The sequence below is a fragment of the Anas acuta genome, chromosome 2 (genome assembly GCF_963932015.1).
Source record: "Anas acuta chromosome 2, bAnaAcu1.1, whole genome shotgun sequence".
Taxonomy (NCBI): domain Eukaryota; kingdom Metazoa; phylum Chordata; class Aves; order Anseriformes; family Anatidae; genus Anas; species Anas acuta.
The window spans coordinates 60,632,386-60,920,743 of record NC_088980.1 but is presented as its reverse complement, the minus strand read 5'-3'; the positions used below and the strand labels follow the sequence as shown (position 1 = coordinate 60,920,743).

At 40.4% G+C, this 288,358-nt stretch overlaps 1 protein-coding gene across 4 annotated transcripts; it reads right to left on the bottom strand.

Moving 5' to 3' along the window:
* Nucleotides 1-50,129: 50,129 nt before the first annotated feature.
* ITGA9 (integrin subunit alpha 9) lies at nt 50,130-273,512 on the bottom strand. Of its 4 annotated transcripts, XM_068675024.1 has the most exons (28): nt 273,209-273,511; nt 265,592-265,719; nt 264,464-264,570; nt 257,694-257,817; nt 250,426-250,493; nt 247,226-247,355; nt 245,491-245,576; nt 242,821-242,889; nt 239,469-239,606; nt 236,824-236,929; nt 235,356-235,450; nt 231,660-231,750; nt 231,090-231,135; nt 228,046-228,200; nt 221,447-221,607; nt 161,922-162,077; nt 149,330-149,406; nt 130,213-130,363; nt 107,248-107,334; nt 105,714-105,793; nt 102,367-102,456; nt 99,869-99,977; nt 97,031-97,138; nt 82,052-82,177; nt 81,354-81,473; nt 79,622-79,723; nt 71,448-71,567; nt 50,130-53,219 (listed from the first exon to the last, which is right to left on the bottom strand). In XM_068675024.1, the coding sequence occupies exons 1-28, from the start codon at nt 273,361-273,363 to the stop codon at nt 53,121-53,123; spliced, it is 3,084 nt and encodes a 1,027-aa protein (XP_068531125.1). In that variant the 5' UTR covers nt 273,364-273,511; the 3' UTR covers nt 50,130-53,120. The 4 variants fall into 4 exon arrangements, with proteins under 4 accessions (XP_068531125.1, XP_068531126.1, XP_068531127.1 ...); XM_068675025.1 differs by lacking the exon at nt 71,448-71,567 and having other exon boundaries at nt 273,209-273,512; XM_068675026.1 differs by lacking the exons at nt 50,130-53,219; nt 71,448-71,567 and adding an exon at nt 71,575-76,623 and having other exon boundaries at nt 273,209-273,512.
* Nucleotides 273,513-288,358: the final 14,846 nt, after the last annotated feature.

Sequence of the window (288,358 nt, the reverse complement as noted above, 5' to 3'; positions counted from 1 at the left end):
AAAACTGAAATACAAAGGGAAGTTGAGGCGGAGGAAAAACTTACTGCATTTTTATGTCTTAACTTCTCAATATTCGTGCTACCAGTAAGGAGATAGAGAAATAATGTGAGAGTTGCTTATGCATCAAAAACCTTACTCTGTGTGGAGGTGGAAAAAGCAGAAAATGCAAAAGACATATAGCAGCAAAGATATCTTTAATTTCCCTGATTTTAGGAATCCAAAATATCAAAAGAATTTCTGCTTCCTTTATGAAGTAATTACATTGCCCTTTTCCCTGAGCTATTTTGGAGTTGCTAAGAGCTCCCTGGGGTTAAAATAATGGTCTGCATTGAGAGTCAGATGCATTCCTATTCCAGTACCAAGCCAGAAAGTAACCTGCATTTGCACCAAGCAGCAGTTGCAAGGATGAGTAATTTTGCACCACTTCCCTACAACAATGACAAAGCATCTGTGAGATGAAAAAAGCACTGAATTTTCACTTCTTTACCTTGATTCCCCTCATGCCATAGGCCTGGCCCTAGCACTGAAGCACTACCAATTTATTGCTTCTTAATCTTCTCATAAGGGTAGCCAGAACGTAGTTGAGTTTTGAGATGGGAACAGTGCGCACGCGCGCGCGCGCACACACACACACACACACAAAGAAAAAAAAAGCTTGTCTCCAAGACTTGTTTGGAGAGTCCTTGAATGCCTTGGATGCCAATAAACTTCAGAGAACGCCAAAAGAAGCATTTGCCTGTAGGCTGGGAGAGTGGAACACACAGAGCAAGGGCTGGACACTGGGAGCCGAAACGATGCACAGCTCTGCCATCTGCTACAGGCTGATGGGAGAAGCCAGACTAAAAGAGTCCTTATGGCAGGCTCCTGGGATGTCCTGAAACAGATATCATTAATTTAGAAAAAAGTTTAAAATGTCTAGGTAGGATTTACCTTTTCAAGTTGTTACTGTGAAGGAACTGCCTTTTTGTTGCAGATTTTTTTTCTTACTCAGCATATAATTTCTGCTAATTAACTTTTTTTTTTTTTTTTTAGATGATTTATGCTAGATAACGAACTTTCAATGCTTGTTTTTAACTGGAATATTGGAATAGGAGTCCAGTACTGAGCTGCTATATTCCAAGGATCAAACATAACCTCTTCTGCAATGTCCAAAAGACTTGATAGCCGCCCTAAAACAGCTGAGAGGTTTCAGAAGGAAAGCAGCATTCACTGCAATCCATGAAGCTTTTCGGGATTTCACTGGGCTTCTTGGGATTTCATTGGGCAAGGTGAGAAAGAAATGTCTTCCACAGCTTTAGGGGAAAGCAAATCACCAAGGAAATTGGAGTGTTACCATAAAGGAATTAAGGAGTTGTTTTTTCTTCCCATGGAGAAAAGAAGGAAAAAATAAAAAAAAAAAAAAGATCTCTCCTTAGACACGACATGAGATACTTTAATGAGAAAAATCAAAGTCATAGACATTATATGGAAAAATGGATGAAAAGGTCTGTCATGAGCTAGATCTAAACCATTTACTAAATAAATAAATAAATAAAATTGGCAAAGTATACAGCTGAAAGGATTCTGTCTGCCTCTCAGCAGCCATGTGGCACCAAAGGTGAAGTTAGAGCTGCGCAAACTCATCTGTTTCTGAGAAAAAATCTGTAACCTAAAATTAGCAGTAGACAGAACAATCCAGTGCTGTGACATGCATATGTGATCCATGATGTCCATAACACAGTCACTCAAATACCTGATGGAAGAATTTGTGTTGCTTTCACAGTTGCTGACTGTTGCAGAGGAGGCAGCTGAAAGGAGAGCCCACGTAGCTAGTGCTGCAGGGAGCAGCATGGGAGACAGGATGGAGAGGGTGTCAAGGGAAAGACCCAGACAGCAGCTGGACAAAAGGTGCATGATAAGTGTGGGAATAGAAAAAAAGCATATGCACTGAAGCACGTTTATAAGCATTTCAGCCTCTGCACTTGTTGAATATGGGGAAGTTGCACAATGCTTGCATGGTTCAGAAATGACTCACAGCCGAGCAGCTCATTACAAGCTGCACCTGAGCTGCAGGGCAAAATGTGATCCTGGGTGCAATGCAGCCACTGGGCTCAACTCCTGTGGCAAAATCTCGCAAGGGAAAGTTCCCCACACCTTTCTCCTTGTCAAACTTGTGAATAACACTGATTAATCAATATGAACACAATTAACAACTGCAGATGCTTATAAGCAACCTGCTGATTAGAGTGGAAATGTTCCGTTGCAGTGACATGTGGACCTCCACGTCCACATATGACAGCAGCATCACATCCTGGGAGGCAGCAACAAGATGTATTCCATGTGTCCCCTGCCCCACAGCTCAGATCTCACAGCTTCAGCTCCTCTGCTTCAGCTTAGTCCCAGGGTATCTTGATAGAAGCAACTGATGCAGTGCCCACCTGCCCTCTGGTGTTTTGAGGGGCTGCCACTTGTTTTTCCACAGGAAAACCCCAGTTTGCATGAGTGGAAGCTTCATGCAGCTAGAGGGTTACCTTGTGTGCCAACCCCATCTTCTGCAGCTGCAGCCTCCTCGTGTACACACACACTTTGCTCCTTGGAAAAATGGCAATATCCAGGTGGTCAAATCATTCAGAGTGTCTGTTTTTCTTTGATCTTTATTCTTTCTGTATCTCTGCGTCTCCACTGAGCCTGACATCAGTGTCTAACCATGCAGACATTGTGCTCTGCAGCCGTCAGTTGAACAAAATGTCAGCAGGTGCCGACTCATGCTTCATTGTTGCTGATATATAATTTAACAGCAGTATATACAAATCAGGTCTGCCTCCATATTTTTTTTCTTTTAAATGTATTTATTTAAGAAAGGTGATACTATTTTGATGCTGTTTTCCAGCAACCTTCTTGCTAAGTGGTAAGGGAGAGCAGCAGCTCCTGTTTGAAATCAGTACTTGGAATGAAGAAATTGTGCTAACTTGGGATCATTCTTTTGTGGGAGTTACCAAGCAAAATATAAAATGTATAAGGAATAGATTCAATATGAACAAATACTGAGCTATGGAATCTTCTAGTAAGAACATTTCAAGAAATGAGAAAGAGAACATCAGATTAGGAGAAATATCTAATTTTCCCTTACTAGCTTACATAAATGTAAGACTACTTTGTTCCATGCAGATGTATATCTACTTTGTTTTTTTTGTTTGTTTGTTGTTTTTGTTTTGTTTTTACACTAGGTTCAGCATTTCTTAAATTAGGCTATATTTCTGGCCTCATCAGCAACTCCCAATAGCATTATTTGTTAGGTTAAAACAAAAGAAATTTTATAACACTTATACACAATTATTATATATATTAATATTTATATACATTATATAACACATTTGTCAATTTCTGAATGATCTTCATTATGCTAGTTAAGAAATGGGTACATTCAAGGAAAACTCCATTTTGTACTGAGACATTTTTTGAAACTACTATGAGAAGAATGGAACATGCTGTTATGCCCAGTATGTTTTAATAATGTTACTTGTTTTTTCTGGGTCTGCTCCCAACACTGGCAATTGCAATCCTTGTAGCAACCAAGATCAGAGTTTCACAAAAGAGTGTTTAAATAGTGTCTCTTGGGACTTTGCTTCATTGCACTCTTTTCAAATGTTGAATATGACATGCTCATGACCACTATGCATCTCCCAGATTTGTAGCATACATACCATTATAGCAGGGCAGGGCAGGGCAGGGAAGGGAAGGGTCGTGGACCAATGCAGGGAGACAGAAAAATAGGAGAAAAAATGCCAAGCTAGGGACAAGTGATTTTTTAGAGTCAGTCTCAGTAAATGCAGATTCTTCATAAATGCTGAGATGGATTTTTTGCACATTGTTACCTCTGGAGTACTGGCATTCACTGACAATGACACAAAGTTTTTACATCCATATGCTAAAACCCAAACCTCTTCTTCTGCTTAAGCAGACTTGTAATCAATCCACCTTGCCAGTCCCAAGGAGAAGCCATGACTCTCCAGTTTAGATCACAGCACTGTGAGAGAAGAGTAAAAATAGCCCAAGAAGCAATAATAATAAATTTAATTTCTAAAATACTTTGTCAGAAAATGTAAACTTTTGTTAATTGCTTTAGCCACTCAAGTGCTTGATTTAATATTACTTACCATACCTGGTTTTAAATACCTTATTCAAAGTTCTTGGATAAGGTAGCTAAGGAAGATGTTTAATTCCTCCATCACAGTTGGTGTGTATCTCAGTCTCGATATTTGTCATTATTTACTTAAGAGTTCATGCAAGTCTAGAAAATACTAATAAATCTATCATTTTAGGACTACTCTCCAGATACAGAAGACAGTATTTTTTAAATTAAAAAATAAACAAACAAAAAAACACATAAAGCTAAAGTAAACATGTTCCTATGGACTAACAAAACCCCCAGTGTCTTTGGAAATGCTACTCTGCCTCCCTTAGCTTGTTACCAAAGAGCAGCTTTTGAATGATTAGCCCCAGTGAGTGAATTGCCTGCTTGGGTTTTTAACACTAAAACACGTTTCATTTATAAATGAAATATTTTTTCAGCTTCTGTCTTAAAGCAATCCCCATGCTCTGCTGTCTTATGATATATCAAGCTTTAACATGTTGCTGATGTTTTATACATACTGACAGTCTTGTTTACTAAATACACGTATTGTCAATTGTGTTATCCCTAACCACATTATAATCTCTATTTACACCAATCTAATTGGTACTTCTGCTAAGCATTATTAGTATTAATAACAGCAACTAAAGCATGGAAAATACAGCAAATGTTTCCTCGACTGAAGGTCACATTTTCTGTTGACCTATTCCCCCCCTTACATCATTGAATTTATGGCAGTATAAACGGAGAAGTGCAAAAACACACTGAATTTGTCTCTGATTTTGTGCTGTGCCACTTTTCCAAGTCCAACACTATTTCAGTCATGGGCAGCTTTACACACAAAGGATTTTGAGCAACTCAATTACAGGCAAAAATCTACTTGCATTTGACCCAAAGCTCATTGAAGTCAGAGAAGGTCCGCCCTGACAATCTGTATCAGGCCCTTATTGTCCATAGCAGATTTATAATTATTAACTGGCAGCAGCATCAGCTAAAGATATTTGAGAAGAAAACCCCTAAAATTCCATACGCGTTATTTTTATAAAAAGCAAATAAATAAGGTTCCCCACTCTACTTTGAAGGACGTTTAAAAGAAATTACAGAAATGTTAATATTATTAAATTATTTTTAAAGAGTAATGGGGGCATGGAGGTGGGGGGCATTTAATTTCTAAGCAGTCCCACTGGGTTTCATCTCTTCTGAATTCCAAGGGGAAAAAAAGACTTAAATTGCAATAATAATAATAAAAATAATCATAATAATAATAAAATAAATCTGACAAGAGGAGAAAACATCTTGCCAGCTCTGCACCCACCCCAGAAAAAAAAAAAAAAAAAAAGTATTATAAAGGATGATTTAAACAAAAATTAAGGACAACTCACATTTGAATATTATATCTTTGGGCACAGAGCCAAATGCAGATGCATCTAGCCATGTTTTGGACCGAGGCCAAATTCTCTCAGTCCCAGTTGTTCAATTTTATAGCAAGTGAACAAAAGGGGGGGGTGATATAATATGGTCGTTTGGTAACCAATGTTTGGGGGCTTGTTAAGGTGCAAGTGAGGGTGTTTATGTGAAAGGAGAGCATAAAATTAACACTGTGTTCTTCAAACCAAAGTATGATGTGTGTCATGTAGTACTGTATTTTGTGTTTATTTCCAATAGCAGCAGGGCAGCTCTATGCAATGATTTGCAAGCTAAGGCATTGTGTCGATCTGCTGGGTTTCTCTTCACAACCATCTTGAGAAAAATCAAACCTGGACACGATATGCAGTGACATATCCAAATATACTGTGACAATTGTGTTTCTGTCTAAAGACAAACATCTATAACAATGTTTCTCATTTTTTCTCTCAGAGTACTGTTAAAACAAGCCAAACTGGCAGATCTCAGTACCTTTAATAAACGCCATGATGTCTGGGAATATTAACACTCTCCCGTTTTAGGCGTTTGCTCCAAATTAAAATGCATTCACTGGGCTCCACTGACCCAACACGTGGAAGGGGAACCTGATGGCTCTGGATTGGGATGCAGCAGAAGAGATTGCCAGCAACACAAGGGACAACCTCCCTCTCTCCTCCAACTGCACAAATGTGTTTCACGGTATGGAGGATCACTGAGTGAGCAAGCGACAGCTACAGAGGCAGCACCAGCCACCACAGACCCACGGGATGTTAGCAGGTACGTTAAGGCTGATCCTGTCGGCGTTCATTTCCTGGCTGTCCTCTCTGAAATGTGAAACTCTCTCTGAAAGGGCTCTGGGGCAGCCCAGGGAAAGCTGTGTGTTCTGGTGGGTACCCAAAGTGACTGGGACCAATCGAGGTGACAGAGTGCCACTAGCTTGGACCTCTGCGGCTTTGACAGTTTGGGCTGGCTGCTCCACCAAGGGTGGAAAAGAGACTCTCTCTTTCAGTGCCTACTGGGAAACCAGTGAGAAGCTCAGTTAAGTGAGTAATAGTAATGATTAATAATCCTGGGGATTTGTAGCTGCAGGAAGTTAGAATAGCTGGCCAGAGGGAGAATTGAAAAATCCTTTTGATGTTTGAGATATTTACAGTGACCCACAAAACCCTACACAATGGGAAACACGGAGTCCCGAGTTACACTGTTAATCTTGTGTCAACTGGAGAAGTGACGTGACAGCCAAATGGTAAGCGGGCACCAAACCGTGACAGCAAGCAAGACCACCCCACTACCTAGGGCGAGGTCCAACACCAAATTATCTTCCTGCAGAAGAGGGCAAGGCCAGCCCACCACTGCTGTTAACTGGCCCTGTTGGCTCAATGACACTTGTGATGCATACACACTCACAGGTGAAGGCAGCAGCAGGTCTTGGAGGACCATTTTGTGTGGTCTCCAGGCTGTTCTTGGGCACAATTCTTTGAGCCTAAATTCAGCTCAAGTGCAGGCGGCTGCCTCACAGTTGAAGTCAATGAAGTTGCACCCACCTACACCGGATCTGAATTGACTCTATGAATAGATATGTACTAGGGTAGGATATTCAAATTCTGTGGTTGCCAAAACTAGACATCTGTGTCAAAGCATTTGACAAGTGCACTGATATATGTCAGCAAATTGCCTGAGGTACTTGCTAAAAAACTACAGTAACTTTCTCATCCTGAAATACTTCATCTGCACAATGATTAGAAAATGGCTACAAAGGCAAAATGCTAATAACTCCTGCCTGACAATTTAAGTGTATGCTTGTACTCAAGAACTGAGACTGCAACTTAAATTTTGTGTTCTGTTCAAAAGGAAAAACAAACTGAATAATACAAGGCTCAAATACAGGGCCTTCAAACAGCTTCCCATGCCAAGGATTTCACCAGGATCTGATGGTAAAAATCCCCTTCTGCAACTTGCCAACTCAGCCTTTAACCACAACAGGAAACTTAAGACTGTCACGAGCATCAGTTCCAGGGAGCAACCTCTGTGCAAACATTGATGGGTCAAGTGCCCCGTCCTGTTCTCTAGCTTAATAACCAAGTTGTGTTCCAGATTGGTGCTTGAGGAATCCATATGCTGACATTCTGCCTCCCTTGACTAAGCCCAGACTGCACTGCTAGTCGCTGGCATTTCTGGACAACACATATGAGTGAGAAAAAAGCCAAATTGAAAAAGAAAAACCCCATTCTGTCTCCTTTTATTATCAAGGGAGCTCAGAGCTTCTACAGCTTGGAAAGGGCCATAAGCAAATTCTTTGGAAAGGAATAGCTGAAGCAGAGCAACGTCACTTCTGTTTTTCAGGGGAGGAAGGGTATAGTTGGGATTCCAGCAAGACACTGCATATACTTTCCGTTTTTTTTTTGTTTTTTTTTTTTTAAAAAGTGACAGAGAGACAGAGAAAGAATATGAATTTACTCAGAAGTATGTGTCAATAAGTTACATAAGCTCTTAGAGAATACCGAAACAGCTTATTTAGATCTTTCATCATTGGGATTGGTATTACATTTTTTTCCCTCTGGAAAAAAATAAAAACAAACAAACAAAAAAGAAAAGCATTGCTGCAAACTGCATTTTTTTTTTACCTTATGCATTCACTGATTAAACATTCAAGAAAAAACAGCAGATATTTTGAACCCAGCCTGAATAATTAAACAAATTATGTAGAAATAAAAATAAAAAGATAGTCACAGGGAATAATTAAGAAGAGAAACATATTTTATAAAACAACTGAGATAAGGTAGTGCTCCAAAAACAGCAGGAACAAAAGGCAGTTTTCCTGAGAATATGAACCCAGCTGGAAAAATTGAGTTAGAAAGTCTTTAACAACCCTGCGGAGCAGAGCAAATTACCCTGGTGCACTGCAGTCATGACATGGCTGTATCAGTACCCGAATAGCAGGTAGCATCTCTTCACAGCACTGACAGTATTTGACATCAGTTTATTTAGATCTACAAATGCCCAGGATAGCCACATTTCAAAATTTGCTGTAGCTTAAGCAATGTTACTCTGATGGCTGCAAGATTTTGTTAAGTAATTTTATGCAATTGGCAAATAGGCAGATCTAGTATAATTTAACATTTATGAATTGCCAATCTTCTCATATAAATACTGTAAGGAATGGTGCAATTATCAAATTATCTAAAGAAAGTAAATTGCAATTTGGGATGCTGCTTATTTGTTAAAGTGATTTATAAACAAACAGAAGCACATTGACTTAAAGAGGCTAATCCAGTGACTCAACAGAAAAGTTACTCTGCCTAGCACAGGTGTTTTTGTAATTGTGACACATTAGGAAATTTCACTGTGTTTAATGGACCTCAGAGTCACTCTTCCTCTTGAAAGTGAACTATTGAGATCTTTGATGGAGAAGTGCCAAGGAGCCATCCCTGGAGTCACAGGTAAAATGCAATCATCAGCCATGTACATATACATCAGCTATAAGTTATTTGGCTGTCTCATGTTCACAGTTCCACTGAAGTCCATGGTCTAAATTTAGTATAGCCAAAATTCAGCACCCTATCATTTGTAATTTGGCTCACTCCTATCAACTAGGTTACATTGACTGCAAGGTAAAGAAAGCTTTCAATTCTCATCCTTTCTCTTATAGTGAAGAGCACAAGAGCACCTCCTCTTTCTCCATCTCATTGCCATGGCTGCTCAGAAGCACTTGAGAAGACAGCAAAGCTACAACACCAGAAGTGCGGGGAAAAAAAAATGGAAAAAGAAGGGAAAAAAAAGCCCTAGTTAACTTATAGGGAGGGAAGTGTTTGCATATAAAAGGAATGGTGTGGGGAGAAACCACTTGTTCCTGAAAACTTTGACATTAGTTACTTAAATATTGTATCAATCCCACAGTTTGGAATGAATGGACAAGCAAGAAAGCTTGAAATTTGTTTGAGCCGAAGACAGACTGGCAAAACAGTCCAGGGTAAATAGCATGTAGTACAGAAGTGTATATAAATGCCAGATATATAAAGTAAGGTGGAATGTATTTAATGACATAAAGAATGCATATAAACATCCATAAATAGTTGTACTTCCAATAAATGCTTTGTCTACTACATCAAGCTATGAATTGGGGTAGAATGCACTTGCACCTTGTCACCTATTGTTTAGTTATATAAAAGCTTTTCTTAGAGAACTGTATGTGGGGTGTATATATTGCATTCTGATGTGATCTCAGGGAAAAAAAAAAAAAAAAAGCACAAAAATTTGATAACTTAGCAAAAGTACTTCTATTCAATCTCTTGCATTGCATTCATCACTGTAGTATCAGAGTGCCTTCCAGTAGGGCAGTAAGCAACATGACTAACATCTGTCACATGTTTGTTCTCTCTTCCTCTCCCTAGGGGGGCAATTGTGTGCAGTGGAGTGTTTTTCATTTGCTTTTTCTTTTTATAATGCAAGTACACAAACGTACACTTGCACACACAGACTCTATTGGTACTTCATATCTGTGCAAAAAGCATTACAAGCCCATGCAGAGATTAACTTTGTCCTTTGTGTAAAAACACACTTTGGTCTCATAAACAGAGTCATTCTCTCTCGTTGACCCACCTTAAGTACCTACTGGGTGGAGCACCTGGTGAAGGCTGAGTCACCAGCATTACAGAAAAGACAGAGGATTCAGTGAAAACACACTGACCCAACCACTAGAAAAGTCGGAGTTGAACTCTTTTCAATTAGTACACATAAAAAATTATGTAACAAAATGTTGAAACTACTTAGACATCAAGAACTAGTTAACATTTTCCCAGCAACAGTTCCAACAGAAATGTGGCTTTCTGGCTAAAGTTAAGTCTTAAGAAAGTGTCCGCTTTCTAAGAAAATTTTGCCTGCTTGTTGAAAAAAATAAAAACATGAGAACTTTTTGAAGCCCATTCTCTGAAAAGTTCCAGTCAGAGGCATAAACTTAGCTTCATTTCACACTTCTTGACAATGTTTAGATCTGTTGACAGTGTTGTTATCAAGAAATGCCGAGGGGACACGGACAGAAATCTGTTTCATGTAGCTCATTTAAGTTAATACCTTCCCCTACCGTTTGCTATCCCAGCACAGCCAGTATGTCCAGAAATAGATGGAAACAACCGTGTGCAAAGGGTGGCTGGTGATAAATCCATCAAAATTAAAATTCAAGGTTCGAAAACCTTGACAGCAGGAGGGATCCAGATTTGAATCTGACAGCTAAATGAAAAGAGCAAAACTCTCATTATAAGTACTTTCATGGCTATCTGGAGGTTTAATCCTAGAAAGCTGCATCACAACTGGGTAGCAGGTTGCCACTTCTCTCCTGGAGAATGAGAGGTTCACTGTCACCTTTAGGGATTTGTTCCCATGACACCCTGCTGCTGCAGCTTGGGGCTGGGAGAAACATTAGGAGAAAACCTGTGTATAAGAGGTTCTAGCACCAATGATGAAGCCTGAAAATTGATTTTGGCCTTTTGCATTCAGGGTCTAAACAGTCTCTAAATGTCTTCACTGAGATCTTAAATTCAACATAAGACCATCTTTCACTGAGTCAGCTTGCCCAATTTATTCTAACATTATAGTCCCCTCAGGAGCCCAATTTAATTCCTTAATTTAAATTTGTCCATTACCTACTATAATAATTTTCAGATACTTCTTTAAAATCAATAAATAAATCTTGTTCTATGTCTTCTGTGCAAGATGGCTCTTCTGAGACTCTTCTGGAGAATTTAGGCAAATGCCCCTTGATAATCCAAAGCCCAGGAGCTTGGAGAGGTAGCAAGACTTGCTTGTCCATGGAGATGGGCATATTACTGGAGCCAGGGCTCTGGCCACAAAACAAAACCACATGAGGGCAGGACCTGGAATCTTATCCCCTTCTCGCCAGCCTCTTATCAACTCTCCTCCCAGCTCTTGCTCTATAGGCATGTCAATAATTCAATCACATTCTCAGCTTCTTGTTAACCTAGGCTGTTCAAATATGTTTCAGTTTTGTGCCTACTGGTGGTTTCTTAAATACCAGACTGCATTGTATATATGCATTGTGTGCTGCAGTCCTATCAAAATGACAAAAAAAAAAAAGTGTTTAAGGAAAGGACTGGCCATCACATACAGACACCAAACAGAAAAAAAAAAAAAAAAAAGTAAAAGTCAATAGTCAAAAATTAAGCTATGTGAAACACTTCTAGGAAAAGTCCCCAAATATTCCTAAGTCATGCAGCCTTTCAAACATTGTTTCAGCCAACATTATAGCTGTGAGTCACCAGAGAAGAAATTTCACGGTCACCTATAATACAAGGCATTTGAGGGCTTTAATTGATACCCATATGTACATAGTGGTTGAATTTTTTTTTGCCTTACATTTTGCTAATACCCATATATGGAGATACTGCAGGGAGAAAACTCATTCTCATGGGACAAAAGTGCAACCTTCACTATTCTTGAAATGAACCCTGCAGGGAGAACCCAGATCTGGGAGTGATATACCCAGAAAGAGTTTCTTCAGTGTGGGTTGCATTTTCCCATGTGTCAAAGGAGGACGGAAAGCTCCCTTTCCTGAAAAAGGCATCACTTGTTTTGGCCGTGAGCAGCACCAGTTGTTCACAACCTTCTTTCTCATCAGCCAGGGAGGAGCAGACTCATGTATTTGATATTTTCAGTTCAGTTTCTTTAGGCAGCCCTGAAATGGCTTGCGAGTAAGTGTATTGAGCCTCAGGAATGCAGACTGGGAAGTGAAGACATCAGCTCTGTGATTTTTTATATCTGTGCTCCTGTCAGCGTGAATGCTGAAATCTCCAGAGGTATAAATCTGGAGTATTTCACCATCATTGCCAACAAGGTATCAGTAAACTCCATTATGAACCCTTTGGGGGCATGGTAAATGAACAAAAATGTGTGTTAGCCTTGGCTCTGTTTTCTGTTGTTAGATGAATGAATTAAATCAAACGTGTCTGATCTGAGGGACCGCTTGGGTTTTAAAGTTTGAAGGGATGATAAATGAAGTGCAGCCTTCCTTCCTCTGTTCTCTGAGTTTGTCATGAGCCCAGTGTCCTGCTGAGAGAAGGGAAGCAAAGAGAGAGAGAGACAAGGAACAGACTAACGCTGGTTTTGCAGCATCTTCTGCCTGGGTGCCTGTGATAAAAGCTTTGTCGTTTGCTGTGTCTCTGAGAAATCTGCATGTTGTTTGGTGGCAAGTAATCTTGCATCCATACTAATGTTGTTAGTGGGGTTAAGTAACATAATATTCTTCAACCAACTGTATCAATAATTTAAAATCCTCAGCATCCATGCTAATAAATACATATACATATAGACCAGTCTGACCCAGGCACCTGAATTATGTTCCTTCACTAAATACCCTTATGAAAGAGCCTCCCTCTCAGGGAACACCTACAGAGACCATCCTCCTAGCTTTGTTGGTAAACTAAGGTCCCTAGCAGCAATTTCGCACACATTTTCTTCAGTCACACACATTTCTTGAACGTAGTTGAGTTTATCAATGACAAGTTTAGAAAGACAAACTCCTGCAACAACTTTTGAAAAGGAGCCTGCCCCATATGCCAGCACCCAGGAACAGCTGCTATGCTCCCCGGTTCTCCAGGGAGACAAGTAACAGTGATAGCTGAAGAAAGCAAGGTCTAGTGAGTCTGAAACTGGTTAGGAATGCAGGAAGCCTGGATTTTATTCCAAATCTGTCACTTAGTGTTGTCTGACTGACCTTAGGCAAGTCTTTTTTACCTCTCATTAGCTCCTTTTCTCTCCCACTCATTTTCTATCTTATCTCTTCATGCTATAAATTCTTATAGATAAGAGCTGCCACTCTATATACAGAGAACCAGGAAACCTAAGATGGCTGTTAAACAATTAAATCGGCACTTCATTTCTTTGGTATGTGCATGCAATTTCAAAACACTGTACAAGCAATTAATGAAGTCTGCTTTTGCAGAGTTGTAAATAGACACCAGACAATCAAGTGACTAGCCTTTACATCTAAGAAACAGTGGCAAACTATGAACTACAGCCTTAAAATCTTGACTGCTAACCACTTGATACAGTCCTTGCTCTCTTTGTATGAAGTCTGTTAAATTGGAATTGTTCTATCCTTTCCAGTGACATACATCCACAGCTCTTGATAAAAAATCCACTAAACTTATATAACAAATGCACAAATGTATTTTAGCTCAAAAGTATTATGGATCCAGAGTTGTCTTTACATGTCACAATCACATTTTCTTACCCATGCTTTTACCATGTGTTGTAAGCATATGGCATGTTGGCAAGACATGACAAGAATGCACAAAGTATGGTGTCAAAAAGAAAAAAAAAATACCAAGAAGTTTGAGAAGCTTCCTACTACTCTATTTGCTCTTGGGTAAGTCAGGCATTTTCTAAAGTATCTATTTTCTTGTAACCTGAAGTTTCTCTCTAGTCTTGTAAGATTTAATTTTTGCACTCAATAGAAACATGCAACTCTGGAAAGGGCTTTGTATCCTGGCCGATGATAGACAAAGGTTAAATCTTCAGTTGGTTTACACAAGGAAAAAGTGTATGCTATGTAATCTATCAGACTCCCAGATGTTTTCCTAATGGGCACAAGAGTCCTGATTTTGGCTGCCTGTGTGTGGCATCAAAGCTCTGCCTCTAGTATTCAGTCACTGACTAGCACCTGTAATCTTCTTTATTCAGTGGATGAAACAGACAAGTAAGGTGCTACTTAGCCTATACTACTAAATTAAATAGTGCCAAGGAATATTCCTGACCACTAGAAGCCAAATGTGAAATTCCCAGAACAGTCTGCAGCTCACCTTTGTCCCAGGCCTACTAACACCTCCCCAAGACATTCTTCAGCATGGTTCAAGTATTAATAATGCAGATGTAGGCTTCACTGTGTGAGATGGCATTGGGGCAGAGAATAGTCCTAGGCATGTTTAGTTTACTACTATAAACATAGTCAATATGAAAACACTGTTGGCATTTGATCTGAAATCTTAATAAAAGTTTCTCAACAGAGAATGAGGTTGTATACCTACCTCTTGGTTAGGATTTGAAAGCAACAGGTATGCAAATGATTGAGTCACTACTTTAAAGAAAGCTAGGGGTATTCTCACTTTGAAAGACTACAATAATATCTAAGATTGATTCTCTCCTCTTCTGAAGATCCCACCCCACCTCAACCCCTACTCCAAATCCCCTTGCTCTTTTCTGTAGCAAAAAGCCACACTCCTCAAGTTGACCCTGTAGTGCCCTGCTAGGTGAGCCAGTTCTGCCGCCAAATTTTTGACGGCAGTAGGAAGACAACTGCAGTAAGAAGCAGCAGCAAGAAGCAGACAGGATGGTGCCACCTCACGCTCACAATTCCCAGCCAAATCCTGGTTAAATACTATTTAAAGCAATTGAGAAATGGGCCTTGAGCTGCAGAATATGAAGGAAGGCTGGAGTGATTACATTTAAAAATTGCTTTCTAATGATGTCAAAGTGGCTATTTGTTATGCACTAAAAAACATGTGATTATCACAAAGGACACTTGAAAAGTATTTAGGCAGACCAAGGAATGTTTTGCTCCTATTCCAGATCAGGTGAGTGATTTTGGTAATGAATACCCAAATTCACTCTCAAGTAGGGGATGGTAAAAGGAGTAAAATTCTTCTTTTAGCCATCAAAATACTTGTCATCATGCAGGCAGGTATTAAGCAGACTAGATATGTCCAGCTAAAAATATTGAAACACAACATGAAAAGCAAATTAAATGATTAATTACAATTACGACTAACTACATATAGTGGTAATCCAACAGTTCAGAGAGAGAAAAGGAATCACAGTTCATGGAACAAACTATTCACAGCTGCAAAGCAGATAAGTTGTTGTCAGGATTATTCTGGTAAAAGTCAGATAAATAACAAGGCTTCCTGGCATTTTCAAGTCTATATCCTCATCATAAAATGGGCAATACTACAAAATCTTCATAACAGTCATGCTGAATACCCACAGCCCTTCTCATCATTAAGGTGCATTACAGTATTTGTTACAACATCCCACAAATATAAGGACAAGTAATATAGATGTGATCATTGTGACCTCTGATCCACTCATGAAAACAGAATATTCTCTATTTGACAGCACCTCAGGCTAAGATCAAATGGGCAGTCACCAAAATTTCCTCATTATTATAAGCTACACATTAGTTTTTAAGTAATTCCTCTGGCAGAAAGGAAAATCCAGATAATCATGTGCATGCAAAATAATGTATCAACTGACACCATTTACAGGATGCAAAATCACCACCTTTTCTTCTCTCACACAAAATTAGCAGATATGATCTCTACTTATCACTCTTGATTCCTAATAAGCTTTTGCTAGACACTTTAGAAAAATTCAAATTCAATTTTTTTTTTAAGCAAACATGATGTCTTGGACAAAAGAAACCCTTAAAAAGTTAATTTCATTAAGTGAATAGGAAGATTAAGCCATTAGTAGAGAGGAAGTGAATTTTTTAGTTAGACAAAACAAAACAAAAGGAAAAGCCTTTGGTAAACATAGAGGAATCAATGAATAAACACTGAAAGAAATTATGGGCAAAACACTTCTTTCAGATCCACATCGTAGCCTGTACTCCAATATTTTCATTTTGCTGGCCCCCACTCCCCCCGCTGATATCAGTGTGTGGAGGGAGAAGAACATCAAAGGCATGCAAAGACTCCACTCTGCTTGGGGCATCTCTTGGCAACTCTTCCTTTTGGCCTCTCTTCTCACCCTCACTTATCTGTTACACCTCCCTTACTTAAGAGAAGTAGGGAGGCAATGCTGCCTAACTCAGTCCCATAATCAATACTAATTTGCATCTTAAACTTTGGTAGATATTGGTGGATTTTATCCCATAGAGTAGAAAACGAGCAGATCATTTTTTCTTGAGCAAGTAAAGGAGAACAAAAGCTAGAGTCATGGGTTTGTAGTGTGCTGTTGAGACAAAGTAGAAAAATGCTGAGCTCCAGCTCAGTTCCCAGGCTTGCTTCCACTTTCATGTTGGGCAGGTCTGTCAGCTTCAGCTTTGAAGCTGGGAATTTTGTTTCTCTGAATAGAAAATACATTAAAAATGCAGCTTGGGAACCATAAAAAGATATAGAACCCACTCCACTGTCTTGTTGAAGCTAGTGAACAGTCTTAGCTGACTTTTTTTTTCCTGAAAAGTTGAAATGCCTTCTTTAAATTTTCAGTATGAAATGTTCTAATTTTTCTTTTTACTGAGATTTTAATTTCAAAGTAACTTTTTTTTTCTTTTTCTTTTTTTTTTTTTAATGTTTTGAGAAGTGTTACAGTATCCCAAAATAACAAATGTAGGTTCTGTATCAAAATAAATATTTGGCCACTTTTTTTTTTTTTTTTTTATTTCTGTCTAGTAATCAAGAGTTCAAAGAAGATAAAATTCCTATTAAGTAAAATACTAAAAAGTGTTCCCCTGATCTTCAAATGACACACCACATATCTGCTATAAATGGGTTCATTTATCAAAATTAGAATTGCAGTTAGGGAACTAAAAAAAAAAAAAAACAAACAAAAAAAACCATTGCCTCACAATGACTTTTTTTTAATCTTCTTCTTGTAATTCAGATTAGATTAATTGGATCTTCAGGTAAAAAGATTGAAGTTTTTCCCTTCACAACCACAGCACTGATTTAGGGTTGTTTCAATGACTTAACCGCCCAAAGCAGTATGTATATCTAGGGATCTCTGTCCTTTAGGGTTTCTCTCTCTTCTGTTTAGAGAGAAATGATCCTTCCTAAGATTTCTCTAGTGCTACTTTCTTAATCTGCAGAAATGCAAAAGCAGAAGTATTGAGAGAGCCTTTAATTCACTGATCTTTGTGTGGCAATGTAATATTAAAGGCCAGTGACAAATTGACCAAGAAATCCTCTCTTGACGTGCACTTTCCTCGAAACTACCAAAACCAGTAGAACTGTTGCAAGCAAATTAACATCAGTGGAAATACACTTCTCAACAGAATTAGCCATATTATATAGACTCTACTTAAGAGTTATAAAAACTCTTTACCAATGCCTATCTACAAGAATCTACAGTAATCATAATGATTCAGAACAGTTATTAACAGTGTTAATAACTTTGCTTATGACTGACAGAGATGACATTTTTTGTAAATTACCTAGTATTTAACTAATTTTAACTGGAAAACTAATTAATGGCTTTCTATGGATTTTTTTTTTTAATCCATCCAATAATTGTAAGCAAGGAACTCAAAGTTTGGTAAGGATATGCTGCATCATTCGGAGTAAAAAAGGAGCTGATACACTTCTCTGTAAGCCAAATGACCAAGTTGTAACTTTTGGCTGATGTCTTCCCTCTGCTAAGTTTTGTAAGTATTTTATGGACTTGAATCATCCATAAATATCCTAGCAAATTAAAACATCTTTGAAGAACTAGCCTACCAGAATTCATAGAAGAAGCTTAATGGAAAACAAATGATATCAACATTGTGAAGTAAAAGCAATGCAATTGAAAACATCTTGCAGAGGAAAACATATTTTCTAACTCATATTTGAATGATGGAATTCACCTGCATCCACTGAGTCAGTGCACCTTATGTTATTGAAATAACTCTATTACTCTATATAGATATACTGTTTATATTTAGGTAGTGCCTAGAGATGACAACAAAACTCCAACAGGAGAGGTGCAGAGATGTCCTCTCCTGCCAAAACTTTCTATAACTAGTTGGCTAGTGCAGTTGCTTGAGTATCGATGGGTTTGAATCCCATCAGGCTGATGAGGGAATTACGTTTTGGTTGCCACAGGTTGAGGACTCTGATTTGCTGCAAAAAAACTCAGCAGCAGTATAATTTTAGAAGGAAATGGCAACAACAGCATTTCCTGAAAGGCTCAATCATGTTAATATTTGTGAGGCACATTCATAACATACCTTCTGGCTGAAGTCAATGAAGAGACTGAGATAGTTAAACATTGAGGTTTCTGGATTCTCATTAGGCTTAAATAAGCTAGAAACTGGTATTGACATGTTCAGATGTGTGGTGCAGGGTGCAAGTGCACTTCTAAACACTAAGAAGTGATGGAGAAGCACAGAGATGTTAACACGTTTAAGAATTTTTCATTGCCACTCAGGACTGCCACGTTTACCTTCTATAACAATCCTGCTTCAACCTTTTAACCTTTAAGACCTTTTAACAACCAGTCATGGAACATGTTAGACTGTAGGTTCTGTGAAAAATAGCTTGTAAGTACTGTCACACAGCCTAATACACTCATATCACAGTGAGACATATACTGTAACTTGGTACAAAACATTCAGACACCACTATTTACAGATCTACTCAGTTATAACATCGCTTGCGTTTGCACCTAACATTGTTGTAAGCATTGTAGGAACTTATAATGTATGGTTGATTTAAAACAAGGCAACAAAAAAGTTGGTATATAGCATAGTTTCATTTTAAAATGCCCATCTATGTGCAAAAAGAAAATCATGTTAAAATAATCCTGCAGTCTAATATTAAGCAATAAGTTTCTGGATTCTGCAAATGGTTCTAAAATTGGGGTAAAAAGTGTAAATGGAGCTGAAATGCCACACAATTAACCAACTATGTTCTAGAGGCCTCCCTTCATTTACTTTTTTGTAATCTAAGGGGAAAAAAAAGGAGATTGCTGCTGGTACATTATTTCTGCTTAACACACAAGATCAGTAATTAAATATATTTCTGCTGGTCTTGTGGCCATATGTCTGCAATATGTAAAAATATATTTGCTTCTTTTTTTCTTTTTCTTTTTTTTTTTTTTTCTTTTCTCTCTCTCTCTCTTTTTTTTTTTCTCTTTTTTTTTTTTTTAATTCCTTTTGTTCCCAGCACTGACTGCCTGTCAGAGTGAACCCTCCAGATTCCTGTGTGCTGGTATCCATGGACTCTTTCTTGCCAAGCTGCCAGTCTGGAGCGTCACACCTTACTGCCTTTAAAGATTGCCCTGCAGAGATAGAGGAAAATGGCAATTTTTACATGATGCAGTCTGGCGGCCCAGGAGATTTGAAGTCAGAACTGGTGCCAAGATTTACCCAGGAGAGCAAGCAGAGGCAAAACAGAGAACCTGGGCCAAAGGAAAAAAAATAAAGCAAAGGAAGAGGGAGTGAAAAGGAGGAAAACATGGCAGAGTGGGAGCGGGTTTTCTCATAAAGGGTGGAAGGCAGGGCTAAGCAATGGACACTACATGTTGTTTGCATGTGTTTATTAGGAGGGTCAGGGTCCTAAAGAAAGTCAAAGGGAAGAGGTCGGCTTTTTTTGCATGCCCCAAATTGTAGTAGATTGCAGAATGTAAATGAGACAATTATTACACCAATGCTCATCAAGCTGTGCTGGAAAGACTTCAATAGCCTGATGAATATGCATGCAAATTTGTTAATTAAGTTAATTATTCTGCTGAAAATTCATTTGTCTTCCAAGGACATTTTCCCAATGATTTTAACATGCTTGTGCCATTAGTCATGCTCCATGCTATTTAACATTACTTTTTGTCCACTTTTTCTTTTTTCCTTCCTTCCTTCTTGCTTTTCTGTTCTATTCTATTCAGCTTTTTATTAAAGCTTTAAAACCAGATGATTGGTTCTCTTAATTGACCCCTGCAATGCTGGAAGATGCTAACAGCCAGCTCCATAGGAATCCCCTAAACCAGATTTCGTTCAAACACTTGCTTCCTATATAAAAAGTCCCTAAAATATCACCTAGGAAAAAGGGGGGTGCTGGGGGGAGAGCAAACCTATCTGGAATCATTACAGCCGGAGTCTGAATGAATCCATGCAGGGATGGAGAGGGAGTAATCTGTCCCTGTGGCAGGCTATTTCTTCAGTTGCAGCCGTTCTTTGGCACGAGCAGCTACCTTGCTCAGGAAGGTGTGATCTTCTCACACCTCCCTTCCCTCTGCCTGTACCGCTATACACAGAAACATATGCGTTCAAAGAGGAACAAGAACTGAGATACTTTTCTGTCACCATGAGGGCCAAAACCTGTTACCATGGCAACAAAGGGAATAGTGAGTTTTAAAATCATGTCGAAATGGCAAAATGAGATACTTTAAAGAAACAGAAGGATTTTTCCCCTCCCTACCCCGTGGAAGAAAAGCACGGCATTGTTACAACTTCGCATGATTACATGCTCAAAAAACGGGACCTTTCTCTATCTGTTCTCAAATCCCCATCATCTGAAAATGTGTCAGAGTGCACAATGACTGTTTTACATTTCTGATATGTGTTATGCTTTTGCTACAACTCCGCAGTGTCTAGCTATTGGTTCCTCTGAAGTTCGCTTATTCTATTCACTTATTCTATTCTATTGCACATGGAGAAAATAAATTGTGGTGGTTTTCTGTTTGTTTGTTTGTTTGTTTTTTCACCAAGCCCAAGAAGAAAAGTCCCAACATGATTGTGGGATTGTTCTTCCCATAGCAAGAAAGGTACCAGGAAAAGCTTAGCAGAAAAGGGATTATAAGGAAGGGAAAATTACAGATAATGGAGTTTAAGAAAATTAATTGGCAAGACTTCTCTTTTGTGCAGTCCTTATACATTACACAGTCTGAATGGCACTGTAGTGTCACATAGATCGTAAACCAATTAGGATGATATTTTAAACCCTGTAATTTCTGTAATTCCATCTGCTTTAGATGGTTTAATTAGTGAAAGTTACAAAAGCCAAATATATTTGAATATTTTGAAATCAAGCCCAAAGGCAAGAAATAAGAGTTACCAAAAACACTTGGTGTGCAAGTGGGCATATTGCAGGAGTATATGAAAGAGGGGAGGGGAAGGCTTTTTCTTTTTTTTTTTTTTTTTTCCTTTTTTCTTTTTTTTTTTTAAATTATATTTTTTTTAATAGAAGGGGAATTAAACAATATTAGCGGTGAAATCCCAATTGTATTGAAGACAGTGTCAAAATTGACATGGACTTCAAAAGCGTTTGAAGTTCAGCCCCAAAGAAGAAAATATTATGTTCCAAGCTATTTTTCTAGTGGAGGTACATCTGTTTTCTTCATTATCTAGACCCAATGCCTCTTCTTCTCAAATCAAATGCCTACTTTTCACTGGGGACTGAGCCATTTATCTGCAGTGTATAGTGTTGGGGTACTCTACCATATTTCTAATTTTAAGAGAGTCAAGGGAAAGACAGGCCAACTGTACTAGCCCTTTTATATCCAGAAGATCTGTCCCAAAGCAATTGACCCTACTGTTTTATATCTATAACCTTTGTCCAGGAAACTGCTGAATACTTTGAATAAAAACAAATTCTCACTTAGCTGCTCCCTGCTCTTATTTATTTATTTATTATTATTTTTTAAATAGTTTACAGTGAACCTGATAATGAGAAACTAAAAGCCATGATTTTCTGGTGTGTTTCCAAATTACTAACAGTACATCATAACATGGAAAGTCTCAGTTCTGGTATGTTTGCTCATGCAAACAGTCCCAGAGAAGTCGACAAGAAGGACGATTTGCTTGGAAGAGGGTTACACAACCCATGAAATCACTTTAAATTACTGGAAAGAAAAATAATCTCTGTTTTTTGAAATGAATTTATCAGAACCTTAAGAATGTCAAAGCCAAATTAAATGATTAGCACTGCACCGTGTTTGTTTAGCTATGGTATTTCTCCTGCACAGCAGCTGTGCATTATTATGGACCACGAATAGCTTCAGTCACCAGTGACTGACAGCAGCATACTGAAGACAGGGTGTATGCTATTGCAATGTCTGTCACCCTCTGATTGAGACACTGTAGGTGTCCAGGGCTGTCCTTGCTCACTCTGACAGGTTTCTGAAATGTTCCAAGGTAAAACTGTTACCCAGAAAAAAAGAAAAAAAAAAAAAAAAAGATCACTTGTCTTCCCACAGGAACACAGTAACAAAAGTTAGCTATTAATTTATCATGCCTCCTACAGTTTAAACAAATCACTTTTGTTATAGCTATTGTGAGAAATGTCAAGTCAATGAAAATATCTAACATAACAACAATTGTCAACCAGTAATGATGAAACAGAAAAATTGAGGGGAAAAATAGTTATGTAGCAATGTTGAAAAAACAAGGCTTTTAAAATATCTGTATCATTATAAAGAAAAACATCCTTTTTCCATAGTAGTCATGAAAGGTCTTACTAATAAAATTAGGCACATACCACTTTTTGCGTATTTGATTCTGTAGCCATTTGCAATGGGGTACTTCTGGTTAAAAAAAAGGGGAGGGGGGCTAGGTGGGAGGGAAAGGGAACAGGAAGATAAGAGAAATAAAGCTTTTTCCCATCCCAAACTTACACCCTTGGCTCCAATCTAAGTTATATCAGAAGCAGCTGTAAAGATGAAGGACACCTCCTGCTCCTGGGATTACCCAGCTGTTTGACTCTTGTTCTGTATAATGCAGGCAACCAGCTTGCTTTCCTTTCCACAGCCTAAAAATTGCATCTAAATGTCCTTGTGACAGCTGGTAATTGTCACTGTAGGTGTGTCATGAACATACACCTTTCCTCCCAGTTCACAACCCACTGATAAGGGGTGGGCTGAGCTTGCTCTCAACGTTGCTGAATCTTTCACTAGTGGCTCCATTATGCATGAAGTGTAAAGCTGGCAGACCGTGGATAACAATTTGTACAAACACCACTCAAGTCCAAGAGCGTCAGTAGTTTAGTAGTTTGGGCACTCTCTGTAAGGAAAGGTAGTTGTGTTTGTACACTATGAAATGAGTAAATTTGAGTGAACCACAGATGCATCACTGTTACCAATTTAAAAAATAAAAATAAAAATAAGAGGCACTATTGCTTCCACTTGACAACAACAGTTCCTCTGTCCCCACTTTATATTTGTCTCTCCTCTGGATCTCACCGGAACATTTCAGGATTAGCTGTGTCTGCTCTTTGCTCTCCGTGACTTCACTGCAAAAGTACTGAGGATTTAGCCATAGTGACAGTTTTAGGTAATTCAGGAGCAACAGAAAAACAAGATAAACATTTATTTCAGGACAAAGCAAAGGTAAAATATAGAAGATTAGAAAATCCAGAACTAGGCACAAAACTGAAATAACTAAAGATAAATACTTATTCAACACTATTACAGCAGAACACTACTCTCCCATAAGGGCTAATATTCCCTGCACAAGTATGCAGCACAGAAAAATCCAGCCCACATCTCTCCACAGGCACAGCCAGTGGAATTAGAGGTCAACGAGATGCCTAATGCTCAGTGTTAGGAAGCCAATCTGTCATCTTCTAGGGTCACAGGGTTCTCTGCACTGGCAGCCTCCCTGCTGTCCTGTGGCACCAAGGCTCGGCTGCCAGTCAGATCCCACAGGCAAAGGGGAAAGGACAGCTTGCCTTCTCCAGTGGTGAAGAGAGGCAAAAAGGCTTCTCCCCATCTGCTACAATGAGCAGCTCCAGTACTGCTTTGCTTCCCAATGTGGAAACCAGCTCTCCACAAACTTTTGATTCCTCTTCTGACAGCAGCAGCACCCACATGTAGGTAATTATGGCCCACAAACCCATCACAGGGGGACTGTTAGCAACCCGCTTTCTCCTGCAAGTATCTTGCCAGGTCTGACCCACCCCACGGAGCAAGAGAGTTCTGCAGCATCTCTTTGGGTTCTGGATCAGCCTCTGGAGGATGTTTGTGCCTTCTGGGCATAGCCAGCAGAACCAGTTTCACCATGCGATGGAGATGACATTGATTGCTGGCATTCTTTACAAGCCACCAGAGCAGCAAGAATATTCCTGTTTGTTTCTTGCACTATCTAAAAATCACAAATTGGGAGTCCTGAGTGAAGGTACTATTAACCTCCAGCAGTATCATTAAGCAGAAGGTGGCTTATTAAAACTTATTACTGTCTTGTCCCAATTCTTTTTTTCCTCCAAAAGCACCACTAAAGTTGTACTTGACTTCTACTGACTCAGAGCTGCACTGTGATTGCTTGCACTCCACTGACTCTCAGAGAAGTACTCCATGCATCCTGATGGACTATTTTCATCAGGGTATTTCCCCTCAGGGATGCACACAGGCCTTGTGTTCTTGCCCCCTCTGCTGCCTTTTCTGTTGTTGTCTCCACATCTAAACGTGACTATGACATGGAAGTAGCACGAATAGTGATAAAACCTTCAGAAGTAATATGTTGTTAAGTCTGAGCCTTCAATTACAAAAGAAACTTTAAGGAGAGTTGACTCAGCACACTACTGCAGCAATTCATTTTCATTTTTCTTTAATCCAACTCAGTCTAAAAAAAAAAAAAAAAAAAAGGAGGGGAAATGAAATGGCAACAGTGACTTAGTCATGGCAGATTTTGGCTCTTGTAAAACTGGCAAAGTGACAGATCTATACCTAATCCTGTTACAGTCTAAAAATTAATATCATAGCCTACTCTCATTTTGAGCACTAGAGCATTAATTGTTATCTTCCTTCTGCGGGAAATACTGTATTAAACTCATAAACTGCATGAGCTAAGGGGCACGCATTCTGTAGGAGCACCCTTTGGGATTATGGTCTGAAATGCCCAGGTGGCTGAGAGGATGAAGCATTCTCGTGACAGACCTCCAAAACAGGAGCAGAACTTTGTTAGTGGGACATCGGCTGCCAACGCCACAGTCATGATCAGGCAAGAGCTCAGCATTTCTGCCTACATTTGCTACCTCTTTCTTCATTCATTTCCCATATGAAGGCCAACTCTATCCTGTTCTGACAGCACAGCTGTGTTGGTCAGAGGTGTGATGAGATGTGTTCTCTGACAGCGTAAGCTGCGACCACACTCTGGCACGTTATTTTTTCTCCACTTATCATTAACACTTACAGTGAATAAACCTCTTAATGCAGATTGCAGCAAATCCCCATTTGTCTTCTGTTCTTTTAGGCAAAGAAACACAATATGTGTCTATGCTGCAGTCACAACAAAGACTGCAAGTTCTGCCCACAGTCCAAGCCAGTTTTAAACCGGCAGCAGTGTGGAGGCAGAGCTACCCTGCAGACAGTCAGGCAGATGAGCTCCTGCTGAGCTCCCTGCTGCCACGAATCCCCCAGATAGTGTGAATAAAGCCAGCCCAGGTACATCGCAAGCACAACAGCAACTGTCAGGTAGAGACACTCAAGTGTGTCACAAGCCTCATGGTAAAAATCACAAATGTCTTGAGCTGAAGACACTCCTGTGATTTTCCTGCCAGAGATGAAATCTTTGGGATTTCTCTTGAAATCCCAGTCCTTTTGAATCACACAATTATGTCAGCATTTTCAGCCTCCAGTTTATGAAAAGGAAAGTAAAAAGTGAATATTTAGCCAGGAAAAAGTCAGCAAGTGACTTCTTAAAAAAAAAAAAAAGGCAAATAAAAAGACAAGCACCTCTAGAGATTTGATTGAGGGCTGGACACACAAGGTGTTGCTCATCATGTTTTGATTGATTTTGTGCTTCTTACAAGACTTCATCTGCTGGTCTCTGCAGTAAATGCCAGTGGAAGTTTTGTCATGCTCTGTGCTTGCACTAATGTTTGTTTTCCAATACACTAGAAATTTTAAGAAATACATGTCTTTGAGAGTCTGAAAAACAGCTACACTGGCAATTGAGACTGCAGGGTTTTTTATGTTTACTTCAATGACAGAACATTTTAAACTAACACATGCTGAGCTAACATCAGGTAGTTATCCCATGACTCCCCGTCATGATATGACTCCATTACCAAATCCAAAGAAACAGGGACACAAGATACTTGAGCTTACGTGACAAAGAAGTAACAGACATATGCAGGCAGAAGGCTTCCTGCTCATCCCATGATGGACTGGTGTGTCCTCAGAGTAAAATTGTCATTCGGAGGCACTGCATGGAGGTTGAGAAAGAAAAAAAGGAAAAAAGAAAGAGACCCAAGAGAAGACAGGCAGCCAACTGCTAAATGGACTTTCTCTTGGTTGGCCACTACAAAACAGAACAGGGAGGGGTGCAACAAGCATTTGCAAATGAGCACATGAGCACATTTGCAAATGAGCACATTACCAGAAAAACTTAGGGGCAAAAATTAACCACACACATGCACTGGGCCTACTACAAACTGAATTAATACCTTCCAGTACATACATCAGTCTAAATCTCCTTGACCAGAACATCAGGGTTAACTTCCAATGGATGTTACAACTTTGCTTTCAGTGAGGAAAAGGGAAAATGGGAGCTGCTGAGGCTGTACAGTCTGCATGCACAAATAAGGTAATGCCAAATAAAAACAATGCACCGGTAGGAATTTATTCTAATTGTTGCATCTTCTATTGCATAATGTGAATTATCCCTTTTAAGCTTTTTTGCAATGACTCAGACAAACACAGAATTCCTTGCAACAGAAAGCAGGGCACCATAATTTCAGCTTTTCCTCTCCTCCCTCCCTTCTTTTCTTCCTGATTCCTCACCATCACCACCCATTCCCTGTTTACAATTTCAGCTGTATTTACTGATCATCAGCAAATGTGTAAACGATATAGTTGGGATGGTTAACATTCTGTTTAGCCAAGATCTTCAACCTTGAGCTTGCAAATGTTGCTGTGAGCACTGGTGGCTAAAGACAGAGGTTTTCAATTAGAGCCAAGCAAGTGCTTAATGTGTGCATCTGTTCTGCAGAAAGGCTAAACATCTTTAAAATTTTAACACAAGCGCACATTGTAAAACACATTGTAAAAGGAAAATCAAATGTCATTGAAAAGCGAATGGTTAAAAAGGTTGCTGAGGATCTTATTTGCATTTTTTGGATGGCTAATTAGGTCACAAGGGTTAATATGTTAAAGAATGGTCTGTCTATTGTTATGTTGGCTGTCAGAGCCTGTCTCAATCAAGCATAACTACAGATTACGGGGCAGCTGTCTTTGATCAAAAATCTGAGTCCTTGTTTAGTTTCAATTCAAAATGAAGAGCCTAATAGTTAATAATTTAAAATATTTTGTAGCCTAAGCATCATTGTCAGTAAAAGTCCCACTAAGGAAAACAAAAGCTTTGTCATGAAAAAACACTGAACTTCTCACAAATTTAGTCAGTCTGATGCTTTATCCCACAATAATAGATGGTGGTGTTGGCATCATTTCTCCCTCCAAAACAAAAACTAGCCCAGTATAATCCGGTTTCAGGAACTTTCAAAATCTGTGCAACATTTGCTGAGGACTTGTGTCCTTTCCACATATTTTACTGGAACAAAAACAATGGGCATATTCCCCTGTTATAGTGAACAATTACTCGGCAGTATAGGTTATTTTAATGGACACATCACTTTAAACTAAGCTTTCGCATCTGTTCTGCCCTCTAATTACAAATGCAAAAAGAACATAATTCACAATTGAATCATAAAAAAAGAAGCTGTAAGTGATTTAAATGCATGTGTATGTTCTTTAGTAAACACAACATGCAATCTGCTATGTTTTTCACATGTACTGGGAACAAATCAGATGGAAAAGCTGATGTACCACACAGAGATTCTCTTTCTCTCTACTTTTATTCCCCCAATAGAAGAAAGATTTTACTGTATGAATGAATCTGTTGAAGAAGTAAACCTGGTAGAAGAATCAAGTACATTCTCCTGCTGCTTTCTTATACAGTAGAGGATTGAATAAAGCTGAGCAAGTAATTCACGGTTCCTAATTTATTTAACAAATTTTGATGTCTTCTGTCTGCACTCTGGCCCTGAGGAACCTTTTTTTTTTTTTTTTGTAATTCTTCATAAAAAGTTAGGAAAACAGGCCATACTTTTTTCCCTTTTTGGTAAATACCACATTTAAAAAAATCATTTTCTACCCACTTTTGATATTTTTTTTCTGCTGCAGTTGCTGCAAGTACTGATGGAATTTTGCTACCATTTTGTTCCCAGCTGACCATGGTTCATAAGCAATTTTGAACAGCCATGTCAGTTTGAGCAGATTCAACTAGTTACTGGAACACAAGTTATTTGTTCCAGATCTCCTTGCTCAGACCACAGTGGTTCTCAAAATAATGATGTTAATAAATAATTGTATTTTTAATTTCTTTTTTTCCCTCTGAATATTCACTTCAAATTCACAATTACTATAAATATGCCCAATAAAAAACTCACATATGAAATCTGTGTATGAATATGTAAATAACCAATATAATCTTTCTGATGTTTACTCATTTCTCCCTCTAACACTATATACGGAGTAACAAAGGTACAGCTCCAGCCTATCAGCTGTATTGCTTGCTTTTTAAGTTTTTGAAACAAACACAGCAAACACAATATTTGCTGTGTTTTCCTCACATTCTTCTATCATCCTGATTATACTTGTGAAGAGCAGACCACAGGACTTCACCCTACAAACTCAGTGCTGTAATCTAGCACTGAACCTTACAGAATAGCTGCTGTAGGGGCTGGCATTATGGGGGAGTTTGTTTTTGGTTTTGTTTTCCAACTATCTACACTGCCCACCACAGCAGAAGAGAAGACATGAGGAGAAAGGCTGACGTGTCTGAAAGTTTTTACAAATTTTTTTTCCGCCTATGTCTTACATAAGCTATCCCCTCAGTCAGATATCTGTTCTCTCATTTAGTTTGTCCCATATGTTTATGGAAGACATGGTATAACAGAGAACTGAGCTTTTGATCTTAATCTTTAGATCCTTGACATGATGAGGCCTCCAAAGGTTTTTTTGGAAGGAGACCTTCACTCATCAGTGATTTGCAATAGTTAGCGGAACATTATCTGCACATTTCAATACTTTTGCCGGTCACCTAACCAGAAGTTATTTTTTCTCAATTACTCCCATCCAATATAGCATTGTTTCTGGGATTTTTATTATTTTTTATTTTTTTAATCCTTTTCCTGTTGAGGCAATGGAAACTGGACAATGTTATGAGCAGAATGGGCCATCACCCACTTTTTATACTTCTTTGAGAAATTTACCCATTAACGCTTGTTGTAAGGACCAAACCCCCAGATATTTCCTTTTCCCTTTCAGGGGTGTATTACTGTCATGGTTGATAGTATACTACTCACTAAGGTTGTGGTCATATCTTATGAGAATTTGGTGGTGTCCGAAGATGCTCAAAGCTCCCTATCAATGCTCCTTCCCTTACACCACCTGATTATGGTGTCTGAAGAGTCCAGCAATGGTGGTGCCCACAGGCTCCTGTTACTATGCCACTTTAAGGACAAATCTAGTTAGCAAATCTTGAGCAAGGTTTGAAGGTTAATGATGTAAAGCTCTTAGGAAAAAACTAGGTATGGAGATTTCACTGATGTCTGTTGAAATCAGAACTTGCACGGCAGTTTGGCATGCTCTGTGTGAACTGTGCACTCCATGGTACATGTTCCTCGCACTTGAAGGCACTGCCCAACAGAGATACAACTTGCACTAAAGTATCAAAATGAATGAATGGGATTTCTTTGGCCAGTCTAAGAATTCCATTTAGAGAGACAGAGAACAAGGATTCAGATTCATACACAAAAACCCACAGCAGAGGCAAAGACCTTTGAAGAGTCACCAACCAATCATCCAGCCAGAGCTATGACCTAGGAAATGTCAGCCTTACTTTTGGTCTGACAGGCCCAAAACAACTCCCTCGAAGAACATGAAGTCCATAGTGGTGCAAAATGTAGACAGGATTAGTCCTCCATTTTTGATTCCACAGCACACTCAGGAAAAAGAAGCTCATGGCTCAGCTGGTGTGTTCCTCAGAAAATGTTGTATTTAGGGCCAGGTTTTCCCCCAGAAGTGATACAGGAGGAAGCATGTTTAAGCCAGGCTTATCAGCAGCAGGAAAATAACACCCATGCCCAGGAAGAGAAAGAAAGGCACTGAGTGATAGCATATGAAGACAAAATGGATGTACAGGACAATACAAATTTGGCACCAGCTTCCAAGCTCTTCCCTGGGACATTTCAAGTCTGGAATAAACAAAAGTGGTATCAGCCCAGTCTTCATGGGGTACAAACAAAAGAAGGCAATGACATTCACTGCTTTTCCTTTCCTTGCTTTTATCCCCTTCTTTTGCCACTGAAATGTGGCAGAAAAGGTGAGCAGCACCAGCCCACAGCGGGGCAGAATGCTGGACAGCAGTGCTGAGGCACCTTGACCCACGTTTGCTCCCTCTGCTCTCTACCATCCCTCTACTGTTACTGGCTGCAGCTGGCACAACAAATGGCCACTTTCTCACCGCAGCAGTTGGTTTCTATTGTTGCAGGGCATCAATAGGCCTCCTCTGCCGCATTTATATCCCGCTAACAGCAAGTGCCCCAGCAAGCTGCCACACTGTTTGTTTCCACCAGTCCCCAGGGACCATCAGGGAAGACAGCATTTTCTCAAGAAATGGCAGGTGCTTGCTCTTTGACAAGGTGAATTTAAGTCTAGCGTGGCAGACGTAATGGGAAGAAAACAATCCTTGCCATGATTATGCCTCTAGCATGAAATGAAGGTATTTTCACTTGGTAGTTTCCGTCTATTCTGGGCAGTTCTGTGCTCTCATGCCCAGTGATAAGGGGAGGTACAACATCAACAGGAAACTATGCAGGGAGCCCAGTCCAGCCAGTCAGGCCCTGCTACTGTGTCCTCTCCTCTGGCAGGCCTCCTTCTCCATGGCCACAACCAGCTGCAGATGACCACTGAGGCTCCAACTTTTGTTTTGTTTTGGTTTTGTTTACTTGTTTGTTTGTTATTTAGCTAAAGCTCTCCACTTTGCTTCTTCCTGCCTGGCCTACATCAGGAAAATTCTCCTTTTAAACAGGTCCCCAGCTGATGGCGTAGTAGAAGCAGGGTCTTGCTTGCAGGAGGATCCCCACTGGTCCCAAATGAGACATGAGAAAATGCAGCTAGGAGCAAAAGAACACAGGAGCCTGTGCTGCTGTCCTTTTGGTGCGGAGCTAGCTGAGGACTGATGAAATCCTCCCGTTTGATGTTTTTTCCCTCCTTTAACGTCCCTACTTCTTTTGGAGCACTGTGAGTCTGCCAGGAAGTAGGCCGACCTAGAGAGAGGAATGTATCTACATTTCTGGTGATGAGAAGGGAGCAAGAAATGGGAGGTAAGAAATATCCTTCACAGAACTGCATAAAATTTGGCAGCGTTGGGAAATCTCTCTGGATCTCCTTGCCCCATCATGTGTCATGGCTAAATGATAAAACACACAGTTCTCTCACTAAACAGCTGTGGAAAAATACAGACAGTAGGACATGGCATTCTCCTGAGTGGTACCATCTCTCAGCCAAAGGTGAGGTGGCCTGTAGGAGGACATTTGCCACCATATCTTAAAAAAAAAAAAAAAAAAATGATATGGTATTCACCTCCTTCAACAGCTGTGAGCAAAAATAGTTGCAAGGTAATGCAGACAGATGATAAATCAACACTGTGCAAAGAGCATGGGCCTGTCAGGCAGTGAAAACCCAGCTCCCAAAAAGTAAAGCCTTCCACACTGAATAATGAAAGGAAGAAGCAGGTATGGTAGAGGTCCAACAGCCTTTCAGTAACTTTCTAGCAATTTCATATTTCCACATGATAGTAGTGATCTTTTGGAGGGCCATAGTTACCAAGCATTTAAACAGCAATAACTGCTTTTTTTGTTTGTTTGTTTTTCTTTTAATTGAAATATTTTTTTAAAAAAAAGGCAAAAAATAAAGATTTAAAAAGTGTTTTTTTGTTTGTTTTTGTTTTTGTTTTGTTTTGTTTTTTGGGGGGGTTGGGTGAGGAGGGGAAATAAATTCTCATATTAGCAAACTACACATATAGGTTCCCATATACTATGTGCTAATACACACATTTTTAATTTTTCCACTTGCTCCTGTGCAGGTCATCTGGTCATCTCATGTGGCAGAGGGGGCTCGCAGTTGTGGTTCAGAAGGACATTGAAACACATGCAGCCTTTACACAGTGAGTACTTCCACTGCAGCCACCTGACCTCATCACACTCTGTGCTAGAGCTGCCTGCAAAACCTTTACTGGAGGAGGCCCCATCTTCTGTTTGACTCAACTGACCTGTAAAAATCATATTTTTTCCCATCATTCCCTTCCTTGCAAGAAATATAAAGTCATCAGTACTGTATATTATTACCACCTCTTTTATCCCCCAACTAAATTCTTGCATGCCATTAAGTGTTATATATACACCCTACATACCCCTAACTTATACAACTCATTTCATGAACCTAGAAAAGGTCAATTTCTTTCTTTCTTTATATATGTGTGTATGTATATATATATATATGTATATATAAAATTGTGTGTGTGTGAAATATGGCAGTGGCATTTATTCTGCTTTTCCATGTAACTATGCAATGCTTCAAAATATGCCTTCTTTACACCACTGTGATATTTTATCACAGCTATTTGGTCAGATAGTTACTGGATATTTTTGTAACCGAATGGTTGAGATTTCTGTAATTTCTATACTGTCCAAACAGGATCTTTAAATAATTAATTAATTAGTTAATAATTGGTCATATCTCCCTATATAAAATGCTTACTAGTGTAGTTATATTGAATCCTGTGCAATTAGGAAATTAAGAGAGTTTAAAGTGGGTCACTAGAGAACTTAACAAGAAGCAGTTGCAAAGCAAGGCACAACAAATGCACCATATCCTTTCTGTATTTATGCTTCCTCCTCCACGCGCAAGGCCAGTTCAAAACAAATGAGCATAGGGTTATCACCAGAATGTATGGCATTAGATAACCGATGCTGTATTAAAAGTCATTTGAGATGAGGAAAAATATAACAGCTATGTTTTACAAATATGGCAGGTTCCCAAGAGAGGGTTGTGGCTGCTGATGCCACAACAGTTCATCAGCTGGATAAGCATATACTTCTGTCTCTGCTAACAAGTCATAGAGCAGAATCAAGGCTGACATGTTTAACTACTTTTAATCTCTTTTCTAATAGGATTAAATCCATTATTCATAGAAATTTGCATATTTTGCAATATCATGCAAAGGTGGGATTCTGTGCTATTCAGTTATAACTGATATCATATAGAAGAGACCACAGCCTATCTAGCTCCACCAACGCACATTTCCAGCCATGGTTACTTTTCCATGTTTAAAATTTTCTGTGGAGGAAGTTTTGGCCAACTGTTTTTTCACTTATTATGACTACATGTACTTGCATTACAGTAGAATTTGTTTTGGCAAAATTCAGTGAGCAGGCTATGATCACAATATTGTGAAAAGAGGGAATCGGAAAAAAACAATAGCATTTTTTTCATATTGTGAAATAAATCTATTTTTCTAGCATTGAGACAAAGAAGCTCACATTTCACGGCTGTTTCAAAATCTATAGCAGACCTGAAAAACCCTGAAAAAGACTGACTGCAATTGGGACATTTTGATATTCCCTACACCTCCCCTTCAAAACTGAAATGCTAGATGTTGCTCACCAAGTATCATGATGCTTTTGAACTAGTCTGCTTCCAATGCATACCTACTACTGAGTCTCAGAGTTACCTGAAATTTGCATTGAAACTGAAGATTTAACTAAAACAAAACAAAACAAATCAAACAAACAAAAAACCCACCACCACCAAAAAACAATGAGATACTGGTAATTCACGCCACTAAATCAAATGAAGCCTAAATTGAGCAGCACAGTAGCATTCACTCCTATTAAGCATTTGAAGTAAAGAAACACAAAGTTGTCTTCACCTTCTGAAGGTGAATTCTGTCTTGAATTGAAAATAATTACAACAAATTAGCCATATTTATCCTTTTTTTTTTTTTTTTCCCAAGTGCAAAGGAGGAAGTCAAAATTTTTTTTTTTTAAAAAAGGGGGGGAGGGAGGGACAGCGAAGATCATTTCATCTGGAAAAAAAAAAAAAAAAAAAAAAAAGAAAACGACACAAACCCTGACTCTACCGTCTGGTTCCTGGTGGTAAGCTTCACAACTCAAAAAGTGAAAGAGAGAGCAATGGAAAGAGGAAAAAGAGAGGGAGGAAAGGCTTTTCATGAGAGTTATGAAACGCCTGCAGACTTTCCAGACAGCCCAAGCCAGCAGGAAGCCACATTGTCCTTCTGCATGAGCCAGGCACAAACTTCACTTAGTGCCATGGAACACTCAGTAAAATCCCTGGATCGCAGTGACCCCTAGGGGTAAACTTTACTTCTGCAGGATTTCCCTGGTTGTCGTTGAAACGCATTTTCCTTCTCTACAAAAGGCGTCTAATGAAGATTTAATTGAGGGTCATCCTGAAATCCTCCATGAGGAGCTCTCCAGTGTATACAGATATTTTAAATTGTGAATAAGTCTTTCCAAATACGAACTTGATAAAAAAAAAAAAAAAAAATTGATTCTCAGAAAACAGATTAATGTCATAAACTGGCTGAGAACATGATCTCAGCAATGAAAAAAAAAAAAAAAAGAAATTGACTGTGTCTGTCTTGAAAGCAATGGCAAAACTCAAACTCACCTTAGTGCATGAAGTGCAATGTTTCACTGCCATCTATTTATTGCTACACAAAGTAACTTCTGCCACAGCCCTGAAAATAAATAAATAAATAAAATAAATCCAACATTCATAGCCTTGGCACCTATCACTTGTGAGTGTTGTTCTTTGAGTGTTGTGAAAGCCTGTTTCATCTCTTTAAAACATTGAGAATCTGATGCCCATTTACTTGGAGAGACCTTTCTCTTAACCAGCAAAGCGTTAAGTCTTTAAGGCAGAATAATATGACAGGTTACATTTTAGAGTGATTTCCTCTGCATGAGGAATTAAAAGCTCAGTCCCCGATATTTGTAAAAATTGCATAATTGATTTGTAGCATGCATTATAAAACTCCTGGGAACTAGAGTGGATTAAATTAGTGATTTTCCTACTGTTCAACCAAGCTACACCTCAATTCTTAGAGAAAGGACTAGGAACTATAAATGGGAGTTTATAACTTTGAAATCCCACTCCCAGTCTTACTTCAGCTGCCACTAAGGTCCAAACTGCAACTTTGCAGTTATTTGCAGGCTTCTCCCCAGAGCCTGTCTGTCCTATACTGGTGTTTCAGCAGTGAACATTCACAGGGAGAGGGGTAATACACAGGGAAACAATTTTCTGGTCTTTTCAGTGGCTACTGCAGATCCTGTAATGCTAGCACAGGGAGTATGGTTGTCTGCCTTCAAACCGTGTTAGAACTGGCTTTGAGGTGTCTCACTGCAGGGTTGTCCACAGTGAATGCCTGTAGACATAACTTGCAAAGACTTATGAAGTCTGGACATTAGAGGATTGGATCTGAAGCGTGAGATGAGAGGAGGAGGATGTGTGTAGCAGGCCCTCGGAGAAGACAGAAAGTGCAGCTCCTTGTCCACATTACTGCTGAGGAGAGGTCTTCTGCCTCCTCCACCATGAACAATCCTTGTACATTCAAAGGTATTTAGGCAACTGATCTGCTTGTTTCACCAGTGTAATTTTACTGCTATTAATGATTCAAATAATATGAACCCCTCTGGAAAAAATATAAAAAAATAAAAAAATAAATAAATAAAAATAAAAAATCATGAACAACACAACAGCTAGTTAGGAGAAGAATATGATTGGATTTATTGGGCACAAGACTGCAGACAGGGGAAATATTGTTTAGAATAATAAAACTATGGCCCAATGCTTCTTTAAGCAAGGGAGAATCAGAGCAAAACAGCCTTGCAAATCAATCATCCATTACAAACCAGAACATATTGGCATTTCAGTCTGCAGTCACTCAGGATGGGGGCGAAGTCTCCTGATGCCAGCATTGCTCCAGGCTTTCTGAGACATCTGGTCACTTCACTGAAAGGTGAAGACTCTGAACAGAAGTGAATATACATGAAAATTAATTTAAAAGAGGAGGGAAGTCCTCTCGCTAGTGCTGTTGGGATGATTTCAGGAAAAAGAAGAGTCAGTGCACTGCAGCACGTTGAGTAACAAGCAAGAGGGGGGATTGGAACTGAGCTTGTTGCACAGAGCAAAACCAGCATCCAAACCATTTCCACGATATTTCCTTATTAATTGTAAACTGGGTGAAAGAAGCAAATACGAACAGAAATTAACAGAAATAACACGAGAGGTCGCTCTAGAATAGGATTACCCGCACTGACAGCTCCCGCTAATCCTGCGTGGTGATAAAATCCTAGCAAACACAGCTACCCTGTAGTGCAAGGAAGTCACACCAGAACTCAAATCTGGTTTTATTTGCTTGTTTGTTTTGCCAGTATGGAGCTTTTTCAAACTTGCACGAAGTTTACACATATCTATGTGCAAAACTGCTAGTACATTTTTTCTCTTCTCCCACTGATACTCTCCCACTGATACTGAAAAATCAGATGGACCCAAAATCAAGGTAACAGCAACATACCAGAGTAGAAATACATCCTGTAAAGGAAGAAAAGGGAGATATCTTCATCAGTTATGCTCATTTTCTGTGAGAAAGAGTATTGCCCATAATAAATAGTGCAGCTTTACTTTACTTAGTATGTCAATTATAGGGCTCACCATATAACCAAAAATTGCAGTCAATGGAAAATAAGCAAATCTATGTTTGGCATCTGACAGCAATGTCTACTGATGTCCCCCAAGTGTCTTCACACAGACTTGATTAGCTTTAAATCTGCCCTTTCAAACAAAATCTCTTTTGCCATGTTTACTTTTCTATTACTTGATTCCCATGCATACCAGCAGTCGAGTTACTGTCTGTTGTCTAGTCCATGGAGCTATGCTGCCTTCATTCATCATTGGCTCTCAGCTCTCTCCTAAAATTTATGACTCTTCCTGCAGCATACGACTCTCTTCATTGAAAGAAAGCTTGTCATTTTGTTAATAAAATTCACATTTTCAAAGAAAGAAACAGAAACCTCTCTTCTAATTGCCTACACTCATATAAACTAATGATGCTAGGTTGGTAATGAATATGAAAAATTCCTGTGGTAATTTGCACTTCACGCTGGCTCTGTGTGGGCTTGCAATAACATTTGCTACACTAAAAACATGAGGTGAAATCTTGGCCTCATTTGAATCAATGATTTTTTTTTTCTTTCAGCCTCCGCAGGGCTGTGCCGTGATGGTGCCTGCTGAATTCAGTGGCGTTATCTGTTTGATTGCTGTGAACACAGCCATATGGACATATCCTTTGCCACATGGCATCACAAATGAATATCTGATTTTTCCCCCAAGAATTACAAGATGTTATAGTAAGTGATGGTACCATAAAATATTTAGGTTAAGTCCCTGCTCCCGCCAAAGTTAACAGCAAAGAATCTCTCATCTCAAGGGAACAGGACTTCACCCTAAAACATGCACCTAACTCCACGTGCAGCTCTGGGAGTATCAGGGTCCCTTAAAAGGGTGCACAGGGGAATTATTTACACTCAAGTCCTGGAAGCGGTTTTGGTACGGTAGTACTGAGTTTTCATTCATGCAGCTATGTAAAGATAGTGCATTGTCCGTCCTTTCACTGCTCTTTCCCAGCTTTTCACTGCAAGCATTTTTTTTCCTTTTACTACGCATAAGATTGGCTCCCCCCCAACCCACATCCCTCGCCATAAAGTAATGGGCATCCATCAGTATAGTGAAAACAAGGAAAGCTGAGCAGCTTATGACAGACATGGGATCAGGCAAGACTCCATCCCACCTCCATTTTGAGAATCAGTTAGGGCTTTCAGCAAAATTTCTCAAGAAAGGGGCTGAGCACTCCTTTTATTTTCTGTTTTCCATGACTGTATTCAGGATTTTGTTGTTAAAGCCCCCTTTCCAATCTTTCTGTTGCATTCACCTCCCCGGTCAACTCAAGCAGCTCTCATAAGGCTGGGTTCTCCTTAAGAATCAGTGTCTCCTGGCTCCCTGACCAAGCCTTATATACCCAAACCTTTGAGCTTATTTTCCAGGCAAATCTTCAGGAGGGGCAAACTGCAAAATAAGTGAGGCTGATTCAGATTTCACCCTGTAACCCTGAGTTTTGCATGTGTGCACATGGAGCTCAGGAGCACGACCACTGCTCGTTGGGCTACAGAGGTGGGGAATTGCCTTAGGAAGCACCCCGGACAAACTACAGAAAGAAGAGCAGTGGGTCCCTCCTAGCTGCATAGACTACTGTCCTGGTTTCAGTTAGAATTAATTTTCTTCCTAGTAGCTGGTGGAATGCTGTGTTTTGGCTTAGGATGAGAAGAGTGCTGATAACACCCCGATGCTTTAATTGTTGCAGAGCAGTGCTTATACTAAGCCAAGGACATCTCAGCCTTTTGCTCTGTCCTGCCAACGGGCAGGCTGGGGGTGCAGTAAGAGCTGGGAGGGGACAGACCCAGGACAGGTGACCCAAACTAGCCAAAGGGGTATTCCATACCATCTGACGTCATGCTAAACAATATATAGGGGTGGCTATCCGGGGGGAGGGGGCCGGACTGCTCGGGGTTAGGCTGGGCATCATCGGTCAGCGGGTGGTGAGCAATTGCATTGTGCATCACTTGTTTGTACATATTATTATTACTTTCCTATTATCACCATTGTATCATTATTATTATTATTGTTATTATTATTTTTATTATTATTAATTTCCTGTCTTATTAAACTGTCTTTATCTCAACTCACAGGCTTCACTTTCCATTTCTCTCCCCCGTCCCAGAGAGGGAGGGGGGAGGGTGAGCGAACGGCTGTGTGGTGTTTAGCTGCCAGCCGGGTTAAACCACGACAACTACTTTTGCAGAAATGGTATGGGGAAGATGCAAAATATTCTGTGGTAGTACATAACCACATAAAAATCTGGCACAAATAAAAGAAAATTCTGTTTTAAGACTTCAGAAAATTCAGTAAGAGGACAGTTTTTCAACAACCTTGGGTTTCTCTTAACGTGCCTTTTGAAGTCTATACAAAGAATAAATGCTTGAAATGTGTAACCAATCCAAAATCACAGTGGCTGCCAGTGAAGAAGTCCTTTCCAGGCTTTTGCATGTAACTTCCAGTGCTTAGGCCAAGCTCCATTTATATAACGGAGCCTGTTACAAATTAACATGATGAAGTAGTGTATAAAAGAACTAAAAAGGGCAGGACTAATCCTGAGGGTAGCTGCAGGCAGCTAATAGCATAAAAGGAGTTTAGTCAGAATAATGATTGCAGCATAGCCAAAAAAAAAGTGAAATATGTTGTCATTCCAGTGTCACTTCCACACCAAAAAATTAATCAGAGGAGTAACTTTCATGATGTGATGCTAAATCTAATAGGGAAACTGGACCACTACTTACACTTTAAGGTATCTTTCAAGTCACTTCTTCTTATAACCATTATTCAGATGTTACTTGACCACTAAAGATCATAAAAATTGTAACAACTTCTTTTTCAATTAAGAGGTTAATACAGCTTTTTAACAATACAGCAGTCAAAGCAACAAAGTTATGTTTGTTTTGTTTTTTCCTACTTATTGTTCAAGATCTGCTTACTAGCACTGAGTAGCTCTCTGTACACAGAAACTTGGCTTTTTTGGAGTTTATATGGTGTCAGTTTTACCTCCAATGTTTCATTTGGCATGTAGTGCTTGACAGCACTAGCACTGGACTGTGAAGTAGACAAATAAAGTTTTGTGGGGAGAAAATGTTCACTCAGAGATTCCACTGCTGAATATTGTAAAAACCTAGGAAAGGAATATTTAAGACAAGCCACTGGGCAATTTTCATTCCTTTCCACTTCCAGTATCCTTTCCAACTTCTTTCTTTCTTCAGCCACTTTAACTCCCAGTAAAAAATAAATCAATACATTAAATTAGAAAACAAACAAACAAACAACAAAAAAAATCACTTCACTCCCTAATGTACTTTATCCAAAAATGTCACCAGGGTCTCTTTCAGCACAGTTGGCTAAAGCTTTGAGGCTAATGTTCATGTCCATTAGTGAACATTAGTGTTGGTCTGATCTCTAATTTTACAGTCATCTTGCCTTCAGTAGCCTGTAGGTTTTCTTTGGCAGGCTGCTTGTAATGATAATGAATTGATCACTGCTGGATTGCTTGAAAGCTACACGGGTTTTATAGACAGTGGGCTTAATTCTGCTCAAAGTTACAATCACTTGTCTGCTCCAATTACCTCCGTTGTGGCTGTGCTGGAAGTGCCTGTCATAAAGAAAGGAAAGCATGTAAACTAATCAATGTGCTGGCTGTTGTTTGGTTGCTTGTTTGTTTGTTTCATGTTTTGTTTTTTAACAACCAAAGGTTTTAGCATCTCTGTGTGTATGTATGTGTCTAGGATTCAAGGTCTATCCAGGCTTCAAGCAGTCTGAGGTTTTTTGAATCCATAATTCAGCGTTTGAAGCCACAGACTGATCTGAGGACATGCCAAATAGAGGAGAAAGAATCCCTGCCCCTCCAGTTCTGCAGTTCTGTAGTCCCAGGCATCAGGTCGATAAAATAAATGGAGACAGGAAAACAGAAGGGGATGAAACAGTAAAACACAGGGAACTGCAGTAAGTGACACAGCAGGATACAACTGTGGTATTATTGTAGGCATCATAAGAGACAAGTAATTTAAGGAGATTATCCTAATTATCCAGGGTGGCTTTGAATACACTAGTGATTCAAATTCAGGACAAATGAGGAGAGCATTATATTAGAGGATATGACCCATATTTTCTTAAACCAGCTTTTAGTTTTAAGACTATTATAACATACCAGGGCATAGACTCACTGTTTCAGAGTTAGGTGACAGATTTTTTAGCAATTTAGGTCAGTCTCATAAATATGAATTACAATGAAAACTTGTTTGGTATCAAAATCTATTCTACTTTAAGGGTGCAGCTGTCATTCGAAGTGTGTTCAGAAGTGAATGACAAAGAGAATGCTGTATCATATTGGAATAATTTGCTCTTAAATCATAGGACCAATGTAACTTTTGTTAAAGCCAAATTTTGTGTTTCATTCTGCTTTCATGCTCTTTGGCTAACCTTTTTCATGACAGACATTTTTTTAACATCGAGATAAATCTGTAAGATAAAGACCAAAATCCTGTAGGATCTTCTAATACTACAGAAGCTTTGGATTGTTTATTTTATTTCACATAATAGGGTCTAGATATTGGAACATCTGGGCCATAGAGTAACATTAATATACAGACAACAGCTCAGGAGACAGGTAGCTGAGTCTGCTGTTATTCAGCTTTAAAAGTACAGATGTAAATTTACCCAGTATCAGTCACATGTATTAGTGGCTTACATGAAATGAGTTAATGATTTCTGCTGGTTCCTAGGAAAAGTTGCCAACACTAAATTTATTATTACTGTAGTCATGACTTCTCCTCTTAGACACATCTGCTGCAATGGTCTCAAGGACTGTGACTGATTCTGCTAAACAGTACGTGCATACTGACATTGATGTTGACAGTCCTGCTGAAGGATTCACATGTAAAAATTAGGATCTGGCTTTATTTTCTGGCTTTACATTCCCACAGCATCTCAAATATTATTCAAATGCTTGCTATGGCAACACCCATCAAGACACTGCAGTGCTTTTAGGGTTGCCTGCTTCCCAGTGAGAGGACAGTCCTTCAGAGCTTTCATTCTTCCACCTCTCAAAGCACTACATCTCCACTGAATTAAAAACAGAGTGGGAAAACAAAGCATAAACATTATTAGCACTTCACATCTTGTGATTTCTGCAAGACATGGAAGAAGCAGCCATCACCTGTTATTTTGAGATTCAAATTAAGATTTCAAATTACAGTTCTTTGATGGTGGACAGTTCTTTAGGTGGACAGCTTTAACTTTTATTCATATTCCTGACTAGCCTTTAAAACTACTTTAGCTTTTAGGATGAGCTAAGCCAGGCAGAATTTGTTTTGTTGTTGTTATTAATATTGTTGATTGTTGTCTGAAGGACGATTTTCCTCTGGGAACAACCTGAAATGTTTTGTAGCAGGAGCATATGTTCAGAGTGGCAGGGGGAAGGCATTTGCTTTCTGCTATGTGATGGGAGGATGCTAGACAATAAAAGAAATTATAAATATCTATGCTGGAAGGAGCAAAAACTTTCAATGATGAAAATAAACAGAATGTTTAGTTATCATTTGGGTGAATTTTGAGATGATACAAAATGATATTGGGAAACTGGATATTGGGAGTATTTGATACGTGATACTTGGGATATTTGATATTGGGAGCCTCTCATATGTTTAGTATTAAATACTGATTTTCTTGGGAGGTATTTGTGGGGTGACAGAAGAACTGTTACAGTAATTCACTCTCCAACTACAACAGGAAAGACACAAATGTCAAGTAATAAAAAAAAAAAAAAAAAAAAAAAAAAGATGAAGCACAAAAAAATGTTTTTCTCAGTCTTTCTTATTCTCTATTGTCTTTTATTATTGTGACTACAATGACATTTAACTTACGTAGAATATTAGGAGATTTTTTTTAACTTACATGGAAATAGGTATTATTATTATTACTATTACTACTACCACCAAAACAAAGCAAAACCTCTCCTTCAGGAAGCCAAAGCTGTTCTCTGGTGCCATAGCTCATCTGGACAATTTCCTGTGCCTGCTCTGCTGATGGAGGCTCCTTAAAAGCCATGAGGATGTAGAAATGCCTACTCTGCACCAACCTAAGGTCTGTTTTGCCCAGCATCCTGTCTCCAACAGTCTGGGGCCATACAACAAGAACAAAGGTCAGACTATATGGGGAGTGACATTTCCCCAGAATATTTGTCCTGTTTCAAGTGTAGAAATCACTGGGATTTCCTGAGCAAGAGGTGATATATTTTATTTTTAATAACTGTTAGTGGATTTTTTTTTTTTACATGGCAGTCAGTTTCCCATTGAAAGCAAAATCAGTGAGGTGAAGTCTGAGTATTTGCCTATGCATTGGCTACACCCCAGTTGTCCCAATTCACATAAACATACACTAACCAGTGAAGGCAGACAAATTCTGCCAACATAAAGGTGGATGCATTTCTAATTAATGAGAAAGGTAGCATACTGTATCATTATAAAAACCCTCTAATCCATCTGGAATTCACTATGCCAGGCACTACAAAACTATCTATAAAGATTTACAGCTATAAATACAATAAATATACAAATGGAAAGCTGAATTAAATCAGAATCTTAATTAATTGAAACTTCATGGAGCAGAGTATGTGAACCATTTCCGTAAGTTTTAGCTTAAACCCAGTGCTAGTCTACCAAAGAATAACAACATAAAGAGTTAACTGTTATAAGAAGTTAATATGCAAAAAGATAACTCCAGATTCTTCTGTGGCACTTAGCCTGCATCACTTTTTCCGTATGTGGAAAAATATATGTGGGTTTTAAGACCCATTTACATTTCGGCCATTTTAATTTTTCAGTTTATTGAAGACAAGATTATTCCAAACAGAAATGTTTGATAACTAACACTGTCCCTTTCATAGTATATGTCAGCTTTTGTTAGCTGTCATCAAAATAAGCCATTTTTACTACACAAAAACAGAACCATCTTAAATGAATGCCTACTGAAGGTGATTTTGGCTTATCAGATAACAAATAGCTGTGTGGTTATGAACTTACAGATACTCAACATCTGGGGAAATATTTATCTTGTTAAATAAAACATGTACCTGGCCCTCTAATTGTCAGCTATAATTGAGAACAACAACACTTCAGAGCGCTCTTTTCTACCTGTACCACCTTGCTGTAATTAACTAGACAATAATTAATGATGCCTTGAATACATGACAACTTCAGAAAAACTCCAAGCATAAGTAAGGTCCCTTGGTCACCTTAAATATGGTCAGCACTAGTTGGCAGGCCTTTGATGAAAATACTAACTTTTTGAAATCAAAATGCTTTGTGCTTTTATCTATACCTATATCTACACACACACCGGTTTCGATTAACTTCTGCCAAAATACAGCCAAAGCCTCATATGAAGAACCTCCCCAGTTCCTCTCCAGTTTACCTAGCAGGAAGCATTATGCTCCAAGGAACTGCAGTTCCAGGTACAGCCATGGAATGGATCACTTCTTTTCATAACAACCTCCTCCACAGGGCACATATGATGCTTAGGTTCCAGACTCTTCAGACCTCTAGATGAAAAACCCTTGAGAAAGGTCCCTTGTGCTTGAGTTTTCAATGTCTCTCATTGTTCAAGACATCTCAGAGAGAGCTGGCAACTCCCAAGCCAGACTTATGTACCTGTGATGTACAAAACAATAGACAAGGCATTCAATAATCTGTGTACAAAACAGTGTCTTCTTATGGCCACCCATATTCAAAAAAGATCAATTCATAACAGGAAGGAAGGAAGGGAACTATTTAAGTTAAAAAGACTGTGTTGGCATGAGAACAAATAGGGATGAAAATTACCATTAACAGCAGCATCAAAATGAGGTGCTAGAATAGTCTTTTAGCAAGAATAATAAGGAAAAGAAATTTAAGTGGTTTGACTGGATCTTGTTCAGTTAGTTCAAGAAAGGAAATATATGGAGTAGTCGCCAAAGAAAATAGGAGACTGGACTTGAGGACCTTCCAATCCCATGCTCCTAAATTGCATTTCAGAATTTCCAAACAAAATGTTTACATTATTCTGACGGGCTGAGGCTTTGGCAGGCTTGGCCTTTTTGTATGATTTGTCTGCTTTCAAAAAAAAAAAAAAAAAGCTTCAGTCACATGCACAGGTCTCTGTATCTATCTACTTCAGATTTCATGTTAATTGGGGATTTGATAGTGTATATTTCAACTTAGATGAAAAGCAAGCCAAGGAAAGGACCACAGTGCCCAAGAGAACTTCCTGCAGTCCTTAAAACTATGGATGTAGTTGGGGAAACTGCCAAGTTTTCAGAAGGACAAACCTTTCTTCAGACCTGAAACAAAAATGGCATATTTCAAACTAAGTGCAAGTTAGAGGGGAAAAAAAAAAAAAAAAAAACTTAAATTTAAGGTAGCTCTCCTATTTAGACAAAAAGAGAGAAAGGGGTAATCAACACTTACAAAGCAGAGGAAGAAATTAAGAAGAGATCAGGTGAAAAAGTCAGTAGTTTCTGTATGACTAATGAGTGTGGGACGAGCACAGCTGTGCAGGCAGTGGAGTATGAGACAAGGTTATTGTACAGGGACACATGCCAACTGGCCAGGGTAAAGCATGGGCCTCTCCATTGATGAAGTCACATCATGGACACAGTCTTGAGCTAAGAAACTAAGAAACAGAGTCACAGAGTCACAGAATGGCTGGGATTGGAAGGGACCTCTGAAGATCAACTACTCCAACCCCCTTGTCGAGCAGGATCTCATAGAGCACATTGTGCAGGATGGCAGGGCAACAACACCCTATCTTCATGTTGGCATTTGGCAATTTTACAAACAACTTTTATTTTCTTACACTGTTGGATGCAATCTCTCATCCTCCACTCAGAAAACAAAACAGGAAAAGTATTTTACCCATATTTCTGCCACCTTCCATCAAAGACTCAGCATCATGAATTTAACGTTGAAGAGGTATTCTGATCTCTTACTAGGTGAACAATTTATTGCCAGCTTCCTGTTCTGTGCCATTCTCTTAAAATCAACAGAGCAAAATCCGTCTTAATAAATAGTAGGAATTTTAGCCACCAGCCTGAGTTCTCAAGTTCAATAAAGGTAAGGGGGCATATTGTATCCACTTCTCAACGGCCCCATCTCCATTGAGAATCTGGTGTAGGACAGATTATATCCTATCTATGAAGTGCTCTTTCTGCTGAAGTGATCACTTCCTTTACTGTTCCTTTTCTCTTTCTGAATATAGCATGGAGCAACATCATTAGGATTGAATTACACAGCTCTCAGATAGCAAACCCAGAGGAATACTATTTCAATGACAGAAATTACTGTACATTGCCACTTATGCAGATTAGTGCAAAGCTTGTCTCATGATGTGTGTCCTTCAGCTTCAAGGGAGTCTGTCTAAGTCCCTTTTCACTTGTGTTAGTATAAACCTAGAATAATTTCATAGTCAATACATCGTATCTCAATACATGGCTGCAGCAGAGAACTTTCTGCTCACAGTTACTACTTCATTAATTTCTGATTCTTTACAGGTGTTGAACTGCTGGTTAACTTACCAAAACATTGCACATCTAGAGGTTCAGGCATTAAAATGACACTAACTACATCAAAAGCAAAGAAGAAATGTACTGGAAATTCAGAATTGATATTTCTAAACAGTCACAGGAAATTAAAACGTGGCTAAATTAAAAACTAATTTCCATTGGCCCTGTGTTAAGATAACTCATTTCCCCACTATTCCACTCTATCTCTGTCAAAAACGCTTTCAAATAAAAATCTCCTTTTGCAGCTATTTACACAGAATCTTGGATGTGGTTTCTCTGGTCTCTCTTCAGATTGTATTGTGCATCTTAATCTTTTTTTTTTTTTTTTTTCAAGTGCTTTTGTCATATATTAATTCTGCTGGCAAGCCAACCAAGGCCAGAGGACCATAGGATCTACTTTGCACCTGTTGTGACTCCCACAACACTTAGCCATACTGGCAGTCAAAATTTTAATCAAAACCAAAACACATTACCTAGGACTACTCAATCTGCAAATAAATCTCCAAAAGGCTTCAGGCTTGAGACATCTCTGTTTTCTAAAGCAAAGCCGCGTTGTCATAGGGCTCCTAAGAAGTTCTTAAAAACCACTTAAGTCGACGGGAGAACACAAAATCTGCTTTTCTCTGCTCATAAAAAAGAAAAAAGGCAAGCAAGCCCCACAGGGGGCAGTATTAGCTCATCAATCCTCCTTCCCCAGGAGGGAAAGCCACAGCCTGCTTCCACAAATATACATGCTCGCACCGTAACAACGTATCAGTACCTCTCAAAGCTTCTGGTTTTTATTTTTGCTGCTGCTGCACTGAAGCTTCCACTAATCTTCAAAAGCAAACCGTGCCGTGCATTCCTTTCTGCAGCAGCATCCTCCTACTCCATTTACCCAGCAATGCTTGCTTTGCCCCGAAGAAAGCTTTCCGGACTGAGAACATTTGTTTTACTTTGAAGGCTGCTACCTACATGCCAGGACCCACATCTACTTGGAGCACTCCTAATGCCATTGTGATACATGGAGCCATGGTCTTCCACCAGTAAAAACATGCTCTGAGTCACAGGGTAGGTCCTAACCCTGCCCAGTCTGTTCTTAGATCTTTAGCTGACCACATGAAGCAGAGGAAAAAGAAGGTTTCTGTATGTTTGGAGAACATGTAGGCACTTACACAGAGGGTCTCCAAAAAAAAAAGCAGAGAACAGTCTAGAAAATAAGGAAAGGGATAGCCTGAAATTGCACGTTCAGTTTTTCAGTCTTATTTTCAAATGAAGGTTCAGGTCAGTTCATGTTTTACCACTGAAGTTTCATCCATCCTCAAAATGAGAAGAAAACACTGATGGAACCTCTTAATAGGTATTAGAAATACAAAAAGAGACATTATAGCTATAGAAATAAATCAGCTTTTTTACGGCTTCTCATCAGCTTCTTACCCTTGATAGAGTAAGCATGGGGATGGATGGAGTTGAAGAAAATATATCAAATATATTATTTAACTACTTATGAAATACAAATCCTTGCAGGAAAAAAAAAAAATACATATATAATATATATATGTGAAAATAAGTGAAAGTAACTTCACTTTCATCCAGATTCATACAGTTTTGAACAGAATTCAAAGTTGCACAGGTTAACACTCTTAACATAGGGCAATGTCACCACCACGGGTTTTATTTCGTGTTGAAGGAGCAATACTGTTGGAATATAAACAATTCTCACTGCTGTTATTTTATTTCCATGGGCTAACAATATTGTAGTCAAGCTAGTTATATTTTTAGTTGCCAAACACCTAGGTTTTATACAAGGTTTTGAATGACAGTAAAAGACATCTACTATCCACAAGCAGATAAACACATGCACATACCATTTAATCCAAACATACATGTGAAAATGTCTCACCTAATTAATAGAAAAATACTTGAGCTGGACAAGGACAAGAAGTGACAAAATGATATTATTAGCATAATTTTGCAGCCACTTTTTATTCAAAAAAAAAGTTGTATTTTTGTAAACCTGACATTTCCAAAACAGTGCAAGTGAATTAGAATACAGGTGAACATGAGCTTCTAAATACAGGTGACATCAATAAGAGTGAACACATTCTTCCAACCACAAGTTCACAAAAAGACATACAATTTTACAATACATAAGGAGTGACATTCTAAGAAAAAGATGATGATGCCGGTACCCTACTGCATACGCAAACCATGCTCCAAAAGCCATTATAGTCTTTACGCCAGTTTAATGAATGTACGGTAAAGGAACCAAGTCCTACTTTCATTTTTATCCAAGAACACTTAGCATCTGTTTGGACTTGGACAAACATAGAAATTAGTTCTATGACTCCCTTAATACTTAAAGCAATATTATATATTCCCACATCACATGGATACTATGCTTGAAACTTGTGCAAGACTCCAAAATGTGCCCATAAACAGAGGACATTCAAGAAAGTGAATACTAAATATTGCCAAACACAATCTTTGTGTAACCGTTGCTTTCAGCAAGCCAAATTACTCGCACATGACTGACTTGTAGGTAGGGCCCTTCCTTTTCATGTATCAAGGTAGAGAGGGCTGTCCTCACTTGGTATGCTAGGCATTGAGAAAAACCTTTCCCACTTTGAGACAAAAGGATTGTTCAAGTGGTCCAAGGGCTTGAGGTTCACATCAAGCAGTTTCTCTCTCAGATAATGCAAGTTTTATTCAGTAAAACAAACAAACAAACAAACAAACAAAAACAAACCCTTATTGTAGGTTTATTCAGTAGAACATACCTAGTATTTTTATTAACAATAATGGCCAAATACCAGGGCATTCCCAAAACAGTCTCAGAACACAGTAGCCCTGCTGCTGCTTGCAGTGAACTGACAGAAATTCACTACCAAGAGCAGAACTTTGGTTTGCAAATGAAATGCATGCAAAGATGCTGTGAGAAGTGGCAAATGCTCTCAGCTCTTGGGAAGTAAAATTCGCCCCTGTATTAAACTATGAAAGAACTGTGATCCCCTTCTTGAAATCCATCTTGAAGATAGAGAGTAAATGGGGTGGCAACAGTATGGGTTCTGCATTAAGTGAATTTTCCCTTGACATTTTTTTTCCTTTCATATTTTCTGAGATTGTTTTCTTCCTGCCCTAAAAGCAACTGTAAGGGAAAGTTGTTTCCAACTGTATTGGAAAGAAGACTCTCAGGTGCTAGATGACACATTTGAAAATGTTAATGCCCCACTTCTAAGCTTCCACCTGCATAGCTTACAGCCAGTGCAAAGTGAGCCTTTTACAGGGAAAAGAAAAAATAATAAAGCAATGCCAATTCAACAAACTTTTCGATGAAGTTGTCCAAGACAAACAATGACTTAGTTCTGAAATGGATTAACTGGGAGAACCCATACAATGACTTCCACCAGCCCTACTGCGTGGGCGGTACAGCACAAAGGAACTAACAAGCAGATGACAGATGGTAACTTCCAGAGCCCTAGAAGCAATTTCCAAAGTAACCATGCCTCTGCATTTTAATACAATTACATTATATATTTTTTAATTGAAATAAAAAACAGCTGAACACAGCACAGTGATTTTCTATACATTCTTGAAGTACACTACATTTTCATAAGATTTTGAAACTGATTGCAAACAATTGATATTAGTGGGTACTTTATTTGGCTTCCCTTTCTTTTCGTTCCTTTCCTTTCCTTTTTTTTTTTTTTTTTTTTTTTTTTTTTCCCTCTGCTTCTATAAAGAGCACCTATAGGATTGTAATACTAAGTACTGGTACACTTCATTGTCAAATCTGACTCTCACTCATAACTGGAACTAAGCAAGAGCAATTCTGCAATTTGAAAAAAAAAAAGGCACGTGTATACATAAAAAAAACAAAAGCATGTGTGAGAATGGAACTACTTAGTACATAACAGTGATGATACTAAGAATTTATGGATTATTTTCACTAATCTGTCCAGTGCCTTGATTTTCTTTAAGTGAAGACTTGTGCAGGATGAATAATAGATATTTCACCTTTTTTAACTCTCTTCTTCAAACACTTTTAAAAGATGTTTCAAAGAAAGAGCTATCCTTAAAATATTGAAATGAAACATTTCTGAAAGTCATTTTTGTTTAAAAAGTGGAAATTCCATGGAGGCATTTCAATTTTTCCAATTAAATTTCCTCATTTTTTTTGATGGAAACTTTTCAAAATCAGTTTAAATTCACAACTTGTTTCTCTTGTCCCCTGAATTATTTTTTTTCAGGGAATTCACTTTCAAATCTTTTTTTCTTTCTTTCTTTTTTTTTTTTTAAACTCAATTTTAAAGAACTCAGATGTTGAAAAATATTGCAGCTAAATAAATGGACTCAGTACTTGCTTTTCAGAAAATATTTTAAGCAATTTCTTACTCAATTCATACTTATGAATCAATTTCATGCCTAACTTTCATCTGACATTCTTAGGTATTTTACAACAACAGAAAAAATAGATACATGAGGTCTAAATACTCCTAGCAAAAAAAAAAAACACTAAGTGATATCAGAAGAATCATACTGTGAAAAATTCTATAGTCTCTAATATAATAGTGCAGTCAAAGGCTATGAGCCTTCTGGTTTTGCACTCTGATGCAAAATGTGCAGTCCACTACATGTGGTTATAGCAGGATTTGTTCTCAGCAGTTTTTTTTTCAGATTCTAGCTTAAATGATCACTTAACTATACCAGATCTGTCAAATCAACAATAATTTATTTTAAGAAAGATAATCAAATAGACTAATAGCTTTTTTTTTTTTTTTTTTGGTCATACAAATCGATATGCTTCATTCATTTAAGAACCATCTTCTGCCTAATGGGTGCAGATAGTTAAGTTAATAACTATTGATCAATACTGTAGTAATAGGAGGCAATTAATGTTGGGGGTTGGGGGGGACAAACAGGAAGCAGGTTATTTTTTCAAAATTTAAAGCTGTAAATGAATTTGCAAGGAAGAGCAAGAATTAGGCATGTTTTCAGACAGATTTCTTGCATGTGCCCTATATTCAGGTTTCCAAATGTCCAGCAGTTCTTTTACTTTACCCTTATGTGAGGAAACATTTCCTGCCACCATTCATTCCCATTCATCCTTCATCTTCTATCATAGAACTTGATCCTCCTTTCCCTTAGATGAATTTTATACTAACACAATTACTTCTTATTTACACAAGGTGCAAAGTACAAATAGAACCTAAACCCAAGTTTTCACAGAATTCGACTGTTTCTAGTCAAAAATCCAAGAGCTTTTTGAAGACATATGGCAAAAAAAGTGTCTTTCAATTTAATAAAAAAAAAAAAAAGTTTTCTAAGGAATTACCAACGAACAAAGTGGCAATCTGAGATTCAATAACATCTACACCTTGACTAACTTCCTTCTTAACGTTTGATGAATGAACGACATTCTGTACTAGGAACACCCACATAGGGAATCTCAAGATCCAAAGAACATTTTAATGCTTGCATCTACTTATCTCTCCTAAAATTATCATATAAACAAACTCATGACTGGTGTATAAAACTCACAAGGCAGGTATAATGGTCATAACTTGCATTAAGTCATCACTTGCTTTCTTGCTTTGACAGCAACAGGTCGCAATCATTGACAGTAGCTTAAAAACCATCCTTCTTAACATTAATAAGTCATTAATAAGTCTCCATCTTTTTTTTTTTTATTTTTTTTTTCCTTTCCTTTTTTTTCTTCTTTTATTTCTTTTTTTTAATTCCAAGGACTTTATCAATGCTACAGTACTTGGCCCAATTACATCCTTTTGGTATCTCAACTGTCCAGTCCTAGACCACAATACTAGAGACTGCAAGAGAAAACTTCCAAAAGGAAAACATTATTTTATGCTTTCTTTAGTGATACAAGGTGAGCTACAAGTCTTGCTACATGTCACCAAGGAAACATTTTCATCCTCTCCCATTTAGGTCGGTGAAGCATAGACTCAAATACAGAACACCACATACGTATAATGCTTAAGGTTGTTTAGTTTATAAATCAAACACCAAATTCAACTCAAAAAGAGACAGAGAAAAGATTTTGGCTTATTGCCATTAAATGGTCTATATACAATATTACCAAGCCTTGTGAATTAAGCATATGGCATTTCCATCTACTTTTATCTGAAAATCTTTCTTGTCTCTTGTATTGAAGTTTAGAAGTACAACAGGATTTATATGGACGTATATGTAATTCCAAGGATTTAGCCAGATATCAGTGCTTGAGTGAACTATATAGCTATTCAATAGAAATTATAAAACATTGATACAAATATAAAGACATAATCAATATAAAAAGCTTATATTTATAAAAAATATTTTTAGGTCTTCCCCTGAGGGTATACCACAGAGTTGGATTCATAAATATTGCTCTGCACTGCAGCTTGGTTACCAAAGTTCAAAGTTCAGCTCTTATATGACGTGTAAATTGCTCCAGTCACCCGACATTGCCACAGTGGTTGCCTCAGGATACGTTCCCTAGCTTGTTAGAGTGATAAGGACACAGCATCAATGGGGCCTCCGAAAAATCTGGAGAAGATTCCTTCTTCCACATATGGAAGATATGAGAGCAGGACCTATAGGCTAGCAAGGGTGTGTCACATGACTGGGCTTTTCATTTCTGTGGGCAGTTCACTGATTTTTCTGAACCCAGTCCCAACTATCTTCATTTTCCTTTCTGTTCTTTTCAGCCTCAATAATTTCTTTGTACCTCCGGCGGAAGAAGCCCATCTGTAAATCAAAAAGAGATTACAGTGGTAAGTAACAGCATCATTAAATTGGAACTTACACTGTCAGAAAATTAAAAAAAAAAAAAAAAGAAAAAAAAAAAGAAAATAGCACAGGTATCAATATATAATTTTTAAGCATAGAATCATAGCTCCTTGTTTACATCAGTATGAGATCAGACTGAGTCCCAAATCTTCACAAGTACTCTGCTCCCTATAGCTGAACTACTCTGACTCCTCTTATATAAAGTGAAATTTAAAAAAAAAAAAAAAAAAAAGAAGCACATAACATATCTCTAACAAGCACAGACCAGAGAAAGCAGATACAGGTTTATTGGTTTCAAATGAAGACTAATGCAAATTTTAGATATGAACCTAAAAACCAGGCTAGCTCTTGGGTTCCACATAAAGGCTGCCAGAGTTTTATGAACTGTGCTCTCAGTGTCCACAAATGCATGAAACAAAAGATGTCAGAAAAATTCAATATAGCCATCCCCAAACTCCAACTATCTGCTTTTTTCATAAACCCCTCTTCAAGAAAAACCAGTATGCTCTATTGCTGATGCTCCAACACAGCTCTGGAGAGGTCCACTGGCATTTTGGCTCCCCTGTTTCTAGAAGTAAAAGCCCATTTCTGTGTAACTACAGGTATTCTCCTCTTCCTGACAGCAACGTCAACTCAGATCTCAAATTTTCTATTTAATGATCATTTACGTGAGGATCCTTTGGAGGAAACAGCTTCAGATTTTTCTTTTTGCTAAATGAAATCAATCCTTGTGCCATTGCTACCTGTTGTGTAAGGTCAGAAAGCAAAATACAAGCCTGATCCTACAAAATGCAGAGCATCAACAATAGCTCTTCCCCAAGCTTTCAGGCTGATAATCATTCTGCATATCTTCTTGTTTCTTAAACCCCTGTACTTAGTTAAGAGAAAAAAAAAAAAAATAAATAAAGCAGTTTTCATTTCAGTTTGGATAAAGACATCTCATATCTCTGTGGTTGTGGATTTTTTGTTTGCCTTTTTTTTTTTTTTTAATAAGTCTTTCAAATAAACAAAAGTTGTTTTAATAACAGACTTTGGTAGGCATTCAAAAAAAACTCCAAGTTTAGTAGTGCACCATCGAGACCACTGAATCAATATTTTGTTCATCTTAATTAAACATTTATGTAACTCCTACCACTCCAAACCTGTTTTCTTACTCCTGCTGGGTAAAACACGATGCTTTAGTCTTCCTCTATCATCTAGTTATTGCCATCTTTTATTCCCAAATTGGTTGTATGTAGGAATATTTTGTGCTGTTTTGTCACTACTAAGTTTCTGCTAAGTTGGACTTTTTAGCTTCAGTTCTTTAGCAATTTTAATTTTCTTTAAGTATATTTTAACTTGCAGGGGTTTGGAAGGCGGCTTGTTCAAGCTGATGAAAGCACTTTTCCAGCAGAGCTTCCTATAAAGCCCAGGTCCTTGCAAGTGAGCCCCAACTACATCCCGGATTCATGGCAACTTAAGACCAGACACACACCACCTTTTCAACACCTGTTACCTCCACCATTTAGCTTCTGTGCAAATACACAGAATCACAGAACTGTAGGGGTTGGAAGGGAAGCTGAAACACAGTTTAACAAGTTTCTTTTCTTGCGTAATCACGGACCACAGCCCTGATGCACGCTACTAATCCAGCGATAGGTGTTACCCTCCTGAGTGCATGGATGTGCTTTATGCACATAGCTAAAATCACTTCACAAATACACAAGAGACAGACACATATATAAATGCCTAAAATCTCAATTTTACAGGGTTTGATCAAGTGACCTTCCAGAGGCTACCAGGGATAACTGAAATCAGACCTGAGAAGTGATTCGTTTATAGTCTTGTACACAGACTATGAACATAGTCTGCTCCCCAACCACCACAAGCAGAGATTTATCAGCTGCTCAGTACATACAAACACACTGATAATGTTTTTTCTCTTTCAAATAATGTCCTCACAAAAGGTTATTGTTGAATTTTGAACATCCATGTCTTCCTCACTTCCCATTCAGAACAGTGGATTCAGGAATATAGAAAAAAATAATAATAAAAAGAAGTCTCTAGTTCTCTGTTCTTCAGTCTTGCTTCAAAAAAGCCAAATCAAGTTCCTTCTTCTGTAGAAGAAAAATATCATTGCTAGTGATTTTTTGACTTGTACATACAGCTATATCAGTGCAAAGGATGCATTTTGGGAATAAATCCTCAAGATAAGAACGTCAGAAAACCCCAGTGAAATCTCACTGTTGATGCCAGTGTAATTTGTATCAACAAAGACTTAAAGCCAAGAACAAAAGTTTCCTTAGATTTTCATGCTCCAACGTGGAGACTCCAATGAATAGTTTTATTGGCAATGAACAAAAAAACAAGTTCCAACTTACTCCACCTCTGCTGTCCCAATATTTGTCCCAGTAGGATTAATCATAGGTACTTATTTTAGTCAGTGGAACCTGCAGATACACCTTACATATGCTCAGGTAGCAGATGTGTTGAAGAAGTGTGTGACATTTTTGTATCATCATTTTTTTATAGTAGACCTACAAGTTCTGCACATAGACAAGAAAATTGCCAGGGGACTTGAATTCCTAAGATTAACAAGAGAAGTTCAATTTGTAGCTTTTAAAAACAGGTTTTAAACCCTTAAGGTTTCCATCCTTCATGAAACCACATCCTTGGTACAATAAAATCCTCACTTGAAGTTATAATCAAAATTATAGAAAGGCTTTTTAATTTCCTCGAGGGCCAAACAAACAAAAGCAAACTCTATCCCACTGTTATTTTAATAAAAATGGTCTGTTTGTGAACATCTGCTTCAGGAATTATCTTTAAAAGTCGGTTATGATAGTTTTGGTATTCTACTATTTTGTTACTGGATACGGAATGCTTTTGTATAGCTATCCAGCAGAGCAAAAAGGTGAGCTGAAGACCTTAATAAATATTAATGAAGCATGAAATCCTGCACCCACAGGTGCCACTGTGAAGCTATGTATGGTCACTTGCTGTAAGTGCTGCAGGTAATCCAAAATTATGTAGAGGGCTTAATTTAAACATAATAGAAATGATAAGCCAAACCTTAAGGTGTTTTTTTTTTTTGTTTTGTTTTTTTTTTGTTTTGTTTTTTTTTAAATTGGACACTTCGTAAAATAATGGTCAGGGATCAGATATATTTGCCATACCCAGAAGATGGCAAGGGCATGCTTTGTTATGGGATACTGTTCCTTAGCAGTAACACAGCATATTTCCACTTAATGAGATAAAGGCCCTCTGATCACCAGAAAGATTTTTTGGGAATGGCAGTGAAGGAATCACAACATAATCATTGCCTCACGAGAGACCACACAGCCCACATATCTATCTCCTTACAATAAACTGGTTTCATTAAAAATGACAGCAATATTAACCCATATGGTGATGGCGGAGAAGTGCCTGTGGCAAGGTGGAGAGAACAAGCTAGTTTAACATGTAGTGAGGAGACAAGGGGATAAAAAGGAGGAGGACACATGGACCCAAGCAACAGAAATGGTGCAACGGGATGATTATATACTGTCTCTTGTCACTGGAGCAGAAATGACACCAGAGACCTATAGTCTCTAATATTTTTTGTGCTAATGCAAAGCTCTTAAGAGAACTTAAAAAACCCAGTGAAGACAGCTAGGACTCAGTGCTGGATGTCAAGCAGGGCAAAGGGGAGAAATTGTCAGCTATTGCTGTAATCTCATTTGTGGAAATTGAGTTTTCAGTGGACCAGTGGTCTCCAGCCTGTTTCATGGGCCGTGATTCTCTAATATTGTTTCTTTTCCATAAATATGTGTGTACATGTATATATATGGCAAAGGAACGCCCAAGTCCAGATTCATGACCACATCATACAGTGTGTGAATGCACACCACCACAGCCAAGAAAAGCACTGATGATGAATCTGTGCCTGGGGAAGGTACTCATCAGAGGAAGAGCAGTAGATCCCTTAGGCAGGACCTACCCTTCACATGGGTTTGTGAAGGGTAGGTCCTGCCTAACTAACCTGATTTTCTTTTATGATAAGATCACCCGTATGGTGGACCAAGGGAAACCAGCTGATGTGATTTTTTTGGACTTCAGCAAGGCTTTTGACACGGTTTCCCATAGGATCCTACTGGACAAAATGTCCACCATACAGCTAAATAAAAACATCATACGATGGGTGAGCAATTGGCTAACGGGCAGGGCCCAAAGGGTTATGGTAAATGGGGCTGCGTCAGGCTGGCGGGTGGTCACCAGTGGGGTCCCTCAAGGCTCCATTTTAGGGCCGGTACTTTTCAATATTTTTATAAATGATCTGGATGTAGGAATAGAAGGTATTTTGAGCAAGTTTGCTGATGACACCAAACTTGGAGGAGTTGTGGACTCTGTTGAGGGTGGAAAGGCCTTGCAGAGGGATCTGGATAGGTTGGAGAGCTGGGCGATCACCAACCGCATGAAGTTCAATAAGAGCAAGTGCCGGGTCCTGCACCTGGGACGGGGAAACCCCGGCTGCACGTACAGACTGGGCGATGAGACGCTGGAGAGCAGCCTAGAAGAGAGGGATCTGGGGGTCGTGGTAGACAGCAAGCTGAATATGAGCCAGCAGTGTGCCCTGGCAGCCAGGAGGGCCAACCGTGTCCTGGGGTGCATCAAGCACGGCATCGCTAGTAGGTCAAGGGAGGTGATTGTCCCGCTCTACTCTGCGCTGGTGCGGCCCCACCTCGAGTACTGTGTGCAGTTCTGGGCACCACGGTATAAAAAGGACATGAAACTGTTGGAGAGTGTCCAGAGGAGGGCTACGAAGATGGTGAAAGGCCTGGAGGGGAAGACGTACGAGGAACGGCTGAGGGCACTGGGCCTGTTCAGCCTGGAGAAGAGGAGGCTGAGGGGAGACCTCATCGCAGTCTACAACTTCCTCGTAAGGGGGTGTCGAGAGGCAGGAGACCTTTTCTCCATTAACACCAGCGACAGGACCCGCGGGAACGGGGTTGAGCTGAGGCAGGGGAAATTTAGGCTTGACATAAGGAGGGGGTTCTTCACAGAGAGGGTGGTTGCACACTGGAACGGGCTCCCCAGGGAAGTGGTCACTGCACCGAGCCTGTCTGAATTTAAGAAGAGATTGGACTGTGCACTTAGTCACATGGTCTGAACTTCTGGGTAGACCTGTGCGGTGTCAAGAGTTGGACTTGATGATCCTTAAGGGTCCCTTCCAACTCAGGATATTCTATGATTCTATGATCCTATTTGTAGGAGGCGAGAAGAGAGTACCATGGGAAGATAAAGGGTTATAATGGAAGAGGAAAGACCAGCCAGCAAGGGTAACGTAGGAAAGAAGAAAAGCAAACCCTAGACAACACTTCAACCTTGAGTGAAAATGATTTGGGAAGGCTGAAGAGGCCCTTAGTTCTGGGCATTTTGAGTCAGTGTGGATGAAAGAAAGCTCTCAGGAGGGGGACACTACTCAGCCTGCACCATGCTTTTACTCTTAAACCTGAAAGACCTCAGCAGAGGGGAACTGCCATGCCAAGGGCACCATGTCCCAGATTCTTTCCTGTGTGGAGATGAGAGAGGAGAAAGAGGGACATTTAAACCATGGGAAACATAGGGCCAAAATCTTGAGGTTACAGTGGCACTCAAAATGGATTCACACCCTACACCTGGAAAAGGAGAGAGACACTGAAATATTTGCAAACCCACACTGTCATGCTTCACATCTGCCATGATAAACTGCAAAGGGATGTCTTCTTGCTTTTAAACAAATTCAAACAAATTCAGGCAGAACCAAACAAAAAGGAAATAGCAAGGTGATTTACCAGAATAGACAAAAACTGACCAGTCCCTTCTGGAGGTGCTGCAAGTAAGGATTAAAGCTGCTGTAAATAGGGGAGGGAGGGGGAGGGGAGGCTTAGATTTAAAACCTAAACCCATCCATAGATTTTTACACATAGACTTTAATTCAGTTATTTCAGTATGTGTACCTTTTTCTAGCATAACCTTACTGCCATCTACTGTATATGCTGAGCAGAAAGCATGTTCCTGGCAAAACAGAACAACAAAGCAATAGAAAATCTGTGTTACTTGTAGTCTGGGGAATTACACCTGGTAGTGTGAAGTTATTTCTTGCCATGAAACAGCACTGTCAAGTCATCTATTCAATCTCAAGTATTCAAAGTTTCTTTCACTAGCATACACAACTCCCTTCTGCTGCTATGGCAGATTTAAATCCCTTAAAAATCACCGATAAGTCCCATCTACCAACACGCGCATTAAGATGCATTCTTCAAGCACTGACACAAACTGAAAACCCCAGTCAAAGTCATTCCAAAATGTTAACGTCACAACAAATTATTGTCTTTTTTTTTCCTGCTGCTGCTTTCTGCATTCCCATCTGCATGTCCACAGGCTGGTCACTGAATTACTGGGCTTTGTATTTTGCTAAATTCTAAAAGTATAAACACTTAGCTGACATTTCCTGCATTACTATCCTGTGGCACCCTCTCTAGGGTGCCAACAATAAATACATTTGAAGAATGAGGATATTACAAAATAAAATTTAATCCACAGTTGGGAAAAAACAAAGCTGATAAGAGTGCAAGTAATACCACTGCCTTTGTTATATTTACTGTTGGGTAAATGCCTAAAGCATTTTTATCTTACCCACTGAGACTCATTCTGCCAAACAAATAAAAAGAGAAATATTTTGAAATGTGGATTGTAGAAGAACGGTTATGCTATATATTTCTTTTAAAAAGTATTTTTCCCATTAACATCTTCCATTAAGAAACAAGTAAAAAAAAAAAGATAGGAACAGCTACATACTGCTGTAAAATATCATTATGACTTGACTTACAGTAGTGTTTGCAGACTATAAACTGAGCTAGGAATATAGGTTTGTGAACAATGTTCATACAGAATCCATTATTGTATGAGAGACTTTTGCCACTAATGTCAATCAGCAAGATGCAATATTTCATTAAATTTCTACTGCATAATGATGCACTTAGCTGCACACACACACACAAAAAAAAAAAGTATTGACTTTTATCAGTATGCCTCCGCTGACAAACATCTTCTAATGGAGATTAGTGCAAACCAGCAAGTAAAGAAAGCAAACGAAGTGCTGACACATGTAGCTAAGAAACAAAAATTTAAGAATCACCCCCATCGAACTAGGCTTTGACAAGGTACTTTGGGTTTGGTACCTTAATTGCAAACCACGTTTTCTCTATTATACAGTTACTTCATCTACTATAAGAACTATCCAGACATACCTGCTTAAGATCTACTGTCTGGATTTATATAGAATCATAACCCCTACTACTAGTGTCACCCACTAAACCATGTCCCTAAGCACCATGTCCAACCTTTCCTTGAACACCCCCAGGGATGGTAATGCCACCACCTCCCTGGGCAACCTGTTCCAATGCCTGACTGCTCTTTCTGAGAAGAAATGTCTCCTCATTTCCAACCTGAACTTCCCCTGGCACAACTGGAGGCCATTCCCTCTTGTCCTATCACTAGTTACCTGTGAGAAGAGGCTGACCCCCAGCTCCCCGCATGGTCCTTTCAGGCAGTTGTAGAGAGCAATAAGGTCTCCCCTGAGCCTCCTTTTCTCCAGACTGAACAAACCCAGTTCACTCAGCTGCTCCTCATAGAACTTGTGTTCCAGGCCCTTCACCAGCTTTGTGGCATCTCTCTGGACATGCTCCAGAATCATGAGTTTTTACTACCCAATCTCTTTAATTGAGGCTGAGGTCCCTAGCCATCTACCTTGCAACCCTTTAGAAAGAATTAACCTAGCCTTTTATCACCTTTTTGAGGTGCATGCCTCACGAACTCTTCTCCCTTCTCTCAAATGATACCACAGTTAAAAAAGAGTATGCAGCTAATCACAGTTAAAGGGAGATCAAGAACCCCATCCCCACCAAGATGTCACCAGCCAGCAGAGCGGTGATACCCTGAATCTCTGCAAAGCAGGCTGGTGCTGCTAGGACTGGAAGTTTCCCTTTGCAGACATAGATCACTGCTTCTTAAGTGCATTTCATTTTATTGTTGCCAAGATGGTAGGAGAAAAAACGCTTTGCACGTGGGTTCGCGTGGCCCTGGATAATTCTGGCAGGTCGCCAGCTCCAAGAGGATGCACCACTTCCTTCCTCCCAATTAAAGCACCCCTGCCACAGTACAGAGGGGTCATGAACAGATATTGTGTATCAGCTTTTCCATAGAGGACTGGCAAACTGCCACTGCCCGGGCACCCCTGTGAGGAAAAGGCATGTTTGGAAAGCAGCCATAGGCTTTGGCTGTAGTTAAAGGAGAAGCCATGTATTTGGGAGACATCACAGAATCACAGAATTTTTAGGTTGGAAGAGACCTCAAGATCATCAAGTCCAACCTCTGACCTAGCACTAACAGTCCCCACTAAACCATATCCCTAAGCTCTACGTCTAAACGTCTTTTAAAGACTTCCAGGGATGGTGATTCCACCACCTCCCTGGGCAGCCTGTTCCAATGCCTAACAACCCTTTCGGTAAAGAAGTTCTTCCCAACATCCAGCCTAAAACTCCCCTGGCGCAACTTAAGCCCATTCCCCCTCGTCCTGTCACCAGGCACGTGGGAGAACAGACCAACCCCCACCTCGCTACAGTCTCCTTTAAGGTATCTGTAAAGAGCAATAAGGTCACCCCTGAGCCTCCTTTTCTCCAGGCTGAACAAGCCCAGCTCCTTCAGCCGCTCCTCGTAGGACTTGTTCTCCAGGCCCCTCACCAGCTTTGTCGCCCTTCTCTGGACCCGCTCAAGCACCTCGATGTCCTTCTTGTAGCAAGGGGCCCAAAACTGAACACAGTACTCGAGGTGCGGCCTCACCAGAGCCGAGTACAGGGGGACGATCAGCCGAGTACAGGGGGACAACCACCTCCCTAGCCCTGCTGGTCACACTGTTTCTTACGCAAGCCAGGTTATTGCACACCAGGTACATCGTGGTTAGGGTAAGCTTGTGAGTACTCCAGTGATCTGGCTTTGATTATTCAGTCTTTCGTTGACTTTTTTGGGAGGCAAATCCCTTAGCTTTTCTGTAATGCAGATCATCATTTGCTCAATGAGACATGTGCAAGCAAATAAACACATGCTTCGAACATCACTTTTCCCTAAGTGGCTGGTATGTGTGCATTTATACACACAATATACATTGTGTGTATAAATGCACATATTTATATTGTGTTCCCTTCTGCAGCCAGGGAACTGAGGCAAAGAGAAGTTGAGCAACCTTCTTAAAGGTAAGTTCACCTCTACAAACACTTTACTTACCTACTTGGGAAGAATTTGACACCTAGCAACTGTACTTAATTCTGATTTACTGGGAGAGGTTCGTTGCTATTCAGAAAAGAAGTAGTAGTGTAGACAATATTGCAACATACCACCTAACTTTTAAGTTACTTTCATCCAGCCTAGCAAACTGACTCAAGATATTAGTATTAGTACCTAGAGTGAAGACTTGTAATCCTCTGTAGATTTTAAAAGGAAATCCATTTTACGCGATTTTGTAATAAAATAAGCACAGTTTTAAAACACACTTTTTAGTAAGCATTTACTTTGAGAGGCTAAAATAATAACAAAAAAAAAAAATTAAGTGCTCTTTTCTTGCTAAGAACAGCCAGTCAATTAATAAACAAAGCTCATGCAGTCGTTAAATAAACTACTAATTTTACCAAATGCTTTATGTCTGTCTCAAAGGCCAAGTTTTCAAAAAACATCAGTAAGGCTAAGTACTCAAAATGGACACACAAATTCAGACTAGCCTCATGCATGCAAAAGGCATCTTTAGGAGACGCAAAAAAGAGAAAACTGCACATGGAGATGGACACCAGTGGACAATCTAATTTAGTATTTTGGTATTTTTTGAATATGTGTTTGGCTCTTGTCACTGATGTACTTGACATGGAATTCACTGTGTGACAAGTCATATCAAGATCTGTATGGTACGTCCACACTGCAAGGCTACATCGCACCCCACTCTAAATGCAAAGCCCAGTCATTAGTCATGTTCCTCCCATGCAACTTTTCTCCCAGGAGTCGTTCATTGGATTCAATGGACCTGATTGCTAATGAGGTGAAGAATAATGCTGGTGGTTCTGGTGTCTGCCCTTGGAATATCTTCACCACATAGGTAAGATCTAGTTTGCCTCTAACATGACTGATACTCACCTGGCAATTGCTTCATTTGTGCATATATTTTGCTAAGGAAGTTCTATACTACAGAAACAAAGAGAACTCCTGTGACTGAACTCTCAAAGATCTTTCAGTGATGAGTTCTGGCAACTTGAGTCTAATGAAAGCAGGAACTTCTTGCAGGATAGTAACTTAGTACAGTAACTTGCATGACAGATGTTGCAAGCATATTTTTAAGTGTAATCGAAGAGCAAATTAGCCAACATTAAAACCCATAAACACTTCCAAATAGTTTAAAAATCTTTTCCTATTGCAAAATTTTACTAAGTAGTTTATTTTAAAAAAAAAGTCGTAGAATGAACACAGCCATCATCCAAAGTTCATCTCTGATTATCAGTCTCAAAAACTGGAGAGAACAAAATGTCTGTTGCAGATATGTCTGGACAAATTTCTATAGATTGATTTCTTAAATTTCAGCAGGGAAGGGGACAGCAATTAGATATATCATTCCTGAAAGTGCAATTAATATAAGATATATCTCAATCCGTATTTTCCATTTCCTCTCCAAAGGAAAAAAAAAAAAAAAGAAAAACTGATGAAGTATTTCTGGCTTTGTTTGAAAACCAGAGACTAACTGTTAAAGACTATTTCTGGAATCAATAAAAAATAGCTTTACAGTTGTATTTTGATATATTTGACCTGCCAAAAATATTTGAATGAAAGTTGTACTATGCCCATAATTATCAGAACAAACAACTTCCATGGGTTTAGCTGAACCAGGAAGAAATGGCTATGGTTGGTGTAAGTCATAACACAGCATTTCCCACTGTGACACCAAGCTTGAAGAGAGAATTCAGACTATGTAAGTCACATTTTCTCTGTTCTTGGCATTTGGGTATGAGGGATGCTAACGGCTTCCAGTAAACACACATGTTGTGTTCCAGCAGTGGGGAACCTTAGGTTCTTATTTGCAATTTTTCATTCTACACACATATTCTTTTTTCTGGTTTGGGCTCCTGAAAATGATGGCTATCATTTTCTTTTTAGAAAGACGTTCTGAACCACAGCCTGACCTCTCTCTTGCTAGTGGATTCAATTTGTTCTTGCAGTGCCAGGATGAGAGCTACATTAGCTTCAATGGCTGTGATGTTCCCAAAGTGTCCTGGCAAGCACTGCTCCCATTTGGAGGATGCTGGGACTAGAGTGAATGTTCGGCCACAATATTATTATTGTTGTACATTTACATAGACCATTTTATCCAGAAAGATAACAAAGGCATTTCACAAGTACTGGACACACACCACCACTGAAATATGGCCAGCCTTGCTCTTGAGGGTGTTGAACAAATATTACATGGTAGCCAGCAAACCCACTGGGAAGGCAATGTTTTGGCTACAACAGCAGCATTAACCATTTACTTGGCTAAGAAAAAATAAAAAGTAAAGTTGTCCAAACCCAATTTTTCCTGTGACATATATTCAAAGTTCAAAAATCACTGCAAATCATCCAAGCAATCTACTGAAAAGCAAACAGACAATAACAACTACCCCCCCCACCCAAACAAAAACAAACAACACCCACAAATAAAAACAAACAAACAAACAAAAACCCCACAGCAAACATATGAGTCACTGCTGCCTGAATACAACCCCTTTTGGTCTTAAGCGGGTAGGGGGTGTCTAAAAATATTTAATAATACTCAGTGTGGTCCAGGAAAAGGAAGCAAAATAAAACACACTTTAGACTGTTCTCTGAGAACATAAATCTCAAACAATCCACCTAATTTCTGTGTGGTGAAATTGTTGTTATTTCTACATATAACCAAGCATTTTCACTGCTCAACTCCCTCAAGGTTTCTTAGCTGCTATAAATAATGAAGATCCATCCATGTTTGGGAGATAATATGGGTTTGATTTTGAATCACAGAACCTAATTATCACCTGACTTCCTTACCGTTATTACTATTGTAATAGGATAATACTGAAAAAGCCTAATTCTAGACCTAGTGAGCTTAAAATATCAAAAAAGTCAAGTAGTTCACCTGATAAGACTATGCATCCTATAACAAATTAACAATTTCCATGAAGGAACTACATAAATGGGTAAGATGTGGGACATAGCAACAAAATGAAATGTTTATCAAAAACACTTCATAGAAAGCAGCAATTTGAGACGTATAGAAATAGGAATTTCAGAAAACATGAATGAATTACAGGTTTTGCATTTTTGATGGATGGTTGAGACAGGTATACAGTATGTAGCTCATACAGGTAAGATTCATACTTTTCTAAGTGAGACGATCTGAGAAATGAGAGAGGATAAAGCAGGATGGAAACTTGGAAGAAAGTGTGAGAAAGAAAAATAAAAAGGAGAAATATAGACCTCCCTTAATGAGTTCTTAGGCAGCTGGAGCATGCATCTATATCTCTACAGGGAAGACTTTTCTGCACTTTGAAATCCACCCTTCCCGTCATCAGACCTGGTAAGTGCTCTCACAGCAAGTTGAGCCAACTGCCTTATTTATCTGAATGATTACGATTCTTAAAATTAAAGCATCATCACAGTAAATACTGGTTTGTTCTTGGAACTGCATGTACAGACAAGAAGAAGCACACAAGTTATGAACTGGTGCCACAACTTTCATCAAAGATACAGAACACCACTCAGTTTCAACAGGTTTCTCTGATCCCAGCTCTGCCACCTACATTTGATGCTATACAGCATGGTTGGGCTGCACCTAGCTGGGAAGTGCTTTTTCAGAAAAAAAAAAGAAAGAAAAAAAAAACAAAAACGTTTTTTCATGGAAAGATTATATGGGAGTATGGGAGGATATGTGTACGCATTTCCTCAGGTAGAAGAAAGCCAAGCTTCTCCTCTACACTAAAATCTGAAAAGGTTTAGAGCCTATGCTTCTCTGTGGGGAAAAAAAAAAAAAAAAAAAAAAAAAAAAAAAAAAAAGTTTTATTTCATTATAGATCTTTCATTATAGAGCTACTATTCCAAAACCTGGCCACCAGGAAAGGGGGTTTGTACAAACTGGCTAGGAAAAGGCAATTAGCCTTTGCTACCTGAGCTGTAGCTAAAAGGGAAAGAAAATGCCTTTGGGTTTGTAAGACAGGATACAGAGCAACCACTGGCAAAGAATAAGTGGAGGGTTTGGGGATTGTTTTTTGTTTTTTCTTTCTTTTTTTGCACCCCCCCTCCCCCCCCACACACACCTCTGCTGGAAAATCATTAAATGTATGTTTTGGCCCACTATTTAAAGCCTTAAATGTTTGAGGCCCTAAGTAAGGAAAAGTGTCTCCTTCTAAAAAGGGGAAATCAGTGGTTTACACTATATAGGTGAATTTCAGTTAGCCTTGGTTTGCTTCAGATATTTTCTAAGCACTCAAACAATATGTGAGGCAATGACAAATACTACATGTAGGGGAATACAAATGTTCCTTCAAAGACACTTGTACAGTCACAGGAAAAAGTCAAAAGGCTTCTCCAAGCAGTATGTCCAAATGCACCGTAAAAATACTTGGGTTCGTCTGTTTGTTTGATTGTTTTAATTATAAATGAAATATGAAGTTAAACAAACAAAAAACTAACAACTTTGTATTTCAAAGCTTCTGCCCCTGAACCAGTGTTAGGGAACAGCACCATCCATGCAGACAGCCTCTGCTTAAGTGAAGATTTTTCAAGTCTAGCACTTAGCAGGATTCAGAAAAAGACAGTTCAAAGCCTGGACAAACTGTAACCTCAATAACTGAAGAACTGTCTTCACAATATTTCTCCTGAAAGCTAAAGACAGTTTTCAAACCCTTGTTTTTTAGACAAAGAGCAAATAGACATTATGTGCAGCAAATACTGAAAGGCAGGAACCCTCTGGGTAAGCAAAAACCAACATATGTGTGTGCTATTCTGCTTGGTCTTCTCCTGTCTGCAATACTGTCAAAAATCCAAGGTTTGGAGAAAAGTGTCTTGCCGTGTAAGGGACATCCATAGCATTCATAACATCAGTTCTTTGCCACAGGAGTGCAAAAGCTGTAGAATAGTGCTACAAACCGCATTTTATACAAATCAGAGCTTGAATACCATAGGGACAGGCTCAGCTCAGAAATAAACTTAATGTCTAGTTAAATAACTTTAGATACAAGTCCATCTCCTGTATTAAACATGTCACAGAGAAATATGAATGCAAAATCTCTGCTTTGCGAACCATTTCCACAATTAGCTCCACTTAGCTGCCCCAACATCCATTCTGACACCCCCTGACACATCCCCTTCTTGACATCCTCTGAGCACAATCCACTTTTTTCTTTCTGTGCACTTAGTCTAAAACAATACGGATCAAAGTTAGTTCAAATGTAGTACTACTATAATTAATCGAATATTTATTGTGGTATAATAAATGTAGAGCTTAGGGATATGGTTTAGTGGAGGACTGTTAGTGTTAGGTTAGAGGTTGGACTCGATGATCTTGAGATCTCTTCCAACCTAGAAATTCTGTGATTCTGTGATAATATAATATTTATTGTGCTATATTACACTTCAGTTTTTCATTCACAGTGTATGTCAATTTTCCCCTGGTTTATGTATGCATAAATCCACCACACCTGAACAGGACCTTGCACCCATGCATGGTTGCAGCCTGGCAGCTGAAGGGACTGTGCATGGGAGAGCACTCCCCAGAACAATCCAGCCATGACCACCTTTTTCCTTCCTGAACTGCTGCCAGTGCTTATGAAACCATGAGCTCAACCAGCACAGGCGTAGTTGGGCTGAAGCAAAGCAGCCTCCTCCCCTGCTACACTCTCCACAAGCAACTGGAGGCCACCAAAAAGGTGCAAGCCAATCTCAGTGGGTAAAAAGCTAAATTTATTACTGTACACATTAGCATGAGAGCCCCTCCATCTCCTCCTGTGTATGGGAGACCATGGGCAAGGCACAAGCATGGAGTGTGAGCTGTGCAGTGGACAAACCAGCAAGAGCAGGCACATGTCCCCACAGACACCTGTGCAAAGGCATCCAGAGCAGATAGATGAACAACATATGAACAATCAAAAATGTTGGGGGTAAAATAAAATAAAATAAAATAAAATAAAATAAAATAAAAAAGGGAACTCCTGACAGTCTGCATTATGCATGGCACCTCGTGGAAGTCAGGGAAATGCTGCTTCACCCCCTCTGAATCTGTTTGCATTTAAACCTGAGGAAACGTGGTGTCTACATGAAGTACTAAAATAAATGAGCAGAGAAGCAAAGCCAGTCAAAAACTAATCAAGCTCATGCTAAAAAGCTTGTTATGTGTGTATAAACATGGCTGTTGTCTTGCATGTAAATAAATAAGCTTTCACTGAAGTGAAATAACCAGGCCTTTAATATCACTTCCATTGACTTGGGCCCCTAAGCTGGGCAATTTTAGATCTACAAATAATGAAACAATTACCATCCTCATCTTACGGTATGCACAATAACTTTATTTTGATTCAAAGTAGGATTTAGGGCTGGAATTTCCCTGAGAGCTCATTCCTGCTAACACCATTAATTCAAGCAGTACGTAACATGAAATGTTTACATGTACTACAGTATTTTTTGCAATTGCAAGTAGCTCCTCACTCCATCTGTGAAATGCTGTTGTGTTGAAGGACTTGCCTGTTGTGTTGCAACACTCAAGGCAGAATCGACCACACAACAAGAAGGTACCTTCCACGCCAAGCTGAGACACGGGCACTGCTGCCAGCACTCAGTTCCCCGATGATGTGTTTGCTACAGTTCCTACTTTGTTTTTTGTGACCTGTTACCTTCCAGGACCACAGCCAAGCTCTAGTTAGTTTCTTAATAAATATGAAATTTAATTTGTACTCGTCCTAAAAATGCCCCAAACTCCACCTAATTCACCGCTGTTCTTTCACCACACAATTAAAGAAAAAAAAAAAAAACAAAAAACAAAAAAAAAAACTTTCCATTGCAACTTCTTGGCCTTTTTCAAACATGAAATATAGGCATGACTGTTGGATATACTTCGCCAATTTTGTCTAACAAATATTTACAATCAGACAATTAAGATTCTTCTGTAGGCTTGCAACTTTCCCATGTCAGTTTTATCTCAGACAACTTTAATATTGCCAGTAACATCAATAAATATAGAAACCAGTGAGTGCTATGTATTACTTCTATATTTTTATGACCCAAAATAAGATTTAAATGAAAACACTGGCTGATACTAGCAGCTACACATATTTAATCACTTTTCTTTAAAAGAAAACTGTAAGTTATTGGCTATTTAAGCAATCATGCAACTCAGTGGAGTGCAACTGATGAAGCCTGGCTTTCACTGCCACCTCTGCCATAGGACTCTGGGTATGTCATCTCACCTTGTTATGCTACACCATTTTAACATCTGCATCCAGAAAGGGCTGTATAAGCCTAGAATTAATTGTAGTTATTTATTCCTTTCACTCAGAACTTTCACGAAAAAAAGCTTTCATGAAGCAAAATGTCAGCATCTTCATGAGTATTTGAACAATCCTGATAACATTCAAAAGGGCTCAAGTTTCAAGATGATGCCAAAGAACAGAGAAGTGCATAAATTCTAGTACAGACCAACAAGCCAACTTGTGTTAGATTCTTATGAAGACTCATGGTGAAAGGTGCTATTCTTCTCACCTTGCACATTTTCAAACAGTTCACCAAGTGCCTTTATACCTTGAGGAAATGCACCTTTTTCCATTCTCATGATTGTTCTGCCATCATAACTGCACAATTTTGTGGTTTTCTTTTTTTTTTTCTTTTTTTTTTTTCCTGCTTTCTGCCATAGAAAGCAAAAGCATTTCCCATGTTCCAGAAAAATAGAAACTACAAGATATTCTGGAGCCTAGAGCCTATTGTAAATCATGCTCTATTTTGACCTGGCCAGTATATGTTTAAAAAATCTTCAAAATTGACTACATAATGTTTAAAATTTATAATCCATGTAAAATCTAAATAATCTATGAAGTCGATGTATAAACAAAAACAGCTATACAAATATTTTTATAATCTACAGCTAGAATCTCATGCCCAGTTTTTGGCCCAGGTCTGTAAATCTGTTTTACAGCCTTGCCACCTGCAGTGACATATCCTTTTCAGCCCACTGTGGCTGCAACCTACAGTCTCGACACAGCCGGTGAGCAAAGCCTGCAGCACACATGCTGCACAACAGTGTGAACTGGGCTCCTGGACCTCCGCCACGGGAAGCAAACTAGGGTTGGACTTGTTCCCATGTGTGCATTCAAGATTTACTTCTCTCAAAGACAGTCCCTGACCTTGACCATGACCTTTTAAATTTATGGTTTGGTAAGACGGAACTGAGGAATGAAAACACTCGAAACTCCTTAGCCTTTATACTTTCCACACCAGATGGCTGTTGCTGAGCGTCAGCATCGGCCCAGCTTTGCCATGTAACCGTGTCTGGGTACAAGAATTATATCTTATCAGAGATTGTGTGAAGGTTGGCTTTAACAGGTCCTGGCACTTTTTGCTCTGGTAATGCATTTTACTCATCTGGAACTCTTTCTCTGAGAAATCTAAAAGAATTATTCTTAGATGCTGCTCTCCCCCAGGCCTTTACCTCTTGAAAGCAGTAGCTACAAAGTGGTTCTCGCTAGGCATGCACCCAATGTTTTAGCTGGTAAAGCAAAACTGACCTGATTTTCAGGAAACCCTGTTGAAATCAGTGTGCCTCAGTCATCAGAAAACCATGGAGATGTACCATATATCTGAGTGTGAGATAACAGCAGGTTTCTAGAGGAATCCTCCTCCATTTTGAATCTGTAGTGGAGGTTTTAAGTTTTAATATTCAAGCCCCAAAGAATCCACTTTTCCACTTCTCTACACGAGTTTATCCCTGTCCCTCACAAAAGCCTCAATATGAAAGTATTTTTGCTGGCAGACAACTTCGGTAATGGAGTGGACAATTATTCAGTTCCAAAAGCAAATGGATATTAAATGCATGGACAAATTCGAGCTTTTTTCCTAGGACTAGCCTCAGTGTTTATGCTGCATCTGTTACCTTACCTTCCATAACAGCACAGCCAGCAACAGGAAGATGAGAATTCCCACCAGCAAACTGATGGCAATGATCCATCCGACAACATACCCACGAGGCTCCAGATTGTGTAGAGCCTCAAAGACCACCTACAAAGCAATTAGAAAAAGATATTTTTATGATTGGAACTTGCATTGTTTTCTCTTGTACTCATCTTATTAAATATATTGGATGGTGGCCTCACCGATCATATTTTGTCTGTCAAACAAATATGGAACGTGCCCTTAATTTCATGCTTTCTGTCTATTTTTTGCAGGGATTTAAAGCTTTCAAGTGGAATTTGAGTAGCCATGTGCTCAATTCAAAGGGTATCAGAGCCTTCTCCAAAACAACCCTTATTCTTCCAGCTCTTCTATCCCATTCCAGGCACTGAGTTTTTTCTGGTGCTGGGCCACCATAAGTGCACAAAGTTTTGCATGAAAAACAGCAAGCCCTGGAGTGGCAGGGATTGACTTGACACCTTGCAGGGTCTGCCTTAATTATCATAATTTTGGGGTTCCCAGCCCCACAAAATGCCCCAATGCTTCACATGAAACACTCATGTATGCTAAGCGTGTTAACTTTTTTCACAGAAAAATTAGGACAACTTGCATATATCCCTATTGAATATGTATAGTCCCTGCTGTGCTTCACAAGATGCATTGTAGGAAAGATAGAAGGGCACGTGTAATCATGAGTTCTTCTGCGAATGCAAAGAGCAGTCCCCTGCTGTTCTCTTCTCTCTTTTTGTACAGCATGTATGACAGGGAAACACATCCTACAAAGTGCTCTCCTTAACTGCCTGCTCTAAGAAGAAAATGGGAGCAGATTATACCAAATGTATACACTGTGTGAATTTCCAGTCTCTTGTTTCAATCAAAATCAGCTCCTCAGTGGAAAACTCAAAAAGAGTTCTCTTCAGTGTTGGCTATTTCTTTGTTAAATTTTGCAATTTAATATCCAACAAATGCAGAGAGGCAATCTTTTTTAAAGGTAGTACATGTTTGCTTTATCTGGCTTTGGTTTGATTTGCTTTGGAAGGTAACGTAGTGAGTTTTCCTCCCTCCTTCACAAACCTCATCTTTGCTAAATAACATCCAAACCCTTTCACAGATAGGAATCATTAAATCAATCTTTTAAACAAAACAAAACAAAAAAAAAATAGTTAAAAGCACATGAAAATCCAGGAGTTAGAGTCAGACACGGTTACGCAACCCCAAGTTGGAAGAGGCCGCAACAAGGCTCTGGGTTCTCCATCCTTGTAGGTTTCGAAGGTTCAGGCAAAGCCATGGGGATCCTGAGCTGCTGTGGGCAACAGTCCTGGTTTGAAGGGGAAATGGGAGAAGATGGCCCCTCAGAGGTCCTTCTAACAGACATTTCTCTGTTTCCATAAGCATACCCAGCTTCAGCAAACACCCACAAAAATTAAAGGCACAGGTGTGACAGAAACAAATGGATTGGGCTACATTTTGTCATGGTGCTCCCATAAAGAAGTACTCATAAAGATACTTCATCTCAGTTTCACAGACTAACATGGATTAAGACCACAACTTTCCTGGTGGAGGAATTTCAATATAGCTGATTCACATTCACTGTTTTTTCTGTCAATGTGATATTGTCAGATATATGATGACAACAAGAAATGAAAACAACAAATAGACAGGATTGCTACTATACATAGATAGCATTTTCCAAACATGTTGCTATAACCAGTACTGCAATGCTCAAAATAGCTCTCAAACATGGACCAGCTCTCTGAGAAAAAGAATCATTTTAGCATTTCATACATCAGCACAAAGCCTTTGTCAAGCTTTTTAAGATATCTTACTGAACAGAGAAAGTTTCCTAGGCAGCAGAGTCTCCATCAGAGCCAAGACATGTAAGGGAAATACCAGACAGAGAGACCAAAGACAAGTCTTGTGCCTTCTCCCTATTTCTGAGCCAGCTTGTAAAGATGATCTGATGTGGTAGTCCATTTGTCACGGAGGCTATGGTTAGCATCCATCTTGCAGAGACAAGTCAGATGACTATTTCTTAGATAATAAGGCAATAATGTTATTTTCCTTTAGGACACTAAAAGAAAAAACAAAAACAAAAACAAAACAAAACAAAAAAACAATAAACTTCTAACACATTAGGCACTGTCATCTTCAGTGAAAGGAGACCTTTTAAACAGTCACTGGATGCAAGATGAGGTGGTGTCTTCTCTCCACTACTTGGAGACTAAATGTTAACATAACACAACCTGTAGCACAGTAGACCTGTACCTTGTGCTGCCAAAAGAGACAGTAAGAGCTGGAATGAGCAAATCATACATCATCTCTATATCAAAAGCCCCACATCTGGGGTTTGAAGTGCACTGGCTAGAATAGCTTGGCTCTGTCTTATGCAGTCACAGATCAAGCTATCGTAACTGAGAGAGTAGAGAGTAACAACAGCTTCTTATCAGTTTGCCTTCTTGCAGTCTGGAACCAACTGACAGGCATGAAAAATACCTTGTTCATGGCTTTGTGGTTTGGAAAGGAGCAAAGATGTCATGCATTTTAATGTCCTTATCCCTCTCAAGCCATCAAAAACTGCCTGCATTAATATGCAGTCACAGCAATGACCTTTGCTGAAGAAGCAAACAAAACAAAGCAGCCAAAAAACACCCCAAAACCAAAAATGAACAAAACCAACCAACCAACCAAGCCCCAAACAAACCAGACTGGGAGCATCTGGTTTGTGTTCATCACACGTTGGAAGTGTCAGGGAAGAATCAGTACGAAAAGTGGTGGAAGGGAGGGAAGCAAGTCATCCTGGAGAGGAGGAGGTTGAAGGCAGAGAGGGTGATGTCACCAAAAAGAAATGCACAAGCCACTGCCTGGCATTGGATCTGTGGACCGTTGCACAGCCTCTGAAAGCAAGCCTTGGGCAAACTTGGCCTCCTCATCCCAGCCACTCCAGCAGCACAGCCCCTGTGGGGCAGACGACAGGGCAGGGAGCACAAGGCAGTGCCCAGCCCAGTGCACATCCCACAGCCATGACTTGTGGAGAAGATGGGAGTGATAACAGGGACTGATGCAGAAGATAAGGGGTTGTGTGTGAGAAAGCATCTGAGAGAGGGCAGTAGGGGCAGTAGCTGCCTGGTTTGGAGAAAGTACATGCAACAGCCATAAAATATGGAGTGGATTGTAGGCTTGTTTTCAGCCTCTGACCAAACATGAGGGAAAGGCCACAAAAAAACACAGTTGTCTTGACAATGTATGAGGAGTTTTAGTTTCATATTTATCATTTGCATTTCACGCTGTATTAGTGGGATCTGAAAGCAGGAAAGCCTGGGAGGCAGCTTAGACTGCCTTTTAGCTGTACATAGCTCAAGTGTTAATCAAGTTTTACACAATATAATTGCCCCGCTGTAAATTAATGGAGAACTGTACCCTACCAGCGACTTCTGAAAGGTTGAATGTGTATGGACAAGGGCATCTTCTACTGGTGCCAATCACTTGTTATATTCTGATAGTGAATAAATCAAAAAGGATCAGATATGTTTTTAGTGTCTTATTTCAGTAAAGTATGTAGGCAAGAGCTTTACAACCTAACTGATCAGGAAATCCACAAATACCTGAAGCTCATACTACGCTTAAGCCCTTAGCAGAATAGGAGCATGTTGTTGCACTGGGAGTCAGGAAGACAAGAAACATAACTCAGCAAAATTTGGTTAGAAATGAGTAATTGTAAAATGTTCCTTTCTCCCTCCTAAAAAGCATTTATTTTTTGCTTATCCACACTACTTGAATTTTATGTGTTTGTGTCATGAAGCCCAGCACCAGGAAAGGCCTGAGTTTATCAAAAACACTATTTTATTTCTGTGTTATCACCCAAAATATTTCTGGTGTTTCAAACCACGCTGCACTGCTGCCAGACTAGTCTATTCAAGTGCCATTATACTTGAGGGGACTTCCAGTAAAGATATAATTCTCACACACATCCATCCATATGTGTATATGCACATCATATCTATAGTATGTGTTATCTATAAATATTTACATTTACTAACAAAAAAGTTGGAAGCTCTTGAGGAATACAGACCTGAAGTATCCTTTCTACCTGTTTGTGTCTAACACCATGAAATTTTCTGTATGTTGTTTTTCTGTATAGTTCTGTTCCTTTACTCAACTCTGTGTTTCAACCTGCTAGACTGCACAGTTAAGACAAAACAATCTCTAAAGGGATTGTTACAGTAGCAGATGGAAAGGTAAAACAAGAAAACAAAAACCAAGCCCAGTGAAAACAAAAAGGCTACAAATAACCTGCTAGAAAGGGGGCTTCGCAGCTTCTGGAAAAGGCTCACATCTGGCTTCAGCCAGGCTAGGTAGGAGGAAGCTCTATCCATCTCAAAGGTAAGCTGGAGAGAACAGGTGCCTAAAATGCTCAGTACGTCTAAAAGGCAAGGGGGTGAGGGTAGTGGATTGGGATTGCTGAGAAGAAGAGGTATTTCCACGTGCTTTAAAAAAGGCTAGGATATCCCATCCAGGTTCAGGCAGAGTACCACAGCCTGCTCCTTCTGACCCCAACATGGGTAACAGGCCAATGGTAGGAGTCTTCCAAGTTCAGTCACAGGTAGACAGCTAAAGCTGCCTACCAGCTAATGCTTGGAAATATGCCTTTAAATCACTCTGCATATATATTTATGCATATAAAGACCTCTCAGAACACCCTGTAGTTCTTCATGCAATAAACTTTGATTTTATCGTTTTTTGTTTTTGCTGTTTTCTGTCAAATATATTTGCACATTGTCGCAAACATAAATCCTGAACAAAAAAATGCTTGCATGTGTTGCATTAATCATGGGGTGACTGGTCAGAAAATGAGAGAACAGTGAACATTACCCAGGAGGAGAGAACAGTTCAAAGGCTTAATGAAATGTACATGTGCTGAGCTTAAAACTAGACAGCTTAAATCAGCAGCAGGGAACCTGCAGCTTTTTAAAGGGCATTTTGCCGCAGGAACTGCGTGCATTTTAGTTGGGGCTCTCCCTTCATTTACTCAGCTTTGCATCCCTCACTTTGACATCAGACACTTGGAGGTATTTGCCAGGTTTGGACATAGCGAAGTCCAGTCTCTTCATCATCCCTTCACACCAGCATTCATAGAAGGCAGTCATTCTGCTTCAGAAGAGCACTCCTGCACAAATGCAGAGCACACAGGACGTGAACCCTTGGATCTGGTATTTGACCACTGTGGTCTCATGGAACTTATCATTGGTTTTGCCTCACATGCACAGAAGAAGAAAGCCAAACCTTCATGGAAACCCAAATGCTTAAGAAAAGAAAGCGTGTCTCCTGAACGTGTCATGCATCAGTTTCAGCCAATATACATGTACATGTATACTTGTGTTAATACAACTGTCATCACAAAGAGATATCTGTACTCTGTTCACCTTCATGTGACTTATCCAGTATGAGTTTAAGTAGTCTAATGTAAACAGAGAGAGAAAATAAATTATCCCAAATCACATCAAACCATATCCAAATCCACAGAAATTATTTCTGAATGTTTCATTTCAAAGACTGCCTGGTACCCAACTTACAGATATTTACATAAGCTTTTGCATCTCCCTTAAAAATAGGGTACTGGAGTTCATGACAATGCTGATATTTATATGGGTGGTCCTGCCACCACTGATACTTCTTAAACTAGCATTTCCTTCTATCATCCTTCTCATTTTGTCTTCTATATAGATATTTTGCACTCTGGTATTATACACTAAATTGTAAAAGTGCCCAGTGAAGTAAGGGCAGCTTGTTCTAAAGGACAGATTAAATAGGTTTAATAAGTCTATGTTTAGTTGTAGACAGCAGAGAGACCTTTTCAAATTTACCGTGATAAAGTGTTTCACTGTTACGGAACACTTTCATGAACAGACTCAAAGTAAATCTATGCACAATTGTTCAGAAGGAGCTACTATCCAAATGGATATGGTACAGCAGTCTGTGGTCAATGAAAAGAAAACATAACGGGATTTTAAAAAGGAAGGGAGGAATATGAACAAAGACATTTTCTCTCTCCTGTTTCTACTTCCAGTGGAATAGCTGTGGCTTGCAACAAGTATTGCTCCCTTCTGCATTCCACAAGAAAAAAGAGCAGGGAAAAAAATGAATACCTTGAGCCAAACCACATGTGTAAATTTTTTCCCTTAACATAACTGTATGCAAAACACACAGCAATAGAGAAGCCAATAGACGTATGGAAATAGCATAAAGGAGAAAGCAAATAGCACTCACATTAGAAAAGACTTTAAATTACAAATTGATGTTACATGGCTACAAGATCTCAAGCATGCTACTTTACAGCTTGGGCTTCCCAGGAACTAGGAGCAAGCTCTTGTGTGAAAATTCATCTAGCTTCCCAGCACATACAGCATACTTCATAATCATTGCAACTCAAGGCTTGATGAAAGGCTTTCCAGGAACAGGAAAAGGACAATGTTGTGGTTTTTATTTTTTTTCTTCCAAGCGTTAGATAACAACAACATACAGCAGAGCTTGCATACCTGGATAAAAGCATTTCTAAATATTGAACATTAAATAGCAATCCCACACATTTGACACTGCAGTTATCATTTTGACATTCCAAAATCATTTACAAATCAAAATATCTGGCAGAGACATCTTGGTTTCTCCTACTTCAACAGGTGTATGGGTATCACAGTCAAGTGTTAACTCAGTCATTAATGAAGTTTTGCCATAAATTTTCAAGATTGTGCTAGCTGCAGAACTAAAGAGATATCTAGCAATGCATTAGCAGCCAAGGCTGCAGGTCATTTATAAGGCACATTCCCAGGGAAGGCTAGATATATTTTTCAGGTCAGCTGCCAAGCCTATTTTTTTCAGTGTTCTTTAGAATGATCCAGAAACCTGACAAAAAAATAAATAAAACATAAAGGGAAAATGGGGTCCTGTCATATAAAAGACTTTTATTCCTCCCTGACAGTTCTAATAAAATCAAAGGTTAAAAAAAGAAATGTGAAAAAATCTAGGGTTGCAGACATGATGATGGTGAAAGTGGTCACTGTAGCAGTGTCTCTGATTTCAGACTGAACGTAGTAATATGCAGGCTCAATTCTTTCTTTGCCTTTGGTGTTTAAAATCCAGGGTCTCCTAGATGAGTGCTCTAATACTGCATGTTGGTTTCTTTCAAAAGTGGTTTGAACTCAGTATTCTCATACTAAAACCTCAACAGGACTCACTGAAATGAAGCCTATGAGAGAATGGTTGTATGAGTTGGTGGTGATGACAGTCACAGAGAGTAAGAGGATAACTGAGAGGTGGGACCTAGATTATGTTTCAAGAATACACAGTAAGAGGAAAAATTGAATTTGATCCTCGTGTGAGATAGAAATAGGAAATTGAACTTTAAAATTTCACCAGGCAAAGAGAAAGAGAAATTTGAGTATGGCCCTCTGTCTAATTTTCATGCATAAGCATTAGGCAACTTGGTAGTAGGAAACCAAACTCATCACTTTATTCTTCTTCACCATAAGAATCAATATGGCCCTGTAGAGCTTTACTTGCAGCCAAAACTACAAAGTGAATTCACCTTGAACTTCAATATTTCCCCTTCGATTTTCAATTGAGCTTCATGCAGATTAACACAAAATGCAGTATCAGGTTGTACATGAATTCCACCAGCTCAGCACAAAGGAACAGTTAAATGAATCTCTGCAAATTTAGCCCTCCTTGCCCATTTTCACAGCTCCCAAAATATCATTAACACTTCTAAATATTTTCTGTTGGCACATCTGAAAAAGCTTTGCTGGGGTTTTAAGACTCTAGTAGTTTTTCAGTAAAAATCTGAACTAGATTAAAGCAGATGTCAACCTCAGAGCAGGAAGTTAAACCTAATTTTGGCACAAATTCCTCACAGGCTATTACAATTTTGGCTAGTACAACACAGATTCTCTTACCCCATGTAACATCATTCACAATATCATGGTTATCACAGTGAACAAAACCACAGAGGTAAGGTTAGCTGCACTGTTAGTCTATCCAGACAAAATCTGGGCTCTCTCACTGGCTAGCCAAGCCCATGCCCAGATGCAAATTCCAGTTTGCATAGTGCTGTTAATGATACCCAGCCCACTGGAATCAGAAAACCTTTCTCTTCTGGCTCATTTACTTACTGGCTTTTCTTCTGGACTCCCATTGGGCACCTCTACAACCCTGAGGTCAGGGTCCACCTGCACCCTTGCCCTTGTGACAAACTGAATGACTGATGAACTGTCCTGAAAAGAAAGAACAAAAAGAACTGCATTTGGGGTGGGGTGGAGGGGACCATCAAGAGACCTCAAAAGAAAAACATCAAACATTTTCCAGTGTGATAAATACATAGAGATAACATGCAGCATAGGTGGAGTTGAGAGTTAAGTACAGTTATAGACAGCAAAGCACATTATGTGAGGTTGGAATAAAATGAGGTATATTGGACTTTAAACATAAAATTCATATTTGAACTTTAAACACATCATACATATTTGGCTGTTGTTTTTTTGTTTGTTTGTTTCCCATTTTTACCACAAAAGCAAAAGACAGAACATTGCCAATTACTACAGACAAGTTCAATATTAACCACCAAACAAAAGTTCTATTTGTTTTTCAAATGAACAGGAAAAACATACATGAAAGCTGGGATAGACTCAAATATAACCCAAGATGAAAACTACTTAATTATTTGAATTTCTGCACTGCAAATACCTTAAATATTCAATGTATATCTCCCCATATTAATATATGTTTCGCTTATATTTTACTCATTGAATTTTAGCAGACACATTCAAAAAATATTTTAATTCATAGGTTAGTCATTCAAATGCTGTTCACCCTGGGGAGGGTAAATGATAGGTAGCAAATGGCATGTGTTGGTGATACTGATCCAAAAAACATGGGTAAGCTTTGTATGTCTTTTAAAGGTGGAATGAATTCTTGCTATTCCTAGGACTGAACTCCCCAGAAGCACATTTTCCACGCTACATGCTAACAAATACCTGAAACTTCTCGCCTTTCTTCTATCTTCTGCTTTCAAATATGAACAAAAATCAGAAGACATGGTTGGTTTCAGCTGGAAAAACTCAGAGCTATGTATTGCTTTAGAAATTGCTCTCTAATAAGGAGTCCCTCCAATGCTTTTAATCTAGCTGCTATCAAAGACAGGTTTACTTTCGTAGGTTCATATTATCAGCTTTCTCCTCTGATTCTCTTGTATGCTAATAATCTCACAACATCTTGCCATAACTACATATTCAGCATTTTTCTAAGTATAGGAAAACAGGGCCAATGTAGTACATCACTAGAAATTTTAAAGATTTGCTATTTCATTCAGTGGCTTCACAGAAGACAGGAATCAACTTGCAACCATTTGTTTCTTGTCACAAACATCAAGCTCAGCATTAATATGGTTATGATGCATCTTCTTTGAATAATAATCATTTGAAGTAAAAAAATTACAAAAAAAATGCCACATCGCTGTTTACACAGAGGGAATGATAGATAGTTTGTCACAGTTTACATGCACTTAGTCTACTTCTCGTTTTTCAGAATGATAACTTTCAGAAATCAATTCAACTTTCAGAATTCCCTAGCCTTAACACCATGCATACAATTAAGGACCTCATTTGTTGTTTCTCAATGTATAAATTTCTGAACTTAATTTATTTCTGTATAATGGGTAATGGCTAAGAACTAGGATTAACACCTCCATGCACACTGTTGATAAATAGATCTGTATTCTTTGACACTGTGATATTTTTTTTTATAACACACTAGTAAACAGAAAGAAGAATACACATCTCGAGTCTGCTGATGCACATAAGCATACTTGAGTTGGTATTTAAGACAAACAATGAAGGAAGCACATACCTTCTTCAGTATTTCTGTGTTCAGCAGCGTGTAAATACTTATATCACAAGACTCTGCTTTTGCTAGTGAACTTAAGTTGCAGTGTATAATCAAGCAGGACCTCCCTGGTCTTTCACAGTCCTACAGAAAATATGGAAAAAGCTGTTAGGCAAAGGAGAAAATCACTGAAAACTGTGTGACTGCAAACACTCCGGCTGACTGGACTCAATGGTCCTTGTGGGTCCCTTCACACTCGGAATATTCTATGATTCTATGACTAAAAGAGGCATGGTAAGCTGCTAAAACCTAGGTCTCCTGCATTGAAATTGCAGCAGCTTTCAAGATTGAAGACAGCTAGGTATCAAAACCTGCATGAAAGCAAGGCAGATTAATTGCAGCATCTAAGATCCAAGGCAGGCTCTGAGCATGGCACAGGGCCCTGCAGTCCCACCTGCCTTCAGCAAAGTATGGGTAACCAGAGCCCTTGTTCCAGTTGCACTCTGCCACTTCAGATACCTCCCCTTCCTTCTATCTATTTAAAAATCAGATAATTAAAATCACTAGATATCCCAAACATAACTAGGTATCCCCCCACATCAGTATTAGCTTACACACAGCAGCTGCTCTAGTCAACTTAATGCTAGAGTTCTTCATGCTGATCTTTGCAAAACCTTTTGTAATATGCACTGTATGTTTAAATTTGTCATGGGTGGACTTACCAATACTTTTCTGCCAGACTTTGTGAAAAAAGCAAATATTGTGTGGAAAATATTTTCATTCTCTTGAGGAACAACACAAGGACTGCGGTTTCTGTGAAAAGAGCAGTTTCCTTTGTCCTGACCAACCTGCAAGCACAATTATACTCTCAATTATTATTCTGAATTACAATAAAAGACACAAGAAGATAGGATTAACCTGTACAAAGAAGGCACCTACATCTGAGTTGGATGTCTGCACTCATATTAAGAGGCAAAAAAAGACAAGCTACATACCAATTTTAAGTCAGTTGTGTTACCCTGTGTGCTAATTTTCTTTTAACTGTATTATTTCATGCTTTGGCCATCTTGACATTTTCATAGTTATTATCAGAACACGTGAGCAAAATGAAATCTTTGTGTAAATGCACAATCCTGGACACCACATCTGTTCTCCTACCTTCAGCATAAATAGTACAGAAATAATGAAAAAAATATGCATCTTTAGCTTATTTACTTGTCTAAAAAAACAGATGAAGCTAACAAAGTGTACCAAGGTTTGATAAAATGATCTTCAATCAAGATAACCTTGCACTAGAAAATCCTTCTTACATTTTTCTGCTTATTAATATTCACTGAAGAAAATCTATTGGAATTTAATACAATTTATGACAACAAAGTATCAGCAGATTTCCCCTGTCCCCTATCCTTCAAAGCTGTGAGGAAGAGTTTTTCTCAGAAACCACCAAGTAATATTCTTGCGTATCTTGCTGTTAATGTCCCTACATCCTCTACTCTGAGGATGAAAACTTCTGTCTTACTTAAATCATAAATGTTTGAAAGAGGGGAAAAAAAAGTTGCTACAGTTATGAAATTACTGCGTGCTCTGCATCCAATTGCACATTAGCAGTTTTTAGCTGAGTTAGCCAAGGTGTTGCCAAAAAATAAACACAGATTTATCTAGATTTTAAATGCGATCTTCCAGACAAGTGATGGCTATGTCTCTCGGTAGGATGTAGCTTTTCTGCTTCACTGGTCCCCAGACTCTTCAGAATTTGTTCTTTGAAGTACGTATTAACAACCTGTCTTTACACAATCTGTTCTTACATTCCCATTAGATACAGACACAAGTAGCTACCCAACATTTACAGTCTTCTTGGGATCAACTGAAAATTAAGACTATGATGTTCTCTACTTGTTCAGATCATCTGGAATGAGTTTTCTTTATTTATTGTATCTAAGAGATACGCAAAGCACACTGACATTTATTTTCTTTGAACTTTCACATGGGAATTAGATCCAGATCTACCAGAAGGTTTATGTTAAATCAAGAACAGCAAAGAGTCAAGATCTATTCAGTACCTGCTCTTTCTTCCTGAAAGTTTGAATTACCAGACAGTTGGACAGATGTCATAAGATTCATGCAAGAGATATAGAGAGAACAGTATGAGCTTCTGCACTATCCCAGCTTTTGGCGTGCTTTCTAAATAGTCTTTCTGTACATTCTGTATAAACACAGTGTAAGAACAAGCTAAAGTAGAAATATCTCAGAAGACTGAAAGGAAATATCTGGCATGAAGCAACGTAAATCTGTTCCCCTCTCCTCTAAATGATTAGATTTTCTAAAACTGAACCTTGGACACACCTCATCCTTTTCAAAACTCTTTAGCTGTAACAGAGAAAGCCACCCCCAGGGGACTAAAACTGAATATAGAAATGCCCTTCCCTCTTTGCCGACTATGCAGAAATCCTGTGCAAGGCAGCTATTAAATTCAGCATCTTGGTCTGTGTCAGGAGGGGCACATGCAGGATCAAGTACCTCCTATCACCTGTGCTGTTCTGCAGCAGAGCAGTGGCTTGCTGACAGCCTGTTTTAGCAGCCAAAGGTAGAGACCGCTTCTTATATGAAGAAGGTAGACACTACTATCTGGTTAGCAGAATTTGGGTGAATTCCGCCAGGCAGCAATTTCATATTCAGGTGCAATCTGTTTATCTGCAACCAATCAGGATATGTTGACAGCCAGTGGGCAGGAAAAGATGTAATGCAGCTGAGAAGCTCTCAGGTTCTTTAGGCACTCTTAGAAATGCCAGGGCCACAGAGCTAGGAAAAAGATAACAAAAGCCTTAGAAATGTGTGGATCATGCTGAAGTAGGATGAAATCTAGCCTTCCCAAAGGACTGGCCACTGTTGTTTGATTGTTTTTGTTAGGATGGCTGTCAGTCATTTAAATTTCATTTCTCTTATTTTCATCAATTTTCATTTGCATAAAGGAAAGGTTCAGTCAACCAGTCAGACAAAACTAAGTATAGTAATTTTTCATTAAACTCTGTCATCAACGAGGGATTCAGATGGAGAAAACCAGCGTGTTAGACAAAAGCTTTATGCAAACCTTTAAGCTGAGACTGAACTGCATCTCTGAAACACAAATCAAGACATGACCTCATATTTGAGTCTCTCTCTGTCCAAACACAGTACTACCCCAAGCACCTGTTTTTCTTCTTGCAACCAGCTTCATAATCTTGTACACACAGAGAATTTCTGGAAATTTTTTAAGGGCTTTGCATAAGCAAATGCTTGCCATTTACAGAAGCAAGAACTGTGCAAGTAGATAACAAGCCTCTGACAACGTCTGGGAGTTGCTAGGTACATGACAAAATAGGGCTTGTTGGAATTTTCCATGTAGTCTCAGGAGCCTATTAGCAGGAAAAGGACTACTGACAAAACGATCTTTCCTGGACCTGGGATGTAATATTTCACAGAAGTAGCAGATGGGGGAGTTCAGAGCAGTGCGGGGGATGTGGAAAGAGATGTTTATTCCCTTTGCACCTTGTACACAGTAGTCTCAGGGAAAAATCAACATCCAACTCCTAACACAAACAAACAGCAACAAAAATGGGGTCGGGGAACAGGGATAGAAGAGAGATTGCCCTAAATCCTGCACTGAGACTGCAGCTTGGGGAATAAAAACCCGAGCAGGGCACCAAGCAAACTGCTGCCTCCCAAGGAGGGACTTCCAAGGAGCCGTGTTGGAGCAGCCTCTGCTGGAGGTTATTTCATTCCTTTTTCCAGAAAGCACTCACCCATTTTAAAACCTGTATAAAATTATTTGCAGCCCAGAACACTGGCAATACAGTCCAATCTCCAACATCAAGAACAAAAGCAAAATCTTCCCACACAAGATTTTACTGACAATTGTTTCTTTTTACCAGATTCTCTTTGTGAAAAGTCATTCTAATTCTCTAGGAATAATTTGCCATATGCTGAAAAAAAAACACCTAATGTCAGTGCATCCTCTGTATTATTTTTTTTTCTAGATTTACTTCAAGCCCCAAAGTACTTTTGTTACACTGCGCAGCCCAAGGTAAAGGGAAACATGAGAGAACAGCAGAGGGATAAAATGTACACCCATCATTGAGAGCTCACTTGCATTCTTGAACATCCATGGATGCCAGAATATTCATCTGCATTTTTCAAAGAGGAAGAAGTTATTTTGGGTGCCACGTCCTTTCAACACCTAATCAGGCCTGATTCCAGCTGTGGTGATTTTTAAGAAGAGATTTATCTACATACTCATCCAAAATCTAAGGAATTGAACACCACTATTTAATCACAGACATACATATGCATGTATTCTCCTGTTCTATTCAACGTGTGCATATACATGCAACATGCATAAACACGAAGAGATAAAAGTCTGAGGATTGCCATTGGTGCGTTGCACAACAGGTCTCTAAAGATTACCATAACTCTGCAATAGCTAGCATTATTTCTAATCTGTCATCGTGTAGAAAAGTAGACAATCACTTACGCTTCCTATCCTACCCATCAACAACCACACATTCAGACAAGTCAGTCTCCAGCTTTATTAATTTACTGGAACTCACTGTCCCATTACAGGGCCCATTAACATGACTGAGAGACAAAATTTAAATATTACAGCCTACACAGTGGGTTACTCTGCCAATTTTGTGTCCTCAGCACAAACCACTAAGCTTCTCAGAGACAAGACGTAACCACTAGAGAAAGCATGTGGATTACTTCATGCTTTAAGAATGCTGTATCTGCCAAAAGGAATTAATTCCCATAGGGCTTCTTCAGTGGATGCTGAATATTTGAGAAGTCTTGCAGAGCAGGGGCAAACCTGTAACATAGCAATGATTTTAACCATATCAGCTTACACTATCCTTAAAAGAAAGTGGTGGGAGGACATGTCAGAGTGAAGGTTGTATGTAAAACATGTCAAGTATTTGACATGTTTTATGCAATGACAATTTGACATTTTTTATGATGCAACACGTGCATCACATCCTTAAAAAAAAAAAAAGCATAGGATATTTAATAGGGCTGGACAAATGTTGGATTTGTTACATAAGACAAGTATCATCCTCTGACTTTTCCTGCATGTGCATGGATTTATGGGTTGAGCTTGGTGCTCTAGCAAGGTAGTACCAGTGCAAGGAGGACAATCACCATTTCTCTCCTAGAGAACACAGAGGGTAACCTAGCATCAATGCAATACTGCCTGTATTCCAGGTCAGATATAAGTTCATTTGGTTTGGGATTTCTAGGAGAAATAATATATTTGCAGCCTCAGTACATTCACTTTCTCCTGTCAGCTCTGTCTCCCACATTAAGGGGACACATAACACCCTTTCTTCTTATCTGTAGCTACTCTCTAGACTTTATCTCGAACTGTTGAACATGCATCAAAGATGAGACCCTTTTTTTTTTTTTTCCTAAAGCCCTGTATCCTGCACAAGATGGCAATCTAGGAGAGGGGAATGAAATACAGTTTCCAAACATTAGACTGGAAAGGTCAGCTGAGGACCAGGTACAGAAAACTGGAAATTGGCAGTTGGTATGAGGTTAAGTATGTGCATACGATACAAGTCCCTTGGAGGAATGAGACTGAAAAATGAGAGGAAAGTAGCTGTCGCTCCCAACAAAGCATTAAGTACAATCTCCCTGCTGTGTTGCTGCATATAAGAAGCTGAGCACTAATTCCATGTTTAATGTTTGGCATTTTACAAGATAAACAGGCAAGCAAATGTCTTCAGTCTGTTCCTTATAGACAGCGTTAGATTTCCACTAATGCAAAGGAATTCATTATAGTATTAGAACTTAAAATTTCCAGGCTTTTCCAGTAAGTCTGATTCCCCTCTTGAGCTGAATCATCATCAGTTATTAGTGAGAGTCTGGAAGCCAAGAAAACTAAGCTAATACAAAACAAGTAAGAAGGTAAAATCCAGTGGTGAGGGCATGTGATGAGACCAAACCCACCTTTGAACAAGGAAAAAGCATGGGGCCAAGTTCAGGGAAAACATCATGAGACACAAGATACTTGGAACAGCAGACTCAGCTGCAGAAAATATGACCAAGGGCTGAACGCAGGTCAGTTGTTTCACAAAATTGTTAGCATTGTTCAACTCTGAAACAGATGCCTTTCTCATCAGCCTTGGAGTACGCTGGCTCCAAAGGACAGTTTGGCTGTAGTCTTATTGAAATTGCTGCCAGATAGTTTATACATATTTCTGCTTTTTTTTTTTTAAAGCTTTTTTACTTTTTTTTTTTTTTTTTAATGTATGTATGCCTAATCAGTGGTTCAAGTTTGCAAATTGGATAATAAATAACAGATCCTCTTTTATTTGTCTTTCTTGCTAACCATAGTGCATTTACCCTAATATCAGGGAGAAAATGTGTATCTGTGTCCTGATTCAAAGGCACTGATTCACCTGATAGCAGGTGAATGCAACAGAGATGAAATGATAGGCATGGCAATCTCACATGTCACGCACACTAAGGAAAAAAAAGGGCTCGACAAGAAATTCCAGACAAGGTCAGACTTTCAACAGTAGACAAATAAGTTATGTAAATATGTTATTTGAGTACTTGCTCCATATGCCAAAAATGTTTAATATTCACAGATAATGAAATATGTTTGAGTCAGAGCAGTTCTGTTGATTCTAGCAATAAATTTAAGAGCCACTGAAACAACAGAGAAGATTTTTTTTTTATTAACCCATTTTACACAACACTTGAAAGATTTTGACTGAAAATAGCAACGCTGATAAGGAAAAGCAGTACTCCACAGACTCATCCAATAGGGAAGCACGCACGGCCATGAGGAAATGCAAAATTTAAACAACAAAGTAGAGATGTTAAAGCATTAAATTATGATAGAAAAGTACCCCACCATAGCTCTGATTCCTGCTCCTTCAGCTGGAAGGGGAACACCAGAAGCACATTTGGCCAAAATCTGTGCTAACCTGTCAGAAATGCTTGCAAGATGTACTTTTGACGTGCTTAACTGTGTAGCTTAATTAAAGAGCTGGGTTAGATCAGCATAATCCTGAAGCACTTACCATCACCAGACAGGCACTGGCCCTGCAACCACATTGTGCATATTTAGTGGAACTGCACAGAAGCACTACTGTTAAGGGCTAGTGAGATTTACACGGTTTAGTAAGAAGAGCATGATTTTCTGATTTAAAGTACCTGACTTGCAAGACAGTGGTTTCTCTCCAGGACAGAGGGCATCACCACATGAATGTAGTGGGAAGAAAAACTGAGCGCTCACATCTGTGCTTTCCACAGAGAGTTCAGGCATAAGAATGAATACCTTACATGGAAACTAAAGTGACAATTTACGTTTAACATGTGCTTCTTATGATATATAAGCCTTTAACAGCTGAAACACAGGAGTCTTTGACATGCACAATCCCTCTCCCTGTTATGAACTACTTAATCAACACGAGGTATCAAAATACATCTCAAGGTACATCTCATTTTAAAAAGCCTCTGAGATCACCTGGAATTCAGTGCTCTTTTAGTTAGGTTTCAGCTATATTCATTTCTAAAGCCTTTCCTATGATGCAGAACACATCTTTAAATGCACGAGATTTCTTTACCTACTTGTTGGACTTTCCTCATGGGCTGTGTTAATATTAGGATGAAAAGCTCTGAATAGGAAGCAGATAAATACATTCCCTGCAGGGCTTGAACAATTTGGATGGACATTTCACCACAGCAGATATTTGAATGCATTAGAAAGATATATAAAATCAGTCACCCCAGGTCACTTCAGAGGCAGTGGAGAGAAGGTGGAACCTCCAGTGAAGAGTCTCGTTCATCTATGATAGACACCTGAAGGTTAAATGAGTCATCCTCATTAAAAGAGTAAGTATTTTAAGTTACGTAAATGTCCTTTGTTTCCAGGACATCCTCAGAGTTCCCATTTGTCCAAGGAATGGTTTATTAATACTTTTGATGTTATTTGGTACCTTGTCCAAGATGGGAAGGCAGCAGAGACATCCAACACAACATGCTTATTCACACTCAGGCACATGATCCGTGAGGGAAACTCTCCTTTCATCTTTCTCCATTGGGAGATTTTATACACACAAACAACATTGCTTTCAACTCTTCCTTAGTTTCCAAATTATCATTTTAACCAAGTATCTTGTATGTTATTTATAAAAGAAAAAGGGTAGCTTATGATTCAGCATTTAAGGCAGGCATGTATGTTAAAACAATTAATCAGTCAACTCTTTCCTGAGTTTCCTCCTTCATTGTTTTTTGGCAGGAACAACTTCAACCATTGGAAAATGATGAAAGAATGCAACTCTCATATTCATTCAATAACTAAAATACAATTAATTTACATTAAATGTTAAAAATGTTGACTCATCTTCCCTCATTCAGTAGGTCCTTCACAAGGGAATTCTCTGTCTAGGAAGCTTAAAAAAAGCCTACTGTATATTTTTTCTATACCTCAGCAAAACTTCTGATTACTGTGCTATCTACCAAACCTCCTGCTTCCTTTGTGAATCCTCTTATGAGCTGGTTTATATATCCAGTTCACTTGGTAAGGCTTCTTTCTTTACCTGAAATTCAGTTGTATAAAAAGACAAACCAGGCATCTTTTTCAAAACTGGAATCTCACACAGAATTTTCAAGACTGGAATTTCAAACTGGAATTTCATGAAAATAGGAACTATGGACATGACTTCTGTATAGCAATCAAATGGTTCCAATAAAGCAAAATGTCATTTTTTTTTTTCCACTTTGGATTTATTTTAAGATCCTAGCTCAGGAAACAATTTTATGGCCAGGCACCCTTTCCTGTATAACAAAATCTTAAATGAGAAATGAGTTCCTCTTCACTGAAGGAGCTTCAGTTTATCACGCTGACATTGGGAAGGTGCTTATGAGAGCTCTTTCTGAGCCGCTTTGGGCTCCCATTTCCCATGCCTAGAGGTGACCGTGCTGTGCTGGAACATGGTGTACGTTCTTGCCTCTCCTTGCAGTCATGCCAGGGCACAACAGATGCACCAGTTTCTCCTGCAAGTGACAGGGCTCCCAGGAAAAGTCTGATTCGATTGCTATCATGGAGATGCTCTAAATGGGTGGTGGTGGGGAACCACCTTCAACTCCTATGCAAAATGTTTTGGAACAGTCATTTAAAGAAGCAATTAAAGTGAAGGAGGCAGGAAGGTCACCAAGTTTTGTACAATACACTCCCTGGAATGAATAATTTCCTGCAGCAATCTAGCTATGTCTTTTAAATACAGTGCCAAAATATGTGTATGTGACTGTGAGTATAGCATTCACTGAAATGAAGAGACCACAGGGGGGATGACTAATACAAAGGGCTAAAATAATTCTTGGTGTAAACCCAAAACATTCCTACACAAACATGGTATCAATGGTGGCAACCAGCAGCAGCATAAATAACTGCTGGAACCACATTTTATTACGTAAAGTACTATCACCAAATATTTGCATCTTCACATGCTGGAACTGTGTATATATGCTTTCAGAGCCAAGACCTGCAACTTCAAAAGACACAAACTAAACGATTTTAAACTAGCTGCCAACAAACAAGGGGTTTTCTACATCAAGATAAATACAAAGGTTTGCCTTAGTAAGTGGAGCATGTACTAGTGAGCCTGAGAATCTCATGAGGTACTTCAAAGAGCACTCACACACAGCTACCATTTCAGAGAGCTCTGGCAGTCTCCCTTTGTATACAGTTTTAAACATCAGCAGTGCAGTTGCCAAAGCATCATATTCTTATGCTGGAGTATAGCAAACTATATATAATAAGCAGGCAGAAATTACATTTATGTTTTTAAAAGTGCAAAGATCTCTCAAAGATGCAACTGAAGAAAAAATACACACAGCCTGGGACCTTTCACAAGACGGTAAGCTCTAACTCTTCTCTTGCACGTTTTCCTGCTCCTCATAGATGTTACTGTGCAAATGGCAGGAAGAAGAATGACATGGGTGCTACACAAAACTGGCCTTAAAAATGTAACCTGTCATCAGCCACGAAGGACTTGAGACTCTGGAACTCACTCCATTTTACTTTTTCAACATTCACATGAATAAAATCATGTTTATTTCAAGAGCTTTCCTTATTGAACATGACAGGCTACTCTACAGTCCCATGCTCAGGCAGCCATTAACTTCAAAGGCAACTTGCAAAGTGAATTTTTTTCAATTCCTCCATGCTTCTGAATTTCCAGCCCAGCTTTTACTGATATCCAGTTTTCATACAGGCACAATCCAGGTCTCACCTGCTCAGACAGAAGGAATGGAAAAGTATGAAATAAATATGCCAAGCATAATAGGACAACTGGAGGAGATTTGTTTGTCCTTCCAAGAGAAGGATTCTTTCCTTTGGTCTCAAACCAAAGAGTGAGGGGAAAACTGGGCCAGGAGCGAGAGACTTGAGATAACTAGCACTCTCAAGGTGAGCAGAAGCAGGACTCACAAGACCAAAGTTTAACCCATTTCTTTCTGGAGATAAATATCAAAGACTTAGTGGAAACTCAAGAAGAATAGATTTATTTATTTTTTATATTGTCAGCGGAGACAGGCAGATGCTTTTACAAAGTTACTTCTATGCCTACTTCTCTCCATTAATTACTAGTAATACAACATTGTAATTAAAAATATTCTATTACTAGCAATTACTACAACAGTCATTATTACACTTAGGTATCAAAATTTACATGCTGGGAGTAACTTTCTCATCAGAAAACTGAAGACTGTACTTCTTTTCTTCTCCCTTTTTTTCTCAGAATTTCCCTTTATTTCATCATCCAGACTTCAAACTCTTTGAAGAGAATGAGCTTCAATGCGTGCACCTCAGTTTCTAACAGGATTCCTATTTCAGTAATGTTAACTTTTTTTTTTTCATCCTCGGTGTTGATTCATCTAAACATGCTCACAGAATCATTGCTTGCTGGCCTGCATGATGCTTAGAACATAGAAGAGTTCAGTTCAAGGGACCTACAAAGATCTCGTCCAACTGCCTGATCTCTTTAGGGCTAACCAAATGTTAAAGCGTGTTATTGGTGGCATTGTCCAGACACCTCTTGAACAATGACAGGCACAGAGCATCAACCACCCCTCTAGAAAGCCTGTTCCAGTGTTTACCATGCTCATGGTAAAGAATTCTTTCCTTATATCCAGTCTGAACCTACCCAGCGCAGCTTTGTGCCATTTCCTCATGTCCTGTAATCAGCGACCAGGAAATAGAGACCAGCGCCTCCTTCTGCACTTCACCTCCTCGGGACATTGTAGGAGGACGCTGCAAGGAGGTCTCCTCTAAGCCTTCTCCTCTCCAGACTAGACATGTTTCATGTCCTCATAGGACATGCCTTCCAGCCCTCTTACCAGCTTTGTTGCCCTCCTCTGGACACTTTCAAGGACCTTAACATCCTTGTTTATATTGTGCCCAGCGTTACACACAGTATACAAGGTGAGGCTACACCAATGCCAAATATAGCAGCAGAATGCTTGCAGTAGCAGCTAGCTTATTCCAAAAATACATGAGTGCATGGGGCCCTTGTTACCAGAATTAAAGCTGCACGGTGTGAACCAGGACAATTATCTGAACGACTTGTCAGCCCTGCAGAGCCTGGTTCCTCCAGAGGAGGGGTGAGGATCATCTGCTTGCATTGCAACTGGCTTCTGGTTTAAACAAATTATGTCTCCAGTTGTTGGTCCCTTGTTCCTCATAATTGTGTTCACCTTTGCTGGAAATAAAATAAGTGGGAATGCAACAATCCTATCCAGTTTCATAAAGCCAGCATTGGGGCAATCCTGGATTTATTGCTAATTTATCAACAGCTTCAGGAAATACTCTGCTTAATTTGGTAGGAACTCCCATAGTGAAAATTTTTCTGGATGCCCTGGAAAGCAGCTTCTTGGCTGGCAAGTCAAGTAGTGCTTCCCTTGCTCTCCAAATTATCTGGATACCCAAAGGAAATTATTAATCTTTCAGTTCAAAACCAAAACACAGACAAGTATAATGAGCCTTGTTTTCCTTTGTGAAAAAAACAGATAATCAGTGGCTTAAAGAGCAGAGAATCTTCATTTCTGTTAACACTATCTCTCCTGTACTCTAGGTGAAGCTTTCAGTGTCATCACCTGTACTGTGACAATCCTAACACTTTTACCAACAAGCTCAGGTATTTCATTAATTATGTTTTTAACCTGCCTTAAAACTTCTCCAAGAGAGCAAATACAAAAATACATAAAAGCAGTTTGTCTTACTGGCTTCCAAAACATCATCTACCACTGCAGACTGACAAATACTATGCAAAATCAATGTCAGTGGTGAAATTTACTAGTTAAATTCACTTGCAAAATTTCTAACATTTCCATGTTGTTTAAAATTTCTGAAAGGGGTATATTCAATTGTTAAGTCTCTAATTTTCTTTCAATTATCAATTCTCTTCTATTTCTGGATTTTACTGTTTACTTATTTCCTTTCCTTTATGGGGGTTTTGTTGGGGATTTGTGCTGCATAAACTCCCTAGACTCCCTTGAAAAGAGTCTGAACATCTCTAAAGTGGAGCTCCGGATGTCAAAATATCTTTGTGACCTGAATTCCTCTGAAAGAAAATCTTAAAGTAGTTTCTGCAATAAAGCAAAAGCTTAGAGCAACAGGAACAGAGGAAGCATGAGGGCTGTCATTTCCTGCAGGAGCAGCAAGGTAATAATTCATATTAACACCTCCCAGAGATGTAGACCATTCCAGCAGGCCACATGTGACTTTTTTCCTTTTATTATTTTTTGTGATGGAATGAAAGGCTAGATCAGTCAACACAATATGAAGGAATTAGCTCCTGGCATTATCCTGTGAGGTTTATGTATATCTGAGACACAAACTCATACTTACTATGCTTTTTTACCCATAAGTTTCCCTACCATACTACACACTAGAGAAGTGCCGAAAGCCTCATTAGCTTTAAAAAAGAAAAAAAAAAAAAAAAAGAGAGAGGAAATAAAGAAAAAAAAAAAAAGCAAAAGCATAATGTCACCAAATCTCAAATGCTGTATCAACAGTTTAAGTTACAGATAAGTGACAATTCCTGATCTGCTGTTTTACTGACAGTCACTCTGAAAGGTCCAGTAACACTGACACCTAGGCCAGCTGGAGAAATGTGTAATTACAGAACCCTTTGTGCTGTCTGAAAGGACTCTATAACCTTTGCTACAGCCTGGTTTCTCATAAGTTCAAAGTAAACAAAAGCTTGAAAACATTAATAAATAGGCATACAAAAATGCTTTTGAAAAATATCTGTTCAAACTCATTTTCCAAAGGTCATTCAAATCTGCAGATTTTAGTTTTGATTTTTTGTTGTTGTTGTATAGTTGGTATGAGAAAGCATGAAAAAGTGCACGATTTTAGTTTTCTTTTCAGTCAATAAAAACTCAGTGGGAGACAGGCAAGAGAGAAGAGCAGGATGCTTTTCTTGTTACAATACTAGGACACAGGAGACGTGGGTTCAGTGCCCATCTCTGACATAAATTTCCTCTGTGGCCTAAGGCAAACTATTTTTTTTTTCAATTATTTATCTGTAAAGCAGGGATAGCCACTAACCCAGACAGGATTTGCTTGGATAACATTTATGGACATGTCAGAGGTGCTCAGGAAATCATGTATTAGACTCCTACTGACCATATATTCCAAAGCATTGGTTGAAATAATACAGGGTACACCAGCATTTCATGAAGATACATAAAGCCACACGTGCCTACTACTACCCTTCAGCCTACAAGGCAAATAAGTCTCACAACAGTAGTTGGAAATTTCTACAAATATAATTCAAAAAGTAGAAGAAAAATGTCAGATAATGCTGGTAAAAACACAACAGTTGTTGCAGAAAAAGGATGCAAACCCTACAAGCATTTACTAGCATGGTACCTGATGCCACACTGACCAGCTGGACCTCCTCTAGATAAGCCATAGCATGCATAGCATGCAACAACAGCAATAAAAAACATGAAGCTCTTTTACAAGTTAAATGCATGATTTAAGGCTCTTGCCTCTTTTTTTTTTCTTCTAATAGCTATTCAAAACTATATAGGCCATCCTAACCTTGTCAGTGCAACTTGGGGTCTTGAGTAGAAACAATGAAAATTGTTTGGAAATTACTCCTTGTATACCTTGTGGGTAGCATACAGCTAATTTAAGCATGCAAAACAGGTGTCTTGTCTAAGACAATTTGCTCTGATTTCTAGAAGAGTCAGCATCAAAAAGCAATCAATGCCTGGAAGGAATTCAACACACCCTCAATTAGACAGGCTGAATTTGCTATCCCTCTCTCTTGGCTGCCCAGGAGAACATAGGATGGGTGACTCAAGAGGAGACAGAGTCCAGGCAGAGAAAATCTGTTACGGAGACTCCCACCTCTCTGGTGGGGTTGTAAGCACATGACATGTGACCACAGATATGCGTTCAGGCAGCATACAGAGATGGGACAAAACAAGGACATGGGTCAGGATCCTCTGATAGGCAATGTGGCAAAGGGAATGTGGATTTCCACATACATGGCTGGACTAAATGAAACACTGAAATGCAATGTCAAGGAAAAAAGAGACATAGGATGGAGTATTATTTCAGTCTAGCTGGAGAATCAACTCAGTTTATACAATGCTGGTGCCTCATCCAATATCCTAAATCTGTTTCTGTCTTGAGCCCCATCTGTGATCCATATATATACCATACCTATCAATAGCACAGATCTTAGAAACCTGCTCAGAAAGGTCTTACTAGATCTGTATTCATATTAATTCAGTAACACAGTTACCTGTGTATGAGGGCAGATTATACCTTTCAGCCTAAAAGGCTAGAAAAGTAGCTAGCCACAAAGAAAGTATAATATTTCTATTCAAGTAAACAATGAGCTGAAGGAAAGAGATGGTTTTGTCTCATAAAAACAGATTACTCTGAAATTCAACAATAAATTTACCTCAGGAGTGAGGTTTCCCTCTGTTGGCCACCACAGTATAAATGACGGTATTTTAGTGGTTTAACAAAAGCTTTGGAAGTAATAAATATTAAAAATGAAATCTAAGAATGTGTCTTTACCACAAATTATTTTGGTTTTCTTTGTAGTTGACACAAAATCATCTTCTGAAAAACATTATGTTGAAAGAATAAATTTCTCTTAATAAATTCTTACATTGGTTAAAAGAACAGTCAGAAAGAGTAAACTATAATACAGAATATAGGAAAATATACACTGATAATGCATGCAGATCTAGCCAGTGTTTTTGAAGATGATCCTAGAAAAAACAGGGAACATAAGTAGGCTTGGTAACACATCCTGCTGATATATCACATGCACCACTTAACCAGAGTGGACTCTGAAAGTAAGACTCGATCCTCTTTAGAGGCATGACTCTGGGAAGTGTTCTCCACATTTCCTTCAGAATTAGCCTGATCCAGTTTTACACATGATAGGAAACCACGAACACAACCAGCTGCTTGCCCTAGGTGAGAAGGAGCAGTCAACAGCTCGGAAGAGATCAGCTGCTTTTGAAGATCTGTCCTCAGCTACGAAGAACCTTTTTTTGTCTCAAAATAAATAAATAAATAACCCAATTAGTCAACTCATCTAGTTCTGCTGGACATTTTTTGTTTCAGACATTAATAGGTCTCAGCATCTCTCTGGGCTCAACGCACATTGTAATATACTCACCATCATCTGCTGAACATGAAATATTTCAGCTCCAGTAGCAGAAAGGCGGTTTGGAAATGAAATGTCAAGAAAAGCGCCAGGAAGAGTGCTTGGTCCAGCATTGTAAACCTATAAAAAATATGCATATAAGTGTATAAAAAACTAAAACATATATGACTGCTCATAAATGGGAAAAAATGTACAACCAGAGCTGGGAGAATAGGTAAATTTGAAAAAATCTAATCTTATGCCTGCTTTTCAATCTTTTCAGACAAAATCTTCTTTTGTAAGTACCAAGATAAAATCAAAGGTTTAATTTATCTAAAAGTCTTTAACCACAGCTCATGTATCAAGTGAGAAACAGTTTTGCAGGATAATTACCAGTCACCAATACAAATAGCATATGACATTATCTTATGTACAGATACTTGTATATTGCAAGTACTCTTTGAGAGTCTAAAAGACTGTAAAAAACACTGCTGTCTCTACCAACATTTTCATTTCCATCTGGTAACCACTGCATTATATTCTGCATGTGTTTTATTATGGAGCAGAACCCAAAGTAATGTTGACTTTAACTAGGGTTTGCTGAACTGAGTTGTCAGGAAATGCATGTGAACAACTTCCATTCAAGATCTGGGGTTTCCAATTAAATTAAACTCTTAGTGGAAAACTTTGGCTTTCTATCAAATCCCCCACAACTTTTCAACAAAAGAATTTCTAGTCCACCACTAAAAAGTATCCAGTGAAAATTCCAAAATTTGTGGATTTTTGCTAAAGAGAAAAAAAAAATCCATGGAAATCTGTCTACAAAAATAAGTTTTTATGTCTATCTACATTTTTTTTTTAATCAGGAAAAATATTTCCTGGTGGTTTCTAACAACACATGCATAAGTGCATCCATTAAAAGCATTAAGCCTGTTAGAATATTTACCTACACTGAGATAGTACTGTCAAAAAATGTAGCAATCAGTGCTTCAATTGTGTAAAGTACTGATATTAAAAACAACAACTTTTCGTTCTTCAAACTCTGTTTATATTTGAAGAAATGCCTGACTGATAAAGAGAATCAGTTCACAATGCCAAATCCTTACAAAAACCCTGAGGCTCCAGGCAGGGGGAGCAATCCCACTACAATAGAGCATGGTAAAAGCTTCATGAAATACAAACATAATGTTTCATGTAAAACATTTAAAAAATCTTGATTATTTCACTGAGATCAGTTATCAGACTTAAGGAAGAAAAGACATTTTCAGTGAACATCGTGTTACCAAAAAAAATGATGCATACATCTCTTCCCGTATTAAAATTTGACATGGTATAGATTTTCACATATAAAAAAACCCTATAAAGTATTTTTGCACTTTTGTAAATCATCTTTCTATTTTTTTGGGGGGTTAAGAAACTATTACTTTTCTCCATCTGGAAGAGATTAATAAGTGACAGGCAAACCATTAAAAACAATTAAGCAGTAATACAAACCATGCTTTGCCCATTATGAAACTTTACCCTTTCTGACACAGCTATGAGGTTTATCACGTTACTAGAGAGCAGATCTGTGACTTGTTACAGCATAATTTTCTACTTCTATATGGAAAATAACTTTTTAATATTGCAGTTTACAAGTGTGTGCATGATACACAAGAGGATGGGGGAGGACAAATGGTGGGTCTGCCAATATATAGGTTTTCTCTTCCTTACCTGTTATCACTTTGTTTTATTGAAAATAATAATCTAGTTAAAGCATCAGTACATCTGTTCTTTATCTGCTTCTAACCACTAACTGGCTGGGGAAGACCTATAAAACCTCAAGAATTAAATCAGAATCACAAGAATTAATAGCCTGGTTCACAAAAAGCTTTAATGTCCTGAAATCCTGTTTTCACTCCTTTTCAGTAAATAGCTAAGGGCACTGCTTGACAGTGGGGGCTTAATTGCTCTGGAACACAGTCTGTCCGTGGAGGCAGACATGTGTTATTCATTATAAGCCGAGTGGCATTCATGCCTAGGAGAACAGAAAGGGGAAAAAAGGCGAAAGACTATTTTTCACTATAAATAATTCCCACACCTCTGCCTTATTTATCATTCCCTAGTTCCATCTAGTGGTCAAAGAGGATGTGAAGTGGTTGTAATAGAGACAGCCATGGCAGTGAGACAAGTTCATTTTGGTCCCACTGCAAGAGCTTGTTACAATAAATGCTCCATATGTTTTACAACTTCAGGAACCCAACAAAATGTCAAGTGAAATTTAATCTGTAGATAATACTTGAATAACGCTGATATGCTGAGACATATAATGAAACCTTCTCACACCATATTTTTAGTGTTACATTCTCTTCCCTGTGCTATGCTCCCATTAGTAATGCTATAAACATTTTCATACCAGGGGCATTTGGCAAAGTTGGAATCCCTTGCATAGTATGTGCTCATTCTCATGGATGTAGGCTGCCCAATCCTCTGCTCCATGACCAAGCTGCTAAAAAGAATTATTCCTCCTTTCTGAACCTGGGACTGCATCTAAGATGTGGCACTTCAGTAACTAGAGTTCTTTACTCAGCATGTGATGAAAGGTAAAATAGAAACAAACAGTAGCAGCTTCATTCCTATGTAAGTGAGATGCCCTATTTGTAATCCTTGTAATAATATACTCAGATAAGGAAATGCACCATCCCTGCACACTGTAAATATGGCATCCACTCAAGAATGCATTGCAGAGCATACTGCGATATGGAAACATGCACTAAAGCCCATACCACACTCAGAATAAAAGAGATATAAAATTAGAATGTGCTGTCAAGCAGGAAAGCAGTACAAAAAAAAAAAAAAAAGAAAAAAAAAGGATCAATTGATCAGTTTTACCTGCAGTGTGAAGTTGAGAGACTGGAAAAGGCATTCGTGGTTTTCTAGCTGAACAAAGTTGGATGCTTCCACAGAATCACCATAGAAAAAGGAAGTAGGAAAGACTTCTCTGAAAGATCAAGAAACGTATTTATTAAGTTGTGCTTGTCACCAAAATTAAATATATTTGTTGGCTCTGAATCTCACCTCTTGCTTTCTGGCCATGGGAAATTCTATGGAACCATTTTACATTAATCTATTATTTGTGATTTGATTTCCTCTTGACAATACTAGACTACATAAACAGCATCTCAGCTGACCAGGCTTAATATCCCAGCACCAACTGAAATGTATTTCTTTTGATAACATCTCTCTTTTTATCTTTTCCTATCACAAAACCTCTTCTCAGGGCCCATGGGCTCTGCCAATAATAATTTATGCAAGTTCTTTAGCTTGTGTAACACAGGAAGTCATTGCACTACCAAGTTAGTCTGAAGAAGTTACTAACAGGATTACTTTCAGTAACATATTCATTAAACTAACATTTCATTTTTATTTACTGTTAAAAGAGCATTTCATGAATAAACCCCTCATTAGCTATCCCTACCTTTATGAGTTACAGATGGTTAAAGGGAAGAACAGAGGGGATATGACTTGCTTAGAGCTGCAGTGGCAAAGGCCAAGTTCTCTCAACTACTCTTACCACCTTATTACAACGTAAAACACAGTAGGGTTTTATCAGAAAAAACTTGGAAGCACCACAGAGTACTGTGAAATCCTAGAGAGGAGGACCAGGAGTGCTTTAAGCATTCTTTGTGCCTCCTCCTACTCTTAGGCTGCTCCACTGGCTGGAAAGGGTCCTGGTGTAATTTCAGACAGACCTCAGCCAGGGTTTGCCTAAACTCTGCTTTGTTCCTTGGCTGTCCTTTTGATCAGACTATTTTGAGATAGGATTTTAAGCCTGTTTAGCTACATTTCCTTTTTTTTTTTCCTGGTTTCCTGACCTGCCTCCTGTGCCAGGGATTGCTAGGGCAAGCAGCAGGAGACAAATTTTACTCCTCCCATCTATAGTGTTGTGCCAGAAGGCTTCTCCCAAATGTGGGACAAGCCCTTCAGGGCTATTTATGACCAGGGATGAAGGTTGCTCTTGCAGCCTCAAATGCAGGATAGCTAATAAAATTAAGCTTTAAAAACATACTGTCTGAAAAAGAGTATTACTAGTATTACCTAGTATTGCCTGGGAATGCTGTACCCTCCAACAAACCAAACTTTTCCCCAGTAGTTGGACATTTCCATGAACTTGAATCAACTAAGCTTTGTATATGGGAAAGGAGAAAATAATCCACATAGCCACTTGGGTGGGGCTGACAACTTCAGAGACCCTGTGGTTTTAAGAGGTATATTCTGAAGAGAAAGAAAGAAGCCCAATCTGTATCAGTGTTTTCCACCTGCAGTATTCTGTAAGTGCGGAGCAGAGATCTAGACACATTATTTCTTTCATATCTGTAAACCTGTATAAAATCCGTGTCAAAGCATCAAGAAGCAAAGGATACAGAGTTAAATTTCTACACAATCCGTAAGTGTGAAAGCATTCAAAAGCTTTCAGAGCATGCTACTAGGACTGTGTTCTCAGTATATAGAAGATTTTCGTCCTTGCTAATCATCTTGTGACATCTGACAGTACTCTTCATTTCTCTGAGCAAGCTCAGACATATCTTCCACACATTCTGACTTCTGCGGCAATAAATAAAGGATTTTATTGCTATGCAATATGAGGGGAAATCATCTTTATATGGTAAAATCTAGACCTGGCCATGAATTTGAGTACACCCAGCCTTTCAGTCAAATCACATGCCAGTGCAGGTAACCTTCTTTCCTCTGTTTCTGTTAACCACTGTCCTCTCCCAGGGACTGGGCATGTGCTATATAAGTATTACAGTCAAAGGGTGAGTGATGTTCCTCGGCTGGTATTCAGACGCTTTGCAGAATAGGAAGCAGAGAGAGTGGGAAAGGAGACAGAAGCAGAAGCAAATTCTGATTGTGAAATTAAACAGAAAGGCAAACAGCTAGACTCCACCAAGATCCTTACAATCCCAGAACATTTGACCCTAACCTTTGGCCTGGTGATTCTCAACCATATCTTTAAAGGCATGCCCTAAAGAACAAGAGGCAATTTGCTTTTTCTATTTTTGTTTTATTTTAAGGTCCATCATATCCACAAAACCACGTGAATTCAAATATAGTCACTAAAATACCTATTATAAATGAGATGACAACTAATCAGTGCTAGCTAGAACGGAGTGAGAAAGAGGTACAGTGCTGGAATGAAAGGAATGACAAATAAAATTCCCAGATAATGAATGAGGTTGTCCTTATTTCCAGACTCTGGGAAACAAGGAAAAAGCAACATTCTTACTACATGTAAACAAAGAGAAAAATTCAGTTCTTCACTCAGAGAGACTGAGATGTTATTGTTAGGACTGTTATTATTTTGTTTTCATTTGATGACTAGTACTTACCCATTGATAGATGAGTCCACTTCATGCATCAGGGGCACTGACAAGGTTAGAGTATTATCATGCAGAAACTCTGTGTGTTCTAGGTTACCACTGTGCCACAAAGGAAAAATAAACACACTGTAAAACCACAGCCTTTACAACATACCACAGTTACACAGCTACCATCTCTCTGCTTTGTACTCTGAGCCTCTCCCAGTGATGTTGCCTCTCATTAAGAAGCCTCTTAAAGATTGTTACTTCTGTTCATCCCTCTTTGGAGGGGGCACACACACGAAGCGTGCTTTGCAGCTCTTCCTCTGTGGGTGGGGCATAAGCAGACTTACGCTGATAAATCTATCTTTGAGCAAAGTTCTCAGTTCAAAAGTGCAGAACTACAGCAGTGATCATGCATAGTGGAGAGAAACAAGGATGTTTCAAAAGCAACTCAAATGGTTGATTTTTATCCCAGCCTGACTGCACATCAGTTTGGGAGGGATACATACACTTCACAGAGGTTCTTGACAGTAAATGAAGCTGCCATTTTACTGTAGCTGCATTATTTCACAGCATTGTCTCGGTACTGCTATGAGCATCTTTGCATGTAGACCCTCATACTGAACTGGCTGCGAACTCTCAGCTGTTCTGCTCCCTCTGTGTGTTTTAATTGTCAAAATGAAAGAAGTTCTACTTTGTGTCTTCAAAGCCAGTTGCCACCACTGGTCAAAAGCAGAAGGGAAGAGAAAAGTGAGCAGTCATCTCTCATTTAAGTTGGTTTATTTCAGTGTGAATACTTGTGTATTAAGTCCAGAAAAGGTTCCTGAATCGCATGACCAACAGGCAAACTTGTAAATATTCTAATTCTGGTGGTGAGTCTGCTTGGTGGGTGACAGCTTAAAAGAAGAATATATTGCATATATTTCCTGTTCCTTCAGCAGTGACTCTGATTGCTTTTGCCTTGCTGCTTAGTAGATTTACTCACAAGTCCACCTGTTAAAAGATATGATCCTCTTTACTTCAGAACATTACCACTGAGGCAACAGCAGGTAGTAACATCCCAAATGATACCACACATATGATGAGTTTCTCAATCAGGTTATGAAAACAGAGCCTGTTGGCTACATATATGTAGATACAGCTCAGCCTTCTGAGACTGACACATTGGCTATACTGGCTAAACAAAGCTATGGCTCAACAAAAGCTTTTCTTCTGAATAGGCCAAAATGGAGACATTTCTCATCTCAAATACCAAGATATTACGCTGAGAAGCAGAATAAGCAAGTAGAATTTAGTATAGGGTTCATATGTATGTGTTTATCTGTTTAAAAAGAAGCAGTTACTGTAAAAAAAATGAAAACATAGCTTGGTGAATTTAGCTCCAGCAAAATAATTTACTCCAGGAAGCAACAGAAGAGTTATGTTTAAAATAAACAAACAAACAAAAATAAAAATGAAGACCTAGTGTAGTGCTGAGTCTTTGATCTCTCTCCCCCACTACAGAACCAGTCTCTCTTGCTACAGATGCTACTGCCAAATTTACAGCTACAAGGGACAGGTTAAGTGGCCACTTGAAGGGTAATACTTAGTTTCCAGTGACAGTGTGGTATAGCTAACAGCTTTTCCATGCCAGACATTTCTGCAGGACTAGCTCCAGTTTTGTGTGGGAACAATGTCCCCACTCGTTGCAGTCTAACCACAGTACAACACGGACATTTCCCTGTCCATTTCCTTATCACTGACTTTACCCCAGGGCTCCCTGTTAAAGCCCAACAACTTTTGTGGTAGAAACATTTTATTACTCTTATTTGACAGCAAGGGAATTGAGCAATTTGCCAAAGTCATGGAGAAAACGAGGGTTTCCCATTCAGCAATGGGAACTGCACTGTTGCTGGAAGTTCAGCTGAATCCTGAACAACACAACTGTCCTCCAGCCCATCCTTCTGAAAGGAAAAATAGTCTTTTAATCCCTCTGATCATTTGCACTATGTGTACAAACTACTATATATTTATTTGTTCCATCTAAAGGCAGCAACTAACCCTCTTCACTGGTAGTGCACAGAAATCTTGAGGAGTGAGGTTACTGAGGAAAGCCCTGTGCTATCCAAGGCAGGGAAAGGAGAGGTACAGCCTGGAAAATGCTGGTTGGGCAAATGTAAAGCACTCCTGACCTATCCTTGCAACCTCTGGCATTTACATGGCAGATCCCAATACATCTCCCTGACCTAGAGGTATTACGGGGTCATCTGAACACACGATCAACTTCTCTTCGTGGAGAATAAAACTGGTCTAAACGTGCAAGACGTGGTCTTGCCCATCTGATGTCAGGTCTCACTGTCAGCATTTCCTGCTGGCACCACATGCTGCAAGATCTTTTTCCCTGCCTGCAGCTGTTACAGGAGGGGGAGGATGCCGCCCTACAAGAGCACTCTCTCAGCAACTGCTACATCTCCTCTCTCATCTCCATCTGGCCTCTGAAGCATCATCAAAGTGGGGAGGAGAGTTCACACTGGAGATACTGACTTTGATGTGGCAGGATATGAAGCTGGCCTGTTCACACAGTAAGTGGAAGCAGCAACCAGTCCCACACTCAGCACCTCAGAGTGGCAGTTTATGGCCCAGGTTAATGAAGCTATGCTACAGTTGGTTTCCATAAACACCCAGACACTGCCTGAGACAGAACCATCCCTGGTGTCTGCTTCTTTGTGGCACAGAGCACTTGTCACATCTTTTATTTTGCCCAAGATGAAGTTCCTATGCATATATCTTAAGGTTACTGGCTACTATTTGGCACCACACTACCGTAATGCCTGCTGCAAATACCTCCGGCACAGTACCCCATTCAGCTGTTTCATGCAGTCCGGCATACCTTCCTAAAGATCCAGAGAGGGGAAAAAATAGACATCAACTTTGGAAACTGTCAGTAAGATCCCTGACCATCTGATGAAAGCATTTTTCTTTTCTGGTTTGCATCCAAGCATGCTTATTTCATTCAAATGCTGGAACAAGTGGATCTGCCTGGTTCTGATCGTCAAGCACAGCTGAACTGAGCTTGATATACAAGCAAAGGGATGGGCACAGAAAAACAAGGGCCTTCCAACTGAGAGAACACAAAATGCTCCTTCAGAATCACAGCTCCCTGGCAAGCAAACTCTACACACAATCCCACCTCATTTTTCAGGAAGGTAAGTCACATGGTTCCTCTGTATTATCAAAATACACACATTTAGCTTCAGCCATCTAACCTCGTTTACTGTCCATAAATGTGCTATCATATCATGTCACCGCTATCAGACGATTGCCAAACAAATGCAATGCACACATCATGCAAGGAAGAATATACAAGTCATCAGGACGTACAAAGGTTCTCTTACCTTTGGGCAGTGACAAGGAAGGTAAGTGTTTCTTCTTGCCCAGACAAGTGACTTGTGTCAAAGATCACACTGAACTCGTACTGCACAAAGACAAAATGGTATTTAGAAACACTGTACTTTTTTCAAAACATACTTATTCCAAAACTTCAAATATATTTTACTGGTCTAGCTGTGCAGATGTAGCACACTTTCATACATTTAATAGAGCCTCCTCTACCGTAGAGTAGCTTTTAAATCTAAGGAATTGCTCATCTGTTCAAATACTACAGAATCCAATTTTTCTTTCATTGTGAAAAGGCCTTTATTAGAACTGCCATTCAATGATACTTTTGGAGTAGATTATCTGCCAGTGGAAGTGTCTTCTAGTTTAAAGGGATCATTATCCAATCCTACCTCAGCACCGATGTGTACAGTAGTTGCTGGTGAAGTGATATTTTCAGGGAATAAAGATCATGTCATAGGCATGCACTGACACCCAGAACAACCAGCACGAGTCAAAGCACCATTCAGGCCAATAATCAAACTGGGTAAAATCAGGTGCCAATTTTGAATAGAGAACCTACCTTGATGATCACTGTAGCACTACATTAAAAAAGCTGTTGCATCAAATATTTATGTACCCAAAAAAAACCCAAGTGAAAATTTCTGAATTCATGCTAACTTCAATGGCTTACTGAAAAAAATGGAGGTAACCCAACTATGTTATTCTGAAACAAAACACTGAAATCCTTACATTTCAGGTAATATTTTGCTGCTGTATTTTTTCCACTGTATTTTAAATCTTTTTAAATGTTTCAAAAGACTACGTTCTAAGAAATAAATGATCAGTAACAGAAAATTCCATATAAAGTCAAATGCTATGTCAATTCAAATAGAAAGGAGTAATTTTTGAAATTTAAATTTTATGAAAAATTTTACATTGATTTTGTTTGGTCATTCTGAAGTTATTCCTCTTCTCACCTTCCTGAGTTAGTCAGGTGTACAGCTTTTTTTAGGGACAGAAAGAACGTAGCTGGATTTGTAAATACTACGAAATAGTTCATCCTCTATTATCTTCTACTAGTTCATTTTCTACTAATCTTCCAAGAAAACAAAACAAACAAACAAAAAAAGCTACCAGGAAAACATAATGTGAAAAAGTTATTGCAGCATTTTCAATGTTATTCATATGAATGCAGTTGCACAAAGTGAAAGTAGGCAAACATAAAAACTGAGTAAGGCAATATAAGTAAGTCAGAATCCTTCCCTATTTTTCTGCAGAGGAAAATTTTAAGCTTTTGGTAGCTACAGCTCTTGCATCATTTCTGAAGAGCATTCAATTGCAATGCACAGGGTATTACACCATTGGATGTATCTGGTGGGAAAGAGTACATCTGCCTTCCCACAACAATGAAAGGCTTCAGTATCTGGGTTAGAACACTACAGAAAGTATCAGCCACACACGTTTAACAAAGAAATTGTCCTTCCCACTACTCCTTGGAGACAAACAGAGGAAGAAACCATCACTCAGCAGATGAAAATATCACAACATTACCCTAGATTTCGATCTCATGAAAGGAAATCCCACACTGCACTTGAGGAAGTCTGATTCCAACAACTCACAGGCAATGCCCAGCTCCTCCTGTAAGAAAATAAAAAAGACCTTGAGATGATGGATTTGAGGTGAATAAGAGAAGGATTACCAATAAATATCATTGAGATTAAATGATCTTATAAAACAAAACATTTCCCATCGTAGCACTGTTATTCCCAGAAATCTAATACTCCTTGAATAAGGAAAGGCACAATGAGGCACTTCCTGACTCCACCTCAGTAAGATCAGCACTGAGACGTGGACAACCATCTGAATGTTGCTCTGAGAGCCAGACCACGGGGAAATATGGCACGACTAAACACAATGGAGCCAGGAGACCAGCCCAAAGTTCTTGGATAACTCAGACCATCAGTTATTCCCATTGTTTTTTAAAAGAGCTTTCAAATATTCTAGAATACAGGTTCTCCACATCAGTTTTCCCAGTATTATGAAGACAGAATTGTATTGGGTGACAGTGACTAAATCAGGACAGGCACAGATGCTGGAGAAAACTTCATCTGGTCCTAGTGTTATTCACCGCCCTGATCTCTCTGGTTCACAGGATGAGCTGCAATGATATGGGTACCAACCTTCTTTAACGATACAACGGTGGCATAAATAAATTAGGGAGATGGGCCTCTCCTCAAGATAAGCAATGAAAGACTACGAACACTGTCCATAATGCAAAGGAAAATGTTAGAGAAGCCTTATCCTGCTTGATTGGTGACTCCATTAAACCAAGGGAAGTGCTTCTATTGAATAGAAAGTGTTTCACTGTTCCATAAAAAAAATGTCTGGCTCCAGGTTAGCATGGTCTCATCTCCAGGTTATCACAGAACAGTTGTGTGTTCTGTCACTCTGAATAAGTTCATCACATAAAACTTTAGGGGTAGGATTCAGTTCCACAGTCTGATGTGCACTTTTAGGTGCCTGCTATGTAACTTAGATGCTCCCTTCATAGTCGATGGAGCCAGAAAACTGTTTGCCAGGCCAAATGTAGGTGCTTATTCCAGACTAAACTGAATAGTTATCAAGGCCCTGGTATTGTCTAGATCACCACTGTAGTACTGAAATATGCAGCTACAATACAAATGCCCGAATTTAGCTATTTGAATCTAGAAATTACCTATATTCTAGACATGTTGCTGGGAATCTCAGAGGTACAGAAGATATGGTTTATTTGACCTATTTTAAGTACCCAGAGTAGTTTGCAAAGCCCATGGTCTGCCTCCTTATGCACATCTCCCAAATCGTTTATGAGTTCTGCTTTAAACATACTTCAACTTAGGTATTTGCATGAGTACCATTCACATCTAGAACAAGTATGTGCTAAAGTGGCTTCATGAACCATGTACTCTGACTAAGCATCTCCAGGAAATGCTTCTCTGGCTTTCACATTCTGATAGGAGTACGGCTTTAGTGTTCTACAGATGTTACTTCTTTCCTAACTGCAGTCTTGATCTTTCAACTGCTTTCTGCAATATCTGAAGGACAAAATCTCCTTTAACATCACGGTTCAAATCATGGCACACATTTATAGAAAATTATGTCCCTCATGCTTTCTTCTCTTAGTATTTCACTGGTCTCACATGTAAAGAAAGTAATATAAGGAGAAAACCCATGTATGCTTTGAGATGCCTGATGGCATGAAATTACTCCAGCACTACTCAACAGCCAGAGTAGTGTCCTCCATGTCCATTCTTTATGGATTTGTTTTGTTGCAATCTTTAGTAGACTTTATTTGCAAAATAACAAAAGTTGGCACTGCCCAGATTATCTAGATTCAGTTGTATAAAGCTGCCATCCTCATATTCTGTGTCAGATTTTCTCCTCCATTTAACACATAAGAGCAAAGAAAGCACTTCATGGGCACAGCATCTCCTTCACTTGCCTCTTCCTCTGAGCTACACAGGAGGTTCTCCAGCTTTATTCAAGTGATCAAGTGAACACAAACTGAGCAGCTGCATAACCAAATGAAAAATTTCACAGCTGTTTCCTCTGGGAACATTCTCATTTCTGTGTTGTTCCGATGTCCCTTGCTGTCTAACTGTGGCAACCTATGAACTCTCTTTCATCATCTCCCTGTCTCTGCTCATTCAAGAAGGGTTTCTATTTACATAGCTGTCTGGTGGTGACAGTGACCAGACAGACCCAAGAGGTTGTCTCCCCTCCCCAAGCCCGTATCACTTCAGAGATGTCAAAAACACAGTAACAGAAAGAACACTCATCTTGATAATGGAAGAAGTGCAATTCTTCTTCATTTTGCAAATTGGTGGCTGCCTGTCTTTGCAGTTCAGACAACAGGCAGGCAGATGCCAGTTGTTTATAGAGGCCTGCTAAGGAAGCATCAGGGAACACTGCATTGTTTTGCTGTTACTGCTCGCAACAGCTTGACAGATGTATTGAGATTGACCTGAAAGACCTTCTCACTTCATAAGCATACCAACCAGTTTAATGATTAACATTAATAGGACATTATTAATGCTGCAAATTCAAACTGTTCAATGCTAGGAAATAACAGAAGTAAGTTTGCTTGTACCACACTGGTTCAGCCTTCTGCACGTTTCTAAATCCCAGAGTACCTACAAACCTTTCTATGGACTCATTGCTCTGCGATTAGTATTAAGAAGCTCTGATAATGGGTGAACTATTTGCTTTTCCTTCATCACTTACTGTCTGGCTTCAGGCTTATTTGCTACATACTGTTCTGGAGAGGGAAAAAATTGTTTTTATGGGATTTCCTATGGTGTTCAGCTCTGTAATGTGTGGACACACAGCAAGTATTAAGTTCAGTTTTCAGAAAGCTGATAGATTTTTGGTGCCTTAATAAAAAATAGGGAACAGCGGCAGGGGATTTCTGGGCTTCCAGAAATTTTGGTGCCACTTCTCAATGATGTGAGGTAACGCTTTAAGTGCACAGTGCTTCTCTATGACAATACAGCCCAGCTGAGAACGCAGTTTATTGCGTGAGTTTCCCTAGCAGAATTTCTAGCTTGCTTAGAAAACATAGCCAAAGGGAAGCTTCCCTTCCAATTACAGAGTGTGAAGTTTTATCTAGACAACTTTGTTTTCTTTCTGAAACATTTCACAGTTTTTCATATTTTAAGGAGACTATCAGGTAAAGAGTGAGCTAATTAGCCAAATAGCTGTACTATTACTGCATAACAAATAAAGACCTGGGTGTGAGAAACATGAAGCTCAGGCTGGCTCACAGTCTGTTTCTCCAAGTCTTTTATCGCAGAAAGAAAAGTTCCTGATAATTATGGCAAGAGCAATGAAATAGTCAAGTTTTAACTCCATCATAAGGGGCACATGGGGAAAAATAATTCAACCTAAATTTTAAAGCATAATCCTCTCAAATACATTCCTTGAGGTATGTAACCAGGGTATGATTAGAGATGTAACAAAATGGCCTTACTTGTGGGGTGTTTGTTTTAAAGCGTAAATATGATATGTAGTTTTCAAAAAAGTAGTGCAGGAAGCTGGTAATGATCATATTAACATTATATGGGAGAAACAGCAGCCTGGAAATGTTGCTATTTGTTAAATTTAAGACTTAAAGGAGAAGAAATTTCAGTAACTGTTGTGTTCTTCCTGAGTCAGATCCACCTCATGTTGCTTCAAATATTCATCTGGCGTACCATGCAGCCTGCACTGGGAGACAGCAGCTTTCTTCTCCAGTGGCATCTCTGGCCAGTACCTGTCTCCACAGAAGCAGTCTGTTGTTGAACATGGAGGCTCAGAGTACATGTGACTACTGGCTGACAAGTGCTCAGGTGTGCTTAGGAGCAATGTCTCCTCATGCTTTGTCCCTAACTCACACGCTAAGTGCAGTAGAGTCCTTACTGCCCCGAATAGCTCAGCTATATAACCAAAAGAAAGTAAGAGGCTCACAGAATAATCTGCTTAAAAAAAAAAAAAAACAGGCAAACAAAACATTCAGCTTGGCCTAGAAAGCATTTCAACATGAATAAAGCACTTTAACCACACAGATGGGATGCTAGGATCATTATCCTACAATATAATAACTCAAGAGCAATACCCTTTTTGCTGGCTTCACCTTGCTGATTATCTAAGGATATAACACATGGAACAACCCAAAATTTTGCTCTTTCCCTATCACAGAGATCATAAGTGGACTGCAAGAGAACCTTTCATTTTCCAGGCCGCATAAGGTAGATCATCACTAAGAAAATAGCTTGTCAGTACTAGAACAGGTTGTACCAAGCAAGTCTTTGACTGCATGCATCTTAGCATTTAGAAAGATTGTCTTCCCTTGATGTTTGATAGGCGTAATATTCTCAGGATATAAAGATGGGACCAGTGCCAGCTGGAGCACAAGACCAGAGTATTTTAGGTATGATCCTGAAGAAGACCACTTATGAGACCCAAACACTGTTCAAAGACAGCTGCTCTTTGTCCCCAGTCCTCCTGAAAGAGACTTATTTTTTTTTTAAAGTAAGATTTCTTAAATATTGTTTACTTTGACCTCAAAGGGTCATTTTCAACTTGGTTAACTGCCAAATCTAAGACTTAAGGAAAAGAAAAAGAGAATGTCTTATGAAAACAATAAAAGGAAGCAAAATAGGCTGCCTGGCTCTGGATAAAACACAGTGACAGGTTAGAGGCTTGCCTCTGGGAAGAGTCTTCATGCTGACATACCAACACAGGACATTGCTCCTTGTTGTGCTCCCCATTCCTGAATGCTAATGACCAGAAACAAACACCATACATGAAGTGGCACAAGGAAGGACACTGAAACTTCCTCAGCTTCAACTCAACTAGCAGTTTTAAGATCAAATCACAAATGTATTTTTCCCATATGAATCTCGCATAGCTGGTATGTGGTGACTTAGTCATCAGCTGATACAACCTGAACCTCCTCTGCCTCATTCATGTCCAAACAAAAAGCTTCAACCTCAGAGGAAAAAATTTTCTGCTTCCCTCAGCCTGACCTGGCAATTCCTATAATCACATTATTCTGGTTTTATTTTTCCCATCCTTAGGGTTATTCTTTTCTTCCCCAAAGTCAGAACCACCCTCCTCTGAACTGAGGTCACCCCCCACCTGGAGTCATCAGCACGCTGCTTTGACCTGCTCCCACTGCTCATCCCCACCCATGACTGGTTGCAAGCCTGATATCTCAAGCAAGCCCTCAAGTAATCTTCCTCAGCCCATTAGTTTCCCTTCAACACCATCTGCTACCATCTATTTGACAACTCTTCTACCAAATTATGACTATCAGCAAAAGCAAACAAATGTAAAAGTATAGGCCACTTGTGCTGTAATTTGCACTCACTAGTGCTCTCACAGGGAAGGTGTGAATTCAACCATCCTAACACCCATTTATTCTCTGCCAGATCTCTGGTTTTTAAGCATATGAGCTACTACTAGATAGTGCATCCTCAGTGTCAGCATGAAGCTGCACTAGAACAGTACTCAACTTGTAGAATTTAGCAAAATGATGTCATGGATACAACTTTTTTATTAAAAAAAAAATAAAAAATCATACCAGACAGTCAAGATAAAGTTATATTAATTCCTGCACTGATGGTGAGTTGGGTACTGCTCTGAATACTGTTGGTTATCCGTGCCAGAGATGACCTAATCCTGTTAAACAGTCTTCTGATTCACGGTTGTTTTTGAATGGATTAAAATCACTAATAAAAGGCACTGAAAATATTTTTGTTGCAGAATTGTTAGGATAAACTGTGTATTTTTTAGCAGAAAAACAAAACAGAACAAAACATCAGACTTACTAGATATTACATCTAAGAACAGATTACTTCTCTCTTTCCTTGGTTATATTCAAATTAAGGCTTTTGTTGTTGTTTAGATGATAAAATGTCTCTCCCCTGCAAATCCTGGCTGCTAGCACATACGCTCTGGAACAGAGAAGAAAATGTCCTGGAAGCCTTGATAACATGTTGGCAGAACACCCCTGTTTTGAAGATGTTGAGAATTTCTTTTACTTGTTAGTTTTTTTCATCCTGCTGCAGGTTTTCCAATGGGTAAAAAAGAAAAATGCCAAGAGCAAATACTGAGAAACCCTGCACTTGTTGCCAGAGAACATGCTCTTGGTTCTTACTGCTTTTCCTGCTCTGTAACACCTGTCTGTCTGAGAAACACCAAACTGGACACCACAGGGCACCACCTACCCTCACCTGAGAGGTCCTAAAAGTGCACTAAGGAGGGCTATTTGCACCGTCTACTTCCTGCTGTGTTAAATCTCCATAGATACTTTAAGTCTACACAGTACAGACTCTCCAATATATAGACTTCACAATTAACTCTCCCCACTAGTTATTTGGAGATTTAGTGCATCTGACCTGCACACCAAAGGTAGAGGCTTTTATCAGACACTAGGAAAAATAGAGTTCAGTTAAATAATTTAGCTAAATTTCTACATTTTTTTTTCTATATTCATCATGGCCTCTGTCTTAAAGCACATATTTGTATCTCAGCAATTTCAATTTACAAATTGGAATTTTTGGTGAACAAGGACACTTTCCCAAATGAGAGATTAGACAAACATCTGGATGCTTTGTTCCCAAAAGGACAATTATATAAACATGAACTGCATTTTGAGAGCTTCTCACTTTGGGGAGATATCACTGAACATGTGTATGTTCACAGCTGGTACCTGCTTCTGTGCACTAAGCTAGCAAACTTGGGTAGCACCAACAGCTTTCAGGTCAGGAACCTAAAATAAACGACCACTTCTTTGATGATGTTTGGGATGGCTTCTTCAAATTACTGTTCATGAACTTGGTGTAAGCCCTTCAGCTGTACTTCAGTAATTTCCCCCCACTGCAGGTTTTCCTAGGGTTTTGAGAATAATTTTTATTTTGATCCTACCCTTCGCTCTCCCTGCCTTACAATCCTCTTAAAAACTTTACTGAGGCTTCAAGGACATGAAGATTAGTAAATTCATTCAATAGCCACCTGAGTATACCGATTTACTTTCCTTCCGCAGCAACAAAGGTCACCAAAGAATGTGGGTCACAGTTACCTGCACGTACAGAGCAATTAGGAAAGCCTCAGCTCCTGAAAGCTTGGGGATTTTTTCAATACAAATACTGGCCCAGGTTGAGTTTCCCTATGACTGTAAGCAAGTGCAGCTCAAGTAATTTCATCTTGCAGGTCCTTTCTTGTGCAAATAACAGGATGGATTTTCTAATACAATTCCATAGATACCGTGCTTTCCTCCAAAATGGTGCTTTGCTGGGTATTTTAAAACTGCAGGAACACAAAGAGGATCAGTGGTATTGTAAATAGAGAACTCTTCCCGGCGCTACACAATAATTCAAGTAGAAGACACCTGTCATGACTGGAACGGTGACATTTAGAAATCTCAGGACCTCACAGACTGAGGCTAGTGTTTTGAGAGTTTGGTTCTCTCTTTTCCAGCTGGGAAGGCCACAGGACTTTTTGTGAGCTCCAAGCATGTCTGTGACCTGGAAAGACCCTATTGCTGACAGCAGCTTTGAAGGTGGACTGCAGTGGTTCAGCACAGGTGAACATCGCTTTAAAAGCCATTGAAGATCTAGGAAAAATCCTCATGTACGTTTCAGTGAGTTTTGCTCTCAGAACAAAAGTCTCATGAGTTTTATTCAATTTCTTGACATGTGGTAAATGTAGCAACTTCAAACTTCTGAATCTCATGATCAGAAACTCTTGGGTACATTTCTCCACTTGCCAACGCAAATTGGGTGACAAGGAAACACAGAAAATAATTTATTTCCATCAAGAATTTTGTTTTAAGATGTGTTTTATTCCTGCATCGTAACAGCTCTGTAGCCCCAGCTTCACAGGTTTCTCCTGCTGTGTTTTCCAAACACTGGTGGAATGCAAGCAACAATGTGAATATTGTGAAGGGCAATTCAGTGATAAATCAGCAGCAATGGCAACTATTATGTGAAAGATATTCTAGAGTCAGTACCTACTAGGAAAAGTATTATAGAGAAGGAATTAGATTCAGTAGGGACTTGCTCACCTAGATGTTAGCCTTATGACAACGTTTATTTAGTCTCCTGAATATAATGATTGAAAAATATTGGATATCCAATCAAATCACATGATGGAATAAAAATACCACGTGTTCTGCAAGGGTCTGTTTCAAAAGGCATCACAGGGACTAATACTTTTCCTTCACTTTTGAGCGTTGGGATATTATCCCAACAAACTAAGCTGGCAAACGTGAGGTATCATACATAAATTCTGCAGCTCCACATGTTGCTGTTTCATTGGCAAAGAGCATTGTCCATGCCAGCACTCACATGAACAAGCAAAACTGCATACCCCAAGTACACTGACACACACGCAACCAAACACACACACAAAGATTTGGGGAACCAGGGTGGCTGGTCTTGTAATTTTGATAATGAATCAATCCTTTAATTCATTATCAAAATAAGCTTGAAAGGTGATAGGGAACCTCTTTTTTTCCTAGTTCTCTTCATGAAACAACAAAATTATTTGGCATCAGAGAGAGATTTCCCGTCCTATTCCATGATCTCATTAGTAAATGCTGTAGGCACACCCCACCCCCAAGCCCAGCAAGCCTGGCTTCAAACATCTTGGATTTGATGCTTATTTTGTGAAAACAACTATTTCTATGTAATTAATTAGAGCCTCCCTCCTCTTCCCTCTCCACCCTTGACAGAACCTATTTATAGAGCATGAGATCACCAATCCCAACCGACGCAGCAAATCTTTGAGAAAGGAGGGAGAAAAAAACAAAAGGTTTTCTATTTGCTGGATATTTTCAGCATTCTTATTTTTCTCTTTCTCTCATAACATTTATCTTAACTGGAAAAAGCTAGCACAGCAGATTTTTAAAGCACATCACCTCAGAAACCTAAGTAGCACCAGAAATTGGTCACTCGGCTTATGTAGGTCATTAAGTCCCCAAACACATTTTTGAACAGGTCAATAAAAACAGTTGAAGTTTTGCAACTCCTACCTTTTAAGGGACCTACAGGGCAGCTGGTGAAGTTGTAAGGAGGAAGGGAGTTTTGGCGCTACTCCAAGAAGTTTCATCTCCTTTGCCAGCACACAAATTCCCATTGTCAACAGACCAACTGGACTTGCATCAGTGTACTACACAAGCTAAACCCCTCTCTTTTTCTTTTTTTTTTTTTTTTAAAAAAAAAAAAAAAAAAAAAAAAACAAGTTTGGATGAGTGCTGTTGATCTTAGTTAATCAACATAAAGAAAAAAACAAGCCAGGGAACATCACCAAGAGCCACTGCCCCCCTACAGCTAGTAGGTCAGTTGTCCCTCATTCATTGAGGGACTGACTACATTTCAGCCATGCTGCTCCTGACCTCTGTTTTTATGTGTTAATGTACAGCTATACTTACTCCACTAGCAGAGTGGGAACAGCTTAAAGGTCAGGCTTCCACCTGCCCACACAACCATGCTCATCCTGTGGGGCATCCTTGGGCATGAGCTGGATGTTATTAGTAATATAAAGAATGCCATTTAAATTTGGGTACAATGGGACATATGTCTAAGTCATGTAGAGATTGTTATCTAGGATAAACTGATAAAAATGCCCCCAATGTACAGGATATCATGCCCCAACTACTTAAAGCAGTGGGTGACCAGTGCCAACAGTGGAATCATCTAGGTGAGCTGGAGACACTGGACTTTCCCTGGGATCTCTTTACTATATCTCAAAAAAGCTTGGAATAGAGATAAGTGCCTTATTCTTGCTTTTATACTCTTTCACAGACAGTGGTATGAAAGCAGTCATGGCAGAAAACACTTGTCACCAGAGCAAATTTGTATTTTTTGGAATATAGCTGTTAATGAAAAGTTTGCACTTCTGAGGCCACCCTTCCCCCTTCCCTCCCCTCCCCCCCACCCTTCCCAACAGAAATTATCATCTTAGAAGTGACATCATTGCTGACATCATCAATTCAAGAACACGTGCTGGGGTTCTGGCCTGTGTAGCTACATCCATGCTCTGGGGAACATGCGTTACCTCAGACTTGGCACTCGCACCTCTTTTCTCAGCACAGGGTCTGCCAGTCCAGTCGGGATAATCTCAGGCTCCTGAAAACCTCTCTCACTCCTGAACATAACCCAAAACAAATGTTTTCCCGGGGCCAGAAAGTTCAAGCTGCCTTTCCTCCACATCTCCACGTGGCTCTAACACTTCCTAGTTCCTGCTGGGAGGGCAACCACCTGACCTGAAAAGGTGCAAAGGAGATAGACTTGCAGGGGCCAGCAGCTACCTTGACTGGAGGCACTAGAAATGTCGAGAGGAAACCTCCTGTCATGCAATTTCCCAGGCATTTTGCTGATTTGAGGCTTTGGAGGACCATGCATGGGTTTAAGAACTTCCCCCAGCCACTTCCTGCAAAAGCTCCTTGCTTTTAATGCTCAGCTCAGGGGGACTTTGGGTGCAATGTGCCTGCTCTGCAGAAGAATGATCCTGGAAATGTTGGAGTAAGATCAGTATCAGTCCCAGTGGCAGCTCATTCATTTTTGACCAAAAAGGAAGAGTGTTTTTTTCACATGAAGGATTTAGATAAAATCCTGTCCTTCATAGTATATAAAAAAACAAACAAACAAGCAAAAAAACACATCTTAAGCAAGTCCTGGCATTGAGAGCACAACTTGCACTTGGACCCCCTTTTATTTTCTCCATCTTGCAAATCAATCTTTTCTTTTGTTCTTCCTGCCTTTAAAGGATGCGAAACAATGACAAGGTACTTCTATCAAGACAACTTAATTTAATGCTGTATTACCATTAGCTGTTCCTCAAAAGCAGCCTTTTTGGTTCATTGTGTCACTTCCTCCCTTTAGAGAAAAAAAGAAAGCAGAGATAACAGGGCTGCCTGCCTGTAGGAAGGGACAGCTAATGACACTCCACAATTAAAAGCTGCTAAAAATGCAAATTGGTGAAGCATTGAGCCTGGAATACAAGACAGTTCTGAGATCTTAATTTACGTACTAAATAATGTAATTCATGTCCATCGTGACCAAGAAATTAATATCTAAGCCTATGTGAATTCAAGTTTAATAAAAACAAACAAAACTCATTCTGGCGATCCAGTTTTCACCTGTCCTTTGTAACACGCACTAAAGAATCAGGCTTGCAACTTCTATTAAGACACAAATGCCTTTCACATAATGAGTGCTTTTTATAGTGGAACATGTAATTATTGTTTCTCTTTCTATTCCAAGCAATTCATTGCTTGGAACTTGCTAGCTAAAACAATAAACAGGCCCCTCTGCTAGCGCTCTTCTTTGCATGCAGCACTGCAGAAGTATGTACAGGCAGTGGGGGAAAAAGACTGAAAGAGAAAAAGCTAACATCAAACCTTATTTGAGGCTTTCTGTTAATGGCTTTGCTCCTGCTATTTTCCAGCTGAGGGAGACAGGCATACACATAGTGGTTTCAAACTGGGATTAACTCATTGGATCCGCTCATATGACCATGAACTGATTTTTTTTATTTCCTCCGACATATGCGGTTAGAATGAGAAATGGCAGAAAGGCATGTCATAATTGTATCAAAGTTAGGAATACCTCCACATGTAAAATGATCAGATCCTACACGTATTCCCAAAACATTTGCTGCTCCTATAGCTATACTCCTTGTCCTATAAATATATAGGAACAGATTTATGGCTGCATTAAGAAAAAAAGTCTTAAGGGTAATTTCAGAAGGGTAATAATAAAGCTAAGTGTTCTTTTACTTCCTGGATCAAAGAACTGACACAACTGGCAACAACAATCGTTCAACCTGAAGAAGTTGTCTACAGAAACCGTCCTGAGCTCTTCCCAACCAAAACATCCTCTGCGCACCTGAAATCCCACGAACGCCACCCAATGAACACATTCAAAGAGATAAGGGGACAGGAGGTGGCAAGGGGGACCTCTTCTCTTTGTGTAAGAACTGCTAGACTATTCTGCCTTAGCTTGCAGAAGGACTGTCCCTAGAAGGATTATGTCCCGTTATGTCCCTAGAAGGATTAGGGACATAAAGGATGCCTTTGTTGACCCACTGTTGTTAGAAGTATTTATACTTTAACGTATTCATATTGTACCATTTCTTGAACAAATTCAACCATCTTTCACACACACACGCACATCACTCCATTCATTAACAAGGCACAAAGTGAAATAAAAAGTTAACTGTGTCTTTGCAGCCAAGCAAAAGAAACTATTTCCTAGAGCCAAAACCAGTAACACACGCATACACACCGCAAATGACCCTAACACAGCCACTTTACCGCAGGTATTTTGTGCCCCATAGGTTATTACCATTAGCAGATATTGCTGAGGAGCCAAATATGTGCAATGTGCAAGTTATACATACATTTGCAGGGACTTCTCAGTAGATTTTTCTAAATGTCATTTACTTTTGTGTGAGCTTTCCAGCTCAGTATTGGAAAGACGAGCAACTACCACTTCTAATGTGAATTCTAATCACACAGGTCATTTAATGTTCTTATCTTTCAGGGATATTAAGATAAGTTTCGTAACAGCAGTGCATTCTCATGCATATGAGTGCATGCTCTTCAATAGCTCAGGCAAAAGTCAGAGACAGGGAAGCGGTTAGGAGGAGAATAGGGTCTGGGGAGAGCTGTCCTTCATCCTGACTACACATGCAGATGTACATACATATATGTGCACACACCTCACTACTAAATCATGGTTGCACGGCAACATTAAGAGGGGAGTTGTTTTTTGATTATTACAGATAACCCATGGGCTGTAACATTCTATAGGAATGAACAAAAGTTCAAAACATGTTTCTCAGAATTAAAAGCAGAAAAAAATCAGATGGCAGAAACCAAAGAATCAACATTCATTTCCTAGTGATATTTCTGAAAGCACAGACAATTTATACCCACATGTAAGACAACCTCCTATATGTAAGCTGTGAATTATACTGAATATTAGCATATTCCTCTGCAATATTCCTCATACTGTTATTAATGAAAGCTTAAATTCAGAACAAGGTCAAGAGATAAATTCAAATGTCAACAAGTTAAAACAGACTAAGAAGAAGCAATAAAAAAAAATATCAAGCTTTTTTTCCCTTCTTCCCCAGTGGTAATTCTCAAGGGTAAACAATACTATTAATGTAATAACAATAATAACGAGTTTGGCACTGGATATTTTCCTGGAATTAATAAACCTCAGCTCAGCCTACAGTCACCAACAGCCAAAGGCAAACCAGAAAACCCAGGAAATGCCTTTGGAAGCACACATAGGGCTTTTGGACATTCAGAAACACCAACACAAGACACATCAGGACTTTTTCCACAGAAGAAAATCATGACATGATAAACGCTAATCTAGGGACACTGATGAAATGCAAAGGTAAAATTCATTACCTCCTGCACTGGGATATTGAAAAAGTTGCGGCTTGTGTATTTTTTTTTTTTGTTGTTGTTGGTTGGTTGGTTTGTTGCTGGTGGGGTGTTTTCTCCCTTTTTTTTTTTAAAAAAAAAAAAGTCTTAGTTCCCTTGTAAGGTTTTACTTGAAGAGATGCTGCTCTACTATGCAGAGCAGCTGGTCAGCACACTCCTCCTCTTGCCGAGTGGAAATCCCTGCCCTGCTCTCCTGCAAATGGTTACAGCCAAGAGTCGAGCGCAGGTTTTCTGGACTCTTCCCAAAGGCAAGCTGCAAAAACACTGTGGCCCGGGAACACGCCTGGCTCTGTTCCCCCCCCCACAGCCTTGCTGGGACAGCCCAGAGAGGGGTTCCCCTGCTCACCCCAGACCGCCAGCACCTCACAGACCTTACAGTGAAGCCAGCTGGGATGCTTCTCCCTCCTCTCCTCTTCCTCACTCGATACCTTTGGCTTTGATGAAAGGCCATAGAAAGCTCAAGCTCTTAAAATACATGTATATATATATAATAAAAAAAAAAAAGGGGGGCACCCCAAACCACCAGATTTTGGGCCCTAAGGCCTCTTCCAGAGGGGAGGGGAACACGTCTGCATCTGCTAATAGGAATTTAGACTGATCCCAGCTGAACCCAAGGCAGAGCCCGCAGCAGTCAGCTGCTCAGGGTGGGACATGGTGAGAGGAGGGAGCCTGCCTTGCCCAATTCTCCAGAAGAAAGCAAGGCCCTCCTGAGGGCTTTCTTGCCATGTGTTTCGGGCAAAGAGGAAAGAATGAGCAGGAAATTCAAGGGAGGAAGGAAGAGAGGGAGGGGAAGCAGAAAGAAGGGAAGAAAGAAAGAAAAAAGTCAGGACTTTCCTTTCACACCAGAAGCAACCAAGGAGTTTACAGGAGAGTCAGAAAATCCCATGGCCCTGGTACCAAGCCAAAGGAAAGCTCCTGTTTACTCACACCACCCCTCCTTGGATTTTCAGCTTAAAACTCTTCTCACCTTTACTAATCTTTCTGACTGTGGGTAAAATACTGTGAAGCTGTCTGGTTTTGTCTGTTTGTCTGATTTGTTTGTTTTCAAGTATTTCTACAAATAAAACTGCAGTTAACTTCAGAAGGCTATTCCCCAAGTATGACTGCAGAATCATGCCTTGTGCTTAATGAGAATAATTAGAGGGTTTCATTTTTATCTATAGATCCTATTGGGATCAGGGGAGAAAACAGAACAAGATGAAAGAGAGCAATTACCACTGCTTCCTGCCACAGGACTCGGCAACTTAAACATACAGATATTTACACAGTTCTGGTGGGTTTTTGGCTTGGGGTATCGGTTATCTCCAGGCACCATCTTGATCCGCCTGTCTTAGAAGCGATGAAAGGAAACTCCTACAAGAACAGAACTGACCTCCCATACCGGAAAGTCAATCAACTCGAAACTTCAAGTTACAAGAAAAACAACAACCCCCAAACCCTCATGCTGTAATTACTGCCACTAAAACCTGTGGAAATCAATTCTTACATAAATCTTTTGCAGAGGTCTTCTAAGTTTGGACAATTGTAAGCCCCATCCTTAAGAACACAGGAGACAAATTCTGCTCCATAGATTTATTACCACAAATGTCTGCACGGCCCTCTGCACTGAATTTAACACCAAATGATGAGAAAGAAGAGACACTGCGACACAAGAAATACAGTGATGATCTTTCCTGTAGGGAAAGAGTAGCCTGTAAATAAACAAAACCAAGATTGAGTGTGTGGAGCTTACTGTATATAGGGCTCTACCCTTTGCAAAGAGTTCTTCCCTTTCTCCCAGCAATGCAATTTATTAAGATAATCATCTAAACTGCAGTAGCCAGCAAGTGCATCTCAGCAACTGAGGCAGACAAAGTCCTTTTTTGAAGACCTCTCTAATGGCCAGCACAGATTCGACCACAGCAGTGGCTCCTGTCTGTGCAGAGTTCCCAAAGATGCATGTGGTGAAGCAGCTCATCCCGTGAAGAATGGGCCACATGGGGCCAAAACAGAGAGGTGGCGACCACCTGCAGCTCAGGGAGCCCTTCTCCACACCTTTGAGAAAGTCTCATCAATTCATTGCTTCAGATTTCCTTTTCCCTCTCTCATCTGGAGGGAAACCAGGACTTCCACTCATGCCTGGCCATGGTGAAGCCCCACCTTGGGTGGTACAGCAGCTGGTGGGCACTCATTCACCATCAACAGGCGTTGCTACAGCACAGGCTGCCTTACAGCTTCTACAAAAAGATTGCATCTCAAATAAGTGTACTCATCCACACAGCTGTTCTTCCTTTAGAAACTCATTCCTCTTGCAGGCCCAAGGGAAGAACAGGGCTAGGCAGTCAAACAAAACCTCCCTTAATAATCTGAGCCTCACGGAGCATCCCAGGCTACTCCCTAAAACTATTATTTGTATATATACAAATATATACGTAATATATATACGTAATATATATGTAATATATACACAATATATACGTAAACAGTCAATCTAAGAGGCATGACAAGCTACTTCCAGGACAAACACTTTCCTCATCACTTAACACAGAGCACAGCCCAAGCAGATCAGCATAAAGCTTCTCAATGTATCTGGTCCTTCTGTATGTTATTCCAGCACCATCAAGTCCTTCAAAACAAACGTTTGTTAACAGCTTACTAATCACAGGCTGCTGTAAAGCCACACAAAAATTAACACCACATTTTTGTACTCTAAAATAAGTTTTTACTTCAACATCACCCTAAAGAAACAAGTACATCATCAAAAGCTTCGTCTGTTTGAATCTGAAGTTTCTACTGCTTCCCATAGAAATGCTTCGGATGATCTTCCACTGCAAGTCATTGTTTCCCTACAAATAGCTTAAGACTGCAAAAAACTCAGATTTCTAAAGCTAGCTGAAGTTGGCTGTATCCAGTTTTGCAAGGTCTGAGTCACATCGTCGTTTTACACATTACCACCCTTCAGTCAGATTTCTAAGTGTTAAGCTGCTCCTGAAAATGAGATTTAACAAGCTTGCATAGGCTCTTCTACCTCTAAGCGAGAAAAGATCTAAATTCCTGAAAAATCATGGATTCTGAATCATTTATTCCAATAGGGGTTTTTCCAACAGACCTTGGGGATTCTGCATTCTATTTGTTGATTTAATTTGTTGGTGGGGGAAAAAAATAACAAAGACTTCATTCAGACATAGACAGTAAGAGGAAAATTTACAAGACTTCTATCAGTATTAATTATACAACTAAATCCAGTCTACAATTCTCATTCCCTGTCAGTCGGAATGATATCTGAATCCCAAAAAGAAAATCTGGATCAAATGTTTAGCCTTCAATTCCTACCTGCTAAGAGTAGGTGGATATTAAGTGGCTGTAACAACTTCTGGCCTGAAAAAAAATGTTGCTCCTTACTTATCCCTTGGGAAGTATAAAACTTAAGGCTTTCATTGAGCATTCACAGAAAAAGACTAAAGTAAAAAATGAAGTCAGATAGCTTGAACTACATGTATTTTTTCTTCCCAATCAAGAAATTAGATAATTTAACTCCAAGGTTGCAAAACAGTTTTGTGCACTTTGGAACACCAGTTAAGCATTAGATTCAAAAGAAAGGAGAAGCAGCAGGTGGCGGTGACTGCCACACTACTTATTCCTGAATCCTGGCTATAAAAGCTCTCCTGGCAGAAGGGTTCAAATCCCCTCACCTAAGTGATATATTGCTTGGGAGGTCTTCCAGATGTGCTCGTGTCAGTGTAGGGGTCACAGCTTCCATGCTACTTGGCACTCTGACACTCTGGCAGAGCAGATGACAGGAGCAACTCCAACCTACTCCACGCAATGTCAGCTGGATTAACTCAAGCCTCTAGTTTAAAAGGTTTCTGCTAACCAGCTGGAGGTGAACTGAGAGCAATCACAGTAAGTTCTCTACCAATGGCTCCAAAGGGGTAAAGACTACTAGAAAAAAAAGATGTCGGGAATACCCATGGCCTACAGTTTCTTCCACTGGCACAGATGGATCCAAAAGGAGGTATGTGTCCTAGGCTTTTGTGCTCTATCAGTATCCTGTCCCTGCCAGCCCTAAGACTCTTAGAAAGCATGAGCAGCATGGGAAACCAGAGTAAGAGAATTTCCAAATTGGAAAAAATTAAACTCAGTGTGTGCAGCTCTTCTGGGCTCTCTTAGTCAGGAGACGTCAGCAAGCTCTCAGGGAGCAAGAGGGGGGGAGGTGTTGTAACCAAAGTGCACGACCTGACCTGCCTGTTAACCTAGAGAAGGCACCGCATTACTTATCTGAAGAAAAATCCCAGGGTCCATAAACAGTGTGACTCAAGATATCAGCATATTCATAACAAGCACCAAGGGTTCATATAGTATTTCCTTCATGTGTAAGTCCTAGGAAACAAAAATCTTGCTGCTCACTCTGTCCTGGCCCAGCCCTTCACTCAGCTGTTGCTTGCAAAAGCTGCTGCGAAAAGCAGGACGAATGCTATACACAGCTGGCTCTGGATGCTGGGAGCTTGCCTGAAATAAAGAAATAATCCACATCTGGAAATGACAGTCAGCAGTGGGATTTCCTGACCTCCACTCTCCATAACCCATGCTGAAATGGGCTTAGCCATTAGATTCCCTCCAGTCCTTGCAGAGCACTTCAAGAGTAGCCAGAGATTAATGCTACAGATATGAGGTTATTGTTGTTTTTTATTATTACTACATTACATATGATATTTTTATACCATTAGTATAAAATCTCCTGAGCTGATTTAATAAAGATATGGCCCTACCTACAACCACCCCCCAACATCAGCTCCTTGATCACATACTTCCAGCGCTCTTCATGCATTTACCTGGTGATCATCTGACCCCTTACAAGCTGGCTCGCCTCGGTGAACCCACAAAAAACTAAGCCAACCAAAAGGAGTGAGAAAGGCTGGATGGTATGGCCAGGCACAGACAATGAATAGGATTTTCCCCATCAGTGGTGGCTGTTGTAGCAGCCTACTTGCGAAGTCTCTGAAAAATGTTAACAGCCACTTCCTGCAAGCTTATAGTGCTTTTTCTGTAACTGTACTAACAATACCCTTCTGCTCTAAACAGCAGCTAATAAATGGTTAGCAAAGTGCCTATTTCTGACAAGCATTTTCAGCAAAACTTCACAAGTCAGCAGGCAATTCCAATAGATGCAAAATGATGTAGAAATTAGCAGTCAGAGCCTTTTATTCCCTTTTCCAGACTCCTTAGCACACAGGCAGCACCCTGTGTTCTATAGGAAAGTGATATTGACACCTCTTTTAAGTGGATTTTTCAGGCTCTGAAATAGTGTTCTTGAAATTGAATTAAGATTATGGGACAATACATTTTAATATATTAAAAAAATAGAAGATCTACTAATTAGAGAAGAGGTGACCAATCTCTGTCAACACAGTAAAAGTGAAATCTAAGTGACCATGTGAGGTTTAAATGATTAAATCTTTTCGTATTTCAAAAGGAACATTTTTCCTAGTGGACAACTTTTGAAATTCATTACAGTGCAATGCTCCCATGCACCTGTAAAACCACCAGTTCTCACTGAATCATAACTTGAAACTTTTCACAGGCTTTACATCAATGGCCACGCGTTGTCAACCTCCTGAGAAGAAATCCAGCCTTTGCCCAGCCTCGAATGGACTTTGGTATTCTGGCTTTTTTGTTTGCTTCTTTTTCTAGCTATACAACGTGAGTTATAATTGGGTTCTAGAAATCTCAGTTTAATTCTACCAAAGTAAGGAAGAATTGAAAAATAAGGTTTATAATCCAAGTGTTGCCACTCTATATGAAACCACATGGTTATCGAAACTGTAATGAAAGGAAAATATGCACAGTAAGCTACTGGAGATGAAACCCACAACTGTATCTTAAGTTTTCAAGAATATCACCAGTTAAGAAATGTACTGTTTTGTAGCTATACGTTTACTTCCACAGAAGAGTCTCCCTGTATGTAAAAAGGGTGAAGGGATGATTTGAGTACAAAAGGACAGTGACACTTCTGTGAAAACAGTCCCTTGGAAGGACAGCAGTGATGACAGAGTTAAAAACACTGCAGGGAGGGTAGGCAGAGATGAGAAGTCTATTGCCTGAAGCCCATGCAACATATTGTGCCTCTCAAGAAAGAAGAGGGCTGTCTGTCAGAAGTTGTGGAAAGAAAACACTGGGCTTCGTCCTCAAAGCCAGGGAGGACTGGCAGCAGCACAACAGGAAAATCAGACAGTGGAATAAATGGAGTCGTTTAAACATAAGTCTGTGAATGCTTTTTTACCTCATGGAGAAGCGGCAAAGCCCTGCCAGGTGCTCTATTCACCACAGCTCATGAAATCTCAGTCTCTGCAAAAGGAAGAGCTATCTCCATAATGCACTTTAGAGAATGCTACTGGTAATCCCTACTGAGTGTGGCCATGCCGTTCTTTTCAAACACAAACTGGCATTTTGTCACGGTAACTCTGTTGAGAAAACATTACATTTTTTGCAGTGTCAGCTCTCAGTGTCACCAAAGTACAGCAAGAAATAACGAGACTGATTCTGCCAGGAAATCCACTGGAGACATAGGGAAAACAAACCAGAGATTTCATAGCATACTGAAAGGACTATAGAGATCGATTTAAAAGCTCACCATGCAGCCACTGTTCTGAGGTCCACCTTGCAGAAAAAGTGTCAAGCAACCACATGGAAGAGACCCTTCTCTTCCACTTTACTGTCATTCATTAAAAGGCAGTTGCAGCAAGAAGTTTCCCATAAGCAGCAGCTCTTTTGATTCCAAAATTGCTCCACTATGGGAAATCTTATGAGTTGTCATTTTTACTCCAGCTTTATGTTCTGGATTTTTGCCTGGGCAATGTTCAAACAGGAATAAAATCTATTTAAAGTACATGCACAGTACATATTTTGCATAGATGTCAAGGGATGGGAGTAGGTTATGAAACAGAGAGTCCATGATATTTTATTTAAAAAAGCATTGTTCAAGGAGCTTAGGGAAAATATAACACTAATTGAAGCTATGAGGTTGTAATCCAGTTTCCCATCTGGATACACGGTGAGGCCAACAATCCATTAGCTTGTCCTGTAGCAAAAGTTGATTGAGAGGAAGCAAAGTTGCCCAACACAACGCCGTTTCTCAGTTTTTCAAACCTGTTATTAAATTATCAGAGAAAAAAAAAAAAAAAAAAGCAGCTATCAACCGTGTCCTGGGGTGCATCAAGCACGGCATCGCTAGTAGGTCAAGGGAGGTGATTGTCCCGCTCTACTCTGCGCTGGTGCGGCCTCACCTTGAGTACTGTGTGCAGTTCTGGGCACCACGGTGTAAAAAGGACATGAAACTGTTGGAGAGTGTCCAGAGGGGGGCTACGAAGATGGTGAAAGGCCTGGAGGGGAAGACGTACGAGGAACAGCTGAGGGCACTGGGCCTGCTCAGCCTGGAGAAGAGGAGGCTGAGGGGAGACCTCATCGCAGTCTACAACTTCCTCGTAAGGGGGTGTCGAGAGGCAGGAGACCTTTTCTCCATTAACACCAGTGACAGGACCCGCGGGAACGGGGTTAAGCTGAGGCAGGGGAAATTTAGGCTTGACATAAGGAGGGGGTTCTTCACAGAGAGGGTGGTTGCACACTGGAACGGGCTCCCCAGGGAAGTGGTCACTGCACCGAGCCTGTCTGAATTTAAGAAGAGATTGGACTGTGCACTTAGTCACATGGTCTGAACTTCTGGGTAGACCTGTGCGGTGTCAAGAGTTGGACTTGATGATCCTTAAGGGTCCCTTTCAACTCAGGATATTCTATGATTCTATGATCAAATCTAACACACAAACACTGGAGTGACAGGAATAACATACCCTGTTACAGCTCTCAAAACCCTCTAGTTTTGAGAAGGAAGCCTACACATCTCCTTGATGTATGCTGTTTTTTGTTTATTTGTTTTTAAAGAAATGATAGCTTCTATTAGCTGAAGACACATTGAGTAGTGAGATAACCCTACAACAATGTCATCTGCTTCCAGAAACCATTCCTTCTAGGGAGCATTTCACACAGCTGTTTCAAGTCTGCTTTAGACCCAGGCTCAAGGTACAATACCAAGGGAAACAGCACATCTTCAGCTTGTTCCCTGACAGCATTGGCCAAGAAGAACAACGAAGGCAATTGGTGTTCCAGTTAATCCATGTGTGTACAATATTCAACAACTAAGTACAGAAGACAAAAAAAAACTTTTAAAAGAACATACATCAATCTCTGTTTTCCAGTGCAGAGCAATGGAAACCCTCCCACTGACATCAATGGGAGCCAGGCCAGACCTTAGAAGCCTTCACGTAAACTTCCATTAAGGAAAAGTTGTATATTGGCGTAAGGTATTTCTGCCCTTTTTTTAAAAAAAAAAAAAAACAAAAAACAAAAAACAAAAAACAAAAAAACAAAACCTCGTGATAACCTGCACACTTGCAGCACATACTGAAAAAGAATATTATAATAGAAGAAGAATTTTCTGAGGTTGGTGACTGTATGCAATGTCGAAGTCTAATGTGAAAATCAACAGAATTAACTTCTATCAGAATTTATCGTACTTTGTTATGTAATGAGGCAATCTAGGAGGTTTGTAATAGCTAAAATCTCTTATAATCTTTCTCTATAAAATATGAAAAATAATGACAAAATATCATTGTTTCAATGGGCCATGTTAATACCATACTTTGAAACGTGTGCTAGTGTTTTTAATATTGCTCTTTTGGCTTCAAAAGCATAGAAAAGCCTCAGCAGAGACACACATAACAGCAAAAAGCAGGAGCAAACAGTCAGAATGTTATTATGATTGAATTTCTATTTTGTGCAATTTATTTTCATGTTACTCACACTCAGCTTTCATAGACATCAGTTTGCAAAAAGCTCAATTCAGTGTTTACTTTTCACCTCCAAATAAACTCAAGCTAATGAAAACATCTGTGCATTTCAACCTAAAATGTGAAGAGGCTAAAGCTCGAAAACTTCACCTGAGTTGATACAGGTGAAATGAAAAGCACTTTTGAGCTCTTAGTTCTAATGAAATGCCCTGGCCACAATCCAAACTTGCACCCAGATGTGAGCAGAGAACAGCCCTGCATCTTGGTTTCTGCAAGGAAAACAAACAAAACAAAACAAAAAGCTAGGAACCTAGGTCAGAAGATGATCAGGACTGATGAGCGCAATGTGGCACCACTCAAACTAGAGGCAGCCGTTGTATTTCAGTGCTATTCGGTATTCTACAGATTTCCAAACCAGTTTCCTCCTGTCTCTTAATACCTTAGTATCTCAACCGATGATTCTGGTTCATTAGCTGACCCCAAATAACAGTGCTGTGTCTTCTATTGAAATACAAACTGTATCATTTTCTCAGCTTAAACCCACGAAAGAGAAAACCTCAGTAAAAAGCCTGGAAGAAATTCAAGCCCAGCATAACCAGAAACAACTTCCAAATCTCTCAGCACTGTGGACCAGGCCACCCCCTGTTCCTACTCCTTGCAAGTAAACTTAACATTAGGAGACTTCTTCACAGCAAGATTGGCATTTCTTACCTTTTGCCACATTTTGATGAAGAAGAGCTCCCCAGAAAAGTTGAAGAAAACGTTGGTGTCGTAGGCATCGTCCCCAGTGTTAGAGATGGAAATGTTAAGTGAGATGTTCCTCACTGCTCCCAGGGCCAGGTAGGCAGTCCTGTCATCAACACTGTAGGCAGAAACAATTACACTAGATTAAACTCTTGGCAACTTTCACACTCTCATCCTTTTTTTTTTTTTCCCCCCACTGCAGAAGTGTCACAACTCAACTGCTTAAAAGCTCTGTGGTTAGTAACTCATCAGTGTGCTGTACGGCCAATGAGCGGTGCAGGCAGCTGTAAGGAAAGTGAGCAGCTTGTGATTCCTGGTTCTGACACTGCCTCCTGTGAAAGGAAATCCTGTGATCCTCACTTGAAACCACTTCATGAGATATTGTTAATATGGCTTTATTGGAAATAAAACATTTGAAGACTGGAAAGTTATTGGATGAGGAAAATGCAACAAGTACAAAACATTATGCTCACATTCAAACAAATTCTATTTAATTTTATTTCTCAATAATTCAATCTTGCTGAAATATTCTAGTAACTTTCTGAAAAGCTTAGAATTATGCCATGGATAGAAAAAAAAAAGGAAAAGAGGGTCAAATAAAATCCAGAAACAGGTATGAGTGAAAAAATGCATGAAAATTATAACAACCATCTATTGAACATGACTAACCTTTCCTTGTGTATTTATGCTGGACCTAACACAATGAAGTCATGTTCTATAAGTGGAATACCAATAGAATGGTTAATTAAGATAATAGTCATACATCATGAATCAATATACTACTGTATCAAGGCATCACACATCACAAATCCACACACAATTATTATTTGGTATATATTTAATCATGCTAGTCTCTCCAGAAGATGAGCTAACAAGTAAGAATGTAGGCTTAAGATCACAGAAAAATATATAGTAACAATGCACAGGTTTTCAGATCTAGGAATAAAAACACAGTAAAAGATATTATGAAATATACCAGGTATAAATTAAAAAATAGCCAAAATATCTAACTGGTTGTGGTTACCATGAGTATAATGTAAAACCATTCATATACCCTGGAGAAATGGAGGGAGCTTCACAGGGAGAACACTAAGCAGCTGGTCAAAAAAGGGCAGAGTCCTGGAGGCACATAGCAGAGAGATGCTCTGTCATTTCCTCAGAGGGACAATGAGCCCAGAAGTATAAAGGGGGATCTTCTGAGAAAAGGCATCATCACACCACCACCCTGCCAGATGCTGTTGCACAGCACACAAGCACAGTGCAGCAAGCATCAGCACAGAGAAACCCAAAGCACAGAGAAACCCAAAGCTGACCACGCAGCCCACCACCATTCACCCTATTGCCACGAGGGAATGGCTGCATCAGGGAGAGGCACATTGGCACATGCTGATTCTTTGCATAGCAGCGACTGTCTGAAAGTGACTGGGGTGCCGGACGCGAGTTGTGTTTAAGGCAGCCCTCCTCATGGTGCTGCAGCCACAGCATCTGCTTAAATACGGGGGTTCCAAGGATGTGGCACTTATAAACCCTTCAGCATCCTCTGCCAGCTGTGGCCCTACCAAACCTCCAAAGGCAGATCTCACTGGTTTCTGTCTCTCTGCATTTGCCAAGGAGTTTTCCAGTTTTCCAGACATGGATTTCCAAAGGGATGTAATGAAACAATCAGAAGCTCTGGTGTGTGGGAAGTGCAGAGCAATATGGTCTAGACTCAGGCTTTAAAGCTGATGCTTGTGGATTGTGAGCACAACTTTTCCACATAATGCACATAATATTTATAGCATATTTGTTTCCTGAACTTATTTAATTTATGATGATCTTAATATATTGCCCAAAATTATGGATTACAGTTCAGTGACAGGTTCTTATGAGGCAGATATAAATCTCCAGGAAACATTTCTGATTTCTCCTACTTACACTCAACTGCAGACACCACCAATCCTACCTATAACTGGACACTTTGCTTTCTAAATGTTATGGTGTATTCTTGCCATCAGCTATCAGTGCAAATAAATATTGGCAAATGTGTACACTGTACAGAATCCACTGAAAAACTAGCTTGAGAGGTCAAAATATTTGGAGTGGATGTTTCTTATGCACCAAATTAATGGGAAAACTATGTAAGAGTACGTGGAAGCATTTAACCTTTTGGCCCCAACATCAACATTCACTGTAGAAAAGCTGACAAATTATGAAGATATACAAAAACTATCTGCTGGGATTTGCTAATAATCAAAAGTACATAATTGGAAGACAAGAAATAAAAACAACCACTTACAACTACAAATTATTTGTCATTAACTTTATAATCTCATTTCGCGTTATCACTTCAAAGAGTAAATCAGCATCTTTCAAACCCATTAGCAAAATCTGGAAGTATCACTTCTGTAAGCAAAGAGGTGTTACAAGATATTTATCTTATGCCAGGTTGATACCATATGCAACGCACACTACACATTTGTGTCCAGCTATTACTATTTAACATGGACATTGCCACTACTTCTTTCCCTTCTACAGTAACTTATTTATAATTAAAAGAACAATATGCAAAGGAGGAAAGAATCCACTCTGAATTGGTGGCAGCAGTACTTTAAGATTTAATTTAAAGATGATCATGATTACTGTCTTTCCTACTGAACAATAAAACAAATATTCAGAATGAAATCCTACTTAAAAGTAATCCCACAAAAATAACATTAAAATAAACACCATTAGGTTGTGTTACTCCTTTACAAGCCTATCACTCATCTGTTAGAAGTGCATCGCACCTAAGCGACGATGTTTATAACAATGTTTTCCTCAGCAGAAAAAGGAAAACCCATTTTCTGAGAGCGTACTAGTTGCTCCCTGATTAAAGCTTCTACACAAAATCACACCCTGTTAAACTCTGAAAAACCTCACTGATTTTAGGCTGGCAAAGGAGTTCAGATCTTCCTCTAAAAGGCTATAGGAGATTGTGCTGTAAGTCCCATTTTAAGAGTAGCTTTCCAAGTCATTAAATCCATGTACATCTGGAATGAATCAGGCTCACTTGCTGTAAGAAAAGGATTAGGAATCTCCCTGCTTGCAGGGGAGCTCCCGGGCCCCCTTTGCTGCTTGAGGGCACAACGTCATGGATGCAGACAGCCTGCTGCAGCGTGGGAGCAGCTCTGCTGCCAGCCTGGTGCCAGCCTGTGCCGGCAGCTGCTGCACCTACAGCAGACTCACTGACAACTCCAATTTGTCACTGAAAAGCTGTTGTCACCCGCCAGAAAGAAGAAAACAAACTAGAGCCACTTGTGGTCTTGACAAGGTATGTCAAATAATTTAAGGAACGGAATCAAGCAATGGCTTCTGGTTTACATTTATCATAGAATAACCTGAGCTGGAAGGGACCCTTAAGGATCATCAAGTCCAACTCTTGACACCGCACAGGTCTACCCAGAAGTTCAGACCATGTGACTAAGTGCACAGTCCAATCTCTTCTTAAATTCAGACAGGCTCGGTGCAGTGACCACTTCCCTGGGGAGCCCGTTCCAGTGTGCAACCACCCTCTCTGTGAAGAACCCCCTCCTTATGTCAAGCCTAAATTTCCCCTGCCTCAGCTTAACCCCGTTCCCGCGGGTCCTGTCACTGGTGTTAATGGAGAAAAGGTCTCCTGCCTCTCGACACCCCCTTACGAGGAAGTTGTAGACTGCGATGAGGTCTCCCCTCAGCCTCCTCTTCTCCAGGCTGAGCAGGCCCAGTGCCCTCAGCTGTTCCTCGTACGTCTTCCCCTCCAGGCCTTTCACCATCTTCGTAGCCCCCCTCTGGACACTCTCCAACAGTTTCATGTCCTTTTTACACCGTGGTGCCCAGAACTGCACACAGTACTCAAGGTGAGGCCGCACCAGCGCAGAGTAGAGCGGGACAATCACCTCCCTTGACCTACTAGCGATGCCGTGCTTGATGCACCCCAGGACACGGTTGGCCCTCCTGGCTGCCAGGGCACACTGCTGGCTCATATTCAACTTGCTGTCTACCACGACCCCCAGATCCCTCTCTTCTAGGCTTCTATCCAGCGTCTCATCGCCCAGTCTGTACGTGCAGCCAGGGTTTCCCCGTCCCAGGTGCAGGACCCGGCACTTGCTCTTATTGAACTTCATGCGGTTGGTGATCGCCCAGCTCTCCAACCTATCCAGATCCCTCTGCAAGGCCTTTCTGCCCTCAACAGAGTCCACAACTCCTCCAAGTTTGGTGTCATCAGCAAACTTGCTCAAAATACCTTCTATTCCTACATCCAGATCGTTTATAAAAATATTGAAAAGTACCGGCCCTAAAATGGAGCCTTGAGGGACCCCACTGGTGACCGCCCGCCAGCCTGACGCAGCCCCATTTACCATAACCCTTTGGGCCCTGCCCGTTAGCCAATTGCTCACCCATCGTATGATGTTTTTATTTAGCTGTATGGTGGACATTTTGTCCAGTAGGATCCTATGGGAAACCGTGTCAAAAGCCTTGCTGAAGTCCAAAAAAATCACATCAGCTGGTTTCCCTTGGTCCACCATACGGGTGATCTTATCATAAAAGGAAATCAGGTTAGTTAGGCAGGACCTACCCTTCACAAACCCATGCTGGCTGGGACCAATGACTGCTTTGTCCCCCAGGTGCGCCTCAATACGTTCGAGAACCATCTTCTCCATGATTTTACGAGGCACTGACGTGAGACTGACAGGCCTGTAATTGTTAGGGTCTTCTTTCTGACCCTTTTTGAAAATCGGCACAACATTTGCCAGCTTCCAGTCTACTGGGACCTCTCCAGATTCCCAGGATCGTTGAAAAATAATTGAGAGAGGTTCCGCGATGACGTCCGCCAGCTCTTTCAGCACCCGGGGATGAATCCCATCCGGACCCATGGACTTGTAGGGATCCAGGTGGAGTAGCAAATCCCGCACACGTTCAGGGTCGGTTGGCAGTTTGGCATCCCCACCGTCCCGGTCCTCCAGCTCAGGGCACCCTGGGTCCCGAAGCCCATCATCGGCATTGAAGACAGAGGCAAAGAAGGCGTTAAGCGTCTCTGCTTTGCCTATGTCATTGTCTGTGAGGAGACCTTCCCTATCAAGGAGCGGCCCTATGTATTCTTTAGTTCTCCTTTTTCCATTCACATATCTAAAAAAAAACTTTTTATTTTCTCTCACAGACACAGCCAGCTTCAACTCTAGGTGTGCTTTAGCCACACGAATTTTCTCCCTACAAGCACGAACAGCATCCCTGTATTCTTTCCATGACACCTGGCCCTCCTTCCAGTAGCGAAACACTCTCTGTTTCTGCCTAATCTCCATAAGAATGTTCCTGGTCAGCCACGCCGGCCTCCTGCCCCGCCTGCCTGACTTGCGATATTTAGGAATCGCCTGATCTTGTGCTTCTAGGAGGCATCGCTTAAAGAATGACCAGCACTGGTGGACATCGAGGCCTTCAAGAGCAGCTTCCCAGGGGACCTTGCTGACTAGTTCCCTGATCAGCCTGAAGTCCGCTTTCCCCATATCTAGGGATGAGGTTTTGGTGGCACTTTTCCTTCTGTCACCATAAATTTTGAACTCAACCACTTCATGGTCGCTATGACTGAGGCGGCCACCAATCACCACATTTCCCACCAGACCCTCTCTGTTTTCTAGCAACAGGTCTAGGAGGGCACCTTACGATACAGCAGCCAGTATCCTCACCACAGCACTCATCACCCTCCTCACAGGAAGGAAGGCAGGTTAAAAATAAAAACATGCTCTAAAAACAGAAGTGATAGAATAGATGGAAAATAATCAAGACAATCACTAAATTGGAAAGAATAACACCACCCATTGCATCGGGTAATATGCATTAATAATAAAATAGGTAAAAGCTCTGGTTAGACTGTAGAGATATTAAATTTAGGCAACCATATTTGTATGCACATGCATACAAGCACACAAAATACGTCAGACTATCAATTTTTGCATGGAAAGGGAAATAAATTTGACATTCAGAAGTACTAAATGCAACTTTCATTCACATGAGCTAGACTTGCAGGTAAAAAAACAGTTCTGAAAATCAGGCTCCAAGTTTATGCTACGCAGAAGATAAACTCTGCTATAGTTTTAAAGTTCACTTGCCATGGTACTATGAATTAAACATAAAAAGAAATCTTCAACATTATCTTTTTTAGTAAAAAAAAGATGAGGAAACAATTTTAAAGTTCCAGCATAAATCAAATAGCTTTTTAACACACGTTAACATTCTTTGTTAATTCCTGTGCCACTTCCTTGTGTTATGGTCAGCGAGTGAATAAAGACCAGCTGGGAAACGCTAACAGAAGAGATCTGCAATTTTCATTTCTCCGCCCCCCAAGATGCTGGTGTTTTTATTAATGTGGGTCAAGGGAGACATAATCTGCATTCCAAAAGGCACACAGGGACATATTTCTCTATTTCCTGTACTTGAGAGACTTATTTATATATATAATATATATATTATATATATATATATAACATATATATATATAAAAGCATTATTTAGCACTTCCCCTTAGCGGAATGCAACAGGGTTGCACTTAGCCTGTTAGCCTGGATCATCAACTTTCCCTTTAATCTTAGGAGCCTTTCCTTACAGAAGATCTGCATCTGCACGGGTAAATCCCTGCTATTGCCCAATGGCCAGTGGAAGCTACAGCTGGGGACAGTTAGACTTCATCAGGGTAAAAAGGCTCCAGACAACTGAAGTCTAACCTGTCCTCCATCTCCATCAGATAACGGTACACTGCTGAAGAAAGAAGTCCCGTCTCTTTCCTTTAAACCAGTAAAAGGTGCGAGTGAACAGCATCAGTCTGTGACAGATCCAAATAGACTGATTTCTACCATCAGCAACCAGCATTGCAGCTGGTCTTCACAGTTACTGTGATACTGAATGTGTATTTTGCCCTCACAAACTCCTAATATTAACCCTGAAAACCTTTCCTTCTGGGGTTTTATCATAGGCCGCAGGATCAGTTGAGCTTTGCAAACACTTAAGCCCCAAAAGCCAATGAAAAGCTGAAACCCTCAGCTCATCTTCTGGGAATTCATTTGAAGACCCAGAGCAAAACAAAGAGGTAGAAGCCCCATAAATAATCCCAAACTACGCAAAACTTTTAAGCAATCCCACAGGGAGCAGAGCTATTGGATTTTATACTGCCTGTGCATTACACTGTCACAGTCTCACATGTGTATTCAAGGTCAATTCTCTCTGCAAAGCTTGAAGGCAATCTAGGTTAAGGACTTAGGCAAACACTTGGGATACCAGGGTTTATCCTGTGTTAGTTGAACTGCTGCCTTCCCCTCCTTGCATTGAAGCCTAAGCCACCACATGCACTAAGAGACCTCGTACAGCCAATGACTGCGGCCTAGCTAAGATGCACTAAGCCCACCATGGCAAGCTAGCTCTGGGCCCACCAGATCGTTTCATTAATGACCTGTTCTACTTCCCAAGCTGAAAACCTGGCTTTCTAGTCTGCTTTGAGTAGTATGAAGTACCATGAGGAGATGGGACAAACTCAAGGGAGAATTTGAGAAGCAGCCCAGAGCTCGTGTCAATGGAGTACAGTTTGGGAGTAACACTGCACCAAAGATTGTACCCTATGAGGGCAGAATAACAACATTCCAATGTTTCCCCACAGGAGGGGACTGAATGGCCAGAATAAAATAAAAAAAAAAAAAAAAACAAAAAAAAAACCCTACTGCAGTGAGCCCAGAGCCAAGGAGGTAGAACTGCTTGTGCCTGTTCCCTTGTGGGGCAGAGCTGCCCCTCTAGCTGTTGAGGTCCTATACACATCACAACTGTGGGATACAGCACAGAGTGTTAACTTTTCAACCTTTCCTATACATTACTTTCATATATATATATATAAAGAATGTATTTGAGTAGTAAACAACAGAAAAAAAACTCTAGGAAACCCCTTTTCCTCTCATTCTGGAATTGAAACAGTGATTTCAATTTACAGCCAGTTACTGTATTTTGAAAGCTTCTCTGGGAATTGTCCTTTCTTCCTCAAACATCATTTCTTCACACAAATTCCCCATAATTACACAATAGACATAACTGCCAGCTCTATAGTCTTCAAAGTAGAAAGTACAGAGCAGGGCACAACATCCACGTAAAAATACCCCTTATCTTACCATGATGCAGAAATCTGTTGCCTTTCTTCTACTATTATCAGTAATTTCAATTGTACCCAGCTGTTCAAAGCCCTTTATAAACAGAACTGAAGAGTCAACTTTGAAGGTATCAAGTCCTTTTTCACAGTGTTTACTCTGGGGAGCAGCTTTTGGATTGAATGCAGCTACCCTGGTTTGTGAAACTGTCACATGAAAGCAAGATCAGGCACAACATCCACAGAACCTCTAATCTAATCTTTCACCCTTGCAGACATACATACAAACTAACATCTTTTATAGCCACAAGCCGTGTCCTTTAAACAAATGATACTGTGCTCCTGAGACAGTTATCCTCACATGCGTGAGTGTATGTGCCTAAGATTAGAACACAAACAAAAGTTAGTTACTAGTGGCAGAAACAAATTTAGAAGATAAATGGTACGACACATAGCTGGAGTTGCATACACTAGCCTGATGTGGAAAAAATATATCTATTTCCCCTGTTTTTTTAAAATACTGGAACAGCAATGCTAAAATAGAAGATTGATGTCCAAAGATCTTGGAGAGGAAGTGAAATTTGAGAATGAAACAAATAGCATTTTGTAACAAGAAACTTTGTTGTTTCCAGGAACTAGAAAATTAAATTCATCAAGCAAACCACATATTTACAATAAAAATTATGCCCTCAGCAGTAGACCTATTAAAAGCTGATGAGGCAGGTCTGATTGTTTGCCTTTACTCAGGGGATGGTGGGGTGCAATATGTAATTTAAAAAACATACTCAGCTGAGCCTTGATGAGGAAGAAAGATCAGTTCCCCCATCTACCAGTTACCTTCAGAGATCAATAAAAGGCAGCTAATTAGATATGACAAGTTAGAAGCAGCACCAGCTTGTTATTTTAGGAAATTTGTTTTGTAGTAGCAGGTCTAATATGCCAAAAATAAGTTATATATAAATGTCAAACACTATAAGCAGCATCAACCTACATCAGCATATTTCCTCTATTTCAACCCAATAGTTCATGCAGAACCAGCAAAGTGATTACCTGGTAACCTGCAATGAAACTCAGCCTTATCAGATTTTGTACTTGAAGGATATACTACGAAAAACTTCATATAGCTATGCAACAGAAGTATGTGCGTATGCATGTATTTATCAGTCAAGAAATATTCTTCAAATCCAAAACAATGAAACAATGGTGCATCTGCTTTTCATTGTGGTCTGTACCGTATCAAGGACTTCCACCTCTGGCGGCCAATCACGTATGACAACTCTGCTAGAGGTTAAGCTGTTGTTTTGTTAGCTTTATACTTTGGTTGCTAGAGTAGGAAAAAATACGACAACTTGAACTATCTTAGGTCCATAAAATACTGATGTTGGGCTGTTCACAAGAAAGGCCAGGTTACACATTAGTTCAATGATCATTTTATGTAATGCAAAAAAAATCATCTCTTTAGGATCTGGTTTAACAAACAGCAAAATCCTGTTCCAGGGGATACAGTCAAGTGATTCTTAACAAAAAAAAAAAAAAAAAAAACAAACAAACAAACAAAAAACCTGCACAGAATAGCATTTAAGAAGTTATAAGACTGGCTTGTGCAGTACCCCTGACTGTCAATCAGTACCCTGTTCTTAAAAAAACAATAGACTGGAAATCTGTATTCTTGTATTAGATGCAGACTATTGATGTTTGTTACAGCTTGTCACTTGATGGCTCTATTACCATCCACATGGGTTTAATCACCACATGTTCAAAAGGAAAAGGACTGCCCACTGCTATCAAACTGGACTTATTTATTCTGGGAGAGATTTATGAAGCTCTGAGTGCAAATAACCAGATGGAAACCAAAAATCCATTCCTTTATCCCCGTTCACCTTCAACAGGGGAAACACTCACTTGTTCCTGAGATGATGCTCCCACTGCAACTTGTACTACATCCTGATTAATTGCTGGCTCTACTGGGTAGTCCTTTCAGGAAACTACAAATCAGACCCTGGATATGCTACAACAAAATTTTCCATGTGCCTTGCAAATGCAACATTCAATTCACTAGCAACTGTCTGTAGGCAAAAGATAAATGAAAGTTAAAGTAAATTAGAAATCAAATATCTTCTTCCTGGATTCATCAAATAGACTTACTTCCAAATAGAATTACAAATGTCCTAATATACACAAAATGCTATAAATATTTTCATTGCTTCCTTCACAATGCACCAAATTACTTTGAAATAGCATTAAACTACCCTATAATTTGCAAAATTACTTAAATCACAGTTAGAAACAGCATAATTTTGAGAAAACTGACAGCAACCTACTCATAACCCCCTTTTCAATGTTTTCCTCTTCTGTCTGAACTCTTTTGATACTTTAAAAGACCTGGAGTTGGGGCAGTACTTGGGTATAACCTAGTAACCTATGGGCTGCACACGACTGCAATGGGATTGGTCATGGCTCCATATTTGCATTCCAGAAGTCAGGAATATTGACACCAGTGTACACAGCTTTATATACATGTGGTCCAGACTGAAAGCTCATGGCACTTTACTAGCACTAGGCATGCTAAACCAGAGCATTTGCTCATTTTTCTTTTGTTCTTTGTAAGGCAGCAAATTAGCTCCATCTGATTAGCTATGTTATTTAGGGTAGCCTGTCTAGGGTAAACAGAATGTCAAAAATATTTTTAAAGAAGTGTTCGTTCAATGAAAGATAAAGTAAGTGAAAACAAATTCTTCATCTGCTATGAATGAAGAGGAAGGGAAAAATAGATATTATCAGAGCATGTAATTAAGCTCCAAATGAAAGGATATTGTTTTTCCTCATCACAACTGTTTTGTTAAGATGCACTTCAGGGGCATAAAACCGCAAGGAGCAGGCCATGAAATGTGAGGCCTCTATGGAAACAAATTCCTGTTGTGTGATCAAAGGAAGATAAGTGCTGAGGCGTGAGCCTGGTCAAATTTATGAAACAGCTTTGCTTCCCACGTTAAACCACAAGCTTGCAGCTTTGCTCTATGGGTTTACAAAGTCTATGATCAGTGAAAGCCTTTATTTATTTATTTATTTGAAACCCTACCATATTCATGAGATACACTCAAAACACCTTTGATCTTTCTGATCAACATTTGATGTTAGTGCTCGTTCCTTCAGAAAGCATTGACTATCTGCATTGTTACTGCACTCTACTATGGTCTCTGCTGTTACATCTTGTGCTGGTGAAAAGTAAATTGGACAAAGCTGTCATAACACATGTTTTTATCTATGACTTCTGGATTCCTTCAGTCAGGGTTCTGCAATATTTTGGCAAGCCAATATGAAACTGCTGAAAAAACTTCATTTTTCAAATCCAGGTGCTTAATGTCTGATCATGTACTTAGTGAACCACAGGGAGTCTTTCCACACATTTTAGTAGGTCCATGAACAGACTCTTTATTGTGTCTATTTGCAAAACAACCACATGACTAGCTATGGGTTGCATAGCTAAATGAAATTTATTTTTATTCACTAATAATCATATGCTTATAAACTCATTATAGTGTAGTTTAATGCTATTTCAAAGTAATTTATTGCATTGTAAAGGAAGCAATGAAAATGAGTTTAAAGCTCAGAGGGTGCAGGACCATGGGGTGGTGATGCAGGTGTTTTCAGTGAAGTGTGGGTTAGGTATTTTGAGGTTACATGCCAAAAAGATCACACTGAATTGTTAACCTGCCTATCAAGCAGACACATGCATAGGACAAAACAGATCATAGAAACAAAAGTACTGGCAGAAAATATGTTAATCTTTTAGCAGGTCACAAAAAGAATTTATTTGAAGGGAAAAAACGCTTCTGTAGAGCTGACCAGAAGATAACTGGAAAATACCTTTTTTTTTTTTTCCATAAATCGCCATTTTATTAAAATGGAAACATTTCAAACCTGAAGAAGTTTGACAGACTGCTTTTTTGTCCATCTTCTGGCTAATTCCAGAAGGACTGGCAGAAGATGGCCCAAGTCACAAGCCTGACCTTTCAACTGGAAGAGGATGTTTCTCAACAATTCCATTGCACAAGAAAACTTATGAAAGCTTTGACTCCAATGCAAAATATAAAAAATTTGTAAAACCTTGCAAATCTCTGCAAATGCACCTGTTGCCCCTTTGGCTTTCAACAACTTTTGCTTCCAATTTGCCTTCTCCAAAACAAACAATTTGCAGAAGTACAGACAGGAACCCCAACCAATCTCTAGGGAAAGAAAGTAAATTTGAATCTAATAACCAGCTAGAACACCTAAGGGTGCTCTAAAACCTATACATAAAAGAAAGCTGCATATTACAACCACCCAAACAGATGAGCAAAAGCATTCCAACGAGTGAGTAATGCGGTTTCGAATGACAGATGAAGGATAACCTCATGTCACATAAATATATGGAAGACAGACTTCCTCCTGGAACCTTCTCAGAAATAGCAATATTTATTACAGTGTATTCTATCCAAGGGAGCTCACAGCCCTTATCCTTACAACTTGATTTACATAACATGTGCACAGCTCACACTGGAACATTGCAGCTACCTGTCATGCCGCAACATCATCTTTCTTCTGCTGCTGTTTGTTTTCAGTACAGCTGCACCACTCATTGCAGCACATGGGTTGTCAGTGTATTTACACAGTCATACAGGATTTCCTTCCTACCTGCATCTCACAGGGAAGCCACCACCCATTCTGCTCTGGTCTTTTAGCTGGTTCATTTATTATAGCTGGAAGAAAGTCTGTTTTTTCAGACACCCTTACCGTCACTCAGATGTATTCTCTGTGGTTTTCACTTGGCTCCCCTTGAAGCCTGATCAGATTTTGGTCGCTACTGTTGGCTTTGTTTCAGTTACCTGAATACCAGTCTGAGGCATTAGGCCAGGACCAGATTTGTGTTCCCGTGGACTCTGTTCTCTCAGCACATTTTGGTTCTTTCCTAAAAGACCAGAGTACTTTCCGCCCATACAGAGTACCATAGGAATAGATTAGGCTTCTCTAGCCTTGAAAATCTTCCACAAAACGCATGCTTCAGAGTTTCCCCCTGCACATCTTGAGGAAACAGATGCAGTTCAGCCTCTAAACAAGTAGCTACAGAGAGGCTCAATAAAAGTGTGGTATATCCAGCCAGTTAGAAACTGGCTGGATAGCCGGGCCCAAAGAGTTGTGGTAAATGGAGTCAAGTCCAGTTGGAGGCCAGTCACTAGTGGCGTCCCCCAGGGCTCGGTACTGGGGCCGGTCCTCTTTAACATCTTCATCAATGATCTGGATGAGGGCATTGAGTGCACCCTCAGTAAGTTTGCAGATGACACCAAGTTAGGTGCGTGTGTCAATCTGCTCGAGGGTAGGAAGGCTCTGCAGGAGGATCTGGATAGGCTGCACCGATGGGCTGAGGTCAACTGCATGAAGTTCAACAAGGCCAAGTGCCGGGTCCTGCACCTGGGGCGCAATAACCCCAAGCAGAGCTACAGGCTGGGAGATGAGTGGTTGGAGAGCTGCCAGGCAGAGAAGGACCTGGGAGTGACGGTGGACAGTCGGCTGAATATGAGCCAGCAGTGTGCTCAGGTGGCCAAGAAGGCCAACGGCATCCTGGCTTGTATCAGAAACAGCGTGGCCAGCAGGGCTAGGGAGGTGATCGTCCCCCTGTACTCTGCTCTGGTGAGGCCGCACCTCGAGTACTGTGTTCAGTTTTGGGCCCCTCGCTACAAGAAGGACATCGAGGTGCTCGAGCGGGTCCAGAGAAGGGCGACGAAGCTGGTGAGGGGCCTGGAGAACAAGTCCTACGAGGAGCGGCTGAAGGAGCTGGGCTTGTTTAGCCTGGAGAAGAGGAGGCTGAGGGGCGACCTTATCGCTCTCTACAGATACCTTAAAGGAGGCTGTAGTGAGGTGGGGGTTGACCTGTTCTCCCACGTGCCTGGTGACAGGACGAGGGGGAATGGGCTAAAGTTGCGCCAGGGGAGTTTTATGTTAGATGTTAGGAAGAACTTCTTTACTGAAAGGGTTGTGAGGCATTGGAACAGGCTGCCCAGGGAGGTGGTGGAGTCACCATCCCTGGAAGTCTTTAAAGGACGTTTAGATGTAGAGCTTAGGGATAATGGTTTAGTGGGGACTGTTAGTGTTAGGTTAGAGGTTGGACTCGATGATCTTGAGGTCTCTTCCAACCTAGAAATTCTGTGATTCGCTACAGAAACCTGATGGAAAAGACATTTGCTGGGCTGAGAACACGAAGTGGGGCATTCAAGTCAAGCATGGTATGTTATAAACGCATTTGTAATATTAAACAATGTATTTGAAAATAATAGCTAACAGAGCACTCTTTAATTGCATTTTGCTTTTCAGTAATGGATTACTGGCAAGGAAAACCAGTTTTCTACTACTGTCCCAAAAGACTGTTACCATAAAAATATAACTTATTGCAAAATATCCTATTCCTATTTCTCTTAAGGTTTCAGATTGTCTTGATAGATTTACCCACATGCAACACATAAATGCTATAAATATTTTCTTCACACTAAAATACTTCTAAATCCCTTCCTTTTTAAATCCCCTCTGCCCCTCATCCTCCCCACTAAGATGGGGTAGTACTGCATGGATAGGGCCAAATTTTGGTATCTGCTATTACAGCTGCAAGATTTAACACTGGAGTTTCGTTGATGGGGAGGCAATGAGGTAGTCTTCTCTACTCTGTGGTGCCAAAACCTCATGCTTATTCTTCAAGAAGAATGGATTTGAAAAGTTATGACTGGAAAGACAAAACACTTTACTTCTGATCCTTCAGTTTCTCCCAAAACTGCCTTCACCAAATCCCCAGCACATCCCATGGCTCTTTTTTCCCTACCCTTAAATTGCATCTGTAGTTTTAAGCTAACAACACCCATAGTCCTGAGAATAAATGCAGGCCCAGCACTAAAAAGACCATTTGTGGTAACACTAGCATGCACCACTGTGGCTGTTTCACATGCTACCTCATTATGTCTGCACTAGAAAGTTTAATCCCTGCAGTTTTTGTCAGGTCCAGCATTTGATATCACCATCCCCTCTTGTGATGCTGTTCTTGCTGGCAGAGGCAGCATCAGTGAGAGGCAAGGAGCCCCACAGGCAGGTTTCAGCCATGACACTGGACGACAACCATCTTAGGCAGCTGTTTCCACCTTGGTTAAGGGAGGCTCCTTGTTGAGGCAGCATTGCTCAAGTTGCAGAGAGGATTTTATCTTGACATGAGTCAGAGAACTGCAGCAAACTTGGTTGGAAGTCATCTCTAGAGACTATAGCATCCATCATCCTGCTCATCACAGAACAATTGCCAACCACAGTCAGCTGGGACCTTGGACCTCACCCTGCTGAGTCCTGAAACCCAGAACAGCAGACCCCATGATCTCTGCCCTCCTTCCAGTGCAGCACAAACTGCCCACACAAGACAGTTTTTCCTGGTGTCCAGCCTGAAGCTGCCGAGACACAGTCTGTGACTGCTGTCCCTGGTGCTATCTGACACAAGCAGTAAGAGTTTGGCTCCATCATTTCACAATCCTTACAAGTTGGAGTGGGCTTACATACAAACACATGCTCATGAAAGTAGACAAGCCTTAAAGAGGTCCATCTCTTAACTGAAATCAAGCCTTAAAGAAATATGTCTGTTAACTGAGAATGTGTATTTTTCTATTCAAAATAAATGCCTTCTAGCTTGTCTTTATTCCAGTACAGCATGTTACCCTGGTCTTTAGCCCACGTCTGCAAGGACACCTTCCACTATAACAGAACCGTTTGAAAAAACAAAAACAAAAACAGAGCATGGGAATCACTACCACATCCCATTCTCACCCTCTGAAATCTTCACTAATTCTTTCTGAAAGGGTTAGAAATCTTTGAGGTTTTTATCATTATCCACTTTCAAGGCCTTTCCCCTTCTCCTCCCCACTACCAACATCACAGTGAAGGATTTCAGCTTGCCCAGCAGCACAGTTTCCACTTGCAGCAGCACTAACAAGAAATAATGAGGCAAACATAACTCTATCTGGTCAGAATGGCAGCGTTCAATTTACAAACACAGATTTGCTTGGTTTGAGCACTTTGGATAAGTCACCATATATTAGATTTTTAGGTGGATGTGCTGGTTTGTCTGTTTGTTATGTATCAAAGTGCAGTGATCCCCATTTGTGGGGGCACGAGTAAGTTTTGGGAAGAGAAGGATGATCCCATGAAATGCCAAATTAGACCAGGATTATTTTCCTATTAGTCATTTGGTACACTGGTTTGACATATTCGAATGCAGGTGTGATCTTAACTAACTGGGTAAGTCTAGTGATTCAAATGCATCTCAGGTGAACTCTATATCGGAGTAGCTTGCATGGTTCCTGAACTCACAAGTGTGACCTCAGCAAGCAATTCTCATGATGATAATGTAATCTGAGCTAACTTCCTATACACACAAGTGCTCTGACCAGCACACATGTGAAAGCCTATTATAGTGATGGACAAAACTATACTTCACAATATTATCATGCTCTGTATAGCTTTTGGCTCTAACATGCTACAAATCAATGAAAAAATGTGTAAGAATAGCCAGAATAAATCAGTCCATCCAGCAGAGAGCCCTACTTCTAACTATGTCTAAAGCAGAGGCCTATGGAAGAACAAGGCAATCATGTAGTGTTATTTTCCTGATCAATTTCTGCAGTTTCCAGCATTCAAGTTTGGCATCTCTACTATTTCAGTTTTCAGTGTTTACAACATCCCCAACAGTAAATTCCACTGATTAACCATATGCTGCTTGAAAATATAGCTCCTTATTTGTTCTTTTCATTACTCTAAATAGCTTAGTATGATTAGCAAACTAACACCTTGCTGTTTATTTTTAGCAGATTTCCCTGATTGTTTATGAGTATGATGAGTACCACTGGCCCCGGCACATGCACACCAGAAAAACAGACTAGTTACTCCTTCTGTTGACTGCATTTTAATTATGTAGAAATGCTCAGGCACCATTCCTCTTAGGCCTGGACAACTTACTTTCTTTATGACCTTTTGGTGAGAAATCCTAATAAAAGTTTTGGAAGCCCAGGTAGATGACCTCAACCAGATCACTCTACCCATATGTCCAGCAATACCTTCAAAGAGCTGCTGAGTATCTAAGACACTGTATTTACTGCTGCCTTCCCATAAACACCCTGTTTATTTCAATCTATCATGTTATATTATATATATTTCTTACGTATATTGCTTTTATTAATAAATCCACCAATTTTAGTCAGATGTGATTATTTAGACAAAGACACTGCCATAATCTTCCTAAAAATGAAGTCACTCATTTAGTTCCTAGGTGCATATAATAATAAAAGATTCACGTTCTATGCTCTTCCTACAAAGCAAATGCTTTTTACACAGAATTATCATAAACAGCTAGTATGTGAAAACAGGCTCACAGAGTTCTGTAGCATAAGACATGAAGGGGCTAGAAAGATGAGCATATTCTTCAAGGTGGACATTTTTATTTTTTTTTATAATCAGAATCCATAGCATGCTTTTGTATTTTTACAGACCAAAAACGTGTTTTCTTCAGAGATGTTTACTGTGCTATGATTCTTACTAGCTGAAGTCTACAATACCCTTTACCTTAAGGAAACCTATTATGTGAGGACTTGATAGATTTGATGACATCCTGTTTATTTCAGACAGGACTTCAGAATGTCACTGAACAAAAAAGACTTGAGAGCACTTGTCCAACATTTTGTTATGTGACTGTGGAAACTCTATTTGAATATCCTCTTTTTTTTTTTTTTTGACAGTTGTGGCTTTTAAATTGTTGTGATAGTGTAAATAACAGTCATAAAAGTAAACAGTCTAATACTGTAACCACAAATACAACTCTTACTGCTATGATTACCACACACTGACAAGTTTGTAGAAGCAGTTTTTAATTGATTATTCCTCAAATGTACAATAAACCCCCTTACTTGCTTCCTCAGTCCACACAGACAAGTCTCCAGCTCTACTCTCAATATGTTCTTCTCACCACTAAAATCTAGTGAAAGGTCAAAAATCCAGACTAATCACAGTCAAAGTGTGGACTCTGCAACCTGAGACCTAACTCTGCTCCCAGCCAATCCCCAAAAACATTCCTGTGGACTTCAGTCGTGTCTGGAGAAGTCCAGTCCGTAACTACTCAGATTTGACTCTTGTTCAGTTTTGTCTCCAACTATGGCTACAGCATGCCGTAGACTTACATAAAATGTGTATATCTCCTACCCATTTTTCTTTTTTTTTCAGTTTTCATAAGCAGCAAATTCTCTTCCCCTCTTTCCCGACCTAAAAGCAAAGCATTTCACAGAGAGCATCTGCAAGCAGCAAAACATCTGGCACACAATTAAATAACTCACATCAGCACTTCCATTTCTAAAATTGTGCTAAAATGCTGAAGAAAAAAAAAAAAAAAGGAAACAGAAGTGATGCATGAAGTTCACCTTTAGCCTGATTTATCCAGAAATTGAATAACTGCATCCTGACAAAACAATAGGTGCTTTCCTAGGATCACCAGTCTCAAAGGACAGAACATAAACTTCACCTCTGGTCTATTTGACAAGGTTTATTATCCCAGAATAAAGTGAAATCAGACACCCCCGAGTTACTAACAAAAAGACAAAGGAGAGCAGTATTTCAAGAGTTAGTAAAGTATACAATTTCAGAAATTAAAGGTTGGGGGGGGGGGGGAATCACAACCATAGAAGACACATTTTTCTAAAACCTGTGACATGTTTTCAGAACAAAAATGCTTTTCTGTGTGCAGTTTACACCTACACCTTTGTGTACATCTTGAGACCTTACTGCACTAGACATGCCATCATTATCAATGTCCTAGTCTGGATATAAGATGACTGTATTTGCATTTTGATTTTTGACTACATCTTACATAAAATGAATGGCGTACTAGCATATAAGAATGAAAAAGAAAAAACTTCAGTTACTCACCTAGATAGCAGTAATTTACCCTGAAGTTTCAAATCAGCAGCACAGTCATCAGATTGACAGTTCCTCTCAAAAACAGTCTGTGAAAAGCAAAGAAAAGAACTGTTATAGCATAAAACGCATAAGATTAAAGCTCCCCCAAAGAGGCAATGTTTGGATGAAATAAAAAAAGAAATCACCAAAATTTGTGATACAGAATATGCAGTGTGAACACTAAAGAAACTCAAGGGAAGCCAAATCTCATCTTTACAAAAAAGTCTTTATTCTCTTTTAACTGAACAAGAAGGTTCAACAAAAACAGACTCCCTCAGAGATTTTCCTCAATCCATTCCCACTTCTCATCTTATAAGAATTACTTCTCTCACACAATATTTCTGGCACCTCTTTCCAACACATGTGCAAGAAAATGAAACAGAAAATATAGACTACCAACGAAACTATTTTCAGCCCTGCAAATTGGAAGAAAGGAAATCATGCAAACATTCAGTGGCCTACATTAAAGATAAGGATTTTATTTTTATTTTTTTTTGTGAACAGTGGCAAACTTTTCTGCTATCTTGCGAGCAACAGAAAATTACAGACTTATTTACACAGTGTATCCTAGGATAAGAGAACCACTGTCAGTCTTGTGATAAAGACTATCATTTATGATCTTTAACAGATTGATAAAAACAGGGGTTGTGAAAGAACAACATAAAACTAGGCATTAGCACACTAAGCAGCAAAAAAAAAAAACAGCATGTTGACAGACAGGGAATACATAAGAAGTCTCCATTAGCCTATGTGAATCTCTGTGGCAATTTGTTGTAGTTAAATGGGGCAGCCAACAGAGAGCAAAAGGAAAAGATAGGAACACATTCCTGGTGTCCAAGAAACTCAGAAGCTGTCAGGATTGTGGTTATTTTCCCCTGCTGTTAAGAACAAAGACTGATACCTTTCTGAACAGTTGAGCAGACCGTTTCCTGTCCTTTTTCTGTGTTTTTAGACCTCTCCAAAGAGGAGTGCACCTTTATGATATCAATTAGTTTTGGACTAGCAGTACAACCTACAGCATAGTTTGGTATCTAAGCTGCAAATAGGACAAAGATAAATGGGAGGTGGCAAGTACATTTGGGGTGATTTACGTTATGCTTTCATTTTACTATCCCACATTTTGCTTTCTCAGAATCTCAGATGTAGAAATTGGTGAGTGTTTAAACACAAGGTCTGCGACTACTTTTTCTCCTTAATAGAGGCTCCCACACCAAAAGACGAGAATCATGATAGCCCTGGGACAGGAACTCGCACAAGGAATCCCTCTCAAAACATGGTACATTTCAAAGGCATAGCTTCAAAAATTCTCAGCACTAATCCTCAACCAGCATAGTACCTATATATAGGAAAGACTGTTTGACCTTCAGAGGAGAAAGAAAAATAAACTGCAAAAACAGTCTTGCCTGACAGTATCCCTATTTGCATTACAGAAATCTTGGCAAAGTGAACAGAGTGATCAAAGATATGACCTGCACTTTTAAAAGAATCAAGTACTGTAAATACATTTAAATAACTACCTAACAATCTTGGAATTTTGTTACTAAATCCATAGATGTGGTTCTTCACAAGGAACGAATACCTCATTTTCTAAAACTACTGAGCACGTACCTCTTCCAACACACCATGCAGTGAACAGCAAGCTACTCTGAAAAACATCAAGAATATTTTATGTGATAAAACTCAAGTTCCTACATAGCACTACCACAGGAGAAATAAATAAGGATGATGAGTCCTCAGATCTGTAAATGTGTAGGAGTAAACTCCTTACTTTTGTGGATAATCTTGAACCCAGTCAGGTTTGAGGGTGCAAGGAGAAGATTTCCAGTCCAGACAGCTGCTAGGACCTATACAGGCAGCCATCATTGGTTCAGTCTGTCATAGGCTAATGATATCTCTGGATTACTTTGCTATTCTCCAATATTTCCCTTGTTTGAATAGATTTCACCATGCTTCTATTCTACCTCCTGTTTTTGTTTGCCTGCTACAGCCTCAATCCAGTAACTTCTCACTTCTGCTTCCTCCACTTTCTTCTCTGCTGTCTTGAGCCTTCCCTTGCCCACCCTGTTGCTTCTTCTGCCTTTCCAGTTGACTAATTCCTGCCTTTTCAAATCCCTCCTAAAGAATTAAAAGTGGTAAACGCACTGTAAGTCATCATAACATTTGTGAGCACTGCTTATACATTCTATTACTGTGCCTTTAATTGGTCTACTTGGACTGTGATTCCTTCAGGCCAGAAACCATACTTAATTCAGCACTTCACGTTGGTAGAGAAAGCATCTATTGTTGGGATATGTATAAGCACTACTAGAATATAATCAATTTTAGCTCTAAGCAATCTTTAAAGTGGCTTTGGCTTTAAAATAAGTTTTAGGGATTTACAGAGCTTTTACATATTCAAAGTGTTCAACAAGGTAACCAACCTTCACACCGTTAGGCTGTACATAATATTCAGGATGGGAAAGAGGGAAGTAGGAGGAAATAAATTCCTTGTGTGTAGGAAACACTTCACAATTTTTGCAGTTGCTGCTGCTCAAGGTGAGGAGAAGCAATTCTGAACAGTGGTTTTACAGTAGAAGTTCAAATTCTTACTGGATTCTTCCTGGATTCCACTTCAATTGTACCATCTACCTCACAGTTTTGAACATGTTCATCAGAGATGGTCAGGAAGCTTCTTTACATAAGAAATACATTCAAGGGAATTTTTAAGCTTGTGGGAAGGGGTGAACAAAAATTGTCCTGAAAGAGAAACACAGCTACATCTCTTAAGGTCACCGCACTTCTGTCTGGCATTTCCAAGAGCAAAAAAGGTATGTGTGCACGCAGCAGCGCAGACTGAACAACGTCAATGTTTCTAGGACACATCTTCACTGTAAAGCACAGAGCTAATGTAGTATGCATGTGCATAGGGAGTCTGCTAGCCTTCCTGCAATCCCCAGATCTACAGCACAGCAGAGTGCAAATCTAGTGATTTCAGGGTCCATGATTCCTCCCTGCATTCCCCCCTGCTGCACAGGACCCAGCAGCTACACGAAACTGCTCCATAGAGGTTCCCACCAGGTCACCAAACATCCAGGACAAACATGGTTTTCTGATATTCTGCCTGGCAACTTTTTTGGGTAGAAAAGAAGATGCTTCTTGGGAGGTCAAGGAATGTGGCAAATACATCCTGAAAGATTAGCAGAGGCGGATGTTGCCCAAGTCCTCCAGAGAGTAAGCCAAAAAGCTTACATTAAGACATACTTGCTATAGAGCGAATGAAGACATCTGTATCTGATAAGTGTACTGTAAGAAGAGACCTAGAGCCAGCTGACAGGGAACATGTGTCTACACAGGCACTCAGGGCTTTCTAGCAAGCACCTTTGTGTCCAATTTACCTCTTGAATAGAGGTAAAGGATTAAATTCCACTTTTTACATAAATATATGATCCTTTGCCTTCTGAAGTAATAGGATAAATCCATAGTCCTGCAACCTAAAGCATCCTTAAGCACAAAGCTGCTGGTTAGTGTGGTTAAAGGTATCCCCATTTTTCTTGTTGCTGATCTTGGACTGCTAAGAAATGACACCAAGAGAAAACCAAGCAAGAAGGAGCCTGACTTGAGCCTAATGGTCGGAGCTCTCTGCTCAGAGGAAGGCAATCCGGGGTTTCAAACCTGATTCACTAAATTGCTTCAGTGTCTTTAAATGGCTATCTAAAATTAAACATCTATGTTTCTGGGAGTAGGGAAGAGAACAGGAAACGGGGAAAAGTGAAAAAACCTGTGTTTATGGCACTCCTGCCCACAGAAAGTCTTGGAAATCATCCAATAAACAAAGAAAAAAGTATTCCAAGACATTCAAACCCCCAGAATTCAGGGAAGCAGTAGAAATTTCAGGTCTTAGCCAAAATGTGCAATCAAGACTTTGAGAGGTTGCCAATATTGTGTTCTGTAAGAGTTGTGCCCATCTTCTCAGAGATAAAGGAAAGTGACAGCTGAAGGTCAACACTTGAAGAGAAGGGGGAGAACTGGGATTTTCAACACTGAAAACACGTTGTTTTATGGTTTGGATATGAGATTTCACTCTAGATCAGGTCTTTAACTACTTCTTCACACATCAGTCCACAGAAAGTTCAAACTGTCTCTCTTACAAAGTGGCAGCACTGGCCTTCGGAAACTCGAGGATCCATCCATTTAAATTCACAAACTGTGCCACATTCTTCAACAGAACACAGATTATGCACAATAATCTGAATTAAGCATTCCAGTCTCTACACTGATTTCCTGTAAATTGTCACCATACCCTACAGTATGTGCAGAGATTCCTTAGAAACTACACCACAGTAGCAAAACAACAGCACTGCTAAGAATAAAGGGGAGCTTTCTTTTTAAAAAAAAAAAAAAACCAAACTTTTCAGATCCTGATGCTATGCCATGTTACATGGTGAAGTTAGGTTCCTAGCTCTATATTTAAGGACCCGGATATGTGATCTGATTTTCAAAAGTACTGAGCAGTAAGCAAATCTCACTGCCTTATCCAGGACCTATTTTCTATTTTATAGCTTTACAAATCAATCATGTGGATATTAATATGCTTAACCAGATATAGGAGCTTGATTTTAGACCTACATTTTGTATTTAAGTTTTCCAGCTGCCTGCAAAATAAAGCTGTTACCTGCAGATCTATTGACCACAGATAAATAGTTACTGGCTCCCCCCAGACATCCAATACTTCACTACTCACGGAAGTGATCCATTCAAATATCCTGCTAAACCAAGTGCAAAAAAGCAGATTCACATTCCTGCTAGAAATGCAATTAATACTCTGAAAAGCTCTCCAGGATGTCATCAGATGTGCTGGCTAAACTAAGAACATATGACTTCCACAACACCTCCAACGACTGGCAGAGCAAACACAGGTAGAAGGCAGAAATACCAGGGGAGCTGAGCTGTAAGAGTTGAAAAGAATCAGAGCCAAAATCTGAACCACAAAACCATGAGCAGCCACCTTGGTGCAGGAGACTCAGGCTACCCAGGAAGCTCCCTCAGCTCCACGTAGACTTCATCAGCGCACGCTTTCCCGCATAGAAAACAGGTACTCACTTACAGTGAATTAGTATAAGAAAACGGGAACTGAATGGTAGTAATTATTTTATTACACTAATAAGGGTTCACAACACGTGGAACTTCTCCAGCTGGGGAAGGCTACAGGGAAATTCATCCACTCTGAAGAGTGGAAGACTCTGGGCCTAAGGCTCACAACTACTGCACTGACACTTGTCAAGCCATCTAAGGCCAAATGCATTAATTTCTTCCCTATTTCAGCTCTATCCTGCTATTTATACCTTTCAGTATGTGTTGAAAATTGGGCTGGAGCACCAAGATAAAAAGGGGAGAAAACGCTCAAGTGTTTTTCGAGAGGAACAGGAACTCCCAAATGGAATCAGCCATTTAGAAAAGATCAGGCATAAAACCTGTTAGCAATTGAATGCAAACACAAATTAATAAGCATATGTATGAGTTATTCCTCACAGCAGTAAGTGGATTTAACAATGCAATTTTGTCCTTGTATTCTCCTGGGGTGAAGAATTACAATTGGTGGCAATAGAAATACACCCCCCCAAAGCCTTTCAGAGCTTTATTAGATTTCTAGTCTGACTCACTCATTTTTCAGGCTGAGGCATTTTTTTTCTTTTTGAAATCATTAACAGTTAAATCATCCAAGAAGTGTTCTCATTATACAAGATTTCAGACCTTATAAATCCATAGAACAAAGATGAGAAAGACATACCAGGTTAATTGTTCTATCTCCCAATACCATTATAGGATGGATTTCTGTAGCACATTTCTCACTATATTTTCCTGTCTCATCTTAAATGGTCTTCCATTTATTTTGAATGATAACAGAATAATTCAATTATTTCATCTCAGGAGAGTTTTTAGCGATATTTGAGAACATTTTCTACCCTAAACGTCCTTATTTCTATCATCCAAACTGAAACTGTGTGAGATGAATCTTTCACACAGGATGCTTCCATACTTAAACATTTTAACATAGGAGTCAAAACCATTGCTGCTCATCATACAATAGCGTGATTTGAAATATAAGAGCATAATAAAAATGATAAATACATATATATGGCAACTGTTTTGATGGCTAAAAACACAAAGCTTTAGAATAATCAGATAAGCAATTTATGTCTACCTGTAGCTCATTTAGACCCACAAAGATGTGTGAAAGTGCTCTCTTAAAAATTCACCTGCACTTCAGTGGTTTTGTTTTTATGACTGCTACACTGAACTGACAAGGATTTTGTGGCACTGAGGTACTCTGAACTGAATGAGCTGATACTATCGTATTATCTGCTTCCAGACGTTAGGTATCCCAATTAAATTCTACTGACCCTTCATATAACTGCTGAAACACTATCAAGAAGACTAATGAAGTCTGTCATCTGTCTGTGTGGCTTTTAAAGAATATTAGGATTTTCTTTAACAGCTCAACACATATGTAGAAACTGTCCCCTCTTACACTTACAATTCTCCATCCACAGGGTAACTTGGAAATGAAGTTCATGCTGTTACATGGAACTGCAGAAATTACCCAACAGGAATTCAAGTTAGGGTTCAGCTTGCAAATGTTCATGTGATCATCTCTCACTTCTCTACATATTTATTTGAAGAACTTATAAACTAAATCAGATATCTCATGTCCTACAACCTCAGACAAGATCGCCTTACAGTCTGACTCTCCCCAGCACACATGCACAGCTTACACATGCAGGTGGACATATCTGTATGCACACACGCATGTGCATGTTATATTGTCTGTTTTTCTTCAGGAAGCCCACGAGATCTACACCATGTCTTATGCATTCCCAGCTCTGATGTTTTGCCTCTGCCTCTAAGCAGGAATATAAACAAGTTGGACAATTACTGGCCAAGCCTTTCATTGCTTAAGAACAAGCATATAGAAACATGCATACCATCAGAGGCACTGATTTCCACTAATTCTTACTTCAGCAAGTTTGCTAATTACAAACATTTCAGAGGTACAATGCATCTGGACACCTGCTGTTCTCACTCAGCACTGAATCTGTTCCAGACTTGTAAATCTTTCCTCATTATTGCCATTCAACAACAACAAAAAAAAAGCAGGCAAATGCAATACTCAGCCTAATCCAGTGTATGCTCAGGGTGGGTCCTTTCCAGATTTCCTGGCACGAACAGCACCCGGTCCCTGCCAGTTCAGTACTGACTCTGACCAAACTTGTCTAGAGCAAAAGACTGACACTACCAAAAGGATGGCAAAGGGAGGAGTGGAAAGCATCATTTTCAGCAATCACACCCTGCCTGATGGAAAAAGAACAGCGATGAAGCAGGAAGGGTGGCACATGGCAGATCTCTGCAAGAATAAAGGCAGAAGGGAATGTGGGAGCTTGCCCTGCTCAGGGAGGAAAGGGAGCTTAGTGGCAAAGAACACAGCAATTTAGCTGAATCCTGCAGTCATCTCCTATATGCCTGGGTATAAAAATATTTGATCGTCACCCTTCCCACAGATCCAGCTCCAGACAAGTACCTGAAGCTACTGAGGCTTCAGCTGTACCAGGAAAAGACACTTGGAGCACTCTAGCAGCTGACCCGTGCCTGGGAATGGTTTGCAGTAGCTGGCACAGGTTGAAACCATGGCAAGAGCCACTCCAGCAGCCTACCAGGATAGAGATGTCACTCCAATGCCTAGAAACACACCAGGCACAGTTCAGTTTGCTGGTGGAGACCTGATCTGACTTAAGCAGGCATGTTGGCATCTCTGTGCTTTGGAAGAGGTGCCACTGGCAAACCTGGATCATGCCGTGTGGATGAACACTACATTTCAGCGTGTGTAGATCTGTCACTGCCTTGTGCTCAGTATGAGATATTGATTGGGGGGATGTTTTAAAAAACAGGGTGCCATTATTAATGCAGCAAGCCAAAATTACTACAGGTGTTCATAATTCAGCTTCATAAAAATATTCCTATGCTTTCTCATACCTGTCAAGTAAGCTAATTTATGTCCAAATACTTTTCAAACACACATTTCCAAAAATAGTGCTTTGATTTTAAAATGTGAAGCCTGACCTAGAGACGTGCAGCCTCAGACACCCAGAGATGCAGCACCGTACCCAGACTCTCACTGCAAGTCTGACATAGCTGAGAACAGAACGTCCTAAACATTTTCTGTCTCTCATAAGCAGTTTTATGACAGACCATTCCCAAAATCCTGAAGATGCTGACGCAATTAAATCTACTGAGAATATTTTCCTATAACAAAATGGTGTCTCCATCCACATAACAGCAGGTGATTTTATTACAGTATTCAAAACAGACAGAATTCTAGCATACCACATTTTAGACTCTAAGATACATTACTGGATACTGCTAGAACAAATCCCCGCTGTATTTGGCAGGAGATCTTTGTCTTTCCTGGTTGACATGTATTTATACAGTGGGTATGCAAAAATAAATGTTATAGTACAAACCACTTACAATGAGCGAAGCCAAACCATGTTCTAAATACACATTAATTTCCCTGAAGTAAGAAAATTTATTAGTTTTTTCCAGTGGATGGAGGTAGCAACTGGATTTGGAAGGCAATGAGGAAGCTCATTGCCTCAAAGCCATCCTCAGGGTGGGAAGTTTATAATACACACTCAAAAAGTAAAATCTTTGTTTCTCCACCCAACCTTGATCCATCAGAGATTTTCTGTTTGAACAAAACTGAGCTGGCTAGCCACTGACAACTTGGAAGGCTGTAATCATCTCCACATAACCAGTCTCCACCCAACAATTGTACAAAAGTTGCCAAGGCATCTATCAATAAACATGTACACATAGCCCATAAGTATTTGCTTTTGCTACCACAAATGATTACACCAAGCTATAGCAACCATAGTTTCTGGTAAGCATATACAAGAACCCTAGAAAATGACTAAGTTAGTGAGAAATCAACTGTTGCTGTATCCTGGGCCAGTTTAGTTATGTTATTTTGAACTAGGAGAGCCTCTTTGCTTAGAAAAAAGCCAATGCATGAAGTCCCACAGTAGCATCATGCTCATCAGGAAATTTCTATGAAGATCCTTTTCCTCAAATTACTCAGAAGTTCAAAATATTTATCATATTCTGATTGCCTTAAGGCCAGATCATTTAGGAAAAGGAGGCTCCCCTTCCTGAACAGTCATGGGTATATTTGTTTTTAAATACAAGCATCTTTTTGCACTGCCTTACATTGGAAGTTGCATTATTTTAAAATAAACATGATAACAAATAAGTTAAATAAGTTAAGGCATTCTGAATGAAAACCACATCAATGCACTCCTTTACTACTCTAGCTCTGTTCCAGTCTAATCAATTAGGACAAGACAGTTTTCTCACATACAAAGTAATGATTTAAAGAACTGATTTAAAGAATGAATACCCAACATAATCCTCTTTAGTGGCTATGCCATCAGCAAGGGATACATCTTCCCACTGGCGGGTGCCTATGAACTGTTTCCAAGCTGACTCATCAACACATTGGTGCAAAGTGCCACAAAGAACTTTGTATGCTCAATATAACCTTTAATACTTACATCAAGAGGTTACTTGATACTTTCTCCTACCTGCTTGTTTGTGAACCATAGTGCTGTAATTCTCCTTGAGGGAAGTCATACACACGTGCAGGGAACATCTGGGTCATGAAAAACAAACTAAAATCCTCTAAAAGCAATCACTTCAGCTTTGACATAACTTTAGCTTAAATAAAAACATATCTAAGTGACTATACAGCCCGCATGTTTGCAAGATGTGTGGCTTTTCAAGTGGGTCTAACAGACCTGAAGTAGGATATTAACAGATGGAAGTCTCCCCCTCTCCTGCCCAGTTACAGCTCCCTCCTATTTCATCAGCTGTTTATTTCCATCATCTTCTGCCACCTTCATTCACAGAAGTTAGCCACCTGAGCTTACCAGCAAAGCATTAACCTGTAACAACAGGTACCTTGAAGCAACAGATGCAACCTTTCCAACTTCAAAATGCCAATTCTCACTGGATCAACAGGATCTAGGACTTCTGAAATCACACACCACATTTAAAAACTTCAGTACTGGCATTAATACTATATTGTCCATCTGCCTCTACCCTTTTGAAATCTTGCTGATTTCACAAGCTAAATGTGGTACCTATGTTTCTCCTGCTAAGTACTTATCTCAATGTTATCTGGAGCTAATATTCAGAGGGAGTTGGATCTTCTGAAAACAGAACCTACTAGACCTTTTCTGAGTTGGATTTCCAAAACATAAGGTCTCTCCAGAATTGTTATATTCTTTGAAAATGCAAGTCCTTTGTTACGTAAACTGTTTCCTACTATTCCTCTTGGCCTTTAAAAACAATTCTGCTTGCAAGATGACAAGAATCTTAACAGAACACTAAGCCCCGCTGTTTCCATGAAATTGGTCTTTGAGGATCCTGTCAGTGCCTCAAGGCTACTCAGCCAGGGCTTTGTCACCATGACTGCTACGCTGAAAGCGAAGCTCTGCACACTTCCTTAGTGGAAAGCACACTTGCAGGCACACCCCATGTCAAAATCCTTTTCTTACTAAGCTAAGTGAACATCTGGGAAGCAAATGGAAAGGGATTGTTAAACTGGCTCCCTCTCATCCAAATTACACAAGAAAACAAGTCAGGGAAATTCCCAACATATCTGCTTTATAATCTCAGTATTTAGGTATTTTAATATTGATCTGAGAGTATGCCTGCAGGGCAAAATGTGACCTTTGGAATTTAAAGCCAGTAGTTAAAGTGTCCAACCAGTTTAGTTCATGTAACATTCAGTTTCCATCACAGTGCACAGGTTTCAAAGTTCTCTACAAATTCCTATTGTATGTTTGCAACAATGCAACATTCAGGTACTTAAGAGACACACCATCCCTCTTCATAAAATAATTATTAGATTCTCTTGTCATCCATTTGCTTAAACATAAATTAAATACTCAGTTCTCTAAGTACAAGAATTACAGCAAGATGCAATTCCAAACACGTATATGTATATAAGTATATATGTACATGGGTATATGACAAAGCTTTTTTTTTTTCCTTGAGTAGTATTTAGGGACCTGTAGGTTTATAGGACCTGTAGAATATCCGTACGAGCAGCATCAGAAAGCAATGCTACAGATGATGATGCAAGCATCTCTTTATATATCAAACTTCCCAAGGTTAAAAAACAGATTTAACAATCCAGTTAAAAGCCTAAAATTCCAGACAAACTTTTCAGAGCTTAAAGGAAAAAAAAAAGGTTTCCTATTCAGAAGCTATACCAGATTGTAACTCTGTAAGCATGCTTTGGAAATCAAACTTGATTGGATACAACCCCAAGCAACTTGATCTAGCTTTTATGTTGGCTCTGCTTTGAGCAAGGAACTGGATCTCCAAAGGTCTTTTCTAGTCTAAATTACCCTGTGATGCTGCAAATGAAGAAGTTTTGCAAGCCACAGTAGTCTGATTTTCCCACAGAGCCTCAAGCCTCACGGTTGGATGCTCCAGTCCCAGCACAGCAGGAGGTGGAATTGTCCCGCAGGCTCCTTCCTTGGCAGGCTGTCCTGCACCTACAAGGACCACACACAAACTGGAGCCTTTTGAAAGGTCACAAATGGGGTCTCTCTCCTTGACCTGCTTTCATGAACCTTGAATATGCTTAATACCTTCATAAGCACTGTCTTGATAATTCTTGTCAAAATGGCCCAACATTTTCCAAAGATACCAGTGAGGTCAAGACAGACAGACAGGCAGCCCGACCATGTACACTTCATTTCCTAAGGGAATATTTTGGGGGAAAGAAGGATCCCCACTCTATAAATGATGAGTGTTTGAAAATTATATGAACTCTCTTGTTCTGACCAAAATTAATAAAAAGAGACTGTTCTGAAAGGCAGAGGAGCAAAACAAGATCCTATTTATACACTGTTGTACCTACACTTCACTTTTTCTGAAACAGAGTCACTATTTCAGCAAGGCATTTTCTGCAATAACAACAGCAGAAGGGGTTACCCCTGACACATGATTGGATGCGAGGAGCCCTCAAGAAAAGAGGGCAGGGGGCCAAGCAAGGTATTCTTTATTCCATCCATCATTCTTCCATCCTGCAGATTGGTAAAGACCCCGTGTCCCCTCCTGGACCCAACCCTGTCCCTACAAGACTAACAAAGCCTTAACCTAAAAGAAAAGCTTGGGCTAAGTCTTTCATGAGAAAAACTTCCATCATTCAGAAAGGGAAAAACCAGAAGGACCAGAAGGAGCAGCACTTTTCTCATCCTTTCCCTCATTTTATCTCTTTCTGCCCAGAACAAACAGTTTGAAACAAGTGACTTCACTTCTTGCTACCCAACCCTGTCAGCACAATTCTTCACTACCTTATGGAAGAGTAATGACATCAGAAACAGGAGGGACGGTACAAAAAGACTACTGGGTACAAATGGCTCTAAGCTTTGCCATCATCTTTTACATCCACTTCTGTCAGCTCAGGATTAGAGCGTGCCACAGGCCTGGGGCAATAACACAGTCCAAACCTGACCTGATTCCTTTGTGCTATCTTTTGTCCTTTCTTCCAGCGGAGAACAGGCTTGAGAGGAGGTAGTTCCTTGTCTTCTTTACCTCTTTCTAGCACATGCTCCCCAAGACTGTAAGCAGCTTCAAATACAATTGGAGATATGACATCTTTGACTCTTCTCTGTAAAAGAAAGTGGACAGAGATATTACCTTCACATACAAGCAAGCAGATTTATATATACATATACATATATATATATACACACACACACACATATATATACATACACACATATAAAACAATTATACACACAATTTAAGTGGAACTTATATTCAACACTGCAGACATGAAGCAGACTTCTGTTCCCCTTGGTCTGCTCAGTGCCAAACGGGAAAAAGCACATTATACCAAAACAAGACAGATCAAAACAAAGACAACAAAAAATTAGTTACTCTTTTGGTACTCTTCATTCCACTGAAGTCATTGGCCCATTTGCCACACCTGCAAACCAAGTGTTTTTCAATAAAACCAAAACACTTCCTCACTTCCTAAAAAAAGATTTAAATTAGGATGCATTTCCTTTAGTACTGCAAAATTTGGAAGCAAACAGTGAGTTTTCTCTGGGATTTCTAAATCCTCAACTTTGAAGTCACCTCTACTGTGCACCACGTATTTAAAAAAAAAAAAAAAAAAAAGAAACCATCTGGCCTTGTTTTTTTGTGTTTTTCATTTTTTTTTTTTTTTGTCATGCTCCCCCCCCCCCCCAAGTACTAATGAAATTATTAAATGGTTAAATGTGGCTATAAAAAATAAGGCTACAGACATGCAGGGGCAAGAGAAGCCATCTTCCAGCATGATTCTGAAAGGAAAACTCAAGCTTTCTCCACCCTCAGAGCAGTAACATTTGCAGGAAATATGGAAGAAAGTTTTTCAGTTTCTTTGAATCACTGCATTCTAGGCTTCACACCAGAAATACTATAAGTGGTGCCACATTATTTGTCTGATAGAATAAGAACAAAACGCTCATTGTGCTCTGTTCAGTCTTGACTTCCAAAATTCAATTTACCAGGAAATAAAAATGGCAGACATCCTACCTTTTCATGGGCAAACATCCCTCTTAAATTTCAGCTAGTTAAAAGACTGTGTGTAAATTTAATGCAGATTGAGGTGATAAATACCATAAGTAAGGACAACCAATCTTCAAATGGGCCAACTCTCAACTTCACCTTGAATCCCTCAAAGGGATGAGACATCAACATCTTCAGCGTCTACCACTCCTACTCCCTTGGGTAGGAGTTCTGCCATTAAGAGATTAGAAAATAGCAATGCTAAAATTCACAGAAGCTACTAGTTTTGCTCTCACAGAAGATCATGTGTAATAACTTCAGTGAGGATTGTATCAGCATACAAGACGACGACACATACACAGAAACAAGACTATAAAGAGCATATCACGAGGCAGCAGTGAAACACAACAAATCATCAGACAAATCACCACCTAATCCAACCCTATGCAGCCAACTGTGTCAACACAGAGCAATTAAAACTGTAGGCAGTGAGTCAAATTAAAATCCACCTATGGCTTTTCTAGCTCTGATACTGCAGTATGGCAAGAGTAAATGCTTAATGACTTGTGTTTTAATATGATCTTGCCAGGTTCAGTCCAACACCCTTTGAAGTGAAAAGACAAGTTTCCCACTGACTTCAATGAATGTTGGAGTGTGCCCATATTGTTCACTGGTGTCTTTCTGTTTCATTTTAGTGGTGAAATTGTGACTTCCAGCAGCTAGATTAATTACATGTGTGGATATTCCTCCACCACAGCCCTGAGGAAATGTATTTCACATACCCACTTGTCTTTAATTAAGGATGAAAGTATGAATCCTACCCAGTTATTAATTTTGCCACACGTTCAGTCCCTTCTGCTCACAATCTTAAAATACGAAGACAACGTTATGTGGGATTTTTCCTAAGACAGACACAAGACGGTTCTCTCTCTCAGGTATACCACAGACTGTCTGGGAAGTGAGTGCGTAATGAAAATACTGAATATTTGCCCAAAAGCAATCTGGAGAAGCACTATTTAAGTCAGATATACACCCATTTTCTTTCTCAGACAGTCTACCTGCTTCCAGTAATTGGATCATGTACTGGTGACACTGCAGCACATGGATCGCCTTTAAGTATTCCTGATTTCTAAGAGTTGAAAGATACAATGACAATCAGGTTTGAGACAGACTGAAAAATTCTTTGACTCAAGGAAAGTGTTTGTTGTATTTTCTCTCAGTTACATGGCCCAGCTGAAGCGGACTTGCCAAGGGGAATGGTTTCTACAAGCAGCTTTTATATGTATTCACCTTTCCTCACTATGCTAAGGAAGTGTCAAATGTTGAAGACACTTCTGAACTGTGAAAAAGCATCCCTGGCAAGTCATAGCACATGGAAAGCACAGCTCTGTTAGCTGGAAAAGATGTCTGGAGGATATCAAAACAAGTGTAATACTCAAGGAGTTCACATTATCGACAGAAACAACCCTAAAACAAGTGTTCAGTGAGTAATAACAATAAATAACATAAATAGCCTGGATGTCACTAAACTGGTATAAGTTTTTGCTGTGCCTGAATTAGACCAAGGACCTAAAGGTAAGGCACGATTCCCCATCAGCTACACCATGTAGTTTGCCTGTTCTAAAAGCCATTTCTCTAGGGTGTTTTTTTGTTTTGTTTTGTTTTATTTTATTTTTTCCTCTTTTCTCTTTCTGATCAGATTTCATCCTGGACATAAGAAACTTTTGCAATAAGGCGTTGCAGAAATTAATACACTTCAGTCCCAGCACATCGTCCTGCCACCAGCAAACTCCCTACAGAGGAAACAGCTCTTGCCAGACGTATTCCTCCGTCTGGATCGTTCTATCTTTTCCTCTGAGGCATGTTGCGTGACTACTCTGAATTGATGAAAAAGTTGTTTTGGTACAAATAGGCTTTTTTTTTTTAATCAAGGTGCTCTCCCTCACTATGATCAAGTGATGACAAAGAACTCAAAGTCCAAAAACAGCACACTTAAAAGCATCAAACAAAGCAGTAAATTGCTTCGAGGTGTTTCAACAGACACCTGAAAGCTCACCCTAACAAAGAGCTGGCTTACCATCTACTCTCCCAGAACAATCACCCCAAAGAAATACTTTTTCTTTTTTTTTTTTTAATGCTGTGGTAGAAGCTGGGCACAACATACGTTTTCCTTTTTTTCGTCTGGCTTTGCAGGGGAGAAAAAAGCAAGCAAGCAAGCCACTGCCAGATTCATGACTGCATTTCTGTTTGGCTTCTGTACCTAAGGGGTCCTAAAAAACCTGAAAAACAATCACAGAGCAACGATCAAATGTCATAGCTGTGATTCTGAACAGCATTTCAATTCCCTCTCTACGATGGAGTGTGATGATGTTAGGAAATTGTTTTCTGCCTTTTTTTTTTCTGGTAGGCACAGCTTAAGGCACACCGTGACAACATAAACACAGACGCAGACTGCAGCCTCACAAAGGCATACCCTGCATTGTCAGGCAGACGCTGTCTTCTCCAACACTAACTTTGTGCTACCAAAAGCCCACACACATCAGAAACTTAGGAAAATTTGGATGAAACAGGACAAGGTTTTATTATAGGGATAGGATTTGCTCTGCTCATGGTGCGAGCAGTTGCCAGAGAGGACTGGATACCATTTCAGCTTTCTTTCGGCTCAGTGCCACAGTACAGTCAGGGGACTCTACATGAGCCCAATAAATCATCATGTCTAATCCCCTTTCTTCTAGAAGGTGAAAGTCTCCAGCAGGGACTCTGAAGAGTGCCAAATTCCACTTTTAATTATGGCCAATGGTCTGAGAAATAAATTGAGATGTAAATATTCTCTACAATCCACAGCAAGAGTCCTGCAGGAATAAAGGAGGAAATGTGGCCCTTTAATAGCAACAAACCATTAAGTGAGTATGAAGTCATTTTCAATAGCACTGAATGAAGAAATACATATTGCCATTAGCTGTGACTTCTATTGCTGCCCTTTGCTTCTCGTCCTTGTTCACATCTTTTGAGTGTTTCTCTTGTTATTCTCTTTGGGAAAGTTATCTGCTCTGTCAGGCCTTTTTCCTACTCTCTGACTTGATCCTGAGGGCATCAACCCATGCAAAATTTCAGAGCTTTCAGTGAATTCAGAACAGCTTTTCAGTACTTCTGAGAATTAAGCTTTGTTTAGCTTGATGACTAAGAATGAATTTGAGAACCTGGCTTTTAAAAACATTCAACTTAAAACTTCTAGTCTAAACATATTTATTTCAAGTTTTAAACAAGCACTAATAATAGACTATAAGCATTTTTACAGGCCTAAAACACACAAAATATATTTGACAATCCTACTTTAATAGATAACATATTAATGCTGTAAAACGTATAAAGCCATGGTGCTAATGCTAATCCAGCACAACACTTTAATCAGCTTGCAGGTCACTACCACATATGTCCTCAGCTCAGTGCCAAGGGATAAATAGTTCCCTACTCAGTGGTTTCAGAAATGACTCAAACCTCCACCAGCTTTCAGAGCCAAAGCCGACTACTTCCACAATTTATTATACGTTTATTAAGACCTGCAGCCGGTATTTTATATATTATGGCTCATGAATCAATAAGATTAGTGTACAACTTTACAACTTTGTGTACAACTTTTAAAATTAATTAATTTCTCCTATTATCTTAGCCTCGCTCCCTGAACCATAGGTCATTCAATATAAAAGACTTTGGTGCATTCAATTCAGTACAAACTTGGAGACAAACTTGCATTCATTTCAGACAAACCTGCACCTCAAAATGAGTGAGGAGCAACTTAACTTGCTTTCCCTGTTCCTTGCAACACTTACAGCAAATCTAAACTACAGACAAGTTTAGACCCCTCACAGCACCAATTCCTAACACATGGGGCAAGTTACTACTTTCAACCTCCTACTAATCCTGTACAACAGAAAGAAACACCTCTGTCCCCAGGAGAGCCTTCCTCTCCCTCTCATCTGTATTTACTTTGACAAAGACATTCTAAGACTTGAAATGATTTTTTTCAGATTGGTGTGATTTTAGCATTTGTATCTCCCCACTGCAAAAGCAGACAGAACAGTCATGCCAAAGTCATCTAGAAGAATTTCCATTCTGCATACAACATATAAACATGCACACACACATTTTAGACAGTCTTGTATTCAAATGGGGAAAAATACAACTGCTAAGCCTGTTCCAGTGGGGAGACAAAACTGGAAGATTATTTGGTTGGTAAAAGCTCATTTAAAACACTATTGGTGAATTTTTGTCAAATTAATAGCATATGAAAGCAATCAGAGGCCTAACATTTCAATAATCTGTGCTTCTGTTTTCTTTTAAGATCTTGTGACAGCTACAATTCAACAAGTAGGCAAACAGCCTTTGTTGCTAAACTTCAAACATTACAAGGCTTCTGAAGAATCCCAAAGTTTAGAGAAGCAAAAAAAGAGCAAAGGACTTGCAGGGTGTTGCACACTCCAGCATTATTTACTGTTTGAAGGAATGGGAGCGCTTTCTTTGTCCTCATCCTAAGTGTGTTCATCTGGCACACAACTGTTTCCATCAGGTCAGCAACTCTCCCTTCAAACACTGATAATGGGAAAGATGCTGGAGGGGACAAAATAGCAGACCTTGAGGGAATGGGGTCCTAAGCAAACACGAGGCGCCCAGAAGCCTGCGTGCATGGGAGGGACACCCTGAGATGGTGAGGGAAGGGCTGGGAGTCCCAACCCCAGCTGGGTAGAAGCTCACTCTGAGTTTAACCAAGTGCTCCCCATCCCTGTGTGTCTGGCTTCCAGCTATCAGCTGGGGAGTGATAAAGCTATTACCAATGTCAGCATGGGAGAGACTGCAATCAGTGGCCTCAATACTCCATGTCAGAGGTTACAGAGGCTTAACAATAATATATTACTGATAATCTTTCTCAGTAATCAGTGACAGAAGTCATCACATGCAACCCAACCACAACATAACGCATTACTGAGCTCAGACCTTGATTTTCCAGCTCAATACTAAAACACATTATGACAATATGGTTTCACAGTTTTGGTGTTGTTTTCTTTTCCCCACACCCTAACCATACAGTTTAATGTTGTGTCTTTCATTGTGTCTAGCTGTTCCAGGGTGGGGTTCTTTTGTCTTTTCTTTTTCAAATCACCCATTTCTTTCTCTCTTTTAAGGTTCACTTTTGATCTTTCTTTTCTGATTTTATTTTATTTAAAATGGAAACAGAATTAAAGGAGAAAACATAGCTCAGACACCCAGCTTTTTGCCCCATACCAGGCTGGCCACAGCTATCCATGTAACATAAAAGTGGCTACCTGTAATAACAACAACACTGAAATATAAACAGTCAGAAAAAATGCTGAGAGCTGATGAGCTCATTGCTCACCTAAGTTCAGGTCTTCATTTCACAAAGAGAACCCAAGAAAGAATAACCAGGGAAGCAATTAAAATATTTATTTTACTCTTTCTGAAAGTATAATATATTTCAGTAGGGAATTACATACTGAATTGAGACAATAATTAAATCCAGACTCCTCCTGCACATATGTAATCCTATCGTATGCTTGTCTTTTCCACTGGATTTACCACATTTCATATTCTGCTGATATGACATTTTATCATAACCAAGCCTTAAAGAGATTTCCTTTAACACTGTCTTAAAACACATTGAGTCCAGAATTTGAGTTAATCCAGCTACCTGTTTCTCTTTATACAGCATGTCCCTCCAACACTGATGGAAAGGCTAAACACAGCGGTCTCGGTATGAAGCTGTTTGAGAAGTCCAAGAGCCTTGGTTCCTGGGCCACACAATAGGGTAACAAGTCTGCTAAAAGTTGGGATGTCCATAGTTTGTTCACTTTCTTACTGTCTATACCCAGCTGGGGGTAAAACCAGCTGAGTGTATATGTCATCCAACAAACTTTCAGTGTAAAATCTAACATGCAAACTATCCTCAGAGCCAAGAACTGTGGTTGAGAACTCAACCTCCCAGCTGATTCCCAAAACAACAGCTCACAGAGATTATAAGCCCTTCTTGCTGGTCCTGCAGCCTTTTCACTGAGGGCAGCAGCTCAGACTGGAGGCATGGAGCAGTCCCATGGGTGATGGCTGCTGGCTGTGGGATGCTTTAAGGCACTATGTGCTTCAGCTTTTCCCTGAGCTCAACCTGCCACACATGAACTGGTCTGTAAGAAAAAGCAGCCACCTCCCACTCTCCAGATGGATTTTCTCCCTTGATTATTGAAAGAAAGGGCAGAAGCACCTTTAATCCCAAGAGGGAATGGGTAAGTAATCAAAAGGTTCCTCCTAAAGCTCTGTAGAGGACACAGAAGCATAGAAAGGACGAGGACATAGGACACACTCCTCAACATTTCCCACTGATCACCCCACAATGTGGCAGACTCTCAATGCCTGTTGCCATTTGTAGGTACCTACACTTACTCAAAGGGAGAAAGCATGTAACATAGTTTTATGCAAACTGAGAGAAGATCCATACACTTTCTTGGATCTGGGTCTTAGGGAGCACTTTATCTCACACTCTCATACAATACAACTCTCATATCTAGTAAGTCACTGGGAGATACCTTATTATGAGTAGATCAAACATCTATGGGCTGAATGAGATCATCCTAATTCTTTCCCTAGAATTGAAGCAGATTTGTTTGAGAAAAGCATGGGTCTGTACCATCTGGCAAAGGTCCCCTCAGTTCTAAGCCTGGTATCTCCAATAGTCTAGGTGGCTGCATTTCTGCTAGATGTTCAGAGTCAGGGCAGAAAACTGAAAATTTGGATGACTACAGAATATCACAATAGCGATACAACAAACATTTTAATGAATGCTTCATTTAAAGTATGAAGCATCCATACTTTAAGTAGACTAGGATTTGAAGGCCTGACACTATGCTGTTGAGATTCTAACACTGTTGTGTCAAAAAGTATCAACACAGGTTTATAAAAACACACATAAGGGACACAGAAACATTCTACTTAAGCCCCGTTTCCTACACGAAACAACTAAAAGACTGGATTAGTAGCATTGTGTCAGGATTGAATGAAAGAAGAATCATCTTCAGCAAAAGAAGATAGAGATGAAAGAAGGTTATCATCAACATTTTTACTGACAGTATTTTAATTCAGATGAAAGAAATTATAGAAATGGTCCTTAAAGTCTTGCGAAGAAAGCAATACACTACTCACCCTGCCTGCCTGCATCAGAGAAAGAGGCTGAATGCATAAGAAGTATGGTGCTAAGCTACTTTATTTTGACATACTATTGAGAGGAGAGCAATTTAGTTAAGACATCCAGAGGTATTTATGCACAAAAATATGAATTCATCTTTCAGTCATGGGAGAATGGATAGCTTCATGAAATGGTCCTGGGAGGAAATATGATCAACATCTATTCTTCTACTACTAAATGAAAGAGGCAGTATTTATTAGTCTAGTCATCTTGAGAGCAGGATTTAAAATCAATATGGGCAAAAGGAAAAAGTGCTGTGATTGTCAACGTTGTTTAAAACTGTAAACAACACTCCTGAAGTCTAGAGCAGGAGACCTCCAGGAACTTAACGGTGTTTTCAAAATCCTAAAGAAATGGCCTGCTGCTAATATAGTTTATTTGCGTGCATGCACACAAACGTGTGTATACTTATACGGTATGCACAAGCACAGGTGTTTTTACATACACACATGTATATATATAGATATGACTATGTGTGTATATATAATTATATATAAGACTGACTTCTCCAATATGACCTTGCATAATTTCTGATCGATTTTTCACACAGACATACAAAATCAGCTACAGAAGATTTGGTGTCTTGATAGTTATGACAACTCTTATGTTGCTCTCCCTCATGGGGTTATTACGCATTAAAACAAGCTCCAAAGCAAACAAAACAAACAAACAAAAAAGCACACACCACAAACATGAAACAGAATTTCCTCTAAACCATTTTAAAGTATTTTGGCTCATATTTCAAACCTGGAGCTTGAGCATATCATTACACAAGACTGTTTTATGTAGTATTATTATTTCAGCTTTTAATACAATGAATCTATAATAGTGTGCAATTACAAACTGAAAGTTGTTCAAAACCAAAAAACTGACATTGATTCATTTTCACCTGGGGCTACTTCTCCTATGAATTCTCAAATCTCTATATTTAAGTGCTTTCATTCTGATGAACCCAGAATATTTCATCTAAAAAAAAAAATAATTAAAAAAAGCAAAAAACTGATGAGAACATGAGAACATTCCAAGACAATCAGATTAGCAAAAATGCTAGCAGCTTGCTTAATTACCGTTATGCTGCTTGCATGTGTTTGCGTATGCATAAACATGTAAACAGAAATGATAAATAGTATTCAGTCTCATACTGCATCTTGACATCATTAATAAATTCATGCTTTTAAATTAAACTAAGAGGTGAATTTGATTATTTCAATGTTTTTGTTTGTTTTACTAATGTGAATATTTAAACATGTAATAGAACTCAATAGGAAAGTTAATCACACATAGCTATATGAAAACATATGACAGAAACACTGTGAAAAACAGACAGACAAAACTCTTTAAAGTCTCTAGGTGGGCTTCTGGAAACAGGACCCACAGTCTGAGCTCTTTACTCCAGTGTTACAGCCTCAGTATGTACACAAGAGCAGTGATATCTGAAGAGGGCGAGGGAACCTTATTGTACTTGAAACAATGAGATCTCCAAGGATGAGAAATCCCCATTCGCTACTCTGTAACTTAACCTAATTATGCCAGTTATCAATTACTAGGAACTCTTATTATTAACCAAGTAACATTGATGGGCAGAGTTGAATGAAACTTATCCATTACATGGCACAAGCATAACAGAAGACTCCAAGGCTGCTTCGTGAGCTCCCATCTCTCCCATCCTGCACACACCAAAGTCTCAGCACACTGATGACCACCTCAGAAACACCTTGCCCCTGTGCCATCTCACAGAATGGTTTGGGTTGGAAGGGACCTTAAAGACCATCCAGTTCCATCCCCCTGCCATTGGCAGGGACACCTCCCACTAGATCAGGTTGCCCAAAGCCTCATCCAGCCTGGCCTTGAACACCTCCAGGGGTGAAGCATCCACAATTAATCCCTACTTTCTTCCTAGTTCCTCTTCTCCCACTCCCCTCTGATCATTCAAACACCACTCTCACACCCTCCTCTCTGTAGGGTCCTGGACTATCAACGAAGAGGCAGATCCAGCAGCCTCCCACCCAGCCACCACGTACATGGATATGATCAGCTGCCTGGGCCCGAGGATGCTGCGTGACGACAAAGGACGATTGTTGAAACTCATGGACAGGAGCTGGGATGAACGAGACTTTCGCAAGGGAACCGAGGAAAAACAAAAACTTTCCCTCTGAGTTCCACTGGCTTTAAAAATAAACAAGGACAATGTTTCCACAAATAAGTGCTAATTGTACAGTTCCCCAGATCAAAGCTGAGAGCTCAGCTCTGAAGCTGGAGGTGCATTCATGGGGAATGGAAAAAACAGCACTCTACAGCTGCAGCACTGTGTAATAAGTACCATAATAAGGTTTTAACCAATGATGATTAAGTTTATGTATTGCCACTTCACACATCTGCAGCTGGCATTTGCCTACTTTTGATTATTTTACACATTACCTGCTGAGACAAGAGTTCTGTCAGAGGCACTTCCTCAAGGCCCTGTCACTCGCCTCCACAAGATGGGGCAACAGAAACTTATGGCCTATGCAGAAGGCTACCTTAGATGATATGTAACAAAGGCAGAGTAACAACTGGGACATGCTGTAGTGCCAGGCAAAGGTAGAGATGCCAGCAGGCTGAGAAAGGCCTGAGTCAGCCCCTGTCCAACAGCAGGCAACACCAGGTGAACACACACAGATTCATGGGGAGAGGGCTGAAAGATTATGAACTACTGAGAGAAATAAGCACCAGAGTTATCAGAGGTTGAAGGGTTTGGTAGGCTTGGGGATGGTGTTTTTGGGTTTTATTTTCAGAAGGAATAAATAAAAAGACAAGGTTATCTGCACTAGATATAATCTTGTATTATAAACCTGTAAAATAAGCTTGGTCTGTCCACTTCATTCTCCTGTGAAACAGCTTCCTCTTACCTAACAGAGGCAAAGGCGGCAAATCTCACACCAAGATTTGATTTCGTTGCGTTCAGCCCATCAGGCTCGGTCACAGACCCAAACCCAAATGCCAGAATGGAGAGAGGATGAAATTTCTTTATAAGACAAAAAAGCACAATTCCAAAGGCAGCAACGCTGTCTAACTTTCCAACATCTTCATCTGTGAACCGCTCACAGTACACCTCAAAGCACCTACTGGTGGTAGCAGCCAGCACCAAGGAACAGAAATAACTTGTTGTGTATTTCAGCAACAAACTGTTGGAGGCTTGGTGGTTTGCACATCATGAGCCAATGAAGGTACTGCTTCATCCCTTCATTTCCAGCGCCAAAGAGAAGGAGAGCTCTTTGAAGCCCTCCAGTTTGGGAATATATAGCATGGCATTGCTGCCCTTCAGTAACTCTGCTTTCAAAAGTCACATGCTCAGTGGCGCTGAACTCAAAAGCAGCCTTGTACACAGCACCAACAGCACAAAAATAAACTTGCCATAGCTATGAAACTAAGTAAAAGCTGAGGTTTCATTTTAAGGGGTGAAGCCTTCCTTTAATTTTCTTACTGCATGAACTTTTGGAACATATTTTTTCAGGGTTTAATCATTTCCAAATTGGCTGGGACACAGGGCTGAAATAAGAGCAGATCAGAGAACAGTAAGCATGTCAGGGGAAAAAACATCAGACAGCACAAGGAGCAACTGCAGAGGCCAGGGATCACTTGGAGAGAGCTGCAAGTGCATCAGAAGTGTGACACAGAGCATGGGAAAAGAAAAAGGGAAGGGGAGAGGAAGAAGAGAAGGAAACCAAAGCCACTGACCAGGATGGCAAAGCTTTCTGACCCTACAAGCAGCACATACCAAGTCTTGAAAGTCACCAACAGCAACTTCTATAAGTTTAGTAATAGCTAAAGAACAAATAAGAAAATGTAAAAGTATCTGTGTGGGAAGCTTCAGTGGTCTGATTCAAGACAGAGTCTTTCATGAAACAGTCACAGGTCAGAAGCTGGCATCAGACTCCTAGTACAGCCTGCTCAAGCACCAGCTCGTTTTTCATGGTTGTGCCTAGACTTGGACATTCACCAGCAGCATGGAATAGGTCCAGACCTATGCTGCAAAGATGTAGAATATATACTCACTGGCACCAGCGGGTCATGTTTATCTTAATTTGTGCTTGTTAAGAAATTATATTTTCTATCCCAGACAAACTTTTTTTTCCTTAAGTCATACTTGCTATGGGATTTTGTCCATATTTCTGTTTTAGTACTGCTTCAGAAATACTGTACACAGAAACCGATATTGTTCTGTTATAATTTGTCCCTATTTTATCAACAGGAAACTCTTAAACACTGTGATACTAATGATGCTCCTTGAAATTCTCCTTTTTGTAAAAATAAATGATCCCAAGAGGCAGTAATAGAGTGCATCATTTAGTCTGCCTACTCGTGTATGCCAGACATTACATTTCATTTGTTAACCCTCCACTGCATGAAATCATTTGTTTAGTTACAGCACATTTTCCAGAAATGCATATAGTTGGATCCTACAGTAATCCCTATTGTACTTAAACAGCTGAGGGTCTGGCTTCCATAAATGCATGTGGCATCACCTTTCAGTCACAGGTTTTTGTCACACTTTTCTCTGCTAGACTAGAGAGCCCTTTACTGTGCACAAGTACCTTCTTAGGTGTCTCTTGGCCTTCATTAAAATAAATTCTGTGACCAGTTCAGATTTCTAAGCAAGGCCTTCCCTTTGATGCCTGAATGCCTTCTTATGTTGCTTACAACCTCTCCTAAATGGAAAGCATCTGATCAGTGATTGCAAAACACATCTAGCAGTAGCCTGAGAAATAGTCCATACTCATGAAGAATCATTCCAAGGTACCATTCCCCCTGCTTATATACCCAAAGAACTCATTACTCCTTTCTGCCAATTATCCTACTGAGAATTCATCTTAAATTACTGGTCTGCTCTGATCCTGAAATCATTGTCAGAGTCCCTGCTTTCCAGGAGACAAGCCCCTTCCCCCTCAGTAGGTGGGACCCACATTCTTCATTCCTGGATATATGACCTCACACTTCGCTCTGCTGGAATACATTTTGCTCAACTGGCTCAGCTTAGCAGCTGATCCAAAACACTTTACAAAGAATTCCCCATTCTCCCTTTTAGCCAACTATTTTTATGTTATGTGCAAAGTCCAGAAATCATTTTGTATTCATTTTCAGATCCTTAATGACTATAGTGATATTGAGCTTTCTATCAAGCCCTGAAGAATGTCAGTATAAACAACCCCACTTACCCCTACACTGACATCTCCTTTTTAGATCAGTCTTCTGTCCAACTATTATATATAACATCTTGTACTTAAAAAAAAAAAGTGGCTAAAACACTAAGAAAAATTGCAAGCCCCTGAACATATACTACATGTTTACCAAGCAACTTCATTGTTATTATTTCTAATAGAACTGCATTTTTACCTTTAAAAATTTTAGCCAATCACACAACATTTTGTTATTTCCATTATATTGCTTGTATGGTGATGTCTATCTGTAGCCCCTGAGATCAGCTTTCCTATCCTTTTTTGGCATACTGACACTTCAGCACCCTTAATGCTTGCTGGAAACTCCCTTGCGTTGCAAGAATTAGCAAAAGTTAACAATATGGAGCCAGAGAGCTCTTCAGCCAGTCTTTGGGATTCTTGAGTCTCCAGACCATTTTAATGTGTTTATTTCTGGTAAACAGTATTTGACTCTGTCCATATTTACAAATGCATTAAAAGCAGAGCATGATCTTAATGAAATGAATGCACTGTTCTCCTTTCAAAATGCATAAGTATTTAACGAAGCACTTCTGCCTTCTTTGTATGAACAGTTTTATTACCACTATCAAATAATGGGCCAATAATATAGCTAAGATTTATTTCATTAATGCATCACAACTTTATTCTGAAGAGGCTATAATCACAGAGGAAGAGTCTTTCACATAAATTCTGAGAGTAAACAGTACAGCTGCTGTCCCACAAGTACTGATACCCCGATTATGGATACAATGGAATAGCCCGGCAATATTTCAGAAATGCTTTATCATCTTCAAGAGCAACATCAAAACTCATGTGAATTAAGAAACTTCTAAAAATGCCCTGCCCCTTTTCCTTTGCTCTATAAAGATAAACGCAAGTGGTTGAACAACTACTCTCCATTTCCTTACCATCCAGACTGATTTCAAATGTGATAGCTTAACATCTCCATAATCTGAAAGGATGAAAAAAGCCACAAATAATAGCATCAAGGCAAATTTATACCCTAGACTTACTGCGATAGTACAGCTCAATAGAAACAAAGATTTATTTATTTTTAAACTAAGGACAGAAAAACATCCTTTAAAAAGCAACTATGCAACACAGTAGGTGTTTAAACCCAGATGACAAATGATTTACAGCTGCCCACAGGTGATCTGACTCCTTTTTAAAAGACCTCAGGCAGGCAGGGAAGAATAAAATGAGACATCACAAGCAACAGGATAAAAAGAAAAGGCTTATACTTAGCTTTGTCTATTCTGTTAAAAATAAAATGATTTTTAGGTTTTCTTTCTGTTTAGAGTAGGTGGAATTCTCTTTCCACAAAACCCTGTTTTTACCACTACCCATCAGTAAAGAAGAGACTTCTCTCAGCATCTGACATTTAAAAAGGAAACAAAAAGGGAAAAATAAAGATCATATTACGGTAGTAGGTATCCACCTCCAGCAAGATTTTCCAAGGCCTCTGAGAGGAAAACCCTTTCCGTTATGTAGAAATAGCCTCAATTGACTTTTCCACTCCTTTAACTGCCAGTCTGCAGCACATATAATCTTCAAGGTCTACCTTTAGAGCTGACCAAATTAACAACCACATCTTTTCCTTGGAAAGGGCATTTAAAATAAACAAAAACAAAATAAAACAGAAAAAATATATTACAAATCCTCCAGAGAACCGTAAAGTAACAAGTGTTCAATTTCCCAGCTTACTGTAGATGGATGAAACATTTAACTAAAACTGCAAATACTTGGGCAAGACAGATACACACAGTGCTGCTAAACTTCAATGCTTTAGGAAACAATCAAGACATTGGTGGTATTCTGTGTATACTACACAAACCACAATAAAAGTTATCTACTTTGCAAATATGCCATTAAGAAGATTGAAGTTCTGCCACTTGTTTCCTTACAAAATGTCACTGGAATTTAAAATAAATTTGGCTACCCAGGAGAGGCCACCACTGCCCTAGGATTAACAATAACAGTTACAAAAGTTTGTTAATCTCCGTCTTTGGAAACCCAAAGAAGGGAAAACAGTCCTTTTAAACAAAACCTGGATAACTTCATGTCAAACGTTTCTACTGGGGAAAAAAAAAAAAAAAAAAAAAAAACACAAAGAAAGAAGTGAAAACCTGGGCACCTAACAGATGGAAACCACTGCCTCAGAGGTGAAACCTAAGTGAACACTTGAACACTGAAGTCCCACAGCAGCTGTGCAGTCCTAAAGCATACTTGTGACATGTCAAAACCAAAAGCTTATACAACTTGGAAGTGCTATATTACACACCCTTCATGACCATTCATCTTTAATACCTATTTTTAAAGTGCTGGGTCAAAGAAAGCATTCTTATACTACCCAACTTGATGGGTACAAATGTACTAACCCCCTCAAAGAACTCCACTCCTGTGCAACCAAGTTTGCATCCTGACACCTTGGGTTACAACCATAAAGGAGTAGTCTTACACCTTAACTGCAGTCCAACCACTAGCCAAAACGAGCTTTCTCTGAAAGTCCCAGTCTAAATGGCACCTGCAGGTTTACATTCTCTTTGGACCTCGTGGTACTGCAGCTTGACACGTAAATAAAGCAATGACCCTTTCAACTATATGGCCATGCACATAGTTACTATTTTGTTCTTACATGAACACAGGTGCAGCTGGAGTGCTTAGTTTTGAAAACCTGCCCTTGGTCTGATCATTTCCTTGCACTGAAAAACTCCAGGTAGTATCATGAGCTACCACCCAGCCTTCAGACAATGGCACAAGCTATAAAGGAGGTATCAGTTCAACAGAGGCTCTTGTTTTTCTTTCCATTTCACATAAAACTTTAACATATTCTGCTTTTCTTCACTATATTTTAAACCATACCATAACATATTTGACAATTATTATAAAAACACTACACCTGGAAGATTCTGGAAGACCTCTACTTGATGATTAATCATGTTCAAACTTCAAGCTTAGCCCCATTAGGCCTGCTTTAAGTCTGCTTCCTAAACAGACATACAAAAATCTTACACACGATTAAAATTGACTTTTTTTTTTTTTAATCAAGACAGACATAAAATATGGTTTGAATATAAATTACCACTTACAAATTGCGTTGGGCAATCCCAACAGAGAATAAATGTCACATTAACAAACTTCCAAACATATGACAACCTGAAAATACAGGCCTCTTGGAAAGGATGGAATGGGAACAGAGAATACCTTAGCCAGCGACACTGAAGGCTAGACATGCTTTCCAAATCATACTCCTAAAAATAAAGTCTGTTCTACATCTGTTTGGAGCTGAGACTGAAGATGCAGTCAGAATGCTTGCTTATTATGAGCATTATGCACAAAGTCCTACTTCTGTGAATGCAGCAGTAATGTAACACATGAAAACAAACTGGTCCACCCCATAGTTCACAGCCCATGCTTTGTTCAGCTAAGGTCTTTCAAACCTCAGTGGAAGGAAGGGAGCCTTGAAGAGCTGTGCCATGGGAGGGAAAGCAGCATGGAGGCAGCTGTGGGAAAGGCAGACAAATGACATTTTTGCTTTATAAAACTTCTGTTGCACCTCTTGCTTAATGAAGGCACTTGGCCTTTGGTCAGCCTAAAGAACACCTCTGCAGCCATTTAAAAACAGAGCTGTCAGGAGGCGTTTATATACGAAGCACTCAGACATACACCGCCTATATTTTAAACCAAAAAAGGGAGACGCCGTGCACTCGCGCTTTGGAAGTTATTCTTAAAAACTCCTGGTGAGGTTTTCAACACATCTGTTTGCTAGAAATTCGTATGTTCAGCCTCCCCTCCCCAGCAGAACATAAAGCAATCTGTGTAAAGTATACCCTTGCTTTCTTGAAACCACCTCTTTCTATAAATGCAATACAAGTATCTGGCTAGACAGATAGCAAATAAATACAACTGGGCAATGGAAGAAGCAATGTTTTTGGTGAGGATGAATGGCAGTACATGTGGAAAACCCAGCATGAAAAACAAAACCAGTTTTCACCACAAACCTAAAGCACAGCCCCAGAGCCCTCCATGAGCAACCTCACTGCACACAGCTCATTGCCTGTGCTGCGATGCACCATACCTTCCCAAAAGTGCAGCTCATTTCTCTTCACCCAGCATTAGCACTGGCTGCCCTTGTGCCCCTCCTCTTGCAGCAGCTCTATCTCCATGCTGCAGCTTCAGGCTGCCTTTCATATCCGCCCCACCTCGGGTTTGTGGGGCCATTCTCTTGGCTGCAAAACAAGCTCAGATGTTTCCTTATTACAAAGCCTCTTCAGAGCCAGCTCACTTCAATGATCTAGTGCACAGGTTTACAGTCCTGCAAACCAGAGGGTGGAGCAAGCTATGGCACCAGGGTGGAAACAGGGTTACTGCCCAGGTATCCATCTGAGTTGAGCACGGATTATGCCAGCTAATCCCAGCTGCGTGAATAAAGAATCAAAACACTTTCTGCCCAGCAAGAGGTTTCCTGAACCTCACCTCCACCTCCAGTATAAATGCACATAGGAAAAAGCAAATACATGAATTGGATTTTGCTTTTAAGAAGCAGAACTCATGATAATTGTCTTGTTCTGTTTTTGTTGTAGCAATAAAATACATCTGCTCCCCTGTCCTTCCCTGGTAGCAAGTACCTGAAGACTATAACACAGGCAATAAACTCAGATTAAGAACTTGGTAGGCTTTACAAGCTGTAAACAGTCTGAAAAAATATATTCACCAGATAATGCTTGTAGGAATCCAGTATCTTTTCATTCAATCTTTGCATCATGAGCAATTAAGCATGCATAATAGGAGTCATCACATTAATCAAGCCATTTTGAAGGGCAGGCTTGCATGTCCAGATTCACATTTTAGTCCGTGCTGGATGTCTACTTTTTTCGTTAATCTCGAAGTCAATGCCCAATCTTATTCGGAGTCCATTTAAAGACTTCACTCTCTTCAAAATCAAACTCTGCTAGCAATTCACCATCTTCGTTAGACAATGAAGGTTTAAGAAAAAAAAAAATACCGATCTCTTACAAATGTAAGAGAGGCCAATAAAAGATGATGCACATCATATTACCATATCTCTACTTCCCCATGAGACCCAGCGAAGGAGCACTAGGTACTTGGTTCTCAGCTTTAGCCCCAAGCACATTAGGATGGTGGACTTGGTCCTGGGGCTCCATCTGACTTGGATGTGGGATTTCTGAGGAGGGGTTTTCCAGGTGACCTTCACTGCCTCACCGCCATGCAGCATGCCCTTTACCAGCATGGGAACATCATGAGCCAGAGGCAAATCCGTATTCTACAACAGAGGGGAAGGACACTCAAACTAGGAATTAGGCATAGAGATGTCAACACCTGCTTTCTTCCCAGATATTTTTACTTTCAAAATATATACTTGATGATCTAACTGTGTTCCTCACCCTCACAGAGTGGGTGCTTATTGCAGCTGCTATTTAAGAACTGAAGGATTTTGCCCCACTGTGGCATCTTCATCTCTTTCATTGATATTCCCCAAATCCCAATGGGATGGCTGTTCTTTGCTGCTTTTAGAGGAAGATACATGCAGTCTAGTCCACATTTTACCTGATCTCTGCTCCTAACAGGCGTCAGTTACAAGAAGGACATTTTTCAGGCTTTGTAAAAGGCCTTCCTTTAAAGACAAAGACCTTTCAGATATTTTATTACCGTGAGCTTACCAGAAAGCACTTGAATTTTCAAACTTTTAAAATATATTCCTTGAGTATGACTGTTTGATCTTCAGAAGTTACATCTACACATCATATCAAATGAAAGCTTGTGCAGATGTTAAGAAGAAAAAAAAAAAATTGGCTCACGTGTATTTTTCCAACAGTGCCAGAACCTAAGGACAAGTGGAGAAAGTATAATTTCTTCTCACTACCACACAGCATGGAAAATGTAATTCCCCAAAAAGTAACCTGTTGAAAAGGTATGACAGTGTGAAAAAAAGGGTGCTATAACTGAAATCCTTTCACAGCTGTAATTATAGCAGTTGCTATGAAGCCAAAGCTGTAACTTTTGCAAACCAGACTGAAGCAAAAGGAACAAAAGTACTGTGAGTGTTTTGGAAAGCAATGAGGGAGGCTTCCCTTCCTTCCCTGCTGTTTAATCAAAGTAGCAAAGGGTGGGGTCATAAAGACACATGAAAGCTTCATATAATTCCCTGCTGGGATCCAAGCTCCTCAGTACTTTTGCAACATAATCCAATCAGAGGATATTTGTAAATTATCTGGAACATTACCCAAATTGAATCCTCCCCCTTTCTAGTTAAGCAATCAATGAGCTTATTATAAAGCTAAAAAAAAATCTCCAATCCTACAACAGGCTCCATAATGGCTTATATTCCTACTGCCACAGAGAAGCTATTAATTTGCCTAGGACAGTGTAGCAAGCTAATCAGCTAATTGAACAAGAGAAGAGGCAGCTGCATAAACTTCATCCAAGACAGGCCAACCACAGTTGCAAGGGGATGTCCTCACTGAAAAAATGCAGGCTGAAGGATGCACAGAGCCAACCTGTCCTCCCACACCTCCACCACAATACCAGCTAGCCACCTAAGAAACAAATATTTGTTAGGGAAAACAGTACTTGCTTTATTTCTGTGATTTTGTTTGCTTGTTTTGTTTAATTTACACTGATATGATTTATTTTCCTGAGATTTCACTGTTTTTCAGCACAACAATAATTAGAGCCCAAAGAAAAATCCTGAGAATAATCTGACATGGTTCCAGTCCTCAGGTTGACTGGACACAGTAGCAATCCCAGAATTTCTGCTTTAAATGTTTTATCCAGGTTTTTTCATTCCAGTTTCATAAAAGGACATGTTTAAGTCCCTGTATTATCTGCTGAGGCATCACAGGGCACTCACAGCCCAAGCAGAAGCAAATAATTCAGGGCAGGCCTTGGTCTCACGTTCCTGTTTGCAGCGTGAATAGGATCAACTATTCACACAGAATTCAACACTGCTTCAAGATCAGGTAGTATTTTTTCCTGAGCTATAAAAAAACGCCCAAATAAAAGAGAATGTGCTTTATGTTTCCTATATCTGAAATTCTTGTTGTGTTTTGTTGTTTGTTTTTTTTTTTTCCAACCAAGAAAAAACATTCATATACCACTTTGTAGCATGGCCAAGCATCCATTTTGAAAAAGCAGCAAAGTACAAGTTACCATTTTGTCCATAGTTACAAGAGAATAAACAGTGCTATTTTTGGTCACTTGATCTTTAAAATATTACTGCAGAGAAGTGGTTGACCTCTTCCAAACCATTTAATTATCAGTCAGCTACTTAAATACGACGTCTATATTCCTTGCTTCTCTGTAGCATCTCATTTTCCTTTTTAAATGGATTTTCTGTCAGATAAAAGCTTATTGCAGATTATGGTTCTAAGTACTGATAAAGGAGGACTCCGTAGCCTGCTTTTACCTCTCTTCTGATAGGATAAACATAGTTACATTCAAGGTTACATTCAAGAAAATCTGCTGAAGAGGAGAATTTATTTATTCTTTTAGTCACAAAAGTTTTCCTTGAAACTGTAACTCTGCAAGAAATTTGAAAGGTCTTACAAAATTTAGAACTGTTTAGAAACTAATTTTGAATTTTGTGGAAAAAAGTGGAAATAAAAATGACAGGGTGATTCACATCTATTCCCCATGTAAATCGCTGAAATCACAAAAAAGCTTTGAGTATAAAGCGGTGAACAAACAAATATCAGATAACAAACAACAGATGGAGGAAAGGGCTACATTAATCCACTAACCAAACTCCCCTAACGAAAACTGTCTCAACCCATGCTGTTTCTTCCTGCTCTAATATCCAATGCAGCAACATATCATGACAAGGTGAAACTCTTAGTGGAGTTCACAGATATCTGAAACTATAAAGGAGAAATGCACCCATGAGAACATACAGAGTCATGTATTTATAGGTATGATACTGTTTACAGGTACCTATATTTTGCTTTGAAAGCTATAATTGACAGGACAGGCAAGACTTGTGCCAGTTTACTGTGATGATTTTTTTTTTATTATTCTTAACTAAGGAGATGTGTCCATCGTCCCTTTTTTTTTTTTTTTTGAAAAAAATCTAACCTAAAGATAAATGTAATTTCTAAATATTTTTGTGGTGTATTTAAGGAGCTGTTGAAATTCAAAGCAAAAAATTAATATGGAAAAGCAGTACTGCTTACTAGCAGTCCATCTGATTGCATATTAGTTGTTAAAGTTTACAAAGCTTTATTACACTGGGAAATTCCTCCTTCGAAGTGCCTGAAAGACAAAAAAATCATATCTTAACTACAACAACTTGATGTCATATCAAGTGAAGCTTATTTTTACTGAAACAAAACCTCAACCAAAAGAAGTTCTCTTTCAAGAAAATAAGATTAGTCTCCTTGTATCTCTTCCTCATGCAAATCTGTTTACACAAGATTACTTCACTCTTACTAGAAAGTCCCTACTATTTTAAGCTATATGAATGTCTGTCTCACACATTTGTCTATTCTTGTCCCAAAAGCAACAGTCACCAAGCAATGCCTCTTACACAGCAGGAAAGAGTATTTTATTTTTCTTTTGTGCCAAGCTGACCACGCTGGGACACTGGCTTCTTATGAACTCCATTATGCTTGCCACCAAAGCCTGTGTGTTTAAAACACGTTGACCCAACGAAAGTCATCCACTCAGTGTAGATCAATGCAGCTGACAAACATTGCTCCCAGCATCAGATGGACACACAAAAGGCTTGGGTTTGGGATAATTCCTGAATTCCCCTAGGGTTTGCACGTAAAGGTTGTTTTGCTTTTGGGTACTGAAAGTTTAGTCAGGCAGGGTCAGATCTTGCTCTTTTATCTCACTGTTTGTGTTATGGAAAATGCCCTGTGACAACGTACAAAGAGCAACTTGTCAAGTCATTCAACCTGATAAAACAAACCCCTCAAGAGCAACATAATAATGAAAAAACACTTCCCACCTTGGCATGATATTCATAATAAATGGACAATGCTCTATACTCTAAAGACTACAGTCTTTCAAACTATTCCAAGTAAGGCACTTTAGAAGCATCATATTTCACATGAAAAAACACACAGGAATGGGAAACGATATAAAATATGTAAATAAACCACCTCAGTAAAGGTAGTTTATTTGCAAATCCACAGTATAGGAAACTTCAAAAAATATGCTCTTTTCATGTTTACTTAAAAAATTTATATCAGAAAATACGGTTCCTTAACTTGCTGTTAAAGCAAAGAAAATTCAGAACAGAAGAAATGGGAATAATCAGTAGAGTTAGGATGAGATCTCTATTTAATGGCCTGTGTTAAAACACTATATAGCTGTGTAGAGATACCTAAACTAGCTTTAAACTACGATAACTATTTAGCTGCAGTTTTGCATTTTGAGGGATAGATGGATGCTTGAGAGTGGAAAAGAAATGTCTGAAGCTTGTTAAGGGATTTATACTTCCACACCTTTTTTTCCTTTTAGTTTTTCATTCTCTGAAAACATTCCTGGATACAGCCTTGGCCACTACCAATTTCTAGAGGGGATGAAGAAATCTTGATTTATTGAAATAAAAGAAATCTTGACTGAAATTAAAAAAAAAAAATCATAAATTCATTCTCTTATTAAGTGAAGCACTGTGCTGCATGGACAGACTTGTATTGCTATACTCTGCTGCTCCACTCCCCTCTAAAAATATCAACGGGTCATTGCACTCTTCCTCCCTGAAAGCCTCACAAGCACGTGAAAACTTAGAAATGCACAGACCCTGCACTTCTCAGGGATTCATTTCCTGCCCAAGAATAAATGACAGTATCCGTACTTCAACTCCAAATCCTCATCCGTCTCTGCAAACTGGCCATCACATATCCATCCTGAGGATTGCTGATGCGGCTGCAGGTTTAAATTATCTCCAGGTGTAGGCCCACCAACAGGGGTGGCTTTCAGAGACCTTGCAGCAGAGGGGAGCAGGGCTTTGTGTGGTGCTCCAACACATGGAGGGTGAGCACTGCTCATTTCCCCTGACTGTGGTGGCCTACATCAGCTGGACATGGGCTGGGTGGAACTGCTTGTGGAGAAACAAGTTGGCTAAAGCGGAAAAAATGCTTTTACTTGTGAACTGGAGCAGCTCCAGAGAACCTCCCCCTGCATGGAAATGCACCACCTCAGTAAAACATTGCTGCTTTAATGACGGGCTTCACCTACAGCATTATAAATAAAGAACCTAAGCACCACTGGAGATGGAAAACCAGCTTCCCCAGAAGGAGCAGAGGTTTTCCCCTGCTGGGAGAAAGAGGAGGCAGAGGGAAAATCACTGAGGGACACGACAGGCTTCCTGGTTTGTGCACACAACCAGGCAGGCTCCCTCAATCTTCTCTCACAAACTTCTCCAAAAGCAGCACCCATGTTGGCAGCCCTGCCAAGCCCTGGCAGCAAGCAAACCAACCCTCCCCACCAGCATCACAGCAAATCCTCTATGAGCTGCAGCACCAGTGCAGGGGGAGGTTTTGGCTGTGAGGAGCACATGCTGTTTCTGCTTCTACTCCCCCCCCCCTTTTTTTTTTTTAAACTATGAGGGCACACTATGGAAATCAGCTCCCATAAGCCATCTGAATGGCTGTTAGGGAACCACAGCAGGGGCTGGGGAAGTTTGGCAGAGGAGATTGCAGCTTGCCTGCTGGTGCTGTTCCCTTTGCGAAACATCCCACAGGCAAACACAGCTGCTCCACTGGGGCTGTCACCAGCACATACATTACAATGACTTGGTTTTAACTTGATGCACAATAAAAAAAGTTTCCAAATGAGCCTGGATTTCTGAAAGAGCTATTTTTAAGAAAAAATCAGTAACAGAAGAGTTATTAATCCTTTTAAAAATCCTTAATAAGCCAAATTTGTCTCCACTCTAGCTCCAGAGGCCGAGCATCTCCCAGGAGGAGTGAGATAAGACCACAAGCAAAGACACCTAGTGGTTCTTCCCCTGCTGGCTTCAAGCACGTGATTCATGGGGAGCCAGGCACAGCCCACACCAGCTCCCCAAGTTTGCCCAGGAATCATTCAAAAGAGCTGTTTTAGACCAAAACCACACCAGGAGCGATGCTAACAACATGGTACCACAGGTGACTGAATCACAGCGTCCAGCAGTAATTACCAGCAACATTTTATTTAGCACTAAAGGCAAAGCCTACTTCTCCACATAAACATAGGCCATTCTACTTAAAGTATAAAGCCACTATGTGTAAAAAATAAGTCCTGCACTTAGGTTTGTAAATATTGCTATGTCTGTTTCTCTTCAGAAATGGCCAGTACAGGACTATTTTCATGGGCCTGCACCCAGCAACTTCCAGCTATGCAAACGGCCCCAAGGCTGCAAGGCCAATGGTGCTGAGAAGACAACAATGCAACCCTGCAGCCACCAGCCCTCCCCAGGGATACCTGCCATTTTCATCAAACTGGAACAAAACCAAATTTAAAAATATCAAAGGCATCATGTATGAAGTAAAATGAAATTTCTCTAACAAAGCCCACTGAAGTCTACTGGCTAGAGATGACCTACATCAAGGAGAAATGCAGTCACCGGAAGCTTTCAAGTCTGTGTGAAATATTTCATTGCATTCTCTCCTTGTCTGGTTTTGCTTTCAAGCCTCGACTCTGATTTCTTCAGCAGTCTATAAAAGAAGAAAACTGAGAAGAGAGGTCATTTCCCCTCTGCAGTGTGTTATAAAAAATGACTTCCCTCAAGAGGTCTGCTGTGTTCTGGAGGTTACACAGCCTCTTGGCGAGATCCAAACAGCTAAGACAAACGCCAAACAGAACTCCAGCAACTATGAAATTCCACTATATCTAACCAACAAACATTTTGAGTAAATAAATAAGAACTGATCTGCATACAAATTACATCTGATGACCCTGCTGCAGATGACTCGGTGGCTGGGTGCAGCTTTCACAAGGCACAATGTGTCCGAGCTGCCCCTATTACTCCTGTCGGATGTCACTTGAAACAGAGGCAAGGTCAGGGTTTTTTTTTGTTTTGTTTTGTTTTTTTTTTAACCTTGGGATTTTGACACTTTGCTCAAAACCACAAATTATTTTGTCTCATTCGCCTATTTGTAAAATAAAGGTAATACTATTCACCTATCTTAAAGGAATGTTGTTGGGATTAATTATTTAATTTCTGTAAGCCACTCTGAAGAAAAACACTATACAAATGCTAGGTAAAACATTTTTTAACCTAAATTCTTATTGTCATCCTGTTTATTACCAAGGGGAGAACACCTGAGATAAAACAAGGCATCAGGCTGTTGTTTCCCTATGAGGCTCAAAGAAACACTAAGTTGCCTTAAGGGTAATTACACACCATTTAACTCATACCACAAAATTGAACTAGTATCACAAAAGAGTCTCAGATTAAACTGCATTAATACAAACATGACAATTGGGCAAACAACACAAAGCTGGTATATTCAGTGCCACACTCTTCAGAAGCTGCATCTGACCCATAGAAAAGTGGTCTTGCACTTGGGCTAAAGCCAATCCCCTGCATACCAATGGCATGGCCACCAGCGCAGCTGAGTTACTGAAACTCAGCTGCAGGCTGCTTCATATCACAGAATCATTTAGGTTGGAAGACACCTCCAAGATCATCGAGTCCAACCTCTGACCTAACACTAACCAGTCCTCCACTAAACCATATCCCTAAGCTCTACATCTAGATGTCTCTTAAAGACCTCCAGGGATGGTGACTCCACCACTTCCCTGGGCAGCCCATTCCAATGCCTAACAACCTTTTCATTAAAGAAGTTCTTCCTAATAGCCAACCTAAACCTCCCCTGGTGCAACTTTAGCCCATTCCCCCTTGTCCTGTCACCAGGCATATAGGAGAACAGACAAATCCCTACCTCGCTACAGCCTCCTTTAAGGTACCTGTAGAGAGTGATAAGGTTGACCCTGAGCCTCCTCTTCTCCAGGGTGAACAATCCCAGCTCCCTCTGCCGCTCCTTGTATGACTTGTTCTCCAGACCCCTCACCAGCTTCGTTGCCCTTCTCTGGGCTCACTCGAGCACCTCGATGTCCTTCTTGTACCAAGGGGCCCACAACTGAACACAGTACTCAAGGTGCAGCCTCACCACAGTGAATTCATGAAGTGGGAAATTGGAAATGAGGTGTTGGTTGTTTTTTTTTTCCTCCTGTGAAAGGTGTTACCATTTCACAGCAACCCTGGGAAGGAGGTTAATTGGAACTTACCAGTGATTTGCAGCCACTTAGGCTCATGGTGTACATCTGAAATTCGGCTATCACAGCGGCTGCACATGGAGTAGTCAATGATGAGAGAGTAACAGGGCACAGGAGGAGACCCTGTACTTCTAAAGCTTGTGCTGTACTGGAGGATTTGATCTTGCAAGATTTCCCAAACCAAGAGTTTTCAGAACCACAGCAGTTCCCATTCAAAAGAAAGCAAAAAGAGGAAAAACCCGATGATGCTACTTTCAGATTCAGCTGCATAATGGCTGATGCAACACTGGCACAAGTTTTGAGTGCTACAACAGAGTGTGGGATAATCAATGAGATAAAAAGCAAGAAAATTAGAATGGTTATTAAACAAGGCAAACAAATTCAAAATCAGAGCTGCAAATGGACATTAGATCAGAAAGAAATACATAATTTTTACCAGATGCTCAGCACAGTTACTAACATGAGTGGAAGCAATGTATTTGCAGTATAAACTGTAAAACAGCAGTTTTGGGGGATTTTATATAAACTTTATATATATTTTATATATACGCATGCATGTACATCAACATCAAAGCTTAAGAAACATGATTTGACTAGCTACTAACATACTACTTTTGCCTGGAGCAAAAAAAAAAAAAAAAAAAGCTTTAAATATATGCTGTTCTATAAGCCATATGGCTTCCACTGACTTCTGTTTATTTCACCTAAGTAAGAACTTGAACAGTTAAGAGCACAGTAGCAGTATTTAGATTTGCACCAGTGCAACCTGAAGTCAAATAAAAATCAGACAATGATCTTGAGCATTCTCTGTAAAATTTATATGGTAAAACACAGAAATGACTGCATATAGTGAGGACAGGTTGAAACAACTGGGTACTATGGACTACTCAGTAATGCTCAAGTCTTGCTACACTGCTTTAATTTACTAATGTGAAGTGTCTTGTGAGTTATAAAACTCGTGCTGGCACTAACCTCAGGTAAGAAACGGGATGTATGTTGCACCCACGTCCTCTAGAGAGTTGGCATCTGACTCGAGTCTCAAGAAAGAAAGAGTACAAGCGTAAGTTCAGTGACTTAATGGGGGGATAGGACCATATAGTCATTGTGGTGTGGTTTAAAATAAAAATAAAGGGAAGGAGAGAAGAAAAGGAAGCAGATAAAAGTAGATTCTCCAGAATTAGCAGATGAAAATCCAATGGTTTCATTCTAGAACACATGCAGTTGTCTGTTCCATCACCCCCTCATCTTGGGACTTTGTCCTTTAACCAAAGATTCGACCTTTTAAAATTCCTGGCACAAAGACGACTACCTCCCCATTATCTCCAACTTCCAGTAAAACAAAGTATTATTATTAGTTAGACATTATTTGTTTTGGATTGCAAACAGCAAGCCCTATCCCATATGTCAGAGAAAGCGTAGGGGTAGCAAGATAGAAATGACTGCTCTTTTTGCACAGTAGCCTTGCAATTTCTTAGTATCATCCTTGTTTGATAGCTGGCCAAATCAACATTGAACACCAGACTAACCAACCTTCATCTACAAAGACATGTTAATAGCTCATTTATGAAAACAAAGGGATAAAAATGTATCACATCACAGCAGGTGGAATCCCAGGACAATAGCAAGACCACCGTCCACCTCTAATGTCACTATAAATGTGAAACTAAGTTAAATGCAGCGCATTTCCTTGAGTACATTTATAGCAGCTTTCTTTCTCAGTGGACTTAGTCCAGTTCATCAGGAGCAGCAGCTGTTAACCAGCGGCTGCCTAAAAACAACCCAGTGCATCCTCACATCATGCTGGGGCTTTTTTAGTAAGGAACTTGTTAAGAGAGTGTATCCTCATCCTTTTTTCATTTGCTTCCACTGAAAAGAACCCAGGTACCAAGGCTACCAGAGGACTTCATCAGTGAATCAAAATATATGCAGCGGTGAAACCCCTGGGGCACAACCCATCTCAGTTGTGAAGTTTCCCTACTTGACAATTTTTGGAACACTTTAACCAGCTGTGTTCTTTTGTGAAAAAGAGGGGGGCTGAGTCATCCTGTGTAGGAGTAACTATAAATACCTAATGCCAAGACTTCTGCGCAAAAGCTGCAGCACTTGATATACAGTATTTTGGAGACACCAGAACATTAGAGAAAGAGTACGGCATGTCCTTTTTAGGAAGGAACATCTGTTGCACTCTGAGAAGCAACTGGTGTGACCTCCCATCCTCCAAATAATGTCAACTCACCGGTGTTACTTTTTACAAGCAGCATCATGAGGTTTCCTCACAGTTTGAGGGGGAAAAGTGTTTGGAATGGAAAAAGAAGCTGCTGCCAGAGGATTTGTTCAGCCACTAAAACTTTGTTCCTTTCAGTAAAACTTAGTCATTATGTTATCTCATAATGATGCAAATAGCTGGTTCTCTTTATTCCAACATTATATCCTGCAGTTCATCCTGGTACAGAAATGAAATGCACCAAATCTGTTTACAAACCAGCAGGCATCATGCTGCAGTCCCATTCTCCCATATTATTTTCCTGAATTCAGTGCCCCTAGAAGTTAGCAAGTATGAAAGCCACTATTTTTATACACAGCAGTAAAAACACACACAAGAGTTTAAATTCAATGTTACAATGACTTTTTCCTGCCAGGATCAGCTGTAGGAGTGCAACCTAACAAGCAAGGCCTGAATCAAAAGCATGAGACCACAACAGTACCCACCCCAAGCAAGCTCATTCACTTTGCCATAGACAGTACCAATAAACAACAAAACCCTCAGGCTGTTTCTTTTTCCTTTTGTCTGTAGACAGCTCTGCTAGTTCCCAAATACATTTGAACCAATGAGTTCTGCTGTCTGGCTCTAACAGTTTCTGTAGCATTTCAACATTGGTTTTATAAAATTAGTATTTATAACTAACTCAAGAAAGGGCCTGAGCGCTTCCTACACCCTGCAGATAAAAGCCAACTCTGAAATCCCGTCAGATACTATAAACAACCACATTTCATGATTGCAATATCAAGAGAACGCTGAAATTGGCTTCACCCACATACTCACTTTTTACCTTTCACATGCACATTTTTGTCTTTTTTTTTTTTTTTAAAAACAAAATGTGGCTTTCTGCTGGTTTGCTAGCTAGTTTAATTTTGAAACTGTAATTAAGATCGTTAAGAACACATTACCAGCTCGGCTTTCCCCACACTCTCTCTTTTTTTAAAGACCAGAAATGAACCTGAGCTCCTCAGCATTTAGCCAGGACAATGACAGATATAAGAGATGACAACAAGTTGCAAATGAGTGTTGATTTGCTGGAGGGTGGGAATGCTCTGCAGAATGATCTGGATAGGCTGGATCTGGACAGTGAACAGTAACACTACCAGCTTTGCGAGAAGCAGGGATATCCCCTGAAAAAGAGTCACACCCTCATTCTATTTACATACAATAATTTTTTTCCTTTTTATATGTTCTATCAGTTTGCCTGGTATGTGAGGAAGATGACCAGTATTTTGTTTCCATGAAGCCTGTTAAAGTTTTCCCACATTTTCCATTGTTCTGATACCAAAAAGCAAATTAATTTGCAGCTTACAATTACATTCAGGTTGATAGTTCACTATTTCCTATTTGAGTTCCTTCAGGCCAATTTTCACCCAAAAGTTCTGATCTGGAAAGGTGAACACAATTGTTCACTCCATCAATTTATCATATAACCTCTTCCCCTGTCACTGAGCTGGTGACAATTTGTTTTCACCAGAATGAAATATTTAATTGAAAGTGTCTAAGGGTCCCCCCCAAGACATTTTTGTCAAGAAATATTAAAAAAAAAAACACTTCTATTTAATCCAACCTTTGTTCTCCCTTTTTTGTTTTCTTTCTCCTTTCCCTCCAGTTTTGTAGAGCTGCACCAAAACTCGTTTAGCTATCATGTAGGCTCTAATTAACCAATGCTCATGAGATAAGGAAATGACATACCATTCTGAACACTGTCTTCCAAATGAATCAGAAAACCAAAGTCTTCATTAAAACCACAGGGTGCTTCCTCTGTTCCTGTATCGGGCCTAATGGGTTGTCCAAATCCCAGCCAGCCTCCATCTCACATTGATCCAGCATCTTTCCTGGTCCCAGCCACAGCTCTTCAAGCCTGCTAAACATTATCTGGCTCTCCTCAGGGCAGAAGAATCCCTGCTTTAGCCCATATATTTTGTTTGTGGTTGCAAAAGTCAGTTCACAGTCCCTTGGACTCAAACCCCATACAGGGTATAGAAATGGTAAATACCATCATTGGGTTGGACACCATTTTATTTCAGAAAGTACAGTTTTGGGGGAGGATACAACAGTGATGCCTCCAGCATACAAAACTACGAAGAGTTTGTGAGCACCACACCTCTTCGCTCATTTATGACCCTCCTCTGCAAAGCGACCATGCCAAATCATGATGGTGTTCATCTGCTGTCGGGTGCACTTGTTCCCGAGCTGGGGAGGGAAATGCCTCCCAGGAATTACTCTGGGGCTGACCTATGAAATTCTAGATGAATTGCTTGCATGTTACATGGGCAAAAAAGCCTGCACAGAAGCTCTTTGGGCTCCACAGATAAAAACAATCAAAGCAGGCTGAATCCCTGAGATGCTGTCATCAGTGTTTCTGTGTATACTGGGAAAGAGGAACATTAATAATTTCAGTGTAATCTGAGAGGGGGCCAAGCACTCCAAGACGTCTGAGTATTGCCAACTGTCGCTGCGTTTCTTCCCTTCTGAGAATTAGATGAATATCACCATCAGCTGTAGCTGCTCTTTGCTATCCCATGTAAAATCATATTTTCTGAAGCACTCCTCAGCTGCCTGGCCCTTCATAAAAAGCATCTGCCAGGGTTTAACAATGCTATCTGAAATCAAGTTATCTTCCCCAGCCATCACCCTCCCTGGAGTTCAGGTTTTCCCCTCATTTTTATAATGCCAAATACTAAAACACAAAAGACTTCCAAAGCCAGTCCAACCTGGGAATCATTTTTTCCTTTTATTAACCCAGAGGAGTGCTTTTAGATCCATCAAAAGAAAATTTGTTTAGTTTGTCCTAGAACCCGTTGACCAGACAAATATAGCTACTATTTTTAGAATTAAAATCTGAAACCAGCTTATATATTTTTGCATTATTTTGCCAATTGCCAAGATATTCATCCTGGGCCGCTGCAACAATAACTTGAAGAAAGAAAATGTTTAAGAACAGGTGACAGAGGAAAAAGGGTTTTCAAGCCAGCTTCACTTCCATGTCACTTACAACCCAATGACATACTTGTTTCCTATTCAGTTAATAAGAGCACTTCCAGCTGTTTATGGAAACAGGAAGTAGTGCAAAAAGCTGATTTCTTAAAAGCAAATAGTGATAAAAATTAGGATTGTTTCCCAACAATATGGTCACTTCAGAACCTTTCCCTCCTCCGTCTCAGTTGCTGGGAACAAATACGCACCTGCAAAAAGAACAGCGCAGAAGTGTGCTTGCTACCACCTTTTTATTAACTGAGACATTTATAGAAAACTGGGAGGGACGACTACAGTAAGAGGAAATGCTCCTTATAATAGCCCTTTATCTCACTCATGTTAGAGTCTCACATCCCATTGAAAATAATTTGTCTGGGCTTTAACCTGAGGAAGGAACAAAAGAGTTTTAAAGCCCAGACTCAGTCTCCAGCTCCCTCCTTTCCCTTTTGATGCCAGTGACCACCCTTTTGGGGGTCAGTAACATGCCTACAACCACAGCTTTTCCGTCTTTTTCTACCTGCCACTGCAAAATGTTTTGGGTCCAGCTTTCCATAAAAAGCACTACTTGGATAGCCAGTAGCTGAAGAACATCTGGTCAGCCAACTGGAGCATGAGCAGGCATTCATTACAACCCTGTATAAGGATCTCCCATGGCCCTGTTATTTCAGCTATAATTAACTTCAAATATTCACAAGGATGAGAATATGGGGTAAAAGTACTGGATAAGACCAGGGGATGGTCTCTCCCTGTGCCCATTCCCAACCATAGCTTTAGCTAAACTGCATTTATCTTTTTAGATAAACCATGTTTATGTTTCAAGTTTCATGCCAATCATTTTTTGAACCCAGGTAAATTTTTAGCATCCACAAGGAACTCAGTTCCAACCAGCTGCCTCCAGAGCTCCTAACAGAGTAGGGTAGATTTCCCAAAATCACACCCGCAGCTTACTGAGAGTCATTCAGAGAAAGATCTGTGCGATACACTGCCTCCAAGGCTTGGCTTTAAACCAAAATCTCATCTCTGTCTCCCTTGATTGTTCTCTGGAGCTAAGCTGGAGCTGCTGGAGGCGAGAATGGCTGAAATATTGGTTCCACCAACATCTACAATACTGATGCCTCCTGAGAAGTAGGCTTGAAATATCCCAAGGTCAACCCCTTCAACTGAGACTCATGACTGGATGCTTAGGAGTTTCCGTTTTCACATTCTCTCACCAAGACCCAAATTTGCTCATTGCTAAGTCAGAGGAAGGAATGCCAAACCCCAAATCCTACACCCACTTTGCTACAGCTTTTTGGTCTTCATTTCAAGTGTTCCCACACAGTTTCCCAGCTAGCTAGACCTTGTTTGTCTTATGAAATCTAAGACACAGTTTGAGGTGTTATAGCTCGAGGCACTCAGTGCTATTCTTTGCTATTAACCAGCCAAAGAAAAGCTTATTCTGCTTTTGTTGAAAAACATCAACATAGCAGCTTAACCCATTGCCCGTACAATATACTAAAATGGGTTTGAGTGGAACAGCCCAGGAGAATATCTCAAATAGAAAACATGATCGAAAGCACAGTTAAAAATGTATTTACAGAATGAGGTTGATGTAGCCCAGCTGGCAGATATGCATGCACAAAAAATGCGTGGAAGACAAGAATTTTAAAGCAAACAATCAATGCCTCCAACTTAAAAGCATCTCTGTGATCTATAGCCTTGGCCCCTGACCCTGGAGCACTCAGTCTCTTACAACACCATTGGCAGTGGTGTGTAAACTATCTGTATGCTTTCACCCAAGACATGGCACCGAGATTTGGTAATGTCTATATTTACCAAAGCACCCAAAAGGAGGGGAGAAAAATGGAGTGCAAGGAGAATAGCAAAGACAAATTAGTTTGGCAGAAGTGCACTGAATTCTGAACTGAATTCAAAGAAATAGTATTCCTCTAACACACAAGTACATAAAACAAGTGATTACCATAGGAACTGCAAGTTAGAGACCATCCTCGAAGTGCAAAAAGCTGGAGGAGTAAACATGCATGACAACCCAAGGGCAAGGCAGAGCTCAGAAACTGAAAGAAAAATGGTAAATGCCTTCCCAGATTCACACCACATTACTGCTTTACAGCTGAAAATTGAACTCAGATTTCTGAACTTCTAGCCCAAGACTTCAAACATACAACAATATTTCCTCCTAGAGGAACAACGACAGCTCCAAACAAAGCTCTCTAGGATATGCCAAGTTTGGTGGTGCAAGCTTTTTATTTTCTGCCTTCCTTTTTTTTTTTTTTTTCCTCCTAGGGGTGGATGGGGTATTATCCACTCTCTGGATTATTTAGACAAAAGACTGGGTGGTCAGGAACGCTTGTCATAGACCGGCTAGCTCCTGGCTGGTTCACAAAGGAGATTGTGACTGCTAATGGTAGCAGCTAATAAAGTGATTCCTTCAAGTTCAAACAGTAGGGATGTGTGCCTTGGAGATGAAATGTCAGGATTTCTTCTTTGCTGGAGGTAGTAACTCCGAGCATGTTCAGTATTGCATTAGTCAAACTGTGGATGCTTGGAAAAATCACCAGATGTCTCATGGGGAACCAAGGAGAAACCACTGAATGCTCTGGGTCTGTTTTTTATACAGCAAGAGACCAGGCACAGAACCAGAGCAGACCGGTCCACAGACTGGTCCAAACCTGAACTCACCCAAAGCATGGAGACAAGCACACATTTCCTATCATTAGACATTCAGTGATGATACTTCAGTGCTTCCTAAGTAATGGAGAAATGAGAGGAGAAAGTGATTATTTCAACATTTCTTTTTAATAAAATAACTTCATTAAAAATATACATATTTATTTATTAAAACTTAAGCCTCTGCCTGTACCTGTTGCCTTTTCATTGCTCACTTGTTTGTTGTGGTGGTTTTTTTTTGTGTGTTTTTTTTTTTTTTTTTTTTTTTTTTTTTTTTTGAGAGTGTGGGGAAGCAGTGTATGTATTAGGATGCCAAACTCTAGTGATGTGACACAGTTTCTAAAAGCTTTATTTCTAAGGTCCTCAGATCTAAGCTCCAGGCACTGTCTTTCACGTGAACATTTTTCCTTCCCCAGGTGATTCATGTCAGAATTTTCACCATGTTAAGCCATTAACAGAAGAGACAACTAGAGGTTAAGAGGGCAATCTGGCACTCAAAAAGGGAAGACCACTGTCTAATGCAATTTTAAATGATTGGGGAGAAATAAGCAAGCACTGAAGTGGCAAGTGATGTCAAATTATTAAGTTTAGTCAAAACTAGAAAAGACCATGATGATATTCGGAAGCATGTAGAAAATGGAAAAGATAAGCCAGGGCACACAAAATCTAATTTTGATAAAGCTAAGGTAATAGGCACTTAGAGAAATAATTTAATTTATACTGTTGGGTACCATTCAAGAGAAGGAGGTAGGCAGCACTATGGACAGGCCAGGGAGCACCACCTCCTGCTTCCTGTAAGGCAGTAGCCTGAAAAATACTTGAATAACGTGGAGTTTCTGATAGATATGAAGAACACAGAAGTTTTTAATCTAACATGAACCAGTGTGCTCAGCTATTTGTAACAAATCCCTCACTGAGTCCACTTTTTTTTTTTCCTAGAAACTGAATAAAATACGGTCTTCCAGCTGAAGAGCTGGTTGAGGCTTCCCCTCGGAACAGGACATTACAGGTCTGCCTTCTGGAACCAAGCAAAAAGTAATCCTGCCTCTAACATCCATGATAAGGGAAGTTTTGCTTCAGATGCAATCTCATAATTCTTAGAGGGTTTCATGCACTACTTGGTAAAATATTTTTATATGAGAACACTTATGAACTTCCATATAATCCTTAGCTTCACAGTCTCTGCCACAGAAAGATTCCTCTTTTTTTTTTTTTTTTTTTTTTTAATGTCTGCAGATCACATCGTTTGAGGAAAGTATCGGAAACCCCAGTAAAAATAAAGCCATACAACAATGTAGCTGCTGGGTATGAATACACTGACTCAGGACTCTGAAAACTACAGTAATATCCACTGTTGCCCAAGGTAATGAAAGACTTATTACAAGCAATTAGAGATGCTTCTTTGGGCTAGCTGAAGCAATGAAGTGATTTTGGGGTATTTCATCCAGGAGGTCTTTCTTTCCCCACCACACTCTGGGATACAAACAGAGTAATTTAAAAAATCTTTTCAATGTATTTTTCTAAAGGAGAGAAAAAAAGACCACCACAGGATCTGCAAAGTTCCACATGTCCTAAAGCTTTCATGCCTGAAGAGACAAAATTTACTTTATGAACGGGCATTTTAAGCTAACAAATGCAGCGCAATTTTCAGAAGTGGCTTCAGACATATCACCTCTGTTGTTTCTGATCAAACATACACTAAGATTGGGCAAACACCACTGCCACATTTGCATGTGCACAATCCACACCTCTGAAGCCTTTCAAAAATGTCATGCCTTGAAAAGAAGCCAACAGATAGGTTAGATCCTCATAGAGCCCACTCAACAGCCCACAGAAAGTAACGGGCTTTTCCAAAACACAAAAAGAAAATTAAGGGCTAAAAATGTTTTCTAGAAAAGGGAGCACTCTGGAGTCCACAGCATATGACCTGCACATGCGTACAACTGAGACTTATGCACACGGCTTAAAAACTGTTTCACTTAGAAACAACCATCGAGTAATATAGGTGAAAGTACTGGAAACATTCATCCTCATGGTACCATCAGCACACACAAAATTTACAGCACAGTGGTGGACTCACTTCAGTTTGACCTGGTCACACTGAAACCAACCCTAGAACAACCCTAGCAGAAATGTAACCTTATCCATTGATTTTCCTGCAGGATTCTTCATATATTCTCATTTTGACTCTTCTGTTGTAGCTTAAGCCTGTGCAAGGAAGTGGCAGGCTGGCTGCTTTCCTGAACTCCTCCTGTACTTGGACTTACTACCTAAAACAAAGTTCAGGTTCCCACAAAAATCCTCGAGAGGAAGGATCACCACACACTACTGGCATCTGGAAGCAGGACTGCTCTGCTGAAGAGAGGCAGACAGATCCACACTGAGAAGCAAGTCACTGTGTGCATGTCCTTCATTTCCTGTGAACAGCTAACGCCAATGCTGCTCTGAGCTGACCGAGCAGCTCTCAGTCACCCAGCTCACTGCTTCTCTCTCACATCTCAGCATTCAAATCTCCCATGCATCATCTCCTTTCAGAAACTCATACAAGCTTATCTTTCTTTTTCAACCCACAGACTCAGCAGCACAACCGAAACCTTTCATAACCAAGCAGAACAACATTGCTCCTTTAGAACAGATTCCAAGTCCACCATCAATGCCTGTAAGATGAGCAGCTCCAGTTGTAGCTCTGCTTCTGCTGTGCTTTTGCAACATCCTTATGTGTCAGCTTATCTTCCAAGAGAGAAAAAACAAAAACTTTTTGGTACATCTAGAAGTCATTGTTAGGCATAACATCAAAATCAGATACCTGCCTCATTAAAGGAACCACCTTGACTGATTTTCAAAACAAACAGATTTTTTTGGTTGAAGAAATTACTTTAGTGAAAGCCTGGCTGAAGAGCTGCCTGGCCAGGGCTCACTGTTATTTCATGCCCTGAGTCACGCTGTTTACACTGTGTTGAAGTACGGTGGCAGGTAATTATATATGCAGTAAGCTCATGGGATCCTCAGGCAAACACACTGTGTACTTAAATCCTAGGAATACTTTTGACCCTGACAAAGTCAACTCTGACAAAGATGAAAAAGAGAGCAACTTCATTCTCTAACACTAGTGGCTAAGGAGACATACAGGCAGACATTTGCATGTACAGGCTTTGATCATTAAGCAAAACTTTACCTCTGCTTATCAAAATGGGACTGATAGCTTCTTTATGAGAGCACCATTTTCCTTCTCCATGTACCAACACAAATGGGGAATCTTGGGGGAGCTTTCACCTTTGTCTGGAGAACCAACTAAAAATTCTCTCCACCATTACTTACATGGGAGTATGGCATATTATGTGATTACTAGAACCAAAACGCAACAGGTGAGGAAATTATCTACTTTCTGATCTTACATTTCTCTTTATCTCTTCTGAATTCAATAAAGTAGGCTCTTGGAAGTTCTCCTAGAAAACTGAGATTTTTTAAAAAAAAAAAAAGAAAAATAATTATTTCACTGTTTCTAAATATGTCAAAAACTATAGATATTTTTTTTTTCTGGGCAATGTAGAAATCGTGCATTACCACAGGACACAGAATCTCTGTTATGGTCGAATACTAAGATGCTGTCCAAACACAAACCAGAAAGAAAACATTTGTGCCAGAAGCACAACTGAAGGAAAAAAGGTAAATGGATGAAGGTAGTACTTGAAAAAGCAGAACAGAAGCATTGCACTTATGCTTTTAAAGAAACGTGCTTAAGTAGTCTCCTGAGTTGAGCTGCTACGTAAATCTGTGAGAGTTGAAATAGACTTAGCTTTATATATGTTATTGCATGACAGCAGTCCACAATTCCAAGAAAACCAACTGAAGCAATGCTTAGACAAGAAAAAGTGATTCTGATTACACTGATGTCTTTATCAAATAATACAGTCAGGACTGGACTGTGCTCTCAGATAACAGGGCAAGAAAAATGTTTTACAATATTACATCTGCTGGCATAAATGGTTAATGAATGTCAGGGAAACCATAGGACAGAAAGTGAAGTTGGTTATTAAAAAAAGGCACTTTCTCAGTTGCTGTCTAGGAAGACTGGTGACAGATCAGACACAACAGCCACACACTATGGGAAAGCAGCAGGGCCATAAACACATCAAAGAGCAGATCCAGTCTGGCTCTTGTGGAGAAAAAGGGGAACAAAAAAGGGTTGTGAGAAAGACGCAAAGAGACAGACCTGACAATAGAAAAGGAGAGGAAGACGAACCCTGTGGCAAGCAGAGCAGCATCTGATGCACGTAGGGATCCCAAACTGAGGGCTTTTCTCCTACCACATAGGAGTCAAAATACAATCTAATTGTATTGTAAATCAGCATATTTGGGCATCTTAGATAGTCCAGATCCCTACTAAGCCCTTTTTGTATGCTGGTTGATATTGGTGGATAGAGTTAGCTGGGTTCAGGCAATGCAACCCTCTATGTTGCTTTGTAAACAATTGTAATTGTAAACAAATACAAAAGCAATCCATGCCCTGCACCCAGAGGGGAAGAAAAGTGGCAGCTCTGTCATCAGAAACCTCCTGGGACAATTTTGCCTTTTGCAAACTGCCTTCAGCCATGTGTACAGCAGAAAACAAAGCCACGATATTGCAAGTACTGTGGTTGCCAGCATGCAAGTTTCTGTTCACTTCCCGCCCTGCCAAGGTTCCCATCACACACTGATTAATGCAACCCTGATACCTAAAATACCATCATGCTCATCTGGAGGAATGTTTATTGCATAGCTATAAATCTTCACACAAAAGATGTGAGCTTCTTGGTTAGAAGCCATGGGACAAGGTTTCCTGACAGATACAGCTTCATCGGCTTCAGCAAGGTTACGTGCAAAAGCTGGTGTAAGCCCTGCTCTTTGCTTTCTAGTCAACCATATTGTAGTAACAGCATTCCGGCGCTTGAAAATAATTTGTTTAAATTAATGAACTCCCTGTCTCAATTTCAAGCCTGAGCTGGAGTGCCTGGATTTTTATTTTTTTTTTTTTAAATACCGCTCACACACTGCTCCCTGAGCTTCCCACTCCTGTGGATACTGGCCTAGAAATCAACAACTGTGCCAGCCGGTTCGGGAAGAAGGGACGTCCCTGGAACAGATCACAGAGAAGTAGAGACATGAACAGCATCTTCAGCACTGTCCCTGCACGTAGCTGGCAAAAGTCCACAAAACAGAAAATGATCACAAGTGGGCACAAGAGACTGCGAAGAGAAACACTCCCTTCTCCCCTGCAAGTCCCACTTAACTGCCCCAAGGCAGCTTTGTGCAGGATTATTTGCTGTACTTGGTTTGCAGACCAGATGAGGGCTACAAGATTTTTCCTGAAGGAAAACATCAGGTACTTGCTTACACTATAAAGCTGTATTTAGATTTTTTTTTTAAGTCAAGTTCCCACTAGCTTCTTTATATTTCCTAAGGAAACTCTTAAAACCCACTATTCATTCACATGGCAACATGCCACGGCCCACAGACCTTTTTGTCCCATCTTATTCTGAGATGAGCTAGTGAGTTTAACAAAGGGAAGAGAAGTCTCCATTGTACCAGTTGAAACCCTGGGATAAGGCCAAAGCCCAGAGGCTGAAGGACAGCCTGCCATCATGACTGGGACCCAGCTGCTGTAGGAGTCTCTAACAGGCTGAAAAGCTTCTCCCCACTTCTCTTATATGCAGGTTTGGTGTTTCCTGGCCACTATGCAAATACTGAAATGAAGCGCTAATTCTCACATTTCTCTGGGCAGCCATCAGGTATGAGGAAACTCTCAGAGAACCACCCCCACAGGCAGCAGACACGGATCGGGGCAAGAAAAAGGAGATCCCAGCCAGCACCCCACTAGGCAGCAGCAGTTTCTGACCTTACCTAGGACCTGCCATACTCTGCCTTCTTCAAGCGGACCTGTGCTCATTCAGCACAGCACTGGGCCTGGTGTCACTTCATTCCTTTCAACAGGGCATCCCTACCTTCATATGCTGCAAGCAGGCAGAACAAGGAGACCTCTGAGTCTGTTTCCCTCACTTGCAGACACAGGCCACAAGTCCTTAGCTAATGCCAGTGAAGATGCAGCAAGGGTAAACTCAGCAGTAGGAATGAACTCATCTGGGATGACCCAAAAGCCAGTTGTTCTGAGGGTTAAGACAAGTAACTACATGTAATCCAGAACATCTGGAGTTTGCTAACATGGAGGTGCTGATCTGAAGTTCATCCTACCAGTAGCTACAAGTATTTTTTTCCAGGATGAGAGGAAGTAGTCACTACAATCTGAACCAGCTCTCCATTGTGAAGTATGTCATAGGAACTGCATCCCTAGAAGGAGCAATGATGTACCCTTAAGAAACGAATCTACTCTTTGCAAGGCAGTCAGGGATGAAAGTTCTGCATCTTAATCATGCTTGGGAGTTAAAATGAAGCAAAAATATTTTAAGAAAGCTCTAAATATTGTTTCAGTACTAAGAAGGAATTGCTCTTACATTAAAAGCAGGAGTGATATGCTACAGAAAATAAACTTTTTGCACTAGATATACATTTAGACTTCTTAATCCAGCATACTTTAAGGCCAGCTCTGTCTCTCCTTCATTTTACTCTTTTTGTAGCCAAACTAAAAATAAACTACCTTACTGAGATTAACTTTTCCATTCACAGGACAGAAATTAGATCTGTCAAGCCTGCAGTGGTGACTGTATAAATACAGAGCACACTTCGCTCAAATACAAGCTGCTACTGGGGGGAATGAGCATGAAGCTTTGCTTCACCCTCTGTCACCACTGGCTAACCCCTACAGCAAAGGTCCTGCAGATTAAAGTGTCCTTTCAAACTGCTGGACTTTTCTTGACTGTTGACGCATTCCTCACCTGTCCAGTTGTTTCCTTTGAAGCTTTCCTCACTGTTCTTTTAAGGCAGGAAACTCATTAAATTCAGTAAAAGCCATAGCCAAAGGCATGGAGAAAGTTAAATGTTTCATTATAGAAGCCAAATGGTTACACAAACAAAAACTGAAGGTGTCATCAGCTCCCACTGAAAGCAGTGCTTGACTGGCAGAAACACACTCATTTTTATCCTGGCAGCCTGGGCTTGAGAGAAGGTGGCACAGAATGAGAGAAATTCTCTCTCTGCCTCCCTGTACTTCTAAAGCTTTTAAGAGCAATATGGTTGGGAAGGAAAGAAACAGGGAGCTTGTTTTAACAGCTTCCCTACCACGCATTTAGGAAGGTAAGAAAACAGGACAGACCGAAGTCAGCCAGAGTTGAGCGAACCTTTCCAGGTGTCCTTTTCACATCTGTTCCCCAACAGTGGAAACGCCGGGTGCGTGACCCACGGGCACTGCATGACCCTTTGGGATCCGACCCCTCCTGACAGGGGTCCCACGCCCAGGGGATCCTCTTCTCTCCTGGGATGGGGAGAGAGCTTGGGAATGCCCTTTTTCCCAGCCAAGTGCCACCACTGTCACTCTTGAAAGTCACTCATGTACCTTGTGAAAACCCTGTCAGATTAGCACACCGATTTCCATCAGTTTCAGTGCACTTTGGACTAACCCCAATGCAACAGCTACAAAGAGACAAGCATACATACTCTCTTGCCCTCACACGCATTACTGATATTACTTAGGTCTCTTGTAGATATTTCAACAGTTACTTCTTATTGAATCATTGTCACCTCCTTTATTAAGCTAAAATGAGTAACGTAAAACTTTCCAGGGGAAAACAGTAGGCTTTTGTTGTTTTCAAAAACATTTGCTTTCCACAAAGGAAAAAAAAAAAAAAAAGATTTCCATGAAGACAAACTGGTTGCCTGCCATTTTTTATTTTTTTTTTCGGAGAACTAATACTTTTCATGAATTGATTTATTCTTTTAATCTATACAGCAGGCCAGCTAGGCACCCTCCAAGCCCCTACTGCATGCTTCTGTAGGGACACTCTTTTGCTACCATAGTAAATAAAAGCCATCTCACTGTTACTTCCAATCCAGTAAACTCCCTCTGAAACTTGTTAGAATTCAGTCTGATAGAGGGATACTGCTGCTTTATTCCAATCTTTAACAGCAAATCTAAAATGAGATGGTCAACTGCTTGGAGATGGATTAAGTGGGTTTTACTATTTATCTTGCAGTGAATCTGGTTAATTATCAGGCAGTAAAAACAACCCAAAAAGAATTAGATCCAACTGGAACTCAAAAAACAAGAATAGCAACAAAAAAAAAAAATCAGAACAAAGTGGGAGAAGAATTTTCTTATGGCTTTACTTATGACTTATGACTTTAATAGTGCTCACTCACATGTCTTAGTTGTCTTTCCAATTTTCCTGTGGCTATAGACAAAGATCTAAAAGGTCTTCATGGTAATCCCTGTAAAGCAAGTGAGACATCAAAATCCTGACACAAAATCTCAACTCCAACATCCAACACTGGAACATAAGAACAAATGGTTCTTCAATACCTTATTCCTTAACAGGGCTGAGAGGGGCCAAGAAAGTGTAGTGCAACTTTCTGGAGATATGGCTAATCACAAATGGCACAAGAATATATCTATTTGTTAGCTCTCAAAGCCACATCATATAGCAGTCACTAATAGCAGTCTCATTCCAGCCAAATAAACAAGTTATTCCTATCCAGGAGGGAAAAAAGGTTCTCACAGAAGTATAATGGAAAAGTATTCATCTTCATATCAGGCTGGAAGTATCTCTGAATGATTAATGAGGTAATGACTGAATTTAGTTGTACCTGCTCTCTTAAAGGTCTGCTTGCAAAAGTGTTCAAAGCAGCTGTGGACATGGCTAAGGAGCAGAAGAAGCTGATGGCACTTAACCTGGCAGAGTCCAAACACAAAGCTCAGCTAGTACCTTGCATTAAACTACTCATGCTGCATTATCTGCCTTTTACTTTCTAGTCTGTTCTCCAAACTTGTAAATGATGACAAATACTGTACGTGAGTTGTACGCCTAAATTTCAAACAGGGATGTTTTATCTTTATGCCCACTATATTTTCAAAAGATGAGGCATAAAATATGACTGGCTTCAACTGCAAGGTAGCTCTACAGTCGTTTCAAACAAAAAATAAGAAGACCATAACAATGCAACTGCTTAGCTCTTCAACTAGACTAATGTAAACTATTTAAAACCATTTAGCCAACATCTTTCACAGCTGTTGGGTTGTTTGTCAGGGCTTTAATCCAATCCTGCTACTACAACTACCAAGAGAAAGGCTGTGACTGAGTCCCACAGACATTGTTTGCCATTTTAAAAGCAAGGCAGGCATATATGTAGGATACCCATCTGTAATAAAGGAGTACAAATTTGCTGATTAAAGATAGCCATCACATGACATTTCTGTGAAGCTGAAGAAAATTAGCAGGATTGGCTTGTATAAAAGACTCCTGCATCTTTTTAGCTCACGACCAGCAGACAGCAAGAGAGGGATATGCAACAGGAATCACGCTGTGCTGGCTTTTATTGCTGTTCACTCTGCTAGACCTTGTATGTCCCACATTGAGCTGAGGTTTATAGCTGAAAAGCCTGATGTTTTCCTTCTTATTTGACTGCAGGGAGTAGGGGAAAAAGTGTTTTTTTCACTGTATCACTTCTCTATTCCAGCTCTTTGGCTAAAAATCAATCTAATTCACTTAATAAATAGAATATTGGAAACAGATCAGTGCAGACCAACTGATCATTTTTCCTTAACTTGCAAATAATGTCAGACAACACTGGATTGGATTGAGTGGGATTCATTTGGCTAAATGTAGACATCTGTGTTCCAGATGTCTACCTCTGAGTTGCCGTTGGCTTTCTTGTGAGCCAGTGGAGATGTAATCAATGAGTCTGACTTGCCTCAACCTTACACACGCATGTGGAGTGGGCCAAGAGAGCTGTGCCCCAAAAATGGTTCTTACCATTAATAGTGAGGACAACCAAAAGCAAATAGATCACACAGAAAGAGTGATCAAATGAGTATTGCCCAGTCATGCTTGTAAGACTCATTTATGCCAGCACTGATAGCAGTTTCTCTCTTATTTGATCACTCTGCATCTTGTTCCAGAAAAAAAAAAAAAAAAAAGAAGAAGAATAAATAAATGTCTTAAATCATGCAACTTTCCCCTTACAATCATTTATGTCTTCCCAAGAGGCCATGGGCCTTGTTAAAGCTTAGATGAGCTGCAATGAGATACGCTCAGCATCATAGCTTAGTCCCTTTGCATTATTTGGGAAAGGCAATACCTGAAAAAATAATATGTAATGTAATATGTAATGTAATAAATGATTTTTTCTATGCAAAAAAGTAAAATTTGACTTCTTTCAACAAAAAGTGAAGATTATCTACTGAAGAGATACAATTGCAAATGCAGCATTAAAACATCCATACACTTTTAAGTTACAGATAAACAGAAAACGGCAGAAGGTAACAAGATTTCAACAAACTGTAAGTATGAACTTAACTGCTCAAACAAAACCAATGCACACGCATTATCTAGTTACAGCAGGTCATGCATGCACTCTATCACTGCCCTCATGCTAAGGGACATTGCTTCTTTCACATGCCACACTCACCTTCCTTACCACTGCCTCCACAGGAAGGGCCTGGCTCGCAGATTTTGCACATGGTGTATATGGCTTCAAGCCACAGCCCGTCAGCCACTGTCTGGTAAAAATCACAGATACTTACCCTTTTAGCCCTTGTAACTACATCCATAAAAAGCAAGCAGGAAAGGGATCTAACTGAGATGACTACTGAAGACAAACTGCAGCAAGAGCTGCAGCCACCTCTTTTCTCATCAGCGACCTCCCTTCTTGGACAACCCAGAGGCTATCCTGGAGCAAGGAGCTTCAGAGTTGCCCTGGCAGATACAACTGAATGGTAAAGGACTGTTCCTAAACCTGCTTTTATTCATGCCTAGCACTGTACAAGTTCAGGTCACATTAAGAGTTTACAGAGACTATTGCAATACACCCTTACTGGTTTTCTTCTTTGTCAAGATGTCTCCTAAGCTTACTCCGAAATGTTTTTTTTTCAAAACCAGCTTTGCTTGGGGACAATTTTTGTAAATACAGTTACCATAAAAAATAGCATCACTCCATCCCCAAAGTAAGAGAAATGGTGAACAGCAGAAGGCTTTGTTAGACAAATTACTTTAGTTTATTCCAGCTCATTACTCAAAAATGTATGATTTGTATAAAACAGAGGATAAGCTGAAAGTGCATACTGAGAAGTGTAAATATTAGTTAAAGTATTATTAAATTAGTGGTAATAATGGTGATTTAATAATAAAGTTTTGTTTGTATAGACAGTTTTTGACCCAAGAGCCTCTCCTAAGGGAATGAATTAAACTTGCATATTTTTAGTTAGTTTCATCCATCTGTCTAGTGAAGCAATCTCATGGGTCAAGACTTCTATCATCTGTGTTTACTGCATACATAAGATAATCATTTGCAGTCCACAACTTGATGTAGTCCCATCTTTGTTTCATACCCAAATTTGGTTACAGCCCTACACAAAAAAAAAAATTACTTCTTGCAATATCTCAAAACAATTTTTTTTTCTGAGGATAGAGCACAGATCATATGGTGAGGATAAAGCTGAATCAGAATATTTAATGTGTTCAAAATGTATATGCAAATGAGTGAAAATTTATCATACCTCTCCTTAACACTATTCAGTTATTACTAAGTGAGTATCCATTAAGGAAGCTAGTGCACATCTGAAACTCTGCAACATGTAGCTACAGACGCTCATGTTTGACAGTTATCAGCTGACAAAGATTTTTTTTTTTATTTTTTTATTTTTTTAAAAAGCAGTTTGCAATGGAGGTACACTTAATCCCTCTGCCAAAGCCTTCAGCACAGACCAATGAGTTCCTGGGTAGAGTGTAAGCTTGGCAGTATGCTCCTTGGCAATCTAAGCCAACCTACGTGTCATGCTCTCCAGGGATCATAAATCAAGCTTTTTTTTGAATAACACTGAGCTGTTGGCAAGAGAAAACTGCTACACAATGCTTGTCTAGTAGCCTGCACTTACCATCCAGCCTGGCACTGGATGAAATGGATCAGCTGAATGAGAAGAGATGTAGTAGTAGAAAAACCTGCAACATCAGTTTTGTTTTTAAGATTTTTTTCCAAGATTTTTTTTTTTGTTTTTAAGAAAATACCCAAATACATATGTATTTAAGAAATACCCAAATGTGGATCTGTTACATTTTGAAACAAGTCCTTTGCAAAACACATATAAAAGCACAAGCATTTATCTGGCTGATTAGATTACCTTTTACCTCACACGTAACATAGGTCTCTAAGAAGTTCTCCAACCCTACATATATACAGGATTTGGGGAGGGGAAAAAATAAAGTGGTAGAAGAAGATTGGAAATGTATGACCACTAGAAATGTATCATCATATCCTAAGCTCATTTCAATAACGCTTGCATATTGAGAAATATATAAATATATGCGTCACTGATACTCTTCATTTTTTCTTTATACCTAGTTTCACTTGCTGCTTCTCAACTGCCAGCAGAATACTGCACTGTTCAGACAGCAAAGACTGCAGCCAAATCAAAAAACATAGAGACAAAGCTTTACATGAACCCAGGACTTGTCCTTTTCAAGCTTTAGATTTTTTATCCTTAATACATCCACTGATTATTTCTGACCTTTCTTTTCTGCTGTTGACTGGAACTAGGAGGATGAGAGCACATACATCTCCAGAAACATCCCTACAACACAGACAAGCCAGAACAAGAAAGCAACAGGGAGGAAAACCTCCTCTCATGGGACTTCCAGAGTAAACTTTGCTTTCTCAAAAGAACTGGACAGTTTACATATTCTTTTGGATTATTTTGGGGTGCCTATTTTAAGAAAACCACTCTTGAAACATTCAGACCTTACAAGGTCCTATCCAACATGGTGATCGTCTCTGAGTTTTAGCCACAAGCACTGCTGCTGTTTACGCAGGGATCTGTAAAGGCAGTCCCCCAACCCAACAGCTCTCAATCCAAAACCCTGTCCTGATGCATCAAGTGAGACGACGATGTCTTAAGAAACACCATCATTATGGGCAGATGGGTTGCTGTATCTTAATAATTCCGTTGACTTTGTGGTGCAAAGACAATGGGCAATCATGACAGCTTCTGTGCCTCTGGCATAGGTTGGAGCAATGGGTCCCAAACTAGACTGGCAATCAGAAAAGCAATCAGAAGAGATCTACAGAACCTTATCGAGTGGTATTTCACCCTTTTTGCTTTTGCAATGTTTTCAAGGCTGGTTCTGTGTAAGAACCAGCACATTAAATAATAAGACATAAGGTAAATGCTGCAAGAGTAAGAGATTAATAGTAATAACACGGCTTAACATGCACTGATGTCTGCCCACCATGCAGCTCTCCTGAGCCACATTCAGAAGCATTGTCTTTAAGACAAAAAAGATAAAGTTAACACCACTAACAAGATCTGAACAGGTTATGAAATCAGCAACATTACATTTTTTAGGTAGCTCTCACAGTAGGCAGAAGTGAGGCACAGCTCAAGCTCTGCAAATCCATTCTGCTCATTCCCTGGAGCAAACGACTTTGTATTGAACCCATCAGCCTTCAGTCAACCCAGGATATCAGATCATTATGTTACAGAAGGGGAGAGAGAGAAAACCAAAGTCAAAAATGAACAAAGACAACATAGGGCAGACTAAAGTCTGTTCCCAAAATAGCAAGGAAAGAAAAGTGAGCCATCACAAATATTTAAATTGTTTATATAAAGTTTAAAAATAAATTATGGCATTTGCTCAAGTTCTTGAAAGGGACAACTAAAAAACAGCTCTTGGAATAATATTTCTTGCTTGCAGTGGCCACGGCATCAGTGCACAATTTCATGCAGTATCTCCATGCCAGGAATGCACTTTGCCACAGCTGACCAAGCATGTATAGGTCAAGCAGACACATGCAGCACACGCTACTCCAGTGCATTCAGCAGGAGGAGAAATACTGGAGGCGGAAGCTCTGTCCCGGCCATCTTCAACAACAGCCTGTTCCCCTATGCCAGAAATATTTAGTAGGTTCAGGAAAGGCTTTGATAACACTACTTTCTGCGAGAAAGGTCTGTTCTGATCTCCAGGAAAGATCTTCACCCCTTGCAGAAGCCAGGGATGGTTTTTGCCATGGATTTCTAATGCCTGTGTTCCACTGTACTGTGCTTGTGCTGTCTTGGCACAGACTACGGACAGGGCTCCCAAACCTGGCTGTGCTCCAGGGCTTGGCCTCTCAAAGCAAGCTCATGATTTTTGCTGCTGCTACCCACGAGCAGACCAGGTCAACTGTTATGGAAACAATCCCGTGGCTAACACAAGAAGATGGAAACTTCCTCCTCCAGCTCCCTTCCTGCAGATGAGCAGTGGATAGGTTGAGTGCTCCAATGTGCCAAGGTCCTTACAGACACCTCCAAGTCACAGGGACATTACTTATGGCTTATCAATGACAGCTACAGGGCTCCAGTCCCCTCTTCACCATAAACAGCACAGCTGGCTGTACGGGGGGGGGGGGGCAACACACAGGCATCTTCCCAACTCTGCAGGGGTATGGGGTCACCCACCACAGATGGGAACCGGACTCACTTTCACAAGAGTAATATTTCTCATACAAAATCGGATTTGTTACCATACGAATGTCAGGCTTCTGTACTTTACCGAGGCATGAAGCAATATTTTCCTCCAATGGCACACAACCAAAAAAATGTGATTCAGAAGCACTTGGTGATCTGCTCAATGATTTAAAAGGAGGAATTTATAGATATTACAATTGCATGAAACCACCAGTTTTCTCTGAATAAATAAATCCCCTTTTAGAAAACAACAACAAAAATGTTCCACTTTAGAACTCTTCACACTAGTCTCAAAGAGGTAGTACCTGAAAGAAAGAATGCAGCTTGAAGAACAAAAAAAAAAATTCAGTTTCCAGGTTGTGCTACTTCAGTGTTGTTGCTTCTTCTGCACTTGCAGGAATATTTGTCACTGCATTTATTATTTAAGGACTGAAAGCCTCAACATCACCTAAAAACATTCAAGACATCTTAGAGACAACCTCAGCTACCTAGTCTTCAGTGAAAGATGAGATGCAAGGGGGTAAAAATCTTGTATTTATTTCAACATCTTTCAACCTGCTGGAGTAAGATGAACTTCCTGGCTTTTCAATTTTCCTGTCCTTTTTAGCTCCCAGAGCAAAAGCCAGATCTGTACATAGTGACAGGGCTTAGCCTCTTGCATGCAATGGATTTTAAAAGACTTTCCGTCAGACCACTGTCCCGGTACACTTGGGCTTCACTGAAACCCCTTTTTCATGGCTAATGCTTTCCATACCCTAGCAGGGCAAAAACATATAAATTTATAATTTCTTTTGCATAAGACACACTTTATCTAAACTTGCATTTTTTGTTAGTTGCTTCTATTTTTACACCCTCTTCTTCTTGAGGATTTTTTTTTTATGTTGATTCCTCCCGCCCCCCTTTTTTTTTTTTTATGTTGGTTCCCCTACATCTATTCTTGCTGAATGAGATGCTGCCTTAAGGTGCCTGCTAATATGATGAAACTTACCAAGTCACAGTAAGTTTAATCATTATATTTTTAATTTATTTTGTCATCTAAGGAAGTATTAAGTGATCCAGTGTGTATGCCAAAAGAAGGAAGTAGTGCTCTAGGGATTAGATTCCCTTAGATTTACAGCTAGCTGTTTATATTTCAGTCTAAAATTTAACACCAGACCTGGGTCTTCTCCCAGGACAAAACAAATGCAATATAAGCTGTTACTGAATTCTCTTCATTATTATTAGTTATTACAGTATGGGTATCACCCAGTCCTAGCCTTACAGGATTAGGTACACTCACATATTACAGGGTACACTCACATATTACAGGGTAAAGCTTATTCAGTACCTTAAAACCTAGAAATAAACAGAGATTAAAACAGCTAGAAAATAAGATGGCAATAAAAGAATCCAACTTGATACCCACATAGAGAACATGGAAACACTCTTCATTATCAAGTATTTTTTGGGCTTTCACAGATATGAAGTTTCAACAAGTAATTTCAAAGAGGAAAGTTCTAAGTTATTTCCACAAAACTGCTCTTGCTTTATAGATGAAAAAAATACATACACTAGTAGGCATAACTTCAGAAAAAGTGGTCAATAACTTCACAGTGAAGGCAGACTTGAAGATCCTCTAGTTAAACTTTCTGTGAAACACTGAAGTTACTGTATATGTTCTTAGTGGAAAATGATCAGAGAAACCTGTCTGATGTAGTAACACTGAGTTTTCAGTTAAGAATCCATCAGTTCTCTATGTTAGATGCATCCTTTACAATATCCACTTCTGAAAACTTCTATTCTAAAGCTTTGTGATTTGCATGCAGCAATACAGATTTTGACACAAGATGAAGATAAATGGCACATTACAATGGAGGATGCCAAAGGAAGAAACAAACACTCAATATTAGATCGTTCATATTCCTAAAATTTTGACTACTTCAATGCTTTAATGATAGCTTTCAGCAATGTGTACTTTCAACAATGATCCTTTTTCCAAAAGGATCACTAAAAGCACGCACAGTGGCCATAATCATAATGGGAGGAAAGATCATTCTAAAATCATGCCACACCAAAGCAGAGAAGTGCAAGACAATTTGCTGAATGTATCCAATCCACAAGAACATGTAGAATACTAAGTTTGGAAATAAGCTGAAGAATATGTCATCAAACAAAGACATTGTGGGCAAGCAGAAAATAGTTCTAACTCTCAGATAACTACCAATTTCAGATCTCTGGAGGAGCAAAGGTAGTATAGGACAACTTGTAGGTTCCAGGTGCAGAATACTAAACATTCTCTCAAATAACTGGGACTCCAGGAGAGGTCACAGAGCTCTACATGGGAAATCAGTAATGAAAACTTCGCAACAAACTGGAAGCATAACCAGGAGGATATAACTTTTGATTGCCAGCACAGCCACGCTGGCTGTAATTACCTCATTACTTACGGAAACGCGGGTGGAAGCATGGGTTTGATGGCACAGGGCACAGACCTTCCCTCAGCTGTTTCTGCACCTCAGGCATTCGAGGTGAATTCAGTTCCACAATAGGAGGTACGAAGCGGGTAGGGGGGGAAGTGGCAAGAGGCATTTTCTGCCAGAAAAGAGCTCCACGCCTGCAACATATTACTCCCACATATCTTCAAGCACATTGTCAGGTACTTTCAGTATGAATTAGGCCACTGAATTAGCATTACTTGTTGCCATCCAAACCAAACTAAACACAGCATCTGTAGGAGTCTCCCTGGAGACCCAAGTCTATTCTGCCTATCAGGACATTATAGCTTTGGAACAAACCCAGAAACCACAGCAGTCAAAATTCATTGTTTTCTTTCTAACTTTGAGAGGAGTTTTCTGTTGGAAGTTGCCTCCAGTGTTTCCTAATGAAGTGCCTTGCTCATTCCTTCCTAAGTGTAGCGAAATGAAAGGGTGATAATTTTAGGCACTCCCCACTTTGGAAAGGATAAGCTGATCATGTACTTGTATGTGTCCGAGATCACGGCACAGACTGATATACCTCCATGAGTTATAAACAGGAAAACCACTAAGACAAACAAGCTGTTCCCTATTGTAATTTTCTGGAGCAAGACTCTAGTGTTTGGAATTAAACATATCCCCCCTAAAGCGTAAATTTGTCCCAAAGAAGTACTAATACACCTTTACGGTACAATTTGCCATCATGTGTTTGGTTTGCAGCACTCTCCGTGAAAAACAAGCTTAGAAAGTTTCTAAAACAGTAGTGTTACCTGACAAAACAAGCTCTTCGGTTAACCAGAAGTGCCAGAGAAAGAAAAAAAAAAATCCTTTCCATCATTACCTGCCTTTTGAAATGACTTTTCCTAGCACAAAGTATAGCACCTCTTATATCTGTTTGGCCATTCACTTCCTAGAAGTGCCATCACTGGGGAAACACAATGAATCCTCTCAGAGAGGAGCCCCATAGACAACCTCTCCTGAGAGAGCCATCCTCCACCCAGGCCTAAATCTGCCCCTCCTGGGCCTCCAAAAAGGTTTAATCTGCAAGTCTCTTCTGAGGAACTACTACAAACTAAAAGACATCAGTGGGCAAACAGTAGAGACAGGCATAAGCCTATTACTGAATGTTTTAAGACCAATAACAGCATCACCACTTCATGTAGACATTAGAAATAATTTTCAACTCTATTAAAATTTGAGAAATATAACTTTTTTTCAGGTTGAGTTAATCAAAAATACATAATTCTCTCCCATTGCAGGATATACTGGAGGAACAAGCATATCAAAGGGCTCAAGACTGAAGATTCAGATCCTTTTATGGGTTAGCAGGAAACGTGGCAGCTGAAAAAAGACAGGTAAGAAGAAATACAAGGCAGGCAAAGCAGAATTTCAACAGCTGCTGTGCTTTAAGTCTACTGACTGAGCCTCATGCAAGATGATATTCATTTTATTTCAAGAGCATAGAATCTCTTTACTTGGATTTATGAATGTGATTACCTAGGCACTTTATCTGACAGCAGCTCCACCAGAGCAACCAAGGTTCCACCTGGGCCATAAACAATATATTAGGTTTTCATACATGCTGACTAAAGCTGAAAAGCACCAGTGAACTGAACTGAAATTAGTTACTTCGCTAAAATTTGAAAGTTTGGTGGTTTTTTTTTGGTTGGTTGATTTTGTAACAGCCATGCTTTGTACAAAGACATTCTCCAACCAGGCAAGAGTGATTTGCCACCTAATTATGTCACTGATCAGCGAGAAGTTTTTTTTTTTTTTTAAATTAAAAAGTGATTTCTTCAAAAATCTGGGAAGACTGGTATTGGAGTGCATGTGGACAAAACCTCTGTCTTCAGCTCAGAGATGAAAGCCTCCCAGTGGCCTCAGGACACAAGACTTTTTGTGATACTAAACAGCCTTACTAACCACACTGCCCACTAGCCAAGAGCCCCAGAACAGCTTATACCTTAATGCCTGCCACAACTTGCTCTCCCACATAATAGCACTGCCAGCCCCAGCAGATATCACTTAGCCACTTGCAGCTTGGGTCCCCTCCGCTACTGCCAGACAAATCTGGCTGCTTCGGCTTGGCCATGTTGTACAGGACAGTTCTGAATTTGAGTCTTAACTTGCTAAACACTGCCAAAAGCTTCTGGAAAAAACAACTCCATTATCAACGATGGTATTTAAGTTTTGATGTTGCTAACATTCATCTCAAAGATGTCAGTCTTCCCACCAACTCCTAACATTTTTTACTGTTTATCTAAATCCCTGTATTTAAGAAGCAAGGAATAAGAACCCAGAATCATGCAGTTCTTCCCTTGCCCATGGGAGCCTCTCTGGAAAAACATGAAACTTCTTCTCTACCTGGTCCCCAAAAGGAGAGGGTTGATCACATTAGAACGAGGTAAAAAAAAAAAAAAAAAAAAAAAAAAAAAATCACACCATATTTATCTTGCCAAGAGAGTATTTGTTTTGCTTTGCTAGAGGGAAGGCAGGCTGCATTAACAGATTACAAAAGCACACTTTGCACGGTTTTGGAAAAAAGACTTCTCCTAGAAAGTGTGCTTCTGTAAATAAGCCTCTGTGTTTTGTGATCACCCCACCTATCCTCCAGCCCTTTAAGACCAGGCATAGGCTATGAGTGCATCTGGCTCAGCCTGACAATTTCTCCAGCTGGCTCAGCAAAAGGGGAGAAAAGTTAAAAAAAACACCAAAGATACACTCCGCTATTGGTCTTAGTGCTCAGCCTTGCTGTAGTCATCATTCCTGGCAATCCTACACAACAGCTTTCGTCTTTCTTCTAGTGGCTATAAACTTCCTGCTGAAGGCTGGAATAGGTCACTGCTCCCCTTGTCTGCCCAGTGGTCCAAATCCTCTGAAATTCTAGACAATCATGAGTAAGTTTTCATAGCTGCTGCTATGAAACTAGTCTCTGCTTCAAGCATTATCCCCTGGCTTGCTTCAATTTCTCTTCTCTCCCACAGAGAGGCAAGCAGCACAGCTGGGTCACTACCAAGGGAAGCTGTACTTCACAAGGGACTGGTTTTCACCTCCTTCTTGGCAAAGCAGTTGTTATTGTCCACATCCAGCACATAATCGATCCATCACTTGAAGCACCAGCATCTTAGAAAAGGACTTAGCACACATGAGCAACCAGACTCAGCCTGGAGCCACCAAACCGAATGTAAGTGCTTCAGCAGCAAGCTCTGCCAATTAAAAAAAAAAAACTCCCAAAAGTTACATTGACTATGAAGGAGACACCAATCCCATTAAAAATAGATACCTCAAAATAAACTGCAGAGTCTCTGGCATCTCCCTGCATCCTGTAACAACACCAGTCAGACCTTAATATGTAAATGTTAATTCACTAGCAGACAACTTTCAGAAAAAAGCCTGTCTGGCAAATGATCAAGGTGATACCATCTCTACACCACACATGACGGTAAGACTGAATGCTTTGCCACCCAGACTAGGAAAGAGCAGAGTATGGTGGATTAAGAACAAAAGACTTTAATACATACATCCCCCTCAGAGGAGATCAAACAGCTACAGAAGGAGAAACAATCACAACCACAGACAGTGACTCAAGTTGGCGAACACAAGAGACAAAGTTGTGTGAGATCAGCAGCCCGGACTATCTTCAGAGACCTGAGGTACCAGCAATGCACAGCAGACAGAGGCCAGAAACACTTACAAAAATACAAATTTTTGGCTACAGAATTCAGCAGTTAACGAAACACGTAACTGTGCATTTTCTATTCAAAAAGAGACGTTTTATTCCAACCCTAGCTGTACAAAACTTACAAGCTCCTCACCTATAGACAAGTCATGAAAAGCCCCCTTGTCACTTTTCAGCCCCATCCTCCCCACAGGCTACAACAGGATCTGATAAGAGTTAATATGATAAGCAACGTGAGACTGCTTAAAACAACCAGACAGTCAACTGAGATAAAGATCAGTAGAAAATATAAATTCTGTGTCTGGGTTGATCCCGTGCCAGGACTGCTGATGGTGTTTGAAGCTATTACAACCTTCACTTTGCACACAGAACAGGCAGCCCAGCTGGCTGGCCTTTAGTGGGTAAGAAACCAAGTAGTGCTTTTTTAATAAATGTATAACATCTTAGATAAATCATACAAAGGGCTTTCACCATCATACCGTTGTGAGAAATCAAGGATGAGATTTGGCCCCATATAGATCTGCACACACAATATGCTTTGATGTCTGCTAAATCAAGTTCTCTTCTCCTTTTCACAGGCAAATCTCTCCTAAATATTAAGGGAACCCATTAAAAATAAATAAATAAATAAATAAAGGTAACGACCAAGGCAGTTAATGCAAAATGGGAAAAAGTTTCCTCAGAGATGATGCAGATGATGCTCCAGCTGGAGCAAGTGTTAAGCACGCAGCTTAAGTCTTTTCAGTGATATCAAATTCAGCTCTCAAGAGGAAGTTTTGTATTTCATCTGCAAACCCAGACACCAATATTAAGGAGACACCTTTAAAGCATCCAAACCCATTTATTTTTCCATCTTTTTTCTACCCCTTCCACAACTCTGCTCATTCTCCTCTACTTAGTACCAAGTTCCATTTTTTAATGTTTATGTTTCCTGTTCCTTCTACAGAAAAATGAATACCTTAAAAAAACGATGAGAGGTTTAAAAGTAATGTCTTTTTCTGGGTTTACCCTTGTTGAAGGAGAGGGTCTGTACTGGCAGCACAGCCAGAGGAGGCATCATCCAGTAACAAAGCCCCTCCTGTGAGTCAACAGGCATCAGCTATGCAGAGATGCACCAAAAAAAGAGCAATACTCTTAATGGCTAATTAATGGCTAATTGAACCAGCTGTTGATTTTCTACTGAACACATCAGTCAAAACCCCAAAGATTGTTGAAAATTAAATGCTGCTTTTGCAGATGACACCTGAGGTGATGTATTGAAAATTACTGTTGATGGATACTAGAACAATCAAAGTTTTGCAAATGAAAATCAAACAAGTTCCAAGGGGGTAACAAGGGAGGAAACTGCATCTCTTCTCTGCTTCCCCATAACCACTAGAGAAGCAAACTCAAAGCATTTTCAAATCCAAACATACTTCATTTTCTTCTCTGTTCACAGCCAAAAAAAAATACCACTCCACATTTGCTCATGAACCACAATAATTCTATTAATTTGAGCTGTAATTCAGTAGCTTGCCTTGTACAAGATTTCTGAGCTATAGGTACCCTACAAGCTTTGACATCCATTTATCTCAGTGACACAATCATGAGGAAAGACAGACTTTAATACTCAGAAGGAGAAATAAGGACAGTAGCTCCTGTCCTGAGAAGAGAGCACAAAAAGGAAAAGACACGTCCAAAACATTGAGAATTATCAATTGCAAAATGATTTAACAATTAATCCTGTTGATTCCTTTGCAACCTGCAACTATTTAGTGCTCAGTTTCTTTGAGGTCTCTTGAGATCCTATCTGTCGAAAGAGATCACAGCAAGCTTGTGTATGCCTGGTTCTATTATTACTTTCCTCAGTCCTGTTTTATGTCTCCAGCATGCTATAACTACTTGTTGGTAAGACAATGCCATCCAGCAAGCCTTGGTACAGGCTTTCATTTAACTAAGGGAACCTACAGAACTCTGCTGCATGATGTTTGGACTGGATGCTAGCAGGGTTTGTCAAGCCAGCACATGAGTTCATGCACAAGCCCAAACAGCTTCTCCATCCTTGAACACAGCCACTCCAGAACTGAAATCCTGGGGTAAACTTATGAACTTACTTATCACCAGGGATTCAAAAGAAAAGTAATGAAGTGAACAGCTTAAGGATGCAACTGCAAACAACTCAATTAGCCACGGAGGCAAATTAGTCAGGCATACATTAAACAAGAGGACAGAGGAAAGCCTAAGTGAAGTACTTCATAAAAAATATTTTAAGCCCCAATCTTGTATCATCCATCCATCCATCACAAAACTATGTGACTAAGGAGAATTCCAGGTAAAGTTCAGATTTGGAGTTTTTGGGTATTTCTTTTTTGTTGTTGTTATTTTTAATCTAGGTGTTCCTTAAGGATAACAGCAAAAGATCATGACCCCATTTCCACTCCTCCACAGTCTGTGGGTCTCCCTATGATGTTCCTAATGTCACGTAGGCTCACGGATATCACCTTTCCCGTGAAAGCACAGGGATTATCTTTCTCTACTACTTTGCATTCTCCCTTGCAAGGACAAATGACACTTCCTGCTATTCTTCCAACTGTGAAAAATAGCTACTTACATCAAGCAGAGCACCAATAGCCTCGTTTGTTAACCAGCTGTTTTGCTATAAGTTGTTATTGTATCTAAATATTCTGAAATGTTTTTCTTGCCTATAAGAGTCATTTGTTCCAGGAATTTTCCAGAAAAAGATAGTTCTTACCTTTTCATTCCAAGTAAATGAAATAGTTTCTTGGGCATACATTGCCTTTTAGTGAATTCTGTGTAGTACCCAAGAATTTAAAATAGGGCTAGCATAAAAGTAGTTACTGGGTTAAGATAGAGACATTCTCCTTTTCATCTGAGCTCAACCCATGAATGCCTATCAACATGTGTTCATTCAAAGAAGACCAGAATTAGAAGACTCACATCACGTTTTCTAAATAGTGGTAGTTTTGTACATCTAAATTTTTTTAATGAGCTTTCCCAATGCAAAAAGCAAAGGTTGCTGCAGAAACAAACAAATGAAGAGAAACAAAAAGCTGTTTCTCAGAGATCTGTAAACTTAATATGACGTCATTTCCTCCATGGTGGTCCCTTTATTTATTTTATTTTCACTCAACAACCATGCACAAAATGTTGATAAAGTCAAAGGTTGAATCTTATCTCCCGTTCTCATGGTTTTTTAGGTACATAGAAGTTTCCTGGAAAAGTTTATACATTTAGGGATGTCTGGACCTGCTGGATTCTCAAAAACAAGATGTTACCAAGTGATATCCACTGAAGTTAGGTCATTATCATCTATGGGAATATGTTCTTCAGTAAGGAGGATATGCAACTCACCCACGTAGCCATACTGCCTCATATTGCTCTCTAGGGTGGTAGCACAGATTAGCGTGCTTTTAAGATACAAGCAGCTTAGAAGATGAACCTCCTTCCCATATAATTTTCAAATCCATTATATAAATTTCTAAGCAGAAGAGAAACTATTTTGTATGCTTTGGAAACAGAATTGTACTTGAGTGGCATTTCTTCAATAACAGTTGTCAATTAAAGGTAAAAAGCATCCTAGCAGACACTGAAAGAAACGTACACAAAGAACTGAGCCTTTGTATGTCCCACAGTGTCTGGAAAGCATTCCCTGTATTCCCCTAAGTCTATGATAGAGATGAAATGCAGTTATCTCACTAGTATTTTTAAGCCCAAATGAAGTGTGTCCTCTTCAAACCTGAAAGTCCAATTGCTTCAGGACAGATCCTGCATTACCCTGTCATTCCCATGCAGATACCAACATCAGCCCATGCACAAAGGAAAATACCTTACAAATCTAATAGATTAAACTTCCTGCTCCTGACAAAATAAAATTTTGCCTTCATATTTTGAGTATAACAATGTAACAACAAACCAAGCCAAAGGAAGAAATCTCCCACAAATGCACCTGACGAAAAGTAAATAAAATACATATTCCTGGCACTAGGCCTCAAAGGTTCATAGGTGATAGCACTCACACTGACAAATTATGCCAAACAAGAAGCTCTGAACTCCCACTCAAAAAACTTCATCCACCTGTCAGGAAAACAAAGCACATCTGGAGCCAAGCTACATCATTTTAATTGGTTGAATAATAAAAAAGGGGGGAGAATTGCATTGAGGCCAACATAAGTAAAAACAGGGCTGAACTGACCTTGACATACGCTAGGTAATGCTCACACTTTTCCTGCATGTACAACAGTTGTAACTTCTCTGTGACCTGTCCCACTGTCTCTCCAGAAGTCACAAAGTAAACTCTGGGTTGCTGGCTCTTTTCCTTCTTTGCCACATCAGCAGTCAGGTTATAATTCAAACCTGTTGTAAAAAAAAAGAAAAAGAAGAAAGCAAAGGATGTCAGTGAACAATAGTTACTTTCTAGCCACCTATCAATGGATCCTGTTGTCCCCAAGGCATATGTGCTTAAAAAAAGGTCAGGCCTTGCATGCTCTCAATCAATCACAAAGTTTCCTGTGGCTGCACAAAACCAAATCCAATTCCTGACATACTCCCAAGTTTTGTGCCACTGCTTTCCCCAGCCCTTCCTGAAGGATGACAAGAAGCAGTAGGAAGTTATGTGTAAAAATACATCTAAACAGGCACACCTAAAAAAAAAAAAAAAAAGAAAGAAAAAAAAAAACACTTAAATTATGCTATTAAAAGAAAAAGCAAAAAACAACGCAAACAACAACAAAAGCCTCAAGCTTTGTTTTCCTCTTAGAAAAGCACAAACTATGCATATGTCAACCAGGATGTGGCATTTCCTGACAATTACTTCAGTTGATTTGCAGTCATCTTAGAGTTTAGCCCTTAACTAGAGGTCACCACCTTGCACTGAGCATCCATCCCCTTTTAGATGTTACACAACCTCGGCAGTTTATAGAAGAAATACCCAGAGACTAGCCAGCTGTTTTCCTGCTGCTCTACAAAGCAGGTAGCTTAACACAATGGGTGGGTTTGTGATTGGATGGATATTTTTTCAGAAAAAAAAAAAGGTTGCTTGCTATGTCAAGAAGTTGCATAGCAATTGAATAATCCAAACTGATTGCACCTTTTCCATCAGCAGCAAAACTGCAATAGAAGCACAAATGCTTGCTCTGCTGCTGTTTGCAGATGATTTAAAGGCAGGCTGTGAGGTCCTTTCACTCATCACAGACCACGGTCTGTATTGATTTCAGCTGTTATCAAGGCAATGATGGGAGTACCATGAGACTGGCCCACTATAAATGGCTTAATTAGTTGATTATCTTTGTATATGACAGCCAGTGACAGCTCCTGTACTGATTAGTTACATATGTAGGGTGATTACCAAATTATTGCTTTGGTTTTTATTCATATTTTAAGTCCTAAATGATTGAAGCCAGATAAAATGCTCCCCATAAATGTAAACTTTTTTTTAACTGAGAATTTTATAAAAATTCAGTGCAAATGTAATATATTGCTGGATTGAGGTCTTCTATACATAATTTCAGCAAGGGATCTTTATTGTTGGTTGCTGCATTCTCATTCTGTTTTGTGTTGTCTTTTTTAATCAATGAGAACTGATCTCTTAAAATTAATACTGCCACCAATGTTCTCTCCTCTAATCATTTATTCACCGAAGTCTCATTGCTTTAAAAAATTCATTTAATGATACTGTGCAACTTGGTTTCTGTGAGCATGCAGCATTTCCGTAACTCACACCCACCTCACTTTGTGCTGCTTTCTGACCAGAAGCCCAGCGTTTGGCCTGTTTGAAATCCCAGCAGTCTCTTTAATTTTTTTCTTTGAAGTGTACACATACCACACCCAACCCCGATTTTCTCTCTTCCTCTTTCAAGACCCCACAAGCAGGCCTAGGGCTGTGCCTCCATCCCCTGCGTAACAAGGCGATGTGCCAGCAGACCCAGGCCATCATGGGCCCGCTGGACCATGCGTCCCTTCAATGAGGAAAGGATGGCATCCAGAGGGAAAGGGGCCGCCCGGGGAGGCCCCGAGGGAGGTCTCGTCCCAACACCAGCCCCATACCAGGCCTCAAGGCAAAACGTTTCCAGCTACCACAGCAGCAGTGGATGTTTTCAATCAAAATGTGCAGTCGGCCTCTCGTCCTCCCCTACCCCCACGTGGCCGCCTCCCCTTTATTTTGACAACTTGTTTCTATGTTATATCCAATGATGTCACATCAGTGGAAAAACTGAAATATCATGAGTAAGGCTTTTTTTTTTTTTTTTTTTTTTTTTTTTTTTTTTCCCACTCTGTCTTCATTGCTTCCAAAAAGCAGCCAGGGTGGGGAAGATAACTGGCCAGCCTCATCACCACTGGTGGTTTAAGTTTCTCCTGCTGGCTCCAGCAGCAGATCAGGAGGCAAGCTCTTGCTAGCAGATTTAACTCTTGCAGGTAATGCCTTGAAATTCTCTTCCAGCAGCTTAAAGTGTAGTTAGCAACGCTTCTGCAGATCTGCCCATCCACTTCACACTATCAAAAGAAAACTCTGGCATGGACACAATGAGAGTAGATGAAGGGCTTTATTTTTCTAGTGATTATTCCTTTCCTGTAACTAAAGTCTAATGCCTAAGAGGCCTCAGTAATAGCTCCCCCTGAGAAATTTTGGGTCATATCTCTAAGAGGACTACCAGCCAGCAGAGTCACTCCAGGTGGTGCTTGGACACCACAGCAACATACCTGCCAAGTAAAAATGGCATTTTTACAGTGGATTTGCATTCCTAAGTGGCACGACATGCAAGAGGCATGCCCTGCAGAGGGCTGAGGGTAGCCCTGAAGAGGACAGGAGTAAGGAGAGGGGCAAAGAGGACAGTGGTATCACATGGTCTGAGACAGGAATGACAGCTGGCTGTGTTAATGAAGAGCCTGCACACCCCCAAGCACCCAGCAAAACACTTCACAGCTCACTCAGAGGATGCCACAGCATACCAAAGGCCCGTGGCAAAATGCTCAGCAGGAGCGCATCCCTAAGGACTTGATAGGCTGCTAACTTGTACCGATTCGGGGGTGGACACCACATAAATTGGAAAACACATACCTACAACAAAACTGCTGCTGAGGCATTCATAGGTTAGCACCACTTGAGACCTGCACCCAAGCAGACTGGAAAAACAAGAGACAGACAGAAATAACACTCCTGCATCAAACTACAGCAGGATGCTGATAAGAAGAGGAGTATCTGCTTTTGTCAGGTTTTGGATCAGTCATGTTCTTCAGTCCTAGTAGAATACCAAAGCAGAGCAAAAACAACAAACAACTCATTATTCCACACTACATCTCACAATGCTCTCTTAGACAACACTATCTGGGACATGAGGACTACTCTAGACATGGATCAACGTACAAGTGATACACGGCTGAAGCAAACAATGAAGGAGCAAGTTTGAAGAACTATCTAAAGCACCTAACTCCAGCCAAATGCCCCAAACCTCTTGTTTTCACAGCCTTTAAAATTCATCTAACCCTTACACTGGCACAGATTTTTTTATTTTTGTACAGGAGATTACCCAGATCATAGCCATGAGTTTAATTCCCTTCTCTGGTGGAGATGAATGCAGTAACTCATGCACAGAGATGCCAGCAGCCTCTCTCTTATTGTTCTGGTCACCCAGAAGTGTGTGGTCTGAAGACGTTGAAGCCTGATCATCCAGGCTAGGAAAGGATTTCATCTCGTCCCTGCTTTTTCTGAGTTGTAGCTCAGCCTAATGTTCTGCAAGCAAACACTGTCATGTCGTGAGATCATGAGATGTAGCTGTGGTCAGGCAAAGCATGAAGCATCACTGCAGAACACAACCATGGCAATGCTGAGCACACATGCCCTCAGCCTAGCCATAAGGGAGGACAGCAATAGCAGCAACTACACAGCAGCATCTATGCAGGACCCTCAGGAATCTTTGACCATTATTTGCAGTGCATGTCACAGTCCCTGTTGCCGTGTCTTCATCAGTACTGCTCATCTCTCCTGCACCCTCAATGCCAACTTGCTACAGAGCCACACTGCATTCCAGTAGCTGTACCAAACCTAAACTCAACCCATTTCCTAGTATAGAGGAAGCCAATGGGGGACAATAGAATATTTTCTGTCAGTTTAAGATGTTTTGGGTTGTTTTTCTTTTTTCCTTAAAGTGTGCAATACATACATATTTACCTTATCCAGGAAAGCTGCTTCCTTTCTTTCTCACCTTGCAAGAGCTGCTGCTGCAGAAGAGAGCGTGCTGAACACTATTCTACAGAGACCCTTTGAGGGGCTGACAAAGCATTGCATTTCTCACACATCCAAAACATACCAGAGTTTGACTCTGATGGTGGATGCTCATCTCCCCAGAGAGCACTGAGGCAGAGTGAAGGGTCAGACAATGTCTGGCATGCAGAGCAGAGCACACACTTCATTTGGGCATTGCACTTTGTTCAGGCAAAACCATTTCTGCAATAAATTCATACTTCTGAAGACCATAGTCAGCAAACAGTATCCACGAAATGGATGGGAATTATACAGTCATTGTCAGCATCAAGAAGCAACAGTAAACACAGACTCTATTACATGACCAACAGTACTGCAACTGCTGTTGGGGAAAAAAAAAAAAAAAGAAAAAGAAAAAGAAAAAAAAAAGGTGGGAAAGTTTTGTATGCAAGTGAGACAGATAAGACAGCTTTCCTTCACATGGCACTTAATGAAACAACATGTTCTCATAAGCCTTGTAGACAAACATTTCCCAGAGAAGAATGCTGCCTGCACGTTCAACTTGACTTTCTAAACATGTAGTAGGTGACCAACTTCAGCTGCCCAAAAGCAAGGGCAAAGCCCAGATTTTCCAACAGTAACCAGCAGTTTTGAGTGTCCATACTGACAAGCCTTAAGGGAACAGCATTTTTCAATGAGCCCTATGTTCTCACTGCCTGACTTATCAGACCGGTCCCAGACATCTGAAGCTGAGGCAATCCCAGAGTCTCTGCCACAAAACTTTAACACAGCATTTCAGCAATTCTTCATGCCTTTCAGAGTCTGAACTGGACACTGATGTACTTGGAGGAATATTTTATTTTTTTCCATATTTAGCCACATAGGAGAGGAATGGTTGCAGTATTTCCATGAATTGTTCCACCCTTTGTTAATTGATACTCTTCAGCTACAACATAATTAAAATGGCCTGTTAGATTACAAACTGAAAGCTTATTTGAGATATTGTATCCAAATCATATCCCCGAGGGTTTTTATACAGTCAGTTCTGGCTGCAATGTTTTCAAGACAAATCAATTTGCTAGAAGTATTGTATAAAAGGACAATGGTTGGAAGTTTTATAATCATCTACTTAATAGTAAAAAAATCCCTTGCAATGAGACGGATGTTACCCACCAAAGAAGATGCACATGTGCTTTCACCACAATAAATCATCAAGAGCACTGTTTATATGACAATGCAGAGGAATGCAACTGGCTCTTACAAGACATGATGAAGCAGAAGATAACTCTTTCATGAAAATGGGGAATATATATTTAAAACGAGAAACAGGCAGATCATTTCTTAGCCACAGGTCAAGAGAGACAAAATTAAAGCAAAGCAAACATTTTAAACAGTATCCCCAGGAACATAAGAAAACCTAGGCATTCAGTAGATCTACTCACAGATTTTCACAAAGAAATCAACACCCCTGAAGCACCCAAGGACACGTATTTTCTAACTGAGAGAGTAGCAGGACATACGAAAAAAAGCTGTATCAAAGCACATATTTGTCTGCTAGGAGTCTGACATTATTTACAGGGAAGGAAAAGGGGCAAAAATAGAAAATGAAGTCCCAGTTGCATCCATATGTTAGAATCCAGAGAAATCTTAAACTACAACTCTGTTTTTTTGATCTTTCAGGTGACTGTGATGAGATGCATAAAGCAATGCCAACGAGCAGCTTCTAGTTTGTACTCCACATGAGAGATAAAACAAGCCCACTGCCATTCCTAAAGCATGGTCAAGTTAAAACAGCATGGTTGAACTAAATAAATCCAGTCTTCATGGTATTTAGAAATGCTATATCTATCTCATACCACTTCAGGCAATACCTAAGACTGGTAAACATCGGGATGTAAAAGACATAGGCAATAATTTAATGCAGTCAAGATGTAATGACTGGCACAATTACACACCTTACATGATTTCATTCACCCAAGTGAAGTGTAAGTTTACAGAATGGTCTCTAAACCACCCATGTGGTTTAGAGACTAAGCAACTCAAGAGATATTCTTGCCATCAATAAAATACTGGGCTATTTATAATTGTTTTACAGATGGGTAAACTGATGCATTGAAAAGGATTTGCTTGTGTCTGGGGGTAATAACACCCAAGAGTTCAAATTTATGGTGCTCTATTTCAAGAGCTCCATGTAGATTTTCAAAAAGTATTCATCCAGAGCACATCACAGCTGCTTTATGATACAGGATGTGTATAAAAAAAATGTGTTATCAACAGGCAAATAGAGGGAACATGAACTTTCAAAACACTGTTTGCTTCTGTGTTCTCTATCCTTGCAGTAAGGCTAAGGATACGTTTTCCTGTCCTTTCACTGAAGAGAAAACTACTCCAATATTATCTCATCCTCATCAGAAAAGGAACAAATTCCAAAGGAAGCATCTTGGGAGCCTCCAACTTTCTATAACTGCATACCCCAGCTCACCTCAAAAAAATTTCTTTCACAGAAAACCTTTGATACTGACTCCAAAGGGAGCCCCCAGCTCCATGTCAACCTGTCTGGGTGCCCCTGACCAGGGCCGGCACAGGTACCTTACCTATTTCTCCAGGAACATGCTTGCCACTGAAGCGAAAGCATGCTGTGACATTGAGGCAGTTCACAGGCTGCAAACCATCATGGCACTGAGGAGCTGTGATATTGATGGATGCTGGCAGAAAAATGGAGATGTCCATGGTGATGACAGGTCTGGATCTAGAGATCAACATAGAAGTGGAATTGAACAGTCATTCAAAGAGAAGTTTCTCAGCCAAAGCAAAACAAATAAAAATCGGTAATGTGCACAATTTCAAGCAGAAATTAAAAATAAAAAAATGCATTTGAACTCTAAAATAAATTAGCTCTTGATCTAGCTGGCAAAGACAGCTACCTTCTGAATGAAAATCACAGCATTAGCTTGAAGTTCAGTGCTCAGATACAGACTGCAGGAGGCAGCTGGGGTAACTGATAATATATAACAAACATCTCCAGTAAAAGTTGCATAAAGTCTTCCTGATGACCGAAGACAAAATTAGCAAGTGAGGACAACAGACTCATGCAAGTGAGGCTGCTAGCTAAGGTGCCTGCATAGTCAGGAGAGGTAAATAATGGTCCTAGGTAAAATCTGTAACCTGAAAGTCAAGTTGGGAGCACAGGGGTAGGAGATGCATCCATACATATTTTTTCTTATGGTGTAAGTGGGACAAGAGACAAAACATTCACATTTTCTGGAAGAGCAAATATTTGGGTAATTTCTCCCAGCAGATGCTAAGAAATGAATACTCTTTCCATGTTGTAGAAATCTACTTTGGGAGTGACCCAGTGCACCGTGAATGGAAGTTTTCCACCCTTGCAACTCCTGCACTGAGCTACTGCTACAGTAAGTCCCAGCTGAAGAAGAGCTCAGCAAGAGTCGCAGAGCAAGCTAAGGACCACCAGGGCCCAGGTGAGTCTGCTCTCAGATGACACAGAAGTGCCACCAGCTTTCCTGGGAAAAGCAGCTCAGAAATCCAGTATCTACAGAGCTGTCCTCAGTGCAGGACTTCAGTCCAAGTATTCAGCAAGTGTTATTCTTCGTGGTTTCAGTTCCGTACATGTCCAATTTGAACGTGCTCTTCCAAAAACAACTCCAGTATTTAAAAAAAAAAAAAAAAAAAGTGCAACAACCAGCAGATTAACTTGTAGGGTAGTCCCAGCACCCTGTAAGGCCAGACCACATAAGCAAACCACTTCAGGACTCTCACTCCACAAGCCACTTAATTTGGAGGTGTGGGAGAGAGGAGAGAAGAGAGCAAGGATTGTGGTTACACCTAATTCATATCAACTGGAACAAGATTCACATCAATCTCTGAGACAGCTGCTCACAGTCTTTTACCGCAGCTTGAAATAACAGTGCAAGTTTGCCTTACGAGATGGAGGATGAAGATAAAATGCTAAGCCTAGAAATATATACAGTAATGGGGAGGAGGGCAAGGAAAAAGGAGGAAAAAGAGTGAGCTTCCTAGGAGCACCCCACTATGGAAAAAACACTCTCCAAGTGCTAGGGGAGAAGTAAAAGAATAAATGTTATAATTGATCTAAAACAATATTTCCTCTCGAAAGGAGAAATTTTTCCAGTCATGATGCACTGATTTTCCTTTAATGTTAACTCACTTGGTTATTCATTGGGGAAAAAAAAATAAATAAAATATGCCTGTCAAACGGCCATACACACACGCAAGTAATACAGCAACTACAATCTGCCCCAAGTCACCACAGCTTCCACAAAAGCCTTTAATATCACTTGGCAAAACATTTGTTGGTTTTGGCCAAAGGACTTCACAAACGCTTCTGTAGGGGTGTGGAAAAAAAGCTGATTTCTTTATCCTAATCTGAATCTAAACAGCAAGAGTGACATGCTCTGAACTGGAAGCAGCAGCAATTAATCAGGCTGCCCACATCATTAGCCAGCAATGCCCAGATCTCCACAGAAAGGCACAGGCAGTGACTGAATGCTTGGCCAGAGGTTACTAGGCTGTTGTGGTGCATGTTGTTCTAAATATCACCGCAAACCTTTCTGAGGGCCTTTTTCCACCCTGCAAGGAACAACAGTGCAGGAGAACCACACACAGTTGTACTCTGAGTGGTTTCATACCATTGGGGTTGTGAGGTCCTGTCTCAGCGCACAGCACACCATTTTACAGAGCATCAACTGGCTTCCCCTGTTTGTGTGACAATGGCACTGAAAGCCCTTCAGAAGACTTGACCAGCTGCCACACTTGTCGTTTCTTTCTTCCTATCCCTTTATTTTGTTGTTTAACTGACTCAAATGGAAACAGAGTCATGCTTTCCCTGCTTTTAACTAGATGTGGGTTGGCACATCTTTTCAGCACTTCAAGCATTTGTCTTGCCAATCTCACCACACTTCCCTATCTTCCATTAAGATACAGGAATCCTTACTTCTACTAGTAGCAACACCTAGTTACTGTCAGTATTGTTCTGTTAAATATTTACAAGTGCAACAATGGAGCTACTGGCAAAATTAAAACTTCCCATTCTCTTCTGTGTGCCTCAAGCCTGCTTGTACTCTGTCTCCACCTGTGTAATTTGGCGAATCAAGCTGCCACACCTCCCTCCATCAGATGAAACAAGCAATTGTACTTAATGCACACAACTGAACAGTAGCCCAAATGCCATGTGTATTCAAAACATCTCTGTATTTCATTTCCTTACAGACTCTTATTTCATTCTGCAGTCCATTATAACTCGCAGAATTAAATTCTGGCATCGTATGCAGCTGGCTTTTTGTTCCATTTTGTTCCCTTAAATAATACTTTGTTACTGTTCTTACATTTACATAAAGTACATAATCTTCTCACATATTCAGAGCAACCTTTCTCAAGAGGCACTGAGATGCACCACATCTCCACCTGGCTTTAACTCTTTGGTTTCTTCATAGCACTGAGAGGTCATCCCTCACTATGCTGTTATGGTTATGCTTGAAAAGCAATCCAATTTGATTTTGCCTACAATAGACTAGGGAGAAAATATGTGGGGTGGAGGACCTAGACAGATATAAACAGAAACAATTAAAACAACAATAGAGCAAAAAGACATGGATCTCACCTTAGGAGTACCACATTGTCTGACAAGAAGGCTCCAACAGTCATATCTGAAATTTTTGTAACATTTAGACAGTTAAAAGGGAGGCACAAAATTCAGTTCCCTCAAGTCAGTTGGTAAATGACAGAGCATGCATTAAAAAAAAATCTATCTTAAATCAGATAGCTTAGCCTTTAAAATATTATTATATCAAATGTGTTATAATTAGCGGATTAGGTCTACGAGGATGCTTCACTTTACTTCATCATTTGTTTATTGTTACTATTATTGTCTATATTTTTGTAAGTTTATTATCATGACTGAGCAGCTTCCAAGCAACTTATAAACTTGGCAGGATACTAAACTTCCTCTGCTTCAAGACCTCAGTCTTCTGTCATGACTGCCCAAACCCCTTGAATCAAGCAATCAGCTCAAATTTTTGAGCCAGGAGCTTGAATAACAGAGGGGAAAAGGAGGAACACACTCAGCTTCATTGTCCTCTCACAGATGTGGGAACCAGCAACCCGGAAATGACCAGCTCTGGTGTTTTCTCAGCGTGTTGCTCCAGCGTTGCTGTCAGAGCAGCACACGTACCTGGGTAGCCATTGCCATCCATATCGACTCCCCCCGATATGGACTGGCCGAACATCCGCAGCATTGGGTTTATTGCTTGCCCAGACAGCTTCTGCAGTGGAAAACACATCAAGTGAAATCATAGGAACACAAAGAAGCCCTGATTAAAAAATAGAAAACTTTGAGCCTAATTTTCATGGTCACCGGGGCTTTCTTCCATGGGCTGGGAGTGCCGCACATCTGCAGGCTCGCATTTCACCCACGCAGCCCGGAGCAGGAAGGCTGCCGACTGCAGGAAGCCCTTCTGCTCTGGGCTAGGAGGCGGCCAGTGCTGACTTACAGCAAAACACACACCTGCTCCACAACTCTCATGCAGACCAAAGCAAAATAAAGAACACATCAAACAGATTTCTTTGCAGGGAGTAAATTTAACCGTGCCCCAGAGATTTATTTTTTTTTTTCACATTACCTTCTGTCTTGGTTTCAGTTAGAACAGAGTTAATTTTCTTCCTAGTAGCTGGTGGAATGCTGTGTTTTGGCTTAGGATGAGAAGAGTGCTGATAACACCCCGATGTTTTAATTGTTGCAGAGCAGTGCTTATACCAAGCCAAGGACATCTCAGCCTTTTGCTCTGTCCTGCCAACAGGCAGGCTGGGGGTGCAGTAAGAGCTGGGAGGGGACAGACCCAGGACAGGTGACCCAAACTAGCCAAAGGGGTATTCCATCCCATCTGGGGTCATGCTAAACAATATATAGGGGTGGCTAGCCGGGGGGAGGGGGCCAAGGAGGAACGTTGCACCCCCATGCTGCGTCTCGAACCCGTGACCTCAGATCTCTTTTCACGTCGCGAGGTCAGGGTTATGCAAGCGCCTCAAGCCAGTGAGCCACCGCCGCCTCCTCCAAAGGGCCGGACTGCTCGGGGTTAGGCTGGGCATTGGTCAGCGGGTGGTGAGCAATTGCATTGTGCATCACTTGTTTGTACATACTATTATTACTTACCTATTATCACCATTGTATTATTATTGTTATTATTATTTTTGTTATTATTATTTTCCTGTCTTATTAAACTGTCTTTATCTCAACTCACGGGCTTCACTTTCCATTTCTCTCCCCCGTCCCAGAGAGGGAGGGGGGAGGGTGAGCGAACGGCTGCGTGGTGTTTAGCTGCCGGCCGGGTTAAACCACGACACCTTCATTTATGGTAATAAAAGATTTCAACAGCATCTTCGCAAAAATAATCATTAAACAAAACAGAAAATTCTGCATTACCATTTCTTTTCACAAAGTTTTCCAGCATACCCAAACTGATTAATTTTCATCCCACTTGGAAATCCTGTTTTTCATCAGCAGTTATGCAGTATTTTGTGTCAGTGTGGAAGCTGTATCTCATTTCTGCCTCCCCAGCACACAGCTACTAGCACCACTTCTTTTTTCTAATTACAAACACAAAAACTTTCTCTAACCAGCTTGAATTGTAAAGGTCTTTGCCTGAAACAAATTACTGTATCAAAACTCTTTTTCTACGGTGAGCTGATGTCTCCCAGGCCTTATTCATTATGCCGGGCCATCAATGCAAGACTTGAACTCTAACTAGCCTCTGACTGCAGAAGTTGTAGACAGAAGAAACCTATCCCACCAACTAGTTTTGAGGCTGGTAGTGGTGCTACACAGCTTGTGACATATGACCAAGTCTTCCCGGCCCACCCACAAAAGGACACAATATTTGGCAAAAGGTCAGAGGGGAGTCCCATGGAAAAGAAGACAAGGGGAAGAAAGACATCCTGTCATCCTGACAGCCAGTTTAAAGGAATACCAGTCACATACAGATATCCCTTTCCTCCTACATTTGTGTAGATAAGACAACTGGAGAGCACTTCCTTCCCACATAACATCACGTTTTTGGAGAGTGGGTCCCAGTTAGGGTGGTAAATCCTGCCTGCAAGCAGCCCAGCAGACATCTGCAAGCCATTACAGTCTAGAAGGCAGAGGTATAAAGCTGCTCTGCTTTTAAGTGCCATGAATGGAAACAGCAGGCCATGAAGCCAATTAAGTTGCTTCTGCTCAGAGCCACCACTCAAGCTGCTGTGGCAGTGTAAGGCAGCAACAATGATCAGCAATTTGAATGAAGCAGGGGAAATCTAACAAAATGAAAAGAGCGAAAATGTATACCCTGCAGCCCCCACCACACACCTTTCTTGGCTTATTTAAAAAAGGAAATCCAGGTCATTAAGATGGCTCATGGGTATAGTAATAAGATACAAAAAGTCTTTCACCTCTGGGTTCAAACCCAGGCCAGGTAATGAGCTGAAGCTGTTACACAGCTTTTTTGGGTTGCACGTGGTATATGAATCAGTGGTGCGTCTGTCTTGGGAAATGGCACAAAAGTAGCGCCCCCTCAGCTGCCTGGGGACAGGAGGCAAAGATGGGAACAGTATCACAGTATCCTGCTATGCTCTGGAGCTGGGCTTTGTCCTGCTAGGGCAAGCAGAGAGACATGTGCTGTTTGCTGCCCTTGCTCCTCTGATGGGAAGGAAGAGATAGCAAGCAGGATGTTTCACTTACCACTCTGCTGATCTGGGCTCTTTCAAAAATATTGAATTCCCCCATGAATGACTCCTCCCCTCAAAAAAACAAAATCCTGATCCATTGCAACAAGAGCTGGAAAGCTCCAACCTTTGAACAGCCCAAGAACCTCCCAGCCAGAGGCTCTTGGAAAAAAATGGGCAGGGTCCTCCAAATGCCACAAATTAGTGCATTTTAGAAGTATCCATGAAGAGTCATTTAACTTCATTTTTTAAAAAGCAGTGCATGGCATATACATGCTAAAAGGAAGATGGACTGAACTTCTATGGTTTGTTAGAAGAGCCTCCAATATAACCACTAAACTCTTTTAATCCTGCTTAAACTGGTTTACTGTGAAATATCCCACCCAGAAACAAAACAAAACAGCCAGAACTTCAAACACACGGAGGGAGGTAGGGAAGATTCAGGCTCTGCAAAAAATAAATGTGCTAGACAGAGACTAGGGGACACATGTTGGGCAGCATCGGCATCAATTTATCTTCTCTCCTGCCTGGCTACAGTAGCTGAATTGCACAGTTTCATCTCTGCACAAGACTCTGTAGCATACCCCAGCCTAGTTTTTACTTCATAACAGAGGTCAGGGAGTGGTACCCAATCATTGTGATATATGTGTGGACCATCATTGTGATGTATTCTCACATCAGAAGTAGAAGGCTAAGAAGCTGTGGGGAGAACAAAAGTAAACTTAAGTTCCTCTTCCTTCTTGCTAAGTCTGCTTTGGTGGGAAGAGAGAGCAACCTCCCAATTCTCCCTGGCCTTTCCATGACCTATATATGCTCAGCCTCTGCAGAGTTTGTCTTCTGCCGTACTACTACTCTCCCTAAAAATTGACATTCAAATCCCAAGATTTCATTTTCTTCAATAAGGAAGCTACAGCTAAGGACTGTAGTAAAATAAAGTGATACATAGAAGAAATATAGAAATAAAAGAAAGTATCCCCTGATTAACACAATTTTACCTTACAGCATAAGTAAGGGCAAAATGGGAGATGCCATCTTCAAATCAGGACCAAGAAAGGGATGTAGAGCTTGAATTGCATAAGACTACCCATAAAGGGATCCCCAAACATGTTTTGCTTTTTCTGCAGGTCCCAGGAAAGAGCCTTCAGATATCATAAAAGACAGTGTCACGTACCATAGAGTACTTGGGTACAATACCATTGGCATCTCCATGATAAATATAAACTGCTCCTATGTAGTTATCCTCCTTAGGCGCCCCAATGGCAACATCTGTAAAACAGGACAGATGATAAACATTTCACAATCCATTCTGTTAACCCTGCTTCTTCCTGGTTTTAGAAGCTAGATCTCCACAGGAAAACAACTCCCTGTGAAGATGATCAGCAGCTTGTGTCAGCCTGGCTAGAAAAACTTGACTGACTTAATGAAGAGCTCACATTAAAATAAATTTAAAAAATACACACATGTATGTGAATTTGTACATGTATGTGGCTGTGTGTTGTGCCCAATCAGAAACACGTGTTTGTTACAAAAACATGTGTTTACTAACCAGTAGTCATGCTCAAAAAGTTAAAATAGAATCCTTTCATATCAAAATATCCCATCAAAACCTAGGGGAACATCAGCTTTATGAACTAAGACGGCACTGGCAAAACATTTGTTGTAGTAATACATTAAGTTTGCTTTAAAACCCAAGCCTCCAAAATGAGACTGGGTGCATTATAAGGATAGGCAGAGACAAAAAACGTGCTGCCAAGGGTGCACTTGGAAATTACATTTGATCCAATTTAACAGCAGAGTGATCCTACCCTTCACTCGCTTCTGCTGCTTGTATCTAGTGATTGCATAGCTGCTAAAATTAAATTCTTCCTCATGGCATCTTAGCCACAGATTGATCCAACTCAGTCTGCAGCCCCTCCATCAACACGGCTGACCCACAAGCAGCAGCAAAGAACGTGCAAATGCATGGACAGGTGCAGAGGGAGACTATTCCTACCACTTGTGATGACAACCTGGAGTAAAGTTAGGTTAAGCTAAATGTGCTATCATGCCCTGAGTAGCCTGGAAGAAAAAAAATCCAGGGGCACAAACAGCAAGTCAGCCTTTGGTCAGAAGTTCTTAATCTGTCCTGCCGGACGTCAGGTACCAGCACCAACACTTTGCTCTCATCTATTCTTACCACAGCATCAGGTCTCATACTGAGCAGCCCTTGAAAGGTGCAAGGGTTAAATAAAGCAGGAGAGAGTTCATTAGTAGAGTTCACTGTATCAGGAGTGAGAAGCTGCTTCTTAATTTCATTTCATGATAAGAAGCATCACTATGCCAATAAAACTGGAAAGGTTCGAAGGCATAACTGGGAAAAAAAAGAAAAAGACAGGTTTCTGTGCTGTTTGGGGATTGGGTATCTGAAACCTTTTATAAACCAAACAAAAAGTGAAACAAGGAAGGCAAACTGAACTTAATGAGATTGGGGTGCGAGCTGCACGGACATCAACTAAACCACAGCATGTAGGACCTAGGACCACCTGTCAAAAGTTTTAGATGACAAATCCCATGCAGGCCTGTTGTCCTCAGCATGAGCCCAGGGAGGAGACAGGCAGCACTGACAGCCCCACTGACATCTTCAAGGAAAATGCACTGACCTGGGAACCCATCATCATCGATATCGCCGAGGGCAGCCATGCTCTCCCCAAAGTGCGCGTTGTAGGCACCATCACCATCCAGAACAAGCTGCTCATCCAGCACTCCCTAGCAAAGAGGAAATAAACCAGGCTCAGGGGAACAATGCTGCAGGAAGCACCAGGGTAGAACAGTGGAATGACCATCACCCTCACTGCCGAGGCATCCCCCCACCAACAGAGATCAGCTGTGTGCCATAAATCGAAAGGGTTTAACAATAAAACCAACACAGTTGACTGCAACAGGAGCCAATAGGTCTCCCTGGCACACTCCATGGCCACAGGTGGCATTGCCAACATCAGAACCTAGGTACCACTAGCCTGGTGAGCCAGGGACCTAAAGATCCCCAGCTCTGGCTGAACAGGTGAGCAGACACTGCCTGAGGATGACAACATCAAGGTAAAAGAATCCACTTAAAGAGGAATTCAGCCTTTCTCTTTCAAAGATCCTTTATTGTTCAGTTAAAGCTGAGCACTTTTAATTTTAACTGAACAATAGCACCTTGTAGGGGCTGGTAGGAACAAGTTTAATGATGATACTAATTTCTATTTTTAAATCTTCTTATGTTGTTAACAACAAAAAAAAGGGGGGGGGGGATGCTAAATTAGCTAAACGATAACTCAGTGATACAACTACATGCAGTCACGGGGCTCGGTGAGCTCATGAAGGTTTCCAGACACCTAAAATGTAACAGCTCAGAGCTTGCTCTGCTGGCAGATTACATCTGAGAAGTGAAATTCTCAGTCCAGACTTACTCAGCTAAACCCCAGTGAATTAAAGAGAATTCTGTTTTAAGAAGCAAACATTTGGGCAACTGGATTTTAAAACTTTTTATGTATTGGACAGAAGGATTAAAGCAAACTACCCAAAAAGCCTTCTGAAATGAAGAATAAGGAAAGAGCTTTAATGAAATAAAGAGACAGAGGAAAGTTCAGAATAAAGTAGCTTTGTACTCATATGCCATGAGAAGCCTTATATGGATTTGGTATTTCTTGCCCACCCACTTTCTGGTCAGATACATAAGCTTCAGTTTCTTGCAGTCTTCCCTCGAGGGGAAAGGAACATTTCCACAAGAAAACAAAATATTGTTATGCAATCCAACTTTGTACCCACCTCAAGGGTTGTTTTTCTTTGTTTTGCATCCTTTGTGAATGAGGGTAAACTGCCCTCTGGAACATGTAATAAAATCTTTTTCTTGGCTGCAGGGAGTTGCTGACTTTAAGAAAATCCCACATAATGAAATTGAAACACAACAGAGAGGAGACAGGCAGGCCTGTATGTGCAACTCATTTCCCTGCATTCCTCTTAAGAAAGAGAAAAATATAAGTGTATCATACCTAGCATCACTATAATGTATTTTTTTCTGATCCACTGCAATAACCTCTTGAGCACTGGTGCTTGTAGAATGAAACTGCAAGCTTTAAATGACCATACCCCAAAGAGAAAGCCACCAATCCTGCAAGCCACTGCTGCTTCAAGTAATCCTTGCTGCAGGAGTTTAATTATTTAACTTCATCATTTTATAGAAGATAAAAATCATATATATGATTTCATATATACGATCATGTATATGATATATATGATTCATATATAATCATATATGATCACATATGATTTCATATATACCATCATATATAATCATATACATGATGGTATATATGAAATCATATATACTCTCACTGTAAGCATGAAATATTAGGTATTGTCTGCTTAGAATTCTGGATGTATTCTGATGACTCTGCAGCCACACTGCAGTATAAGAAGTTGGGCAACCTGTGATCAAGCTGAAAAAGTAAAGCCCATTTAAAGGAGGAGCAATAACTGAAGATAAAAATACAACAAAACTAATTCTGAAGTCTCTCAAATGCTGCCTATAGGACTCACAATGGGTGTTATATCTAACATAAACAAACTCCATGTATTAAAGTTCTCAAAGTTCTGATTAATTAAATCAATTTAGTCAGTAACAACTCCCCCTTTGAGACAGCAGGGTTTGGATCTGAATATTAAATGTGCAATAATTAGTAAACAATTATTTTTTTCCTATAAATAGGATATAATAATGATCTTGCTTTGGTAATGGAAGAAAGGTCAGACTTTTCCAAGACTGTTGGATCGTGAGAAATCCAACAGTATCAGCTGATAAGAATTTCCCACCAGTGAATATATATGAGCCATAACGTAAAGGTAACATGAATGTAGTCTCTGCTTTCCCTGCAAAAAGACTCCTAAATCCCTACACATTTTTGTTCTGATTTGTAGGTCCCAATGACCACCCAAAACACAAAAGGAAAACTCAGTCAAAGCTGCTGACTTTTACTTGGTTTTGGCATGTAAAGCCACAAATACCACGAAGTTTCAATATGAAACCAGAAACTTTCCCAGACCTCCTTGAAAGATTCACAGCTCTGTGATGAATGTGGGTTGGTGTCTGGGAAACCATGATACCAGATGAGCTTTTCGTGACTGCATGCTCTGTCGGAGACATCCAGGGCCCCACTGTTTGAGACATTAAGTTTCACCATGCAACGCTGGAGGGGACATCGGCGTTAACCTGCCCAGACCCACACCCTCATCCCTTACCAAGTCATCTCCTGGATATACTCACATTTCCTCTGTTGATATAGACTGTGACTTGACCCTCATCTCTGATCTCAGAAAACATAGGTGCTCCGACCAGCAGGTCTGACAGCCCGTCAGAGTTCAGATCAACTGCACATAAGGAGGAGCCAAAGTAAGAGCCCATCTGTAACCAAGCCGAGTCACAACAAAGCATTCAGTATCTGCCCACACACAGGAGGAAATCATTTAGGCGTGCTTTTTTTTTTTTTTTTTTTTTTTTTAATTTAAAATGATGACTTGCTGCTTTATCACTCACAAGTTCTCCTACAGAAAAAGTTTAGGGGATAATTCAGGCAAGAATTAAACATTTTACTCTAACAGTGCATGAGCTTGGATGCCTTATCAGAAGAATAAAATCTATACCCTGGCACATGCTTAAGTGAGACACCTAGGCTTTCCTAGACTAACTTTCAGTTGTCAAATGCTTAACACCAGGAAGGGGGTGAAATAAGTTTCCCAAACCGAGACCTTGCTGGTGATTATTCATGCCCATATTCATTCCTAAAGAGACCTGAACTTATATACCAGAGATCTTCTGACAATGCCTAAAAGAAACAAACAAAAAAAAAGGGGGGGGGGGGGGGGGGGGGGGGGGAGAGAGAAAGGAGCATCCATTAAAAGAGGCATTTGAAATTACCCCTCATTTGTGGAATATTTTCACATGTTCTATTTGTATCAGTCACCTTTAATTAACAGCACTGGTTGTGAGTTTTGTTAGTAACCTTTCCTCTCACATACAAAAAAAACTTTTCAGTTGACACAGAAAAAAACTAAGCCACTTCCATCTCCGATTATTATTGCTTGACAAAACTAAATTGCTTAAATTTAAGAAATTCATTACATCATTTTTATACAGGTGAATATGAAATACTAACAATCTCCCAACCAGCATCCATATTATGAATTTAAAAACACATTTAAACACAAAAAAGAAGCCAAAAGCAAGAATGATATTCTGCTCTTATTTCATCCACTTCTGCTAAGGTACCACAAGGCATACTCTTTGAGACCAGTTAAAAACCATAGTCTCAAAACTAAAAGTAACTTCTAAAAGAAAAATTAAAAGACAGCTCTTCATATTTGAACTTGAGAGCTGTTTACATAACAGGAAAAATTGAGGTTACACAAGTAATTATTTAGGTTAAAAAGAATGAATCACACTTCTTGCATGTTTTCACATTCCTGTTTGTGGATCCCTGCACCACAGCCTTCCATGTCCAATAGCTCCAAACATGTGAGCCAGAACTACCAGGCACAACAGGAGATGGGCAGCAGCAGCTTCACTCTTTAGAGTCTTAAAAGATTTAAAAGCTGCTAAATCTATACAGTGGGGTGAGTTAAGGATAGAGTTTCAGTTTGTAACTCAGATTTTTGTGCTTGTGTGGGTTTAAGGTCAGACCTCGAGTATCATTTGATTCCAGTTAGTTTGTAGTTTAGGTTCCCTTGTGGATTTTTTATTTGTTTATTTTTTTAATCCGCTAAGGTTTTAAAACAAATTTCTCATGGGTAAGGAGTGAAAGTTATGAAAAGCATTTCACTGTGTATTCAGGCAGTTTTCAGGGGAAGGCTATTATTTACTTAACTGCAATGTGGTATGTCTGCAGTGTGGGTGAGTTCATGGTGCTGTGAGAACCTGACAGTTGGGCACTTAACATTTGTAATGAGCCACCACGTTTTCTTTTTTCATCTCTGCATCTGATTTCCCTGTTCAGCCTCCACAGAATAAAAAAAAAAAAAAAAAGGGAAGGAAGGAAGAAACTGCCCACTAATGTCTGTCTAACAGGAATGTTTGAGCAATGAACCTTTCACACCACTGGGAACGACACAGCATTTGCTGAGAGCTCATTTCCAAGCATTGCTCATTGCTGAGCATGTCTGGTTATATTTCAGTCACAAAACAGAAAAGCTGTGATTTAGGATAGGTTTCTTTTAAAATACAATCCTCATTCAGATTTTACAGAATTTGTATAAAGCATACTACTGGGAAAGAAGGTGATGACAGCCTAGAAGTACTTGAAGGATGTAAATACTTGATTAGTTAAGTTTCATATAAGAATAATGTGATTACATTGAAAAATGAAAGTTTTTGGCTAGGACCTGGAAACTTCCTGATAGCTCTATTTATTAGGTTGAGGAATACTTCTCCAGGAGCACATCCTTAGGGGCAATTAAAAGTCAACAGGGAAAAAAATGAACAGGAAACAATCAAACACAGGAGGTGCCCCAGATGAACTGGGAGGGCTTTTCCTTTCAAGATGTTGGCAACTCTGCTACAGCGCAGAGAAAGACATTTTGCAGAGACTCCTGAACACAAGTCACAGCATCTACCCACACATCCTTGCAGTTTTTACGTATTCCAGGCATGTTTTTAAAGATGACAACAGTGGTATTGTTTTTTTGGGGGGGAACATGCTAATATACTACCCACTTAATAATACAATCAAATGCTCAGATCCTTCTGAGGATGGCAGATCTCTCTAGAGCCAGATGCTTTTGAGAGCCAGTGACCTTTTTCTTCTGCATTTCCTCTCATCCCAGGAGAAAACAGGCAACCCCAGGTAAACAGTGTTGTGTCCTCAGGGTGTTATTCCCAAATAAACCTTTGTTTGTTTGTTTTTATCTACACCTAGACATACTGTCCACTTCATTCTTCATGTGACACATCACCAGCAAGCCCCCAGTGAAGAATGTAAGCCGTTCCCCACTCAAACACAACATTGCATGGGGGAGTTGTATCTCACCAGCATTCACTACATTTTTGGGCAGGAGGCAGGGTTCAGTTCTAAGGCAGCAATCATAACAGAAATACTCAGGACTGATTCATGACAGGAAGAGGAAAATCATCCTCTCCTGAGGCACAAAAGCTGCTCCTCCACAAAACAGCATAACTCTCATGTCCCTGCCTTATCACAGCAGGGTAGAAAAAAACAGAGAGGGGCTTTGTGTAATAAACCAAGCTCCAGGCTACCCAGAGCCACTAGTAACATCTACTCAGAGGAAATGTCTCTGTCTGGGCTCTGCCACATCTCAGAAGGCAACAGCAGAAGCTGCTGCTACATTTGTGTAAGGCTAGTCAGAACCAGCAGTACAATTTTCAGCAAAACCCTTAATTTCATTGGGGCATTGAGCAGAGATTGAAGTCGCCACCATTGCAAGACAAAGGGAATACAGGTGGTCTGTACAATAGGTTGGTTTACATCTTCAGGAAAGATGAGGAAAAACAGCCTTTGATCAAAAATTCACAAAGCAGTAAATCGAAAGTGATGTTCTGAGACAAACCTACCTTTATTTCCCCTCCCTCCACCCTCAGATGAAAACATATAAACATAAAATCTCACCTTTTTTCCTGATGCCTGAAAAATCTTCACCAAAGACCCTGATCGCCTATCTGTTCTGAAAATATAAACCTGAAAAGTGAAAAAAGAAAAAGGTTAACCAATAGTAACTACGAAGCACATAAAGGCACAGCATTGGTGCTTTCTCCATGTATCTGCATCATGATCGTGGCCATGGCTATTGCCAAGATACAACTTCAAGACAGTTTATTGCTCAGTCTTCTTTTAAAAGACAAAGCATGTACTTCCCCACTTTCCTGATGAATCGCAGACCTCCTGTCACAAGAGATGCTTGAACAGTATTTTGTCACCTACTTTTTTGTATGTGAGCATGTGCTGAGTACTTACAAGCAACCCATAAAGGAACTCTCCAGCTCTCAAACAACAGGCATTTGGAGAATGCCAGGAAATGAGCAGGGCAAAGGGCTGAGAAGGCACAACGCTGCTTCCCTTCCCCTACCCAGCCTTCCCTTCTCAGGGACGCATGCCTGCATGTACAGCACTGCAAACTTCATAATGGTTTAGCGTTTAGAGTAGAAGTCCCGATCAGATCACTCAAGGCATTTGCACTGTTTCTTCTGAAATGATCTGTAAATACATAGCCATTCAAACTCGGTCCACTTGTTGCTCATTTCCATAGGAGAAACTGCTTAACCAGGAACTCCTGGGGATAAAAACATTGATAGAAGTCCAGTAACAGATCTTGTACCAAAATTTAAGACCTAAAGCACGTTGCTTGTAGGAAGGGACTCCCTTTGGCAGAAGGGCTGGCTCAGTCAGCGTTTTTTGAGACTCTTCCAGCATTTGACAGGCTTCTTCCCAGCAGGTCTTCATGCTGTTTGTGGGACGAAGGATCCTAATTTTCCAAGGCCATGTGGCTGAGCCAAGCACTTGACATAGCTGAATATGTGGAGAGTTATTCACAGGTGGTGAGACAGACTTCAAAGCCATTATCAGCCGAGAACACAGCATGTATTCACCGTGGATTGTTGCTGTAGATATAAAGGACTCCCCAGTTTTTGCAGCAGCCTGTTTAGCAGCGAGTGCATGTTGCCAGGTGTCATGACTCCAAACCCAGCTTTACTAAGGACACTCCTGGTGCCATTTGGGAAATGACTCGGTCTTGTTAAGTTTCTTGGCTTTCTCCTCAATGGAAAGGGTGTGAGAACAGTAATCACTTTCTCTTGGGGAAGTGGTAAGGATTAACTTATTAGAGAGTGTGGAAAGCACAACAGGACTGCTCAGCATTATGTCCAGCGTTCAACACCTCTTTCCGCCCCCATTGCCATGCACTCCTGCTACCCACATTCCATGCCAAGTGAGAATAACAGGAGCTTTTGCAACTAGAGCAACAGTCTTTAACCTACAGAGCCAGCTGCTTCCTCATGGATCTCACATTAGCAGCTGCATTTTTTTTTCTCCTTCCTTGTAGAGAATTTAAATCTGCTCCACTGAGAAAACGGGTTGGAAGGAAAATGCACTGGAGCAACCATAACAGAGCACCTGGGATAAGGAAACTATCTTGTGCACGTCTTCTCAGTAGCAACTGTGCTGCTGCTATATCCCTTATGTCCTAGTTATGCCAGACCAGGTGTACATACCAAGTTCATCCTCTACTTTTATTCCATTATCCCCATTTACTCTGCTGCCCCCAGCAACTGCAAGGACACAATCTGTCTAAAACAAAGGACAGTGTTCTTGCTAATGGAGACCTTTCACTCCTTATTGTTAGGACTCAGCTACAACTGAGCAGTAGAGAGAAGAAGGTGGAAGGACCAGATGTGTCTGCTGGAGCAACTGGTGACAGTAGGCCCCAAAATGATTTGAAAGGAAGAGTGGTAAAAGCAAATCCTTCACATCCCTTTCCTCCTTCTCCCTAGTCCTGCTCCTCCACTTTTGATTCAGAAGCATAGAGCGGTCCCAGTGCATACACCATCACCCTGCTACCAACAGCAGCTGGATATCTTACAGAGAAACTACAGGCACACCTAATGCATCAGCTACCTCCATCCAGCCATTCACAGGCTTACACCCTTGGGATTGTACATACATATACCTACAGGAAAACCTTTGGGTTTATGCCTTCTGAAGAGCTTGTCACCAAGATTTCTGAGCACAGCTGTCAGAAATCCAGATGTTAACCTATTAAATGCTAATGTATTGTAACATGTTTTAAGAGAGACATCAATAAGGCTACTAAATTTCATGCTATTAGAAGTGCTACCCTGAAGCAAGTAGGGATACAGTCTACATGGAAAGCATTGTCAAATGTCTGAAGAAAACAAGTAGAGGACTAATCCTCTTTTCCAATTTTTCTCATTTCTACACAAGGTATGTCTGTACGTTTTTACACAAGGCCATGCCTGTACATTAGAAATCCTGAACAGAAGTGGTGTGAAAGAAATGTTGCCACTGTCTTGTTAAAATAACCATTTAAAGGATTGGGTGGGAGAGAGAGGAAAGAAAGGAAGGAGGGATGTCAAGCACCAGAAGAGACAGGTGGAGAAAATTTGATGACTTCATCAAACTACCTCACCTCTCCCCTGCACAGTGCTCCAAAACTACTCTGTAGGCAAAAATCTCTTGGCTTGTCACACATGTGGGAACTGCATCAATACTACTTTCCTTGCCCAGTTGCATCCGACCACATTATTGTTTGACAAAAAGCCGCACCTTTCCGATGCCTCCATCCTGGGGAGCTCCTCCCACGACGTCCGTGGAAGTCGGCTGAGAGAAATGACCTGCTGTCACCGCGTATCCTGAGCAGGAGATGGGGTGGGGTGGGAGAGAAGAGAGGAAAAATAAATAAATAGATAAATAAGGACAAAAGGAAAGAGCCTGAGAAACAGGTCAGCCATCTGGAGCATGCTCATCGAGTTTCATGGCTCCTCTTAGACTGCGCGTTGTTAGTGTTATGCAACCATTTTGTCCAGGATGCACCAATATTCACTCAGTTCCAGAGCACGAGGCTTCAGGAAATGGCAGTACAACCTCTGGTACACTTCCAAAAGTGGAGAGAAAAAAGGTGTGTGTGTCAGCAGGGAACATGCAGGGGGGCACATAAAACAGTTACAGGGAACAGTTCGGTAACCCCGAGTCCCTAAAGGGAGGTGGTAAAACAGAAGCATATAAACAGAGACAAACAGAACAAGGAGAGCACATCATTGCAGAGAAGTATCACATCAAAGAGCAACAGTCCCACATCGGCTGGACACAAGTCTCTTCCTTTGGCTGAAATCACTGCCCAGGAAAACTGGGGAAATTACATGCCTTTTTTTTTTTTTGGGGGGGGGGGGAGGTGGAGGGAAATGGAAGAGAGTAGACAAAAGGGTCAGAAAAGTTAATGGCTTAAAAAGATTTTTGTTTACACAAGAATAAAGAGGGGAGGATAGATCAAAGAAAGAGTGTATTTGACAGAAGGAGATCAAAGATTTGATCTTATTTGTTATATTAAAATGATATATATATAATAACTAGAGAAGAGTACATAGAGCAGAGTACTTTCCTTCTAAGGCTGTCTTGCATTTGACTTGGCTTTTCTGTTGTAAATTATGAGGCTCTTGTCTACATGGTAATCACTATATTTCAGGTCTATCAGTGGCAAAATCTATGTATGTCCTTAAATATTAATAATATGTCCTTAAAAGCACTCCTCATTTAGCTATCTCCAAGCAGCATCTCCCAAGTGGTATTTTTTTAAAAGACTAAAGGTTAAAAGGAAGAAGACAGGTCAGTGCAAGTCTTTAGTCAAACAATATCAAACCACTGATTGTTTGAAATGCTTTCTAAGTCTTGAGCACTAGGGATTTGGTGGAAGCCTTTAAACTAATTATGCTTGGGACATTAGCTAGTTTTAGAGCAAGTAAAACCAATGGAGTTAACATTAAAGATTACTCAAACCATCCTTCTCAAGCCAATTATTTCATAGCCTTCTGCTGCTGCCAATGAGTCACTTACGTGGCAATATTTTTGTTCAAACAAATTAGTCTCTGCAATACACCTTCTGTAATTATGTATTGTATCCATTTTACAGTAGAAACACAGCCTAACTGATACGCATAGCTTTTCCATCACAATGTAAAAAGACAAATGTAGGAGGCCCACTACCAACCTGCTTCTCAGTCCAAATGCACTTTCCATATTACTCAAAAAATTACTCAGAAAAAAGGCTGGTTGTTTTTTGTTGCTGTTGTTTGTTTGCTAGTTTTTCAAAAAGGGGCCTAGTCTGGCTGTTTCCTTGCTTACATTTGTTTCCAAGTAGGTAACCCGTTAATTCAGGTACTCTTCACACTTTTCATAAACATACTCTACACCATCAAAAAATCAACATCAACTTTACAGCATCAAAGCCCTGAAACATGTTGTTCAACTCAACCTTTCTCACAGAAAGCACCACAGAGCTACTTACCAAGGTAGGTGTAACGCCTGGCTATTACAGCATCATCATTCAGTTTGTAATACATGTTGTCAGTGAGATTCAGCACTTTGACTGTTCCTGTCCAGTAATAAGATCCTGGTGCCCCCATGATGACCAGCTCCTACAACAGGAAAAACAGCAGGGTGAGGAAAGGATGGGGAAACAGTAAGTAATAATCAAACCTGGACAACAATTCATTCCTTATGAAATAATGAGAAAAGGACAGGATATTAACTTAAAACACCATTTATAAGCCCATCTATAAGAACCTCCATTCTGTGTTCATGTAGAATCTCTTTCTTCCCAAGCACAAAGGTCACTATACATATCCTAGAAATTCTTGATCTCCCTTTCTATGGCCCGCTTTTGCTCAGCTGTTCTGCAACTTCAATAAAAGACACTCCTCAACCTTACTAGCCATAAAATTTTCCCTGCTAACACACAAAAAATGCTTCTCTACCTGCTGCCTTTCCCAGCTAGCCTCAAGAAGACCCAAAGACAGCAAGCCAAGTGTGCACATTTAAAGAACTGAACATCTTGCTTTGCTGTCTTCAAAAATGCTCCACTCTTTCAGAGCAAACCTGGCTATATTTAATCACAGACACACAGAGCAATTCAGGATTTTGAAAGACTGGAAATCAAAAAAAAAAAAAGATGCTTTTTTAACATGTCAACTGAGATCGCCCAGATCCAACATCCAAATATAGATGCTCATGGAGAATGCTTTCAAATCAAAATCAAATGTACATTGGCACACCTGTACAACAAAATTCCCATTATTCCCATGAGTAGGGGATGCAAGAAAGTCATAAGCAAGGCTGGAAGAGGTGCAACAATGACATTGCAGAAATTTTAAACGGTAGCCATGGTGGCAAAGGTAAGGAGAGGAAAGTAGAGTGAGTTTCAAGTTGAATCCTACATCCTGAAGTTACTGGCTGAACTCCAAGCATTGCTGAAAAAATTCAGAGCAACACTTGATGCTTCGGCTGTGCTGGACCAGGGAAAGAGGAAGCAGGAGTTTTTATCAGCCTACTGTAAGAACCAGCCATCTCTAAAGTAAATTAATTGGGCGAAAATAGTGCTTCCAGTTGAACATCCTCTCTAAAGTGACTTTTTCTATGTCCTGAGTATACCTCAAAACCTGCTCCCAAATATCTACCATGGAGATACCCTGGTTCTCTAGAAGGTTTGGTTCTACCCTCAACTGTACTTCTCATATTACAACTGCATTCAACCCTCAGAGCTCTTTCCCATTGAAGGAGACCATGTAAAACATTAATAGTCTTTGTTTTGTTTTGTTTGTTTGTTTGTTTTTTAAAAGTTTTCTTTTCTTCAAACACTTGGAAAACAATGTAAATTCATGTTATCAAGTGCCAGGCTGTAACAAGTAAAAATGTCTGTGTTTTGCTGGTTATTCATAAGAGGACAATAAACAAGAAGGAAACCCTTTCTTTTTCTTTTCCCAGTTCCAAACTGGTGAGAAAAACTTCTTGCTGTTTTTCACACATGGAGACCTAAACATGCACATGAACCCAATTCCAGGATTTTCTTTGCTATTTTTGTCATGATTTAAAGCAGAACTTGTTCAGATTTGCTTTTGTTTATGGAACATCACCTGCTCATTTGCTGCTGGCAAAATGGCACACTTTTTTTCATTTTCTAGGATGAAGCATTAGCACAAAACACCTGCATGTGACACAGTAAAGACATGAACTGATTTGAAACTGCTCATGGCATTTTTTAACCATGCTTTGGTCAGAGGGAAACCTGTTGCTTATAGGGGTAGGACACAACTATTTTTGTTTCAGTGAATTACAACTTCACTCCGAAAAATAAAGACATTATTGACAACCAAATAATTTTATTTAGGGAAAAAAATAAAATAAAGGAGATGAAGATGCAGCATGTGTTCATGATCCAAAGCTTCCAGCATCCTCACAGCAAACCTTTGCTTTTGGAAAGCAGCAGATGTGGGTTTAAATAGCCCCAGCAGAGGATTTAGTGAAGCCTGGAGAACATTAAGCCTAGGTAAGTTCTCCAGCCACAGAGAAGACAGAAAACAGTTATTTTGCCTCACCACTCCTTTCAGCGCAAGCCTTGGGTGGACTCCGTCCTTGTGGGAAATCACTCCCATACTACAGACCCTTTGGGGTGAGCGGCTGCAGTAGCAGGGACTTTAAACAAGCAAATTTCCTAATAAACCTAGAGGGACAGGACTGCACACACAGACAAAGTATGGGATGTGCTCAGCCACGGCTTTTTTCCTTGGAAGCTGCCGTGCCCCTGAGGTCAAGGGATCGTTTACCAGCAGGAACAACGACCATCAGCAGCACTGAAAATATGGTAGGGGCTTGCCTGTTTGACCCAAAAAAGCCATTTATCTGCGTTTCCTGCTCAGTCTGGTAGTGCTGGAGATGCCACTGGGCCCGAAGCAATGGAAGTTCAAAGCTATCTTTTGAATTAGGTGAGCAAAGAAGGATTTAAAGCATGGGAACAGATACAGGCTGGAGAGAGCAGGGAAGCCAGGAAACAGATGCTGCCAATGATGCATCAAGTTATCGGGCAGTGCCACTGTGGCAACAGTGCCTGACTGCCATTCCTGTTTACTTGGACATCAGCTCCTGACAGTGCAGAGGGGACATCATTTCTGTGTTTGTATCAGCCTGGACAACAAGGTCTGCAGCCCAGCACATCTGTATTTAGGACTAAGCATATACTGGACATGACAGCAAGGAGCCTGACACTGCACTGAACTAGTTGTGTGTTTTGGGGGGCTTTTTTTGGCTTTGTTTTTTAGATCTTGAAGCATTAAAAAAAATCCAGTAGATACATCAGGGAACAAAGTCATCTTTGCCTCAACTAAAACATGGTTGATAAACTGCTGTACAGCAAAGAATATGGTCCAGTATTCATACCAGCTCTCTATGCTATTTTTTTCCACCTTTTCGAAATGAAGAACTGAAACGGAACTGAAAAAAAATGTGTTTCTTATCTTATTCTGAATATATGTGTATATATATGTGTGTGTGTGTTTGTGCAAATTTATGTATTTATATATTCACATACACATAATTAAACAAACTCATTCAGGGAAAAATGGTTTAGATCACTGCAGAAAGAAAAAAAATAGCATTAGACACAGAGATATCTCTGCTTACAAACCCCATCCCCACCACACCACCTCTGCTCACCTCGGTGAAGAAGCCCGCGATCCCCGCCTGGCATGAACCGTGCTCCTCCCCGTACTTCTTCTTGTACTCTGGGTGGGAGAAGGGAAGAAAACAAACCACAGTCACTTCTGGCTTGTGCTGGCAACAAGTATACCACCCCTACCATCACCATGCAGTGGGCATTTCACACCCAAGAGGTCTGCATCCCCCTACACACAGCCTGGAGGCTGCCAGGGTAGGATGGGGGACCCTGAAAGCATTTCTGGTGGAGGGATGCTTTGGGACACCATCCCTAGGAAAGAGGTGTGGAGGAAGAAGAGGGCACCACTTTTAATCAACTGTCTGCTCATCTCATCTGGAGGATGCTCAGCTCCACTGCTCTCAGCCACATGCTCACAGCTCCCAGATCACAGAGCTCCCAGTCCCCAGCAAAGGAGCTTTCGTCTGTGTTTTATGAAGCAATTTTTTTCCCTGTCAAACCTGAGGAATTTTTACTTTAGCCTTCAGTAGAAAACGGAAGGGGAAAAAAAAACAAAAAACAAACAAAAACCCACTTTCCTTATAAAAACAAACAAACAACAACAACAAAAAAAAACAAACAGTAAATTCAAGGGATGGTGTGGGGAGAAATCACTTTCCACTTAGAAGCTTTTTTCCTGACCATTACTGTCAAATATTTACCATAATAATGAGTGAATAATGACTACACAGCTTCTGCACATTGCCACTTCCTGTGTTACAGTAGGATTCCAAAGGATAAAAAAAAAGTCCAGGAGAAAGATTAATTCAGGCTCCAAAAACAGTCTCCAAATAGCTCAGTAACTTTTTTTGTTGTTGTTCTTTTCTCTTCTTTGAAGCAAGCATCATTAACTCATTGCTAAATGATTAAAAAAAGAAAAAGTAATGTAATCGGTGGCCTCTTTGGAACCAAAAGAAACTCCTCACAAACTTAATTTTATCATAGTGAAGACCAAAAGGAATTAGCAGCAGCAGCCGTGCCCCTACACACCCGGCTTCCCAGTGGGAATGTGCAGCAGCACACCCACAGAGCAGTGAAACCAGTATTCACCAGGCCTTCTCTTGGCTGTTTACAGGCAGCACCAGGGCTCTGAATCTCTAGGTTTTCACAGATAGTGGCTCACTGAGTCAGGCTCTCCTCGCTTGGAAAAAAATCCTTGTTTGTAGACATGAGCACTTTTTATTCAGCAAGCTGAGGAGATGAGGTTTCTCCCTCTGGCATTTCCTGAGAAATAATGCCGTGTGTGTCCCAAAGGGCCCTACTTTTCCAGTGGTTGCATTTCCAGCCTTGCATGGGATGTACTGCCACAAATTCCACATTTGCCCAACTGAGGCGCTTTCACCTCCAACCACAATTTTTTTCTTACACCCAATGTACCAAGGCATAAACAGATCCTGCCTCTTCCCAATTCCACACTCAGCCTGTGGTATCTCCCAGGTTCTGGTAATCCAAAATCACCCCACAGCGAGCATCCCCTTACATGGGTTGGCAAGAGGCCTTCCAGCCCCAGAGTGCAAGGCCACAACCAGCTGCTGCAGCTGGGCCTCGCTGACTATTTGATGGATTTAAAATTGTATATTTCCCTACAAAAAAGGGTATTAGGCTTGGCTCACAGTTTCTTTAAGTGTCTCCTTCAAAAAAAAAAAAATCCACACAGTTCAATTTGCTTTAAAATAAAAGGGGAAAATTGCCATAGGACATTTAACTAATGTAGTGAAAGATTCAGGTCAGAAAAATAATGAAATAATCAATCACCTGGAATCCTTCAGCACAGGTTGAATGGCAAATAAAATGTACTTCTTACTTGTGGTTTTTAAAATTTCTCCTTCTATCCTTCTATAAATAGGTTTTACAACACTTTTTCCCACAAACAATCCTGCCTTAACTATTTTCCCAAGCTTTGTTTACACAGCACCCAGGGTACCCACTTGCGCCTTACATCTCACCCTCTGCAGCATAAATGAAAGTCTCAAAAGACAACCGAATGCCCCGGAAACTGAAGTTTTGGTGTATGAGAGTCCTGATTCTCCAAATCATCACCCCATGTTGCTCAAGGCAATGGAAGGCTCCCTCCACAAACACTTGTTGATGTGAGTATCCCAGCTGACACAAGCCACCCCTTGAATGTAGCTGCAAATAGAAACCAAGGGAATGTAAAACCATGTGAGGATGACAGAAGAAAGAGTAACAGCTTCAGCCATGCAACAAAGCAGCCATTCAAGGCTGGTGGATGAGTCCAGGGCTTCATGCAGTTGTGTTCCAACAACAAGCAATATAACTTCATTTCTTGGGATAAAAAGGATTTTCTTCTGATAAAGAAATGCCTGTACAAATTCTTGATAAAGAAATGCTTGTACAAAAATTAAATTATTTCTCCAATCATGTCAAAAAGTTTATCAAATTCAAAGCATTATTTTATTATAGTATAATTTTGCCTACTTTTTTTTAAAAAAGAGGTCAAATTCAGATCCAGGAATAACTTGAAAACAAAAGCCCCTACATCACAGGACACAACACAGCTGATTTTCATCAGCAATATATATATTAGAAAAGGAACAGAAAAACGCATCATTGTTTTCATTGTCAGGCAATGAAAAAAAGGGTTTTCTTTCAATGAGATGAATGACTGGCTGCAATGCATAAAGAATAGGAGAGATTTGGTGGTTTAAATGGTTGTACAATAAACTCAATTGGTATGTCCACTGAAGCTCATACTTAACAGACATCATTCATGGCTTTCTGTGGTGTTCAGTGTTTTTAAGTCACTTATGTTGCCAGTACTATCTGATCAAACTAATAGCCCTAGACTTCACTTAAATAACTAGTTACACTGTGGTTGTAACAGTGGTCAGTTGGAATTACAGCATTTCAAATAAATTCTGAGCTTGGATATAACCATTGTCTCTGTGAAACGAAGACACAACATGAAAATATTTGGCTTGAATAAATACCTGATAATACTTCTCAGAAAAAAAAAAAAAAAAAAAGAGCTTACAGGGGTATAAATGGATTCATTACAGTAGTGTGGCATGATATACAGCAAAAATGCAAAGCAGTGACCATCCTTCCACCCTACAGGTATCCATCTATCCTATCACTATGCGACCCAAGCAGATCACACGTACAGATTCGTCTATTTTCCTACCACCCTTGAGAGAGAAAACAGCTTTAATGACATTCTGCAAAGAGAATCTGAAGCACAGAGGCACAAACACCACAGGTATTAAGGCTACCTGAGCATTTAAAACTCCACTGAAACAGAGAAGAAAGCAGCAGCATGTTTTGGCAGGATGCCAACACAGGCAGTCCTGCCCAGGGAGACGGCAGCCCAGCCTGGTTGGACACTGGGCTCCTGGATTCTGGCATTATTCTTTCAGCACAAAAACCACTCCTCTCTTCAGGCCACCTCACTCCCACTTGCACATGGTTCTCACCCCAGGCAGATCTCCTTTCAGCTCACACAACCAGGGCCACTGCCCCTCACATCCTGGATAGTCACCTTCCAGCCCCACAGACTTCTGTCCCCTCCTAGAGCTGTTCTGCCTCTCCCAAGCAGCAGAAGATCCCCAAAGGCATAAAAACCAAGATTGCTTCTACTTCCCCTCCACCCTAGTACATGGCCATGACACCTGCCACTCATACCACCATCCATCCATCCACCCATCAATGCACTGAAACCATAAGCCATCAGGAAACTGTGCAGATACTGCATGAGCTTACAGCTTTTGCACACCTGAACAGCAACACTTGCAGGAGGTTTAGATATTACATGCAGTGGATTAGGTGGTTTCCACATATCTGCAGGCAATAACTGCTGTCATGAAAGGATCCTTTGTTTTTACACATCTTTATTGTTCTTTCATCTGTCCGCAGACCACTGCACACCCTCATTTATGCAGACCACAAGCCACTAAATTAACTGCTGCAGCAACAGCTGACAGCAAAACAATAAGATGAGGCTGAGCATGAAAGAGGTGGCTGCTTTTGTGACTTTGAAAACATGCCAGAAATAATTGCTTAAACCTCCCTTTTTTTAATTTATTTTATTTTTTTTTGTTAATCTTAGTTTATAAGAGAAGTGAGGCTGAGGAAGAAGTAATTGGTTAAAAGAGGACACAAAAAAGGATGAGCTATGATGTGTGATGACACTGAAGGCAAATGCTCCACAACCTCTTCTCTGACCAAACCTAAGTCTCTAAGCAAACTTCAATATCATAACATAGCATGAGTTTCACTGTGCAAAAAAATCCTTTACCATTTTCACAAATGAAAGCGAAATGGACAGTTACAATAAGCTACCATTTGCACTGAGAGCATCCTGTTTCCCATCTTCCTGTGTTCTACTATACTGGGAAAAAACAGTAGTAATTTTTCTGACCTAGCACTGTGGTATTGGTTTACACCACAAAGCTGGAATATTTTGATGCCTCCCAGAAAAACAAGTGTGGTCTGGACCCAGCACTTGCTCATCCCTTTGGAGGGAAGGCACGTGAGCATGTGCTGTTCCCCTTATTTCCTAATCACACGGTCCACCAGCTTCCCTGCCTCCATCACCAGCTCCTACCACAGAAGGCTAGGAAACCATCCCAGCTCTCCCTGTACAGCTGGGCTACCTCTCACGCTGGAAACGAACACTTTATTGCAAACTGAAGGCACTGGGGGGTGACCAGGCAGCTAGGAAAAAATAAACAAGTGAAAGCACCGCCTGGAAGAGCGTGGCTCCATACCCCAGCTATACCTGAGAGGACAGCCAGCTCATATAAACCAGATTAGTTCCTACTCAGAAAGATGGCATTTAACTATTAGGCTTTCTGCTGTTCTCATTAGCTCTCAATAGCTTCCAGACTTCTGTCAACTGTTTCAGGGAAACTGAGTAAGAGTAAGATGTATTGAGACCACTGTGTTGTTGCACCACTACCATCCAGTCAGGAAACTGAAATTTCCTTTGTTGTCTTTAATTATTAAGCCTGTTTTATGCAGATAGAAAACATACTGTGTGCATTAAGGACGTCCGTCCCGAGGTCAGATTCCTCTCCCTTTCTGGCACAAGACTTTTGTTACACAAGCTAATATCTGTCTTGAGCTGTGTGCACACAGACGTATGGTGACTGATGTGTGCTTAGCTGGCCTACGTGCTTCACCAGTTGGCAAGCCACTTCTGTTTGTGAGCTGTATGGCCACATTAGCCTCTCACAAGGCTTATCACTTTAGGTGCACTAACTACAGGCTCTGGCTTTAGAGGCACTTAGGTTGCATTACTCACTGCATTTATTATTCCTATCAAACCTCCTCAGACTTCTTTCCCTCAGACTGTTTCTCTCAACCCGTAGCGTCAGTGGAGGAGAATTTCTTCTCCTCCTTCCAGAAAGCAAAGGAAAAAGCTTAAAAGGATTGTTGCAAGATGAGAAGATCACAGCCGACCTCAAACAACGCACCCGTCTGCATACTATATCATGGCTATCGCTCGCGTTCGGGATCAGGCTTGATTTATCAAAACCTAAAAGTTCCAGCAACAAACAAACACAGCCATCCCTTGCGACACTTTGTGATTTCATGTCTGACAATGGCAGATGGGGGGGGGGGGAGGAGAGAAATCAGTCCCAAAACTCCAATTTTCATTCTAGCATGCAGTGAAGCTAAGCCAACATTGTACTGCAACCAGCCCTGCCAATTTTCCACTGGCTGTTTTGCATACGCTAGGCCCACACGTTTCTATTTTCTAGCAATCCCTGGCAAATATCCTGTCAGATTAGCAGCCGTTTTACTCTCAAGACATGACGCACAGAAAAACACCAGCAGTTTGTCTCCTCTAGAAACCACCTCCCTGCAACAGATTCAGACAAGCAGTTTTTAAAGCAAAAGCCGGAGTGATGACAAAGATTCAGAGGAAGCTCTGGCAGCATTTCCATACATGTGCATTGACCATCAAGGCCCGTATCAGACAATTTGCATCGTGTTAACTCGCTGTGAAACCCAAACCTGGTTTTACTGACAGGAATGAAAGAAAAAGAACAAATACAATGGGACAGCACTCACAACAGGAAGGCTTACGTGGTTCACTTGTATTCTGTCACAGATCAGCTGGGGTGGCTGGTTCAGGAGACTCAAAAACTCTCACGTTTCAAATTACAAATAATTTCAGGACTGGTTAAACATGCAATACACAAGTGTGTGCTGTTTCCAGACTGAAACACGCAATTAAGACAAAAATTGCATGGGTTTGCAATGAAAACAATAAATAAAATCAGAAGTCTTGCCCACATCAAACCATGCTACACCTTGTCTTCCAAACTCCCTCTCCTCCTCAGGCTCCTACAGGCAAGAGGGGAATGCCAGGGACAAGCAGGAGAAACCCAAAAAGGTGTTTTCCCCGAGTGCCTCTCTGGGGGCTGAGAAACCTTAGGAGACACCCTGTCTTCTTCATAACAGGATACTTATGCCACTGGTTTAGTTAATTGCTTTTGGCTGAGATGATGCTGTCTTCTAAAGTCTTTAGGAGAGGAAACATGATAGAAAGATTTCAAATGCACCAGAAAAATGGCAAATTAAGATGTTGACACTTGGGATTTACAGTAAAAACAATAGGAACAGTAGCCCATTGTTTAGGGTGGTAGGGCCCTCTTTCTTCATGCCCACCTAAATGAAGACCTTTGGAGGATCCAAACAGGGATCAAGACATCTTCCAGCATCTAAAACACAGCAGCAGTTATATTAAGCTGCTGCAGAAGTTCTCTGAAATAAGCAAAGTGTTAAGCAACACTTTTTCCTCTCTAATCCTCTAATAAATCACAACACAAAAATTCAAATATTTCCATGAGATGGGAAAATAGGTTCCCAATTACAGTATTTCCTATTTAGTCTGTTCTACAGCTAAGCATGAGAGTTCAAGCTCAAATCAGTATCTACTGATTATTTATACAGAGGAAAGAGAACCATAGCTTCCAAACACAATTCAGAAAGATACTAGAAAGATATTATTTCTCAGGTAGTTAAATGAGACCTTGTACAAAAAGTCTCAGGATCTGTTCAATCATTGTGCTATTCTCCCACCTTCACACAAAACACAACCTCCATCCCAGCTGTGCCCTGTGCCTCAAGGCAGCAGTATGTTACAGAGGGGAAAAAAAAAAAAAAAAAAAAAAAGGAAAGAAAGAAAAACATCAGCAGTAAGGGTTATTGTGGATGGTTTTGCAAAAAAGGGAAAACAGCAGCCATAAGACATGAGATGGGAGATGAAAGTGAGCCCCACTCCCAGCCCCCTGCCCCTTACCTTCGTAGCAGGGCAAGAGCTTCCGCCCGTTGGGCTGCAGGTTGGGGGGAATGATGTTGCAGAAGCCATGGGGTAGGATGTACTCTGTCTCATAGTAGATGTTTTTCCAGCGGTGTGCACAGGCCTAAACAGATCATACCACATGCATTACTGACCCAGTCACAGGAGAGCCCTCCAACCAAGGCAAAGTATGCATAGTGCATGAACAGCACCTCTCAGTATCACCTTCCTGCCACTGCCCCATCACCTACCCTTTTCACTCCACTCTTTCTAGTCACAGCATCTTCTCACTATTATCTTCTGTAGCTTAGGACATTGCCTTACTTGGTGACTCAGATCTCATCCTTTATAGAACAGCTTGAGTTGGAAGGGACCTTAAAGACCATCCAGTTCCAACCCTCTGACATGGGCAGGGACACTTCCCACCAGACCAGGTTGCCCAAGGTCCCATCCAGCCTGGCCTTGAACACCTCCAGGGCGGCATCCACAGCTTCTCTGAGCAACCTGTGCCAGTGGTCTCACCACACTCTGAGTGAAGAATTTCCTTCTAACATCTAACCTAAATCTCTGCTCTTTTAGTTCAAAACCATTCCCCCTTATTCTATCATTATACGACTGAGCAAAAAGTTGCTCTCCATCTTTTTTATATGCCCCCTTTAAGCACTGAAAAGCTGCAATGAGGAAATCCTTCATATGTGCATGATGAGGAAAACAGCAGGTGTCACAGCAAGTAATAGCACATGCTGGAGACTTCAAGATCTCTCATTGTGTATTGACCCTTTGTACTGGGTTTGGCTGGGATGTTAACTTTCCCTGCAGCAGCCCATACAGTGCTGTGCCCTGCACTTGTAGCTAGAACAGCAGTGGTATCACACCAGTGTTGTGTCTACTGCTGAGCAGTGCTGGCACAGCATCAGGACTCTCTCTAACCCTCCTAGGGGGAGGGCAAAAGAGTGAGAAAAGAAACATCACCTGGGCAGCTGACCTAAACCAACCAAAGGGCTATTCCATACCATGTGGTGTCACATTCAGCAATAAAAGGTGGAAACAGGAAGAAGAGGGGAGGGATGGGCTCTCATTGTGAAAACGTGGGTCCTCCTCCTGAACACCTCAACATGTGCGTTGAGGCCCTGCTTCAAGGACGTGGTCAAGCATTGCTCATTTGTGGGAAGCAGAGAGTAATTTCTTTCCTCTGCACTTCCACATAGCCTTTATTTGTTTTGTTTGTTGTTGGTTTTTTTTTTTTTCTTTTTTCCCCCTCCCCCTTTTTCCCCTTTAGTTAAATTGTTTAGTTAATAATAACCTTTCCTTAATAATAATTATTATTATTATTTTTCCCCTTTAATTAAATTATCCTTATCTCAGCCCATGAGTTGTTCTTTACTTCTTCCCCTCCTCATCTAAGGAGGGGGAGTGAGAGAGCGGTTGTGGTGTTTAGCTGCCTAGCACGGTGAAACCACCACACCCTTATGGCCAGGGGACTAGAATTGATGCTAGGACTCAGAAGGTTACTAAAAGCATACTAGAACGTTATCACACCAGAGGATGCCTGTGCGTGTCAAAGGCTTGTCTTACTAGGAATGGCAGCTTTGCTCCTGGTGACAGAAGAGACAGATCTTGCTTACCAGTAATTAGTTTAAGTGAAGATGCCAGAGATTTTGTGGCAACAAGACTGTCAACATCAGTCAAGGTACAAAGTGCAGAGATCAGGGTGCCTTCCCCTTTTAGTGGACAATAAGATCAACGAGGGCTAAACCAGCCTCACCAGGACACAGCACTCAGTACAACTGCCACACAAAGACATGCATGCCAGCAATATAGAGCCTGGTTCACACCTTCCCAGAACCTATTTGCTCCAAGCATTAACACTGCATTCCTGCCAGACAAATCACAAGTTATCCTGTGCACAAGGGTTACTCAGAATAAAAGGAATTGAGATGTGAAAGAGCAAGGGCTTTGAACACCTGCTGGGCCACATCTCCAGCTGGTCTAAGTCACTGAAGTCAGTGTAGGTGTATCAATTTGCTTCGTTTAAGGCTTGGTCTCATGTGCACAAAGCAGGCTCTCTGCTACAAATCACCGCCTCCGCATGCTTTCAACTTTTCCTGGAAACTTCACATCAGCCCTGCTGTCTCAGAGGGACCTGGGACAGACCCCGCCATGATCTCCACATTTTACCCAATCCCCCCAGATGAGACATCCTCTCTCCTCCTTCCTCTTGGCTACCCATTTTCTTGCCTCAGCACCTTGCAGCCAAGCACATTGCCATTGGAAGCATCTCCAATGAAAGAAATCCATATAGACTGCCACCCATCACACAAAGGATGCTTATAATAGCACTTGGCTTGACAAACAATGTACGTGAGCAGCCCTGTACAGAGCAGCCTCAGGGACTCAGTTCCTTGTTTTAAGGAAACTCATTTATGATTATAATCCCCATGCACCCCTCATTCAAAATTCAAGAGCAACATCAAAAAAAAAAAAAAAAGATAAAAGAAAACAACCCATGAAATGTTAATTCTCAGAGTAAACAGGAAAGAGCTTCTCTCCTGGCACATCTGTACTGTGAGCACAAATAGATTCAGGCCTGGCCCTTCTAAAGACAGTACCATAAAGACACATACCATTAAAGCTACAGTCAAGTCAACCTCAACTCTGGATATTGACTCAAACAGAAACAGACCGAGAGTATTTTTTAAAATTATGTAAAGACAAATAAAGGACCGTGATATTGTAAATTCCCTGATATTTTATCTCTCAGAAACTGCCAGGGACTCGCATAAATTTACCTACTAATCTCTCCCAAAGGAGCACAAATAATGGCATGTCAGGGTGAGCAGCAGCATTTCATCAGAAGCAGGAGGCTCTGCTCACGAGCAAGGAGTGATGTACAGAGGCCAAGAAAGATAGAACAAAATTTGAGAGGAAGAGGAAGAGGGAGATGCAACTGCATTAAAAGTATGCTCAAAAAATCAATAAGAGGCTGGGAGCTCGGCTTATTAATTCTGGGCACACTTCCCTATTCTGTTTGTTATTTTTTTGTTTGCTTGATTGCTTTTGTGGGTATTTTTCTTTGTGTTATGTTGGGGAGGGAAGGGGGATTCATTTTTTGTACTTTTTTGTTTTGTTTTCAAGAACGATCACTTTTCTGTACCTTAAGCATGGTGCATACTGAGGCACAATGCAATTTACCGCTGGCTGCCTGAATCTGCTGACAACCTGTGAGTAGATCTAAGGGATGAGCTCCACCTCAGTTATCTCAGGTGAGGCTTCCCCAGGCTCCCCATCACCACAGCCACAGAATTCAATATTTTCCCAATGGAATGGAGTTCAGCATCTCCTCTTCCTCACCAAAACTCACTTCTTTGCAGCCAAGCAATAAGCATGTTTGTCCCGCTGCCACAGCAGAGCTTGTCTGCAGCTGCTTTTGGTTCTCCTGCCTTCCCAAAAGTGCATACTTGGATTATAATACATGATCCCTGGACTATTCAACATTGCTGTGTCAAGGCAATGCACCACCACAGTTTGCTACAGCCTTCCTTCTTCAGTACGTGACTGAAGACATCTTGGATCTTGGGAATGGAGAGGAATTTCTTGAATTTGATGTGGAACAAGGGAGAAAGGATGCAAATCCTGAGGCAAAATAAAACTTTTCTGGGCCAAGCACACAGAGGTCTCTAGCAATTATAGAATCACAGAATTGGAAAATATCATCTGGTCTAACTATCCCCCTACTACCAACATCACCCACTAAACCATGTCCCTAAGCACCAGGTCCAACCTTTTCTTAAACACCCCCAGGGATGGTGAGAGTAGACACTGCATCACCAGAAGACCATGAACAGCCCATTTCAGAACCGCAGATGCTTTTTGCTTTCTTGTACATTGAGCACCAGCCATGGGCTTTGTACCACAGGAAAAGCCCACGAGAGACCAAGACTTCACTTCAGAGGCTGACTCCTGAAGTCAGAATCCAAACAAAGGACTTGTTAAATGTACCACTGTCAGACCGCTTCTGGCTCGCTCTTCCCTAGGGAGGGCTTCAGCACTGTGATGGGTTTGCCCCCACACACACTTTTATCACTAAGCGTGCCAGTATGCTACTTAAAGTGAAAAATGGCAACACTTGCAGAGTAACGACAGATGTGGCAGGTATTTAGGAAGAGTGAGATTAAAGGATGTGGCTTACCTCCAAATCATAATGTGCTGTCCCCAGCCCCTCTCCCAGTAAAAGAGAAAGAAGGAATTTTGCCATTTTAGTTGGGAAAGAGACTGCAATCTCAGCGGTATTACTGTAGCTCTTAAATTAATGCAAATATTAACTGATGGCATGCCTGAGGACAGGAAGCCATCAAACTGCAAACTCAGCTTATTTTTTAGATAATTTTACTTCTTCTTTTGTTTAAGTCTTCATTATTAGATTTTTTCTATTCATTCCTTTACACAAGCATAAAACACTGGTTCTGTAATGTTCAGGCACATTATGGGCTCAAATAAAACCCACATTACCAAACACCAGCTAGGCCCCCCCACACACTCCTAACCTTACACTGAAGCTGGTACCTTCATCTGAAGGAGAGGAATCTGTCTTGTGGAAAACTTCTAAGACAGATTTAAGCCACTACACAGTTTCAAAGCAAAAGCAGAGATTTCTTCATACAATGTATGAAGAAATGTACAGTGAAACTGTAGGAGTAATTGTTCTAACACATGATGTCAGGAGCACAAAGATTTCACGTGGGTTTAAAAAGTGACCGCCCACATTTATGAAAATATATATAGAAAAATAATCCAGGGCAACTGAACACAAAACTACTGCACTTGATGCGAGCCCTTTGGGCAAGTACTCTCAAAACACTGCCTTCCTACCAGCTCCTGAGACACTGAGCTAAGTAGCCTAATCTTTCCTTGAAGCAGCAAACCCCTTTAAAGAAGCTCTGTTTTGATACTTTCCACCATTTCTTACTACTCCATTCTGATTTACTCAGCAGACATCCCCTTAAAACCTCCAATGCCTTCAGCTGGGTCTTCCTGCTTCCAGCAATGAGCATGTAAATCGCCCCTTCAAGCTAAGCCCTCCCAGTCTGCCCACGTCCTTCATCCCTGCAGCCTTCCCTCTGCCAGTGAGCAGCCAGACTTAGCCTTGGCAGTTAACTGGCTTTTTCACCAACTTCCCTTTCCTCTGCTGCTTTTGCTTAGGTGTCATCTCCCTAGACATCAGCTGCAACCTCTTCCCCTTTGAACTGAGATATATGAAATCATTATTCTTAAGATAATTGTCATTTTGAAAAAAATGTTTCAGTGTTGCCTAACAAAGTATACGCACTAGCTTCTGAAAATGACAGAAGAGCTTGTCTAGCTCAGACCAATGACTAGAAAATTTTGAGGATCATGTGTCTTAGAATCATAGAATGGTTTGGGTTGGAAGGGACATTTAAAAATCATTTAGTTCCAATACCCATGCCACGGGCAGGGACATCTTTCATCAGGTTGCTCAAAGCCACGTCCAACATGACCTTGAACACTTCCAACATGGAATAGTAGCACGAAGTTGGGTTTTCTGGATCAGTGCATGTTACTCTTCACTCATGCAGGGTTCTTCTAAGCACATGTACTGGGTTATCCCTTGAAAATATGAATTGCTTACAGTATTCTGGTTGGAATGCCTGAATTTCATGCTCCCAGTCCCCCACGGGAAGTCAGTGTGAAAGAATCTGGGGTGTTAAGTGTTTGGAATCTAAGTACGTATTAAGAAAAATGACTAAGTCAAGCAGCTTTCTCCACTTGGCTTAGTAAGTGGTTGGTGCAAAAGGTGTCACATGAAATCTCCTGTAGCTCATTTGTGACTGGTTGGCACCACTCACCAGGGCAATTCCCTACCTCACTGGAAAGATGCGGTCATACTGCAAGTTTTCAACTCCCAAATGTCAGTGTTTAGAAATAGATTGTTGTTAGGGTTACTCTGATATGAGCTTGAAATTTGCCTGCCACATGTTGTGCACAACATTTAGTTGCAATTTTTCTTATTTTGTTTAACAGTCCTGCAGGCAGGCTCCCAGGGCAGACAGAGCTCAACAGCGGATGCAAACACAGACAATTATTGATCATAATATATTTTTAAAATGCATGAGTGTATTTGTCCATCTCTTTTTATGATTCTTTCCCAGCACAGGAAGCATTGTTTTGCAGAGATAAATTCCACATCCTAAGGACCACATCTGCTCTCCTTGACCCTTTCTATTTGCATGGTAACCATATCAGAGACAACAAGGCCACCCACAACGCAACTAATTCATCTCCACTCTCAATTCTTCCACCTCATTAATGGAAAATTCATATACATAAAGACAAAATATTGCCCCAAAGTCTCATCTTACATTTTTCATGGTGAGTTCTGACATGCAATACATATGCTCGTGGAAAATGAATGGATACATAAACACAGAAAACCTACAAAAAGAACAAACCAACAGATACCTCACAGACAAAGTTCTATTTATTCCGTTCAGAGATTTAATCCCTCACATTGAGGAGGAAGCCCTTAGGTGACACAAGTCAGGTGTGATTGCTTTGAAGCCGTTCCTCTATAAATAAAACTTTCTGGCTTGGGTTCATTTTCCTTCCGCTTGAAGGAAGAGACTACAGAATTTGCTGCCTGTAAAGCTGGACTCAGTCAGTCACTACCAAACACATTAATCCTTGACATGTTTAGCATTAGAGTCAGACAGCAGCAGTGATTTTAATGAGATCAAAGAAAAGAGTGGACTTACCAGCACACTTCCACCAGCCTTAGGCTGTCTAGCCAGGCTCACGCCCATCCATTCATCATCTCTGTCTTCTTTACAGGTCTTTCCACAGAGCACGCCCCGAGAATTGCCTACAGAAGGAGAAGGGCAGCAAGGCAAGGAGATGTGAGTTTTAAACATCTACAAAGACACCCCATAGGAAAAGTGACTGTCCATCTAACATCTGTCTGTCAGTGCTTTTCTTTTCCCTTTCAACCTAAATATTACTTCTTATATGCGTTAGTCAGGGTGGTGCTCTCACCGTTACTAAGGCATCATCCATAGTAGAAGACAGACACTGTCCCAAACAGCCAGCAGCTATTAAAGTATATCCACAGCTTTACTTGAATAAACCATCCAATTGAAATAAATGGGAGAGATGTGGGATTGCTTGCAGAATGCAGTTAAAAAAAAGTTATCCTGCGAAATGAGATATGGGGCATTTAAAAAAAAATGGGGTCTAAATCTTTAGTCCTCTCAGGCAGTACTCATCAATCCATGAAAGATGGTTTACACTATGGGAGCTGGACAAATCAAACTTGCCAAAATATTGTTTTAATCCACATACACTTCATAAAAAGAAATTCTATGTCACTCAAATGTGACAAGATTAATAAACCAATACTGACATAGGTTTTATTATAGACAGAGAAATCAATACTGTGAATCACATGACCAAGAAAGAGAAAATACATAAAGACTTCAATTTTCTCCCTCAGAATCCAGCAGGTTTTAGATCAGAGCCTTACTTTGGGAATAGGCAGCCCATCTTCCCCTGATTCAGACAGTAGGTCAGAGAAATGAGTCAATCATGATCACGTGCAGTAGGGTACAAGCACGGCTCTCTCAGATAAACTTATTTCCTTTCGCACATGAAGCAAAGGCAAGGAATCATTAGCTGCATTATGAGACAATCCACAGATTGCCGTGATGCTAATAACTCTGCACACCACACACCCATCACCCCACCACCTGGTCATCCCACACCCAGCTCCACCAGGAGAGGCATATGAATCCCTCTCAGGGACCCAGAGCCTCTTTGAAGCTGGCAGGAGGACTGCAAGCCATGTGGGGTCTTCTGGTCCCTCCTCTCAAAGCATCACTGATACCCACCTCGACCCATATCCAGCTCTGTGCATCTTCTGTCAGGATTGGTGTGGACTCGACATTTAAACACTGCTCCTGGCGACTGAACAGAGGTGCTGTATTTAGAGTCTGCCTTGGGAGCTCCAACCAAGACCCTGGAAACCAAACACAAAGTAACAAGTGATTAATTTCAGGTCAAAAGAAAAAAAAAAAAAGAAAAAAAAAAGCAGCAAGATTCGCTTTGCCAGTGGTTCCTCAGCAAAAAGACTTTTTTCCAGCAACCTTGTAAAACGATGACATTGATTCACAAGCTGAAAACAACACTGACAGTGAAAGCATTTTTCTCCAGTGAAGCCAAGAATACTTTAATAAGTTAAATTTCCATTAGCAGTGTAGCACTTTTGAAGCAAGTCCTTTTCTCACCCCAGATAGCATTTAGGAGAGTATTAGGAAAGACAACAGCAGCTGCATCTATTTTTCCTCAGTTTTAACTCTATCCCTATCAACCCAAAAATTCCACAAGAGCCAAAATACACCCATGAGATGAGGAAACCTGAACCTGCTTGTTTCCAGCCAGCTTAAATTTAATAAGGCTACTTAGAAAGTTGAGGCACCCCCTTATCAGAAGATTTTATGTAATTACAGTTTTAAAAAGGGGGTGGGGGGATGACAACACAGGAACAATTCTCTTCCACAGTGCCTTGCCATCAGCCCTCATTATCATTAAGGCTGTGACAACTATACCTGGAGTAGTTGTCCCATGTGTGAGAACTAGTACCTTGGGAAGTTCCAACACACAGATATGCTCATGGGGTTCCTAGATGTAGCCTTGAAAGACAATAAGCACTTTTAGCTAAGCGGATCATCCCACAAGTGACTGTTTAGCAACCTGATAGTTTCTCATGCCTTCTCCTCATCAAAGGGACAACCTCCTCACCTGGCTGTGAACTTGGATGCAGGCACTTGAGGGTGAGGAAGGAGGTTAAGGCAGGAGGAAGGCAGTGCCGGGGAGGATGGTGGGGAGCACCAAGCAGTTCAATATCAGTTCTGCAGATACCCTTGCACTGTGGGGCTGGGCAGAGCTTTTCTATCTAACAAAATCCATGATGAAGTTAAGCCCAGGGCTGGAACTGAGGGAAACCATCTCTAAAAGACGGCCTCCAGTGTTTGTGTGCATACATGTATGTGCTGCCTGTTGACCAAGGAGGCACCACTGTTGACCATGGGTGCTTGACCAAGGAGGTACCACTCTTGGTTTAGCTACTAAAAGGTTAGAGAGCTACTGGTACAAAGTCTGCCCAGGCACACAGCCCACCCATGGCATGGATGGACAGCCCCAGAACGGAAGCTTTCCTGGTGTTAAAGGTTTTCCTTCTTTAAAGTTCCATTCCCAACCACCACCCATTGTCACCATTCAATACAGAGAGACCCAAGGCGCAATGCACGCACATGTCCAGTGCCAACCTGGGCCACCTGGATGAGCTGCCATCAGAAGTCTCTTCTATACCATATGCTTCCCCACACATCTCAAAACCACCCCATGGCACTTGGAAACACATTCACAAAATGAAAAGAAACCCTACATTTTCTCCCAAGCCTCATGAGCTGAGCAGTATCATTTGGAGAAGTTCAATGGGGCTGCTCTCGATAACGCACATCATGTTTGCACAAGTGAGAAGAATTAGTGGCTGAAATGCTTAAGTTCCTTAAGCCTACAAAGCCTGCACACATTGGGGACTGAACGCAAAGGAGCCTGAAATAATAGCCCAACATGGAAATCCCACCAGCCAGGCAGCAGGCAGAAAATCCAATGCCAATCATCTCGTTTACACAGGCAATGAATGCACGTCATTCATTTATTGACATTCATGAGGTCCAACAAAAACAAACAAGGGGGCATATTACTAGCTTAAAGAGTTACTGGTTCAAATTGCAAATGGCAAGAAATGTTTCTATGACCTATTGTAACAATAAGGTAATGTGGGCTACACTGACCTCCAGTTTAAATGAAGCTTTCTTCTAAACCAACAAAAGTAAATTTGATTCAGCAATTAGTGCAAAAGATACCTCAGACTGCAGAATGCCAGATGAAGACCTCTTCCGATCTCTTTAAAAAGCTGAATGGGAAAAATCTGTAATTAATGATCTGAGTAGGCTGGGGGGGGAGGGGGAATTATATGACTCAGATTGTCTTGAGTGATACCTTTCAAAAACATTTGTCACATCTCCCCACGTGGACTGTACACAAGGAAGGAGCCACTAAAACCAACTGGTGACATGTGCCAGAAGCAAATCTATTTTGGATTGTCCTGAATGGCCAGACATCCAAATTTGATAGCTCGCCTACCTCATACACCATGTAATCTTAGGGTCTTGTTTCTTTCATTCGCTCTTACACTTCCTCCCCAGTGGCTGAAACCTCTGCAGGATTCCTGTTTCCTCTGGTGTGACCCATGCTCGCCTGTGCCCAGCAAGAAGTCACCTTCAGGAAGATGGGAGGTCTTCCTGCTGGCTGCCATGCTTTTTGGCTGGTCAGGTTGGCATTTGTCACATACCACTTACTGTGGTTCTATTCAAAGACTTGAGACTGGGATATTACCTTTGCCAAGAAAAGATTCCTTTACTCTTTCATCAGATTCTGTATGTGACTGCTTAAACTGTTGGAAGAAAATCGCCTATTTAACTGCCACAAGACTCCCAGCAGGTCTTGACAGAAAACTCACTTTTCTGCTAGTGTTTTGGAGCTCACTGAGCAAAACAAATGCCTGTTTTGCATCTCCCCTACACATTAAAACACCTTTGAGGTCTTTGGAGACTTCTGTGAAACAATGCTGCAACCAGAGAAGGTGTTTTTCTCTGGTACCATACCAAAATAGAAATGCATTTCAAAACAAAGCCTCGGAGCCTCACGCAGTCTTCTCATGCCTCAGCACTGTGCATTTTGGCCTGACCTAAACACACAGATACATGAACAGCCCAGAGAATCACAACCCTTATTTTATTTCTCTCTCTTTTTTTTTTTTTTTTTTCCTATTACCAGGCAACCTTCCAACCATTTTAACAAGCCCTAGGTTAAAATAGCCTAATTTTGTGGTACAGTTCTTCAGCGGTACTGTAGGACTACTTGGACTATCAGCGAGCAAGCACCAGCAGTCTTCCAGCCTTCTGCCAAAGGCTTATGATGTGATTATCCATGAGCATAAGCTCTCACCACAACCATAATGCGTCGCAGGAAGCTCCTAGGTTGTTGTGAGCAGCTGCAGGGAGACACCTCGATCAGGAAACCCCACCACAGGAAAGGGATCACTTCCCAGTGAAGACAACCAAAGGGCTGGGGCCATTTTAGGGTCACTTTTGCTTGACAGGCACAGAAATCTCTAAGAATTGGCTACATCCCACTGGCTCTGTGAAGCAAGTATTGGGATCTAAACTGATATGAGAAGCAGTAAGCAGAAAGGCTGTCACTTCTCTTCTTGCATTCGTACTCCCACAGCTGAGGACAAACGCCCTCATCTGTATGGAGACAACTGTGCAGCCAGAAACCATCGCATTGCAGAGGCCACATCAGCCAATATTAATGGATGACAAGGAGCTGTTCTGGCCCCAGGGAAATCCACACCTTCTTAAAATTACTTCCTGCTGAACAGTAACTATCACTTTGCTTTGACCCTCAGGACGTACAGATTTGGAAACTAAGTGCTGCATTTAGTGGAAAGAACAGTGAAGGAAAGTGTCATGCTGCCCGATGGTGTGGAGGGATGCCAAGCACATTAAGCATCAGCCTGGAACATGCCAGGAGTGATTAGGCAATCACAGTTCAAGGACTGGAGAGAGTAGGTACCTCACCTCGCTGCAATGTTAAGTGGCAGGGGAAAAAAGTCTTTAAATATCCTCACATACCGCAGCGGATTTCAAAAGCAGCGCCAGAGGAAGGTGAAACCCATCCCAGCTGAGCTTCTCCCTATCAGAAAGGTCTTTGCCATTTGTTTAGCCCTCAAAATAAAATAACAAAGGTTCATCCAACGCATGCAGAGCAAGAAGCAGTACCATTATTGGGGCAGTAGATGAACAACTTGTGAGCAACACCAGCAAGCCCAGATTCCCCACCTTCCTCCACACACCCTTGCTGCACCTACAGCATCCCTATGTCATTGATGTAACACAGCATCGTTAGCACAACAGCCAGCCTCTGCTGGGTCAATCTGCTCCTATGTCTTATTTTGGGCACAGGCAGGTGCATCATAAACTAATCTATCCATCCATCAGCCTGAGATGCAAAACCACCTTCATGCTTCAGCAACAGTGCAATCTGGCGAAGTGCAGGGCCAAAGAAGCGAAGTGGCAGCACAACATCCAGCCTCATTCCTTACTGTAGTTCTCACAGCAGGATCCCATGCAGCTAAACTGACTCCCTTAGTTTTTAGTGCCGGATCATGTTGCCAGAAAGGACGAAGTTGTTACCCTGGGCTTGCTGAGAGATCAGGGGAGGTGTCAGTAAGGAGAAGACATAAGGAGGGGAAAGGAGAGACATAAAATAACATTATTGACAGAAGAATGATGAGGGATGTCACATCATTAACATCTTTTAATGGGGCAAAAACAACATTGTTTCTTCTTGAACTGTCTCCTTGAGAAAAGCAGAGAAAACTGCATTCTTGGTTGCTTTGTCAGGTCTTTACTCCAAGCTTCCAAATTATTTCCAGAGAACAGAAGCACTTCAGCCTGTCTGTGCTCCAAATGCAAGCAACCACCTGTATCCTTGCTCTGCTGGAAATGGCAGTGATGGGGAGACGGGTAAGTCTTTCAAGATTTATGGTCATAAAATCCACTCAAGGAAGGAAAACGGGACATTGTCAGAAAAACAATAACTTCAGCACATCTGTGATGACAAACCTTTCTTAACACAAAAACTGTGCAAAAACAACTCCTAAAAGGAAGCATCATTGCAATTAACTATTTCAGACATGTCAAAGGCACTGACTTTCATCACTATTGCAGTGGAGGCTGAATACCCCTTATAGTTTCTGTGTCTAGATCTGTGTAGCAGTCTAACTATCTGTATTTATTTGACACAACACTTCAAACCAAATATTCCTCCTTTAGTTCCTCTGGCAAGAATATTTGGCTCACGTAAATCTTCACAAATTATCAAACTCTGGATTGGTTTACTGAAAACCTGCAGGTTTATGGCAGATAACATAGACAAACTCCTTGTGGTGTTGGAAAACAAGTGGTTGAAACACTGAACTTGAAGAGCTGGCAAATACAGATACCATTTTATTATTAAAAAAAAATGAATTTATATAAAAAGCACATGGACAGACTGCTGAGAATAATACACTTCAGTGATCAAAAGTATGCTACGGGAATACTGGATCCTTGGGCAATAAAGATTAAGAAGCCTTGAGCTATCAGGACAACATTCTCCCATGTTTGGGAGCGTGTTAACACACAAAATAGATTTAGACAGGCAGGAGACAGCCTTGGATAGGATCGATCACAATTCTGCACACTCACATAGTGCACAGCTCACCAGGCAAGCCATATATGACTGAAACATCACAGTCCAAAATGAACTTAGGTTAACTTCCCACAACAGCATATAGGCTAAAGGGACATGAGAAACTGGAATCATAACATTTCTTTGTGAAAAGCTATGAAGCTAAGACTGAAACTGACACACAAAAACAATAACCCTATGACTATTAATAGGAGCTGTATGCTACAATGGCACGAATAGAAAACATTTTTGCTACATATTCCATATAACAGCCTTCACCCTGTCAACAGCATATCAGTTTGAAAGAAAAATACATCACCTGCTAACTTTACAAGCCAACTAAGGAAACAGCTATATAGCTTTGCACACAAAGGCTTCACACAGAAAAACCTGACAAATCCCAAAAATGCTATCAGTTCTACTAACCATTTCCCTCTGCACTCAGCCAATAAAACAGAGACTGTATCTCATGATTGAATAATCTGCAACATGTAATCTCTTTGAAATGGAAGTCAGAGGCTTTTATGCTCTGGAGTGATATCTGCAGGCAGAAGCAAGGTTCTGTCCAGTATGATTAGGATTTTAAAATAGTACTATACAATACTGCAAGCCTTTGTGCCCTACTCAGGGGACGAGGATATAGCTAAAGGCTCAGACGAAGGTTCAGTCCTTTGATGGTCTGAATGCCCAGAAAGATTGGCCAGATATTTTAAGCTCTCCAGAAGAAACATGTTAAACACTTAAAATCGATTTTACATCACAGTACAAAAATAAATAAATAAAAAATGCTTGCACTCAGAATAAGCCCATTCAGTTCAAGGCGACATCTCCACAAAACTGAAGAAGGCTGCACATACTTCTATGAGCAAAACTCTTTGCTGTCCCATCACAGCTTCACAATCCTACCCTCACGATTTTTGACAGCCCTGTGCAGACGCTGACCATATAAAGCTGCTGCTCACTCTTCCAGGTGCTAGGGCTAATGTTCTTTTTAGTTATTTAAGAACAGTTTGTGATGTTAGACACTTTATGGTTCTGGGTGCCACAGGCAGGGCTCCGTGAAGAAGCTCTGTTTTCAGAAAACAGGTATGAAATAATTTGGGGCATCAGACTAACTACAGATGTCTGCCTTCAGAGGGATGCCCTGGGCCACTGGTCCAGCATCATTTCCAGGCAAAGCGGGATGTCACTGAGATTCTCCTCCCTGCTCACCCTCCCTTTCCAAAATGACACCAGCAGGTGCCACCTGAAGATAATCCATGTCACCATCTAGAAGGACGGGCACTAAGACAAGGGGCAACAAGCTGCATCGTTCTCTTCTCACCGGATCTCGCTCACCCTGTGGCCAGCCCCCCGTGCTCGGTGTTGAACACAAGCCACTTTCAGCCTTTTCATCCTTTGCTGCTTCCTGCCCTGAGTTAAGCATCGCTGTGAACTGAGAGCTTTTCTTTCCGAGAGCTTTTCCTCCTGAAGCCTTCTGATAAGTCCTTAACAGTGAATACTCCGAGAAAGCTGCTGCGCAGAGAGGCAAAGCACACAACTACTTGTGAACTAAAGGGCATGAAAAAGAGTCATTTTGGACAAAGTGGCTGCCAGCATGAATACATTGATTTATCTATCACAGTGCGCTACAGTTCCAACACCAACAGCTGAGCAACTGGGCCGTATCTATGCGTGAGAGATAAAGGCGAGCTTTGTGGGCACGCACTGGCATCGGCGGCTCCTGCCTGTGGAAGGCCACCAGACGACACCAGCTAGGTCCAGCTAAGAGAAAAAATCCCTTTTAATTCTAACAAAGAGCCTCTGACCCAGACGAGGGAGAGAGAGACCACGCTCCGGGGCTCTTTTCAAGCAAGAGGACCAACGAGAAGCTTGCCAGTGTGGGTAACTTGGAGGGGAAGAGGACAAACTTCCTATCCTTACCCAAAAAATCAAAGTTACGTGCCCGTTCCCCCGTGCCTCGCCCCAGCAGCGGGCACACACCGGCTCTCCCAACGCTACCCCTCCACGACCGGCACTGTCACCGCGAAAAACACTGCTAAAACCCATTTTTTCCCCCCTTTTCCCCCCATTTAAGGCGGCACGACGGCTGCTCGCAACGCCTTTCCCCCCGGGGCCGGGTGTCCGGCGGGTCCCCCACTCACCACCGGGTGCTGTCGTGGTAGTGCTGCAGCACCGAGTACCCGAAGAAGGACCCGTTGGGGCCCTGGAAGACCACCGGGAGCCGCAGGTCCACGTTGTAGCAGCGAGCCAGGGCGGCCACCAGCAGCGCCGCCAGCACCCGCCACCCCGCCGCCATCCTGCGAGCCCCAGCCCCGCCGCCTTCTCCTTCTCCTCCTTTTTCTTTTTCTCCTCCTCCTCTTCTTCTTCTTCCTCCTCCCGGGTTCACGTCTGTGCCCGGCTCGGCTTCGCCCCGAGCCGCCAACCCCCGGCGGGACTGGGCGCCCCGCTCCGCCCCGCACCGCCCCGCGCCGCCGCCGCGGTGCCCCCTGGCGGCGGTTTCCTGGTAACACCTAACCTAAATCTGCCCTCTTTTAGTTTAAAACCATTCCCCTTGTCCTGTCGTCTACCCGAGTGAACAGTCCTCCTTTTTACAAGACCCCCTTTAAGTACTGAAAGCCGGCCATGAGGTCACCCCAGAGCCTTCTCTTCTGTAGGCTGGACAGCCCCAGCTCTCTCAGGCTGTCTTCGTAGGAGAGGTGATCCAGCCCCTTGATCATCTTTCTGGCCCTCAAGCAGCAACATTCACGGCTAAACAAAGGCTTAAAGTAATTGTGCTAATATTTTAAAAGGTAGACTGTCTGGGAGCAAAACTAATCGGTCAAATTTGCAATAAAAGGTGAGCAAGAGCCGAGGCAAGAAGGCAGTCACCTCCAGTGGGCAAGAGAAATGTCACACATCCTCCTGCATGAAGAGGGGAAGGGAGCTACAGGATAAAACTCTCAGACCTTAGAGCCCACACATTTATTATTCAGCAAAAAAAAAAAATGGCAGTTGTTGTGCTTGGGGTTGTTGTGAAGGTGTCTTTAGGTTGATCTTTAGGATGAACACCAGGAGCTCAGAGAAGTGCGACCACAGAGATAACTGGCAGCTTTATTTGTTGCTGTTAGCCCTTGTTTTGGCTACTTCATTCCACGTACTCTTCTCATCCAGGAGCAGGGTCACTGGGAGAAGCGCAGTAGATCCCAGGAAATGCAATGGCAGAGGGCCCAGGAGCTCCAAAAAGACGGGAACTGTTGCTTCTTGCAAGCAACTGGAAACACACAGACACATGTTCAGCATTTCTTGTTCTGGCACAAGCCGAGTGTGCCTGGCACCTGAGGTTTCTCAGGAAACTTGCTGCAGATTACAACAGTGAACCCTAATGCAGGATGCTGTATGTCAGGGCTGTTGGAGAGTTGCTGTGGGAATGCTCTTGAAGGTAAAGTCATCTTTCAGTACAGGAAGCTCACAGGGAAAGTTTAACATCTCCTGTGAAGGGATTGAGCTGAGTGTGGGCTTGTGCTGAGGGTGCATGTTCAGCAAGAAGGTAATTTTGTGGTAAACTGTTTCATGATATTGACTTGGCTCTTTCAAAAGCGTAGCTTGTTCCTACAGGGGAACATCCTCAGATAAAAGCCATCTCTGGACTGTAGGTAAGCATTGACCTTGAGCATCATCTGCAAGTGCCCTGGGGCTGTGCTTGTATACATACATGTTGCTGTTTGAAAACTGCCCTTTTTGATGTTGAATGTGGTGCCAGAAAGTGGATGTGAGCATAGGAATATTCCGGGGACAAGTTAAGTAGAGCGGCAGCAATTACAGAATTAGGTGGTGGAAAAAATCAACAGAGGAAGGGAGGCTTCCAGACATCCAGATATTTGATACTTGCTACATAAAGCTTAGCAGTGTACTTATTTAAAGCCCTTGCTCAAGATGGCTCATGGAAAGGCTGGGGCATTTTGAGTCTTCAGTTTTGGGGGGTTTAAATTGCAAATTATGATGATGCAAGGACTTAGCAACACATTACCTTGAAAGGAAAGGTTGAACTAGTAAAAGAGACATGCTTCTGCCACAGACCTTGTCTGTCTGCAGATTACTGTAGCTCCACCACCACAAAGGTCTTCAGATCTGCTTCAAAAACAGGTTGAGCAAAGCAACATTGCACTGTTCCTTTATTACCCTTCTGTAAGCTTAAAGAGTGTGTTCATTAACCACACATAATCTACACACAGGCTCATACACATAAGTATGGCCAGGGTTATGCAGAATTGAACAGTGAATGTTCTCCAGTATTAAATCTAAGTGGCACAGTGCTTAACACTAAATAAAAAGGAAAGGTCACTCATCAATACTTTCAGCCGTTGGTGTACGATCAAATTGAAAGAACCAATTTACTCATTACAGTGCCAAATTAAATCGACATGGCATTTACGTTGTTTTAGCAAGGATATTTACAACATGTAATGAAAAGATTTTCACGGGAGTTCTCTAACTGTGCAATCAATATGGATAAAAGTAATCTGATTTAGCCAGAAAGTCAATATGCAGCGATTAAGCAAATTCCACAAATGGCACTCAATCCCATTAGCACTACCAAGCCAAATTCTCTGCACTTTGAAGCGAGAAAGCGATGGGGCTTTTCAATTAATTATCCAGGCACTGAATGATGCTAGACAGCTCTCTAATGAAGCTAAAGGAAATGCGAGCTGACACACTGGGGAGAAGGATGGGTTCATTCATCTCCAGAGGGATGAGAGAAGCAAAGTGGCTAGATGAGGTGAATGCAACACTTGTCTCTCACGTTGTAGAGCGCTCCCAGGAGGGCTTCTTTCAAGTAGCAGCGATACAATATGGAGGTGTGTGAGTCCATGAAAAACTTTAGCTCTCTATTCCTGGTAAGGAGGATTATCCAAGGACAGGCCAGGAACACTGTACTCCCATGCCCTTCCCTACTCCTTTTTTTAAATTTATTTTTACTTTTTGTTTTACTGCGCATCCAAATACTAACGTAATCTCACAACATTTAATCCAATGGGAATTTTGGCAAGCAGAGCAGAAACAGAAAGTGCATGCTTAGGTCTTTGTAGTTTCAGCTGTTAAAATCCTGGCATGCACTAGAAGAAATGAAAGCAATGGGAAGCATCTAACTGCAACTATAAGCATTATAATAATGTACTGTTAAATGAATATTATGCTAACAATAAGGACTGGGAACAAGGAATAGTGCACTAAATCAAATGCCAACCTTTTGTTAATGAACTATTCAAACTGGAATTAGCTGTGCCTGCATTTCTATATCCCTGTGTTCTCTCTGCTTCAACCTTGATGTTTGTATTGTCTGGGGAGGCTCCATACCTGCATCATAAGGGTAATTTGTAGTTTACACCATTCTATATTAATGAAGTACTTAACTGCAGTTTAACATTCTCTATTTTGGCAGCAGTCGGTCTCCAGATCAGGTTTTAAATTAGAAAAGTTATTTGTAAATTGGGGACCTACAGTGAAAGCACCCTTGACAATACTTTTTAATTAATAACTTGAATTGCAGAGCTAAGAAACACACACACACACACACACACACACACACACAAAGTAATGTTCTGACTACAGAAAGAGACAGAAAACAAATGTCTGCATTGTTTACAGCATCACTGTGTACAAACTTGGTTCATTAATACAGCGTGTTAAGAGGTAGTTCCCCTCCTGCAGGCTTCTCCTCCCAAAATGCCACTCACATTATTAATAGCTTCTGAAAAATACCTAATTTTGCTTCTGCAGTGAACATATTGAACTCATTTTCATAATTTTTTATTTAGTATCATTTTCATAATTTTGATGAATACCTTGTTTAACTTTAGGACACCGCTTTTTGTTAGGCTAATCATTTGCTTTTCCTTGCATTTACACCAAAAAAGTGCTGCGGTGTCCTGGCAGTATTATTGTGCTTGAGGTTTTACTGTCTCTTTTAAGCTGGTCCACATGTATAACTCAGATGCGCTCCCACATGGGGAGGAGGAGAAGGGGAGCACATATGCCTGTGCTGCTACTTCTTCTCCCACCCTGGCACCATCACCAAGAATGCCCCAGCGGTGGGCAGGCATCCCACGAGCTTGTTAATATAAGGGCTGCTGCCTCCTCTCCCAGCCATTACCTATACATTTATGTCAGTGTGTGCTTAGTGAGGAGACTTCAAGTGAACTTGAAGTTAAAACTAAAGCTTTCCCATCACAGCTGTGAGACTTGCTGGTTCTTCACAGGCATTCTCTGTATTTCTCTGGCAAGTGCTCAGTACAAGGAGGTTGGTCACTGTGTTTGTAAATCAGGTCTTAAGGGTAATACTACAGTTTATTTTTAGCCACAGAGCTGTGTGATCTAATCCACCTTCAGACTCAGCTGTGATGAGCTAAGGAGACCAAAATTCTTCAGTCTTCCTGTGGAAGAGAGATTTTCCAGACATTTTTGTAGCTCTTCTCGCGCATCAGGTCAGAAGCACCCTTTTCAATTTCTCTTTCAGTGTGGCTTTGTGAAAAATATTTATCATGGCTGTGTCTCCCATTGAACCAGAGAGAAGAGGACAGCCACCCTTTGTTACACCATAAAGAGAAGAGGAAAGACTTTTCTTCTTTCCTCTTTTCAAGCCCCCCAGTGCTGAAGCAGTCAAAGAGGAGGATGCTACTTTGAAACATAAATACATAAATGGAGTAATTATGAAAAATCAGAAAAATACACTAACACATATCCATAAAATATGATAAATACCAAGTACATTTCATAAAGAGGGAATTCCCCACATTCACTTACCTACCAACGAATTAGGTAGGAACCTGCTGGATCAACGGGGACAGAGCTATGGGTTTTCAACACAACAGCAGTCATACTGTGAGAAGCTTTCTACTTTAATCTGTCAAGCAGTAAATCATTGTCAGCATCTAGATTTATCGCAAATCTAGACTGCAATTGTCATGGTACAAACTGTATCTTCAAATGTTGTTCCCATTAAGTGAAGGAGATGTTTTCTTGTTTCTCTATTTGGGTAGAGTTTTCCAAGTAGATTTAGATGCAGAAAACTTTATCTGGGTTGAAGACAGAATCAGTACAAACCTTAGGTGATACAGAAGCTGATGATTCAATCAAAAATCTTCTTCTCATAATAATAACTAAAAGAATAGTGTATAAATACAGAATTTTCAAAGCCCCATTTGCAAGAAATCAATTTTCCCTTTTTAAATATTTAAGGATTTTCTTTTCTTAAACTGTACTATTTCAGCAGCAAACCCATTTATTTAGTGATCCAGACTCACCATTCTTCTATCCCCTTGAAAACTATGCATTAGCATTAGACTTAAACACTTGCCCTGGCTTTCAGTAGTGGGGGTATATTTCAACATGATTTATGGTCAATTCGTGCCCAAATGAGAATGCATCTTATAATGTAAAACATATTTCTAAAACATTTATCATATGCCGTATACCAGTAACGGAAGGAATTCCTCAGAGCCAAGTAAAAGAAAAAAATACACCAGGTAATTTTTTCCCCTTTCATAGAGTTTACTTTCTTTCTTTCATACATCTAGATTTCTGCATTTTCCTTCTCATGCAATAAACCTCTACTCAGGAGTCTCTATTCAACTGTGCTACGTGCTTCATTAAGGACCTGCTTAAATATGAGTGCATGCTTATGCTTTATTGACTTCAGGTGAACCGAACAGCAGAACTGAAGCTAAGCATGTGCTTGGGTTGAACTGGGACTGGGACTAACTTATGGACACACTGCTAACAGCAAGTAGCGGTCAAGTTTTGCAGATCTCATATTTTCCAACAGCCATCATGTATTTGTTTGGATGTGGTTAGAATTACATCTGTGTTGTATGTATTCATATATTATATGTTTTAAAATGCATAGACACACATGCTGTAAAACCACACACAGGTTTATTTTGAATTGCTTTTTGTTCATTACCATTGGTCTCACTAGCAGAATCATCACTGCATGCTTTTATTTCACACTGACACCAGCGATACTGTGTTCTCACTCACTCAGTTGATTGAACCTCATTTCCTCAGCTGAGGGATCAATGTGTCTAAAAGGTTTCACCACCATAATGAGAGGAGACACGTTCATGATTGCCAATGTACTGTAATGACATTCTCTTTGTGCTTGCTGTTTTTTTTTTGTTTTTTTTTTGTTTCCTGATATTTATTTTAGAGTGGCTATAGGAGGAGCTGTAGACAGAAATCCTTAAATCCAAAAGTCAACCATGTGGCAGTATGCTCCAAAAGCACACGCCACACAACTCAAGACCCTACCGAAAAGAGCTGCCCCAGTCCTGCAGGGGACACAATGACAAAGTTGTCTTTCCTTCATCTCCACTGATGGATGGAGATGAAGGAGATCAGGACCACAGTGAGAAAAGAAAGAGGCTGTTGAGCCATGGTTAAGGAAAAGTGAAGCTCCACCAGAAAGCAATTCAGAGTACCTGAAGTTGAGATTTCATCCTCTCTCACCCATGACTACAGAAAAACTCCAAAAATACTAAACCTCACTGCAACAAGGCTAGCCTTTGTCAGTACCTCCTAAATCACTGCATTGCAACCAAAAATGCAATAACTACCCTAAAACATACTTCCTGAGTATCCCCATACTTAAAAAGGTTGATATGCTCTTAATAGAATTCACTTGCCAGCATCATCCCAGTCTGGTCTGACTCAGTGCTGGTTGGCTAACCAGCCAGCTCTCACCCATGGCTGAATTTACAGAACAGACAAGAAGACGACATTGGATCTATCAAACTAGTTGGAGAGAAAAAGCACTGTTAGCTTTCAAAAAGCATTGCCCCAGCCTATATCTTTTCCCTGTGATCTTCTTAATAACCTCTTGGGGATTATAAAGGAAGTGAATGGTGAAATTGTGACTTTTCACAAGAGATATTTTTCTTTTTTTCCCAAGAAGACTCACTCTTTACTTGCTAGTCCTGGGACTTCTGGGCAAAGTGCTAGGCTACCTAGAGCAATACCTCAAAGAGAAACAATAAATTAAATCCCCCCTACTGATTACCCTTCTTTGTCCAGCGCCAGGAGGGGATTAGACCTGCCACAAAAAAAAAACACAGTTTTTGCATCAGCCTCAGGCAGATACCCAAGAATTTGGGTATCTGAGACAGACACAATGGATTCTTATCACAGGTTTCTTAAATGCCATATCCCCAGCGGATGTCTGCTCTGCAAACCAGTGACAGCTATTCCCCCTTCTCTGAAACGATCCCCAGGACAATGGGGCAATTTCTTAAAGAAAACAGACATGCCACAACTCCACAGCAAAACATATAAATTGCAAATGAAAATCTGAAAACATCACCTCCAGTGCAAAAATCCCACCAATTTCAACCTGTGCGGTGTGATAAGTGTGAAGCACAGCTGAAGCCCTACTGTTTCTGGGGACAGATAGAGCCATGGTGTAGTCCTAGGCTCAGTTCAGCCAGTATTTCTGCAGTGCTGTCACAGAAGCTTGTTGAATTGTCGCTTTACAGGTAGCTAGCAAGCTAGCCCTTCCTACCACACTCAAAGGCCTAGCAACGATGATGAGCCCTACAAAACTAAGAGAAGATTATAAACCAGGTCCTGCCACACTTTTAGAAACAGAGTTTTAAGTCTTACTCTAAGTAGAATTAACTAGACTTAAAAATTATATAATTTTACACACATTAAATTTATCTGTCATAGTTTTCTATAAGATTACAGCTGAAGACAAAGACATTGGGTAGATAATTGAGACTGTTGTCATCTTTGTTTGATTTTCACTGTTTTAGTTTACATGTAGAGGTTCTTTCCAACAGCCCAGACCTAACCCACTGAAACCCAGGCAAAGACCCCTCGAAATTTTAATGGAGCTGGACTGTCCAGAATTAAGTCCGAGTGGATTTTATCTCATTTATCCCATTTCTCTCCATCAAAACAAAAATCACAAGGGGTAAGGTGTACTAGATGTTATAAAGTCATGGAATACCAGTCACATGGTGGATCCTGTGGTCTACCACTTTTCTACATGATACTAAACCTCACAGAGTTATACATCAAAGTGCTGTACTCCTTTCCTATTTAGCCTCCCCTTCTAAATCTATTCCTCTGAGACCCTAGTGGTCACACGAGCTTGGGCCACTTGTCGAAAGGCCCAATTTACACTGCAGCTTTCAAACATTTTACTTGGAATTCTTGGCACATCTGCTTCCCATTAGCTGGCCACTCTGTGTTTATTATTGCACATGTTAACTATCATACAATACTTGTGTGAAAAGTTCAGATGAACAATAACCTATTTGTCATCTCTGAGAGATCCAGATCTATTCTCCCTCTCCAGAAATGACACTTTTTTCAGTTGTGTGCGTGGGCAGTCAAAGCAAATAATTTGTGACATGCTGGACCCTTCTGTGACCCAGTTATTTCTAAATTGTCTGCTACGCTATAGCTTAATTTGGTGTGTGCTGTACATACACAGTAGTTCAGAGAAGTAAACTATGTGACTACATAGGATTTGTTATCAGCATGAGTTATGCCAGAAGAGGCATAGTTATCTGGCTTAGTAATGTGAAAAACATTGAATTTGCATATCTGGATAGCATGAGGGATGCTGTGTTGCTGCCAGTGATTTAAAAATAAATATGTAAAAACGCAATTTCCCCCAGCCCCTCTCCCGGACAAACTTCTTGTGTGTATAATTCAACTTAAACCAGTGGAATTAAGGCAAGGAATTTGCAATCCCTAGAGTCATATTCACTACAAATAATGTGAAGAGAGAAGCACAGAGGTTGTGGTAACAGCAGGCTCTCTTGTTTATGACGTTACTCATGCACCTCAGTGTACAAGTAGCCCTGGTGTAAGAGGTTCTCGGAGGAATTTGGCCATATCGACCTATGCCACCCCATAGACCAGCAGTCCAAGAAAATAAGGCAAATTTGGAGCTTGATGTCACAGTTCTGAGCTTCGCCTGCTGATTTCTACTGAGCTACTTTTTCATTACTCTATAAAAGTTGGACGCTCCTAAACACTTTGCTTGGTTAATGAGGACAGACCAGTTGCAACTAGCAATGTTAGAGTTTTGGTACAGGCTCCTTCATAAGAAAGAAATAGTTCAAGCTCACCCTAACCTCTGATTTCACACAAATGCAGATGCCTTTAGAAAAGCTGAGAGTACGCAATGCTTCCATGCCCTCCTTGTGAGTGCTTACAGACCTATAGGTCCCAGAAGAAAGCAAGCCCCGCTTCCTTCCTCAGCAACGTCACTAACAAAATTGGGAGCAGCCTGGCTGGGTTTGTCACACAGCACACAAAATCAAGTGAGATGTTTAATTACCTTGCCTTCCCCGACTCATGATAAATTAGTCCAGACATCCCAGTGCAATACATTAAACAAACTATGCTCACAGTTAGTTGACAGCAGCAGTGACATGAGATGTAAGCAAAGTTTGTCACCTTGTCAAAATGGCATGAAGTTATTTTTAACTCCTGTTGCCCACTGTGTTTATTGGATTCCCCAACTACACTATGCCATTACTGCAGCCACAAGGAGCTTTCTGAAAGCCATCCGGATCCTGCTGAAGGATGTCTATAGCAATACATAAACCGACTTCTATTTTTAGTCAATATCGAAGCTTATCTAAAGTAAATGTTAATTCCGGTTTACTCTATGGTCAGCATCCCTCCCAGAAATACACGCTCTTACTCTCAACCTAAAAATAAGTGGGTGATTTCATGCATTTGTCTCTTGCACCCAGTCCCCCCATGCTATGTGCAGCAACCAGCAGACCCCTGCTCTGCAGTGGCTCGCCGAAGTCACCCTCCCCTGCTGCCCCCTTTTCCAAGGAGACACTGGTGCAAAAACCCTGGCAGGGGTTGTTGAAGGCCAATGAGAGAAAGCATTTAATGAAGATTTGTATGTACGTGGTGCATAAAAGAGGAAGAGAGGAACCCCCCCTATGCTGCCAAGCTGTCTGCCATCAGCAGCTCTTTGGTCCTGTGGGCTAGGCTGGCTGGTTTATCGGGCTTTCCACATGTGCCTGTCCAGCCTTTCTCCAAGCAGAAAAGTTGTTTCTCTAATCACTAAACTTTTGTTTGTTTGTTTGTTTAATTATTCATACCATTGCTAGTAACTAAGGGATTTATATCTGCCTATACTCAAAGGCCTAAACACTGCAGGCCATACACACGGCTGCATGCAGCCACCAAGTAAAAGCTTACACGCACTGGCCATTGACATCAGTGCATTCTCCCCTCTTCCTCCATCACTGGGTTAAGCAAGTCACTTGGAAAACAAAACAGAACAAAAAACACTACAGAAAAATGTCAGACATGTCCACAGAAAAAAGCCCACCCTGATTCCCAGGGACTGGCATGGCACCTTCCTTATTTCTTCCTTGGCCAAGTATAGCGAGCACTTTATCACCAGCAGAACTTCCACAGTACTAAGTAGCATGGAGATATCCTAGTTTTGAGGAAAAATAGGGGCATCTTGGATCTTTCTTGCTCACCCTCTTTTGTAGCAACATTTTTATTGGCACAGTAGCCTGCAGGCCCATCCCATAAATGAGGTCCATGGCAGGTCCTGTATATAATACACAAAAAGTGTATTTCATCTTGAAGAGTTCAATACCCTGAGAGCCCTAATGCCCTGAGCATGCTATCTGAAGCTGAAGAAAAAGAAGACCACCTCACTTTTAACTAAGCTAGTCACCTCCTGTACAGAAGTTGTGGTTGGGTCAGATTTTATTTGCCAACAAAAAGTACCAAAATCCTGAGCTAAAGCCTGTTGTTCTTTAAATAACATTCAGATAACACCCGCCGGGGCTGTAGGATTGCAAGGTGAGGACAGTTTCTTTGGAAACACTTTCAGTGGAAGCATTTTTCAGGGAAGTCAAATCTAGGGTTCAGTATGGGAAGGCAAAACATTAGCTCTCTGAAGATAGCTTAGCCTATTCATTATTTTAATTACTGTAAATGAAGACCCTAGTCTTTCAGCCCACACTTCCTCTTTTATATATGCCACTAATTTTATCACTCTTTTGAAAGGGCCACATAACTGTGTTCCTAGCCTAGGCTATGAGAAGGGGAAATAACATTATTATTTTTTAAAATATACAAACTTACATGCGTTAAGTCCTGGATATGCATTGCAATAACATACACTAATAAGACTTGATGGATTGGCTGTTTTGGTTTGGTTTGATTTTGTTTATTTTGTGTGTAGTTTGCAATTTAGTTATTTCTGTTTACAAACCATTGCCAAACCTGTGGGCTTTCCCACTTCTATGCAAGGGGAAATCACACAGAAATCACAGAATTTCTAGGTTGGAAGAGACCTCAAGATCATCGAGTCCAACCTCTGACCTAACGCTAACAGTCCCCACTAAACCATATCCCTAAGCTCTACGTCTAAACGTCTTTTAAAGACTTCCAGGGATGGTGACTCCACCACTTCCCTGGGCAGCCTGTTCCAGTGTCTAACAACCCTTTTGGTAAAGAAGTTCTTCCTAACATCCATCCTAAACCTCCCCTGGTGCAACTTAAGCCCATTCCCCCTCATCCTGTCACCAGGCACGTGGGAGAACAGGCCAACCCCCACCTCAGTACAGCCTCCTTTAAGGTATCTGTAAAGAGCAATAAGGTCACCCCTCAGCCTCCTCTTCTCCAGGCTGAACAAGCCCAGCTCCCTCAGCCGCTCCTTGTAGGACTTGTTCTCCAGGCCCCTCACCAGCTTCGTCCCCCTTCTTTGGACTCGCTCGATCACCTCGATGTCCTTCTTGTAGCGAGGGGCCCAAAACTGAACACAGTACTCGAGGTGCGGCCTCACCAGAGCCGAGTACAGGGGGACAATCACCTCCCTAGCCCTGCTGGCCACACTGCTTCTTATGCAAGCCAGGATGCTGTTGGCCTTCTTGGCCACCTGAGCACACTGTTGGCTCATATTCAGCCGACTATCAACCAATACTCCCAGGTCCTTCTCCGCCAGGCAGCTTTCCAACCATTCCTCTCCCAGCCTGTAGCTCTGCTTGGGGTTATTGCGCCCCAGGTGCAGGACCCGGCACTTGGCCTTGTTGAACTTCATGCAGTTGACCTCAGCCCATCGGTGCAGCCTATCCAGATCTTCCTGCAGAGCCTTCCTACCCTCGAGCAGATCGACACACACACCTAACTTGGTGTCATCTGTGAACTTATTGAGGGTGCACTGAGGGGAAGTACATACTTACTGAGGGGAAGTACTGCCCTTTTTGTTAAGGGATAAAGTAACTTAATCCCACAGTTCACTTCCATAATAATTTGTTAGATCAGTAAGGACAATCATTTGGTAGCATTCTTAAAGATATATGTGTAAGTGAACCAGAATATCCACAGGTGCATTAACACAGGATATGCCATTCCAGTAATTCCCACGTGCAGTGGAAAGGTATACTTCTGGGCAGCTTGTGCCGTTTGCTGTAAATTACTTTCACCCCCTCTGCCAAGGGCTGATCAGCTGCTAGAACAACTGAGGTGCAAGTCAGACACAGCAAATATGGCTGACTCAAAATTTCTCCACAAAACCAGCAATGTTTAATACTTCTCATGTGGCACGATGAATCGTATTTCCCAGATAACTTTACTTGGTACCTACTTCTCTCTCCCCCATTTTCTTAGTTTACTATCTCAGCTGTTTCTCCAGAGCCTGTGGCTTGAGTGAAAAAGATAGGCAAGCCTCAGCAGCAGAAGAAAACTTGCAGTTCAGGAGCCACAGAGGGTATGTCATGTTGGCTGTATAGAGATGCCTCTTCTAAATTTTACATACTGCTTGTTTGATCATCTTGATTCGCTTGTAAAAGATATATGAGCTGATCCAAGTTAGAAGACTTTTAAGTGCTTCCCTTACTCCAATAAAACTGGATGATGCATACTGCCACTAAATGCAACAGCAATTTTTCTTGTAGACATCAGCACTAAAACAAGTAGGAACCATTGATCTGAATAACAAGGCTAAATATGTTCTTGGACCAATAAAGTTTCCAAAATATAAACAGTGGCAAAGATTACAGCATACACTCTGTTATTCATCCCTTCTCCTTTCAGTGAATTTAAATGCCTGCAGAAAGCACTAGAGACTCTAGCACTCCAGCCACAAAAAGAGGCTGGTACAGCTCAGCCAGCCAAGGTGTCCTGACCTGCTTCAGCATCAGCCCCAAGGGTAGCCTCTGAACCCCGAGGCTGGTCAGGACCCAGGAACAGCATCTGTTCAGAAGAGCTATCAGCCAAGCCAGAGTGACTTTAGTTATGTTGACATGTCCAATTATAAACTAAGCAACTACCTTATTAATTTTCCCAACAGCCATGAGATGGCAGTGTGACCTGAGCTGCTTTAGAAGCTGCCGCTGAGAAGAGCAAGTTCTGTGCCACAGCAGATGCCTGAACCACACTTAACTCCTCTATCATCACTCATCACTGTACCAAGATGTGCTAGCACAGCTGTAAGATAACACATAATTACCATGGGCTTAATTATGGCTTCTCTGAAATGTCACGTGGTATTGAGTGGCAACTGTATGAAATAATAGTTGTCACTGTTCTACAATGAAGGAAATCTCTAGAGATGTGCTTATTTTGAGTCAACATGCCTTTAAAATTAATCTAATATATAAAGGAAACTAAATAAGTGTTTACAGAGGAAGGCTAGAATCAGTGTAAACGACAGCCTACAAGAGAAGAGAAACTTAAAGGTGACAATTCCTAGACCAGAGACATGGAACAGCATACAACTTGATGCTTATTTGTGTTCTGGCATCTCTAGTTTGCAATACTATGAATGTACACAACCAAATAGAATTTGCAAATCCCAAGCTACCACCATTTTTGAGGACCAGTGTCTAGGAACAGCCACATACATTCCTGCTGTTGGGTCTGGATGTCCAACATGCAGGGGAGAGGCTGCCAGGTTCTGCTCATCTTGGTATCCATAACAAATCAGTAATGACACTGTGAAAGAGTCATCACTTCTTGAAAAGGCAAATTAAAAAAAAAAAAAAAAAAAAAGTTGCTCAAATTTAGCAAACTCTATTAAGTGTGGGTTTTTTTGTTGTTTTCTTTTGTTTTGTTTTTGTAGCAAAGCTATGAATGCAGAGAATAAAGGAATTAGAGAAGAGAACCAGATACAAAGCACTATGAAGAAAAGAAAACATTTTAGTATAACTCATGGAAAGAGGGACTATAAATGGCAGAACTAAAAGTTGGAAGGATTTTTATATAATAATTTATAATACATTTGAAATAGTACATTGCCAATAGACATCAGCCTAGGCACTGAAATAATACAGAAATTCTAAGAAAGCAACACATTTTTCATTTAAATTAACAATGATTAATCCTTAAGACACTAGAGGATGCTTGGTAAACATTGTCATCTTTATAAATAGAGCTACACATTTTTGGTTTTCTATGCACGTATACGGGTCCCCAAAGTTACAAATGTAACGTACTTTTCATGTAAAACTAAAGGAAAATTCAACATAAAACAACCAAATATATTCTCTCACAGCACAATGTTCTAACATTCCAGTTTGGACAAGCCTTGGATCCTCTAAACTTTGCTAAAAAGACAGCCAAAACTTTGATACAGTCTTTGGCTTTCAGCTACGTGTGTCCAAACAAGGATATTTTATAATCAGACGTATTTGTGGTCTAGAGTATATTAGTTTATAGTTGCATTAGCACTCCTATTGGTATTTTATGACACTCCAAGAAACAAAACAAAACAAAAAAACATTACTCAAAATAAAGTTTCATTTTTGTGCTTTCTTTGTGCCCTTTATATATATATATATATATAAAGCAATGCATTAGATTCTCTTAAAATAAATCTAGAAGCAGTTAAAACTTCAAAACTGACAAAACTCTTGCACTTAACTATTCTTCAACATAATGGAAAAGATGTGATTGTTTAAGAGTCATTTATAGAAAGGAAAAAAAAATAAAAAAATAAATTTGGGCAGTGTTTTTCTGACTTAAAAAAAAGAATGAAGGATAACTATTATCTCCTTTGTGTTCTTTACTTAGGTCACTTTTTAAGGAAAAAAATGGTTAGTTCTATCCAACGTTGTATGAATGTTATACAGACTACTTCAGTTTGGTCTGCTGTACTTAGGTCACGTTTGACAAAGTACAGCCCATAACTAGTATCTTTCATGTAAAGGGAAAAAGAACAAAAAGAGAAAACATGAAAAATATCCTTACTTGTAAGGATAAGAAAAGAATGGTAAGTGATCATAATGATACTGCCAGAGTAACAGATCTATGCATTC

Excerpts from the sequence above, each read along its gene's own strand:
- ITGA9 (XM_068675024.1), bottom strand. The coding sequence starts at position 273,363 with ATGGCGGCGGGGTGGCGGGTGCTGGCGGCGCTGCTGGTGGCCGCCCTG. Across the intron at positions 250,494-257,693 it reads GCTCTTGCCCTGCTACGAAG|AGTACAAGAAGAAGTACGGG; the intron begins GTAAGGGGCAGG and ends TCTCCCACCCAG. Across the intron at positions 247,356-250,425 it reads TCGCGGGCTTCTTCACCGAG|GAGCTGGTCATCATGGGGGC; the intron begins GTGAGCAGAGGT and ends TTCCTGTTGTAG.